At 50.9% G+C, this 268,465-nt stretch overlaps 1 protein-coding gene across 1 annotated transcript; it reads right to left on the bottom strand.

Annotated features, from left to right (window-relative positions):
* Nucleotides 1-36,637: 36,637 nt before the first annotated feature.
* On the bottom strand, nt 36,638-260,394 carry MYO18B (myosin XVIIIB). The gene is made up of 44 exons (XM_070769757.1): nt 260,259-260,394; nt 253,498-253,652; nt 251,579-251,739; nt 245,797-247,023; nt 245,197-245,263; nt 244,235-244,347; nt 242,823-242,999; nt 238,111-238,309; nt 236,046-236,188; nt 235,123-235,223; nt 234,046-234,109; nt 225,721-225,865; nt 208,125-208,298; nt 204,729-204,819; nt 202,664-202,856; nt 199,422-199,502; nt 197,213-197,360; nt 191,455-191,614; nt 188,662-188,845; nt 187,661-187,883; nt 183,812-183,921; nt 174,015-174,080; nt 168,921-169,049; nt 166,895-167,038; nt 165,141-165,230; nt 154,877-154,996; nt 154,485-154,593; nt 149,810-149,934; nt 147,648-147,802; nt 144,366-144,489; nt 143,331-143,531; nt 138,823-138,933; nt 134,824-134,928; nt 125,209-125,361; nt 108,906-109,019; nt 107,681-107,797; nt 106,843-106,926; nt 103,966-104,103; nt 100,670-100,855; nt 71,679-71,809; nt 61,134-61,181; nt 59,721-59,858; nt 38,956-40,153; nt 36,638-36,847 (listed from the first exon to the last, which is right to left on the bottom strand). Exons 1-43 carry the CDS (start codon nt 260,321-260,323, stop codon nt 38,968-38,970), a joined length of 7,755 nt encoding a protein of 2,584 aa, XP_070625858.1. The 5' UTR covers nt 260,324-260,394; the 3' UTR covers nt 36,638-36,847; nt 38,956-38,967.
* Between the last annotated feature and the right edge of the window lie 8,071 nt (nt 260,395-268,465).

Raw genomic sequence — 268,465 nt, 5'->3', positions numbered from 1 at the left:
CCAGCCCTTGTGGACTACATCAGCAGCCCCCTTGTCTCTTGCTGCCAGCTGTGTTCCGCCAACGGAAGGCTCCAACAAGACGCAGGACCGCAGGAGGAAAGCGAGGCTGGGGGTTCGTTCTCCAGGCTCCCCTGATAGCGTCCCTAGGATCTAAGACTCTCAGGGAACCCTATATCGTTCTGTCTGCTGTGAGTGCTGGGCCCGCTCCTTCCTTTGCAGCTTCAGAGCTCAGGGGTGACCGTTCCCCAGCGTTGTTAGCCCAGTGTTGCCCTATATCTAGTGGGTTTCCAGAAACCCTGCCCACTGTAATGCATATTCCACTGCAAATAGTCCCTCATTAAGAAGAGGCTCTCATTAATACATGAGATGAGAGTGGTGGGGATGCAGAGTTTCGGCAAGGAATTAAAATCCTTGGGAAAAGAGGGTGATAATCAGTAAAGGCTTCACAGAGGAGTGGGCATTTGAGTTGGGTTTTGAAGGCTTAATAGGAGTTGTCCAGGTAGCTGTTATTTTGAGGAGGGACACCCTTGAACAAAAGTAAAAGGGGATGAAAAGACACTGGATTTGGGGGGAATAATAATTAAAACTTCAATGATGCTGGCTTTTCTTCAAAATCATCCTCTCATGCCTCTGGAAATGACCATCTTAGAAGATGCAGGGGCAAACTGTAGTCACAAATTCTTCAGGATTTAGTGACAAAGATGCTGCAAATGAGGCCTATCAGAGATTGCAAACAAATAGACTACGGGCCAGTTCAGCCACTTGTAGAGTTCTAATGCACTCACAGAGATCTTCAGGAAAATTCAAGCTAACACTTAAAAATGGAAATATTTTACTTTAAATTCTGGCTTCTCTTAAAGAAGAGAGAGACCATCTGGCAGTACCATCGCTGCCTTCCCATCTGGCAGAAACAGTTGGAGCTGGGAGGCTCCCTCTCCAAGGCTCGGCACGGGGTCTGAAGTTTGCCCCAGTCCCCACCACTCCCTATCGCCTCCTGACGAGGCATTCTTCACTTTTGTCCACCAAGCTCTACAAAAGCAATCCACTGAGCTCTGTAAGAACACACTGATGACCCTGGCTGTAGAGCATCCAACCCCATGTGTAAATCCTCTGCCCTCCCTTTCCCCTCTGCCCTTGCCTTCGTGAAACAAGGAACGTTCCGGCGCTCTGACCTGTCTTCCTCCAGGACCCCTGTCTGGGAGAGGCTGGAGCATGTTTCCGCCTCACTGCCTTTGCACAACATGTACACAGCCATGTTTCTAAGTGGCGGAGGTAGGTTTGATCTGCCACTTATGATCAGCGCTGGTGGGATTTTAAAAGGCTGCTCATTCTTTGATATATGATGCCAGCCCCAGAAGGACTCTGAGAGCCCTGAAATCAGCCCCGTCATTTTAAGGAGGGGAAACAGGCAGAGACAGTGGTGGGCCTCACACAGGGGCGTGAGGAAGAGAGAGGAAGCAGCGACTGATGGCTTTCTACTAGGCACTTTAGAGCGGGTGCCTGTATTCCTCTCACAATCAGTTAGATGCCTGTTAATGCCATTTTACGAATGAAGGGTTAGACGCTTGGAGCAAGGGAGTGGGACGTCGGAGGCCACGTGGCCAAGAAATGGTAACGGTTCTGAACTCGGGGGCTCCAGAGTCAAACGGGCACAGATGCAAGTATCAGCTCTACTACTGACAAGAGGAGCTGAGTCACCCACTGGCTGGGCCCAAAGGAACTGTCCCCCTTTCGAGGCTCAGAGTGAAGTGGTCCTGAGCACTAGAAGGTTATCGTCGCGGGGTAGCCCTCCTCCTCCCTGTAGGGGAGGATGCTCTAGTGTGACTGTGGAGCCAGGCACATACACAGGTCCACACCACCGTCCCTCCCTTTACTGGCTCTGCATCCTTGGCCAAAACCCATGCCCTCTCTGAGCTTTAGGGTCCTAATCTCTAAAGCAAGAGCATTACCTCCCTCACTCGACAGTTCAAAAGTTGAACGCGAGGGTGTTGTAAAAGTGCCGTGTAAACTGTGGGCCCTGCTTGAAAGGTCTGGTCCCGTTTTGGGGGTTCTTAAGACCATCCGCACCCCCAGTGATTCACCGATGCCCTCACGGGACTCAGCACCTCACTGTCCGCATGGCTACTGTCCAATAGGGACACAGGATGTGTGGGAATCTCAGTAAGGGGAGGAGGCGCGGGAGGAATCCCTGCCCAGGCCCTGTGCGCTCTCCCTCCTGGGGGGCGGGGGCTCACACAGGCTGCTCTCTCTCCAGCAGCAACAATGCAACCACACATTTGTAATACAGGCCCCGAGTAGCCTGTTTGAGACTCACAACTTAAGTCGTTTATTGGGGGCTAGCCACATAGATTTCTCTGCCAGGAATTATCCAGAATTATTCTCTTAGAAGGAAAGCAACCATAAATCACACTGTATGAACAATCCAGACCCAGAAAATCAACCTTACCAGGTTGAAGCATTCTGAAAGTCAAGTTCCCAGACGCCAGCTTGGAGACCAACCTGGCAAACAGAGCTTTCTAAAGGCCACAGCCTCGGGCCTGTTCTGTTCACTCTTTTTCCTGCAAAGACCCTGTTTCATTCTATGAATCCTTATGGAGCTTCCACTAAGTTTCTGGGACAACAAGGCTATGTGTGTCCTGGGGAATCACAGGCACTGATATCAAGGGATTGGCAGTGTAGGTAGTGAGAGGCAAAAAAGGGGGAAAAACTCAACAGAACAAAAGATAATGATGATATAGGCCTGTGCAGGACACCAGTTGGCTTGGTCTACCAGCATCCCATCCTTGCTTCTTGAGGTAACCGCACCTTCTCTTTCTTTTTGGACAACTTCCTCCCTCCACCTACACCCTTCTTGCCCTGACTCTTCTCGAGTGAGGCTGCCAATCACAGATGCCACATACTTGTGACCAATCTCAGTCTGCTGCTCACGAATTTAAAGTCTGATCAGAGTCATGCAGGGATAGAAAGTTTCTGGGACCGTATCACACAGGGCAAGGTCTTAAGAGAGACCACCCTCCAACTCCTGCTTTTAGGATCCCTGAGGTCTGTCTGCATGACCCAGGACCTTCCCGTAACCCCTTGTCTTAGTTCAAAGGAGCCAGGGCTGGTGTCCGATTGTCTGTTTTCAGGGCTGGTCTTTGATGGGCGGGAGAAATATCGTGTCAGAGAAGGACAGCGAGGAGTGACAGATAGCAGGGACAGCTATGTCCTAACAGAGTGTGGGGAGAGGGAGGTGGAAATCAACGTGCAGTCGCCGAGAGGAGCAGGGAACACGCTCCAGGCACAAGAAGCCAGGGCGAGTCTGAGGACCTGGGAAGTCCAGGGCCCGCAGCATTGCACAGAAGGCAATAGGAGGAGATGGGCTTGAAAACATTCCACCCCTGTGGGTGAGCCAACCCCTGAGCCTTGCGGGCTGTGGGCGAAAGTTCGCAGTACATCTTGCGGGAAACCATGGAGAGATGGGAAGATCATCTGACGGCAGGGTGAAGGGTGATCAGTCACTTCCGCTCTCAGAGAACTTTCGGGCTCATGCTTTCTTCCCACCTTTATCCCATTCCAGAGCGAGGTAGAGCAGGACTTATCTCCGCTCTCTAGATGGGAAGGGGAAGGTCGGGTGGCTGGGGAGTGGCGTGCACCTGCCGAGGCTGAACCTCGGCTCCGTGACTCCAGGCTCTCACTTGGGAGTGAGTCAGCTGCAGTGGGTGAACCGGAGTCTCTCTAGGTCTTAAACGCCAGTGATATAAAGACCAGCAAAACAGCAAACTGGGGCCAGGTAGGCAGGCGGGAGTAAGGATGGTGGTAAACTGGGGGCCACTGGGAGGTGTGGCCTGACCTGTGACTTCTCAAGAGAAGGTGGAAGTTGGGGTTTTATGTGAAACGTCTTTTTTCTTTACTGTGCAGCATAGGGGATCTCAGTTCCCCAGCCAGGGGAACCCGGGGTCGAGCCCATGCCCTGTGTAGTGGAAGTATGGAGTGCTAACCACTGGACCACCAGGGTATTCCCGAAACATCCTTGTTTTTGAAGCAAACCAAAACATTTTACCCTGAAGGTCACAAACCTTCAGTCCTGTCCGTGTATTAAATTTCCACCAAGTTCCCAACTAGGATTGCCAGATCTAGCAAATAAAGATGCCCAGGTCAATTTTAATTTCAGATAAACAGTGCATTTTTTTTTAGTATAAGTATATCCTAAATATTGGATGGGATATACTCATGCTAAAAATTGTGGCTTTTTTTTTTAATTCTGAAATTCAAATTTAGCTGAGATTAGGGTGAGGATTCAGGTTAGGTGAGGGTTAGGGTTAAGGATAAAGTGTGGTTAGTAACCTTATCCCCTAAATGACCCAACACAGGGGAAGTAAACTGGCTCTGTATCCACCTCCTGGCTCATCTGGGGCCTGGGCTAATTGTGCATCTCCGTCAGTAATCCTCGGTGCTCAGCCCACACTTGCCCTGGTCATCTCTCACTGTCCTTGATGATGGGGACTCTCAGAGTCTCCTCTGGAGCAGCCGGAACAGCCCTGCCATGCGATCACCACTCCCAGACTCCACAGCACGTGCCGACGCAGCAGGTATCACATTCTCCTGATACGATGGGAGGAGAGGAAATCCTCCTGCCCCTCACAAAGCCGGGGGCTCCAGTTCTCCGGCGCCAAGTAGCGATTCCAGAGCAGTCTCTCTGGGATCCGGCTCCCCCAGGCTGCGGACAAGATGATACCGTGTCATCTACCCGGGGTGCCTGCTTCGGGAGTGTACAGACAGCTGAATGCAACGTTTTCTTCCTCTGCCTTCCAGGTATATACACAGCCCTGGCAGCACAGAGTCTTTTGTGGACGACTGTGTGATTGGGGTGTCCTGTTTCATGCTTCTAAAGGTCCTCCATGGATGCCCCTGAATGCCCAGCCAGTGAATGGCCTCAGTGTCTAGGCAGAGATGAGCCGGTAGTGGGTACTGACTCCCCCACTCAGTTCCCTTCCTTTGTCCGTCTGGGAGGCTTGGTTACCACCTGTTCTCCCTACACCTCCAAGGAGAAACTCAAATGCCCCTTTGCACTCAGGGGGAAAAAAAAAAAAAGACCAGAGCTTCAGTTTCTTTTGCTATTGGGCGTCTGTGTGCTTCCCCTCACCGCCAGCCTGGTTCAAGTCTGCTGCTTTTTCTCCCCTGAACTGTTTCGCCAGCCCCTAACGCGCCTTCCTGACGCTCTCCCAGACTCAGCCTCAGATGGGCCTCTGCACAGACCCTAAGGTGGGAAGAAGCAACCTGTCCCTAAACCCCATTTAGAGTCAGCAGCCGAGCCAAGCTCAAACTCAGGCTCAGCTGACCCCAGAGCCTCACCCTCTAGGGCTCCAGTGGAGTCCCGCAGAAACTGTCGGCTTATCAACACACCAGCTCCCAGAACCACGATTTAATTACAGCACCAAGGCCAGGGGCTTTGAACGTCCTGGGCTAGGAGTTTAGAACACAGGAAGAGGGATTTTCTGCGCCTCGTTTTTCCCTTCAAGGATTGTTCCCGGGGACACATCAAACCCCAGCCCCCTTTCATCCTCCTTTAGCTTCTCCAGCTCTTTAGCTGTGAGCTGCTTTTTTTTTTTTCCTCTCCCCTTCCAGATAATTATTTACACAGAAGGAGAATAATTAGCAGCCCAGGAAATGCTTCTTTGTTCTCAGCTCGCTGCCCCTGCCTGCCTCTCTTTTCTGAAGTGGTGCCGCTTGGAAGAGGGACATCAAAGCAGCCAGGGAGGCTTTGCACAGAGAGGGATTTTCTTTGTCTGAGAGGTAAAGACAGACCATCTCAGCTTGTTCGTCTCTACCCCCTGACTACTGCCGTTTCTCTGGGCCTGAGGATCCTCCAAGGGACCCTGGAGAAGTTAGAATGGCTCATGGCTTCCTGTCCTGGGGGTGTTTCCCTACTTGGTTTCAATCTCTTTCGCTTGACCACAAAGGGTATGTTCTGCCCGCTCAGCAAATGCTAAAACTGAAAGAGAATGGTCTGGACAGCACAAACTCATGTGCTTCTCGTGGTCAGCAGGCCGCAAGCTGAGTGGGGCAGACAAGTGTAAGATGATGAGGCGGGTGGGACCTGGGGTAACGTAGACGTGCCCCTCTTAAAATCCGTCTATCGTTGCTGTGCGGCAACGAGGGGGTTGGTGTGGACTGACTCCCGATTTTTCTAGAGAAGCTGGATATTTGAGTTTGTATGAAATTAAATTATAAAATACCGTGGAGGCCAAATGAAACACCGAGAGAAGGGTTGTGTCTAGCCCGCAACCACCAATTTGCAAAGTCTGATCTGTTCCAACCTCAGGCTGTTCCGAACTGAGGCTCAGACAGTGGTAGTAACTTGTTCAAAAGTCATACGAAAGGGATGAAGGTGAAGCCAGGACTGGGTCAGGTACACGCTGGCCATTCCCAGGACTAAGACACGAGTTGTGTGCACGCTCAGTTGTGTCTGCTGTTACAGCCCCATGGACCGCAGCCCCCCAGGCTCCTCTGTCGGTGGGATTTCCCAGGCAAGGAGGCTGGAGCAGGCTGCGGTTGCCTCTTCCAGGGGACCTTCCCGACCCAGGATCGCACCTATGTCTCCTATGGCTGCCTTATCAGCAAGCGGATTCTTTACCACTGCGCCACCCCAGGAAGCCTTACACAGCAGGTACCAGCTGGCAACAATATCAGTGGTCCCCAACCTTTTTACCACCAGGGACTAATTTCATGAAAGACAATTTTTCTATGGACTGGGGGTGGGAGGATGGTTTCAGGATGATTCAAGCACGTCACATTTATTGGGTACCTTATTTCTAATCTAATGCTCACTAGACAGGAGGTACTGGTCTGGGTCCTGGAGGTTGGGGACCCCAGAACTAGATGATTGATGACGACACTTAGTTAGCACTGAACACCATTATGCTTTAGTGCTATGCTAGATGTTACAGGTCTAAGATATATTCATCAGGACCCTTCTACTTGCAAATGACAGATACCCAAGTCAAAGTAGTTTAAACAACTGGATGTCCTGGTTGCGTAGGACATCCACCATGCACAGAGGTGGATGGTCTTCAGGTGTGGTTGTATCTAGATGTTCACAGTAATCGCCCATTGGTTTGCTTTCCCAACATTCTCTTTTTCTCACTCCTGCTCTCCTGAAGCCAAAGTGTTGTCTTCATTCCTAGATACAAGCAAGATGGTAAAATTGGCTGCAGACAGCTGGAAGTTTGCCCTTTCCAGCTAAAGACCCCGGTAGGCAAAAGAGCTTGTTGTCCCAAGACTGGGGCAAACGTCCCAGGGCTGACTCCCACTGGACCGACTAAGGTCATCGTTCATCCCCAAACTCATCCTTTTGGCCAAGAGAATGAAATGCCCTGATTGGCCACGTCTGGGTCATGTGACCACACTTGGCACTTGAGTGGACCTGGTTTGCGTTTTACACGTTTAGGTCTTTGACTCACTTTGAGTTAGTTGTTGTACATGGTCTTAGGTAAGGGTCTAGTTTCATTCTTTTGCATGTGAATATCCAATTTTATCAGCACTATTTCTTGAAAAATACTGCAGTTGCCTATTGAATGGGCTTGGCCTCCTTGCTGGAAACCACTGAACCATAAATGTCAGGATTTCCCTCTGGACTGTCTATTCTATTCCATTGGTCTCTGTGTCATTGAGCCGGTAACACACTATTTTGATTAGTGTAGATTTGTTGTAAGATTTGAAACCAGCAAGTGTGAATCCTGGAGCTTTGTTCTTTTATAGGATTGTTTCAGCTACTTGGGGTCCTTTTGAGATTCCATATGAATTTTAATATGAGTTTTTCTTTTTGTGCAAAAAATACCAGTGCGATTTTGATAAGGATTGCATTAACGCTGTAGATGGCTTTGAGTAGTACTGCCATCTTAACAAAATTAAGACTTAAAAAAATGTATTTCATATATATGTACACAGATATATATGTGTTTGTGTGTGTACGTGTGTTTACATGTTTGAACGTCTGTGTGTTTGCACTTGATCCATTCTAAAAAGAATATGCTGCTGCTGCTAAGTCGCTTCAGTCGTGTCCGACTCTGTGCGACCCCATAGACGGCAGGCCACCAGGCTCCCCAGTCCCTGGGATTCTCCAGGCAAGAACACTGGAGTGGGTTGCCATTTCCTTCTCCAACGCATCAAAGTGAAAAGTGAAAGTGAAGATGTTCAGTCGTGTCCGACTCTTGGGACTGCAGCCTACCAGGCTCCTCCACCCGTGGGATTTTCTAGGCAAGAGTCCTGGAGTGGGGTGCCATTGCCTTCTTCAAAACTAATATGAAGTGGCTCTAAATCTAAGACAGCCCGGCCCACAGTAAGACATTAGTAGCTACAGTGCTGAGTGGCGGTGAACAGTACTGACTGAACAGAGAACATTTACAGTCCTGCCTGGCCATAACGCTTAGGAGCTGATGTTTATCTAGGGTCAGCCATTGAGTAAGCTGTTTGTGCTGATTTAATTATCTAATCTTAATGCTTCACTAAAGTGAAAAGGGCTTCCCTGGGGGCTCAGATGGTAAAGAACCTGCTTGCCAATGCAGGAGCCCCGGATTCTATCCCTGGGTCGGGAAGATCTCCTAGAGTAAGAAATAGCAACCCACTCCAGTATTCTTGCCTGAGAAGTCCCATGAACAGAGGAGCCTGGCGGGCTACAGTCCATAGGGTTGAAAAGAGTCAGACCCGACTGAGCATCTAACACTTCCACTTTTTTTTGTCTTAATGGTTTGTTTATTCATCCAATCATTGTGTTATTTCCTAATACAAGTATTTACGATGTGCTCAACCATTTACTACTGCTGAGGAGACAAAGCGTTGGACAAGACAGGCACGATTTTTCCTGGAGCTTATGACTGAGCTGAGGAGAAAGACATTAAAGGAAGGATAATTAATGCTTTAACTAATAATTAATGATGGCATGATAATTAATGATGGCATTAAGTTCTGTTTACTCATCTTAATGGAATTGGTTGAGTCTCTTAAGAATGATAAAATTTACTCATGTCCATCGTGATATCAAGGATTATCTTCAAAAGACTTTACTGTCCTTAAAAAAAAGTTATTCGATTTGCTACGATGCCCTAAGAAGCCAGAAGCTACTGAATCCAGACAGGAACGATCAGGAAAAAACCTAAATTGCAATCACTATTCTCAGACTCGGACCCTTTGTGGTTGGAGTTGGCATCTACAGTCACAGTTCCCACTGGTGGCAACTGGAAAGGCTGGAGGTGGAAGGAAAATGCAGATATTATAGCAAGATGATGTTTACCATCAGGGGGTAAATTTACACTTTAGTGTAAGGATTGAGGGCAGGGTCACTGTATGCACTGGCTGGGAACATGGAAACGAGAGTCCCACCCTGACCACAGACGGGAAGCAGCCAACACTGCCTGCAGGGTGGTGTGCCAAGAGAACTGGACCAGGGCCGGAGAGCCCATGTCAAGGCCTGACTGCCTCCCTCTGGCCATGCGATCTTGGGCAAGTCACTTCATATTTTTGGCTCCCCCAGTCATGTCTGCAAAGTGAAATGCCACATCCTTGCCAGCTCAGAGGGCGGCCGGCGTCATCAGCCAGAGTGTGTGTGGAAGCTCCTGTCCACACGCATGGTGCTCACACGGTGGTATTTCCACTGTGCTCTTCACACCTCGGATTTCCCCCATTTCTGCCGCTTGTCTACACCTGTATCCTTGGCACTTCTGCCATTCCACACGAGTACTTTCCAAATTAGAACCACCACTCAGATGGAAGGCCTCAGTCTCTTCTATTAATCTGAGTATCATTCAAGTCAACATATGTTGTTTTCTAGCTGCAGCAAGGAAATTAATTATTCCAGAATCAATGATCTGGAATCAATGATCTTTGGTGTCGGAACATTGTAACTGCAGAGAATGTAGACAGTTAGAGCAGAGAATCATGGCATAACCGTAGGGAAGGCCCAGGGCTGGGTCACTGTTTCCCCAAGAGCCTACCAAGTGGGTTTGCACGTGACCAGTCCCCAGGAGGCTGAGACTGACCTGATGAATTACGCATGGAGGCTATGCTGGGCTCCTGTCTCGTTCTATCTGTCTGCTCCATCTTCAGCTATTTACCTCCACACAACCCACCTCTCTTTGGGGACCCTGGAATTGGCAGACCAGAACACCAGCCTTGGAGCTGAATCTTGGGGACAGAACTCTGAGGAGTCAGGGCCAGCAGGGGGATTCTGACCTAAGGTGGCATGGTACATAAATTGAACCAGAGGAGGCTAGGTTGTCTTCATCAATTAGTCAGATGCATTCCATTTGTGAGAGAGGAAAAAGTGAACTCAAACGAGCTTAAGCAAAAATGCAATTTAAAAAGGGATGGTGGAGTTCATTAACTCATCTAATTAAGAGGTCAAAGGAATGGAACGCGCTTCAGACCTGACTGAGACTCAGGAAGCCTTTTCAGGGCTCTGCTCTCCCTCTCTCAGTTCTGCTGTCTTTCGTGGCTTGAGTTTCTGCCCCAGTAGGTTCTCTCCACCTGACGGCCACTTGACTTGCTGGCCCACTAGTAGTATCCTGGCAACTCAACAACCCCAGTGGAAGAAAAAAAACAAGCCTTTCCTGAAATTCTTGCCAGAAAGGACCTAGTGATGACTCTGATTGGTCTAGCTCAGACCCCAAATTATCATTCTCAGCAAGCCCTGCAAACAGGATGGGTTACATTCCCAATCTTACTGCTGGAGATGGTGGCAAGGGTGCCCATCCCACCCACACCAGATGGAAAAGGTCTTTGGGGAGAGGTCGCCATCACCCGAAGAAGGCGGGTGGGCGGAGGATGGAAGTTACACAGACAAAAATGACAGAATTTTATAATATCAAACAATACGTCATGGATCCCAAGTCCTGTAAGGCCGTCCACACAGAAAGAAGAGCTCCATGATTGAATTAGCTTTGAAAACACAATAGGCTCAACTGCTTTGTATTTTAAAAGTTCTGAGACATCCTGCAGTAAAGAAATCTCTTTAAAAATCAGCATTTCCTAAATGTTTGACCATGGATTTTTTTTTTTTTTTTGATGTGGACCATTTTTGAAGTCTTTATTGCATCTGTTATATTGCTTCTGTTTTATGGTTTTTTGGGTTTTTTTTTTTTGGCCTTGAGCATGGGGGAATCTGAGCTCCTCAACCAGGGCTTGAACCCACAGCCCCCTCACTCTGTGTGGGAGGGAGAACTCTTAACCCCTGGACCGTCAGGGAAGTCCCCCAGGGATTAATTTTTTTCAGAATCCATTTTAAAATCTAAAAAACCACCCCAAACAAACAAAACAGATGGGCTAGAGAGGGCTAAGAGTCAAATGCCAAGAACTCCTTGGCCAAACAAGCTGCAGTTGATGTTAACTGGACTGAGAGGCTGGAGCTGGGCAGAGGTGAGTTAAGAGTGTGAATGATGCAGGAACAAGCTAAGAGCCTCAGAGGGATGGCCCTTCCTGGATGACAGGGTGTAGCTCTTGTGGCTGGAAAAGTCAGGAACTGGAACTCTAACAGTGCCATGCATTTGGGGGTCCGTCTCGCTGTGGGCGGGACAGCAGTAGTGGAGGATGGGGAAGGGCACTTACCTGGGGAGGCGAGGGAAGCCCGGCGTCCTAGCCAGGGCTCCCTGGCTCATGCAGCGTCTGCTCCCAACACGTGGCAGAACAGAAGCCCCGAGAATTCAGAGCCAAACTCTAACAGCTCAACCAGGTAGAAAACCTAAGGCCGTGTCTCCCAGGACTTTCAGGCTCCGGCCTGGGATTCAGTGTCAGGATCGAACAAGGAAAACAGAGACAGTGCGTGGATGCAGAATTCGGGACAGGGAGCTAGTTATCCACTTGACAGGAGGGCTGAGACCCGAAGGGACCCAGGGAGGAATCCAGGGAGGAATCTGGCCAGAAGCCCCGCCCACTCTTGGCTGGAGGTAAAGGAGGAAGACAGCGTTACCCAGGCTTGAGGCCCCCCAGCAGAAGCTGGCATCGCAGTGGGTGAGTCCACCAGGATCTTAGGTCAGAACAGGGGCCGCAGTAGCCACTGTGCTGATGCTGGCCCGTGTGTGTGTGTGTGTGTGTGTGTGTGTGTGTGTGTGAGATTAACCCTCTTCTTCCTCTCTAGTCTCTGGCCTGAACCAGCCAGCGCTGGACCCAGACAGAAGCCAGGGACCTAAGAGCCTCAAATGCACTAACAGGAGTCCTTTCGCTCATTTGGCAATTCCCTGAGCAGAATAAAAACAGGCGAGAGAGGTCCTGGACTGGCACAGACTCTCAGCTTCAATACAAGATTCTGTGGCTTCCCAGAGGTCCCCCTGGATCAGGGATCAGCAAACTTTTCCTGTGAAGGGAGTAAATATTTGAGGTTCTGCAGGCCATTCAGTCTCTATTGCAATGAGTCAACTTTGTTATTGTTTTGTGAAGTAGCCACAGACCACATTTGTATACAAACAAATTTGCTGGGTTCTCTTACATCCCCTGGAGGAGAGCATGGTGACCCACTCCAGTATTCTTGCCTAGAGAATCCCATGGACAGAGGAGCCTGGCGGGCCACAGTCCGGGATCACAGAGTCAGACACGACCAAGCGACTAACACAGACAATAAAACTTTATTTGCACGAACAGCAACGGGTCAGATTTGGCCCACCGGGATGTAGGAGCCTGGCAGTGTAGGCAAGGCAGTTACCATCTTTGCCCCTGACACCCAGGAGGTGAACTCTTAGCTCCTCTCCAAAGAAACAACATACTGGGCTGTTACAGATGGCAAAGCTCAGAGAAAAAAAAAGAAAAATATGCTTGAAATTGTTCCCCCAGATTCTGATGTGCAAAGCCTTTCCCGGGCTGTCACAACAATCTCCTCTACCATCAAGACGTGTCAGATGCGCCAAGACGCTGTAACCTGGACCCGTCGCCGTCTCCAGCCTTCTCGAGGACAACGTGCAATTTCTTCTTCCAAGAGCCCCCGGCATGAGGGGGAAGCTTGAACAACGGGGGGTTGATTTTGAATCGAACATAATGAATCACCAGGCAGGGGCTGCTCTCTCGTTGGTTTGAAGAGGCTGATTCTGTCTTTGGAAATGTGAGAATAATTCTCCAAGACGCCCTCTGGGGGCTTAAGGGTGGATTTAGGCAGGCGGTGGCGAGGTGTTCAAAAAAGAATGGGTCTGGAATGGCGAAGACAGCAGCAGCTGCTGAGCCCCGAGGGGTGCATGCTGGTCCCTTCCCCAAGCTCCAAGGGCAGACAATCCCTGAGCTCCCCTTGCCTGGGAGAGGGGCTTGACACATCCATGACAAAGCATTCCTTCCTGGAAGACACAGATCTTTAGAAAGCCCTTATGTTTTGGCATCTCAAATGGAAATGGTGTGGCTCATTTGGTACATCTCTGCCCTCCTCCTCTGATCTCGTCACCCCCTTCATTAACGCCCCCACCATCCATCACCCCAGCAGCCATGGCCCTCGGGCAGGTACAGTAACAACCTATATGACATAGTCTTATTTGGCTGAAAGAATCTTGACCCCCGAAATTGTTGACCACATGGTAGTCACACTCAGGAAATGTCCCTGTCCAGGGCTACTTCAGAGAGGTCCCAAAGATATTGTGAAGGTCAGTGTTCTAGGACCCTTCTCTCTGAATTCTATTACCTTCCCTGTTATATGACCACCACATAAAACAGGAGGAAAGGAAAAGAGATCTGTCGTCTGGAAATCCTGAATGTATACGCTATTGCAGCTGTCAGAATCAGCCTTCTCGTCGGGTTTTAAATCCCTTGTCCTCAGCTTCAGGCACCCACAGACTGACCTCGGGTGGTTGCCGCCTCGTTCTGACTGGCCCGTCAGCGAACCGCTCCCCCCCGTCCACATCCAGTCCCCACCTGGGGGTTCCCCTCTCCATTCCCCTCTAGCTTTATCATGACCTCTGAGCAGAGTATGGACATCAGCTTGTAATACGGGCTTATCTGTCTCCAAAATTCACCAGAACTGAATCTGATCTTTCCCAGTATTTCAAAAGACGTGACTTTAGACTGATAAGATTTTCTGAAAGTGATAACATTTTGAGAGCACATACTCATTTTGTACTTGTTTTGGTTTGACTGGGAGGCCTTGAACAGCACGTGTGTGCTCAGTGACGTCCAACTCTTGGTGACCCTGTGGATTGTAGCCCACCAGGATCCCCTGTCCATGGAATTTTCCAGGCAAGAATACTGGAGTGGGTTGCCATTTTGATGATAGTAAACAGGGCTTATCTCATTTTCCCAAATCCAGTTGATCGAGAGGGCCTGCCTCTAGCCACATCCAGACTCAGCAGGAAAGAGTTCCATGACTGATTAGTAATGTCTGCAGAAGACACAGGTCAGGAGGGTGATGACATATGGGCTACTTATATGCTGTCCTATGGTAGGTGTTCAACCGGTACTTGCTGATGCTGAGTGGAATAGAAAGAGCTCGGGACTGAGTTAGAAAGGATAGGATTTAAAATGGGCAATGCTGCTAATTAGCTGGGTTGGGCTTCCCTGGTGGCTCAGTTAGTAAAGAATCCCCCTGCAAAGCAAGAAACCACTCGCAATGCAGGAGACCTGAGTTCAATCCCTTGGTTGTGACAATCCCCTGGAGGAGGAAATGGCAACCCACTCTGGTTTCTTGCCTGGGAAATCCCATGGGCAGAGGAGCCTGGTGGGCTACAGTCCATGGGGTTGCAAGAGTCGGACAGGACTTAGTGACTAAACCCCCACCACCATACCCAACAAGCTCCTCATCCTCTCTGGGCCCCCACTGCCTCAATTGTTAAGGGAAAAGTTGAGATCCAAACAAAAATGTTTACCTTGGAGCCTCCAATCTTGCAGAAGCTTATGAAGAAACTAATGAACAGCCCCAAATGACTGTCCATGTTGCAAAAACACTCACGAAAATGCCAAAGCATGTAATGGTTATGAGTGACTTTACGGTCAGATCAACCCAAGTTCTAGAGCATATTAAAAGGCGGAGACATCACTTTGCTGACATAGGTCTGTCTAGTCAAAGCTATGGTTTTTCTAGTAGTCATGTACAGATGTGAGAGTTGGACCACAAAGAAGGCTGAGCACCGAAGAACTGATGCTTTTGAACTGTGGTGCTGGAGAAGACTCTTGAGAATCCCTTGCACAGCAAGTGCAACCAGTCAATCCTAAAGGAAATCCGTTCTGAATATTCACTAAAAGGACTGATGCTGATGCTGAAGCTCCAATACTTTGACCACCTGATGCAAAGAGCTGACCCATTGGAAAAGACCCTGATTCTGGGAAAGACTGAGGGCAGAAGGAGATGTGGGTGGCAGAGGATGACATGGTTAGATAGCATCACTGACTCAATGCACATGAATTTGAGCAAATTCGGAGAGATGGTGAAGGACAGAAGAGTCTGGTGTGCTGCAGTCCATGGGGTCCCAAAGAGTCAGACAGGACTTTGCGACTGAACAACAACCCAAGTTTGGATCCTTATGGCTGTTACAGAATTCCTTAGATTCCACAGTTCTTCAGCTATGAGGAATAATCCCACAGTTTCCTCAGCTGTGAAATGACCACTCATGACCATCCAGTAAAAATGAAGTATGATGAGGTTTGTCCAGCCCTTGGCAGGGCCCCAGGAGGCACCTAATATGTCTTGTCATTATTGATTTTGTTACTGTTTTAGATGGGATGGACCACTTCTTTTTTAGAAGCATCCTGTTGACTGACTGATCGTTAGTTGCATAGACCCGCAGGTATTCTGCAGGGAAACACACCCTTTTCCTGATGATCAGAGTGGTTTGGTTTCCTGGCTGGATCCTTTAGAACATGAGGCCCAGGGGAAGTGGGGTGGGGTGGGGGACATATCAAAGAACCCTCTGATGTGGAAAAGGCCAGGGACCCCAGGTATGGTTGTCTTCTACAGCTCTTTCTTCTGCTGAATGTCTGCGCTCCTTTAAATGCCAGCCACGTGTCTCTACAGCGCTCGGCACGCAGGCGGCTCTCCTGGTGGGAGGCGATGCCATTCTGCGATTTTTCTGTACTATTCTGTGACTTGGTGTTCAGTCCGTGTCCCCTGTTGGGCCAATTACCGACTTAAAGTGTTGTTAGGAACAGGCAAGCGCATTCATTATGTGGCGGTGAGCACTCGGGCTCTGTGATTTTCTATTTATGTGTTTGAAAAAGCCATTCTTTCTTGGTCTCTCTGTGTGTGCGTGTCACCAGAAGGCCTCCAAACCTCAGATTCTTCCCTCGTAGCTGCCTATCTTCTCTGCCCCCGCCCGTCTGTCACCCTGGGCTGCTCGGCGGGGACAGAACAGGTCAGGAAACACGGGCAGCAAAGAGCTGAGCAGGGACGGGAGCTGCTGGGAGCAGAGATGTTAAGTACTCAGAAGATGAAGAAAACAGAGGCAGGAATTGACTTATCTGGTCAGCATTCTTGTGGCACAAACGGAGGTGAGATCGCGTGATGCCAGGGAAAGTGAAGGTGTTAGTCGCTCAGTCGTGTCCGACTCTTTGTGACCCCATGGACTGCAGCCCACCAGGCTCCTCTGTCCATGGGAGTCTCCAGGCGAGAATACTGGAGTGGGTAGCCATTCCCTTCTACAGGGGATCTTCCCAAACCAGGGATTGAACATGGGTCTCTGCCTTGGCAGACGGATTCTTTACCATCTGAGCCACCAGGGATGCCATAATGGAGTAAATTCCACAACGACACTTGAAACCATGAAAACACCCAACACCCTCTTGGTGTGAAAGACAAGACTAGGAGTGAGGAGACCGGGGTTGAATACAGAAGCAGATCTTCCTGGCTCCCAGCCCTTCCTTCTGCAAACTGAAATTTCTGACACCATCATGTTTCCATTCAGTCCCTACAATCCATGGATTTATGACTCCATGAACCAAAAGCCTGAGGATTCACTGAGTTCTTTGGTAGATCCCTACTTTGGTTTCACAGAGTCTCCGTATTTGCAATAGACTCTCAACTGACTTCGGAGGAGGGTTCCCTAGATCTGGATACTCTGTGGAATAATCCGTATCCATCAGAGTACAGAATTCAAATCTCCAGGGAGCTGGAATACTATCTACTCATCTGATCAATCATTTTCCTCCTACGATAAATACTGTAATGCAAGGCTTGCCTACGCAGGCACGTTTTATTAATTCAAGTCTGCTGTCAGTCTGGGAACAGATGAACCCTTTCACTTTATTTTGCCTAAGCAAGCAACATGAGCTTATCTCAGGCATAGGGTTAGTTCCTCTGGTAGGGTGGGATCTTTTCTGCATCTTCAAGCCAGCCTGACATCCGCCTGCTTCTCCACCCCAGCTACAAGGAGGCATACGTGTTCTCCCAAAGTGATGCTCCTGATGGCGTTTTCTTTATTTTCTCCCACCTTAAAAAAGAAAAAATAGCTTGCTCCATGCAACAGGCACAGGGTTCTATAGGCAAGGGAGTCTAGAGTTCTTCATTAGCCAAAGATTACAATGGAGTGCCTCCCTCTCCCCTGCAGCCTCCCTGCTAGCCTCCTGCCAAACAGAAAGATAAAGAGTTGCAAACTGATTTGATCCCCTTTTGCCAACACGATGGCAACAATCTCCATGAGAGCTTTTCCCCCTTCATCTAAAGGGAGAGATTTTTCCTTTCTTAAAAGAGAAAGCCTCTCCTCACTAGAGTCATCAGCATCTCAGTGTTTACTGAGTTAATATGACAGTGGTCTCCTTAGCAACCTCTGCTCTCACAGGATTAGAGGAGACAAGTCCTTCTTTAATGCTCCGGGGTTACAAAAACCCCAGCCTAGACCAGAACACAGCTCTCCCCAACAAAGGCAAACAGAATGTAATAAGGTTACAAAAAAAAAAGAGAGAGAGTGATACAAGATAGCTTCTCCCTGAGTAGCTTAGCAGGCAGGGCTGTTCTGTTACACATGGGTACCCTGTGACTAAGGACCTGGGGCACAGTGGGATGGAGCATTGTGTCAACCTCATCCCTAAATGAACTTAGTGTTCTGCAGAGAAAAGAGGTTGGGCTTACACAATGCTCAGCCCTTAGCTTCTGACCAAGGCGCAGAGATTGTAAATGAGAGCTCCTAGCGTAGAGTCTGACATGCATCAGGTCAGGAAGCCTGCTGGAGCTGATGAGCTTGTGGTCTACTAGAGCGTGCACTTTATTAAGACAGGGCACCCATCTTCCCTCTTTGAGACTGATACTTAGTCATGCATGGCACTAACTGATGCTCAAAATTTGTGTTACTTAAATGCATCTTCTCTGTGTTATTTCATCATCATATCCTCAAGATACCAGAGGATGTGGGTAACATCATCAGTTTATATTTTACAGATGAGAAAAATAAGACCCTGAGGTCAAGTCTCTGGACTCAGGTCCCACCGTAAGCAGTAGAGCCGGGCTATGTCAACTGCTCAGTTGGCCCTGGTGCCAAAGCCTTCACTGCGCTGCTTCAAACAAAGACGCATTCTCTGTCTGGGCTCTGTGAAGAGCGAGCGCGGCTCAGTGTCTCTCCAGGGCTCTCAGCCCTGTTTGCCTTCCAACTTGGAAGAAGAGAGTGTGAGGTGGATATTCCTCTCAAGGAATTTTAAGCATCCTCGGTGCTTTGAAATTTCATAACTCTGCCCTCCCGCTCTCTCCATCGCCCTATGGCCCTTGGAAGTTGTCTCCAGATTTGAAGCTTGAGTGATCCAGTTTGTGTGGCTCATTCTAACTCAACAAGGAGAGCTCACTTTCTGTTGCTTCTCTGACTTATTCAAATTCATCACAGGAACAGGGCCTGTACATCCCTGGCAGGAGATTCTCTGTGAGTAGGAAAACCTGCCGCACGGGTAGATTTTCCTGGCAGGGGCACCCGAGCGCCCAGGACTCGGGGGTGGGGTGGACATGTAGCTAATTTCATTGAACCCCAGTAAAGTTCTGATAGGCCCCTTCCCGAGGCTCGAATTGTAAAGGAGGAGGTAAAAATGTAGTTGTCAACGTCTGGGTAAAGCAATGTGGTTTTTGACGCAGGTTCACCAGGGGGAGCCCCAGGGAGTAGGCAGGTCACAGAACTGTCTCTGGGGACTCCGTGCTCTGGGCTGATGCTCATCACTGGCCTGGGGAAGCAGCGGGGAAACCCTCAGAGGCATCCCGGGATCCGCCCCTTTTCTCCACTCCCCATTCAATTAGGTTTTGATACCACCTTTCGCTTCGCCTCCTTCTCCACTCCCCATTCAATTAGGTTTTGATACCACCTTTCGCTTCGCCTCCTGAGTTCACCCAGCGTCGTCTCTCACCTGGACCTTTGCAATAGCATTTCCACTGTCCCCACCTGCTCCTCGTGCCCCTCCCTGATCTATCTTCTCCTTTGCAGCTGGCGTGATTTTCTCAGTATGAAAATCTACTCAAAACCCTTCAAAGACTTCTCATGTTTTTTATCATAAAGCCAAACCCATCGCCTGGCATTCAGATGCCTTCATGGGCTTGTCCCTAAGTCTGGTCTCATCGCTTAGCACCTGGACTCACCCTTCCTAAGCATCACCGACTCCTCACCGCCGCGTGGCTGCACGGTGATTTCTATTAACCCCAGTGCCCTTCCGTCCCTTACGGAGGCGGGAGTCCCTTGTACAGTTGGCCCTGCTGTCCCTTATGCAGTTCTGAAGCGCTGATGCTTCACTGTCTCCCCAAGGGAGCTCCCCAAGGGAGCTCTCCAGCTCCCCAGGAAAAATTCCAGAAACCATGAGTTTTGGGTTCACTCCCAAGAGACTGAAAGGCATATTGTACAGACTGAGCAATCTGTCCCCATATTTACACAGAGTATTCTAAAACAAGATGCTAGCCAGGATGCCATAGGCGATTACAGCCTGGGCTTCTGATATCGACGCACATGGTGTAAATTGCAGTCCTGGCCCAGCAGCCAGGAGGTGGGCAAAATGCGGAACCACATGTACCCTGGGTTTCCTTCTCTGTAAAATACGGGCAGTGGCATTACCTAACTCACTGTTTAAAAAGAAAACTGTGTGAAAGACTAGTGCTGTGTCTTGTACAAATCGTGTTTAATAGGTGGCAGTCATGGGGATGACAGGAACCGAGAAAGTTGGCAGCGATAACAGCACGACCCAAGTAAATCCTGGCTACCACGTGGTCTGGGAGTAATCTGGCATTCAGAGAAGCACAGTCTAGCAACCAAAAAGCACAGAAAAGCACTCATTTAGTTTTCTCTCTCAAGGAGACACCCAGTTCACAAATCACAGCATCACGTTTAAAACTCCCTTCCCCAGTTTCTCTTATCCTCCCATCTGGTAGCTGCCCCAACGTGACTTCCTTACTACAAGCCTCAACTCTCAATCGAACACTCAGCACCCAACCTGTCAACTCTTCCTCTTCTCTTTTAATCTCTGGCTCACTTTTTTTTTTTCCTCCTACATAAATCTTTCCAACCCTACCCTGTGGTTCTCCCCCAACTGAGTTCTCCTTCCTTCTGCATAATAAATGTCTGAGGACCAGGGAAGAGGGGGTGAGAATGCAGGACAAACAATAGCAAAACTGGGGCTTGCCTGGTGGGCCAGTGGTTAAGAATCCACCGTGCAGTGCGGGGGACACGGGCTTGCTCCCCGGTCTGGGAATGGAGATCTCACGTGCCGTGGAGACACTAAGCCCTCACGCCTCAACTCCCGAGCCTGCGTGCCCCGAACTCCATGCTCCACACCAAGAGAAGCCATGCACTGCCCCCAGGGAGCAGACCCTGCTGGCAGCATCTCGAGAAAGCCTGCGTGCAGCTACCAAGAGCCCATGCACTGCAGCAAAGGCCCAGGGCAGCCACAAATGAAAATAAATTAATTTTAAAAAATAGCGAAATTGTCCTTGGTCTGTGAGGGGAGGGAATGAGGCTGATAATGTAAACCCACGAGTCCCATTTTCCTGTTAAACCAGCATCAGGGCAACACCGGACGTGACAGACAATGAATGAGTCAACTGCCACCTCTCTCCTTTGTAAGCAGCTGCTCAATGGAGAAATCAATCATGTCTTCTTCTGTAAGAAGATAACGTGTGAGATGATCAAAACCATCTCAAAATACCCTGCAGCCTCGCTGGAAGGATTCCTATCTTCCAAATGTATGCCTTTAACCCCTAACAAGCCTGCAGTGCAGCAGACAATGGCTTAATCCCCGGGTCACGAAGATCTCCTGGAGAAGGAAATGGCAAACCGCTCCAGTATCCTTGCCTGGAAAATCATATGGACAGAGGAGCCTGATGGGCTGCAGTCCATGGGTTCAAAGAGTTGGGCACGACTGAGCAACTAACAAGCCCGACTCCTGCTCAACCAGCCAGAGAGAAGACGGACCTCTAGAATATTTGGAAACCACACCAGTTTTAGATTTTACCAAAACCTACTAAAATAGACCCCAAATGCACTTAATCTTTTGATTTAACCTGTAAGTATGTATCCTATAAATGACTGCAAACATATATTCAGAGACATTTTTCAAGGATATTCATTACAGAATTATAGAAGCAAAAGACTGGAAAAGGTATAACTGTCCACCAGGCAGGACTGGTTAAAAATTATGGTTGGTTCATGAAATGACAAATACTGAGGGTCCTCTTTATGCTGAGTCAGGACAATCTCCAAGGCACATATTTAAGGCCAAAGAATAAAGCAGAGCAGTGTTTATTTAATATATATTCTAGCTGTGTTTTAAAATTACTTTAAAATTTGTATACTTTAGGACTTCCCTTGGTGGTACCGTGGCTAAGAATCTGCCTGCCAATGCAGGTGACATGGGTTCGATCCCTGGTCTGGAAAGATTCCAGATGCCACGGAGCAACCGAGGCCATACATTGCCACTACTGAGCCTTCGTGCTCTAGCCCTTTGAGCCACAACTACTGAGCCCATGAGCTGCATCTGCCGCAGCCCGTGCACCCAGAGCCTGTGCTCCGCAACAAGAGAAGCCACCGCAGTGAGAATTCTGCACACCACAATGATGAGTAGCCTCGGCTCGCCACAACAAAAGCAGCAAAGACCCAGTGCAACAAAAAAATAAATAAATTTTTTTTTTGGTGTACTTTACCTTTATGCTTGTCAGCGCATAAAAATATCTCAGGAAGGTTAACACAGATCACGAGGAGTTTTAACCCCAGGGAATGGGCTCAGGGTGGAAGTAGGGAAGGATACATTTTTTATTGCATATTTTTGGGTAGTTACTCTTTTCCATAGGCAGGTCTTACTTTATAATGAAACAGTTAGGAAGAAAATAGGCTTGGATTCAAACCACATCTCTTCACTCATGAGCTTTATGAATTTGGCAAAACATTTCACCTCTCAGCCCTCTGCATCCTCCCTTTGAAATGGGAATGGTGATCTGTATCTTACCTGCTGTATCTATTTCTGCTTTATTGACTATGCCAAAGCCTTTGACTGTGTGAATCACAATAAACTGTGGAAAATTCTGAAACAGATGGGAATACCTGACCACCTGACCTGCCTCTTGAGAAACCTATATGCAGGTCAGGAAGCAACAGTTAGAACTGGACATGGAACAACAGACTGGTTCCAAATAGGAAAAGGAGTACGCCAAGGCTGTATATTGTCACCCTACTTATTTAACTTATATGCAGAGTATATCATGAGAAACGCTGGGCTGGAAGAAGCACAAGCTGGGATCAAGATTGCCAGGAAAAATATCAATAACCTCAGATATGCAGATGACACCACCCTTATGGCAGAAAGTGAAGAACTAAAGAGCCTCTTGATGAAAGTGAAAGAGGAGAGTGAAAAAGTTGGCTTAAAGCTCAACATTCAGAAAGCTAAAATCATGGCATCTGGTCCCACCACTTCATGGGAAATAGATGGGGAAACAGTGGAAACAGTGTCAGACTTTATTTTTTTGGGCTCCAAAATCACTGCAGATTGTGATTGCAGCCATGAAATTAAAAGACGCTTACTCCTTGGTAGAAAAGTTATGACCAACCTAGATAGCATATTCAAAAGCAGAGACATTACTTTGCCAACAAAGGTCTGTCTAGTCAAGGCTATGGTTTTTCCAGTAGTCATGTATGGATGTGAGAGTTGGACTGTGAAGAAAGCTGAGCACCGAAGAATTGATGCTTTTGAACTGTGGTGTTGGAGAAGACTCTTGAGAGTCCCTTGGACTGCAAGGAGATCCAACCAGTCCATTCTGAAGGAGATCAGCCCTGGGATTTCTTTGGAAGGAATGATACTACAGCTGAAACTCCAGTACTTTAGCCACTTCATGTGAAGAGTTGACTCATTGGAAAAGACTCTGATGCTGGGAGGGATTGGGGGCAGGAGGAGAAGGGGTCGACAGAGGATAAGATGGCTGGATGGCATCATTGACTCAATGGACGTGAGTCTGAGTGAACTCCAGGAGTTGGTGATGGACAGGGAGGCCTGGTGTGCTGCGATTCATGGGATCACAAAGAGTCGGACACGACAGAGTGACTGAACTGAACTGAACTGAACTGATGTACACAAAATACCCAGCATGCATTTGGAAGATAGAAGATGCTCAGCAGATGGGAGTCTTTCTGCTGTGGTCTGTCTCCAAGCCTTGCTAATCACACTAGTCTAGAACATTCTGTTTCTGGGCTTTCATCTTCACCTCCCTTGCTTAGAACGGTACCTACCCTGAACACTCTCTCCTCAACACAGCTTGTAACTATTTCTGACAACCTTTGTACCCAAACATCCAAGCTTGGAGGCTACCATGGAGCCCATTAACTGCTGGACCCTCCCAGAGTCCCCTTTTTATTGCCCATGAGTAAAAATAAGAATATCTAACATGTGTTGGGCACTTTCTATGAGCTTAGCTCTGTTCTAACACTTCATTCATGTGATTACACAGGAGACTAAGGCTCATTATTATTACCTTCATTTTAGCAACAAGGAAACTCAAGAGGAGATGCAGTGAGAAATTTGCCAAGAGCTGTAGAGAGCCAAAATCCCGTTGTCCCTCTGTCTGCTGAATTTATCCTTGCTGTACCCTGTCCAGAGAATTCAGATACAGCAAGACCTGCAGCTCTTCGTCCCATGACCACTCGGTAATAGCCCTCATCCATTCAAACAGACCTGATGCCTGCAGAAGAAGGAGCAGCAGGAGGGAACCTCGGGTAGCTTCTCCTGATGAACTGTGTCCTGTCTGAGCACTGAGAACTCGCCACATGTTGAAACTCCCCAGGAGGACCCTGCCTGGTTATGCCGGGGTTCCGATGGGGCTCTGGAGCCTGTGTGCACTGCATCCTTGTGGTCCATAGTGATGACCACCTCCAGCCTCAGATCAATAGCTCATACTCCCCACGCTGCCAACCGTATTTCTACAGCAGTTCTGTAGGAGGGACTGTGCATTTAATGGTAGCTCATCAATTTCCATGAACCCACTGAGGTGACCAGATGGGTATGTTCACTCTTGTTTACTCGTTTTATAATTTAATTTCCCATCAGAGATTAACAGGTTGTTTCTGAGGCCATTTCTTGTAAGAACTGATGTCAACTCAAGCACTGATTCAGAATGACTTTGCAAGAAGAGCTGCCCTTTCAGTTTAGAAGCTCCAGTGGGTTAAGTCTGGATGGTGGCTTTGAAATGCAAAAGGGGGTCCGCCACTCCTTTGCACTTGCTGTATACCAGGCACAGAGACTGGTACTTAACATGTGTTTTTCCACTGACTTTCCGGGGCAGCTTCATGAAGCCGCTTTTTGGTTATCAGAGAGGGGAAGTGACCTGCGCAAGGTAGCTGGAGGTGTGGTCAGAACACAGACGCAGGTCTTGTGCGTTTGCGTTAGCGTCTCCCCAAACAGTCACAACTCTGCATTTATGAAACCTTTACTACTTTGTGTCAGGAGCACATTATCTTGCTAAATAACCCCTGCCTTTATTTGCCAAGTGTTTTAAAGTTTACGAAATGCACTTGCACTCATTATCTCACTGTGAATAAATGCACTGAACTGCCCCATGAGTCAATACATGGTAAATGAGACCTGTGCCTCTGGAGCGGCCTGTTTTGAAAGTGCGTCCTCTCCATTCAATCTTCGTGAATCCAGAGGCTGTGTTTACTATCCTCAGAGCAATTGCATGGAGATTAAATTACGGTCCCTCTTCCCCTCACTTCGCTCTCTCCTACTGCTGCTCTTAAAATGCTTCTTAGGTCTTCAGGTCAGTGACTTCTGCTTTCCAAAGCCACTGCATTGGATGAAAATGTAGTTCTCTGGACTGGGAGCAGGGTGTCACCTCGCAGACCTACAGGGTTTGCCTGACAGCTGGGGACAGCCCCTGAGCAGTCGGCTCCCTCAGGAAGTCTGCTCTTCTTTCCTTATACCATTGTTTCCTTCTTCACAATGTGGAACAACAAGCAAACTCTAACAAACAATTGCACATCAGCTATGTGTGACAGCCTAGAGAGCATGATAAAGAATTCAATTTCTTCTGCCCCCGGGGTGATAGGAGCCCCTGAATGATGTGTCGCAGCTATGTGAGAGCCTGTCAGTTTCTGCATTGCCTTCCTTTCTGTGGATGGAGAAGATTGCTGTAGGCAGATGACAGGAGCCCTCCTTTGTCTCTGAGAATTCTGTGTCTTTAACCCTCAGCTAATAATAATGATAATAACACTAATATCACTACATTTAAATCTAAGACTTAATTTTAGGATTCAGGGCAGGGGGCCATCATACACTTATCTCATTGGTCTAGAATTTAGGGATTCTTCAGCCTGTGTTCCAAGTCCTTTCAGGGCATTCTTTCTAATAATTACCTTTTTTGTTCCTGTTTCGTGCCAAGAAAAACTTCCTCTCCTGGAGGATTTTACTGCCTAGTGTGTGAAACGGACAACACACTGCAGACTAATGACTAAAGCATGTGTTGTGATTCAGATCATAAAGAAAATAAACAGGCAGCAAGGCTCAAAGTATCCCAAAGACACCTATTTAGACTCCGAGAGGGGAGGACATTCAAGCAGAGGTCCCTTGTGTCTGGACACCCTCGAAGGCTTTGAAATGCAAAAGGGGGTTTACTAGGGCCTCCACAGTTCCAGAACCCCCTGCACCCAGAGCCCTGGTCCCCCACAATCCCAGAATCCCCTGCTCCCAGGGCCCTTGTTCCCCACAGTCCCAGAATCCCCTGCACCCAGGAAACCTGGTCCCCCACAATCCCAGAATCCCCTGCACCCAGGGCTCTTGTTCCTCACAGTCCCAGAATCCCCTGCACCCAGAGCCCTGGTCCCCCACAATCCCAGAATCCCCTGCACCCAGAGCCCTTGTCCCCCACAATCCCAGAATCCCCTGAACCCAGAGCCCTGGTCCCCCACAATCCCAGAACCCCCTGCACCCAGAGCCCTGGTCCCCCACAATCCCAGAATCCCCTGTGCCCGGCCCTGCCCTTGGGGAGCCGCTGGGCCAGTCCTACCCACCTGGGCTGACACCAGAGGCGAGAAAACCATTGTCTCCAATCCTGTGGACCCAGACGGCTCACCAAAAGCCACACTCTGCCCTGGACTAGCTGGGCCCTGGAGGGACTCTGTCAGTTTCTGCATTACCTTCCACTGTCCAGTGTACCTGCCCACTCACAGTACAACACGAGCTTCGAGACACACTGGACCCAACTGTGTCAGGAACTTCCCCGTCACCTGTGAGCTGACGCTAGCCCTGGGATCCCTGGGCCCTGCAGCCAGACTCCAGGAGCTGGCTCTGCCTGCCAGCATCTGGCACTAGCCCCTAGAACTTGGCTTCACCTACTAGTGGGCAGGCAACAGCCCTGGAGTCCACTGGACCCTGACTCAGCCCACCAGTGAGGCAGGACTAACCCCAAAGCCCCCTGGGTTCCACAGTCAGTTGCTTCGTGATCCAATCCCACCAACCAGTGGCAGCAGCAGCCACACAAGGCAGGGCCTGGGAACCAACTGGACTGAGGGCCAACGTAGCCTACGAGATGGCCCACATAGTCATGGTGTGGGGCCACTAAAGGATCCACACAGCTCTCATGGGGGAAGCCCTAGAGCATACAGCTTGAATGTAGGGGGTGGGTGGGGGTGGGGTGGGGGTGTGCTGCTGTGATCCATAGGACATCTCCTACAGAAGGTCACTTCTCCAAGGTCAGGAAATGGAACTAACCTACCAGATGTGCAAAAGTACCAACAGCAATTTCAGCAAAATGAAGTGACACATGCAGACTACAATAATTGAAATGAAAGATTCACTGGAAGGAATCAACAGTAGAGTAAATGATACAGAGAAATGGGTCAGTTAGCAGGAAGACAGAGATGTGGAAATCATCGATGCTGAACAGGGAAAAAAAAAAAGAAAGAGTGAAAAGAAATGAGGACAGAGACCTCTGGGAGAACATCAAGGACACTAATATTTGCAACAGAGGGTTCCCAGAAGGAGAAAGAGAGAAAGGGTCTGAGAACATATTTGCAGACATAAAAGCTAAAAACCTTCCTAACTGGGGAAGGAAATAGTCACCCAAGTCCAGGAAGCTCAGAGAGTCCCATACAGGATGAACTCAAAGAGGAACACGCCAAGACACATTGAAAATTAGACAATATTAAAAGCAGCAAGGGCAAAGCAACCAATAACATACAGGAGAACTTCCATAAGACTATCCGCTGAATTTTCAGCCGCAAATCTTCAAACCAGAAGGAAGTGGCACGATAAATTTAAGGTGATGAAAGGGGAAAAAAACTACAACCAAGAATACCTAACAAGACTCTCCTTCAGATCTGATGGAGAGATGAAAAGTTTAATGGACCAGAAAGAGGCATGAGGGAACTTTCTGGGGTGACTGTTTCAGTTCAGTTGCTCAGTCATGTCCGGCTCTTTGCGACCCCATGGACTGCAGCACACCAGGCCTCCCTGTCCATCACCAATCCTGGAGTTTACTCAAACTCATGTCCATGGAGTCAGTGATGCCATCCAACCATCTCATCCTCTGTTGTCCCCTTCTCCTCCTGCCTTCAATCTTTCCCAGCGTCAGGGTCTTTTCCAATGAGTCAACTCTTCGCATCAGGTGGCCAAAGTATTGGACTTTCAGCTTCAGCATCAGTCCCTCCAATGAACATGCAGGACTGTTTGACCTCTGTCAAACAGATTGAACAGCATACTTTATATCTGAGCATTGCATTGCATGCAAAGTTGACATCAGTTTAAAAAGAAATCTGAGCTATTGTTATTATTTTGTCTTTTCTTTTATTTGTTTGTTTAATGTACCTAGCACTGTGGTTGACACTTGAGAGGCTGGTCTTGCAGTCACTGCACTCTAAGTGCCGTGGGGTCAGGACTTGGTCCTTACTGCTCCTGCCTGGTTTCCCAGTGCTCAGCACAGTACCTGGCACATAATAGGTGCTCAGCAAATGTTTGCTGATTGAAATCACTAATGAACAAATGGGTGAGTGTTTGCAGATGGAGACGGTGGGAGAGAAATTTCTGACTGGGAGTAACGTAGTCCTGATGTTCGCAGCCCTCGGGCATTCCTGTTCTGGTATGCTGGACAAATAGCGGCTCCTGGAGGCTGCTTGGGAGCTAATTCAGCAAAGAAATTATTTGCTTTTAGAAAAGAAGTTGTAAATAATTCCCTACTCAGCTGAACAGGATGGCTCTGCTGGGCTCCCGGGAAATAGTTCTTTAAAAGAACGTTCTTTAATTCACTCAGGGAGGCTTTGTAGGGGGGAGGCTGGCAGAAGGATCCGGGGAAAGAAAGAGGAACTGACATTATGGAGGGGCCACTACAGGCCAGGCCTCACACCAAGAGCTTTCACACACAACGTCTCCTTTATTTATTGTGGTGATGAGCTTGACGAGAGTCACTGAGTCCATTTCACAGATGAGAAAATGGAGGCTCAGAAGTGCCCAGGGTGAGTGACACTTGGAAAGGGTTGGCCCTGAAACCCAGGCCTGCCTGACACCGGGAGGCTTATTATCCCCTGAGCTTCAGTTTCCTCATCCGTGGACAGGGGATCCATGCCTTGTCTGCATCCGCAGTGCAAAGCCATGATGACTGCATCCTGAGAGATGCTCAGAAGGCACAGGTAGTCACTAGCTCTTGGTCCCTTCCAGACAGGAAGAGGAGAGGCAGAGAGGAAGCCCAGGGGAGGCAGAAATGCAGCTACTTCTCATCTTACCCAGGGCAGTCGGGCATGTCATCTGCCAGCAGGCCACCTGCCAGGTTATCAGTGAAGGGAAAGGGCACTCTTTTCTCCGTCAAGCATTTCCAGTTGGCTCTGCCTTCTAATCTGTTCAGAAGCTCAGTGTTTCTCCACCACCTTCATCCCTCCCCTGGATCAGCTCCCCAAGCCGATCTCACTGATTCAGCTCCCGTCCCTTGGAATCTAGTCTCCATCCAGCAATCAGCGTGACCCTCATCAATCCCAGGTCAGATCACATCACAGCTCTGCTTCAAACCCCGCAGTGGCTCTAGGGTAACCACCTTGCCCTGGTTTGCCTGGAACTTGCCTGGTTTTAGCATGGCTAGTCCTGGGTCCCCGGAGTGCTCTAAGTCCAGGTGAGACAGGATGGGTGGTCTCCCTGAATGGCTCCCAAAGCTGAGTTAAAGCCAACATCTGTACCAAGTCCTACATCATCTGGCCTCCATCACCTCTCTGACCTTGTCCATCACTCCTCACCCCCTTGCACACCCCATTCTAGCCATACTGGATTTCTCAGAGATGCTTAAACACATCATTCACCGTCCCACCCCAGGGCCTTTGCACTGGCTGTTCCCCCTGCCTAGAATGCTCTTCCCCAAGTTACAGAAGTGGGTGCCTCCCTCACTCCCTTCAGGTCTTAACTTAATGTGTCCTTTTCAAGGGGTCTTGCTCTGCCCACTCTGTCTAAAATCCTCCACACCACTCTTGGTGCCTCCTGGACCCCACTCCTGCTTCCTTTCCCCACACGCTTCATTATCTGAGACATCTGATCTTTTACTCTCTTCTCTTATTTGCCATTTGCTGGGCATGTCATCTGCCAGGAGGCCACCTGCCAGGCTCACCTTATGAATCGCCTTTCCCCCTACAGTTCTCAGCCATCCCTAACTTCCAGGTAAGGTTGCAGGCTCTGCCAGAGTCTCCCCACCCCCACGTCTCTCTCTGTGGAGAACACCAGGCTGAGGTCTGCTTCCAACCTGCTGTGTTACTTTGAGCAACAGATGCTCCCTCTCTGGTCCTGTTTCTGCATATGAAAAATAGTGGGCCAGTCCAACGCACTGGTACCAGTGAAGTCCTGGCAGCAGTGTCTGCCCCACGGCCACAGAGAGCACGCCTGCATGTCCCTCCCTGCTTGTCCCGCCTTCCACACCCACCTTTGGGATTTCCATGCATGGGTTCAGTGGGCAACAGCCCATGGCCCATAAGCCATGTCATCCACCCAGCTCTGACAGAGATACCCAATGAACCAGTAGCAGTAAGAATAAATTCAGATACTGCTCCCTTTCCGGGAGAGGACACTTTTAAATCTATGTGTTGGCTTATTGGGTCATGGCAATTAGGTATAAGTCACTCAACTCATTAGGCATGAAACTGGGTTCCTTCAAAGACAGGAGAGAGGCTGGGCACCCCAGAGTCAGCCCGTTTTACCCCACCTTGGAGGGAGGCAGCCTGAGATTGGTGCTGACAGCACAGGGGAACGACTGCTGGGCGGGGGGGACCTTGCCTAGGGTGTCCCTCCCTGTGACAGCCAGGACCCCCTTTTAGACTCCCCACATTGGCCAGATGACCAGGCTACGAGACTGGCAGGAGCCAGTGAACCCTGAACTGGAGCTGGACTCTCTGAACTCTGATCCCAGCTCTTTCACTGCTAACCTAGCCAGTCACTTGGTTTTGCGGAGCCTCAGTTTCCCCATCTGTAAAATGGGCATGATAGTCCTCATCTTTGTGCTTCTGTGGGCAAGATAAGCTCTAAAAGTCAGGCCTAAAGGAGTTCAGCAAACTGCTTGAGATCACAGATTAAAAAGTGGCAAGGATGGGAGTAAACCGAAGCCTATTCCTACAGTCTGGACCCTATTGTCTTCTAGGTGGAGCAGACAGGGCTGGCTTGGTTTGGCCAGAGGGAGATGTGAAGGTGAAGCAATGGGATCCACAGACCTGTTTTACCAGCTGACTTGTAGGAAAGTACTGTCTACACTGCCAAGCTCAGCCCATGGGTTAGTACCAAGGATGTCTGGGTTTGGAGTCAGAGCCCTGGTTTCAAATCCCAGCTCCCCTCATCACCCCTCACATCCTCTCTGAACCTCAACGTCTGATTCAAGGGGAAACCCCCACCCTCTCCTCTCATTTCCACCTTCTCCATGATCCCTTGTTTCTCTCTCTCCACTTGCTGAGCGACAAGGAACTGCTATTTATTGAATTCAGTTCAGAGACAGCTGCAGTCACTGGACTCAGCTGACCGGGGACTCAGATACTGTGCCTTAAAGGATGGCATCCCCCTGCCTCCATCCCCCTCGGGCTGCGGACTCCTCTGCAGGATCACCTGGGGGGCTGGGTCAGATAAGGGCTGTGGACAAATGCAGCATGGTTTCCCCCTCATCTCTGGGCAAGCCTGAGCGGGAAGACTACAAATTAGGTGACAGGGGATGGGAGACGGAGAGGCTTAGATAAACCTCTGCTCTGAACTCCACGCGCAGCCTGGGCTCTGAGCAGGATTTTGCCCAGGGCTACCAAGTCTTCCTGCAGCCAGTTAGAAAGCAGCGTTTCGAGTCATTTAAGATGTTTTCTTGCAGGTGTAGAAGTGCGGGGTGATGGACAGGGCAGCAGGCCCTCAGCACCCGCTCCTTAGCAGTGATGTCTCAGTACTGCCCAGCGTAGCTGCTGGCTCCTTGCAGACATACAGGGAGTGGGGGGCGGCGATGGCTCTTAACAAAGGGTGACAAGGTCACTGCCTCACCTTGTCACCAGGCCTGCTGCTGTCTCCGTGCTCTGAAGGTGGCTGACAGATAAACAAGCAGTCGGGTCTGGGGGTGGGAACCCAGCTGAGGTGGCCCACCACTCCCGGGAGACAACAGCAGGAGCTCAGCCAGCCCATTCATCACATCCAGAGCCTCCCAGCTACACCTGCCTGCAGCACCTGCCTCCCCCCGGCTGCCACAAGTGGTCACTCACCTGCTCTTCCCGCCTACAACCTTTGAAACTGGGAAAGAATGCAAACCTCCTCAGCCCTGAACTGTGCAGACATCCAGGGCAGTTGGGACAGGGGCTGGGTCTCTGCTGGCTTGAGCGGGGTGAGGTGGGCCCCGGGTTGGGAGGGAGCAGGCACAGGAGGCAGGGTGACCCGGAGCAGGTAGGCCTCAGGTGAGCATGCCCGGCCGATGGCTTATCTCCCAGTTTATTACCTGCCTTCTCCAGTAAACTGCAAACTTCACAATTCACTTCATGGCAGGCCCTCTACCCATCCTGGTCCCAGCTTTATCTTCGGTGCTCTGGACATAGGGTGGCAGAAAGGTCAATACATTTTTTATTAAATCAGAAAATGTTGATTCAGTTCTGAACTTGGATCTGCCTTTGTCTTGGGACAAATCCTCTTTCTCTAAGCCTCCATTTTCTCACCTGTAAAATTACCTCCAGACCTTCTTCTAGTCCTAAGAGTCCAGGCATTTTTTAAGACCTGGGCAGGCTGCTAAAAATGGCCCTTAGTGCCTGGAAACAAGAGGAAACGTTTGGAGCGGCCGCTCAAGTCACCTGGATGTGGGGCCTCCAACACCCTCAGCTTTGAAATGACCTTGGTGGTGACGTCAGGAAAGCCAGGCGGGGCCCTGCCGTGCAGATGACGCCTCTGAGTTGGGCACCAGGGGGGAAGCAGCTCTGAGCCCAGCGATCAGCGCTGCTACTGTGGACTGCAGGCTGTGTGCCAGGCTCTGTGCCGGGTGCTCCCTGAGTGTGTGATTTTCCACAGGAGGCTGGAGGCTGGGACCCATTACACAGATGAGTAAAGGAGGGCCCAAAGGGAGGTGGACTGGCCGAGGTCAGGCAGGGAGGCGGCAGGGCCCAGGGTGTGAGCCATTCAGTCACCCTGGGAGCAGAGGTCAGAGAAGTGAAGGCTGGCACTGTGCTTACTGCACAGAGCTTGACGGCTCACTGGGACATCCACGCTGGAACTTCTGGAGTCAGTTTGCAGCGAGGAGGACCCAGCTGGCTCAGAATCTCCTGTGTCAGGCTGTGCTGGGCTGGGGGATTCAAGAGGCAGGGCGGGCGGTGGTTATCCTCTAGGATGTGGAACTGACTTCTGACGAGCATCTTCGGGATTTCTATTTCCTGCTGCACACTGAGGAAAGCTCAGCTGTTGTGACTTAGGTTTAACATTTTTGAACACCCCACTCACACATTAAATAAAAAAAATAAAGTCACTCAGTCGTGTCCGACTCTTTGCAACCCCATGGACTGTAGCCTACCAGGCTCCTCTGTCCATGGGATTTTCCAGGCAAGAGTACTGGAGTGGGTTGCCATTTCCTTCTCCATGGCATCTTCCCAACCCAGGGATCGAACCCGGGTCTCCAGCATTGCAGACAGACGTTTTACCACCAGGGAAGCCACACTACTCACACATTACTGAAGAAAAATGATGGCTTTCTGCCTTTACAAAAAGGTACTTTGTGAAAGCATTCAGTGGACATGAATTTGAGCAAACTCTCTGGGAGATAGTGGAGGACAGAGGAGCTTGGCGGGCTTTAGTCCATGGGGTCACAAAGAGTCGGACATGACTTATCGACTGAACAACAACTTTGTAAAATCAACACCCAGAACATTCTGTAACAGGAAACTCACAAGATAATTTCATCTTTATTTTCCTTTATGGCGTTTCTCGCTTTCTGACAACATATTTATTTTCTTGCTCATTGTCTGTCTCCCCAGTGAGGATGTTACCCCCAGAAAAGCAGGGGGGCTCCACCTGCTCCCCACAGATCCTCCGTATGGGGAATGGTGCCCGGCGCCGAGCAGCAGGTGCTTGGCAGATACTGTCTAGATAAGCAATCCTGCTGGCACAAGAGGAGCAGCACTCACAGGTTCCAGGCCTTAAAACGTCTGCAAGACTCCAATGCCAGGAAGGCTGGGTGAAACTTTATTCCAGATTTCCACAGTTGCTTTTTTCTGGGGACCAAGCTGGGAGCTTGGGACATATTTACGCAATTGATACATGAGTAATAATGATCATTATTAATAAACTAACTTGCCACCTTCTTTGGCATAGCATGCACTATGGGCTCAGTTGTGACCCCTAACACAATTCATATGTTGAAGTCCTAATACCCATAACCTCAGAAGGTGGCTGCATTTGGAGAAGGGGCCTTTAAAGTCGTGACTAAGTTCAAGTGAGGCCTTGAGGTTGGTCCCTGATCTGCTCTGACTGGGGTCCTTTTTGAAGTGAGGGGAAGTCAAAGTTGCTCAGTCATGTCCAACTCTTTGCAACCCCATGGACTATACAGTTTGTGGAATTCTCCAGGCCAGAATACTGGAGTAGCCTTTCCCTTCTCCAGGCGATCTGCCCAACCCAGGGATTGAACCCAGTTCTCCCGCATTGCAGGTGGATTCCTCACCAGCTGAGCCACGAGGGAAACTGGGGTCCTTTATAAGAGGAGGAAATTTGGACACAGAGAGATACCAGGGATGTGTGGGCACAGAGGAAGGGACCATGTTAGGACACGGCGAGGCAGTGGCCTTTTGCAAGCCAAGGAGCGAGGCCTCAGAAGCCAGACCTGCTGATGCCTTGATCTTGGAGGCCAGCCGCCAGAACTTTGAGAAGATAAATTCCTGTTGTTCACGCCCCGCCAGCCCCACACCAGCCTGTGGCATTTTGTTATAGCAGCTCTAGCAAAGTAGTACAGCCTGCTACACTTGTCCATCTCTAAACCCCAGCAGATTCTGGTAACTGTCATACCCACTGTAGAGAAGTGGAACTAGGCCCACTGAGGGGAGCGGCTTTCCCAAGGCCCCATGGGTTCTACTGGAGGAAGACACCGGGCCGTGCCTGCTCCCATTCTGACCCCTCACACCCTCACGTCATCAGCTTTGGGGCAGCACCGTCTTCCTGGCCAGGGCCTCTGATTCCCTGTGGAGATTTCGGACGTCCCCTCCACCTGACCCTAGCTCTCTCCGGTGAGCTAGGGCCACTCCTGTGAGGCAGGGTGGTGGGGGATGCTCCTTAAATATATATAAATATACGGTGCATTAATATTTGTCTACGGACTCACCAAGTGGGAGAAGCGTGGGCATCCGAGAAAGTGCAGTCCGCTCTCCCACTGAAAGCTCCACCAGACAGACGGGAAGATGGCGAGGTCTCCCAGGAGGGTGTCTGGTCAGTTTTCCTCCTTCCCCTCTTTCCCACTTCTACCCAGAGCCCCCGACGAGGATGGGCAGAGATCTCCCCCTCTCGGACTGAGTGCTAACTGCTAAGTTGTTAGGGCTTGAATTGTGTCTCCCACCCCTCACCTCCATCTGAGATACGCTAACCCCCAGTAGCTCAGAATGTGCCTTTATGTGGGGATAAGGTCTCCGCACAGGTAATCAGTTAGAAGTCAGGGTGAGGCCTACTGTATATGACTGGTGTCCTCATAAATGGAAGACATTGAGACACAGAGATGGACACACACCGGAGGAAGACGGCCACGTACAAGCCAAGAGCGAGTCCTTTCAGATACTCTGAAGGAACCAGCCCTGCCAGCACCTCGATTTCGGACTTCTGGCCTCTAGAACTTCAAGACAGTGAGTCTCTGTTGTTTGGACCACCCAGTTTGAGGGGCTTTGTTACAGCAGACTACCATGCGGGGGATCCTCAGAGGACTGTCCTTCCTGATGAGAGCTGTGACGGGCTGCACCAGAGTCATCCCAGGAATAGGGGCACATGTAGGGGAGGGTGTGGAGTATATGCCAGTGAGAACTTTCGGAGCAGTGGTACTGGCTACCTGAAGGCAGGCATAAGCTAGTTCTGCCTTTGTGAATAGAAAAAAAAAAAAAGGTGCTTTATCTCTTGGGACTCTTTATAAGTAGAAGGGAGATTCACCGTGTAAAGTGCCCAGCACAGTGGCCAGCACACAGTATGTGGTCAGTAAGCATCAGCCTGCAGCTTTAGTGTTACTGATACTGCGAGGACGCGTGGAAAAGCAGGTGTCCAGGCGCTAAGTGTGCCTGTGAGAGTGTAGTTTCTGGTCCAAGTGCAGAGCTGTGTGGGCGGTAGGATGAGTACGTGAGGAGGTGCACGGGGCTGTGAGAGCAGGTGTCACGGCCTGTGAACGTTGCTATGGGTGGATGCTTGTAGGGACGCATATATGTCAGTATGCCTCGGGCACTCAGGCTGTGTGAGCTACTGACGAGTTCTGTGGTTCATTCGTTTGTTCTTTATTCATTCATCAGAATTTCCTGAATGCCCATACACACAATGGAGACACATAAACAGACAAGGGAAATAGGATAGAGGGAAGCAAGGGAATTAGAGAAGAATGGAGAAAGAGCATTTGTTTCAATTTGATGAGTCTGATGTATCAGGGAAGCCTTCCTGGAGGAGGTGACTCCTGAGAGCTGAACTTGGCCAAGTGAAGAGGACCAAGGCCACTGTGTGCAGATACGGAGGGAGAGAAACACCAGTGCACACCCGAAACTACAAACAGTTTGTGTTGGTTCCCTACTACCTCAAGCTGCACCCCATCAACCCCCCAGAGTTCCAGGTTATATGATCATAGAACAGAGAGACAGCGCAGACGCCAAGGAGCCAACGCTTTATTGGGTACAGACCTAGCACGTTGGGAGCCCCACGCCCCTCGGGATGTGCCGAGGCTGGGCCCCCTGGCCTCTCGAGAGCAGCCACACTGGCTGTGGACTTGGGGCCCCCAGGGAGGCCTGGCCGGTGTTTGTCTCTCTCTCCGGACAGTCGTGGAATCGGGAAGTCTTCAAGGGCGGTGTGTCCCAGGAGGCTGGAAACAAATGCAGATCAGAGCTGAGAACTGTGGCCCGAGGAGTGTGTTTTGTTGGGTGGAAGCCCTGGAGCCCACATTCCCGGATGGCGTTACAGAAGCAATGATGCCAGGAGGCACGAGCATGGAGGGGGCAGAAGGGAAACAAGCGGAGGCCACCCGAAACAGATGCGGAAGGGCCGCCGCTTCCAAGCGCAGGCACCTGACACCCACCTCGGCCACCGGTGCTGGCTCTGGGCTGGGGTCTTTCACTTGCATCCCACTCACAGTGCTACTCTGGGTAGCTGGGATCACTACTCCCATTTCTCGGCTGAGAACACAGATGCTCACAAGGTCTCATCACGTGGCTGTTACAGGAAGACCTGAGCTCTAGGGGCTGAGTGGTTCCGAATCCTATAACACACTTGCGTCTCAGGCAACCGGGCTGTACTGTCAGCTCCCAACACCCACGTGCAAGTCAAAGGTGGAAGAGGGTTTTAGGCAGGCGCTCCGTTATCGCAGAGAGCATTGCTGGGAGCGGGGAAGGGAAGCTGAGCTTTAAAAAGAAAAAAAAAATGGCAGAGACAAGATGTTCTGTGAGGACGTTTGCTAAGGGCTGCTCCACTTCTGGACGTGTGACCTTTACTTGGCCTTTGAAACCGAGTTCTGTGTCCCCGAGAGCATAATAATGTAAATGAACATCAGATCTTTCCTCGGTAATTGAGAGCAGAGAGAGAGGCCGTGTTAAGTCAAATTAATTTGCTCTGATACCATCCAAAGCCCATCTTCATGATGGCTTTTTGATGGGCTGAGGGTGACTCCCGAAGTGGCAGGACGTGTGGCTCATTTGGGTCCAGGAAGGAGGCAGGTGTGGGCTGAACACCACGTGCGACCACTCAACCACCTAAGCCTCCGGCCGCTGCAGCTCCGACGCTCAGTGACTCGGAGAAGGCAGCCCAGCTGTAGGCTGGCATCGTGTCTGACCCTGGAGGGAGGTGCTTACTCCTCCTGGCCGGCCTGGTGGGGCTTCCCACTTCAGTCGGGAGCCATGAATTCTGAAACACGCCCTGAGGGGCAGTGAGGGGCCAGCCCAGCCTCGGGGCACAGAGTGCCGGACTGGGAGTCAGGGTGGCTGGGCTGGCAGCAGACTCACTGGGTGACCTTGATCTTGAGGTCTTCTCCCCCTTTTCCAAGGGCGAGGCTGTGGTTCATGAGTTCCAACCCCCAGTGAGATGTATGATTCTAAAGTCTGCCTCAGTCTGCCCTTGAGAGAGGCAACACCTTTAGAGACCCAGCTCCTTAGTGTGCCTCCGAGCTGACTCACAGAGAGGCCGGAGCATATGCCTAAAGAAAAACGACATCAACAAAAACGCGGGCTCTGGAGTTTTGAATCCCAGTCCTGCCTGGGCGAGTCTGTACAAGTGCCTTAACCTGTGCGATTCTGTCTGCCAACGTGGAGAACAGGGATGAATCATACTTACACTCTTGGGGTTACCGTGGGCACCAAATGACACCTGATAAACAAACTCGTCAAACGTGAGCCACGGCTAGCAGTGAGGACATCTCCCTGCTGCCGCTGTGAGTGCCAGGATCAGGTGCAGACCAGGACCTCTGCACTTGTCCCCTGCCCCCTTCTCAGGCCCCAGTTTCTCTTTACACACTTAATGCAAGAGCTGGACTTTGCTGTGTCAAGGCCGCTTCCCACCTCCCACCCTGGCTCTCCCCCGACACTGTGGACAGACGCCGTCACGCCTCCCTCCAGATGAACAGGGCACTGGGAAGAGAAGGAGTCAAGGGTGGGGAGGCTTTAGGAGCCCGGGACCACCTTACAGCATCCTCCCACCCCACCCAAGCTGAACCTCTTTAAATACAGATAGGCTTCCTATCTGTATTTTAAAGAGCAGAGAAACCAATGGCTCCTAGGGAGGGCTTCTAAGTTGTGCCTTTATCAGCAACACATTATTTGCATGAATAGTAACACAGTATTTCCATGAAAATCTCTAAAACCCCTCCTCTCTAGAGAAATGAGTCACACCATTACAGGCAGTGGCAGCAACTGCTTGTGTCCAGGCTGTCAGGCTGGACCGCCCGGTTTCACCCCCCGGAGGGCCGGCGCCTGTCGATGTTACCTGAGCGGGCTCCTACTTCTGCAGGTACTTCCTCATGATGCTCTCCACGGCCTCCTCTTTCCTCCCTGCGCCTGGCTCTCTGTTCTCGGGGGACGCCCGCTCGCCGCCATCGCCCTCCAGCCGGGGGGCACTCGGCCGACTCTTGATGCTGTCGGCGCTTTTGAAGGACACGATGGAGCTGGAGGAGGAGGACGAGTCAGAGAGGTGAGCAGGGTCCTCCCTGGACTCCGGACTCCTTTTCAAAACGGTGCCGATCCCGGAGACAAAGCCCCGGTCGGCCTCTTCCGTCTCAAAGCGGACGCTCAAATGCTGTGAACTGTCTCGCCCATCTTTGGCCGCTCTGGGCAAGGACGTGGGCGTCTCGGGCTTCCGGATGGCCGGCAGGAAGTCATCGAAATCCACTTTGGTCTTGCGTTCGTAGTTGAGGCTTGGGACCTTCCAGCTGAACGGGTCGCTGCCCAGGGGGTCCCCCATCAGGTGGGCGAACTGGCGGTTCTGGAAGACGAGAGGCTCCTTGCCGAGGTCCGGACAGCCCGCATCGTCCACCGAGGACTCCAGACAGCGCCTCCGCGGGCGCAGCGTGGGCGACCAGAGCGGGTCCCTGCGCGCGGCCGCTGGGGAGCTGGGCGTCCTCCGCGAGCTGGGCCCCGACTCCAAGAGGGACTCGCAGGAGCTGAAGCGGGTCTTCAGCTTCTCGGGGGGTGGGCTGGGGCTCCCCGCGCTCTGAGAGGGGATGCACTTGAGGCTGGTGGACCGTGGGAGCGCGGCCGATGCATCCAGGGCTGAGCCGGCGCTGGCTCTCAGCGCCAGGGCGCCCTCGTCGCTGCCCGCCCGAGCCCTCCTCAGCGTGGACGCCCCGGTGGTCTGGTAGATGGGGAGCGTGGGCCAGTCCTCCAGGCCCAGCGGCGACCCCCGGCCTCTCTGCGCTCTCTGCCTCCGGAGCCCTTCCACGAACTCCGACAGGGCGGCCGACGGGCTGGGCAGCTTGTCCCGAGGCAGCGGGGAAGCGTCTCCACTCCGGGAAGCCTGGGAGGGCGGTGCGCCCGGCCTCTCCGGGGCCTTTCTCTGGACGCCGCACTCTTCGCCATCCCCGAAGTGGCCGTACGTTCCCCGGCGGCGGGAGAGCGGGGATGCGGCCTTGTCCCCCGAGGTCCTGCTGTGGACGTCCCGGGCCCCATCGCCGGCCTCCTCGTGGGTCCTGTGCCAAGAAGAGAAGCGCGGTCAGCACACACTGTGCCAGCCCTACTATCTGTGCCATCGGGCCTGGAGCACGGGCGCTAATTCTGTTTAGCTTTGGAAACGCGTTCCCGTCCCCGCCGCGCTCTCCAACGAACCATGTGCTCTAATGCGCAAACTCCAGCCACAAGTGATTTCTCGTTGCTTTCTGAAATGCAATTTCTGTCTATAATTAAACCCAGCTAAAAACGTTTGAGCAGATTAAAACTGCAGCTCTGATGGATGACTTAGACGGAGGACGCATCACACATGACATGAAGGACCTACCATCCCACAGCCTGCTGGGAAATAGGTAATTTGTTTCTTGAAGACTCAAAGGAGATCTGTGGGAGGTTATTTTCTTATTTAGGGTCAAGCCCGGAGGACAACCCCACCGAGCAGAGCTCCGGAGAGCCAGTGACCCGAATATGCCTCTGAATGAGGTGCTGTAAGGCTCCCAACTGTTTCATGGGAGGAGGGTGGGCAGGGGAAAGAAAAAAAAATGTTCCTTCAAAAGGGAAAAATTTACATGAAATCAACTTGAAACCAACACTACACAGGAGAGAGGACAGACGCCTTCTATTCTGGGACTGCCAGGCAGAGGCATTTCGCAGCTGCAGCCAACACAGCTCTGCCTTTGAAAAGTGGGAATCTTGGCAGTGAGGCCAAATCACAGACTGGAAAGTGAAGGGTAGGCCTTAAAAGCCAGAGACTGGAGTCCAGCAACCGGTCCTTTAACAAAATCTATTTGTCCTCCCTGTAAGACAAACCACCTCCTTCTCACCCACCAGCAAAGTTGTAATTTATAAAAAGCAAAAAGGGGCATGAAATGTCAGTGTGGGCCTGGGGTCAGTTTGGGCCTGAGGGCCAGGGCCAGGGCTCAGCCTGAGGTGGGGGGATGGGATGTTGATGCAGGTTTCTGCTGGTGGCTCTGTCACCATGAGAATGACTACAGAGGAGTCAGCACCTGCACATAAAGGCTGGAATAGTGGAACCAGCCCTGGACCTAGTGCCTGGCACCCGGCTCCTCAAATAATGCTTAACAATTACGCTGAGTGGTTAATAATAATCAATGGCTATTCATCATCATCATTAATTAGCCGTTAGTGCTCATTACGATTACTACTGATAACCTCTGGCTCTCTGGAGCCTCACCTGCGCCGCCCTCAAGGTGCTCCATGAAAGACTCATGTGACGTCCCAGGAGGATGGACAGGACAATGCTTGGGCAGGAGACCCGACGTCTCATCGCCCCTGGGAAAGGTTCCAACAAAAGCCACACCGTTTGCCCAGAGCAGCTGCTCCCTTCCCTTTCTGGCCCATCACCTTCCGTCTCCGTCACAGCTGGACTCGGGCCAGAATGGGAGCTGGAGCGCTGCTGTGTGACCACCTGAAGGGCTGTTTGTCAACATCATCCCTTTGGAATCGCTCCCCTCATACACAGCAAGGTGGCACATTCACATCCCTTTCTTTCTCTTTTTTTTAATAAACAACTTGGAGCTGCCAGGGGCAGTGGGCTGCTGCAGAGCTGACAAAAGTCATTTCCGTCCTGTCTTGGCTCTGAAGGGAGGCAGGCGTGATGAATGTGTCCTGGGTGCTCAGTCTCTGCCGCTGCCTGCCACATGGGGATTGGCGGCACCTGTCGCTGAATCTCCTGGGACTGTGCCATCCCACTGGCCCCAGCTCCCCTTGAGAGTGCTGGCTGCAGAGGCCAGGATGGGGAGGGAAGAGAAGAGAAGCTACAGGAGGGGGAAGGGCAGGGGAGAGGAGGAGGAGGGGGACCCCGGTTCTCCAGCCCAGGCTGTCAAGCCCCTGCCGAGTCACTTCTGCACCCTGACTCAGCCCCGCGCCCAGCACACAGTAGATGCTCAGTAAGTGTTGTCGGACTGAGTCAAGTCTACCTCCGAAATCAAGTCTCTGGGGAAGGGGAGGAAAGGAGGATGAGCAAGTAGAGGAGGGGCAGAGAGAAGTGGGGAGAAGCAGAGGCAGGACCGAGAAGACAGAAGGTGAGCTGAGAATGGACAGGACGACGGAGAGGAAGAGACAGGTGGCGACGGGGGCGGTAAAGCAAGAGCAGGTGCTGAGGGCAAGGCCAAAGGACAGGGGGGAGGGTCGCAGATGTGGGGTGCGCTGGCAGCTTAGGACTGGCCCTCCTCACCTTTGACCAAAACCTGGGACAGCCCGGGGGCATGCAAAGCTGTGGGCAGCTCAGGAGTCCTCGAGGTCACAGCCTGTGTGTGCTGCTGTCGGAGCCCAGAGGACACAGACTCTCCAGGCGACAGCCAAGTCCCCTTGGCTTGGCCAGACCAGCGGAGACCCACCCACCTTCCCTGAGGCCCACAGGGAGCAGCATCTTTCAGAAGGCAGGCAAATCAAAATGTCCCCATAAAGCCACCTGGCTGTCACTAGATGGTGATCTCAGAGATCTGCCCAGGGGCCCAAGGGTCGGTGTCATGGGGCTGGGGTGGGTGGGGTCCCACCTTCTGGAGTGGTCTGGCTGGTGCCTCCAGAGCCTCAACTGGTCGGCTTCAAACTAGAACACAGGCCCAGTAGTGTAGACTTGGGCAGGGCTGGGGAGTGGGGTGGGGACGGGGCGAGGAGTCCGAGTGAGGGTAGAGGGAGGAGGGCTGGGGGGGCAGATGGGGAGGGACGGCAGGAGAAGGAAAGAAAGACGCCTCATCTTGACTGAGTGCTGTCTCCTGGGTTTACCATGCAGAGATCCACCCCGTCTCTGCAGCTCTACTTCCTGTCTGCGCTGCCACTCCAAGGGAGACGTGTGTGGTGTCCCCTCCTTTCTGTGTGGGGACGGCAGAACTGATCTGAACTCAGACGCCCTCTTGCAGACATCAGGGTGAGGGGCCTAGCTCTGCTGCCCAGGGCCGGGTGAGACTCTCCGTTCCTGCCCTGGCTCTGGACGCTTTGGACACACCCTGGGAAGACTCATTTTCCCCCAGCTGTCCTCCTGGGATAACTCAGCTCAGATGGAACTCCCTTCCACTGGCATCGCGTGATGGATGGACGGCGGCTAATCAAGATGTCACTGTGCCTGCCTCCCAGCTTTGGCCAGGGCGAGAGGTGATGGATAGGAGGTGCTCTGAGCACCTCTGAGGAGCTGCTGGGAGACGGGTATGGACACAAGCTGGGCGGGGCACTGTGATCTCCAAGAAGGGACTCTAGAAACATGGTGGGAACTTCTGCACCTGCCCCTCCATCTGTCCAAAAAGGAAGAGTCTTCTCACATACCTGGGAGATAAGGAGCCAATAGGCAGGTTCCTGGGCACCCAGCCACACGGGGCAGGCTGGGCCCGTAACAGTTGCCCCTGGCCAAGCACCTACTGTATGCCAGGTGCTGTGCACATGGACACAGGTCAGAACAAGCAGATGGGCCACCTGTCTGCATGGAGCTGACCACAATGTCCATTATAGCCTCGAGGGCCACCCCGGGGGTAGGCGCTGTGGCTCTGGGCACAGTGAGGCGGAGTGGCCACGGCAAGCACACACAGTTGGGAGTGGCAGAGATGGGGTTCCGACCCCACGGCAGGCAGCACCCTTGCCTGGGAACCTCCTCTGGACTCTACTGTGATACAGGCTTAACACTGTCTCTTTGACATCACCTTGCCCAGGTAACATCTGTCCCTTGGAGTCTAGTTTGCTTCTGCCACCCGCTGGCCTTGGGACACTCGCCTAACTTCTCTAGGCCTCAGTTTATTCATCTGTGTGATGGGAGGAAACCAGGTCAACCTGGCTGCTGCTGCTGCTGCTGCTAAGTCGCTTCAGTCGTGTCCGACTCTGTGCGACCCCATGGACGGCAGCCCACCAGGCTCCCCCGTCCCTGGGATTCTCCAGGCAAGAACACTGGAGTGGTTTGCCATTTCCTTCTCCAATGCATGAAAGTGAAGTCGCTTAGTCGTGTCCAGCTCTTCATGACCCCATGGACTCCAGCCCACCAGGCTCCTCCGTCCATGGGATTTTCCAGGCAAGAGTACTGGAGTGGGGTGCCATTGCCTTCTCCAAGGTCAACCTGGCAATGACGCAGAAATAAGAACTACAGGGGGATAAGTGTTTTTGTCTGTTGCATTCACTACTTTACCCCTGTGCCTAGAACGGGGTCCTAACCCAGTAGGTGTTCAGAAAACATATGAGTGAATGAGTGATGTGCCAGTGCTCTGGCCCATAGGAGGCGCTAAGTATGGGCACACAGTAGGTATCTCGTGAATGTCAATTAACTGATGAACAAAACAATATATGTGGACACTGGAGCTTTGTAGTATCATCTGAGGTCAGAGTCTGAGTCATCCAATTCCATCTGTCTTTCTCAAGACTTCTTTGGTTGTTTGACGTCTTTTTGTGTTTCCATATAAATTAAATTGTTTTTGCTCTCGTTCTGTGACAAACGCCACTGGTAGTCTGATAGGGGCTGCAATGAATCTGTAGATTGCCTTGGGCAGTACAGTCATTTTGACAATACTGACTCTTCCAGTCCAAGAACATGATCTATCTTTCCATCTGTTTGTGTTTTCCTCACCTTCTTCCATCAGCATGTCGCAGTTTTCAGAGTGGAGGGCTTCTGTCTCCTTGGGTAGGCTCACTGCTAGGTATTCCACTCTTTTTGATGTGATGGTAAATGGGACTGTTCCCTTAATTTCTCTTTCTGATCTTTTGCTGTTAGTGTATAGGAATGCAAGAGATTTCTGGGTGTTAATTTTGTATCCTGCAAGTTTACTGAATTCATTGATAAAGTCTAGTAGTTTTCTGGTAGTGTCTGTAGGATTTTCCACGTATAGTATCATGCCATCTGCAAACACTGACAGTTTCACTTCTTCTTTTCCAGTTTGGATTCCTTTTTATTTCTTTTCCTGTAAGTATTGGTGACTCAAATTTATGAAGGCTTATTAGAAAAATCAGGATATGATCATGCAAAAATGCTGGAATTTCTACTCTTTGTAACCCGGGAAGCTAAGAATCCAGGCTTTGGGAAGCAGACGCACGGGTTCAGATCTTGGCTCTGTCCCTCCCTTGCCATGTACCCTGTGAAGCCTGGCTGTGAGGGTGGGCACCGTGACCCTGCTGAACCTCAGAGATGATGGACATCATCGAGACAGTCAGTACCGCTGAGCAAGGCCCACAGACGCCTCTGCCTGCCCCCAGCTCTTCATGGGAGGTGGGCCCTGGTGCAACTGAACTTGCATACATCACTTATTCATTTCACAACGTGACTACTTGTGAATACATGCCTAAGATCCTCACGATTGCTTTTCAGTTAATGGCCCCTCCCATCAGGGCTACAGAAGGCCCTGGATTGAGGGCAGATGTTCAAGAATAAGCAATTCCTGGGACTTCCCTGCTGGTCCAGCAGCTAAGAATCCACCCTGCAACGCAGGAGATGGGGTTCGATCCCTGGGTGGGGAACAAAGATTCCACGTGCTGTGAAGCTTTGAAGCCCGTGCATCACAACAAAAGATCTGGCACGACCCAACCCATGAGCTGCAACTCAGACCTGACACAGCCACATAAATAAATGTATTTATTTTTAAAAAGAATAAGCAATTCCTATGTCCGAGCCCGCTCTGAGCAACACAGGAAAGGTGTGAGGCTACTCAGGTCTGTTCAGCCTCAGAGCAAGCCAGCTGCTGAGACATGGGTCTGGTTCAGGCCACACCTTCCCCTGCCAAGCCATCCTGTGACCACAGCTCCCTTGTTTCTCCTCTGGTGCCAACCATGGAGGAGATGCTCCAAGAACACTGGGTGAAGAATAAAAAGGCACATCCTTTCATCTCGTCAGGATCTGGATGATCAGCCCACCTTGCAGATGAGGAAACTGAGGCTCACCAGGGAGAAGCCACTGCTCGAGGCTCACACTGCTCAGCGGCAGAGCTGGGATCTGAAGCAGGGTTGGCCAGATCTCACACCCTTGCTCTGCCCTTCACAATCACAGGCCCTGGGCATAGAAAGCTAGGAGGAAACCGCAAGGAGCTGAACTCATGTCTACACGCGTGCACTGTTCAAAATCCACTGAGACACAGTGACTAACACATCATGAGGCCCAAGTCAGGGAGATGCTGGCTTCGCCGGTGTTAGAACAATCACACAGCAAAAACCAGACTCTCCAGGTCTGAGTTGGAGCAGAGCCTGGGCCAGCAGTAGCTACAGGAAACTCGATGCAGATTTAATGACCCCATGAATCATCCCCAGAGACATACTGTCACCCCCATTTTTCATTCACACCCTGAAATTAAAGAGGAAATTAAAAATGTATTGATGTTCTTTAACAGTGAGGCCTGGATGGGAAACCAGATGTCCTTTGAAGATGGCCTGAAGGTTCCATGATTGAGTCCCACATAGAAACTGATGGTCTGTAAGAGAAGCTGGCATGGCGCTCAGACTGTGCCTGACATGGCAGGAAACTCGGCACATTTATTAGGCCCCTACAGTGTGCATGGGAATTCTGCATCACAGGAGTATGTTGTGCCTTTAGGCTTTGCAGACGTTATTCGATTTTCTCTCCATGACAGCCCTCTAAGTCAGCTACTAATAACCTCCCATTTCACAAATGGGCTCAAGAAGGATGAGCCAGTTGTCACAGAGTAAATGGGAGAATGTGGATTTGAATCCAGCTTTGGGAACACGGGTCCTGACTGCTCTGCCCTACTGTTCGTTACTGTTGACTGTTCTGTTTCACAGAGGGGGAAACTGAGGGTCAGAGAGGCAGATGGAGAGGGAGGAGCAGAGCCCAGGCTCCCACCTCGATCTGACTGACTCTATATGACATTCGGCTAAGCTCCTCACAGGAGAAGATGGGCTGCCTTAGCCTTTCAGAGGCACACTGAAGGGTGGATGCTGCGTCAGCCCATGAAGAAGGGTCAGCAGTGCAAGAAGCTCCAGGAACACCGTGAACCCTGGAAATGCTACGAGAGGCTGGCAAGCGACGGGGAGGGTCCGGGGCTGGAGAGCACAGCCTCTCTGGAGGTGGGGTGCAGTCAGGCGTTCAGAAGAGGGTAGGATCTGGGGGTGGGGGTGATGCTGAGGAAGAACTCCAAGGAGAAGAAAGTCCCTCCTACCAGCTAGTAGCTTGTTCACTGATTTCTGCAAAACCCTGGACCAGCAAGGGCTGGTGTCTACATTTCATAGGCAGAGGCACCAAGACTTAGAAAACCCCTCGGCTGAAAGGGAAGATTGAAAAAAAAAAAGGCTGAGCCCGAAGAATTGATGCCTTTGAACTGTGGTGCTGGAGAAGACTCTTGAGAGTCCCCTGGACAGCAAGGAGATCAAACCAGTCCATCCTAAAGGAAAGCAACCCTGAATATTCACTGGAAGGACTGATGCTGAAGCTGAAGCTCCCATACTTTGGCCACCTGATGCGAAGAGCTGACTCATTTGAAAAGACCCTGGTTCTGGGAAAGACTGAGGGCAGGAGGAGAAGGGGACGACAGAGGATGAGATGGTTGGATGGCATCACTGACTCAATGGACATGAATTTGAGCAAGCTCTGGGAGATGATGGACAGGGAAGCCTGGCGTGCCACAGTCCATGGGGTCGCAAGGAGTCGGACACAACTGAGCGACTGCGCAACAACAAGAAGCAAGGAGGATGCTGGGCATGGAACGCTGAAGGAGACCTCAACAGCGAGCCGAAGAGAGGTGGAAGAAGCCGCAGAGAGGCCCGCAACCTGGTTACTTCTGGCCTGAAGGTGGAGAGACTCAGGAAATAGATTCTGGAAATACACTATATTCCTTATAGTAGAATGTTTTTATGAGACAAGACAGTGCTTAAGCCGTGCTTGCCGTTTTCTCTGATCTTAAGCAGGTACCGAGTCCTTGACACTTAAAAAACCGATCTGGTGAACTGCCCTCAGGACACCACCTGTGTATCTCCTGCAGGTGGACAGAATCTGCCACGTCTCACCCGCATGTTCTTACTGGCCAACCAGTTACTGGAACCTGGGAGTTTTGAACAGAGCTGCCATCAGAATCAGGCTTGACTCTCTACAAAAAAACAGTCTGTTTCAATGGGAGTGGGGCAGTAGGGGAACCATTCTGGTTTCAGTTCAGTTCAGTTCAGTCGCTCAGTCATGTCTGACTCTTTGCGACCCCATGAATCGCAGCATGCCAGGCCTCCTTGTCCATCACCAACTCCCGGAGTTCACTCAAACTCACATCCATCGAGTCGGTGATGCCATCCAGCCATCTCATCCTCTGTCATCCCCTTCTCCTCCTGCCCCCAATCCCACCCATTCTGGTTTAAAAGAGACTAAAGGCTGGGACTTCCCTGGCAGTTAAGTGGTGGTTCAGTGGCTTCCCTGGCGATTAAGACTCTGTGTGTCCACTGTAGGCGACGTGGGTTCAACTCCTGGTCAAGGAACTAAGATCCCACATGCCACGTGGTGCCACCAAAAAAAAAAAAAAGACTAATAGAAGATGTTAACAAGAGGGGAAATTGAGGGTAGAAAGACAGGGAAGGGGTGGATATGGGTGCTCTGTTCTTTCAGCTCAATTTTTCTTTAAGTCTAAACCTTTTCTAAAATATAAAGTCTGTTTTTCTTTCTTGTAAATAAAAGAGAGAGACCTGAAGAAACAAAACAACATAATACAATGAGTGTCCTTAACAGGAGCCTTCTTTTTAAAAACTACAGTGAGGGGACTCCCCTGGCAGTGCTGTGGCTAAGACTCCATGCTCCCAATGCAGGGGGCCCAGGGTTGATCCCTCATCGGGAAACTAGATCCCACATGCTCCAAATAAGGGCTCACGTGTGGCAACTGAAACCCAGTGCAGCCAAATTAAAAAATTAAAAAAAAAATAGAAGTACAGTGATACAACTTCAGAACAACTGGGTTAATATAAACGTTGGGATCTTGGAGGATATTGTGGATCTGTTCATTTTCTTAGCGGTGAAAATGGTGCGGCAGTTTGGAAAGCCCTTCTCTGGCGGGACAAAGATGCGAAATTATTTTAAGGAGAACTGGCATGGTGTTTTCAACTTACTTTCATAGTGCTGGGGATAAAATATATGTTTCGATATAGACAGAAGTAGAGAGGAAGATAAAGATAGAAATAAAATCAATATTAAAAAAATTATCAAATTATGGTAGAGGCTAGCAGAGTGACAGTGCCCAGTCACCTTCAGGGTTGAGAAGAGAAGAGAGACAGAAAGGAGCGGGGGGAGGGGGATAGGAAGGGATGCTTTACTGGTGATTCTATTATCAATTAAAAAAAAAAACCAAAAAGCCAGTATTTCTGCCTGACTTTCAGTGTTCAGCCCAAGTACAGCCGCCTCCAGAAGTCTGTGCCCACCTCCCAGCCTGGGCTGGGGTCTCCTCTGATCCTCAGCGCCCCTGTGTTTTCCTGTCCTCCGTCCTGTAACCGTTTGCTTACTTGTTTACAACTCTCAACAACTAGACTCAGTTTTCTTCTGTGATTTCCCAGGATCTAGAACAGTCCATCAAGGGAAGTTCGTGGAATGGGAAGAATGAAAGACAGGAGGAATAGGAGGACGCGAATGAAGAAACAAGGGACAAAAGGCCTCATCTGGCAGGTTCATTCAGACCCCAGTAGCCCCACTTACGGGTCAGTCAAAGCCGCTTCTCTGCGCTTAAAACCAAGAGATTCAAAACCAACTTCCAGTGCACAACCTAGAGGGAATTCTTCCTATGTGGGAACCCGATCCAAAGCCCGGTCTTGTTTCTCCAGAATTTCATCCCCTTCAGAACTGAGAGGGAGCTGGAACCACATTCTCCTCCTGGAGAGACAGAGACGCAGAGAGCCTCCTGGGTCAGCCTGAGATGGGAGAGCACCGGCTCTCAAACCTCAGCCTGCCCTTCAGACACAACCTCTACGATGTCCTGAAAGAACACACAGGGTGTGAAAAGTGACCAAGTCGGATCAGAGAGTCCACTTGGGGTCAACACAGGTAAGTAAATTCACGATGCTTTCTTTTGGTTTCCAGGCACAGGCACTAGCTCTGCTGAGTACCATACAACGGCAGTAACCACAGTCTCTGACTTTTCACAGCACCCAGTTCGTCATAAATGCAGCTTTAAGTGAATGGAAGTTATCTGTCCATCCACCCCTCCTCCTTGCCATTCAGAACCTTCTGTGGAGTGCCATGATGCCAGCTCCTGCTGACACTGAGGTGAAGGACCCTTGTGTTCAAGAAGCTGATACTCTAGAGGGGAAGGAGTTGACCAGCCTATGAGTAGAGGGAAGTATGAATGACCCTTCATGTCCTCCTGGGCTCAGACACCAAGGAAGAAATATTTACTGAGTAAAAGGAGTAGAAAAGTCTGATTTTAGCAGATCACAGCTGATTCCAGATGTGATCGTCCAGCTTCTATGAGAGAAAACCTCCTCAAAAAAAAAAAAACACAGAAAAGCTACATTTAAACATAAAGGCACCAGAGGGTTCAAACAATAGCCCTATCTAACACAGAATCTAACACAGAGCAGAAGTGAGGGTGGTGGTCGTCCTTGAGTAAGGAGGAGGTCATGACTGCAGTGGATATCGGAAGGTGTTGGGGCGCTAGCCACGGGCTGGTTTTGATGTGGGTAGTAATTATTAAGGTATGATCAAGTTTTGAAAATTTCATACAGACACAATTTTCGGTATGTATGTCTGCATAAGCTGACTTAATGAAAATTTAGCTCAGAGAACCACAGATTCTACAAGACTGTTCTGAACAGTCAGTGATCAAGCCAAATGGTTTTACACCAACTTGCATCTAACTTAGGCGAGCCTCAAAATTCCTGAAGGATTCGCAGATCTACCAAAGATCTAGAGCTCTAGATAGAAAACACCCCTCCTTCCCACGGAAGCCTGCCCAAGAGTGATGCTGGCACCAAGCATGAACCCGGACAGACAGACTTCTCCTGCCCCTCACTTGCTCAGGCCTTGGGTCCACGGTTAGTATGTTCGCACTGAACATTTCCACATCTTACCCATTAATCTTCTTAATACTGATAAAACTGAAAAGCACTCTTTTGTTCCAGGAACACATAAAACCATTTTCATGAGAGACTCATTCATTAAGTACATTCAGGATGGATTAAAGTGATCCTGAGCTCCAGTTCTAAGAATGCAGAGACCAGTAAATAAATGTGCTATTGAAATAAGATTAGCAGTCAGTGCTTAACCTACTTTGAGAACAAGCTGTTTTCAATGCCAAGTATCCTCCATTCATATTTACATAATTAATGAACTAATTACAAACGAGTCTTATCTAATCATTTAAGCAGGTCTCACGTGACCCAGCCTTGGCCCCACTTCTGCGGTAGAGTAACTGCACTTCCTTGAGAGTAATACAACTTTATTTTAAAACAATACCCTATAATTTAGACCTTTTTACTAATTCAAGCCAGCCTTATCCTACATAAAAATCAACGGAGGCTGATCAAAGGAGGATGGTGGTGTCTAAATTTATTGCTTTTAAGCGAAGAACCACAAGCCAAGAGTATGGGACCGCAAATGTTTACAGAAAGCACATTTTTTCCCTGAAAAAGGAAAAGTCGTAATGCTGCCTTTTAGCCAAACGAAAAGCAGTTGTGTTAAATCGGTACCAAAGCAAATGATACATACAACAGTAATTAGCTAAGATTACACAGTAATTAAAATCACGATGATTATGTGAGTGAGAATAATTTATACAATAATCTCCACGCTGCAATATGGTACTTGTCCAATAGCAACAGAGCAGAGCCATGTTTGGTAATAAATTCAAATCACAGCATCTCTAATTACGTGGTGATAGATCGTGGTCACTGAGATTTAGGGATAAACAAAATCTCTGACCAGGACACACACAATTCTGTTTGGACTTCCCAAGGCTACCAAATGGGGATCCCAAACGCTTTCCCCCTTCCCCCCACAGGGAGCCGTAGACCTTCAGGTTGCCCCACTATATCCCACTAATCCTGGTTCCACGCTGCTAACAACTTGCTCTGTTGCTCTGTGACACAGACAGGTAACTCATCTGGCAGAGCCACCCTTGGCCAGAGACAGTCATAAACAATATGTAAGAGTTCTTTTAAAAGGGCATGGCTGTGATCCAATGAAACTTTAACAAAAGCAGGTCAAGGGCCAGGGTTTTTTTTTTTACTGTGCGCAGTCATTGGCTGACTCCTGTTGTAGGTGACAGGAAGCCACTGAAACCAGATTTTCATTTGAGAGAGATTTGAGAGGCTGGAGTGCAGAGGAGGGATTAAGGTGGGTGGGGTTGGAAGGGCTTTGCCAGAGTCTAGGACAGAAATGGTGGCCTGGCTTCAAGGTGTGGACAGTGAGGATGGACAGAAGTAAGACGGTCAAGAGTATTTGCCTGAAGCGCGGAGGCACAGAATAAACAAGATTTAGCCATCAGTGGACGATGGGGATGAGCCAGAGGGAAGAGAGCCTCAGAAGCGTGGAGGGCTCCAGCTCGGGTGACTGATGACAGGACCTCCACGTGATTCGGATCACACTGGTGGGGGAGAGGGAGGAGGCTCCCCCGGACACACTGGGTTCAGATACCACAGAGACAGCCAGGTGGCCAGCTTCTAAACTGCAGGCAGTTACATACAATATACATGTTTGCCACTTGGAAGAACATGAGTTGGAGGGCTAGATTTGGGGATCACCTGTTTACAGTGATGTTCAAGCTGGTTTTAGAAAAGGCAGAGGAACCAGAGATCTAAACTGCAGGCAGTTACATACAATATACATGTTTGCCACTTGGAAGAACATGAGTTGGAGGGCTAGATTTGGGGATCACCTGTTTACAGTGATGTTCAAGCTGGTTTTAGAAAAGGCAGAGGAACCACAGATCAAATTGCCAACATCCGCTGAATCATCAAAAAAGCAAGAGAGTTCCAGAAAAACATCTATTTCTGCTTTATTGACTATGCCAAAGCCTTTGATTGTGTGGATCACAATAAACTGTGGAAAATTCTGAAAGAGATGGGAATACCAGACCACCTGACCTGCCTCTTGAGAAACCTATATGCAGGTCAGGAAGCAACAGTTAGAACTGGACATGGAACAACAGACTGGTTCCAAATAGGAAAAGGAGTATGTCAAGGCTGTATATGGTCACCCTGTTTATTTAACTTATATGTAGAGTACATCATGAGAAACTCTGGACTGGAAGAAACACAAGCTGGAATCAAGATTGCCCAGAGAATTATCAATAACCTCGGATATGCAGATGACACCACCCTTACGGCAGAAAGTGAACAGGAACTAAAAAGCCTCTTGATGAAAGTGAAAGAGGAGAGTCAAAAAGTTGGCTTAAAGCTCAACATTTAGAAAACGAAGATCATGGCATCTGGTCCCCTCACTTCATGGGAAATAGATGGGGAAACAGTGGAAACAGTGTCAGACTTTATTTTTTTGGGCTCCAAAATCACTGCAGATTGTGACTGCAGCCATGAAATTAAAAGACGCTTACTCCTTGGAAAGAAAGTTATGACCAACCTAGATAGCATATTCAAAAGCAGAGACATTACTTTGCCAACAAAGGTCTGTCTAGTCAAGGCTATGGTTTTTCCAGTGGTCACGTATGGATGTGAGAGTTTGACTGTGAAGAAAGCTGAGAGCCAAAGAATTGATGCTTTTGAACTGTGGTGTTGGAGAAGGCTATTGAGAGTCCCTTAGACTGCAAGGAGATCCAACCAGTCCATCCTAAAGGAGATCAGTCCTGGGTGTTCTTTGGAAGGACTTATGCTAAAGCTGAAACTCCAAGACTTTGGCCACCTCATATGAAGAGCTGACTCATTGGAAAAGACTCTGATGCTGGGAGGGATTGGGGGAAGGAGGAAAAGGGGATGACAGAGGATGAGATGGCTGGATGGCATCACTGACTCGATGGACATGAGTTTGAGTGAACTCTGGGAGTTGGTGATGGACAGGGAGGCCTGGCGTGCTGCAATTCATGGGGTCGCAAAGAGTTGGACACGACTGAGCGACTGAACTGAACTGTTTACAGTGACGGGGTTAAAATCACAGGATTGCCTGGGACCCAGTGGACAGAAAAATAGGTGAGAGCAGCATCCCGGGATCCCCAGCAGATGGCGGGGAGGGGCTGGGGTGGGAAGGAAAAGACCAGAAAAGAGAAGTTTGGGTAGCGCCAAGGAGCAGAAACACTTCCCTAGTGGCTCAGCAGTAAACAATCTGCCTTCAATGCAGGAGATGCAGGTTGGATCCCTGGGTCGGGAAGATCCCCAGAGAAGGGAATGGCAACTCACTCCAGTATTCTTGCCTGGGTAATCCCACGGACAGAGGAGCCTGGTGGGCTACAGTCCATGGGGTTGCAGAGTGGGACACGACTGAATGACTGAACGGTAACAACAAAAGGAGCAGAAACAGCTAAAAGGCCAGGTGGACAGGGGTTCCAAGAAACGTCTAACGGGCCAGTGCAGCAGAGAAGTCCAGAAACAGATCCAGACTGGAGAACATCCCCTGGTTTGTCCCTTAGGAAGCTGCTGACACGCTGAGGAACGTTCCAGTGGTGGCCCAGGGCTCTGGGCTGGGGGAAGCGGAGGCAGAAACGGGAGGGGAGTGAAGGCGCTGTGCGGGGACCCCACTCTGGCGAAGCCCGGCTCCAAAGGGGGGAACCGGACTGCAGGGTAACGGGTGAGGATATAGTTAGGCCGGGAGGACCCCAGGGTGTTCATAACCCACAGAGGAAGGGCAGCTGGAAACGCGGAGCCGAGACTGTAGGAGTGAGCGGGCGGCGGGGCACGGATTCCACGCAACCAAAACCGGGTCTCGTTTTCTGGGACCAGAGGGAAGCTGGGGCAGACGGTGATCAATTTACAGGTACCGTTCTGAGGCTGCTGTTTTTCCTTTGAATGAACCAGGAGTTTAGGGTGTCTGCTCAGAGTAAGGAGTTGGACACAGAGGAAAGTCAGGATGGTTTGGAATAACTTGTCCAGTAAAATGAAAGAAAACAGGCCAGTGACAAGGCATCAGCGTCTATACAGCCGGTTCAGTTAATGCCCGTCTGTGCTTGGACCCTGCAGAGCTGTGTGAGTGACCAAGGCTGAGGTTCTGAGAGACGTGGGCATGGGGCTTTGGACGAAAATGGGGCTTGGCCCCCTTTGGAGAGCCCGAGGTGCTGTGAGGACTGGAAGGGAGAGGACAGAACCCTTTACTGGAACACTCTACTGGCAGGGTGGTGGCCCAGGGGGCAGGAGGGAGAGGCAGGCACCCTGCAGGGCCGGGCACACCGTGGGCTGGGAGCCCTGGCACCAGCTGCAGCCGGCCATCAAGAGAGGCTCTGGAGCCAAGCCGGCTGCCACCACCAAGCCTATAAACTCCCTCCCCAGGGGCACGGAGGTAATTTAGTGTCTCCATCTCCAGAAGCTCTTGCATTTATCAGCAGCTTCATGACTCCTGGGCTGTAAATCATCAAGCTTTAGGCATATTTCTCTTGAGTTGACGTCCTCTTATAAATAATACAAGGAATGCTTTTACTTTTTTGGCAGAAGACTGCTTTCTCCCTCTCTTCTTTTTTTAGAGTGACCTTCTTTTTCAGTCAAATTTGGAAATGTCCAAGAGACTCATTTGTTGATCCCTGTGATGGGCCAGGTCATATGGGGGTGCATGCCATAGAGTTCCCCTTGTCTCTAACCTGCCTCCACCTCCTCAGCAAGGACAGCGCCCAGATGACCCGGTAGCATCTGGTCAAGTTTAAAATGCAAATTCCCTTTGACGGAGAGAATCATCTGTCCTGTGCACAAGAGTGTGTGTGTATGCGTTTAAAGGCTAACAGGTTAATAGGGCTGGTGTGTGTGTGTGTGTGTTTAAAGGCTAACAGGTTAACAGGGCTTCCCAGGTGGCTCAGTGACAAAGAATCTGCCTGTCAATTCAGGAGATAAAGAAAGGAGGGTTCTATCCCTGGGTTAGGAAGATCCCCTGGAGGAGGAAATGGCAACCCTCTCCAGTATTATTGCCTGGGAAATTCCTTGGACAGAGGAGACTGGCAGGCTACAGTTCATGGGGTCACAAAGAGTTGGACTTGACTAAGCATACACACACAACAGGTTAATAGCAAATATCCTGAAATCAACTGAAAGTGAAACAGGAGTACAGTTTAATAAATCCATGGCATCATTTTAAGATTTTCTGCAGGAATTTAAAAGAATGAGATAGACTTATGTGAACAGACAGGGTGTGATCTCTAAAGTATATTATTGAGGGAAAGAAAGAAGCACTTTGAGAATTTAGATACATTTAGGGCATGGCAACCCGCTCCAGTGTTCTTGCCTGGAGAATCCTATGGACCCAGGAGCCTGGTGGGCTACAGTTCAAAGGTCACACGAAGTTGGACACAACTGAAACCACTTCACACACAGACAGAGGTGCGTAATGTGGTACCATGTCACTCTGCGCTTTAAAAGCCCACAATACGCTGTGTATTTGCTACAGTACGTGTGTGTTTATGAATACATAGAGAAAGATGTGGAAGGGTACACACCGGACTGAAGACACTGGACACCTTTTGGAAGTGAGCTGAGGTTGGGGTGTGGCCAAGAGGACTATCGCCTTCTCAGTTATATTCTAATAAAAGGGAGAAGTATTTAGAGATTATAAAGCTGGATGTCAAGGCACCTGAACTCTGGGTCAGTCTTTACTATAAGCTTAGGTGAGATAGTTCCCTCTGCAGACCTCACTTTTTCCCATTTATATAATGAGAGGATTGGACTAATAATAAATAATCTAATGGTCCCTTCTAACTCAGAAGTTCTAGAATCTTTAAACTGTAAACATACTCCAAAGAGTATGTTTAAGAGTACACGTTAATAGGTTAATAAGGGCTCAAAATTTTCAAGGCTTAACGCCATGGAATCTGGCACTCAGTAGGCACTTAATAAATATCATTTGGATGGATGTTGAATACTGACCCTTTTATAGTTTTAATATTAATAACGGGCCAGCTCTTTGCCAGTAAACTTTGCCAGGTGAGTGATTCACCTCCTGGATAAAAGTCAGCATCATGGCAGCATGGCAAACACAATACAGGCTTTGGAAGGATTAAAACCAGAGTGCAAATCCTGGCTCTTTTGCTTCCCTCCTGATGACATGGAGCAAATTACTGACCCTCTCTGAATCACAAAGCTGAGTTGTGACCAAGTACAGTTAGCATTTCTGCTCAAGTGTTGCTCTTATGGTCAGTTATTCATTCAACAGACATTTATGGAGCACCATCTGTGTGCCAGCCAGAGGGACACCAACATGAAGAAAATGACAAGGGGCTTCTGGTCCCTTCTTGCCTCCTGCTCCACTGCTTTCCTTGGTGCAGGCCCCTCTGCTCTGAGCTGCAGCTGGACCAGCCTGAGGACTTGGAGGGGAGTGGGCAGGGAAAGGGGGGCTGGGCTCTAGCGAGGGCTGCCTGAGGTGCTGCCCAGGGCGAAGCTACAGGAGCTGGGGTGTGGCTGAGTTTGCCTCAATCAGTTGCTCCTGAACCTCTGGGCCTCGGATCCCTCTTGTGCAGCATGGAGGTGATGGCATCGGTTCCCTGGGGTTACTCTGGGCATCAAATACCAACACCAGGAAAGCAGCTGGTTTTCTTGAGCTCTTTCTAGGAGCTGGGCTCTGAGTGCATCTTCTAGTTAGTCCTGACAATGGTTTACTCACAAGAAGACATGGAAAGTTAAGCAACTTGCCCCAAATTTATGGTTACTAATGGGGGAAGGGAGAAAGGGATACACTGGGAACTGCAACTGACGTGTACACACAGTTGTTGTTTAGCCTCTCAGTTGTGTCCGACGCTTTTGCCACCCCACGGCTTGTAACCCTCGAGGGTCCTCTGTCCGTGGGATTTCCCAGGCAAGAGTACTGGAGTGGGTTGCCATGTCTTTCTCCAGGGATGGAATCCAATTCTCCCGCATCAGCAGGCGGATTCTTTACCACTGAGCCACCAGGGAAGCCCCATATACACACTACTATATATAAAATAGATAAGTAATAAGGACCTACTGTACAGCACAGGGAACTCTAATCAATACTCTGTAATGATATACAGGAAAATAATCTAAAAAAGAGTGGATACATGTATATGTGTAACTGATTCACTTTGCTGTACAACAGAAACTAACACAACACTGTAAATCAACTATCCTCCATTAAAAATTATCAAACAAACAAATCCTTTGCCCCAAGACTCACAGCTGCAGAGGAGCAGCCATGGGACTGGAAGCCAGATGCTCTGACTTCAGTCCACGTACAGAAATCACTTCAGCCTCTCATCTCCCATTCAGCTCAGAGTGTAATTCCTTATCGTGCACCTAATATAATTATGAAACTTTTGGATATTATGTTAAAGTGCTTGCACATTCAGCTCTGGCCCCTGCTTCCTGATACACTGGCTGATCGGGGAGACCAGAAGTTATTTAGTTATCAGGAGAGAAAAAGTCCTCAGCATTCGGAGTTCGCCGAGGACATGGCTCTTTCTCCACACAGTCTTTGTTTTTAATTAAGAGTGGTAATCAGATAATCTTGCTTTAATTAACTCCCCCGATGCGCCCCATTCTCAGGGCCTCCCTTTGATATTTTCAACATCAAATCTTTCAGCCTAAGATTATCAGCAGACATTTGCCATTTGCTGAACATGCCCGAAAGCTTGGCAAGAACTCCCACCCACTTCTTTTCGTAAAGACAGCCTCCTGCTTCAGAGCAAACCCGTTTCAAGTCAGCAAGGGCTCGTCTGGGTCTGCTTCACTAGTATGTGATTTTTCTATCTTATCACATCGGCTCTTCTGTTATCACACAAGCAGTGTGCATTTCATCTTAATTACGCATCTGTTTAATCCATAATTTCTGATTTATGGCCATTGGCTCCTCATTACAAGAGGGCTGCCCTTGAAAAGGAAAACCAAATGAGCTGAGAGGAATGGAGCTGGAAAGCAAGAGGGAAGACAGATTTAAGTCCTGCAGCTGAGGCTGAGGCCCATTTGTTGGAACAAATTATTATTGGCAATCCTACAGACTTGTGAGGGTCCCATCTCAAGGCATGACTGAATTTGTCTCCTTCCATGGTAGGAAACAAAATATAAAATTCTGACATTCTAAGAAAGCTGAGATTTCCAAGGAAGACATCATCCAGCCTAACTGTCTTTATACAGACTTCCCATTAAAAGAAACAAAGCCAAAAAAACTTCAGTAAACATGTTTATAAAGAAAATTTAAATATAAAACTATCTATAAATGGAAAATTAGTAGGACTTGCCTTAGATAGAAAGCAAACATACTAAATCTACAGCTATTTTTAAAAATGCTCGTCCCATGCTATTTGAAATCATCTGGAAAACCATGCATTACGTGGGCTGTATTAGATCCTCTTCATTTTGACTGTTTGGGGCAGTAAATACACTTATACTTCCTGTTTCACAGATGAGGAAGTGAAGGCTCAGAGAGGGTAACTGGCCTGCCGTAAGTCACACAGCTAAGAAGCAGCAGGGCCATACCTCAGATTGGACCGTGCACGTCCTTGTCTAGGACACAGGAAATCGAAGACTTAAACGGCAACATGGGAAGCCTGGGATTCCTTGAACTACTGGTCACCCAGAGGCAGCAGGGGATACTCTTACCTGGGGCTGAGGATACGGCTGCTGATGGCTGACTGTCGAGAGGGGGTCCTTGCGGTGTCTGTGGCCAGGGACAGAGTACAACTCAACCAAGACTGCAGACTGCCCTCCGGCTGGGAGCTGAGGGTGGAGACGTTATCTCTAGAACCAGAATGCAAGATGTTGTCAACACGACGACAACCACAGTCACAGCAATAACTAGATATTCACCCCTCAGCGTGAGCCAGGCGTGGTGCTAAGTGCTGAACATGCCTCACTTTACCAGTGCTCACAATACCATCCCTGAGAGGTGGGAGCCAGCACTGTACCTGTGACATAGATGAGAGTAGGGATCTGGGGAGGCCAGTGTGGGTCTTAACCAAGGTCACCTAGTTAGTCAGGGATGAAGCTGGGATACAAACCCTGGTCCCTCCAATTCCAATGCTCATGTTAAAAATCATTGCTATTCCTTGGGAAGAGAAGTAATATAGATGCCAAGGTATTTTCCAATTGTGGAGTAAAATTTGGCATTGGATTTCAGACCAAATATGTTCATGGAATCTATCAGTTGTGAGGGTCTTAAGTGCTTGCCTACCTTAGCTGGAATGTCTCTGTGGACGAGACTTAATTGTACACCCCATTTCTGAAAGCAGCACAGGGAGAGGCCATGGGGGCCTGCCACTGATGTGGGTGTTGAATGACTATTTCACTTCCTGGTTGAAACGGTCACTCATTTACGATATATAATAAATATACATATTCACAAATTTTGTTTGTTTATAGAACACTCTGCACCATGGGAAGGAGCTATAAACATGAACTCAACATTGACCCTGTCTTCAAGAGCCCACTTGAGCAGAGTAGACATCTATATAAATAACCATAAAATCAAGAAGAAAACTATCAGTGCGGTAGATGAAGGCTGACGGGTTCTAAGGAGGACAGAGAGGGAGCCCCGATTTGTTTCTTGGAGGGTAAGGGAAGGAATGCAGTAGTGGCTGCTGGGCTACATCCTCTTTGACGGTTGGAGCTCGGCCACACAGGCCTGGAGAAGGGAGCGTCAGGTGGAGGGAACCGCACCCACACAGGTACAGAGGGCACGGGAGATACAGGAAGAGGAGTCCCAGGTGGAGGATAAGTCAGGACCAGAATGTGCAGGGCTCAAATGTCAGTCTAGAAACTCTTCTGAGGCAACTGACGTCTGTCCTTCTGACAGTGTCTGACGGGTGCGGTAAGTCAAAGGCTCCTCTTTGTCTACGAGAAGTCTATGGTTCAGTAGTATGTCCCCGGTGCTGGGTGTTATGACCATGGAGTCAGAGCTCCTGTGGACACTGCGGTGACTGTCCAGGTGGGTGTTCCTCCTGCGCACTGGACACAGCCAGGGGCTCGTCTCTGGCTTCGGTGTCACTGGCTCAGTTCTATCCAGGGCTCACTTACATCTCTTTTCTGCCGCTGCCACCGCCGCAGTCCACCGCTGTCTGGACGCTAGGAGGAGGCACAAGAAACAGTCCGTTATTCTTGGGCTGCCAGGGCCTGGGGAAGAACACAGTCTTTGATGTTTTGAGTCCCGCCTCTGACCTTTGCTGCTGTGTGATCTTAGGCAAGTTCCTCATCTTCTCTGAGCCTCCTCAGCTCCTTTGTAAAATGTAGCTAATCACAGGCCTCTGCCCAAGCTCTGTGGAGCTGACCAAGTAAGATCACCCTTATGAACGTCTCAGCATGGTTCTTGGCAAATAAGCAGTGTTAATTAAAGGGTAGCAACCATTACCCTTGCTCCTGTTTTAGCAGGACTAGTACTGCTATTAATAGCATCATAATTGTCAGTGGGCGAGGCACTGGCTTTATATCCTTTGTGACTGCTTGCCAATCAGACATGGGGCTGTGGCGGTCAGCTTTCTCAGTGCACTCTGGGAAACTCGGAAGCTAATTACAATGGTGGTTCTTCTTTAGGGAGAACTCTTGATTCAACAAACATGTTTTACACGTGATCCCACTAATCACCTTGCTAGTCTCCCTCGTGGAGCTGAGGAAGCTGACACCCCTGTCCAAGGTCACAGAGCTTTGAAACCCAGGTCTGTAAGAGCTACTCGGCTCATGCTCCTAGCCAGAGTGTAGTCACCCAGTGTACAGGTACAGACAGTCAAACCACAGACTTCTAACACGCGAGCCTGGCTTCTCAGGCCTGGACCCCCCAGCTTTGTTCTTCAGTGGAATCTGGGCAAGTCCTTCCCAGAAGCCCTGGTCACTTCTGAGAGGCCCCTGTAGCCTTGGTCCCTTCCCTCAAGGACCCGTCACTCTCCTGACCTCGACTAACACTGCTTCATCCCCATCAGACTGCAAGGGCCCTTCCCAGGCCAAGAACATAGCTTACTTGTCCCTTTGGCCCCACGGCTCAGGCCAGACTGGAAGTTCTCTTGGATGGTGTCTAGTGAATCCAATAGAAGAGGGGTCTGTAAATGACAGGCCACTGAATCTACATATCTGTTCTTATTAATAAAGCTTTATTGGAACATAGCCACCGCCACTCATTTGCATTTTATCCGGGACTGCTTTTGCTCCTCAATAGCAGAGTAGGGCAGCTACAACAGAGACCACACTGCCTGAGAAGCTGTAATATTTACTATCTGGCCTTTTAAAGAAAAATCTGCTGACTTCCTCAGTATAACGAAAAGCACCTTTTGTGAACCATGCTTTGAGAGGCAGAATAACGACCCCAAAGATGTCAACATCTCAATCTTTATCTCAGGAGTCTGTGACTGTGTTTCCTGAGGTGTTAAAAGGGGCATGCAGATGTGGTTAAGATCAAGGATCTTGAGACAGGCAGGCTGTCCTGCATTATCAGGGTGGGCCCCCTCTAATGACTCTGGTCCTTAAAAGCAGAGACCTTTCTCCAGGTTCGGTCACAGGGACTTGTGACTATGGAACAACAGTCAGAGATGCAACATTTCTGGCTCTGAGGATGGAAGGGGCCATGAGCCAAGGGATGTGGGTGTCTTCTGGAAGCTGGTGAGGAAATAGACTCTCCTCCAGAGACTCCAGAAGGAGCGGAGCCCTGCTGACACTCTGACTCTAGCCCAGGGAGACTCAGATTCCAGCCCTTTGTCTTGTCAAGGTCTTTGTTCTTGGCCAAGTCACTGGCCTGTCATGCCGGCGAACTTGCGTCTGTCACTTTGATGTGAGGCAGGGGCATTCCTGTGTCATGAAATTTGAGCTAATTTGCTATGACAGCAAGAGATAGAATGAAAGTATCTTTTCTAATGACCCTAAATCTTCTTGAGGATAATTTTTTTTTGATATAACTTTTTAACAAACTATTTAAAAATACTTCAGAACTTTAACTGAAGTGGTCTAAGTGAGTAGCGCCGGCTCTGTTCCCACTGGTGTCTGAGTCTCCTCTAAGGCTCTGTGCACTGGGGCTGCGGAAGGAGCGCCAGGCTGGGAAGGATGGTGACTGAATCCTTGTGCCCTCCGTGTGGCCTCAGCCTTCTGTCCCGTCTGGGGTGACAGGCGTCCCCGTCTGTGAAATGAGGCTTCTGGACCAAGATGCTGAGGCCCTGTCTAGCTTGGACGCTTAAAGACCATGCACAATGGAGAGGTCCTAGACCAGGAGTCCTGGGCCTTTTATAAGCATCGTTTATGAGGACTGTGGGACTTCCACCTCCCCAGATGCACAAACACAGACTCGAATTTTAGTGCAGAATCTCTGGGTTCATGGTATGATCTCTAGAACTCATGCATGGACACCCCTCACTTGATCTACCCGTTCACAGACCCCAGATAAGGACGCTGGTTCCAGCTGACCAAAGAAGCTAGAATGTGGTAGGCGGGGGGCCTGGAAAGCAGAGGGAAGGGTTTGAGTGAATAGGGCTGCATCTTCTGAAATGCTCAGAGAAAGAAAAAAAAGAACTGAAGAGCCCTGCAGTCCAACCCGTACAGTTCAAAATGGTGTGGCACTCCCCTTAGAAACAGAAGAACAAGGTTTCTTTTGCCCGAGAGCAGGGAGGAAGGGAAAAAACTGGCCACCGTGGGGCTGGAGGCCTGATGACTGAGAGGGAGGAGCTTTGGGCCCACTGTCCACCCGGGAGTCTGTGAGCCTGAGTAAGAGAGGCTGGGCCCAGAGATCCCGGTGGGTGCCTGGACAAGCGAACATCCCCATAACCCTGAGGGCGACTAGCCTTGAGCTCTGCAGCAGACAAGGTCTGGGTATCCAGGTGTACTTCCTCACCCACTTCAGTGGACTGAATACTGATCTTTACCTGCATCCTGCAAGGGAGCATCCTTAGAGCACAATATAACTAACCAAGGCACAGCACAACTGGACATCTCAAAGCGCGTCTCTAGTCTGGGGGAAGAGCCCTTTCAGAAGGAGGGCAGATTTAAACACTGAGTCCACCCACAGGGAACCCTCCTCTCTCACTCCAATCCGAGGATGGCTACACTCCATCCTGAGGCAGAATTTCCTATAGGCGTTTCCTTTGGTGTAATAGGGGACTCTTCCTAACTAGAGAGTTTAAAACGCACTGACCCTTCCACGACATGAAGAAAAAGTCTGACCTCAAGCTCATGAGGCAGACCCATGTCTGCCTGTTCCTGACCGTTCCTTCCGCCCTGACACAGGAGGGACTCAATGATGGTGGTGGTGATGATGGTGATGATTTTAATCTGCTGGGCAGGCAAGCAGAGGCCCAGGAAGGGCAGGCGACCTGTCCCTGGTCCTGATCTCCTTGGCAGTGCCACCAGCATTGGTACATGATATGTGGTCCCTGGTTTCTCCCTCATCTCCTGACACGTGCTCAGTGGTTCTTTCTCTTGCCTTGGTTCCTGTGACTTTTCAAGAGGAGCATGGGCCAGGCACTTGTGGACAGGTGGACTGCTGGTGAGCAGCAGAAGTCATTAAACGTCTCCCACTGTATTCCCTTCCATGGAGCCTTTGCCAGACAGCTCTGGTCTGAATACAAACACTGCCTGGGAAGTGACGCACAGATGCACTGGCCCCATGTCACAGCGACAGACACAAGCTCACCAGGATGACAGGCCAGTAAACTTGGCAGAGAACCGAGACTTTGACAAGAGAAAGGGGAAAGATGGGGTATGTCTGACATGACAGCAGGGCTTGCTCACTGGAAGTGTGGGTGACGGGGTCAACCTGAATCAGATTACAGCCCCGTCACTTACTGTGTGAGCTGGGGCCAGTTTCCTGACTTGTCTAAGCTGCAGTTTCTTCGTCTGTACAATGGGGGTGATAATGGTACCACCCTCAGAGGGTTGTTGTGAGAACTATGCACGGAAGGCAGGTAGGCTGTGTAGCCTGGCACAAAGTCAGTCCTCAGGAAAGAGATGCCAGTAGCACGACGGTCAGTGTGTCCTGTGACGCCAGGGCGGATGAAGTGGTTTGGAGCCCTCATGCCCCAAGAAGCCCACTGGCTGGGTATCTGGACCTCCCCAGTGGTCCAGTGGTTAAGAATCTGCCTGCCAATGAAGGGGACATGGGCTCCATCCCTGGTCCGTGAAGGTTCCACACTCTGTGGGGGCACCTCAGCACCACAGTTACTGAGCCCACGCGCCTAGGCCCACGCTCCACAACGAGAGGGGTGGACGCAATGAGAAGCCCGCGCGCCACAAAGAAGAGTAGCTCCCACTCACCGCACCTAGAGAGAGCCTACGCACAGCAACGAAGACCCAGCACCGTCAAAAATAAATTTAAGAAAGAAAGAAAGACCAGTGTCCTCCGTGGCGTCATATGAGCCTGCGGTCCTGCACTAAGGCCCTGGGATATAACTTGGAATGTCTCAGAATCATAGAGAAATGTTGTGAGCCACTTCTAAGCAAAAGCAGGAGGTTAAGAGCTTTGTGGGAAGAGAAGGGTGGACGGGCCTCAAGCCTGCCCTACTTCACAGCAGGAACTCTTGCAGTCTGGCTAGAGCCTGGGCCCACTACTGAATAAGCCGAAGCGGGATGATGCCCTCGGTGGCAGCCGCAACCTTTGCTTAGGCCCAGATCTTTCTACTTCTCTCACCGCAGCTCAAATTCGTCAAGTTAGCAGCATAGATGTTGGAAAATGTACAACTTACACTCAACACAGCACCAGAGGACACCTTTCCACAGCCTTCGTCCCAGATGGAGGCAGCTGGCGTGGAAACTCTTGGCTGACCTAGGGGTCAGGGGTCATCCACTGACCTTTCTGAACTCCCCACCAACCCCATCCCAAACTCCCAGCTGAGATGATGACGCCACAGACCCTGGGCAAGAACAGATGGGGCTGTCGGCTGATGCACGAGTCATGAGCGTTCTCTGAGCCTGGGGGAACAGCTTAAAGTGTTCCTCCACTAATCTAAGGAGGCTGATGCCCTAGTCTAAGTTACAGCGCAAGGGCACCCGTGCTGGCGAGCATGCGCTGAAATGCTGCCACACCGGCCTCCTGGCTTTCTGAGCACGTAGCCACGTTTCCAGCCTGGAAGGCCTGTTACACTCGGATCTAATTCCCAACATGGGGAAATGTGACTTTTCATAATTTGAACAAGTCTCTCAAAGAGCCTCACTCCAGCTGAAGCATCGCTCTGTCTCTCTCCCAGGGTGGGTTTGAATCCTAATTGAGAGCTCAGTTCAGAGATGTACCTGGACCAATCCCTCAGGCTCCAATCAACACTGCCGTCCCCTGGCTATGAGGCAATTATGAGGGGCGTGCAGGGCGGAGCTGCGGGGGAAGAGCGCCTGCAGCACCCGGCTTGAGCGTGGCCCTGCTCTGGATGGCGGCTCTCCACCCCAGGGTCCCGCACACTTCTTTTTCTCGTTGATAACCAATTTAACTGTGCAGTGACCAGACAGCATGACTTGGATGGTCTTAAGAAGTGTTGAGCCTTCTTTCTGGGCGATTTTTCCCGTTTCCTCCCACACCTACGTCATTACTGAAACCCACGCTCCATGGGAATTATAAGACAGAGAGGCCAAGGCAGCTGAGGATTAGGAGATGCTTCCCAGGAGGCATCCTGGGCTCAGGGAGGCTTCACAGGCTCGCAGCCCGCGCCCAGAGGGGCCTGCGTGCGGTGCAGCTTTGCTGTGACTGCAGTGAAATTCCGAATCCATTCTGAACGAATGGGTATATCTTTCCTTTTCTCCTTTGCTTTTTGCGTCTCTTCTTTTCACAGCTATTTGTAAGGCCTCCTCAGACAACCGTTTTGCCTTTTTGCATTTCTTTTTCTTGGGGATGGTCTTGATCCCTGCCTCCTGTAAAATATCATGAACCTCTGTCCATAGTTCTTCAGGCACCCTATCAGATCTAATCCTTTGAATCTATTTCTCACTTCCACTGTATAATAGTAAAGGATTTGATTTAGGTCATACCTGAATGCTCTAGTGATTTTCCCTACTTTCTTCAATCTAGGTCTGATTTTGGGAATAAGGAGTTCATGATCTGAGCCATAGTCAGTTCCCGGTCTTGTTTTTGCAGACTGTATAGAGCTTCTCCATCTTTGGCTGCAAAGAATGTAATCAATCTGATTTCGGTATTGACAATCTGGTGATGGAAGAGGGTGTTTGCTATGACCAGTGCATTCTCTTGGCAAAACTCTGTTAGCCTTTGCCCTGCTTCATTCTGTACTCCAAGGCCAAATTTGCCTGTTACTCCAGGCATTTCTTGACTTCCTACTTTTGCATTCCAGTCCCCTATAATGAAAAGGACATCTTTTGGAGGTGTTAGTTCTAGAAGGTCTTGTAGGTCTTCATAAAGCCATTCAACTTCAGCTTCTTCAGCATTACTGGTCAGGGCATAGACTTGGATTACTGTGATACAGAACAGTTTGCCTTGGAAACGAACAGAGATCATTCTGTTGTTTTTGTGACTGTATCCAAGTACTGCATTTTGGACTCTTGTTGACTATGATGGCTACTCCATGTCTTTCAAGGGATTCTTGCCCACAGTAGTAGATATAATGGTCATCTGAGTTAAAAGATATACCCATGTGAATGCAGAGTTCCAAAGAATAGCAAGGAGAGATAAGAAAGCCTTCCTCAGTGATCAATGCAAAGAAATAGAGGAAAACAATAGAATGGGAAAGACTAGAGATCTCTTCAAGAAAATTAGAGATACCAAGGGAATATTTCAAGCAAAGATGGGCAAAATAAAGGAAAGAAATGGTATGGACCTAACAGAAGCAGAAGATATTAAGAAGAGGTGGCAAGAATACACAGAAGAACTATACAAAAAAGATCTTCACGACCCAGATAATCATGATGGTGTGATCACTCACCTAGAGCCAGACATCCTGGAATGCAAAGTCAAGTGGGCCTTAGGAAACATCACTACGAACAAAGCTAGTGGAGGTGATGGAATTCCAGTTGAGCTATTTCAAATCCTGAAAGATGATGCTGTGAAAGTGCTGCACTCAATATGTCAGCAAATTTGGAAAACTCAGCAGTGGCCACAGAACTGGAAAAGGTCAGTTTTCACTCCAATCCCAAAGAAAGGCAATGCCAAAGAATGCTCAAACTACCACACAATTGCACTCATCTCACATGCTATCAAAGTAATGCTCAAAATTCTCCAAGCCAGCCTTCAACAGTATGTGAACCATGAACTTCCACATGTTCAAGGTGGATTTAGAAAAGGAACCAGAGATCAAATTGCCAACATCAGCTGGATCATCAAAAAAGCAAGAGAGTTCTAGAAAAAAATCTACTTCTGCTTTATTAACTATGCCAAAGCCTTTAACTGTGTGGATCACACCAAACTGTGGAAAATTCTTAAAGAGATGGGAATACCAGACCACCTGACCTGCCTCCTGAGAAATCTGTGTGCAGGTCAGGAAGCAACAGAACTGGACATGGAACAACAGACTCTTTCCAAATCAGGAAAGGAGTACGTCAAGGCTGTATACTGTCACTCTGATAATTTAACTTATATGCAGAGTACATCATGAGAAACGCTGGGCTGGATGAAGCACAAGCTGGGATCAAGATTGCCAGGAGAAATATTAATAACCTCAGATATGCAGATGACACTACCCTTATGGTAGAAAGCAAAGAAGAACTAAAGAGCATCTGGATGAAAGTCAAAGAGGAGAGTGAAAAAGTTGGTTTAAAACTCAACATTCAGAACACTAAGATCATGGCATCTGGTCTCAAGACTTCATGGCAAATAGATGGGGAAACAATGGAAATAGTGAGAGACTTTATTTTGGGGGGCTCCAAAATCACTGCAGATGGTGACTGCAGCCATGAAATTAAAAGACGTTTGCTCCTTGGAAGAAAAGTTATGACCAACCTAGACAACATATTAAAAAGCAGAGACATTACTTTGCCAACAAAAGTCCGTCTAGTCAAAGCTATGGTTTTTCCAGTAGTCACGTCATCGATGTTAGAGTTGGACTATAAAGAAAGCTGAGCGCCGAAGATTAATGCTTTTTAACTGTGGTGTTGAAGAAGACTCTTGAGAGTTCCTTGGCCTGCTAGGAGGTCCAACCAGTCCATCCTAAAGGAAATCAGTCCTGAATATTCATTGGAAGGACTGATGCTGAAGCTGAAACTCCAATACTTTGGCCACCTGATGCGAAGAGCTGACTCATTTGAAAAGACCCTGATGCTGGGAAAGACTGAAGGCAGGAGGAGAAGGGGACTACAGAGGATGAGATGGTTGGATGGCATCACCGAGTCAATGGACATGAGTTTGAGCAAGCTCTGGGAGTTAGTAATGGAAGGGAAGCCTGGTGTGCTGCAGTCCATGGGGTCACAAAGAGTTGGACACGACTGAGCGACTGAACTGAACTGATTCTGAACAAAAAGCCCCAGGTTCTCATTCCTCCGTGGACTCATGGGTTATGCTGCTGATCCTGCCTGGGGTCCTGGGGTGCTTCATGAGGACACAGTGGGCCACTTCAAAAGGCGAAGAAAGGTGGGAGAGAGGGAAGGAAGAAGAGCAGGAGACTTTTGCTCTTTCCCATTCATCTTACTTGGGCAGGCTGTTTACTTCCAGAACACTCCTTGTCGGCCCTGACTCAATTTTCTCCGGAGCTCCTGCCTCTGGCTCCTTCTTTCAGCCTGGGTTTCAGTTCAATTCTTCCTCTCAGAGAGGCCAGGTGTACCTGCTGCTATTCATCAAAGCATCGTGTTCTCTGTCTTTGTAACTCCTACTGTAGTCTAGTGTTCCATTCACCAGTCTGCCCGCTGTACTCACGGGCAGGGACACACACACACACACACATACACACACATGGAATGTGGGCTCCACAGAGGCAGAGGCCTGTGCTCTCCTCCCTCTCTACTCCTCAGGGATTTAACTTCCGCCTGTCCCCGGGCAAGTTATTCAATCTCCCTGTGTCTCTAGGACAGAGACACATGATGACAAGAAGCAAGCTGACTGAGACAAACGCCCAGCTCAGTGTGGTGTGGAACAGGTAGAGCCGATCACACGGATGAATGAATGAAACTGACGATGGCTGAGCCCCGCCAAGTACACGGGCCTGTGCCAGGGTCGGATTTTTTCACTTACTTCTTATTATCAACCCATCTTACAGATGAAGAGACTGAGGCTCAGAGAGGTTGAATAACTGGAGGAAAGTAAAAGTGTTAGGTCGCTCAGTCATGCCTGATTCTTTGCGACCCCAATGACTGTAGCCAACCAGGCCCCTTTGTCCAGGGCATCCTCAAGATAAGAACACAGGTGGTAGCTGGTAAGTTGTGTCGGACTCTTTAAACCCCCGTGGACTGTAGCCTGCCAGGCTCCATTGTCCATGGGATTCTCCAAGCAAGAATACTAGACTGGGTTGCCATTTCCTTCTCTAGGGGATCTTTCCCATCCAGGAATTGAACCCATGTCTCCTGCATCGCAGGCAGATTCTTTACCATCTGAGCCAGCTAGTTGACAAACTTAAACCCCTGGTTCAAGTTTGAAATGAATCCCCAGATCCCTGATTGGAAATCGGGCTGGATGAAAGGCAGCACCTGCGCCCTCCCCAGGCCGCCCCCTCTTCCAGCTGCAAGTATCCCACGCACGGCCTGGGCTCGTCCAGATCCAAGGCGCCATTTTTTCACACCGGGGGTCCTGTGACCATCTCGCCCCTCACACTGTCCTGAACACAGGCTGTTTCACAGGTTGTTGTCCCTGGTTCCCTGTCACACCTGCCCAGCCTGTCCCTGTACCTCCAAGAACAGACTCTCTGCCTCTTTTCAGTCTTGTTATTTTTAGAACTTTTACTGTTTATTAGAAAAGCAATCTACTTCTGTGCAAGTAAAAATGGTTTAAAAGTTTTGCTCATTTGTAAAAACCTCCAATACTTGTATATACAGTCATTAATTCCCTTTATAATTAATGCAAAAGCTCTAGCATTTCTATTAATGGAGAAGCCAGCCCAAGCACGGAGTGGGTAGTATTGACGCCAGGGGTTTGTAATTACAGATGCTGGTCCTGTCATGACTCTAATAAAACTGGTGGGGGGGGGGGGGACGGGGACCCTGAATGTGACCATGAGCTGGGAGGCTGCTGCAGGATCAGGATTTGCCATTTTACCAGCAATTTCACAGCTTTGCACATTAGTGGGCGTCATAGAAATCCTCAGGATATTGGCGTGGAAGCGATTTTTGCACAAACTGAGGATTTTTTAGATAAAGCCCTTCATTTAGAGGCCAGAACATGGTAAGTCCACTGGGTCTGTATCACACTGATGTTGAAAATGAACACCTTCACGGGGGAGTCGGCAGCAGTCGGCCTCTGAGCAGCGGTCACCAGCCCAGGACCACAGCAAGGACGGTACCACCAGCGGGGAGCATCCCGCCTCTGCTCGCCTGAGCCAGCCAGTTATCCTCCCACCCACAGTGCGCCTGAATCCCCGGGCCCCCAGACTGGAGAGGGGAGCCCTGCCCACTGAAGACCGCAGAGCCCCCAGGGCACAGCCCCCGCCGTGCCCAGCCCCGCCTGCCCCTCGCAGGCACCTCTCTGTGTCGCTGTCGCAGCCCCCCGTCAGCCCCGCCCCGCCTGCCCCTCGCAGGCACCTCTCTGTGTCGCTGTCACTGGATGCCACCTCCTCCAAGGCTGCCTGCAGGTCGGCGATCCGTCGGATGGACGTCTCCAGGTCAGTCTGCAGGGTCTGTCGTATTGCGGCGAGCTCCTCCACGTACTTCTCCTGGGGACAGAGACCACAACACACGTTGGCCCTGGGCGAGACCCCCACTCACTTACGAGAGCTCTGGGGAGGAGCCTGGTGTTCACCGGGACCGTGTGACATGGTGGGTACCCACGAGGGGCTCTCCCTAAGGAAGGGCTCATGGAGCCTCAGACAGATGCTACAGATTTCAGAGGAGGAAATAGATGCCTCAGGAGCTCACACACACCAGAAATGCTAGACCCAGCCTGTGCGACCCCACACAGAACGCCCTAGATGGATGGCAGACGTAAGACTCAGTGATGTTTCCCAGGAGAGCCGCTGAGGCTGGTTCTGGAGGCTGAGTCCCGCCCCGGGGTGGATGTGGAGCGGGAGGTTGCAGGGAGGGCAGAAGAGCGGGTCCCTTTCAACTCTGCCACCCAGGCTCCCTCAGCCCTCCCGATACCCTCAAAGGCAGCACGGGCAAAGACAGAAACCCCAGTGGGGCTCCCTCTGGAGCTGGCCAGCACCACTGATGTGTCCTGAGACCTTTCCATGCCCAGCGCTGCGTTCAGCGCTTCGGGCTCCTGCCCTCACTCTCTGCTCACGAGCCTGGCACGCGGCTCTATCACTGTCCCCACTTCGCAGATGAAGAGCTGAGGCCTGGGGGAGGCCTGAATGGAACTCGAGCTGGAACTGAGGCGGGTGCAGCAGACTCCACCTGTGCTCATCCAGTTACTTTCCGCCCTAATTGGATTTTATCCAGACTCTCTGGAAAGCCTCTGACTGCCATGTGTAACGTTTTCCACACACGGCTCCCCGTTCGCACAATGACTGTCGGCTGAGGGTAAGTCTGCCCTCCGGGGGACACTGTGTAGAGGCGTTGCTGGTTGTGACATGGGGGTCTGGTGGCCTCTCGCAGAGCAGAGGCCAAAGGTGCTGTCCAGCATCCTCAGTTCACAGAGCAGCCCCCACCACTGAGGACCGATTACTTCACAAGAGTGTCACCAGCATCCAGCCTGAGAAACTCTGGGTTCAACCCAGAGACCCACCTTCTGGGAGCTAATCCTAGCGGGGGGAAGAGTCAAAAGGCAGAGTAGGGCTTCCCTCCTGGTCCAGAGGTTAAGACTCTGCCTGCCAACGCAGGGGACACGAGTTCAACTCCTGGTCTGGGAAGATCCCACACGCCACAGGGCAACTAAGCCCGTGTGTCACAACTACTGAGCCTGCGAGTCACGACTACTGAAGTCTGTGCACCTAGAGACTGCGCTCTGCAACCAGAGAGGCCACCGCAATTAGACGCTCATGCACTGCAACTAGAGAAAGCCAGTATGCAGCAGTGAAGACCCAGTGCAACCAACAATAAAATAAATAATAAACATTAAAAAGGGGGGAGGTGCAGAGCAAGGCCCTGGACCCAAGGACGCTTGGAATGGAGCTACTGATGGCACCAAGAGCCCGAGAGCCGCCCCGCTGCCCAGCCACGGGGACTGGTAGGGAAACCGCGATGCAGTGCGTCGCTCTGATGCTCAGACAGAAGCCAACACGAGCAATCAGGGTGGCGCCATCGGGGAACCCTTCACAAAATAATGTCAAGCAAGCAGAAAAGAACAGAAAATACGACGCCCAGGTCTCCATGCAAACAGCACATGTGCAGCTGGGAAAGCAGTGGAGAGCTGAGAATATTTACAGATAGGAGCAAAGGTGGGTGAGGGATAGGATTTTCCTTCAAGCTGCTCTTAGGTCAAGTTTCTTTTTGACTGTTGTCTTAGGCAACAGGTATATACCAACTGATAAGAGCGTGAAGGGTGAAAATGTAAGGACTCTGGGTCCATTTAAGTACGGCTCTCAGCTCCCCCTGAGACTCACCAACAGTACAACCCTTCTCTGAGCCTGGGATGGCTTTTATTTTGCAGATGAGGAAACTGAGGCCAGGGAAGTCACTTGGGGCAGCAAGGGGAAAACCTCTGGTCTGCCTCGCTCACTGGCCAGTGATCTTTCTGGGGCTCTGTCTGCCTGCCCCTGGGAAAGCCAGCGAGGCCCAGGGCTCCCTTTGCAGGGACACATTCAGATCCCTGTAGCAGGCCAGCCGGTCCATCCACGGTATTGTAAGTCTGTGCCTTTTCCCTGATTGTGTGTCTTTTTCAATTTGAGAGAGAGAGTGAGCAAAGACCGGGGAAGCCGAAGGGTCAAGCCCAGCTGACGAGGGAAGGGGCGGCGTGGAGAGGTGGGGGGTGCGCACAGGGGCTGGTGGAATACCACGGCTGATTGAAACTGCCAGCTGTGAAATCCCCAGCTTGGTGCTGATGAGGTGAGAGGCGGTCTGAGACGGGGGCCCCCAGGCAGGAGGCTGGCGGACTGTCAGAGGAAATAACACACTGTGGGGCGGCGAGGGGGTGCTTGTCAGCTCATCGAGACACCGGGAGACGGCTGGGCGCACAATCCCAGGAGACGGCAGGGGCGTCGCCCGAGCTCAGCTCCTCGCTAGTGGGCCAGGATGACAGCGTCCCTGGGAAGCGAGGGGACGAGGCATCAGTGTGTTTCTAAGACACAGAGATGCTACCCAACGGCCCCGTCAGGGCCATGCCAGGCACGTCAGGCATGCCAGGCACCTCAGGGCCATGCCAGGCACGTGGTGAATGTTCCTTTTAGAGATGAGGAGACTGAGCACCAGAGCAGCAAAAAGACCTGCCCACGGTCACACAGTCAAGAGACCACAAAGTCAGGCAGCCGGGTCTTGGGTTCTCAGGTGAGGCCCCTGTGCCATGTGAGCCAAGCGAGAGGAGCCCAGACGTCCCCTCCCAGTTGTGCTTGGGTGACCTTGGCCCATGCCAACATCATGCAGAGGAGGCCCTCCAACCTTGCCCTGCAGGGGCCCTCCTGGAGGACAGGGATGGCGCAGGTGCTGGGTCTTAGGGACGGGGGGCTCTGGGCTGGGACTAAGCAGCTGAGCAGAGGAAATGGGGACCTGAGGTGGGTCCGATCCGCATTATCATGATCATGAAAGTAGGCTCTGGAGCCAGGATGCCTGGGTTCAAATCCAAGCTCTCCCACCCACAGGCTGTGTGACCTTCAGCAAGTTACTCAACCTCTCTGATCCCCATGGGTAAGATGGAGGCAGCAGCGGCCCCTTCACAGAGCTGCTGTGAGCACAGAATGAGCGTGGCAGAGAGGAAAGGCCTGGCCAGCAGAGGTGTTACTATCTTTTAGTTCTGAGAGAACAAGCAGCAACCGGGTGGGTGTCCCTGCAGCACTGAGGTGGTCCGCCAAGGTCACACAGAGAATAAGGAGGCTGGAATGCAGGCCTCTGAAAGCTTTTCACCATCTGCAGAGGAGAAGCAGGGGTGGAAAGCACGGGCAGCTTAAAGAGTGAGTTAGCTAGACAGCAAGAAGAGTCGAAGTTAGCTAGACAGCAAGGAGAGTCGAGAACAAGAAAACCATCCACAGACAGATGAGGCAGGTGGTTCCGGGGACCTGCCGCAACCCCCTCACTCTCCACCACACCCCTTGCCCTCTGGGCTCCACCCTCCAATTTGCCTGGGGATGCACATCACGCTCTGGAGAAGGCAACGGCACCCCACTCCAGTACCCTTGCCTGGAGAATCCCATGGATGGAGGAGCCTGGTAGGCTGCAGTCCATGGGGTCGCTGAGGGTCGGACACGACTGAGCAACTTCACTTTCACTTTTCACTTTCATGCATTGGAGAAGGCAATGGCAACCCACTCCAGTACTCTTGCCTGGAGAATCCCATGGATGGAGGAGCCTGGTAGGCTGCAGTCCATGGGGTCGCTAGGAGTCAGACACGAGCGAGCGACTTCACTTTTACTTTTCACTTTCATGCATTGGAGAAGGAAATGGCGACCCACTCCAGTGTTCTTGCCTGGAGAATCCCAGGGACGGGGGAACCTGGTGGGCTGCCGTCTATGGGGTCGCACAGAGTCGGACATGACTGAAGCGACTTAGCAGCAGCAGCAGCAGCACATCACGCTCAGCAGAAACCTCCCAAGAAGACGGATTTGGGAAATTCAGAGTCTGTGTAATCAGCAATCAGCACACCTTTCCTGCTTCAGCTCAAAAACCAGGTAGTCCGCTGATTGCAGAGACCAAGTCATTAGGCGAAGTGGATGCGGCAGCCCCACCAGTCTTGGAGGCAGACAAAACAAGCCCATGCCAGAGACAGCTCGAGAGACACGGGAGGGGGGCACCAGGAGAAGAGGGCATGAGGGAGGGCTGGGACTTCTTCCACCTCCCAGACCAGCAATCGGTCAGGACTGCCGCTACACAAATGAGGTTGCTTTTTGAGGCCAAGGGTAAGCTTGTGGTCTTCTGTGTTTCTCTCTTTTAGGGACATGGGGCAGGAAGAAGCTGGAGGAAAAACTAGGTTACAAAACTACTTAGACAGTAAGATGTATACAGCAGAAACCCGCTAACAAATAACCCATATGTCCATATTACTCTGTAGCTGGAACACAGCGATGCGTGCCTGGTAGCTTCCGTCGTGTCTGACTCTTCTCAACCCTATGGACTGCAGCCTGCCAGGCTCCTCTGTCCATGGGGTTCTCCAGGCAAGAACACTGGAGTGGGTTGCCATTTCCTCCTCCAGGGCATGTTCCCGACCCAGGGATTGAACCTGCTTTAGCAGGCTGGTTCTTTGCCACTAGCACCACCTGGGAGTGATACATACATTGTAATAGACATAAAACACTAACATAAAGTACATATTCATTATATATATGTAGGTATGTATATATACATATTACATATCATTCGTTCAATAAACATTTTTTGAGCATGAACTATGTGCCAGCACTGATCCAGGTGCAGGAGATATAGACAAAATCCTAACTTCTACAGAGCATCATTCTTCTAGGGCCCTAATCTACCTGTATTGCTGAGTCTAGAACAGAGCAGGCAACTCAAGATGTCTTAGGACTGAGTGATGGTGTTACTGCATGACTGTAAGAGGTGAGTCAAGGAGGGACAGGGTGCTACTCGTTTAGCTGTACACAACACACACCATGCATACAGACATCACCAAACCACGTGGTATGCATATGTGCTGGCCACCCTTGCATCATGTGAGAGACTCATCAACTCTTGTTAAACGCCCAAGCTGCTCCCCCTGGAACACGCTGTGTGTAGCTGCTCATGTAGGGAGCAGTTCATACAATAATTAGTGGCTGCAATTAACATCGTCTCCTCTTGTGAGGTTCAATTAGAGGCTAGTATTTAAAACCATCGTTTGCTTCCTCTTCCCAGGGCATCTCCACCTTCATAGGCCCCTCTTCTGTCTGCAGACACACGGGACTCTCATATGTCACTTTCTGCGGCTCTGGAGGTTGCCTTGTTCACCTTCGGAGGTATCCCACAAGGCTTCCCAAAGTTAATTTTACCTAGTTTATAGCATGGGCTTCCCTGGTGACTCAGATGGTAAAGAATCCACCTGCAATGCAGGAAACCTGGATTCGATCCCTGGGCTGAGAAGATCCCCTGGGGAAGGGTATGGCAACCCACTCTAGTATTCCTGGCTGGAGACTCCCATGGACAGAGGAGCCTGGTGGGCTATAGTCCATGGGGTCACAGAGTTGGACATGACTGAGCGACTGAGCACAGCACAGCGCGTTTATAGTACAGAGTAGACTATCTGGAAACATCCCCAAGCCCTGATGAGAAATCATCTCGTTATTCGGTTTTGATGTGCTAAAGACAAATAGAAACTTTATTTACAGAGCCTGGTGTTAAGAAAATTATACACACATACATAAGCTGTAGAAATATATACAAATGCATGTTTACATAACGCATGCATATAGTATATGAAAACATAAATATATATAAATGTGTATATGTGTGAATGTGTGTGCACATGTGTATTTATAGATACACACACAAGTATTCCCAGTCTGACACACAGCATGTAGTTAACAAGTATCTGTGAATAAGTAATAAATGAACCCATTTATTTCTGTCTCTCACATGGGCAAGCATGGCGCTAAGTGTCTGAAAAACCTTCTCTCACATCATCTTTATAAGAACCCTCGGAGTCATATACAATAGAAACCCATAAAAAGTAACCCGAGAATACTACCACAAAGTCCCAGCGGAATTACTGCCTCTGTGGGGTGAGGTGCGAGGAACCACAGTTTCACTTAACTTGTGCAAAGGCCACGTGCCTGGGAGGAGGGCCCCGTGAGTAGTGTCCTGGCGAGAGCTCCCAAGCCATGATGGCAATGGAGTGAGCACTGGCAGGAAGTGCTCAGTCCCACTCTGAGAAAGAGCTGGGGCACCCCTTAGAAAACCCCAAATGACGCGTCAGATTCCCTTATTTAAGACTGAGGGTGGTGGTCCAGTGGTTCAGAATCCGCCTTCCAATGCAGGGGACGTGGGTTCGATCCCTGGTTGGGGAACTAAGCTCCCACCTGCCACTGGGCAACTAAGCCCATGTGCCACGACTAACGAAGCCCCGTGTGCCACAGCTACTGAGCCCACACGCTCTAGAGCCCACCCTCCGCAACAGGAGAGGCTCATGCAAGGCTGAAAAGGAGCCCAAGTTCCCCCTGGAAGCAGGCCTAGGGAGAAGCTGGTTGTCACTAGGCAATACTCTCTCTTCAAAACAGTCCTGCAAGTTTTTTTACTGTATTTTAATGATGCGACAGACACAGAGTGACTTGTCAGAGATCCCAAAGTCACCCAGCTGGACAGTGACGCACAGGTTCAAGCTCAGGCCTGCCTGTTTCCAAAGGGGCAGGAAATTATCTCACAAGCCGTCCCGTCCCTTTTCTTCGCCTGCGGCAGGCACGTCTAATGCATCGCAGGCAACGTGGGGCCCGAGTCCACTCTAAACCACCCAGCTAAGTGCTTCTCCCCAGGGCTGCCCTCTGCTCCATCTGCCAGCATCAACTGGAACTGCCAACCCTGCCAACACTTCAAATAACCTCAATCGTCCTGGAAACGCCTCCTGAATCCTCAAAAAAGAAACTTATTATTAGTTGGTTGGGGTAGGGGGTATTTCTCCTTGAAACTGATGGGTGCTCTATGGGACCGAGGGAAGCTGAAGCCCACCACACCTAGGGAGCCGCCCTGGTGGGCGGGGAGGGGGAGATGCCAACGCTACCACCGTGGGAGCAGCGGGAGAAGCACTGGCCTTAGGACAAGGTGAACCTAAAGCGCCGTGTGACTGCTCAAGAGCCACCAACCCTTTCTGACTTCCAGGCTCTCATCTGTAAAAATGACAGTATTATTCCACGATAAACAGTATTGCGAGGAACAAGTGAAATAGTGTAAAACTGCGTACAGCTCGTATACCTGATACCGTGGCTCGTACTTGATACGTAACAAATGCTCCCGTTTCCTTCTTTCCAAGTGAAGACTTTGAAAATATGAAACCTGCAGGGACTGTATAGTGAGGATAGCCTCATTTTTCAGAAAATGAATTCTATGAACATGATGCTTTTTTTGTTGAAGTCAGAAGGATTTAATGTAATGCCTCCAAGGAAGCCTGTATCAGTCAGGAAGATAGAAATCACTCTAGATCATTCCACCAGAGGAATTTAATATAGGGAATTGGTTTTCCAGGTGATGGGGAAGATGAGAAGCCAGAAGAGATTAGCAACAGCAGGAAGGTACTGCTCACCCAGGGCTGGAAGGAAAAGGCAAGAAGTCAGGCAATGGCAGGGCTGCCCAGTGGGCGCTGCTGTCAGGGAGGAGGGTCCCTCACGGGACACGGGCTTACAGAGGCTGAGCTGCGGCCAGGCCTGCCCCCCTCCTCAAGGCAGTGTGAGAGAGGGAGAACACCTTGGTTCTTCTCCTCCCCTTCCCTTTCTATTGTCTGCCACTGCCTTCCACTGGCTGAACCTACCAGAAGGCAAGCCAGGAAAACAGCTTCCTGTGGTTCAGAGCAGAGAAGGGGCGAGAATGAATCTGAGAGGACACAGGAGAATTACCGGTACAGAGCACAAAAGCATCTGGGCTACATCCCAGGCTTCGTTATTAAAGACAGACGAGGGTGTTTTCAGTCTGTAAAAAAAAAAAAAACTCATCCAACTGTATACTTTTGCGATTTGCACACTTCTCTACTTGCATATTTCAAGGACGACACTGCAATAAATCCAGAATTATGAGTGCCAAGTGTTACAACCAAATGCTAGATTACAACCTCCAGTCTGCGTTAGTTATTTATTGCTACATAACAAATTGCCTCAACACCTAGTCGTTCTGAAATATCAAATATCATTCATTATCTCTCATGGTTTTCTGTGGGCCAGGATTTCAGAGGTGGCTTATCTATGTGGTTCTGATTCATGGTCTAAGGGAGGATGAATAAGGCCCCTAAAGATGCCCACATCCTAATCCCCAAAACATGTGAATATGTTGGATCTGGATGGCAAGGGGAATTTTGCAGATGTCACTAAATCAAAAATCTTGAGATGAGGGATTATCCTGGATTCTGTGGATATTCTGGGTGGGCCCTAATTGTAACCAAAAGGGTCCTTATATAAGGGAGGCAAGGGGGGTCCTTGGGGAAGAAAGCAGTGATGTAATGATGGAATCCCTGATCGGAGTGATGCAGCCAGGAACCAAGAAATGCTGGCTGCCCCTACAAGCTGGAGGATGCAAGCAGCGGGTCATTCCCTGGGGCTTCTAGAAGGAGCTAGGCCTCTTTTCACCTTGACTTAAACCCCGTGAGACTCATTTTGGACTTCTGACCTTATCATTAACAGAGAATAAACGGTGTCATTTTAAAGCTATGAAGTTTGTAGTAATTTGCTGCAACGGTGATGAGAAACTCATACAGGTTTTATCATGATGTTCTAGTGAAGATGTCAGCCAGGGCTACGCTGGTCTGAAGACCTCCCTGAAGCTGGAGAGTCCTTCCCAAGAAAGTTCACCGACAAGGCTATCAGCTGGAGGCCTCAGCCATGAGGGCTCCGCTGAGCTGCTTGAGTGTCCGCATGATGTGGTGGCTGCTGGGTTTACCAGAGCAAGTGATCCAAGGGAGAGCAAGGCAAACACCCAAGACCTTTCAGAACCCAAAGGGACAATCTACTGGTCACACGAGCCAACTCTGACACAACATGGAGGAGGCTGAGACATCCCCTGTGGTTCAGCGGCTAAGACTCCACGCTCCCAGTGCAGGGGGCCCAGGTTCCATCCCTGCTCAGGGAACTAGATCCCGCATGCCACAGCTCAGAGTATGAGTACTGCACTAAAAAAAGGCCCTGCGTGCTGCACCTAAAGACGCCATGTGCTGCAAAGAGGCTCAAAAGCCCCGTGTACCACAGCTAGGATCCGGTGCAGCCAAATAATACATAAACGCTTAAAAGAAAAGATGGAGGAGGCTACACAGGGGTGTGGACTCAGAGCTGGGGACCACTGAGAGCCCTCCCAGAAGCTGGTTCCCACAGCAACACGGACATTTCTTCACACACAGGCCTCATCTCGATTGACTCTCCCATTCTCAGAGGAAAACCCTGTAGGGATCCTGAAATTCTTCTCGGAACAGAGAAGAACAATCTATAAGAACAGAATCTTATAGATTCTGTTGTCTTCCCCCCTGCCCCAAGATATGTAGAAATCCTAATCTCCAGTGGCTCAGAATGCAACTGGACATGGAGACAAGGTCTTCACAGAGGCAATTCAGTTAAAACGAGGTCATGAGAATGGGTCTCACCCAGTGGCTGTGTCCTGACAAGAGGAGGGAGATCTGGAAAAGGAGATGGTCACAAAGAAAGGGGAGATGAAGTGAACACTCAGAGGACGAGCACTGCATGGAGACAGAAGGTTGGAGGGACCCACTTAGCATTGTAGGAACATCAAAGGTTGCCAGCAAACTGCCAGGTCAAAGGCACGACACAGTCTCTCCTCTGGCACCTTCAGGGAAGCAAGGCCCTGTGAACATGCTAATTTCAGACTTCTCATGTCCAGGACATGAGACAACATGCTGTTGTTTCACCAAGCTACCTGGTTTGTGGTACTGGGCTACGGCAAACCTAACAAACTAACGTTGTGGGATCTTTCTTTCTTTTTGTTTTTGAGACACAATTTCCTTTCTTTTCTGGTTCTAATAGGGTTCACTGAAGAGAATTTAGAAAATATATTAAAAAAAAAAACAAAACTAAAAATTGCCCCTGGGACTTCCCTGGTAATCCAGTGGTTGAGATCCACTGCAGGGGGTGCAAGTTCAATCCGTGAGCAAAATATAGAAGAAAAATGCCCTTAAGTCTGTTACCTGGGGGACAATCCTTCTTAATGACTGTGTTGCCATATTTCCATTCTGTGTTCACTTCTACAGGTGTGTACAGACACATCTATCTGATGTACAATTGGGTAAAAGAGTTTTATAGTAAAGGCAGAATGGAGTTACACAAGCAGGGGACCTTGGTGCCTGCCCACCCCCCCGCCACAAGCTGCCCATCAGGACCCTCCATCAGTCTCCAGGCAGAATAGAGCGTGGGGCTCTGGGCACCTGCTTGCCGTCTTTCCTTCCCTTCTCTTGTTTCTGGTTGATTGTTTTAAAATGCCCCCAGCTGTTGCCCAAGAGTCTTAATCGCTTTCTGGAAAGTTTGTATTTTAGGTGACATGGGCTGTTCACAATCCAGGAGATAGAGAGCCGGGCTGTAGACAGTCGCAGGTGCACTCACTACGCACACCCAAGCAGCACACTAACATCTGTGGACACGTCCATCACACAGCAGGGGCCCAGGCTGAGCTCAGGGCAGGACGCCACCTGGCCAAGGTTGCTGGGCCCCAGGGCAGCAGAAGCAGAAGCAGAACTTGAGCCGGTCCCACCCAGGTCGACTCACCATCAGCAAGCATTCCTCTCTCCTTTCTCTGTTCTCACACTTTGGATAAAGCCACTTTTCGCCTAAACCCCAGCTGCAGCTACTTGAGTTATAACAGCGCCATGAGCTGGGGCTGCAATCTGAGAAGGAGGCTCTGTACTTGATTCTTTGGGTCCCATGTTTCCCCCGACAGGTGGGGCATGGCAGGAGGCACAGTTTCCCTGGGAGGGCAGGGGACCCTCCCACACAGAAGGGGGATGTGGCTGAGGGTCTCTGGGGCTGGCAGGATGGGATGGGGGAGGGCAGCGTGATCAGGCTTGGAGACACCGGCAGGCAACTCTGCCGTGCGTCTTAGGGTCACAAGGTTTGCCAATAAAACTTCTCTAAAGTTCCGTACAGCCCTAGAAGCACCCCCAGCCTCTGACTTCTCCTACAGCATCTTCAGGAAGGGGCACAGAACTGTCACCGGAGTCCCACCCTCTCGAGGCTGACACCCGGGGGGCCCTCACAAAGCCCGCTGCTGCAGACAGGCATCCTGACCTGGGCTGAACTCCAAACACCCTGCTCCCCACTTCCGAGAGCCACCCACCCACTGCCTCCTGAAAAAAGCCAACGAGTCTTGTCATTTTTTCTGCTCCAACGCAAATATGACATATCTGTGCCACCCGATTTTCCTGACAGACGAATAATTATATCAACGTAATTAAGTCTCAGATGGAGAAATTCTCTGTATGGAGTACACCGACACTGTGCTTCCCGCATCAGAGAGCCTTTGTTCCAGGCAGTAATTATCAGGCCACCTTTGACATGTCTTATTTCAATTTAAATGGAAATGAAGCTCATAGATCTCCCCAGCCCACGACCCCACGTGACTGCAGAAATGGAGAGATCGGACTTTGAAACTTCTCAACCGGCCTCTGGGATTTCCATCCAAAGACGCTGAAGTGTGAGAACGACTTATTACTATGTATCCCCAGCCCCTCCTCTGAGCCTCAAGAATCTCATCAACACAGTGGGCTGGTCTCTGCTTCCTTCCCCTGCTCTCCATCCCCTCGTAAATTCAGTGTCCATCACCATCTCCTGAGGCTTCTCATCGTCTTAAACTGGCTCTTCTTTCTTCAGTCCAGCCCCCTCGCCAATCCATATTCCACACAGCATCTAGGGGAGAATCTTTTTTAATCTGACCAAGTCCTCTCCTGCTTAAGAGCCTCAGTGCTTCTTCACTTCCCCCAGTCCAGACTGTGCAGTTGAGCCGAGCAAGCCTTCCAGAGTCTTTCTCTCAACCCACCTTCCAAGGTTCCTCTCCTTTCAATGCCCACGCTCTGCACCCACACAGCAGTAATCACCACAGTCTTCACCAGCACCCAGTCGTGCTGTGCCCTTTCACACCTCTGTGCCTTCACACCTGCCATTCCCCCACCTGGAACGTGCTGCTCTGCTCTGACAAGCGAACTCCTATTCATCCTTCAAGACCCATTCCACAGCCACCTCTTCTGGATGACCTCTCTGGCTGTCCTCGGTAGAATCAGTCACTTTCATCTCTGGGCACTGGGACAAGTCCCTGGGTTAAACACACACCCCACGAGACTGTAATAAATTTCTAATTTCCTGTTATATTGAGCTCCTTTGAGTAGGGCTGTACTCAGCCTAATATCCCAAATGCCTAAAGCAGTACCTGGAGCTTAGAAGCCATCCCATAAATGCTTCAGCTTTGAATTCTCCCAGCTCTACGCTGACAGTGGGGCAGTAGGCAGTCTTATCACCGTGGGTCCTCAACTGACACAAACAAGCGCTTGCTACTCAGCCCCACCGCTTCTAGCATGACTGTGGGCGGTCTGTCCCCGACCTCCCTGACCCTCAGTCTCCTCATCTGTGAAGTGGGAGTGCTGACTGCATTGCCGCGCTGTAGGTCTAGCTGAGGATTCATAGATGGAAGTGCTTGAAACGTTGCATAAAACATAGAAAGTTTTATGCTCAATGAACATCATCCCTCTTTACTGCTCATCATCCCTCTTTCCTGCTCATCATCCCTCTTTCCTGCTCATCATCCCTCTTTCCTGCTCTCAGACAGAACCATTACTGCCAGTGTGCCAACCCCTTAGGGGAAGTTCGGTCTCGTCCCTGTCAGCACCCAGAGGCGTCCAGAACATCCCAGGAGAGACCTGGCCAGGGACTGCCAACACTGCCTACAGATCCAGAAGTTGGAAGACAGGCTGGGAGTAAAGTCACCCAAGCCAACAGTCACCAAAACACGGGACCACATCCCACTAGCTGTGCCAGGCAGGCACGGCCTGCAAGGGTCAGCACAGGGGAGAGACTGAGCCCCACCCGGGCCTCGAGACCTGGCAACAGGCGCCGCCTCCGCACTGGCTCCCCAGGCACCAAAGAGCACACCCTCGAGTCTGCCCCCTCAACCTCATGGGAGGCGGCAATTCAGTTCCTGCCTGATCTTCCACACAGAGCACTGGAGGCTCGGCTCACGTTCAGGTGCTCTGTAAACTGAGAAGAGCTGGGTGCATCCGAAACGTTATCACACTGTTTCCTTCTTCAGATCTTTTTTCAGACGCATCTGACAGCTTCATCGTGACCAAAGCCCAGGGTGACATTCTCAACAAACCAAAATAGCATCATGAATGAACTGTGGTTGAGTGGGGAAAGCAATTCCCGCCCCTCTCCCTAGGTAAATCAACCCTCATCAATAGTCTTGTATTATTAGATACCGTCTCCCCAAGAATTGATCAGGAAGAACCTGGACCAGAGTTATTGGTATTGGCAATCAATGCTGGATTCTGGCCCTCCCTGGGCTTGGACCAGAGTCAATGCCGTCTGGCCGAGGAACAGATGGAGGTCGGGGAGCTACTGTCAGAGAAAATGGCATGGGCGATACAAACAGCAAAAGGCACAGATCAACCCTGGGCAGCCAGGCGTGACAATGACTGGAGCTTAACGTAGTCGTTTCTAGACTTGACTGACTTCCATCTGCTGAGGCAAGAGCATGTGACAGAGACCCCAACACCCTGGGCTTGATTCAGAGTAGAGGAAAGAGACCCAGACACCCTGGGCTCGATTCAGAGTAGGGGAAGGCTCCACCCACCGACTGGGAAACGGACGTTTCTGTTATGATCCTCGCTGGTTCATGCCGCTTCTGTGGGACGCTTTCACATGCTGACTCCTCTAATGCAAGGGCACTGTGCGCTCTCCAGAGAGGGGCTCTGGATGGATTTGATTTTCTGGGCTGAAGGAGGCTGAGCTCAAGTGCAGGGTTTCTCGACATCAGTATTATTGTCATCCAGGGCCACATGACTCTCTGTTGCGGGGGCAGGAGAGTGGTCCTGGGTGTTTCAGGATACTGAGAGACAGCATCCTTGGCCTCTGACCCGCTAGATGGACGTAGCAGGGCGCTGTCCCTAAGTTGTGCCAAACAAAAATGTCTCCAGATACTGCAAACACTCCACAAGGGGGCAAAATCGACCCCAGCTGAGGGCCAAGCTAAAGGCGTAACAGGGGGGAGAGACTTAAGAAGACATAGACTCCGGATAAGACAGATGTGGACTTGAATCCTGAACAAACCACTTCCCACTCGCTGTGTGACCTCATCCTAAAGACATAAAGCTCCCCAACTGGTGACTCCAGAGGCTCTGGAATAAGGAGAGGGTGTGATGCGCCGGCAGCCACACTCCCATGAGGTCCGTGCACCGCAGGCAGCAGCTGCATCACCATGCTGCCGGTCAGACACGCAGACCCTCAGGCTCTGCCCCAGATCTGCTGACTCTGGTTGGACATTTTAACAGCAGCCCTGGGTGATCCGTGGGCACTCGAGCTTTGAGAAAGACCGGCATTTCAACTGAGAGCACAGGTTTTGGCGCCTAAGAGACTGATTACATGTCCTGTCGCCAAGCCATCCAGCCGTGGGCAAGTCACTTCACCTCTTGCAAGCCTCTTTAAAATGTGTGAGAGAGAAAAAATACCACCTCGCTCATAGGGTTCGAAGTGCCGATTTAACGAGATGGGGCACAAGGTGGGCCACGGCGCAAACAGGCAGTACGTGTCAGTTCCTGGCCTCCCTGCCTCCCTCCGCCCAGACCGCGACAACAGCAAGCCCGGCTCCCAGCGGTGAGACGCAGAGACATGGAAGGAAGCTCCCTCTGTGCACTTCTTTGATCTTCCTTTCGATGGAATCTAATATTACAACAGCCACTTGGCCGCTCACGGTCCATTTATTCATTTATTGACCCAGCAGGAAGGAAACACAACCGCCGAGCTCTCTGCTGTCTCTTTTCCCTGCACATCTCAAGGTTACAGCCCAGTGGCACCAGCCTCTGGGATGAACAGACTCATTACCTCGCAGCGGCGCCCCGGGCTCTCACAGGTCAGTCTGTCCTGCCCTTGCAGGTGCTTAGGGTCATCTCCTGCTCGGCTCATGGGGCCAGGACTTCGGGAAGGCAGGTATGGGTCCAATGCCCTCTTACTGGTTTCCCTCAGTTTTTCTCCCGGGGCCAGGGAACATGTCAGCGGCAGCCCCTTGAAGTTCCTTCCTCCTCTCAATCCCTCTCTGGAGGCCAGATGCTGTCCTGGGAGACACGTGGTCTGAACCAGGCGAAATAGTCCTCAATGTGGGCCCAAGTCTGAGTGGGGCCCCTTAGAACCTCTAAAGTAGGTCTGTGAGTTTGCTGTGCAAATCCCAATACTTGATGAAACCCTTTCAACTTGTTTCAAACAAGGTGCAAACTCCGGCTCCCTGGGTCAAATCTGGCCTGTGCCTGTGTTTATAAATAAAGTTTTATTGGAACATGCATTGTTCATTGACTCATTCTCTGGCTGCTTTTGTGCTATAGCAGAGTGGAGTAGTTGTGACAAATATAGTAAGGCCTGCAAAAGTCTAAACTATTTACTACCTTGGCCTTTACAGAAAACATTTGCTGATGAGGTGCGACCTCTTGAAATTTGGGCACACTCTCAGGAAGAAGGGAACATCACGTTATTTCCTGAGTTCTTTTCCTTTTGTTTGCTGAGAAGTCACATCGGTCATCTTTTTTTCCCCACCCAAGCAAGTAGCTCACAAAGGCTGGAGTCAGAAGGATTCCCCAAGTGTTTGTTTTTAAGCCTCCCTATAGCAGGATGCTGTGTGTCTAAACCACTGCCAAACTTTACTAACAGCATGGACCGTGTCACCTCCCACCAAAAGCGAACAGGAAGCCCGGCTCGGCTGCCCAGCTGGGTGGATGTCAGCTGTGGAAAACTGTCTGAACAAGGACAGATGGAGCTTGTTTCTGCCTTTCTTCTTCCATTTGAAAACTTTTTGGGAGGGAAGAGGAGAACGCTGTTAGGGAAATGAATGTGTTGCTTCTAATGATCTGAGTGGGAGTGTGCCAGGGGTGACATGCAGCAGGATGGGCTCCGTGTCATTTATTTGCAATGCAGGCAAGGCAACACTGGGCCAAGAACAGAATCCCAATGAGACTGGTGCCCAGGACACTGAGCACAGATAAGGAGGCGTCTGTGGACCCCAGGTCACAAGGGGGACGTAGCATGTCGGGGAGATAATTCCCAGAATTGTCCAACTGGGAAGGATTTAACCACTGCCGATGCTTATACCACTGCTCGGAAGCTCCAAGCCTGTCTGTTCTCCAAGGGGCTCTTCTGTGCTAGGTCTCCCGCTCATGGTGATGCTGGTGGTGGGGGTGAGAATGAGGATGGTGGTGGTGGTGGTGGGGATGGTGGTCATGGTGATGATGAGGTGGTGGTGGTGGTGATTTGATGATGATGGTGGGGGGTGGTGATGAGGATGACCATTAGGATGCTGATGGTGGTCACGGTGATGATGGAGGTGACAGTGATGATGACCGCTTGGTCTGAATGTCTGCCTGCACTTCATTCCTCCGTTGAAATCCTAACCCTCGAGGCGATGGTATTCGTAGGTGGGGCCTTTGGAAGTGGATTAGGTCATGACAATGGAGCCCACATGAATGGGATTAGACGGCAGAGAGAGTCCTCGACCTTTCCACCACTTGAGGACACAGCAAGAAGCACCAGCTATGAACCAGGAAGAGAACTCTCACAAGAGTGCGACCATGCAGGAGACCTGACCTTGGACTTCCCAACCTCTGGAACCATGAGTGCTAAGTTTCTGTTGTTTAGAAGCCACCCGGTCTGCAGTGTTTTGTCACAACAGCCAGAACAGATTAAGACAATGATGATGATGATGATGATGTGACAGTGAGTTTGCTTTGTGCCTGGCACTGATAAGCATTTAAATGCATTATCTCATTAAATCTTCCCTGAAAGGCTGTGAGGGGCTTGCACTAACTACCCCTATTTTGTAAGATGACAGAGACACAGAAGGTGAGCGTCTGGACCAGTCACACGACAGGAAGTGGCGGCACTGAGGTTTGCACCCAGTCTCCCGAGTTCTCTGCCACTTCTGTCAGGATTTGGTCAGTGTGCATTCTTTATGCCTGCAAGTGGAAGTGAAAAGTGAAAGTGAACTCACTCAGTCATGTCTGACTCTTTGAGACCACATGGACTGTAGCCTTCCAGGCTTCTCCATCCATCGGATTTTCCAGGCAAGAGTACTGGAGTGGGTTGCCATTTCCTTCTCCAGGGGATCTTCCCGACCCAGGGATCAAACCCAGGTCTCCTGCATTACAGATAGACACTTTACCCTCTGAGCCACCAGGGAAGATTTTTTTTATGCCTGGTATGTGCCAAGCCACGTTTGAGGGTTCAGTTCATTTGCTCAGTTGGGTCTGACTCTTTATGACCCCATGGACTGCAGCATGCCAGGCCTCCCTGTCCATCACCAACTCCCAGAGCTTGCTCAAACTCATACCCATTGAGTCAGTGATGCCACTAACCACCTTATCCTCTGTCGTCCCCTTCTCCTCCCACCTTCAATCTTTCCCAGTGTCAGGGTCTTTTCCAGTGAGTCAGTTCTTCACATCAGGTGGCCAAAGTACTGAAGTTTCAGCTTCAGCATCAGTCCTTCCAATGAATTTTCAGGACTGATTTCCTTCAGGATGGACTGGCTGGATCTCCTAGCAGGCCAAGGGACTCTCAAGAGTCTTCTCCAACATCACAGTTGAAAGGCATCAATCTTTCGGCACTCAGCTTTCTTTATGGTCCAACTCTCACATCCATACATGACTACTGGAAAAACCATAGCCTTGACTACGGAGCTTTATTGGCAAAGTAATGTCTCTGGTTTTTAATATGTTGTCTAGGTTGGTCATACTTTTTCTTCCAAGAATCAAGCATCTTTTAATTTCATGTACAAGGGTAAAGGTAAGCAAAATTTCTTTTTTTCTGTAAAGGACCAGTTCATTAGAATAAGTGATAAATTCCCTTTTGCTTAAGCCAATTTGAGGTTTGTTTCTCCCGCTTAAAACCAAAAGAGCTCTAACTTAGACCAGTTCAGTCATCCATTTTTATTCATCTACACTTGCAATTCCAAATCAGCCAATTTTTCTTTACCACTGCTTGTTGCTTTATCCTCAAGTTCTGAGATCTCCTTCTACTTTCTCGCTGTTTCAGTTCAGCCAAAGAAGAAAAAGGAAATCACTAGAAAGAGATGAATTATCTTTCAAACCAAATTATAGTTTGGAAATGAATTTAAAACATTAAGAGTCTGACTGGGAGCTCCCTGGGATCACTATCTCCTGTAAGAGTCTGACTGGGGCTCCCTGGGATCACTGTCTCCTGTAAGAGTCTGACTGGGGCTCCCTGGGATCACTGTCTCCTGTAAGAGTCTGACTGGGGCTCCCTGGGATCACTATCTCCTGAAGATGTTCAACTGGGACAGTGACTGTGCTGTTTTGGTTGTGAAGACTGACCTTCCCAAGCCTCTCTGACATGCAATTAAGTGTGGCTTAACCTCATCTAAACAATTTCAATTGGATTTATTTTAATAACTTAATATACACCTGTACCATTCAACCAATATCTCCCGCCTCCTCACCTTTTATAAAGTAATTAACTTTGGGGAGTTAAGTTATTCTAATTTCCAGCAAGTCTAAAGTGACAAGAGTTCAACTGCTGAAGTCTCTGGGGACGAGATTAGTATTTGCTCTTCAGTTTGCCATCTCCAGACTCCACACGTTGTGTGTAATTGGTATTAGCAACTTTAAATTCTGATTAATTACTGGAGAGCCTGTTTTTGATGCTGAAACAAAGCCATAAGTCAGGGAGTAATAGACCCAATTACTCCTAGGTAGGCTTCCCGTAATAGATTTTATTATCTAGATACCTCATCTCAGAGGCAGATGCAAAGAAACTCATTTCATTAGACGATAACGTCTCTTGAATTGAAGTGCATTCACCATCTGGGATCAGGAGAGCTCAGGAAAATTCACATTTCAGAAATACATCTGGGGCTAGCGACACGAGGTTCTAAGTCCTTTTTAGGAACAAGTTTCTCTCGTATGGAAACCTCTATGTGGAGACAAGCAGGAGGGGCCCTCAGTGCTGGCAGGCCGGGTGACACAAAGGCCCACGTTTTCCCTGCCAGTTCTCTGAGAATATGGGAGGCCGTTCCTAGTGGGCAGAGACGTGGCACGTGAACAGGGAGTTTAGGAAATGTGTCAGGTTGTTTTGGATCACGCTGAGATAACGGGGCAGTAATTAGGAGAGCTATCTCCCTGTCAAGAGAGCTATAAAAGGTGTTATTTACACCCTGCTCATGGCTCCAAAGGGAGAAGGCAATGGCACCCCAGTCCAGTACTCTTGCCTGGAAAATCCCGTGGATGGAGGAGCCTGGTAGGCTGCAGTCCATGGGGTTGCGAAGAGTCGGATACGACTGAGCGACTTCACTTTCACTTTTCATTTTCATGCACTGGAGAAGGAAATGGCAACCCACTCCAGTGTTCTTGCCTGGAGAGTCTCAGAGACGGGGGTGCCTGGTGGGCTGCCATCTATGGGGTCGCACAGAGTCAGACACGACTGAAGCGACTTAGCAGCAGCAGCAGCATGGCCCCAAATGCCCTCCACGTGGAATGCCTTTTTAAATACTCCAGTTCCCAGCCAAAATAATTCATCTTTATGCTCTGAAATTCAGAGTCATTGGTGGGAGACAAACACTGAGAGCTTTCTAAAATCAAACCCTTAACTCTGGGTTTGGTGGATGTCCCTGGGTGTAGCTGGTGGGAGGGGGAGCTGTGATCTGACCTAGAGTTTGGAAACGTGGGTGTTTGGGTGGCTTCAAACCAAAACAAAGCAAAAGCGAACATGAAAACTACACAGAATCTGGCTTTGGGCTTCCTGAAGCCCTTAGCACCTTCAGCCAGAATCTCAGAAGACAGGAAGAAGGGAACTAGAGGGGAAGACAGAGCAGCCAGCATGCCGGAGGGGCAGTTATGTGGCAGGCAGAGCGAGAAGCGTGGCGTGGATTACTCGCTTCAGTCTTTCTGAGTCAATCTGATCACACCCCTTTCATACATGAGGTGAAAGAACGTTCTCAAGAGGACAGAGCTCTCAGACTGGTGTAATCTGGCTTTAAAAAAAAAAAAAAAAAGGCAGTCAGCAAGCGGTGAGATGTGATTTAAGAGCCTCCCCACTTCTGCTCCTTGTATTCTCAGGGCAGGGTGACCCCACCCCAAGGAGATGCCAAGCCTGCGATGTGCTAGAACTAGTTCCTTACTGGCTGGCAAGAATTGATGCCTGAATTTTCAGGAATTCTGTGAGCCAGCTGTTATACAGCTATGTATTATTAAAAGTTGAATAATATCAACTTACAAGTAATTAAATAAATCACGTTGAAAGCAAAGGCGAGACTCTTCCTGGTGGCGTAGTGGTTAAGAACCCACCCGCCAATGCAGGGCATCTGGAGAGCTTCTGCGGCTGTTCATGTCTATCACACCCGTCTGGTGAAGACACCACATAACAGGGCTGCTCTGCAAGGCTTCCCAACGCCGCACTCCATGACGGCACACTGTTGGCTGGGCACCAGCCCCGGGGGGAGGATTTACATCAGAGAGGTTGGAAAACACTACAAGCTGGGACTCCACCTACCCCGGAGAGCCCGGTGTTAACGTGAGGCGGCACACCACAGCCCCAGCTCTCCTCCTGTGATCTGAGTCTCCCCAGGTCTAAGTTCGCTGGAACCTCCCCACTGCATCCACGTGAGGCTCCCTCCTCAGAGGGAGATTCACCAATATGGAAGAGAGCCATCCCTTCTCTGTTAGGTCTCACATTCTTTTCATTCTTTTCCCCCAAAGGTGGAAAATATACCCCAAAGTAACACCAGATACATAATTCACGAACCATATATAATTGATGTCGGGTTTAACAGAAGTAGAGCCGTAAGTGGTTGTCTATTAACTATTTATGACTCTCCCTGGGCTGCTGACGAGCCAGGCTCAGTGTGGAGATCACACCCATGCTCCCATGTTTTATTTAAACGTTATTAAAAGCACATAGTCTGCAGCCAGGCCTCCCATTCCACTCTGAATTAGGCCCCGCTGTGAAGTCGCCTCTGGGCCTCGGGAAGGTTAGGACTGGGTCTGCTGGCAGTGCTTCTGCCTTTTCCCTTTGAGTTTGGGGTTAGGCTGCCTCCTCCTCCCACCCTTGGGATCCCACTGCAGTTCTTCTGTGACCTGGGGTACAGGCCACTCCCCACAGGCTGCCCTGAGTCTCAGTTTGATCGTCTGTCAAATGAGGGGGGCTTCCCTGGTGGCTCAGCTGGTAAAGAGTCTGCCTGCAATGCAGCAAACCTGGGTTTGATCCCTGGGTTGGGAAGATTCCCCTGGAGAAGGGCATGACAACCCAATCCAGTATTCTTGCCTGGAGAGTCCCATAGACAGAGGAGCCTGGCGGGCTAGTCCACTGGGTTGCAAAGAGTCAGACACAACTGAGTGACTAACACACATAGACACATACACATACAGTGGACAGTACTGTAGGCATTACTTCGGGTTTCTGGGAGGCTGGGATTAGAGCAGTGATTATTAACAGAGTGACTCTGTTCCCCAGGGGACAGCTGGCAAGGTCTGGAGATATTTTTGTGATGACCTGAGGTGGGGCTACTTGCATGTGCTGGGCAGAGGCCAGGCATGCTGCTAAATACCCAACAAGGCACAGGACAGCCAGCATATCAGACAGTTATTTGACCCAAAATGTCAGTAATGTCAAGACTGAGAAACCCTAGATTACAGAATCAAAAGCAATATTCATTTTTATAACGCACTTGCAAAACATGTACTTGAATGATTAAATAGCATGTGTCTAAATCTTCCAAAGAAGAGAATGGGTTTGAGCCAGTGCAGCCCTGTGTCCAGATTCTATCTCCGCCAGTTGACTGGGGTGTAGGCCTTGGAGCGGTTGCTCCAGTTCTCTGATCTTGGTTTCTTTATTGGTAAAAGAGGGACAATGGCCTCCAAGGGTGAGGCTTAAAGGACAGGTCTCGGGTAAAGCCCTTACCCCAGTGCCCAGCACACAGTGAGCTGCAAAGTCCTAGCTCTCATCAACATGGCCCCCAGCCATCATGGGTGCAAGGCGGGATGCACACACGGAGCTGGTGGGCTTAGGATGTTGTCTGAGTGGACGAAGACAGAGTCATCACAGGAGTGAAAAGAAAGGAGAAAGAAAACACAGTAGCATCTATTCAGTGCCTACTGTGTGCTATTATTGGGCACTTCTCCACACACCATCTCGGTTCATCCTCACAGCCACCCAATGAGATCAGCTGTATCTTGCTCCCATTTTACAGAAGGGGAAACTGAGGTTCTGCAGTGTTCACTTAGCCACTGCAGTCTCATACTTCGAGTCCAGTGATCTTTCCACCACCCTATAGTGAGCTGAGGTGTCCTCTCCAAAAATCATATCCACTTGGAACCTGAGACTATAACCTTCTTGGAAATAGGGTCTTTGCAGATGTGGTTAAGACAAGGTCATACTGGATTAGGGGAGCTTTAAATCGGAGGCCCAGTGTCCTTAGGAGAAGAGAGGACACAGAGACGGGGAAGAGACGAAGACCATGTGACGATGGGGAGTGAGATGGAACACCTGGAGCCCCCAGAAGCTTGAAGAAGGAAAGAACCTCCCCCGGAGCCTGCGGAGGGAGTGGGCATGCTGACACCTTGCTCTCAGACTTCCGGCCCCTGGGACCACGCAAGGACAAATCTCTGTCTTAAAACAACCAGTTTTTGGTAATCCGTTATGGCAGCTCTGAGAAACTAATGCAGATCCTCCTCCCCAAGATGAGCCAGAACAACTGTGTGAGGAAATGAGAGAGGAGAGACTCCATGTCCACAGCCAGACCAGTGAGAACTGGTCAGGAGGATCCTCTGGAGGAGGGCATGGCAAGCCACTCCAGTATTCTTGCCTGGGGAATCCCCATGGACAGAGGTGCCTGGCGGGCTATAGTCCATGGGGCTGCAACATGTTGGACATGACTGAGCAACTATACACAGCACCCCAAAGCTTCCAGCCTACTCTGATTCATCATTTAAGATGTTCAGATGGTACATCCTCTAGGCAAACTTCTCCAGGTCTTCCGGTTCTACCAAACCACTTCCTCTTTTTCGCTTGCATATCCCAGCCTGTATCAGAAATATTCAGAGACACATGAATCTCCTCTGGATCCTGAGAACTCCAGAAGCATAGGCCCTGGTCCATCCATGTCCGCACCTCCCAGAACATCAGGGAGATGGCACAGCCGTGTAGCAGGACGCAAACCAAAGTGTGTTGATCTGAAAGTTCCAACTTTTAAGATAATTTTTGAGCTGTTCTCTTAAAAGGTAAAACTTCAAAATGCTGTGGAAACCACTCAGCAAACAATTTCTGAGGATCTATCCTGTGCCTGACCCTGAACTGGAGACCAACAGTTGAATAAACCCACCCCTTATCTTAGAGACTCCCAGTCTAGGAAGACAAGAACACAGGCAATCATAATAACCTACGTAAATGGGGTGAACACAAGGCCATGTGGGAACACAGAGGAGTTACATAACCATGAGGGCTTCCTGGCAGTGAGCCCTGATCGGAATCTGAAAGGTTGAGGAGGCAGGCAGAGGGATGCACGAGAACAAAGGTGATGAGTCAAGAGATAACCTGACATAGGGGCAGGAGTGCCGGGCCTTCACGCGCGACTAGATCACGCGAGGTGATAAGAGGCGGACAACCAAAGGCAGGGAAACCTACAGAGGCTCGGCCTCTAGGGAGAAGCTGGGGCTCTGTTCTGAAGGCGGTGGAGGAGAGCCATGGAAGATTTCTTAGCAGGAGAGTAACACAGTAAAGATGTGCCCCTTCTAGAAGGATCTGCAGGGAGGAGCAAGCATACAGGAACAGTGGGGAGCCAAGATACAAGGTAACTGTAACAGGGCTAGTCCAGGGGGCTGCAGATTAAAATAAAGACAGAGGACACGGGGTTGAAACATGAGTGGGTGGATTTGAAGACTACCTCAACAGGATAAAATCAGCAGGCGTGGCCATTAATCTGTGTGAGCCGGAGAGAGAAGGGCCATTGTGATTTCTAGCTTGGGTCACTGGGGGACGAGCTAAGAGTGAGCAAAGGCGCCAGCTTGTAAAAGAGCCCGAGGCTCAAGGGAAAGTTAAGACTAACAGAGTCAGACCCAAGCAGTGAAGGGTAAACCCAACAGGCACAGCCTTCAAAGCCGGTGCGTCTGGCCAGAAGCCAGCAGAGGCCCGGCCTTCCAGTCACCCTCAGTTCTTTCGGTTGCCCTTGACTTCCCTTGGCTACACTGTCCTGGGGCTGAGGTGGTTTCACCCAAGCTCTGTTAACTATGGAAAAACAACAGGACATAAATCCACAGATGAGCTGTCTCGCCGCCCCAATGACAAAGGGACTTGAATGATTTAGAGCCAGAATATTCTTTTTTCCATAATGGTTCCTGGAGTCGCCAGGAATAGTACATTTACGAAAATTAATGGCAAAACCTCATTTTTCTTTTTTCTGGGACGAGAACTTCCATTGGCGGGGTAATTGATCCTGATCTGGACGTGCCGGTGCACCGGCCAAGGGTGTAAATCATTCACACGAAACAACACACGGCCCTTTAAACCAACACCGGCAGTGACAAATGGGACAGGCTGGGACAGGCGGGAAGGAACGCGAGGGCAGAGCCATCAACATCCTTCCCGCTTCTCGCCGCAGCCCAGGATGCGGGTTCCTTTGTGGGGTCTCCTGCAGCAGAGAGACCATCTCTCAGCAGGGGTGGGTTGGGAGGGCAGCGTGCTGTCCCAGTGAGAGCTTTGAGCTGGACACGCAGGGAAGCTGACCCCAGCTCTGCCACCTGACTGTGTGGCCCTGGGGTTGCACTGCACGTCCACACCTGCTGGGGTGATGGAAGCATGAAAGAAGGTGACATCTGGGACTTCCCTGGCAGTGCAGTGACTAAGACTCTGCAGCTGCAATGCAGCGGGGGGGCAGGGTTTGATCCCTGGTCAGGGAACTAGATCCCACCTGCTGCAACTAAGACTTTGCTTGCCTCAACTAAAGGTCCTGTGCATCGCAACAGAGATCTGGCAGGCACCAAATACATACACTTTTTTGTTTTAAAAAGATGACATCTGCAAAGAGCCAAAGCCCAGAGTGACCCAATCAATGTGTGTTCAGGGAACAAATGAATGAATGCTTGGCTCAGGGAGTTCAGAAATTCACCATCCCTCTCAGGGAGATTTGAACTTTAAAAACAGGAGAGGCAATGGTTACTCACAGAAAATGACTTGTGAGCAGGAGCATGATGCCAACTGGCCTTCTAAGACCCTCCAGATACCAGCACACGGATCCTTTGTTTTCCCGTGAAAGTTTGGAGCCACCACCACAGAGAAACATAGGAAATAGACAAGTAGCAGCCTTGGTGGTGTTTCTCCCTGTGGTATATGCTCTTGGGGGTGAGGGTCCATCTTGTTCCCTGCTGGTCCCCAACATCCAGCCCTGGGTTTGGCCTGGAGTAAAAACTAGGGATATATATCAACTCAAAGAATGAAAGAGCCAGAACCCTGCATGCCTCGCAGGTGAAGTCTCTCAAGAACACGCAGCACAGAGCAGCCACCCTTGTCTTATGGGGAGGAAGGGAAGAAGGCAGACTGGTGGCACAGCCCGAAAGGTGAGATGCCATCTCCTGGACACCTGGCAGAGTGCCAGGACGCCACGCCAACGGTGGGGGGGGGGGGCCTCGGCAACAGGGCTCCCCTGAGAACTCCCCTCACCCAACTCTCCCACCAGCAGTGCTCTGCCCACACTGTCAGCTTCTACAAAAAGCAAGTACCGTCTGATTCCCTGTCCCTCCTCTCCAATGCCATCTGCGTGCCATGCCCAGAGCCGGTGTTCAGTAAATGGATAAATGAGGACATGAGGAAATATGACATCGTCTCCTCCCCCAGTGGAAATATCTATCCTGGGGCTCAAAGGCAAGGTGCCTGTAAGAAGGCAGGTGGGTTGGTGAGCTGGGGACATCCCCTATTAGGACAGGCCTGTGGCTGATGCTGTCCCTGTGCGCCCTGCCCCCACAGAAGCATTGCAGCAACAGCCGGCTGTACAGCAACGCACCCTCCCTCCGGAGGGGCTGGAAGGGGGGCCCCCTGAGAGTTACCTCCTCCCAGAACCTGTCAACACGGCCTTATGTGGGAAAAGGGTGTTTACAGATATAACTAAGGTAAAGACCTGAGATGAAATCAGATTGGATTTAGAGTGGGCCCGAAATCCAGTTACAGGTGGCCTTAGAAGAAAAGGTCGAAGGGCATGTGAGACACACACGCACAGGAGGAGGACCACGTGAAGACAGAGGCAGAGGCTGGAGTGACCCAGCCTTACGCCAAGAACCACCAGAATTTGGAAGGGCAAACAGGAACTCTACCCTGGAGCCATAAAGGGAGCGTGGACCTGCCAGTATTCTGATCTCAGACTTTGGCCTCAGAACTGTGAGAGGATAAACTGCTCTCGTTTTAAAGCACCCACTTAGGACTTCCCTGGTGGTCCAGTGGCTAAGAGTCTGCATTCCCTACGCAGGGGGCCCAGGTTCAATCCCTAGTCAGGGAACTAGACCCCGCATGCCGCAACAAAGATCAAAGATCCTGGGAGCTGCAACTAGGATCCAGTGCAGTCAAACAAATATGGATGGGGAGGCAGTGGAGGGGGCTCAGGATGGGGAACACGTGTACACCCATGGCGGATTCATGTCAGTGTATGGCAAAACCAATACAGTATTGTAAAGTAATTAGCCTCCAACTAAAATAAATAAATTTATATTAAATAAATAAACAAATAAACCCCCCAGTTTGGAGTAAATTTCCAAGGCAGCCCTAGAAAACTAATACACCACCCACCCCCAGAGACAACAAAATAAAAAGGACAGTTCAGCCTCGGTAAGCTTATCCAGAATCTTGAAATAAGAAAACAGAGAAAATGCAGGTCTAAGCAGCAAATGTGCAAGCTTTGTGCTTTAGAGTTTTGATCTGTCTATGGGGGTTGCACTGTAGCCTTTGCCATCTTTTAGGGCCGTTATAGATCTTAAGTATATGATGTCCCTGGAAATGCGAGCCATGTTCCTGGGAATGGGAGTGCGGAGAGGGAAGTTAAGAAGAGCAGAAGGGAGAGGAGAGGACAGAGAGGGAAAGAGAAAAAGAGCAGAGGGGAGAGGAGGAAAACCACCACCTGATGTGACGGGAAAGCCTGGGTGTGTGGCCAGTTAACAAAGACATCAGAGGAGAAAGGCCGGGATGCTGTCTGAGTCCGGCCAGAGCTGGCAGGAGGGGAGCTGGGCTGCATGAGAAGCAGGGCTGGTCAATGAGGAAGGTAGCCTGTCAGTGGGAAGAAAGAGCCTCACTCCCTCCTGGGGCCACTGGGGGCGAGGTGGAGTGGAGGAGCTGCCAGCCACAGGGCTCGGATTCTGTCTGGGAACCTGGGTCTCTGTGTGGAGCCTTGCCTCCCCACACGACAGGCGGGCTGCTGGCCTGTCAAGGGCAGAGCTGATGGGAGTGACACCGGCCGCGGGAGGCAGTGGCCCGAGAAATATACTTGCTGCAGGAGGACAAGGTGGTGAGACCTGTCACAGAACCAGAGTGGACCAGGCAGGAAGGAGATAATGACGGTGATTTAGAGCCCTCTGGGCCGAACTACAGCACGATACGGGTTGTGACGAGGTGCGTGGTGGCGGGCCAAGGGGGTGCCGGGTGCCTCCCAGGCCACGCAAGTGGAAACCTGGAGGCTAGGGGACAGCTGGGCTCCTGAGGGAGAGGAGGAGCAGGCTGTCTCAGGTGCTCTGTGATCCCTGCAGGAATCTGTCCTCGTGAAAATATAATCGACTATAGAGAAACCTTCCCATTGGGAAGGAAATGCAATTTAAAATGTAGCCTGAGCCACAGCAGGGGACAGGCATGGCTCAGTGAATAAAGGCAGAGACTGCAGAGCTGGGCAGAACTGAGTTTAATGTCTTACTTGTGTGTGGCCTTGAGCAAGTGAATGTACCACTCTGGGCCTCAGTTTGACACGTGTGTGTCCCTGGGCCTCGGTTTTCCCATCTGAAAATGGCAATAAGATCAGTACCTGCCTCACAGGCTTGTCACGGAGATTTAAATGAGAAAGGATTAACTCAGAACCCAGCACCTGGCCAGTGTTTAGTAAGTGGTGGGTTTAGCACAATTGCTTTTGTCTTTTATCTTTGTGGTGGTTGTTAACAGCCCAGGAAGAGCTCTCATGCTTAATAGGTATGACCTGGACAAGTCTGCTCTGTCAAGCCTCAGTTTCCTCATCTGTAAAGGGGGATAATAATTCTGACTTGGCATGGTTATAACGACTACATGACGATTACACGGTATTATGGGTCTTAGGAGTATGCAAGAGAGAAATTTAATAAATGCTGAGTCTCTCCTGTTTGCACAAGGCTGCCCTGCCTCTGGAGGAGAAAGTGTGAGGCAGGAAGACAAAAGTTCGGAGCCTGAGACGCAAAGGTAGCTGGACGCCATCCTGCAGGAGTGAACGGCACTGGCTCACTCTGGACACGCCCCCGGAGTTTGGGGCCAATGGCAGGGTCGGCTCGCAGCCCATCCCCTTCCAGTTTCTTCCCTGCTTCGGGTTTACACCACGTCCCCAGAGGCCTGCGCCTGCGGCCCTTTCTCAGCAATGAGGAGGGCTCCCCTCCTGAACCTCGGTCCCAGGACCGCACTCACCAGCTCCATGCACCGCCGGCTGGCCTCGGCCTCCCGCTGCACCAGCTCTTCCATGTCTGCCTTAAGCTCCTCCAGGCGCCGCTGGTAGTACTGGCTGTTCTCCCGCTGCTGGGACTCCGCCGCGGCCGCCTGCGAGAGCTCCTCGCCCATCTTGATCAGGCTGTCCCGAAGCCGGATCACCAGCACCTGGAGCCCGGGCAGAGAGCACACGCCCAGCCTGGAGTTAGAGGTCTGGGGCCCGACACCCGGGGGCTCCAGGAACAGAAACCCTCTGCTGAGTCTCTGCGTTTTAATGAAGTAACTAGTGTAATAACCACGATTTCTGGTACAAAAATGAAGGAAACGTAGAAAATGAGAGCTGTTACTCTGGAAGGCAGTGTACATAGTGACTGACGCCGAATTTACGTTCTGGGTTCAAATCCTACCTCCACCTATCCTCCTAGCTGTGACCCTGGGCAGGTAATTAACCTTCTGAGAGGCAGGAGTGCCTGTACCTATGTCTCAGGGATGCTGTGAGAGTTGAACACATTAAGTTATACAGAAGGCTCGGCTCAGTACCCAGCACATCCTGTGTGCTGGGTAAGGGCTGGGAATTAATATTTATAGCAGCCTTCATGCAGCTGAAGGTTTGGAAGGTGCAGTGGTGCCATGGAGAAGACATCAGGCAGGGAGGAGAGGGAGAGGTGGGTCCAAACCCCTTCCCCAAGGTGGGTTACTGTTTCCCGATTTGTAAAACAAGGAGGTTTGAGCAAGTCATCTCCCATGAGCCTCAGCTCTCATACTTTATGGCAGTCTTCTTTTTTTATGTGTGTGGAAAAGCCAGAAGGACACGATGAAACTATGAAGAGAGAGAAAAGAGCTGTGGGCATCACTGAAGACCTTAACTCAACAGTGGGGGCTGCAAAATTCATGGCCAACAAGTCTGGAACCAATCGATTCTGGTGCGCAAATACTCGAGTGCTGACATAAAATGGAGCCTGCGTGAAGATTTTAGGTCCCTGCTAAGGATTCTGAGCCCCTTTCCAGATCAGAGACTGAATGATGGTCTGAAAGAAAAGCTTCACAACTCGTTTCCTCTTTTCCCATTCAACTGGAGTTAGCAACAGTTTCAAAGGGCAACAGGAGGGTCATAAGAGGAGTGCCCAAACTGTGTCCCCAAGGTACCTATCTCCAGGACCCGGGGCTCTGCTAAATTCCAACAGTGACATCAGAGCAAAGGTGAATCTGGAGACAGAACCTGCCGTTTCAAGTTATTCTGCCATGGTTTTTTCCTCTGCTGCTGCTAGAATCAAGCAAAAAATTATATGTGATGCAGCTCAATATTACCTATTTAGTCATTTAAAATATCATAGATCAGAGTTCCATGGAGATCTGCAGAGACAATTATGCCCTGAGGGATCCCGTGAGCAATTCCAAGAACCATGGAGGGTCAAGGCAGACAGTTTTTCTCTGGTCTTCATCCAGAGCAGCTTTCCTAGAGATCAGATGCCCAACAGAAGGTCAGGAGAAAATGTTTCAGAGCGAGAAGAGTAGCCTTCCACTGACCAAACACACGGTCACCCTGTGGGTGAGCCAGCTGGCCACAGGGAGATGAGAACGTGAGACCAGAGCAGAGCAAAGGTCAGGAGTCAGGCTTCTCTGATCCCTGATGCTACCTGCTTTATCTTTACTGACTCGACCTTTCCGGGGGCCATCTTCTCATTCTCTCCCACCTGCCCCAGGGGCTGTGATGAACATCAAGTGGAGCAGCTGATGTAGAAGGTTCTGGCAGTGGTGATGGCCTCTGTAAACGTCCCATGCTGTTAGTGTACAGAGCTAACAGTGAAGACAGTCACTGAATCCCACCGCTGCCCATCCAAGTCCTGGAAACGTCCCTGACTCCCTAGCCTGAAAAGACTTCCATCCTCCAAACTTCACAGACCTCTCTCCTTATTATGGGTGTTTCAGTTCAGTTCAGTCACTCAGTCATGTCTGACTCTTTGCGACCCCATGAATCGCAGCACGCCAGGCCTCCCTGTCCATCACCAACTCCCAGAGTTCACTCAGACTCACGTCCATCAAGTCAGTGATGCCATCCAGCCATCTCATCCTCTGTCATCCCCTTCTCCTCCTGCCCCCAATCCCTCCCAGCATCAGAGTCTTTTCCAATGAGTCAACTCTTCGCATGAGGTGGCCAAAGTACTGGAGTTTCAGCTTTAGCATCATTCCTTCCAAAGAACACCCAGTACCGATCTCCTTTAGAATGGACTGGTTGGATCTCCCTGCAGTCCAAGGGACTCTCAAGAGTCTTCTCCAACACCACAGTTCAAAAGCATCCATTCTTCAGCGATCAGCTTTCTTCACAGTCCAACTCTCACATCCATACATGACTACTGGAAAAACCATAGCCTTGACTACATGGAGCTTTGTTGGCAAAGTAATGTCTCTGCTTTTGAACATGCTATCTAGGTTGGTCATAATTTTCCTTCCAAGGAGTAAGCATCTTTTAATTTCATGGCTGCAATCACCATCTGCAGTGATTTTGGAGCCCCAAAAAATAAAGTCTGATACTGTTTCTACTGTTTCCCCATCTATTTCCCATGAAGTGATGGGACCAGATGCCATGATAGTTTTCTGAATGTTGAGTTTTAAGCCAACTTTTCACTCTCCTTTATCACTTTCATCAAGAGGCTTTTTAGTTCCTCTTCACTTTCTGCCATAAGAGTGGTGTCATCTGCGTATCTGAGGTTATTGATATTTCTCCTGGCAATCTTGATTCCTGCTTGTACTTCAGCCCAGCGTTTCTCATGATGTACTCTGTACCCACATCTCCTACAAAGCTCTGTGCTTCTGGGAAGCAGCATCTGTCTTTCATGCTCCTGAAACAAAGCCTGACACTAGTTACAAAAGAAGTGTCCCGTGCCTGTGTGGATGAGCGGGGGCTGAAGATGGGCAGAAGTGGATCAATGGATAAAAAGATGGACAGAGGGATCAAGGTCTAAAGGGGAGAAAAGCATAGAGGAAGCGAAGAAAAAAGAAAAAGGAAGAAGAACAAATGGAAGGGGGAGATGGATGGACCAACGCTGGTGGATGGAGATGGGGATGGAGGAGGTGGACAGGCCGAGTGGACGAGCAGCTAGTGGGCCGCGGAGACTGAAGGAAGGAGGGAGGGAGGGAACTCAGATGGGAGGTGGGTGAGTGATACAGATACAGACAGAGGCATACGGGAGGACAGACGGAGGGTGGGGGAAGGGTGGAGCTGGCACGAAAGCCTGCGCACCTCTAGGTCTGGGCAACATTTACACGCCAACTGGTACCTCAAATCTCTTGATCTGCACTTTCTGGAACTCTGTCTTGTTCTCCAGGTCGCAGATGACCGCCTCCTGCCTGCTGACGATGGCCCGGTCCACGGTGGACTGCTCCAGGTACTCGATGCGCATCTGGGCCACCTGCAGCTGGGGACGCACCCAAGACGGCTACTGACCACGCAGTGGCCTGAGTCCTGGATGGGGGGCCCCGGCCAGATCTGGGGCCATCCACACCGTTCCTTCTCAGCTCAGGTGCGTACACACGAACTGCCAGACCCAGGCTGAGGATCCGGTCCCGGACCCCACCCCTCCCCGTGCCCTCAGCTCTCACTCGGGCCTTTAGCCAGTGCTTCTCTCACCTCCGGCTCTTGCCCTGGGGTCTGAGGGCAGCAAAGCTTTCGCATCAAGGACACGACTAAGAGTAGGTTTGGGAGCCAAGCACCTCTCCTGGAGTCCAAAGCTGGCTCCCCAGTCCAGCTGGCTGAGTCTGGGAAGGTCCGTGTGCTTCCCTGGGCCTGTTTACTCACTCTCATGTGTGAAGACTGAAGCACAGTAGTGCCTGGCGCATAGTAAGCACCAGCACGTGGCCACTCCTGCTATTATTTGGTTCTGCTTGTGGTCATTCTGTGCCCACAGGTATTGCTGGAAACCAGGTCACTCTGATAGCTACTCTAAGTGGGCACATGCGTGGGTTCTAAGAGAACTTTGAGAATTTCATGGATGGTAGCAACTCACTAGGTAACGAGGGGAATTTAGGCAACTTAGGAGAAATCAGGATTTCAAAGGAGGTTTCACAGAGGATGGTGATCCTGTCTTGCACTGACCAGCCCTGTTCCTTGGAGCCACTTCTCAGGAGGAGAAATCCTGCTCTGAATGTCTGATAGGCCTCACTGTGTGCGGCATCTATGGGTGTGAACAAGCATGGGCAGCAGTGTGTGTGTCTGTGTGTGTGTGTCTACGGGTGTGAACAAGCATGGGCAGCAGTGTGTGTGTGTGTGTGTGTGTCTACGGGTGTGAACAAGCATGGGCAGCAGTGTGTGTGTGTGTGTGTGTGTCTACGGGTGTGAACAAGCATGGGCAGCAGTGTGTGTGTGTCTACGGGTGTGAACAAGCATGGGCAGCAGTGTGTGTGTGTGTGTGTGTGTGTGTCTACGGGTGTGAACAAGCATGGGCAGCAGTGTGTGTGTGTGTGTGTCTACGGGTGTGAACAAGCATGGGCAGCGGTGTGTGTGTATGTCTATGGGTGTGAACAAGCATGGGCAGCTCTGTGTGTGTGTCTATGGGTGTGAAGAAGCACGGGCAGCAGTGTGTGTGTGTGTCTACGGGTGTGAACAAGCATGGGCAGCAGTGTGTGTGTCTGTGTGTGTGTGTCTACGGGTGTGAACAAGCATGGGCAGCAGTGTGTGTGTGTGTGTGTCTACGGGTGTGAACAAGCATGGGCAGCAGTGTGTGTGTCTACGGGTGTGAACAAGCATGGGCAGCAGTGTGTGTGTGTGTGTCTACGGGTGTGAACAAGCATGGGCAGCAGTGTGTGTGTGTGTGTCTACGGGTGTGAACAAGCATGGGCAGTAGTGTGTGTGTGTGTGTGTGTGTGTCTATGGGTGTGAACAAGCATGGGCAGCAGTGTGTGTGTGTGTGTGTCTACGGGTGTGAACAAGCATGGGCAGCAGTGTGTGTGTCTACGGGTGTGAACAAGCATGGGCAGCAGTGTGTGTGTGTGTGTCTACGGGTGTGAACAAGCATGGGCAGCAGTGTGTGTGTGTGTGTGTGTGTGTGTCTACGGGTGTGAACAAGCATGGGCAGCAGTGTGTGTGTGTGTGTCTACGGGTGTGAACAAGCATGGGCAGCAGTGTGTGTGTCTGTGTGTGTGTGTCTACGGGTGTGAACAAGCATGGGCAGCAGTGTGTGTGTGTGTGTGTCTACGGGTGTGAACAAGCATGGGCAGCAGTGTGTGTGTGTGTGTGTGTGTGTGTGTCTACGGGTGTGAACAAGCATGGGCAGCAGTGTGTGTGTGTGTGTCTACGGGTGTGAACAAGCATGAGCAGCAGTGTGTGTGTGTCTACGGGTGTGAACAAGCATGGGCAGCAATGTGTGTGTGTGTGTGTGTGTCTATGGGTGTGAACAAGCATGGGCAGCAGTGTGTGTGTGTGTGTGTCTACGGGTGTGAACAAGCATGGGCAGCAGTGTGTGTGTGTCTACAGGTGTGAACAAGCATGGGCAGCAGTGTGTGTGTGTGTGTGTGTGTGTCTATGGCTGTGAACAAGCATGGGCAGTAGTGTGTGTGTGTGTGTGTGTGTGTGTGTGTGTGTGTCTATGGGTGTGAACAAGTATGGGCAGCAGTGTGTGTGTGTGTGTGTCTATGGGTGTGAACAAGCATGGGCAGCAGTGTGTGTGTGTCTACAGGTGTGAACAAGCATGGGCAGCAGTGTGTGTGTGTCTACGGGTGTGAACAAGCATGGGCAGCAGTGTGTGTCTACGGGTGTGAACAAGCATGGGCAGCAGTGTGTGTGTGTCTATGGCTGTGAACAAGCATGGGCAGTAGTGTGTGTGTGTCTACAGGTGTGAACAAGCATGGGCAGTAGTGTGTGTGTGTGTATACAGGTGTGAACAAGCATAGGCAGTAGTGTGTGTGTGTGTATACAGGTGTGAACAAGCATAGGCAGTAGTGTGTGTGTGTGTGTGTGTGTCTATGAGTGTGAACAAGCATAGGCAGTAGTGTGTGTGTGTGTCTATGGGTGTGAACAAGCATGGGCAGCGGTGTGTGTGTGTGTCTTCTGAGACTGTCCTCAATTCATCTGACATGTGACTGAAGCTGAGTGAACAATGAGTGAATGAACAGCAGCTTCCATGGCCCTTCCCCACTACACGGCGGCTGTGAGCACATACTTGTTCTTGAAGCTTGTTCTTCTCCTTCCTGGCTTCCTCCAGCTGCAGCTGCAGTTCCTGGATCTGCCCAATGTCAGCAGCAGACTGGTGAGATGAAAAGTGTCACCTGAGACCACAGGCTTTGCTGGAAGTCCCTTGTTCTCCCACCACAGATATGTGCACACCACAGAGTGTCTATGACAACAGCTAGTTCTAAAGGGCCCCTCACATCCCCCCAGTATCTCAGCGAGAGCGGTTCATTCCCACGCCATAGCCCATAGCTTTGGTCAACTGTCCAGCACCTTATCATACACCCTTGAGAGCCCAGATGGAATTAGATGGCTGCAGCACTAGGGCCAGAACTCGGAGGAAAGAGTACTATTTGAGGTCAGGTAACTGGGGTTCTAGATGTGGATTCCAGTCATAGCAAGGCGCAGAACCTCTCTGCACCTCAGTGTCCCCATATGTAAAACTGGCTGATGGTCTCTGCTGAGACCCTCTACATAGGGTCTGACTGAAGACTAAATGAGGCAATGGAGAGTCCTTAAGAAAGGAGCCAAATGGCTGAATGTGACTATCCCTAGAGAGGATTCCAGAGGGGAGGAGGGCTCCTTGCTATTTCCCACAGGTATTTATTCTTTTACAGTACTTATAATGGGTGTACTAATTTACTGCTTTTGTAAATCAACAAATAAATGTCCATCTTGAACAAAAGTAAGTTTGAGTCATGATTCCTACTTACCTTTGTGGTTTATCCTCAAAGGTCCTGAGACCAGAGAGTGGCCCGACTGAGTCCCCTGCTCACTGTCCCCGCCCACCCACCCAAGGCCGCCAAGCCTTCTCTGCCCAAAGCCACTACCTGAGCAATGAGGTCCTTGTGCTTCTGCATGAGATCGTTCAGATCGTCCTGGTCCTCATCAATGCGCTTCAGGAGGTCTGCCCTCTCAAACTGCAGCCGGTACAGCTGCTCGTCCACCTGGCAGAGCAGGACGAGGGCAGGTGAGGTAGGAGGGGGTGGGAGAGGGTCTGCTGGGGGGAGGGGTGATGAGCAGCAGGGAGGCTTGCCCGTGGGTGTGTCAGGTGGGTGAATGTCTACCTGAAAGGGAGGCCACAGCTGTGCCAACGCCTCCTGTGGGTATGTCACGCATGTGTGCACACTAGGCAGGCATGAGGCTGGCTGTATGAATGCAGCATGTGTATGTGAATAGATGTGTAAGCCCACCCAGGAATCTACTCATATACAGTCTAAGTGTGCATGGTGCATATGTGTGAGCAATCTCAGTAACTATGGCTAAACTTAGATGCTTACTTTACCTACAAGGGTCTTTATTTGGAGGTGCGTCTGTGACCTTGTGAGTGTGTACATTCATCCCTGTACATGTGTGTGTGTCAACGTTTATGGGCAGGTTCCCCTCGATCTAGCACCAACCAAACCTGGGACAGAAGGGCCAGATATAAGCTTTTGCCAATAAATCTCTAGCTCCACCTAAACTTTAGGGTTTTACATGTTGTGTATAAATTTAAGCCGACCCTGTACACCCAGAGAGGGCACACAGAAACCACACCCAATCTTCACAAGCATAATAGATCTGTGATATATGTTCATTTGTCCCTATTCAGCGCTGAGCTCCCAGATGGCTGGGGTCCTTTTAGGAGTAAGTCCAAACGGGCTCCGCCTGGAAGTCTGGACCTGAAGAAGTAGCCCGGCAAAAGTGACCACGTGCCCTCCTGGGTCTACCACAGGCGACTGGGGGTGGCTGGCATGGTGTGGGCTCACAACAGATAGCTGTGCTCCCACTTCCGCTTCCGGTGCTGAGCGAACGACAGGCTCGGACTGGAAGTGTACCCCAGGGCTGAGCACCCTGGGTCCACAGGGGGCGCCTTGCCTCCCTTCACACAGCTGACCCTCACACGCACCCCGACGGCTGGATCACACTCAGCTCGGAGAAGGCTGCCAGTGCTCTCCGAGTGCCGAGCACTCAGTGGGTCTATGAGGGACGTCTGGACCTCCTCGTACAGTACAGGGCGTGCCCCGGCCCCTCCCGCTGTGCCCGTGGCGGCCCCGCCCCCGGAGGCACAGGTACCAGGCTCTTGCTGCGGGTCATGCTCTCCAGCTCGCTGTGCATGTTCTCCAGGTCTGCCGTCAGCGCCTTCTGGGTCTTCAAGGCATCTTCACACTTGGCTTCACTCTGCTCCAGCTGGACCCGGCAAGAGGGGGAGAGGCGAGGGGAGAGGTCTCATGAAGTGGCCCCCTTGATCGGCCCTCCCCGCCGGCCTGGCCCCGCCCCTTCCAGGAAGGGGCGTGCAGGCGACCCTTCCATCTTCAGGGCTCTTCATCAACCCACGGAGCGGGCAGCAGAGCTGTCTGAGGTAGAGGCGGCCGGGTTCCAAGCCCACTCAACACTGAGGAAGCCCTGTCCCACAAACTAAGGCCAGGCCACCCCCGATTTAGCGCCAGGGGTGAGCCCCCACCCATTCAGCGGGTACTTGCTGCCACCCACTCAGCACTTGGCACACACAACACACTCATGGTGGCCCCTGCCCTCCTACGGGGGAGACAGGAAGGGACAGGTAATGACAGTACAAGGAAGAGGAGGGCATGAGGACCCTGGAACACAGGATGGGGGCCCGGAAGGCTTCCTAGAGGAGCTGCTCATAGTTCATTCAGTGGGGACTTGCCAAGCAGATGTTTTCAATCAGAATTGTGAACCCCCTTTTAAATGGTATGCAAAATATTCTATGTGTGAGCACCTCCCGGTACATGACTTCACTAGATTCCTGAAGGTTAAGAGCCACTGACTTCAAGTTTCTCTTTCTCGACCTTTCTTTTCTCTTCCTTCTGTCCACTTGCACACAGCAGGCCCCCTATGCTAGCACAGTGGGGCCAAGGGAGTGGGTACAAGGACCTCTGTGGCCCCAGAGGACAAACATTTTCCACTGGAGAAACCATATTCGTGCATAAACCCTAAGTCTGCGATTGAGCATCCCCCCATTCTACGGTTTCTGAACCCTAGAATCTCTGAGCAGAAAACCACCTTATAAATCACTGAAGGCAAGCGCTTAAGGTTCAGAGAGGGCTGGAGCCTTGTTTGGAGTCACACAGCTGCAAGGAGCAAAGACACCACCTGAATCGTCCAGACCAGCTTGCTTTCTCAACTGCCAGGCCACAGTCCTCCAAAATAGTAAATGACATTAAGGTTGGTGCCAACAGACAGGGGGGGAAAAAGCAAGCTAGACTTCTACTGAAATGTCATGCACACAATCAGCTCCCTGAGGCCACCCAGCGAAGAGGCCCCATTGATCACTGTAAGGAAAATGGGGGGCCAGGGCAGAGGATGCCCCAAGGACAGTTGGCCAAGGGGGTCTCTGTGGGGAAAGGCCGCCTGGAACCACGCTCATCTTCCTCAGCACATCCGGGAGCTCGGCCCGACGTTAGTGTCACAATAACAACACTGGAGCTGGGGAGCAGGCAGGCTGCCTTTGTTCCAGTATCACCTGGCAGTCCTGGGGCAGACCTGGGAGGTGTGTGCCGCTGATACCCCCAGCGCACAGCCGGGAAACCAAGGCCCCAGCCTCCTCCCGCAGCTTCCTGGCCCGGTGCCTCTAATCCCAGCCCCACGCCCTGCCAGCAGCCACAGTTCCCCAAAGCTCCATCCTCAAGGCTGTAAGGAAAGTGTGTTTCTGCAGCAGGGCCCCGTGCTGGGCTGGGTGGGGAGGGCTCGGTGGCCCATTTCCCTCAGCAACTGGGAGGGACTGAGACACACTGAGAAAAATGATGTGGAGCAGGGGAGGTAATTGGCGATGTTAGAGCATAATCGACAGAGGAAATGAGAAGTTAGGCATGGGCTCATCTCCCCCGCAGGTGACTCCGGGGCCTCTGGGAAGGCAGGGCAGGGGGTGGTGGGGTGGAGGGCTCCTCTGCAGGCTGGCAGGGCAAAGCCAGTTCTCGATTCAGGCACAAGTCAGAGGCCTCGTTAAGGAGAGGCACTTAATGCAACTAACACCTAAAAGATGCAAAGGAAATAGCCAGGTGGAGCTTTCAGTGGGAAGGTTCCCTGAACGGAGGCAACAGGAAGTGCAAAGGTCCTGAGGCAGGAACAGCAAGGAGCCTGGTGCTGCAGAACAGAAAGGCAGCTAGTATGGCTGGTCATACCAACAAAAGTCCGTCCAGTCAAAGCTATGGTTTTTCCAGTAGTCATGTACAGATGTGAGAGTTGGACTATAAAGAAAGCTGAGCACCGAAGAATTGATGCTTTTGATCTGTGGTGTTGGAGAAGATGCTTGAGAGTCCCTTGGACTGCAAGGAGACCCAAGCAGTCCATCCTAAAGGAGATCAGTCCTGGGTGTTCACTGGAAGGACTGATGCTGAAGCTGAAACTCCCAATATTTTGGCCACATGATGCAAAGAACCGACTCACTGGAAAAGACCCTGATTCTGGGAAAGACTGAAGGCAGGAGGGGACGACAGAGGATGAGATGGTTGGATGGCATCATCAACGCGATGGACATGAGTTTGAGTAAACTTTGGGAGTTGGTGATGGACAGGGAAGCCTGGCATGCTGCAGTCCATGATGTCGTAAGGTCAGACACGACTAAGCAACTGAACTGAACTGATAACTGGTCAGCCTCACAGAGAGGGCCAGGAGGCAGCGATGCTGAGGAAGTGGGTGGGAGTCACAGCAGTGAGCCGGGGTGCCAAGTTCAGGTTTGTTTCAGTCTGCAAGAAAACCACACTCTCTAAGGAGGGCAGTGTGATCTCCCTCTGGCTGCCATGGGAGGATGCACTTTTGTGGACAAAATTAGCAACAGGGCAGCCAGAGAGGATGCTGCTGTGGTCCTTCAGGAAGAGGTTGGTGGAGTGCTTCAATCAGAGAGGAAGTGGGGAGAAATGGAAGGGTCTACACAGGGCGGTGTACAAGGAACAAAGAAACAGGCAGGCAGGAGCAGATGGGCCAGCACGGGAGATGATGTCAGATAACTAGCAGTGGAAGGAGGTGTCCGGCAGGGGCCCTGCCAGGCCGAGTCGCTAGGCCCAGAGCCAGGAGGCAAGGGAGAGTTCAAGTGGAGCCCACAGACGACGCAGTTCCCATCTGCTGAGCCCCGCCTTTGGCTGAAGGAGGGTTTCATCAACATGATGCCGCTGGTCCTCAGAACCCCCACAGAGGGAAGGCTGTATTTTCTGTCCCCTGGTGCTCAGCGATAAAGAATCCACCTGCCAATGCAGGAGACACAGGTTTGATCCCTGGGGAGGGAAGATATCCTGGGGAAGGAAACAGCAACCCACTCCAGTATTCTTGCCTGGAGAATCCCATGGACAGAGGAGCCTGGCAGGGTATAGTCCATGGGGTCGCAAAGAGTCGGACATGACTTATCCACTGAGCATGCACACATATCTGACATGCTCCTTCCTTTCCCCAGGCTCCCTGGAGCAAGCCGGGCAAGAGACAGCTCATCCCTCCCTAGGCAGAGAGGGGCAGAGGTGGCATGCAGGCAGAACACGGGGCTGCAGGCGTCGGTTTCAGCTCCTGTCGGGCTGGAGAGAGGATTATCTTGCTCCTGATGGTTCAGGAATCAATGGTCACACCTGCTACTGTTGCTTGGGGACCATGTCCGGTACATGGCCTCTATCTGCCTGACTTCTCAACAGCCCCACGAGGTCCCTAGGAGAAAAGGTGTCGCTGTGAGGACCAACTGACCTCGGAGGAAACAGAGGTTCATGGAGGTGAAGTGACTCGCTCCCAGGCACATGGCCAGCAGCGGGGAAACCTGGTTGGTCCAACCCCAGAGGCCAAGCCTTTAACCACTGTACTCTGCTGCCCCTCATGGAAAGCCACACTCTGAAAAGAGCAGAATGGATTAAATAAAGAGAGAACTCCAACTGTAGAGAATACAGCCCAGAGGCTTGCTGTGACCACGGAAGCCACTCAGTCCTGTCACCATGACCTGAGGCAGGTGGGGCTGTAGAATGACAGGGAGACAAAGCAGGGAGAATTGACAGAACTCGGATTTCCTGGGAGGAAAGAGTTCACACCAAAGGGAAGCGGCAGGAAACCAAGCCATGCTGGCCCCTCTAAGCGCCAGGTGCACCGTGGGTGGGGTCAGACCTGGAGCGTCCGCCTTTCAGCAAGTCACTGAGCTCACCGTGCCTCAGTTTCCTCATCTATAGCATGGGCCTGGTCACATTCCAGGACCAGTGCAGAATAAATCAGTGAAAATCCGAGCATGCTTAGCACAGCGCCTGGCGCTGAGACAATGCCAAAACAGGAATGGCGGAGATTGCTGTTGTCTCTTTCATCACTGGGCTTCCCTGATAGCTCAGGTGGTAAAGAATCTGCCTGCAATGCAGGAGATCCCGGTTCAATTCCTGGGTTGGTAAGATTCGCTGGAGAAGCGATCGGCCACCCACTCCAGTATTCTCGGCCTCCCTAGTGTCTCAGCCGGTAAAGAAATCTCCTGCAATGCGGGAGACCCGGGTTCGATCCCTGGGTTGGGAAGATCCCTTGGAGAAGGGAAAGGCTACCCATTCCAGTGTTCTGGCCTGGAGAATTCCATGGATTGTATAGTTCATGGGGTCTCAAACAGTTGGACACAACTGAGCAACTTTCACTTTCATCACTCACTAGCCTGAGAAGTGAGGACTTTCCAACCCTGTTTTAGAGGTGAAGAGAGTGCCAGAGAGGCCAAGCTGTCATGGTCACGGGGCCAGCAAGGCAGGGCCTGGACCACAATCCCAGGGAAGGGTTTTAGGCTTCCTGGCAGACTGGGACGGCTGGAGGGAGGGTGCTGGCCCCAGAGGCAAGCAAGTCAAGCAGGCCCAGGTTTCATCGGGTCTGGATGGGCAACACCGGACATCACCCCAGCTCACGGACTCCCCCGGGGAAGGCCCAGGGATGCTGCTGACGAGCTGTGTTAATGCCGAGCTTTAAAAATTTCAATTTATTACACTTTAGGGAGCGGGAAGAAATACAGGGCCATCTCAGGCTGATTTTCCATTATGGATGACGTAGTGGAAGAATAACTCACTGCACGTTATTTCCATATTGAGGCTGTGTGACTGACGTTTTTATGAAGTCGGGAGGAAGTCACAGCGGGGCTGAGATCAGATCCCTTGGGCTTGCGACGTGGCCACCGCCGCTCTGAAGGTGTCTTCCCGGGGGGAGGTCTGGGTGGAGCGGTCAGAGAGCAGAGGCTCCCCTGGAAGGTTGCCGGAGTCCCACCGCCAGCCCCACAGCCACGATGGCAACGAGTGTCCCAGGGGCAGCGGCCAGCACACCCATCAGCTCCAAGCCACCACCCGTCCCCGTGGATAAGCCCTCCCGGGTTCCAGGTGGGACCCCACCATGGTGGGGAGGGCTGGCGGAGAAAAGGCCCCCAGGATTTCCACCCCCTCTAGACCTGGGGTAGGGGCGGGACCCACAGCAGGCTCTCAGCGAAATAACCGATTGATTGATCTTCCAATTGATCTTCCAAAACAACCAATTGATCTTCCTACAAGTTCATGTTTTCTCTCCTTTCAAATCTTGTTTCTTGCAACATCAATACAATAATGTGCAAAGTTCATGGGTACAAAGCACCAAAATGCCTGTAATGGCCAGAAGCTCCTCTCCTCCTCGAGTAGTCTAGTCACCCCATCATCCACTCGCTGGATCAGCCACCCGTCCCAGCGCCTGCACAGGGCGGGGCGTCAGTTCCTCCCCAGCCACTGAGCCAGGAGACCTTGACCAGTGGCCACTGTGTACAGGAATGCCGGGGGCCGCGGCCCCGGCCTGGGCGGGCGCGGCGAGGTCCTGACTCCTGGACAGTGTGGGAGGACCCGGGAGGACCCTGGAGGCCCTGGAAGCCTGAGCTCTCGGGGGCAAGAGGAGGCGAACGGCACCCAGGATGGGAGTGCCACAGCAGCCCGGGGGGCTGTCGAGCACGTTGGGGAGGCGTCTGAGGCCCCGCTCTGGGCCAGGCGTAGCTCCGTGTTCACTCCCTTAACCCTGACGACAACACACTCGGCTCGGGTCAGCCGCCATTCTCACTGCTGTTTTTGGGGAAAATGATGGGTGGGGCGGTGAAGTGACTTAGCTTGGGTCACCCTGGCATTAAGTATCAGGCGGCCTGGACACCAGGCTCCCAGGGGCTGAGACTCCTCCCCCACGTGCTCGGCAGCCCCAGGCGCCCACAGTGCTTCCATGCTGGATGCGGCTCATCTCCTCTCACGCCCAAGCCATTGGTTAACTGCCCTCCTCTGTAACAGTGGTCCCCACCACACAGGCTCCGGAAGGGGAATCTGGCGATGTGACTGCACATGCCTACTCTCTTTTCTTTGGATAACAGCACCCCTATCTTCTCTGCAAAGAATGTCCATCCCTCAGATGCCTGTGATGGGGCCGACACCCCTCCCTCGAGCCCAGAGGAGAAGCTCATGAATCAGACTTGCCAGTCAGAGCACTGCCTTCTTTGGCCTCAGCGGTTGGTCGTGGGACAGTAGCAAGGCTGACACCAGGATTCTGGCTGTGACTACGGACACAGCTTTTTCTGACACAGGATGTAAGCCTGGAGTGTCCATCCTGCCCCCAAAAGGAAGAGACTGCCTAAGAATAAAAGCTGACCTCAAGGTGCTGAGCCACGAGATGTTCTTGATGTCATGACTGGAGCACCTAGATCTAGCCAAGCCTGAAGGCAGTCGTAGCCTCAGAACCTTTCAGATTTTTCAGCCTGTCACATCCCTTTTTCTGTTTAATGAACTGTGAGCTGTGCAGTTGTTCCCTGGAACCCAGACACTGGCTGAGTGAGGGAGTCAGAAGAGCTAATACATACAGAGTCAGCCACAGAGTAAACCCCTGTGCCCAAAGCTGGATCCAAGGAGCTCCCTCCAAAACCCTTTGACAGCGTAACAGCCATGTATTTCCTAATCTGTGTGTAGACCCCTCCTGGTAGGGGGATAAATACTGACAGTCCCCCTTCCCTATTATTCAGTGGGGAGATGAAGACAGGATGAGATTTTTTCGACACCAACCACATCAGATACCGCGCGGGCCTTGAGGTTTATCACAACTGTAGCCCACCACAGCCATGCAGGGGAGGAATCAGCCTGGGCAGGGAAGTGACTTGCCCAAGGTCAGAGTCAAGTCCGTGAGACTCTCAACCCAAGCTGAAGGAAAAAAAACAAAACCCCCGCTCTTTCTGGGCCACCACCAGCCCCCTCTGCACACAGCCTTTCTCTGCTGCTGGGTCTGTCTCAGGCATTCTCTCTCCAACACCCACCCTCTCATTCAGTGGGAGGAGGGCGATTGAGATTCCCAGCACACAGGCATCAACTACAAACCGAAGAATAGCAGTGCTTTCCCGTGCGATGCCATCTGCCCGCTCCAAATACCCAAGGTAAAATGTTTGCTTTGGACTTATTAAGCTACGAGACGAGTTGACTTGACACACAGAATGAGCTGGGGAAACAGGGAAAATTCTGATATTTCAGCAGAGTGATCAGAACCTGGATTTCTGGGTCTGACTGAACAACTCAGAGGATTTAAAAATACCACAGAGCAAATGCCATGGGAAGTGTTCTAAGAAATGGTGGCTTTGGCGGGCTAATCTCAACACACCCTGGCCCGTGGCGTCCCAGCAGCACGCCCAGAAGTTACCCTTTAGTAGGAAGCTTTTCCCTGGAGGCAGTCACCAACATCTCAAACTACACACAGCCCTGATAGAGAACAAATTTACTAAATGTGAACATACTAAAAATATCAGGTCAGGTCCACCGATGGTCTGTCCAGCTTAGGAGCTGGATGACAGCGGCCTCCAGGGAAATTTCCTAAGACCGTATGGTGGTTCCTCTCTGTGTCCTTGATCTCCAATCACTTGGGCATATTCTAAACGTTCTGTGACTTTCCGTACACTGTGCTAGAAGACCATCATTTATCGACGCGCTGAAATGCTCTCTGAGGATTTACTTTCCACCGCCCTCATCTCAGAGTAGTAACAATCATCATGACGAGTAGGGCAATAATAGTATCCGCTCTCTGTGGATGCTGACCACGTGTCTGTTAATTTGCAACACATACTGACTCTTGTCTTCATTTTACTGATGAGGAAACTGAGGCTCAGAGAGCCTCTGTGATATTCCAGTTAACGTGTCAAGGTCACATAGCTATTAAATGATGACTGGAGCCAGGAAGTGAACCGAGGTCACTTTTAAACGCACAGCTTTTCCTTGTGAGCCCTGTGTCATGTGTTTACCACCTGCTGAGTAAAGCAGGTCTCCTTTCACTTGTTTTAAGTCTGTTTGAGCGTTCAGGAGCCCTTTCTAATTTTGTTGGAGAAGGAAATGGCAACCCACTCCAGTATTCTTGCCTGGAAAACCCCATGGACAGAGGAGCCTGGTGGACTACAGTACATGGGGTCGCAAAGAGTCAGACACGACTGAGCGACTTCACTTTCACATTTTGTATTACAGGACCAAAGGACAGCACAGGTCCTACATGACTGAACAGACTTCAAGAATTTCCTTCCTGTCTTCCCTCTGGGGACGATGGATTTGTAACACACTCCAAAGAGAGAGAGAAAAAAAATACAAACTTGAAAAAGCAGGATAAAATACTCAAAAAAGGTCCTCCCTGCCTCCATCCATTCATGCCCCCCTTTTGGTGATATTCCAGCTCCCCAGTGCTCACCTAAATAGCATAGCATCTGAGCACCTCCACGTCTGTCTTCCCACTGGACAGGGGCTCTGAAGGGTCACTGGGCCTTGCGGTAGGGACTCCACACCTATGCGCAGAGGGAGCGAGGCTGCAAGACAAGCTCAGCGCATTGCTGAATCGGCCCCAGTCAGCGGGGCTGCTGTCTTGCCCCCTGAGCTGCCCACGGCCTCGTGTGGCTACAGGAGCCCCGGATGCCCCCTCCTGAGGCCACCCACTGCCCGGCCGTTCATAATGGCTCTAAGTCTAGATAACTTACATGCCCATCAATAGCAAAGGGGCTAAATCGTGATGCAGTTAGAAACCAGCAAGGAGAAGGACCCAATGACCATGCGCAGTGTCATCAGCAAGTCTCATCTGCATCAGTAGACCAAGGACAGCGAGACGGGGTTGGCGGGGGGCTGCAGAATGGGAACAGGCTGAGGGTGGGAATGCAGGTCAGGAGCCACAGGAGCAGATGATGAACCCAGAAATGGCTCTTAAATCAGCATCTGGCTCATTGGCCTCTCCCTTAAATCTGCGGGAACCTTTTGAGAACAAAAGGTCTTAGGGAGAGCCCAGAGGGAGGGCCCTTTTATCTTCCCCAGAATTACTTAGGACTTGAAGCTCTGGCTCTAGGGTGACCAGTTCATCCCTGTCTGCCTGGAACTTTTTTGGTTTTAAGATCAGAAGTCTCGTGTCCCAGGAACACCCTCAGACCCACACAAATCCAAGCGGCTTTGAAATGAAAAACACACGCCTTCCAATTCTAGGTCACCCAGGTGGAAGAAGTTTCTACCACACAACTGGCCCGAACTCGTCCAAAATTCTAGCGTCATAAAATACAAAGACAGAGGCTCTATGGGCAGTGTCACAAGACTGAACACAACTGTGACACAGTCTAGGCTGGACCCTGAACAGGGAGAAAAATGGCTACAAAGAATGTGAGTAAAACAACAGGCAAAATCAGAATAGTCAGCAGACAGCATAAGGGGTCAGCAAAGTTTTCCTTCAAGTGCAAGCTGCAGAGTGTTTTAGGCTCTGCAGGCCTAGAGGCAAAATGGAAGGATAAATGCGGGTACTTATCTAACTTTATATGTGGCTATTTAAAAACAAAACCTCTCTCAGCTCTCAGGCTGTAATAAAAAAACAAAGCAAAATAAAACAAAAACGAAAAATCAGGCAGCATGGGCTGGACTTGGCCTGTGAGCCTGAGTTTGCTGACCCCTGGGTTAGAATATCCATGCTAAAATTTCCAATTTTGATAAGGGTAAAGAGATTTCACATCTGTAACTTGTTTTCAAATAATTCAGAGGATGTAATTTAGTGAGAAAATGATACCGCGAACATGGCAAAAAGTTAAAAGCTGAGGAATCTAGGTGAAGGATTTAAAGGAATCCTTTGAACTATCCTTATAATTTTTTGGTACACTGGAAATTCTTTCAAGATACATTATTTAAAGTACATCCTAGGAACCTCCTGGTGGTCCAGTGGAGGCTCAGGTTTGATCTCTGGTCGGGAAACTGAGATCCCATGTGCTGTGCGGCATGACCAATACACACGTAATAATAAATAAATAAATACAATGCATCCCAGTTGCCCCCCAAACTCTGTGACTTTGGGTGGGATTCTCATATGCTGAGCTTCCTGCTGCAGAGAAGGGACTACTGAATGCTGGCTGCTTCCTGTGGGGACTCTGCCACCCGGTGAGGCCTTGCTCACGTGCAGAGCTCTGGCGCCAGAGGACAGGTCCCTCTACTCGAGGGACTCGCTACATTGAAGTGGGTTGGGGGCACAGAGTTAGGTCATGATCTCTAAGCTCTTGGCCCCATGACTGGCTGAGTGTAAACCATGGATGTCTGCCATCAGTGTCTGTGTTCCCATGGTAACGATGGCCCCAGGGGCTGGCCGGGCTCTCTGAGAGGCTGGCCCTCCACAGCTGAACAGTTCATCTATGCTTCGAGGGCTAAGCATAGATGGCATTCCCTGTCTGCCATGAAACCAGCCTCTTCCCACTTCATCACAGCCTTGGAAGTGTCAATATTTGTGGGGTGAGCAGACCGCTGATAACCATGTTTTTAACCAATTACAATTTGGTCTTTATCTTTCTCTGATAGGAGGTTATGTTAATATTGAATCAATTTACTCCAACATAATCTTTAAGAAAGTCTCTTCAAATAAAACATCCAGAACCACCAACAAACCACCTGTTCCATGGTTTCGGGCTGGAGAGACGTGCTCCCAAAGTGTCCGCTCACACTAAAGACTCCACTGGGATGACCCTCCGAGAGCCCACTAGTTATTTTCAATGTCTTGCAGAAGCATGGGTGATGCCTGATGACCACCATCCTGGTTAAGGGCAAAGGGGACCCTCAGTCTTCCGTGCACTGGTGGGGACTACTGGGAGTCCACTGTGTGGAAGACGCACCAGGCCCAATGGGCCTACCCGAGGGCTTAGTTGTATGTGGGATCCCCGTGGGATGTGAGATCTTCCCAGACCAGGGATCAAACCCATGCCCCCTGCATTGGCAGGTGGATTCTTTACCGCTGGACCACCAGGGAAGTCCTGGACTGTGCATCTTTAAAGGTCAAATTGAGGGAGGTGGATTGTGCCTCGGATGGATCCCAAATGCAAAGAACCAGATGGTATTTGTATTTTAAAAAATCTCTCCTCAAAGATCAGGTGGCAGAAAGATTGCTTGTGTAAGACGGGAGGCCGGCAGACTTGAGAGAGTGCTGAATGAGACACACAGGTGGTGTGGGCTGAGAAGGGGGCAGGCAGGCAGGGGCAGGGTGCCAGGGCTCTGCAGGGGGCCCAATGGCTAAGGCCTGGCGACAGCTTTGTCCTCAGCAGGCAGGGGGAAGACAGCCCCCCGCAGGAATTCAGTAAACAACTGAAGAGCTCGGGCACTCTTTTCCATTTAACCAAAAGAAAAAAAAAAAGCAAATGACATATTTCCTTTCTGGAGGAGGCAAAGGTCAAAGGCATGAATTAAAAAAAAATAAGGTAGCCACTGCCCAGAGCAGACAGCATTCTCCACTTCCTCCTCGGAGCCAGGTGCAGGCATCTGCTGCTCACAGATGTTATTTATGCATAGCGATTATCTCAATTATATATCTTGGTGGCTGGGATTGCTTCTGTCTCCAGATTAGTTTGTTTCCAGTGGAAACATTCCCTGGGAATTAATTAGTAATTGCTCCTAAAGAACATGCGTCATTAGACCCACCCCACACATTGCCTTGTCTACCTGTTCCCCCAGGTCGTGTAAAATCCCAGCCCGAATCCAAAGTCTTCCATCAGGCAACTCAGGGTGGGGGTGGGGGGATGTAGGAGCCAGTAGGCAGCCCTGTGTTTAAAAATCCCTGCCTGACAGGTTTCAGTTTAGGGAATTCCAATCCAGGGTCTAGGGTGCTTTCTCCCAGCCCAGAAGCTGGGAATATCATGACTGTTTTTCTTCAGTAAGAACAAGGAACCTCTGACAGGCAGGGTGACTTATTCAGAATCGTACAACTAACTCGTTAAACAGCAGAGGCGGGATTAGAACTCATGAGGTGTGCATCTTCCGTGTTTTATCACAGGGTCTTAAACCTCAAGTGTTAACTCAGACAGCACCAAGTCTTCCAATGGAGGGAAACTGAGTAGAAAGAGACAATTTTCTCAGGATTCTAGAAGGTGGGGCGAGGGGCTCTTTGTCCACACGGGAAGAATCCAGGGGCCCTGGGAGATGCTCTAAGGCAGGGGTCCTCAACCTCTGGGGTCTAATGCCTGATGATCTGAGGTGGAGCCGATGGAAAAACAAGTAAATGTAACACGCTTGAATCATCATGAAACCATCCCAGCCTGGTCCCTAAAAAAGTACCTTCCACGAAACCAGTCCCTGGTGCCAACAAGGGGCCACTACTCCGAGGAGATCCTCCCACGCCTCTGGCTGAGCAGGGCGTGCCACACATCACTGCTTCCGCTGGCCTTGAAGCCTGCCGTTTTTCACAAGCACTGCTGACCGCACTTGTGCCTGCTCTGTAGCTCCCAGTCACCTTTGGGATAAGGCCCCAACTCTTTAGCCAGGCTCAGTAAACCATTCATGGCTGACTCCAGCCTCAAAGAGCAGCATTATCCTCTCTGCCCTTACCTTGGGGAACACTGTATACCAGCGATACAATGCACAACTGAGCATGCTCCATCACTCCGCCTGCCTCTGCCCCTGGACGCGCGGGTGCTTCCTCCCAGAACACCCACATGCGCCTTACTCAGCCAGCCGGTCACTTCCATCTTTAGGACGACAGCTGAAGCCACGAGCTCCTCTCCCACAGAGAAATTAGCTAACCCCCAACACTTCCCCAGGGGCTTCCCTGGTGGCTCAGTGGTAAAGAACCCCCTGCCGATGCAGGAGATGTGGGTTCGATCCCTGGGTGGGGAAGATCCCTTGGAGGGGGGCATGGTAACCCACTTCAGTATTCTTGTCTGGAGAATCCCATGGACAGTGGAGCCTGGTGTGCAGTCCATGGGGTTGCAGAAGAGTCAGACATGACTTAGTGACTAAATAACAACATTCCCCAGTAAAGATCTTGTCACCCTGCTGGCAACAGTCTCCTCTGAGGCCGGCCTCTCCCTGGACTGGGAGCCCCTGTCGAGAAGGGCACTTCCTTATCCCCACCGCCTGGCCTCAAATCATCCCAGAGTGGACACCGCATCAGCACTCACTAAATGTACACAGTTTGCTCGCTGAGAGGTGCTTTCAAACGCGTTCCCTCTTATCTGCCCTGAGAGAAAACCTTTCTCTAGGTTACCCGGCGCCAAGGTTAGCAAGCTGTAGAGGCTTTGGAGGGTATTCAAGCTCTTCAAACCTATCCTGGCAGCACCTCATCACTGCCCCCGCCCCCCCCCCCCCCCCCACACACACACATGCCTGGGCCACCAGGAGATGACAATGCTCTGATTTAGGAGAAGGGCTCATGGAAGCCCACGGTGAAGGTCACAAAACTAGCAAGTGCTGGAACCACTTCCCCTTACTCAATATTTAACGAATTTTAAAACTGGTTGAACTAGGCTCTGTCACACTAATATAATCTCACCATCAGTCTTCTCACCTGCAAAATGGGCCCATGCCATGGAACTTGAAAGGGTGTTTTGAAGGATAAACAGAACCCACATTTCCCAAATGGTGGTCCTAAGACCAGCATCGGATTTCCCTCATGTGACTGTTAAAAACACAGATGCTGGGTTTCAACAAAGGGAAAAAAAGGAGGAAGGGGGATCTAGAAATCTGTGATTTTTAAACAATGCTTGTTATGTGATGTGCAGCCAAGTCCGGGGACTCCGAAATTCCAAGGAAAAGCCTACACGTGGTGGGTGCCAGAAAAATGCTCACATCGTGGCACAGAACTGGCGGCAGTAAGACAGAGACTGCTGTGTGCCCTGGGGAAGTCGCTCGGCCTCTCGGAACCTGTTTCCTAGGTAGTGAAATGGCTCCAAAACAGAAGTCGCCACCTCCCAGAGTTCTGGTGAAGATGACCTAAATAAAGACACTTCTCGTTGCCACCTGACCCACCAGTCCCATCAGCTTCAAACTAGCCCCAGTGTGCCTCCTTTTGCTGTCTCCATTTAACCCCAGAGGCCATCTCCTCCAGCCCAGAGGGGTATACCAGCCTAACGGCACCCACTCAGCCCTCCTCGATCCACTCCCCACACAGGCGTGAATCAGACTGTGTCACGCCCCGCTCAGGATGCCCCAACGGCTTCTCATCACCGCTGGAATAAAATCCAAACCTTCCGGGCCCCACACGTTATGGCCGCTGCCTGCTCCTCCTTCTCCCAGGGGAGGCTAGCTGACCCATCCAAGCTAAACGAGACCTGCACAATTCCCTATTCCCTTTATTACTGATGGTAACTCTGCATGTTCCCTTTACTACCTGAATTAAGGTGTGGGATGTTTCTGCTTATTTGCATCATTGTTTGCTCTTTCCCATCAGACGTCAGCTGCATGAGGAGAGGACCGCGCCTCTCTTGCTAACCGTAATGCACTTAGATCTAGCATGTCGCCGGGCACTCGGTGGATGCTGCATAAATACTGAATGAAGGGATGAATGAACAGGTCAGCACCATCCCCAGCACTGAGGATGCAGCAAACTTAGCTCTCTCCTCCCCTCCCGCTTGTGCTCCCTGCCTCTGTCCCCAGAGCCTTCAGGTACAGGACAACTCCCATACCTGGGAGAGGAGAGCCAGCAGTGCCCGATGTCATCGCTGCTTTATTTGATTAGCTCTGACTCCGGCATCCAGGACACGTGTGCTGGGAGTCAAAGCAACTGTACCCTGACCTCTGGTCCACGCAATCCCATCCTTATAACGATTTCCATGACAACGGCCACAGAAAGCCAAGGCTGCGAATTCCCTTTGATAGGAGCCAGACGCAGAGACAGGGAAGAAGGACTTTCAGAAGAATGAAGCTCTTTGATTCAGCGCAAGGCGCCTTCATTAAATACCACTATTTTCCAAGAACACACATTTTAACCCTGCAGAGGGAGGTTTCTCATGAATAAGAAAAAGAAAAACAGAAAAGGAGAAGAAACAAAACCACTGCGGTTCCTTTTCAAGAACATTCACCTCTGGGGTGAGGAGGGCTTGGATGGCATCAGGAATATTTTGATGGAAGATGGGCTGAACACAGGGTCCCCTGCCAAGGGAGCTGCATGAACCCGAGATGCCTGAGAGATGGCTGAGTGCTTGGACATCCTGCCCGCCTGACAGAGGCGGCTCGGGTCCTCCATCTGCCTGGTCAGTCACACAGACAGGAAGAAACAAGGTAAGACAAAAGAGCTCCCAGATTCTGCACTTGGACTCATGAGCCTGGGATTTGAATTCCAACCCTGCCACCCACCTGATGTGTTACCTTGGGTACACTGCTTCCCACCTCCAGACAGAATCTTCCCATCTGTAAAATGGGCACAAGACCACTTGCCCTCCCCCAGGGATACCACAAGGATCAAGGGAGGAGGACACGCTCAAGCACACGTGATTCTAATGTTCTGACACAGCCATAAAGAAAATGACTGACCAACTGTCCCGGTTTCTCTGGGACTGAGGGCTTGCCCAGGACATGGGACTTTTAGCGGTAACTTTTAGAACAGTCCACGCCCATCACATCTCCTGAGGTGGTCGGGTCCCTCCTGGCCTCACCTCCCATCCACCTCCAATGCTCCTCTGAGGCAGCCAGGGACGGTGGGGTCTGGAAATCTGGGTTTAAATTCTGATTCTGCATCGTCTAGCTGTGAGACTCAGTGGGTCACTTCCCCCCTTGCCACCCCGTCCCCCCGCTTGTGAATGGAGATGATGATACTCATGTAGGATATGCATTATCAGCGCTATCTGTTTCATACCCAGCTCTGCTGGTCACCACTCATGTGCACATGCAGGCCGACACAGACACACACACAGTCACAGACGTGCTGTGCTCACCGTTCCGCCCAAGCGCCCTGATCTGCCCGAGGCCTCAAAACTCATTTGCTTCGGCCATAAAGAAGGGAACAGGCTCCCTAGTCATTTCTGAACCCCTGTCCTCATGTATCACATCTACATGACCCACGCAGCCCCTCCATGCCACCCACCTCCCCACAGGTGTGTGAAAGTCAGAGGTCAGGGCTGTGACCGTGGCCACATCTGGAGAACCACTATCCCCCTGCCGGCTGCAGTCTCCTCCCCACCCAGCTCCGAGAGGCCCGTGACACCCACCTGGCTCTGCACTTTCTCCAGCTCCTCCTTGCTGACCGACGTCTTGCCGTCCTCCATGGTCCCCAGCAGGAGCTGCACGTCTGACAGCAGCGCGTGAGTCCTCCTGAGGTCCCTCCGAAGACGCTTCTCCACGTCAAAGTCCCGATGGCCGATCTGGAAGCCAAGGGAAAGTTCCTGTGAGCTAGGATGGCAAAGCAGTGGCCAGGGTCCAAGTTCTCTGGAACCAGGCTCCCTGAGTTCAGATCCTGCCTCCACCACTCATACTGTGGACCATGGACAAGACCTTTCTCCTTCCCAAGCCTCAGCCTTCTCACCTGCGCAACAGGAGTGGCAGCAACCACACAGGCCTGCTGTGGGAATTAGGTGCTTAGCCCAGAGCACGACCCACAGCAAAGGCACAACAGTCGGAGCTGCTGTCATGACTGTTTTCACACCCTGAAATGATCCAAGTCATCCTGGCTCACAATGTGTACCAAAGCATCACCTTGTGAGAGCCAACACGTCGGGTGAGGCCCTCTGCTGACAGAAGTCAGGACAGCAGTGACCCCCAAGGGGCAGAGACTGGGTAATACAGGAGGGGCACTGCTAGCGGGGTTATGAGTGGCGCTCATCTGGGTGCTGGCTTTGTGAGCTGATGAAAATTCCATGCGCTATACAGGAGGGGTGAGGTGTGCGTCTGTGTGAGTATGTCACAGATCAGTGAATGGTGTTAGAAACTGCTGTGCTGCTCTTCAAGGTCTAAAAGACACATTTCTGTCGCTCGAGTTGGTCTCTTCTGCTAGTATAAAGACAGACCAGGGGCTTCCCTGGTGGTCCAGTGGCTAAGACTCCGCGCTGCCAATGCAGAGGCCCCGGGTTTGATCCCTAGTCGGGGAAACAGATCCCACATGCCACAATGAAGACTGAAGACCTGGCACAGCCAAATAAATAAATAGATATTTTAAAAATAAAAATAAAGTCATACAAATTAAAAAAAAAAAAGGCCATTTTCTGCAGAGGAACCTTGCCCAGAGGTGAGCACATTCTGTCACCCAGGACCCTGTCCTCCAAGGGACCAGTAGTCAAGTGGCCCCTGAAGAAGCCGCAGCCTGGACTCTGCACCAGGAGGGCGGATTAGATCCGTTGACAACTCCCAGTGGCCAACGACACAGGCTGAGACAAACCAAGGGAGGTGAAGAAACACACAGGGGCCTGATGAAATCCCGACAGCCCACAGTCTCCCCTAGAAACAGAACAGTGGCTTCAAAAGCACTGGGGCTAATGTCTCTGAAAGAAACTAAAATCCCGTTCTCTGCAGGAGACCAGAGGAGAGCAGCATTGTTGGAGGGGTTTAAAGAAAATGGGGTGCACGTTCGTCCTCCACGGGACCCAGTTTCTCCACCCCTGGATACCTGTGCCTCCACACCAAGCGCAACCAAGCCCTAGGGTGTTAGAATGCCCCCGCGTATTTTAGATTTAGAATGAGGCGACCCAGGCTTGAAACCCCGCTTCACCACTTGTTAGACGTGGAATTCAGGCCAAGTCATGCCGCCTCTCTGAACCTGAGTATTTGTAAAGGAAGAGATTAAAAACACAAACAAACAAACAAAAAACCCTGTCCTCCTTGTTAAGACAGGGATCAGACGTGATAATGAATCAAAAAGCACTTTGTACGCTGCCTAACGCTTTACAAATATCAAAGATTATGAGCGTTGTCTGATGACCTAGGATGAATTCCTCTAGACTTTGCATGACTATTATTCTACCACCGGTTTTGAATTCTTTGAAAAATGAGTTGGTTCTTAGACTACAGCCTCTTAGTTCTCAGATACATTGTTTTGTTAAGTTTAAAATGCTGATATATAGAGCCGAGCAGCTGAGGACTCGGCATTCATTGTTCCAGGCCCTTTGTCACATATTACCACATTTTACTGCCATGATAGTCTCTTTATAGTGACATTATTATTATTGCCTTTATTAAAATAGCAATAGCTTATACTTAGAGGGTTTGCTAAGTGTCAGGCACTGTTCTGAACACATCTGAACACATGGAGTCCACGTGGTGAATCTATGGGGGTGTGAAGTACTATGAGTCCCATTTTACAGATGACCAAACTGAGGTTTACAACAAACGTGAAGTCATTTGCCCAAGATCATAAGTGGCAGAGTTAGGATATGAACCCAGTTTCTCTGACTGCAAAGAGGTAATTTTAGTAAAATACATGATGAGAGAGGTTATGTGGTGTCCTTTTTTTTTTTTTTTTAAGGGTGTTATGGAGGCGCAGAGGAGTATTCCAGCTCAGGCTGGCATGGGATTGCAGAGAGTCTCAGGTAAGCAGGAGCTGGTGAGCTGAGGTGCAGGAAGGGCCCAGCCGGGAAGCCATCCTGAATGTGCAGTGCTGGGGGGTTAGCCCGGGGGCACAGAGACAGGGCAAGTGATGGTGAGAGAGGCTCTCCGGGGCCCACTCACGCCTCCTGAGGTGTGCGGGGCACTCCAGTAGATACTGGCACAGGGAAACGGAGGCACAGCCAAGAAACCTGGCACAATCAGGCCAAGGCCACACTGCTCCCAAGTGTCCACCCGGGGATCAGAACCCAGGCAGTCCATCATTAGTATTCAAGTCTCTACCCGCTGCACCAGAGTACCTGGCTACACCAGAGCCTGGACTTATTAACTCTGGAGCCCAGGTTGTTGTTGTGATTATACTCAGGCAGCATGCTTTTGCACCTTTCTCATTTTTGTATCTGCCCCTGCTCTGCACACATCCTAAAGTGCTTTTCATTAGCCTGTGGGGCAGGTCAGTACCAGGGACATTCTGGGTGACACCATCCTCGCTGCCAAAAAGACTGAAAATGCTGGCACTATCTCCTCTCCAGAAGGATCACTGCAAACAAAATTCACAACAAAACCTCAGACCAAGTCATCCTCTCCTTCATAATAAATTGCTACACTAGAGGAGGAGACAAAAAAAAAGCCCCAAACTCATTAGGTTAATGGGAAATAAATGTCATTCTGCAAGTTTACATTTTGCAGCACACAGATTCAAATTTAGATAAAGCCGGTGAATAATTAACCAATAAATCTAAACGATGTTCAGTGCTGTTGTGGGAAACTCTATTCCAACCTCCATAGTCTCACTGTTTATCATAAAGCTGTTAGGGGAAGCTGTTCAATATCTGTCGACAAAGAACTCTCTAAGCACTTTTAACAAATGATCTAAATATTAGGGACAATCAAGCCACTTTACAGACAGGAAAATTGAGGCTTGGAGAGAGAATGTATGCAGCTGAAGGTTTCACAGCAAATTAATGGCAGATTAATTTGGTAACTTGCTTGATAACATTATGAAAAAAGATGGTTCAAAAAAGATAATTCTAGTTAGCTGAAACTTAATCATTTTTCAAGCAGCAAGGTGTTAGATTTTTTTTTAAAGGTTTCCAAATAATATAGATCTTCCTTTGAATCCAGCTACACCGTTGGTAAGCTATATGACCTTGGGCAATGGGCTTCACCTTTTGAGCCTCACTTGTTTCATTTACATGAAGGAACAAATAGTATCTATTCAACAGACCTGCTGTGAAAAGTAAAGCATGCCAGAAAAAAATTATGGTTAAGGACTTAATCTAAAAATGTATGGGTAACTACCAAAGGAATAGAAACATGGTTTGTAGTTTTAGACCCAGCAATGGAAGAAAAGGGATCATAGAAGACATTATTGATCTATTCCAAAGCAGGAAAGGGAAAAAGGAACAAGCAAAGAAAAAGAGTAATAAACCAACCAAACTATACACAAAAAAACAGAAATAATCATTAATTATTATATTAATATAAATGAATTAAATTCTCCAATGAATACTACAAGTACTACTAGACATTGTTAAACAGTATCCAGCTCTTTAAGGTTTACACACACACACACACACACACACACACAGAGAAAGGTTAACAACAAAAGGATAAAAAAGAAAAAAAGACCTTGCAGGCAAACTAAAAGAAATCAAGCAAAATAAAATAAGGCAAAAGTAATTCATGGAGAAAAGAGGAACACCATACAGTAAAGGAACAACCTACAATGTGCCAAGGAAATAAAGAAATAAAATAAACTTAGATGCCCTGAAAAACATAACCTCAAAATATAGAAAGAGAAAACAACCATACAGTTATAAGCAAAGCATATTCCCATTTACCATTATAATTAATCAAAGTATAGAAAAATATTCTACTCATAATAGCCATAGAAACTACAAGATTCCTAGAGATAAATCTAACAAGCAGCTTAGGACTTATATAGAAGAAAATAAAATACATACTAGAAGGTTATTTATTTATTATAAATTATTGATTTATAATAAGAAGTAAAATATTTACGAAAGCCACAGATATATGAAGAGATATAGCATGCTCATGACTGCAATGGTTCACTATTTTAAAAAAAACAACTATGTCACTGGTTCCCAACTAATCTGCAAACCAATGCATTTGAAAATCCCATCAGGGTATGCTATGCAATCTCAATAAGAAGATTAAAGGATCACAAATAGATAAGCGAATTATAGAGATGAGCTGTTTACAAGTTATCAGACCCAGCCATTAAGGCCACATGATGCAAGAACTGACAAATACACCAATTAAACAGAATGGACAGCCCCCAAATACAGACATACATAAATAAAAATTTTAGAAAAAAAATCACTCATGAACTAAAATGAAGGTGATTTATATCAGGAAAAAATAGATTCTTACCTCACACGTACCAAAATAAAAGCTAAGTGGATTAAAGACTTAAAAGTGCCCAAAACTTTAGAAATTTTCAGAAATATGGTGAATTATCTTTATGAAGTCAGTTAAGGAAAGAAATCGTAAAAGCACCAACCATAACTGGATAATAAGACTATTTAAAAAACACTTCATTAAGTAAAAAACATTATGTTGCTGTTGTTTAGTCGCTAATGAGTATCTGACTCTGGCGACCTCATGGACTGTAGCCTGCCAGGGTCCTCTGTCCATGGGGTTCTCCAGGCAGGAACACTGGAGTAGGTTGCCATTTCCTCTTCCAAGGGATCTTCCCGACCCAGGGATAGGACCTCTATCTCGTGCATTGATGGGTAGATTCTTTACCACTGAGCCACCAGGGAAGCCTCTAAAATGTTATAAACAAAGTGAAATCCTTATCCACAGAGTAGGAGCTCATTTCAAAATATACAACCAAAAGTAGATTAGCATCTTGGATAAGGGTCATGAATAATTAATAGAAAAAAGAGGAAGACCAAACACTTTATGGGCACAATAAAGGACAGAAATGGTATGGACCTAACAGAAGCAGAAGATATTAAGAAGAGGTGGCAAGAATACACAGAAGAACTATACAAAAAAGATCTTAATGAACCAGATAACCACGATGGTGTGATCACTCACCTAGAGCCAGACATCCTGGAATGTGAAGTCAAGTGGGCCTTAGGAAGCATCACTACTAACAAAGCTAGTGGAGGTGATGGAATTCCAGCTGAGCTATTTCAAATCCTGGAAGATGATGCTGTGAAAATGCTACACTCAATATGCCAGCAAATTTGGAAAACTCAGCAGTGGCCACAGGACTGGAAAATGTCAGTTTTCATTCCAATCCCAAAGAAAGGCAATGCCAAAGAATGCTCAAACTACTGCACAATTGCACTCATCTCACACGCTAGCAAAGTAATGCTCAAAATTCTCCAAGCCAGGCTTCAACAGCACGTGAACCTAGAACTTCCAGATATTCAAGCTGGATTTAGAAAAGGCAGAGGAACCAGAGATCAAATTGCCAACATCAGCTGGATCATCGAAAAAGCAAGAGAGTTACAGAAAAACATCTATTTCTGCTTTATTGACTATGCCAAAGCCTTTGACTATGTGGATCACAATAAACTGTGGAAAATTTTTAAAGCGATGGGAATATCAGACCACGTGACCTGCCTCTTGAGAAATATGTATGCAGGTCAGGAAGCAATAGTTAGAACTGGACATGGAATAACAGACTGGTTCCAAATAGGAAAAGGAGTACGTCAAGGCTATATATTGTCACCCTGCTTATTTAACTTAAATGCAGGGTATATTATGCGAAATGCTGGGTTGGAAGAAGCACAAGCTGGAATCAAGATTGCCAGGAGAAATATCAATAACCTCGGATATGCAAATGATACCACGCTTATGGCAGAAAGTGAAGAGGAACTAAAGAGTCTCTTGAGGAAAAGTGAAAGAGCAGAGTGAAAAAGCTGGCTTAAAACTCAACATTCAAAACACAAAGACCATGGTGTCCGGTCCCATCACTTCATGGCAAATAGATGGGGAAACAATGGAAACAGTGAGAGCCTTTATTTTCTTGGGCTTCAAAATCACTGCAGACGGTGACTATAGCCATGAAATTCAAAGACGTTTGCTCCTTTGAGAAAAGCTATGACCAACCTAGACAGCATATTAAAAAGCAGAGACATTATGTTGCCAATAAGGTCTGTCTAGTCAAAGCTATGACTTTTCCAGTGGTCATGTATGGATGTGAGAGTTGAGCCAAAAAGAAAGCTGAGCACCAAAGAATTGATGCTTTTGAACTGTGGTGTTGGAGAAGACTCTTGAGAGTCCCTTGGACTACAACGAGATCCAACCAGTCCATCCTAAAGGAAGTCAGTCTTGAATATTCATTGGAAGGACTGATGCTGAAGCTCCAATACTTTGGCCACCTGATTCGAAGAGCTGACTCATCGGAAAAGACTCTGATGCTGGAAAAGATTGAAGGCAGGAGGAGAAGGGGCCGACAGAGGATGAGATGGTTGGATGGCATCACCGACTCAACGAACATGAATTTGATCAAGCTCCAGGAGTTGGTGATGGACAGGGAAGCCTGGTGTGCTGCAGTCCATGGGGTCGCAAAGAGTCGAACATGACTGAGTGACTGAACTGAAACACTATAAACAGGTAACTCACATAAGAGAAAATCATAATAGACATGAAAAATGCAGAATCCCACTAGTAAAGAGGGATTAGCAGTACAATGCAACACTCAGTAACTGATAAAGGTATTCAAATGTCTGATAGTGCCATGTGCTGGGGGGGTGGGGAAGAAAGAAAAAGCTGCTAATGACGGACTTCTAGTGCAGTGGTTAAGAGTCCACCTGCCAGTGAGAAGGCTCGAGGAGAAGTCCACGCACTGCGACGAAGAGTAGCCCCCATTCACTGCATCTGGAGAGACGTCGCATGCAGCAACGAAGACCCATCACAACCAAAAATTTAAATACCTCAACTAATTAATTTAAATATATTTATAAAATATGCTGGTGACAACATAAACTGCCGCTATCACTCTGAGGAACAATGTGGGCAACACCTGATAATTCCAAAATGGTACATCCCTCACAGCCAGCAGTTCCCTCTCCAGCTTTATACCCTGGAGAAGCTTTTCCCACATGCACTGTGAGACACGTAAATACCCACCAACAGAAGAACAGGGGGAAAGAAGACGAACACTGTGAGGCGGTTTAAAAGGATGGATCAGAGCTACACGGGCTAGCGTGGAGCAATCTCAACAACAGAGCCCAGTGGGAGACAAAGTCAAGGCAGCTCACACACACACGCAGGGGAACTGCGGTCCCCAGCCTCAGGAAAGCAGGCCCCTCTGGGAGGGAAGAAAAAACGACGGAAGGGTAGAGACACCAGAGATGAAGAATAGAAACCAAGAGGCCACCAACTGTTTTGGAAATGTTCTGCTTCCTTAAAAAACATCTGAATCCCATGCAGCAGAATGTTAATTTATGTGAACCCTGTCCTCCCAGTGCACAGATATCAATTACGCTGTCTGTTCTACTCTCAGTGTCTCACTGAAACACTTACAAGTATTTAACGTGTAAGTTATTCAAGGGCTCCAGCTTGGTGACTCACACGGAATTAGCATTTCATTCACTGAAGTTATCTTCTCTCTGCATGTAAAATTCAGACTTTAGCAATATTTATAAGAACCTTTCTTTACTGGATTAATGCCTTTGTTTTCTCAAATGGACCATGCTGGACAGACGGTGACCTTCTCCCAGGGATTTTTAAAATATTTATTTTTGTTTATTCGGCCGCACCATGCACAGAATTGTTAGTTGTGGCGTTCGGGCTCTTAGCTGTGGCATGTGGACTGTAGTTCCCTGATCAGGGGTTGAACCCTGGTCCCTTGCATTCGGAGCATGGCGTCTTACCCACTGGACCGCCAGGGAAGTCCTCTCCCAGGGATTTCTGTCATTCTAGAATCAAATACGGAGGTGTGCTTTCTTGCACAGAAGCCAAAAAGCGGGCAGAGCCTCAATGGCTTGTGCATTCAGTGACCCCAGTTTGCTTGGCTGAAAATTCAGAAAACCCAGAGAAGAAAGAGAATATACGGTCCTTCCCCTGATGCCCTCAGATTCCGGCTCTCACTCTCATGATGGCGGTGGTCCCGCTCTAGAATTCACTCATTTAGTCAATTAAAAAAAATGACAACAACATAGTGAGCACCTATTTGTCCGAGGCCTGGCCGACTATTGGGAGGGGACCCACAGCTCTCTGTGAACAAGAGGAATGACTGGGCTGGGGGTGGAGATACTGACAGCAAGATCGTCACTACTTAAAAGACAATGAACACATTAAGCGGATACATTAAAAAAAAAACACTCCTATGATATTTTAAAAGAAAATCATAGGAGCTGCTGGCACTTCTCTCCAATGTTGGGGTTCTCAGGGCAGCAGCATGGGCGGGGGAAGAACATCCGGGGGATGCAGGAGCGGTTCCCCAAGCTCCGACACCCGGTGCTGGCTCTGGGCTCTGCTCACTGCTTTCTCTGCAGGAGTGGTTCTCTGTAAAGCGGGAGGCTGACTGTGTCCTGGAGGGACACTTGGTCGTGTTGGTAGACGCTGCTGGTTGTCATGGCCAAGGGGCGTGCTTCTGGCCTTTAGGAGGTGGAGGCCAGAAATGCTGCTCAACAGGCTGCAACACACCAGACAGCCCCTCCCCTCCTTGTCCCCCCCCACCCTGCCCCCACCGACAACAAGGAGTGATGCCGCTCCCAACGTCAGGCCGGCAGTGCTGCACCGGGCGCCCTGGTCTCCAGCGAGGGCGGCAGCCCCACCAGGCTCTGCTCATCAGGAGCTCAGGGCGCCTCATCAGATCACCCAGCACCGTGCAGGCAGAAGCAGCCCAGCCCCGCCGCCTGACTCTGTGGCCAGCAAAAGTCCGGTTCTCACGAGGGCAGCTGTGAGCACAGTGGCCGTTCAGTCACCCCGCCAAAGCGAAGGCCGTCGTCTACATGCTCACCCCAGCAGTGGCTGAAGGCAAGACCACTGGGCCTGGCGCTTGTGGCCAGACCCACTCTCTGTATTCTCAGGGGTTCTTCCAAGAACCCTGCTGTGTGAAGACCACCCCCCCACCGCCCACACACAGAAGGTCCCCTCTGAAGTGGCGGTGAGTGAGGACAGACAGACTGGTGGAGCAGAAGGCTCCTGGGAAGAGCAGGTGGAGGCCAGCTGACAGGTCTATCCTTGGGCCGGGTCCTAAGACCCCTACTCCCCGCTGGCCTCCCCAGCAATCAGCTCTCAACCGGGCCGGGGCAGGGACTGCGCTCTCCGGGCTGTCTGCTGCGGCTCCGTCTTACCTGGTCGCAGAGGGTCCCGATCAAGCCTTCCAGGTCCTGCTTCTCGTGGAGGACCATCTGCTTCTCCTCGTACTCTTGCTCCAGCTGCATTTCCAGCTGGCGGAGCTGCGGGCACAAAGGGTAGACGCAGGCGTGGGACACGCGCACTCCATCTGGACGGGCCCCCCGAGGCCAGGACCCTCTGGAGGACGGGGCTGGGTGTGTGGAGTTCATGGCTGCTCGCCCAGTTCCACAAAGGCTGACCTAGTAGTTTGCGCGGGGGGAGGAGGTATTTCTGTTAGAGAATTCAGAAGCCTAAAAGCTCAGGAGCTGGACAATTATGGGGAGAACGGAACAATTATGGGGAGCCCCCTGGCATTCACTGTGGAGTCCCCAGCCCCAGTCTCCTGCCCATTTCCTAACAGCTGTCTCCTTCCTCTGCCGTGGCCTCTCTGGAACAGGTACAAGTCTGGGCGCGCTGACCTTTTAAGACTCTGTGCAGCATCGTATCCTACATGTTAGGTAGGACGCATTCATCTTTCTTATTAAATACACCTGTTGCTGTTTAGTCACTACGTCACGTCTGACCCTTTGCAACCCCCTGGACCACAGCCCACCAGGCTCCTTTCTTCTCCAGGTGAGAATACTGGAGTAGGTTGCCACGCCCTCCTCCAGGGGATCTTCCCGATCCAGGGGTTGAACCTGTGTCTCTTGCCTGGCAGTTGTGGATTCTTTATCCTTGAGCTACCTGGGAACTATAATGCAGCAAAAGTTGCATTTGAGATTATTTGGTGTCTAGACTTCAAGTCTGTCTCTCCAAAATTCCTAATGTTGATATCCTAACTCCCAAGGCAAGAATATTTGATGATGAGGCCTGTGGGAGATGGTTAGGGTTAGATGAGGTTGGCGGGGTGGGGGGAGCCCCCATGCTGGAATGAGTGCCCTTACAAACAAGAACCTCATTTCCTCTGTCTTCCCTACGTGAGGACACAGTGAGAAGGCAGCCGTCTATCTGCAAGTTGGGAGTGGGGCCCTTGCCCCACACCAGATCTACTAGCACCTTGATCTTGGGACTTTCCAGTCTCCAGAACTATGGGAAATAAACCTTTGCTCTTTAAGCCTCCACTCTGCACCCCCAGTTTTGCTAGAGTAGCCCAAACTGACTAAGACTATGGCTACGAGCGGCTCTTTTAACTTACAATCGGCTCTGATTTCTCAGTGACCACCCAGCAGAGGCAGGCGCTCCCTGCTAAAGTGGATGCCCCACGGTAACGGCGCTGTGCACACCCTCTTCTGCACCTGCCTCTCCTGTGTGCTGTCTCACCCCTTCCTCCTGCTCCATCCTGTGCTATCAATGGACTTCCCTCACAGATGGGCAAACTGAGTCAGAGAGAGGTCCTGAAGCAGAGACTCCTAGGTCAGCTGCTGTTGAGAACTGTCAGCATTCCGTCTGCTGGCCTGGGCTCCTCTGTCACCATCAGACAGTCAGCAGCTTTCCCACCCAGGTCACTAATGATTGATTTCCTGCCACGGAGAGAGACAGAGCGAGCAGAGCAGTCACTGGACGTGCAATCAAGTGTTAGTATCTGTCAGAGGAGAGGCACACCCTTCTCTGACCTCACTCCCCCCTTTATAAATCTGGTCATAAAGAAGCCCCAGGAGGGTCTGGGTCACATCTCCGGCCCATCAGGGTCCTGGCTTGGGGCACTCACAACACATTGAGGCGCTCCTGGAACGCATTAGCAATTGCGTCCCCTTCACCTGAGGGCACATGGGCAGGGACTGGGTTTCCACCTCCTGACCCATGGAGAGAAAAAGCAAACTCCTGATGGACGGTCATTTCAGAAAACAGTTCAAGACTTTCTTTTAAGAATGAAAGACACAAGGCAGTCTGCTCACACCTGCAGAAGCTGAAACTCCTTTTGAAAAATGTACAAAATAATAAAAGCTATGTGTCAAGAGAGGCAGTTCTCTAGAGAGTATTCTGTAGAACATTTCTATGTGGTAACTCCCAGCACTTTACAGTTTATAAGGCACCTTACCATTCTTTGATCTTATTCTCACAATAGCATAGGGGACGGAAATCATTTTCTCTTATTGCTCCCATTTCACAGATGAGAAAACTGAGTCTTAGGGAAGTTAGGAGACTTACTCAAGGGCACACAGGTCTGAATGAACCTAAAATCTATGATTTTTTCCAACTCCAGGAAGTTCTGGGGAGAATGTACTTGGCCCCTTGGGATGATCTGCATGAACCCCCAGAGGGGCTGAACTGTAAAGGAGCCCCAAAAGGAGTATTTGGGGAGCGGGCCGGGCAGCAGATGCAGCAGCATCAACCACTGAGAGTGAAGAAGGGCTCGCTTCTTACAGTCCCTCACCCCCCAGCAGTGACGGGGTACTGAGGTGGCCCCATCTGCCCAGGATGAGAGGCTCATCTCCCGCCAGGGTCCTGACACCACCACGGCCTCCTCCAGCCTCGCCCAGGATGATGCTACTCAGGCAGGAGGTGGGGAGTGCGGGCGGGGGGAGGGGACTCTACAGGACGTCAAGTCCCTGCACTCGCCTTCTCCTGGGATGGAGCAGGCACGCCCAGGAGCAGGTCAGCCACGGGGCTGGTTCCCGGGTACCTCTGGGAAGGATCGGCCGCCTGGAAATCCACACACACACCAGTACTGCTTGTAAGTTTCCAGCAAAGGAGGAGGACATTACAAACTCTGAGCCGTGGTTCCACACCTGCGATCTTTTGAATCTTCCCCATAACCCTGCAAGGTGGCCACTGTTATCCTATTTCACAGATGAGAGAAGTGAGGCTTATCAGCAAGGTTACGTGATTTCTCCCACGCCCCACATTTGATAGCTAATGGAGTCTGAATTCGATCCAAGCCTCTATAACTCCAAATAAACTAGCAACATCAGCTTTCCTGTGTGTCTTATAAACTGGCTCCAAGTGACCAGTGGTGGACATGGAGAAAGCAGCTGAGGAAGGGAATGGAGTTCGGGTGGAGCGGAGGGTTTATGGTCACTTTCCCAGGATCACACTGTTGTTGCGTTGGGAAGGCAAACACTCATACCAAGAGTCAAGGAGTTCCAGTGCCCACACTCTCAGCCCCTGCAGTTGGAGGTCTCTGCAGGGATGCTGTCTGGGGAGCTAATATCAGAGTCGACTATGGGGAATGGTACTCGGCCCTTTCTGGGAGATGCACAATGTACCCAGGCTATGAAGGGACCACAGAAGTCCTGCCCAGACAAAACCTGTTCAGAGAGGCTTAACCCAAGCTCCTCAGCAATTCTGTTTTAAAGATTCACCTTATAACTCACATCAGTAAATGCATCCATAAGGAAGTTTGTGTTGGTTATAATAACAGAAAATCAGAAGATCCTAGATGTCCAATGATAAGAGACTTGCTTGCTGAGTAAACAAGAGCACAGGCCTTTGGTGGAATACTTTCAAGCCCGTAAACATGTGAATTAGGTCCGCACGTACTGACAGGAGAGGAGGCCCAGAACAAACTTCAGAGGGAAAACAGCAGGCTTCAAAGTGGCACGACCCCATTCAGGTAAAATGGTATCTCTGTGCATATGCTCGTGTGGGCACAGAGAAAGAACATTTAAAATAGTAATAATGATGATGTCTTGGTGGTTAAGATCTCAACTGCTTGTTGCCTTCTTATACACTGTTTGAAATGTCTGCAAAGAGCTTAGATAAAAATGTAAGAAATGATCTGCAAGGCAAACAAACCAGAAGGGACTGGTCCCCTTCTTGACACATATACATCCTTATCCAGGGCATCAGCCGCATGGCACTCTGGGCTCTTGGTAGAAGTCTAGGGTGATTATGCTGGACAGTTCAGAGGCTTCTGGAAGCCCCAGAACCGTAGCTATTAGGACAGGTCCTTCTGCTCCAGCACCCTTGACAGCACTTCCCAAGGAAGCTGAGCTCATCCCCGTGCTGTAGGGACGAGGCGCGTGCACTGGCCGCGCCGGGACCCCGGGGTGCAGCTGCGCTCGCAGCTCACGTACCCGCCTCTGGCAGGACTGGCGGACGTCCTCCAGCTCCTCCTCCTTGTCCTCACGGTCCTTCTGGTGCATCTGCTTCATCCGTTCAATCTCTAGTTCAAACCGCTGGCGGAGCTGAGGGGGCAAGAACAGCACACGAGGGTGACCCCCACCAACCACGTCACCCTTAGCATTTCAGCTGTGTTTTTGGACAGCACGGGTAAGAGTCAAGTTATTCCCCCAGGCACCCAGGGAGATCAGAAATGGTAGACAAATGGCCCAAATGCCGCCTCTGTCCCTTCCATGGTCATAACGGAGGTCACTAAGGAACTGGACTCTGTGCCACTGAGTTGAGACGTGACCTCAGAATCCTTCTCAATGCTCTTACCATGGAACAGGTTTGTCATCCCTGGAGCAGGCACCAGGGAAATTCTTCTGGCTGGGTGGCCAGGTGGATGGATAAATGACAGAATACAAATTTACTTCTGAGGATACTAAACCCTGGAGAGGGAGGTGATGCGCCCAAGACGTAACCCTCGATTAGTTACCTTTCTCTGTAGAAAATACCCTCCTTAAAACACACTGCTGAGAATTAGCACAATGCATGGCACAGAAAGATTCCTTTTTCTTTCCCCATTATTTTGCAGAGTAAGGACTAGCCCCGCTCTTCCTGGAGGCCTGACATTATTAAGAACTGTGTTCCCACGAAGGAGAAGGTCTCTCTTTTCAGTGAGACCCTCCAAAACCTGCTCAGGGCAAGAAGAGACCTGTCTGCGATGTTTAAACTGTGTCATTTTATGTACAAGATTCTAGAATTGGAAGCACAGTGGGATTAAATTACAGTTTAAGAGTTTATTTTCTTTTTCTTTTTTAAAAAATTACCATCAAGCTAACAGTGCATGGAAATATTTGAAGTAACACCTGCTGCACAGCAAGCAGGATCTTAGTTCCCCAGCGAGGGATGGAACCTGCGCCCCCTGCGTTGGAAGCACACGGTCTTAACCACTGGAGCGTCAGAAAACTCCCAAGAGTTTACTCTCTTGATTTTCATAATTGAGAGACTGACTCAAGCTCTTGCTTGTCAAGTTTTGTGGCATATTAGAATTACCTGGTGCCCTTCTATTTTTTTTTTTTTTTAATTCAGTTCCAAGGCTTCACTCTAGACCTCTTGGGTCAGAACCTCCAGGGTACAGACCCAACAGCCTGTACTGTAAGCTTTCCATGATCTGCACTCTTCCTCGGTGCAAGCCATGGAGCAGCGTGGAACTCAGCACGGAAGAGGGCCAGACTGCAGGAGCAATCAGGACCTGACCGTCTGCCCTGCACCTCACAGCAAGCTTTCACGAGGCCACAACTGCTGCCCCTGACATGGACATTCAGCCGAGAAAAAAACAACGGTGGTCTTTTCCAATGCTGATGATACTCTCCACGATGCAGGATCTCCGTGAAGAGTAAAAAGAACTGAAAGCATCAGAGCCCCAATAAGAATTCCCGGCAGAAAGCAGGCTCACTTTAAATGCCAACTTCCTTCCCTGCTGCCTTTAAAATGACAAGAGGTTATAGGGAGATAATCCAAAATGAGGAGCTTAAGCAAGTAAATATAATATTCCTTTTTCATTTTTTTCTAGCCTCTTGGATACTCCTGACATCTGCAATACCATTTATGTCAAGCTTATGTGAGTTAACATAAAATTTCCTGGAAAAAGTGTTATGTTGTAATCAATAAATATCTCCTGGATGTCTACAATAACCCAGAGCGGTACAAGGTGATGGGCGAGGTTGAAGATGAATGAGAAGATGAGTGAGGGGTTGAGTCAGCCTCCTGGGGAAGCTGGGAGGGGAGCGGGGCTGGGCAGCTGCGTTCAGCCCCTGGGTCCTTGAGGTCAAGGCAGCACATTTCTGCTTCCCAAGCACATAGTGGTCCCCTGGTGGCATCTCCCAGAGTTAACTCAACTTTCCAAAGTGCTTGTTTTATATTTTTAAAGAGTGCTTTTAAAAAATTAATTTATTTATTTTTGTTTATTTTGCTGTGCTGTGTCTTAGTTGCAGGATGTGGGATCTAGTTCCCTGACCAGGGACTGAACCTGGGCCCTCCACATTGGGAGCGAGAGTCTTAACCGCTGAACAACCAAGGGAGTCCCAGTCTCTTTATTCTTGACTCTGGGCTGCTGCATAACACTGTTCCATCCTCTACATCCCTGAACGACCTGTCCAGATGGCCCACCTCCATCACGAACCTTCACAGATTCACAGCTGGGGTTGGAGGGAGGCTGGGGGTGGACAAGACTCTGACAAGACTCTGTACAGTTGAGGAGACTGAAGTCTAGAGAAAACAGGGGGCTTGCCAAATGTCCACAGGCCCCATCTGCACGGGACCATCTTGCAGCTCCTTAGATGCCGTGCGACACCCCTGCCTCTATGCCTTTGTGCAGGCTATTCCCCTGCCTGGAACTCTCCTGGTCAGCCAACTCAGGCTCGTCCTTTAGCTTTCAGCTTCAGTAAATGTTACTTCCTCCAGGAAGCCTACCCTGAGTACTCCAAATCTGTTCCCCAAACCAGACCTGCAGGTTACACCTTCCCATAACACTCAACATGACTCTGACCTTCAGAAGGGTCGACACCACATCGTCTTGTTTACAGCTACACCCCTAGCATCCGTCCAGTGCTTGACACACAGTAGGTGCTTAATAAACACAGGTTTGATGGACTGAGCAAAGAAGCTCTGTTTTTCTCAACCTCTCCAGACTGTCCCCACACTTGCCACACCCAAGTCTCAATGCTCAGCAGATTCCGTCCGGATGGAGCGGGGATGAGTGAGAAGCAAGGCCAGCACCCGGGCCTGTCCCTGACCACCCCCACTCCCCCACCCGCCTTCACCAGAGCAGCTCAGAGTTTATCTGCTTTACGTATTCATGCTGGCTTGGTCAGATATTCTTGAAAAAGGAGTTCCAATCTTAAAACCATTTCAAAATAATTACCCTTCTGAAGTCCCATGTGAGAAACTGCTTTAGAACTAAGCATCGAGAAAAGCCTTGCTTCTCCCTGAAAACTCGGCTTATTTTTATCTTGCTGCTGCTGCTAAGTCACTTCAGTCGTGTCCGACTCTGAGTGACCCCACAGACAGCAGCCCACTAGGCTCCCCTGTCCCTGGGATTCTCAAGGCAAGAACACTGGAGTGGGTTGCCATTTCCTTCTCCAATGTATGAAAGTGAAAAGTGAAAGTGAAGTCGCTCAGTTGTGTCCGACTTTTAGTGACCGCATGGACTATAGCCCACCAGGCTCCTCCATCCATGGGATTTTCCAGGCAAGAGTGCTGGAATGGGGTGCCATTGCTTCTCCGAGATTTTTATCTTGGGGATGATAAAAAGCATGTAAGTCAGACTGCCCTTTTCTCTCTGGCCACCAGGAATTTGAAAGCTAAAACTACTGAGTGTGTGAGGGTACATGATCTGCATGTTTGCATATTAATTCACTCTTCCTTAGCACTGGTTTTGTGTTTTTCTAGTTTGGCTTGCTTTATTTCTTTTTCCATTTTACCACACATACATCTTATAAGATTCCTTGAATTCTCTGTGGAATGACTTTGGCATATAAGCAAACAAGCAGACATCAGGATATTCATCAGGTGCTTCACTGAGGGGCTGGTACAAGAGTCTTGGGGTATGTGTGTGTTTGTCGCTCAGCTGTGTCCCACTCTTTGTGACCCCATGAACTGTAGCCTGCCAGGCTCCTCTGTCCATGGGATTCTCCAGGCAAGAATACTGGAGTGGGTAGCCATTCCCTTCTCCATGGAATCTGGAGTCCTGCCTTATTCCTCTTATTTTGCATTTTCCAAAAATTGGGGCTCCCACCTCTCTGCAGGCTGTGCACAACACAGGTGTGCGAGGCGCTGCGGCATCAGAGGGCACAGGCTCCAAATCCTGTCCCTGCCACTTTTTCTATTTCTGAGCCTCGGCTTCCACATCTGTAGAGTGGAGGAAACCTCAGCATATAGACTTCATGTGGAGATTCATGAGATGATATGTGAGGAGAGCTTAGGACTGAGTCTGGTACCCAGACAGTGCTGAATACCAGACATAGGGTCAGCAGCTATTTATTGAGTACCAGCTATGTACCTGGCCTCATCAGGGGATGCCCTGACAAGCAAGGTCAACCAAAAAGTTCTCCCTCCCCCATAAAACACATATCCTAATGGGGAGAAAAGCATTGAGCACATTTTGGAAAACACTGTCACATGTGATAGTGGGTGCTGTGAAGGTGAGAGAAGGTGAATGTAGAGTTGGGGTGGGACTGTTTCTGAGGAGGAGATCAGGTTGAGCTTCTTGGAGGAGGTGACAATGACTCTTGCAGAATGGTAGGAGGGGGCTCCATGAGGGGTCTGAGTGTCAGGCTTAGGAGTTCTGAGGTTCTCTGGGGTAATAGGGAGCCACAGAAGGATGAGGAGCAGCTGAGTGAGGTGGTGAATTTAAACACAACCTTCTGCCCCAGAGTCAGCACGGGGCAGGGCATCGCCCTGGACAGGACTTTCCTACCTGCTCCAGCTGCTTGATGGTGTTTTCCTGCTGGCTCTGGACTTTCTCGTGCTCGAGGGCGCTGGATTCCAGCTTCCAGAGCCTCTCCTTCAAGCCCGCAACGCAGTTCTCCCCCAGAGAGGGTGACCTCAGCAGCTCCTGCTTCTGGGCCTGCAGCATCTCCACCTCCTGCTTCAGCTGCAAGCTTTCCTGCTCTTTTTGCTGCAGAGACAAAGTGGGCGGGGATCCAGAGTCACGTGACCACACTCCCCACCCCTCCCCCACCTCCGGGGACACCTCTAAGACTGGTGGGAGGGTGCTTTCCACTTTTCAGAGCAGCCCTCACCACCTGGGCCTTGCAGCCCCTCGCTGTGCCCCCATGGGACCCTGAGGGCCCTCCTGGGACAGCTCAGACAGGCACGGGTGGGGAGTCGGTGGGAAGCAACACACTGGCCCTAGAGCTAGACCTCAAAACGCAAACAGGAGGTATTTGCCCCATCTGAAAGCTGTGCACCTGCCGAGGCTGGGCCGGAGATGTTGGAGCTGGGAAGCAAAGTGGCCAGAAACGATTCTTCCAGGTTAGAAGGTTTGGGCATGACCATGAGGGAGTTGCACGTCAGGCTCAGGGGCTCTCCCAGGGTAACGGGGAGCTGCAGCAGGCTGAGGAGCAGCTGAGTGAGGTGAGGTGCCTGTGTCCCATTTTAATAAAATCCCTCTGAGCTGCGGCCTGCAAGGGGCAGGGCCCTGCCCCTACCTGGGTCTACAGCTAACTCCTCTGTGACAGACGGGCACCCAGGTGGGCACCTTGGAACGCAGGCAGGTGCCTGGAGCAAGATCGTGAGGGACATCGAGCTAGCGAGGCCTGCTTATCCACCACCTGCCACCCCTGGTTGGCTGATGCAGGCGTGCTGGGCTCCGTGACTCTGGCAGGCTGACAGAGCAGGACAGTCACACACAGAGCTCTCTTCCCGGCACCACGTGCAGCGAGGGTGTGTGAGGGGTTTCCTGAGACCCAGCAATGGAAACCCTGGGTGGCGCCACGCCCCCACGCCTCACCTTCAAGAGCTGCTGAAGCTTGCCCAGCTCGCCCCGGACGCTGGTGTTCTCCTGGGCCACTTTCTCACGGAGGCCCTTCTCAAACACGCACTCCCCCAGGGCCTGGGCCAGCTGCGCGTCAAACCTGTCCAAGCAGAACGCGGGTCATGGCACCCGGGGGTGGGGGGTGCGCCTGGCGCAGAGCAGGGGTGGGACTGGAGAGAGGCCGTTAGCTTGTTGAGAACCGCTAGAGAGAGACAGTATCAGATGATGGAGAGTTTGTGGATATGGGGTAGAAATACTGAACACCAGAGGGCGACTTTGAGGGTTTATGGTTTCCAGAAAAATGCCAAACACTTATTTAAAATGTGATAAAAAATATAAGCAAATATAAGTTGGGTGAGAGGCGCTTCCTGGACTGGGCATCATTTCACATGGCTCTTTCAGCTTCTGTCCCTCTCACAGGCGAGGAAACCTGCAGAAGGCTCTGCCAAGCCTCAGGAAGATGTGACTTTGGTCAATAAGATGTGGCTTTGGCCACCTGCTCCAGGGAACTGGGTGTGGCCAGAATGGCTGAACTGGGTGAGGGATTTCAGCCTTGGTGAGAAGGTCTCCCTTGTTACAAGATCATCCAACGTCCCTCAACGGTAGATGGTCAGTCAAAGCCTCAAGACTCCAAAGAAAGCCAACTATGGGTCATATGAGAGAGCCCCTGCTGTCGGAAGGGCCCAGGGGCTTTCTGATTGGCTCCTGGTGACGTCATTCGAGAGGTGCTATTGGCTACCTCTGAATGGCAACATTGTGATGATGGTAATGGTCTGGCAGTTTCAAACTGCCTGGCTCTGAGCTGGGCTCCATGGAGTCCTCATAGCAATTCAGCAGAAAACACATCTTAGCCATTTCGCAGAAGAGAAGACTGAAGTTCAGAGGTGAAGTGAGTCAGCCAAAATCCTGAAGCGGGTCTGAGCCAGCTTCTCTGCTGGCTAAGGTGGTCTGCTATCCACCTGCTCAGGGGCTGCAGCAGGCAGGTAAAGACAGAGGGGGCCAGACAGTGACAGACGTCTTCAAGGAGTCCTTCTGGGCCACTGAATGCCAGGGAATGCCTCCAACAGACCCTAACTCTTGGAACACACTGCCCGAACAGCTGTCTGAGGCCAGATGAACTCACTCACAGCCTTCACCCCACTAGGAGCGGGCCAGGGATCCAGCCTCCCACAGCTCCAGCACAGTCCTTATCCCTAGGGGACCTCCACCGGCCCTCGGAACTGAGCTTTGTGACCCATGAGTGACCATGGCAACCGGGCCACTCTGAACTGAGAGGCCAAGGTGGGGAAAGGGAACCTCAACAGCATGGAGACATCCCTCCACCCAGAGCCCAGCCAATAGGAGGCAGCTGCATTGACCCTTTGATTAAACATAAAGAGGTGTGAGGAAGTATGGCTAACTTCTCCATCTCTCCCTCACTACGGGCATGCTACCTGAATTTCCACCATGAGAGGCCTCTACCTGCTCACGGGCTCCAGGCTAAAATGCTAATCCATCTAGAAAGGTAACGGCTGCTCTTTGCAATTAGCATCACAACATAAACTAACTTCTGCCAAGAGATGGTCAGGGAGTAGAGGGCATCACAGGGCAGGTGAGTTTAAGGAGAGACGCAAGTACGATGAAATGGGAACTCTCCGGGGGCCATTATCTGGAATGAAGGATTCTGTCCAAGGTGGGTGGTCACGGGAAACACCAGAGGGATGGAATTTTCTGGCTGCATAAACTCCAAGGGCAGAGCCCCCCTGCCACCCATCAGAAAGTGGAAACCCTCCTTAAGGCCTCTCAGAACAGGAGTAGAACCCATAGATAAGGGCCAGGATTGTCACAGCTGGCAGAAACCTCCGGGATGATGGAATTCCATCTCTCGATTAACAGGTGGCATCTGTTGGAGCCAGTCTTCAGCACCAGGTAGTCTGCTTAACTTCGAAGACAGCTCTAAAACATCAGTCACTGTCTGTCTCAGAGAGGTAGTGTTACCTGACAAGGTCACACAGCAAACAATCAAGGTGGGACTAAGCCATTTTCCCTGCTGTAAGGACAAGGTGTAGCCAGAGCATGCATGGGAAGGTGGAAAAGGAAAAAGAGTCAGCTATCAGCCAGAAAAAAACAAACTTCTCTCATCTGGGGAGGCATACTAATAACTCCCCAAAGAACTTTTTTTTTTTTTTTTTTTTATGAAGAAGCCAGTTCAGGAAAGCTCAAAGATAAATGAGAGAAACAATATTTAATGCAGATCAAATTCAAAACCGGTACCACTCCCATGGAAATGTAATTCAGCTGGCTACCTCTTGGAAAAAAGGTGTTCTTGGCAAAAATCATGTCCTGGCACAGAGCAAGGTTCTTCTGTGTTTTCAACTGGGACCTTCTAAAAGAAGCTAAGTTCCATCTATTCACCTCCTAGGAAGTCTCCAGCAGGGCTTGTCTGGCTCAGAACAGGGCTCCTGCACACCTGTACCCTCACCAGGTGAGCTGAAGAACTTCAGACACAGACAAGGAGTCCAGGGATGAAGGCATCCCAGGATATGAGGTTCCACGTACGGAGGCTTGTGAGAGAGACCTGAGTGCCAGTCTAGGCTCCTAGACGGGGAAAGCAAGCGCCGGAACCAGTGTGCGGATTCAAGACTGGCATCTTATTCATGCGCAGAGCCCAGATCCTGCCAGAACTGCTCATGTGAGCTGAGAGTCTAAACTTTAAATGGAAAGGGCAGTGACTCAAGTTTTTGGCCGTCTCTCCATTTTCACCAGTGTGGATGGGAACCAGACCCTAGTCCTCTGCGGGATCTACCAACCGCATCATCTAGTTTCACCACAAGAGGGTGCTCCACCTGAGGAGCAGAATCCTCTCAGGTGGAGAAGGGCTGAAGGACTCGTCCAAGGTCACACAGCTGGGAAGAGGCACAGCTGGGACTTGAACCAGCACTGGACCCCTACCCACCAGGCTAGGCTGACTCTGCCTCCACAACAAGCCCTTCACTCTTAGTGGGGATGCTGAGGCCCAGAGAGGCCAAGAAAGCCCCCAAGCTTATGTGGGTGGCTGGCAGTAGAGCTGAGACTGGATAACAGAGAAGAATGATTTCTTGCTGGATCCTTGGGAGAACCACACAGCTATGAGTGGGGAGGGACGGGGCGAGTGAGGGCAGAGCTAGGAGGCTGAGCTCCAGGGACAAAGAGCCCTGACTGGAGTGACGGGGCTTCAGAGGAGAATCCGGAGACCCCAGTACCCAGGCAGCCCACCCGAGCGCCCAGGTCACGACTCACTTCTTCTGCTTCTTCTCCAAGTCGTGGTTTCGGCTCTGCTGGCTCTCCAGCAGGAAGCGCGTGTCCTCCAGGTCGCAGGTCAGAAGCTGGCACTTCCTCTTGAGCTGCTGGGCTGTCCTCTGGGCTCCCTCGTAGGCCCTCTGCAGCTCCCCGAGCTGTGGAGGGGCAGAAGGAATCAGCCCACCCCGTCAGCACTGAACAGGCCCCCTACTTTCCAGCTGAAGCAGCTGCCGCTCCCAGTGAGAGTCTAACAGGAAGAGATCAGGTTCTGGGCCAGAGAGACCCAGTCCTGACCACTTGCCACCTGCATCAGTGTGGGGAGCTATTCCTCTGAGCTTCAGTTTGCTCAGGGGTAATATGGGGGTGGGGGCGGTGTCTGTCGTTCTCTGAGTGTTTTTAATTTTCCTCAATGCTCCTCTGGCCAGCAGATTCTGAACATGCCCTGCCCAACTCGACAGCCCCTGGAGAACCATGTATAATTGATACCCCCGTTGGCTGCCTCATCTGGGAGGTGTGTATGGACTAGCTGAGAAGCAGCCAGAACAGTTCAGAGGAGACCCACGGGACGGGCTCTCAACGGCACTTCAGATGTACTGACTCACACGGGAACGCATGCGGCTGCAAACAAACAGAAGAGCCTCGGCTCTTGCATCTCCCTCCAGGAAGCACCCTCCCAATGTCCTAGTTCAGATCTGGGAGAGAGGGCGACTTGGCACACTCGCTTTGAAGAAATGGGCTCATTAAAGAATTGCTTTAAATAAGCAAAACACCGAGTTAATGAAGCCTGTAATTCTAAATTCCGTATTTGAAGGCAAATGGGATGTTTTCTTATATTCCGCTGTTCAGAAAAAGGTTGCAGTTTTATTACTTTTTAATGTAGCATGAATATCCCTCCTTCCTTGGGGAGGCTGACCCGACTTGATAATTTGTTATGAAAGAACTGGGCTGTTCCCAGGCGGCTGTCCCTTGGCTGGTTATCTACAGCCCAGAAGTCTCCTGAGGATCACGATACAACGTCCACCTTGAAAGTGACCGCTAAAACCATCGCCAGGGAGCCTCACTTCCGCTGTTTATAAAATCCCATGAGATCTCACCCTGGCCCACTTCTGCAGGATGATTTCATGATACTTTTTGCTCACAGTGAGGAGATACCTAAATAATAATGGGACAGGAAATATGACCTCAACTTTTATGGTACTTACCTCTACTGCGGGACACCAAGAAGTAAGCAGATAATGACAATACAGCATAATGAGGCTTATATCTGGGGAAGTAAATTAGGGGCAATCTCCCCAATCTGTGTCAGGGAAGACTTTCTGGGGGGAAGGATATTTAAGCTGAGAATGTACGGTTTGTCAGAGATAGAATCTAGGTAGGGAAGAGAAAGAGTGTTCTAGGAAAAGGAAAGAGCATATGCCAAGGCCCAGAGGTGAGAAAGAATAGGCCTTTCTTGAAGGAGGGGGTGGAAAACCCGTGCAATGGAACGGAGTAGAGTCCAGAAAGAGACCCACAGAACTATTGTTGGTTGATCTTTTACAAAGAGGCAAATGCTATATAGTGGAGGCTTTCTGACAAATGGTGCTGAAACAACTGGTCATTCACAAGCGAAAAAAAAATCTAGACACAGAGTTTACACAAAAATTAACTCAAAATGGATCACAGATGTAAATATAAAATGCAAAACTATAAAGCTCCTGGAAGATAACATAGTAGAAAACCTTGATGACCTTAGATTTGGCAATGACTTTTTAGATATAACACCAGAGGCATGGCCCATGAAAAAGAGAATTTATAAGCTGGATTTTATTAAAACTAAACATTTCTACTCTGCAAAGGACACTTTCAAGAAAATGAAAAACCACAGACAGGAAAAAAACATTTGCAAAAGACATACCTGATAAAGAACTTATCCAAAATATACCAGAAAATCAGAAAACAAACAACTCAATTAGAAAACAAGCTAAAGACCTTAACAGTGTGACAAAGAGGGGGACTATTGCCCACACGCCCAGCGACCTCCCCGTGTGCTGTCAGTGGAGGTGACACGCGACGCAGGTGATGCCCCCTCCCCCTTTTCAGGTTCCGTCAACACCTAGAAGAGGGAGGGGAGACCCCGCCCTATTTCTGTGGCCTTGACGATCCAGACTATCTTCCCCCCTTACCTTCTGCTCCAGCTCATTCCTAGACGCCAGCTCCGACTCCAGCCTCTCCTCTGACTGCTGGAGACGCTTCCTGAGGAACTCGTTCTCCATCTGAGCACAGTCGAAGCGCATCTGCCACTCGTCCGCTGTTCAAGAGTGTCAGAGAGGCCAGTCAGGAAACTCAGTGAATGGGCCGTTCCCTCCCGTCCTTAGCCCTCTGTGCACAATTTCACAGTCTTAACAGAATTCCCGAGGTTCGACCCTAGGCTTAGGATCTGGAAATCCCACATTGAGTCCAAGCTTAAAACACCACTTTCTCCAGGCAGCCTTCCCTGACTACATCCAGGTGTTGAACATTATTAACCAGTCACTATTTTAAGCTTGGTCATTTACAGAATTCAATTTCTCTACATGTGTGCATACACCTTCCGCCTATGGAAATTCCATACTTTTTGAGGGTAGAGGATCTGTTTTATACATTTGTGGGTTCTCTACAACCTCTAGAAGAGTCCCCTATGCATGGAAGCTTCCCCTGTGTGGCAAAACAAGTTTACCAGCTGGCCATTCTACTGGCCATTCACGTTGGGTGATGGAGTACATCATTAGTGATGGCTGAATTAATTAACAAATAAATCAGTGAACAATAATTAAGGTGTCTACTATGCAAAGGGCAACAGAGACAATGGTCACAACATGTCTCTATATAATAACTAAACAATCCCTTGATTTGGTAAAATTCTCCAAAAAAAAGTCATTTGCTGGTGGTGATGAAAACTCGCTGAATAGAACAGGCTATACTAGGTTGTGATAGCTTATTTTCTGATTGAATAAAAGAGTAACATTGTTTAAGGTAATAGAGATGTGGAAAACATTGTACAAATGGACAGTGTAAGATAGAGACCATCCATCCATCATCCATCCAAACATCACCCATCCATCCATCCATCCATCCTCCCAACATCAATCTATCCATCATCCAGCCACCATCCATCCACCACCCATCCACCCATCCATCCACCCACCTGTCATCCATCCATCATCCATTCATCCACCCAACATCCATCTATCCATCACCCACCCACCCATCCATCCACCTATCCATCATCTATCCATCCATCCATCCATATCTATCCATCCATCCATCCATCATCCATTGTTCCATCTACCTTCCATCCAACCAAAAGCTCACACTACTCCATGCCAGGCACAAGAGATCATGAAATGAATAAGAAACCATTCTGTCTTCCAGAAGAATCCACTTGTGGAGACAAACACGTAAAATCAGCTTGAACAAAGCATGACCAGGACTCTCATAAAAGGAACTTAAGGAAGTTCAGAAGAGGACTCAAACTCATGAGGGAAGCAAACTTATGTTTTGTTCACGACCGTATCCACATCCACAGGACTTACTATAGTGCCTGCTGCTATTGCTAAGTCACTTCAGTCGTGCCCGACTCTGTGTGACCCCATAGACGGCAGCCCATCAGGCTCCCCCGTCCCTGGGATTCTCCAGGCAGAACACTGGAGTGGGGTGCCATTGCCTTCTGCAATGCATGAAAGTGAAAAGTGAAACGGAAGTCGCTCAGTCGTGCCCGACTCTTCTCGACCCCATGGACTGCAGCCCACCAGGCTCCTCTGTCCATGGGATTCTCCATGCAGGAGTACTGGAGTGGGGTGCCATCGCCTTCTCCAATGCATGAAAGTGAAAAATGAAAGTCGCTCAGTCGTGCCCAACTCTTTGCAACCCCATGGACTGCAGCCCACCAGGCTCCGCCGTCCCTGGGATTCTCTAGGCAAGATTACTGGAGTGGGTTGCCATTTCCTTCTCCAAAGCACGAAAGTGAAAAGTGAAAGTGAAGTCGCTCAGTCATGTCCGACTCTTAGCAACCCCGTGGACTGCAGCCCACCAGGCTCCTCCGTCCATGGGGTTTTCCAGGCAAGAGTGCTGGAGCGGGTGCCATCGCCTGCTCCGACTATAATGCCTAGCACATCATAAATGCTCTGTAACTTTCACTTCAGAGGTGGCCAGGTGAGTGAACGGATGGATGGATGGACGGACGGACAGATGGATGGCAGGACTGAGGTCTTGTCGGGGGTGATTCTCACATAACTAACCCAAACAGAAGGATGATATAATTGTAAAAAGTTGAAGCTTCTTCAAATTTCCATCAGGATAAATAATATCATGGTACGAAAGGAATCCTATCTCTCCATCATGGAAAAAAAATCTCAAGTGGCAAATGGCACAGCTTCAAAAAGGAAAGGGCAGCAGAAAGGATTTCTCAGGTGGCCTGTGTGCTCCGTGCTCCGGAGAGGGGTGTGAGTGGGTGCCACGACGGCCCAGGACCTGCTCCACTGCCCCAGCCTCCTTCCCCGTGGGCGCCATTCTTCACACACCTGTCAGTGAGCCCTTCATTTTCCAGTACCATTTTCCTGGGCTTCCCTGGCCTCCCACTGACATTGCAAATTTCTGGACAGCAAGGCCCAACTACAATTCTTCTACAACCCTTGCCCCAGAGTCCAGCTCAGTGCTGAACACATTCCATGAGAGGTTCTCTTTAAAGATTTCACCACGCATAGTGAGAAAACATACATATTTTCAGTAATTTCTACCCCAGCCTGATCCATAGGGGAGGTTATGGCGGCACTGCAGTGGTATAATTAAAGTGTTTTATTGCTTCTCTCAACTTTCCTACGTCATAGACATCTTCTATAATGAGTATGTACTACTTTCACAATCAAAAACAAAATATTTGTGGATTGGCTTCCTGGAATAAGCATCCTGAGCTGAAAGCCTGCGCAGCACTGTGACTAATGTGCTCCTGAGCTCAGCGTGTTTCCCCCTCGGCTGACTCCCATATCTCTGCACAGGAAGACAAATGGCCGGGGAGCACCGTTCACACAAAAATCACCATCAGGATGGAACCGGGGCTGGGGAACCTGTGCCGGTTCTGGGCAAACAGGTTCCCTTCTCCCTGAGTGGGCCCCACCTTGTTGGGGCTCGGGTACCTGAGAGTCTCAGACTCCTCAGGATGAACCTCCCTGGCAAACGCCTGCCCTGCAGGTAGCCGGGATGAGAGGATGACAGGAGTGGAGTAGGAAGCCAACGTGCCTTCCCCTCCTCCACCACCTCCTGACCTCGGCCCCTTCAAGTGTCCCTGACGTTTCTAGGGCATCGATTCTCTGGGGGCACTAGAGGAGCGATGTCTATGTTTTATAAAGGCTGACAGACACGCCAGGAACCCTCCTCAGCTGACTCATTTCAACTAGGCAGAGGAGATGACAGGGCTGCCTCCTGCCCATCCAGCCGTGAGATGTGTCTCCAGGCAACCAAGACGGGCACCACCAGGAATCCCTAGCTCCGCTGAGCACATCTTTCATTAGAGTGATCTAACTGCTAACCAAGTGCCTGACATCACTTTCAAACAGGGCCAGGAGTAGTCCCTGCTCCACGGGTGATGAGCAGGAAAAAGGGTCCCACTATTAGTGCTACTAGAAATAATAATAAAGTGAGCAACAACTATTCAGCATTCTGTACCATCCATGTGGCTAACACCTTCCATTCATCATCTCTGTCTACAGCCATTTGAAAGATGAGGAAACCAAGGCACGATAATTTCTTTGGCCAAAGTAATAGAGTCTAGATTCAAATCCAGAAATGAGATTTTATAGCTTTCACTTCTTAACCACTGAACTGAGTTCTTCAAAATTTATATTGTTGTTTACGCGCTCAGTCGTGTCTGACTCTCTGCGACCCCATAGACTGCAGCACACCAGGCTTCCCTGTCCTTCACCATCTCCCGGAGTTCACTCAAACTCATGTCCATTGAGTTGGTGATACCATCCAACCATCTCAACCTCTGTTGCCCCCTTTTCCTCCTGCTTACAATCTTTCCCAGCATCAGGATCTCTTCCAATGACCCTGGCTCACCGGAATTTAATAAAAATTTATATTATGAAACTGAAAGTCACTCGTTAATGTCCAACTCTTTGCAACCCCATGGACTATACAGTCCATGGAATTCTCCAGGCCAGAATACTAGAGTGGGTAGCTTTCCCTTCTCCAGGGAACCTTCCTAACCCAAGGATTGAACCCAGGTCTCCTGCATTGCAATTCACTCTATTGTGAATTGCGGATTCTTTACCAATTGAGCTATCAGGGAAGCCCAAAACCTTATATTAAAATTACTCATATAAAAAAGATTCTTAAATATAAGGGTGCCTTGCCCATCTACAGGGGATGACACAGGATGAGATGGTTGGACGGCATCACCAACTTGATGAACGTGAGTTTGAGCAAGCTCCAGGAGATGGTGAAGGACAGGGAAGCTTGACATGCTGCAGTCCATGGAGTCTCAAAGAGTTGGACACAACTGAGTGACTGAAATGAACTGCCCATCTATAGAACCACTATTTTTTAAATCATTCTTTGCCTTATGAATAAACAGCACCTGTCACATTGGTAATTTATTACCTTAGATATTGTTGGGTTATCTGTTTAGTGCCTGCCTCTTGCATTGAACTGTATACCCTAAGAAAGCAAAATCTGTTCCTGTTTTCTCTGCCAACATCTCAGCCCCTAATGCAGCATCTAGAGCATTGTAAGTGCTCCAGACGTGTGAATGAATGAATGAATGAATGAAAAGAAGGGGAGCTTTTCCACCAGTGTCTAATCCCATGGTTCCCATGGACTCACCTCCTCCAGTGTGACTCCTCTCCAAATCATTCAACTGAATTTTCTGCTGGGCTTCCTCCAACCGCTTTTCCACTTCTCCTAGATTCTTCTGGACTTGCTGATACTTGCTCTGGAAGAGAGGCCTCGAGGTTTCAAACTGAAGCTAAAACAGTGGCCATCTCACCCAAGGTGCTTTCAAATCAGGACTGGCCCCTATCCCTACCCCTACCCCCACAATCTTCACCCAGGATATCTCCAAAGCCAAGACTTAGGAAGACTCAGATGTCCTCCAGGACTCCCAGAATGGGAGTCAGTAAGCCTGTGTATCCCAGATATGAGCAGAGCAGGGCAGGCCCAACCCTCCTGGCCACTCTTCTCGGGCACTCGCACCCCCAGCGCTCCCGACCACTCGCCTTTAGCTCCTGGACCTCCCGGGAGGCCCGCAGCCGCTCTGCCCGCTCACTCTCCAGCACCTGGCAGGCCACGTCCCCTTTGAAGCGCTCATCTGCCAGCTCTGTGGTCAGCTCAGTGATCTGGAGGGGGAGGGTTAAGGCAGGGTTACTCGCTGGGGCTGCCAACCCTTCTCCTCCCGCCCATGCTCCATGGGACCATCCTTGCACTGATAAGAGGTCTTATCGCAAGGCAACCCTGCAGCGTAATAAGGTGATTAAGAGCACAGGCGTCAGGATGTTACGGTCCTGGTGAGTGAGAATTCCTGGCCCAGCACTCACTGTCGGTGTGACTCTCAGCCACACAGGGTGCCTCTCCAATGCTCGGTTTTCTCCACTTTAGGAAGGAAGGGGACAGCGGATAGAATTGTTTAGAGAATTAAGTGAGATAATCCACACAGAGCTTAGCACAGTGCCAAGCACACAGTAAATGCTCGACTAACAATTATTCTAGTAGCAACTCTCCTTAGGCATCCTTCAGGAAGCCATTTCACTTGACCAAACAGGCTTCCTTGGTAAGACGCACACTCGCAGATGCCCACTCCCAGGGACGCTCTCGGCCGGGAAGCCCCCCCGATGGCTCCCTGGGGCCCGCTGCCTCGACCAGGCTGCAGCCGTACTGCCACACAGTGTGTGCTCACAGCCTGTTTATGCCTCACACGCTTTTATGCAATTACTATTCTATTAGCTATTACACACACCCGTACGATGCGACCGGGCCAAGAGTTTCCAGGAAAACTAGGCTGAGTGCTTTGGAAGGAATGAATACAAGCGAGTTGCTTCTTAAAATTCTGTCATATAGGTGCAGGTGCAAAAACTACAAAGGAAAAACTCCAAGTACAAAGTGTAGGCTTCTGCATTCGAATTCTTTTGCCATTTACTCTGCCTTAAAGAAATCGAAACTGGAAATCACGTAGTTGTGTGTGAGGGTGTGGTTTAAAGAAGAAGTAGGTCTTGAATTTTTGGTCCCACCTCAGTGAGGTGCGGAGAAGACGATGGCACCCTACTCCAGCACTCTCGCCTGGAAAATCCCATGGGCGGAGGAGCCTGGTAGGCTGCAGTCCACGGGGTCGCAAAGAGTCGGACACAACTGAGCGACTTCACTTTCACTTTTCACTTTCATGCATTGGAGGAGGAAATGGCAACCCACTCCAGTGTTCTTGCCTGGAGAATCCCAGGGACCGGGGAGCCTGGTGGGCTGCCGTCTATGGGGTCACACAGAGTTGGACACGACTGAAGTGACTTAGCAGTAGCAGTGAGTTGAGGCAGACATGTTTTAAGTTAAAAATTAAAATGTTTATTTTTTAAATGAATTCCCACTTGCATTGGCTTTTTTCCCCAAAAAATAAATGGAAAACACCAAGTGAGTCAGCACTTTTGTGGTCTTATTGTTTCAAATACAGCCTTCTGGGTTCAAGGATATGCCAAGGTAAGTGAGAAGAGAAACATACAAGTGGACAGTTCATGACCAAGAAGGACATAAATGATGCTGTACAGCAGAGTCCTCATGAAACTGGGGCTATGCTCCTCACTTGGTTCTAGGTGGGTCAGACTTAAAGTAAAGTGGAAGTCACTCAATGGCGTTCAACTCTTTGCAACGCCATGGACTGCAGTCTGCCAGACCCCTCTGTCCATGGAACTTTAGTTCAGTTCAGTCGCTCAGTCGTGTCCGTCTCTTTGTGACCCATTAGATTCTAGCACTCCAGGCTTCCCTGTCCATCACCATCTCCTGGAGCTTGCTCAAACCCATATCCATTGAGTTGGTGATGCCATCCAACCATCTCATCCTCTGTCCTCCCCTTATTCTGCCTTTAATCTTTCCCAGCACCAGGGTCTTTTCCAGTAAGTCAGTTCTCTGCATCAGGTGGCCAAAGTATAAGAGTTTCAGCTTCAGCATCATTCCTTCTAATAAATATTCACGACTGATTTCCTTTAGGATTGACTGGTTTGATCTTGCAGTCCAAGGGACTCTCAAGAGTCTGTATAGACAAGAATACTGGGATTTTACAGGCAAGAATACTGGAATGGGTTGCCAGATCCATTCAGGATCTTCCTGACCCAGGGATCGAACCCAGGTCTCTTGCATTGCAGGTAGGTTCTTTACCATCTGAGCCTCTGGGGTGCATAAAGGCATTCAAGCTGGAAAAGTGATCACTTTCAGTGGGCACCGACTACAGGCCAGTGTACTCCAGGAGCACCCCCAATCACACAACATGGCCTCCATCCCTGCCATCAGCATGGATACCAAACACCAGGAGAGTATTCTCTCTGCCTTAACCATTTAGTATGAAATTCAATTTGTGCTAATCGGCTTGAGCAAAGAGAGCACAGAATTAATTTAATGCATTAATTTTGAATTCCACAGACCCCAAGTCTGGAGCTCAAAGGACAATTCGCCTTTCCAAACTGGGGAAACAATAGCCGCTTTTCTCAGAGACAGTAGTCTCTGACCGTCCCCATCCCCACAAAGCCCTTCTCCTTCACACATTTTGGGGTCCAGAGGCTCTGTCCTTGAGTTGAGGTGGGTGCAAAATGAAGGCCAGTTTAATGAGGGAGAGCCGGGCTGCAAACCCAGAAGGGTCCTGTGCAGACCACACTAGGACCAAGTAACCAGGAATTATTCTGGAATCCTCCCTGGATCCACCGCTTGGCTGAATCATCAGAAACCCTCTTTCTACTCAGGGACAATGACTCCAAGGGTCTGCCAGAGAGAGGGAGACAGAAATGAATGAATCTGCTGTACGTTTTGCAGAGTCAAACAGAAATAACATTCCCCACATCTTGACACAGACACCACACTGGGGGAACAGTGGGTTGCAGGGATGTGAAGGACCTTAACTGCGGAGCACACAAGGTCCCCTGGGCTGTCACAGTCACCTGCCCTGCACGACGCCAGCACCTACTGCCTGCCAGACCTGCCTTCGAAGACTCTGCTGTTGGGCAGGTGCCGGGAGCCACCACAGGAGATCCCACCCATGACAAAGGTCATGTGGAGGAGGCCTGACAGGCAAAGGCGGATCAGGCCTCGAGGGAACCCCTGAATCTGCTCGAGCATCTACCCCAAAACCAAAATCTGTCTGTCTTACTATTTTGTGTCTCTCACCAACTCTTCTGACATTAACAGGGAGCTATCCCTGGCCACCTTTCTCTGGAAAAAGTCAACTTAGGGCTTTAGTTAATAAGTCTCCTGGGCATGATAGGAGTGTTTCAATTCAAACCCCTCTGTGGGCATTCTAGCTTGCCTGACAGGTTTAGCCATACTCTTGCAATTAACACACATGACTGTTCACAACTCCCCAACCTTGAAAAGCCTAAACATTCTAAAAGTCCTGATGAGCATAGAGTCCTTTAAGGGATGAAAAATTATTAGAATAGATAGTACTGGTAAAGGGCTTCATTATTGGGCCAGTGCTTGCTGCCAAGTGCCCACATCCCTTATCCATTGTGCACTTGGGAGTGCATTGGCTAACATAGTTGGAATGTAGGAAAAACAAGTAGCACCCTGGGAATTAACCACATCAGACCTTTGAGCTAACTGGTTCTTTTTTTGTTGTGACCCACTGCACCTTTGCTCTGTGAGAATGTAACTCTGTTTAGTACTTTCTGAGGCTGAGAGAAATAAAGAAGAAACACTTGAAGGGAAAACAAGTTTTCTGGCTGATCAGCCTTTATCAAAAAAGGGTCATAAAATGTCCACAGGCCTCCAAGGCCAGAAGATATTATACACAACATTGTTTATGGGAAAAGTATGTAGAAAAAATCCTGGTTTCGATAAAGACAAAACAGATGTAATGTGTGGGCTGACTCTGTATGACTTTGCATCTTTCATTTCCCTCTATGTACAAGTCAAGGTATAAAAGTTGCTTTTGAAAATAAAGGTATGGGCCTCGCTCACCGAAGCTTGGTCTCCCCGTGTCATTCTTTTTTTCCTTTTCTCTCCTTTTCTCTCTCTGTCCTTTTTTCAGGATGACTCCTTGGAACACAGGGGCCTGGCGCTGCACCAGAGCACGGAACCAGGTGCCAGGAGACCTGGGGCGAGGGCAAGGCTCGGGCGCCATCTGACCACGGGGCCCAGTGAGACGTCCCTTGCCCACCCTGCTAGTAGACAGTCACGGCCGTCAGGAGCCACCTCTCTCAGGGCTCCACTAATGCACGTCTGCCCTAGATCTCCAGTTCCCACTGTGCCCTCAGCGATTCTTCACCCAGAAGTGAAACTTCTTGGGCTAATGAGGCCAGACAGCGGTGCACATGGGCCTCCGTCTTTTGCCATAAAGGAGGTCCTGTACATATTCCAGAGAGAAGACACCACCCCGCTCTCAGGCCTCGCCTTGTGCTCCTGCAGCCTCCCTGGTGCTCCGACCCAGTCAAGCTGCTTCCCTGTAAAAACACAAACCCCACTGGCCATGCAGGCTGATCCTGCATGCTTGAAGAGTATTTATAACTGGCGTCTCAGAGGCCCCTCATCTCCTCTTCGGCTCCTTTGCAAATGAAGCACGTAAATCATTTTGCAGTAACGTTGTCTTTTTAATAAGGCTCGTCAAATGGCATTCTCGCTGACGAGGCACACCACGTTCCAGCCACATTTCTGTGGCTGTTTCCCCGCTGAGACGAGAGGTGGGGTGCAGACGCTGGGAACGGTGCTGGGGGGCTGCATGATGCACAGCCCTGAAGGAGTGTCTGCTCTCCAACTGTCAACAGAGGCTCCCTTCCAAGATTGAAGAACCGAGTAGAAGGAGACAATTCGTACCTATTCTGTAACTTGACATTTCTAAGTGTGGGCCCTGAACAAGCAGGTTCAGCGTCACTTGAGAACTTCCTAGAACTACAAAAGCCCCAGGGCCGTGCCAAGCCACCGACGCAGAGTCTTGAAGGCTGGGCTCCAACGACTCACACCCTAACCCATCCTCCTGGGGGTTCTGACACGTGTTCGAGGAGAACCCCACTACCCTAACATAGCACGACCCTCTGCACCAGGGTCACCTCGAGGCTTGCTGGAGAAGTGCGGAGGAACCCTGATCCCCAAGATTCCCTCCCGGGCCCAACCTTGAGAGATGGAGCCAGGAAAGCTACGGGGGTAACAGCTCCTCTGGGTGATTCTGAGGGCTTCCCACATGGCACTAGTGGTAAAGAACCCGCCTGCCAACGCAGGAGACATAAGAGATGCGCGTTCGATCCCTGGGTTGGGAAGATCCCCTGGAAGAGGAAATGGCAACCCATTACAGTATTCTTGCCTGGGAAATCCCATGGACAGAGGAGCCTGGCAGGCTTCATCCCATGGGGTCACAAAGAACTGGACACGACCAAGTGGACTTAGCACTCATGGGTGATTCTGATGCTCTTTCAAGTGCAAAAGCAACCAATATAAATCAACAGTAGCTTTGCAGGGAGGAAGGTAGGAATTAGAGCCCTTTCTCCAAATAGAATCCTACTTGGGCCCCAACATGCTGCATTTCACCAAATCTGAGCTGCCGTTGATTGTAAGATGCACAGTTTAGAACATGAGAGAGGAATGCACGGCCAGTTCCTAGTGTGAGAGGCTGCTGACTGGGTTCAGCGAAGTACAAAGGGAGAAAATAATTCATCTGAGAATTGATAAAAACAGAATCAAAGCACGAGCAGCACATCTACTGTAACAGACGCAGGTGCGAGAGTTCTGGAGGCCTGGACCCCTTCCTTGCCCTCTGACGGGCCTGAAGAGACGCCGGGCTTAGGAAAACACTCAATAAATTACTCCCTCAGTGCAGACAAGCCACGGAGGGGAAGGGATCCACATTGGTTATATAGTTGTCCACACTGAACAACAGACCAGACATCCACAGCTTATGAAGAACAGCTACGGATCAACAAGAAAAGCCATAGGAAAGACTGCAAAGACCACTTTGTCAGAGAAGATAACCAAATAGCCAAAAACACGTGAAAAGACACAAATTAAAATCATAAGGTGGTACAACTGGGCAACAGCCACAGTCGCTAAATGAAAAAGGCAGACAATCCCCAGTGCTGGGAAGACGTGGGGCAGACAGAAGGCTCACCCGCAGCCGTCGGGGAACAAATGGACACCAACACGGCAGTGAGCTACCTGCAGCATCCATAAAAACTGAACACAGAAATAACTTAAAACCCAGTGGTTCCATCCAGTGTGCTAACGGCCATGCATGATCTGTGCACCAAAAGACACATGTCAGGAGGTCCAGAGCAAGCTGGTTCTTTACAGTTTAAAAATAGCAACAGTCGAATGTTCCTTTAGAGGAAGGGTAAGGATGGGTGTCCGCATGTAATTGACTAGTCTACAGCAGAGGGGGTCTGTGAACCATAGTCACTGACGTCACCAACGATGTCAAATCAAAGAAACCAGGGACAAAGGAACACACAAATTCAATGAATCTCAGTAAAGTTCAGAAAAAAGGCAAACGCTATTCTTTGGTAGCAGGAGTCCATTTGTGGTTAATGATGGAGGGCAGTGGCTGGAAGGGGCACGAGGTAGGGGAACCTGGGAGCGAACTGGCAACCAGCGCTCGGGGTGCTGGCTGCACTGGTGCGCCCACTTTGTGAAAATTCATTAAGCTGCACTTATGATGTGTACACTTTTTTTGTATGTTGGACTGTTACATAGAGTTTAAAAGGCAGGAGGAAGAAGAGAAGCAGGAGGAAGAAGATGAAGAGGAGGCGGTGGGGAGGAAGAGGAAGAAATCCCAACACTGAGTCATCTAAATGTGCTTCCGGCATGAAGCTCAGCTTTGATTCCTGACTGAATTCTCTTTGTGGTAGGGGCATCACGCCCTTGACTTGCAGTTTAATGTTACACTACCAAAAGCATTTCTACAGACCCCTTCTAGATTTACTGTGTGAATATAGGTGAGTGCCCTCAGGGCCCTTTTAATGAGGCTTCATGGGAGAAGCTCCTCTAATATCTCGATTATCTCCATATCCTGAAAAGTTACTCTCTGCTCAAGCAACAGAGGTGTGTGGGGGTGTGTATGCATATAACCCAGACACAACATGCTTATGGAATATCCTGTTTTTCTTTTTGCTTTGGTTGCTAGGAAGCACTGTGTCAAAATTTCAACCCATTTTTAATAGTTCCACACACCCATTCTGTGTCTCTTCTGCACTGGGGGCGGGGCTGATGTGATGAGGCCTCCCAAGGACAGGGTCTCCCAGTCTAGCTGGGACGCAGGTGATCAGGAGGCACTGATCAGTGCTGTGAGGGGAAGCACAGGAACACCAGGAGCCTGCAGTGGGGGCCTAATGGACCCGTGGGCTTCCCAGGTGGCTCAGTGGGAAGGAATCCACCTGCCAAGTGGAGACACAGGTTCAATCCCCAGGTCAGGAGGATCCCCTGGAGAAGGAAATGGCAACCCATGCCAATGTTCTTGCCTGGGAAATCCCATGGACAGAGGAGCCTGGCGGGCTACTGTCCATGGGGTCGCAAAGAGTTGGACTTGACTTAGTGATGGAACCACCACCACCTACCCTTAGAGCATCAAGGAAGGCTTCTTGGAGGAAGCACCACTTGAACTAAGTATGAAGGGATGACCAGACATTTACCAGGTGAGGAGGGTGGAGTGGGACGTTCTAGGCAGAAGGAACAGCACAGGCAAAGGCATGTATTGAGAGTGAGTCTAAGGCCAATGGTAAAGGTCTATATTCTAACTCTTTCCTTGATTTTGTGTATTCTTCGATTCTTGGTTCCCTTTGCTGATTTTCTTAGCTTTAAATTTTTATCTTATTTTTTCAAGACTTCATGCACCTTTTTGCAACTGTGTATTATACAAAAACTAAAGAGCCCAGGCAGGATATTCTGCAGGTGCTGACACGAGCATGCGTAGTTTGGGCCTCAGAAGCCTGGCTCCCTCCTCTACCACCAGTGTCCCATGAGCGGACCTCCAGATGCTAGAAACAATCACCTCCTCCTCCTCTCCAAGTCTCCTGCAACAGCTGACACATCGCAAACCCCCAAGTCCAACGTGACAGCTCGTGATGGATTACTGCATAAAATGTCAGCTTGGTGGGAAGAATTTCTGCCGGGAAGTCACCGATACTCCCCACCAGCCCACAGCTCTCTGACTGCTTCTGCTGCTCTACTCATGGCTACTACCAGCAAGAGGGGTCAGGCACTGGCTCTCTGGAGCCTCAGAGGAGGTATTGTAAGGTATTCAGGTGCCATTCCCCCTCCTCACAGTCTCGTCCATGAGAGGGGCAGTAGGCCAGCCCAGCCCTCCTCCTAGTGCACCGGAGACCCTCCCTTCCAGGAGCCCCTGCCCCTCGCCTGACCATGAGGGTGGACCACCAGGGAATTCCTGATCTTGATTTCTGAGGTTTTCAGGGCTCCCTTAAATTGTGCCCCCTTGGCAAATGCTTGGCTTGCCCTAGTCCCAGCTGTCTGTCTCCAGGAAGCCCTGGTACGTCACAGGGTTCTGCTGAAGTTCAGGTGGAGCTCGTTCATTCCCTTCTTCATACCCTTGTTCATCAGATGTATCTGAGTACCTTCCACGTGATAGACTTTCTACCAGACTCCTCGGATACAGCCAGAGACAAGGCAAAGTCCCTGTCCTCACAAAGTCTCCAGGCCAACAGAGGGAGACAGACCCCAAGTAGATAAACGTGCAAGCTAGCTTTCAGATGGTGGAGTGCTGCAGGTATTAAACAGAGGGAGGTGACGGGGAGGGAGGTCAAGTGGGGGGTGATATTACGTAAGTGGTCAGGGAAGACGTGTGTGGACTGAAAAGTCTGAAGCTAGATCTGACGCATGTGATGCCCCCATCTCTGTGCAGATCTGGAGGAAAGGTAGAGGCAGCCAGTGCAAAGGTCCTGAGGCAGCGTGACAGACTGTCTCAGTCCAGAGCAAAACCAGAGCTTCCTGTGCTTGCGCGGCTGGGGTGGTGTCACTGCCAACATTAGTGCTTGTTTGGCTGATGGCTAGCAGGGATTGCAATTAGGTTCACCAGCAAAAGCCAACAGTACTCAATTCTTTTTCTTCAGCATTTTCTTTTTTAAGGGCAATCCAAATTGGTTCTTATATCTCTGGCTGAAAGGCCTTTTCTTCTATAAAGAGCCAGATAGTAAATATTTTTAATCTTTGCAGGTCACACAGTCTCTGTCACAAACTGCTCAACTCTGCCTTTGTAGCATGCAAGCAGCCAGAGACTGCACACTAATGAATGGGCGTGGCTGTGCCAATAAAACTTTATTTATAAAGAACCGGTGGTGACATGGGTTTGCCCTGTGGGCCATAGTTTGCCCATCTCTTTATTCATTTTCACTGTGGTAACTCAGGTTTTAGTCTAACAAGATGTGTTCCTCCATTCTGCCAACAGACGCCCTTTCGGGTGCTTATGCTCTTCAACATGAGACGCACTGCTGCTGAAAGCGTCCTGTCTTTTCATTTCTGTGAGAGAGGTTCTCCAGCATGTGAGCCTGGAAGTGGAACGGCTGGGCCACAGGGCACAGGCAGCGCCAACTCTCAGAGATGACGCTAGACTGTTCAAGAGCCACGAGACCAACTGACACCCATACCAGCAGCATGAGTTCCCGCTGCTACGCACTCCTGTTGCCAACACTTGGCGACATCAGACTTCAGGATTTTGCCCATTTCAAGCATTAAGTGATACCTGTTGTGCTGTTAATGTACATTTCCTGATTGCTAGTTAGTAGTCTTTTCATGAGTTTATTGGCCATTTGCATTCCTGATCCTTTAAACTCCTAAAATGAGTTTCCCTGCTGAGAACTGCCAATTTCTAATTTTTGCCCGCCCCCCCCCCCCGACTTTTTTTTTTACTGGAATGTTTACCTTTTCCCAATTGATTTGAGGAAGTTCTTTACATATTCTGGTTACTCTGTCAGTTGCATTTGTTGTAAATTTCATCTTCAAGAACATGGTGTGTCTTTATTTTATGCTCTGACAATCAGAAGTTGATCACCTTGTTAGGGTCACAGTGATCATTCTCCCCTGCGAGCTGTGCTTTTGTGACTTCTTTAAGCAATTCTTCCCTTGGGAGCCACATGACGTGGCTTTGAGACTCATCTCTACACTTGCTGGTTGTGGGGCTGGGGGAAGGCACTTAATACCCCAGAGCCTGCGTTTCCACCTCTGTAAAATGGGGAGTGGAGTGGCATGAACCTCACAGGGTTATTCTGAGGAGTCTTGAAGGGACTGAGCACCATGCCCGGCTCACTGTCACCTTCCCCATCAACAGACCTCCTCTCCGTGCAGGAGGGATGGGGGTACCTTGCTCTCCAGCAGGTCTGCGTTCTGCCGGAGTTCATTCCGAGACTTCTCTGCCTTCTCTAGCTTCTGCCTCAGCGCTGTGAGCTCCGCCTACAAAAGCAAACACAGTAACAGAAGCCATTCTGGACTGGAGGTGCAGGTTCCATACGTGTCAAGAGTGGCCAGCAAATGCAGTGGGTGATGCAGCCAGCCCATCTGTGATGACGGCCATTTCTGAATATGATCATCTCTATTCAGGCAAGCCCGGTCCATACCAGCCTGGACTAGGGTCTGGATGCAAATCCTTGGAACAAGACCACTGTTTATTGAGACGGTGCATGCCCAAGTGAGACAGGGCACACCCGAGTGACACGGGGCACCCAGCTCTTCATCCTCCCCAATTACCACTTTCGGCCAGGGGGTCGTCCTGAGGTTTACAGCACCACTGTCAGGAGCAATTGAAATGCTCACCCCCTGCAGGCCAGTGGAGTGAACCATAAAACGCACACCCCAAGGAGGACCATGTGGCCATGAAGAGAGAACAAGGAAGATTTCTATAAAAACGGGAACCATGTGACAATACGTAAATGCAGCACATTAACATGCTGTATACCTTAAATGTACAATGCTGTAGGTCAAACATACTTCAACTAAAAAAGTTTAAAAAATAATCCAAAAACAGGATGTGGCATGGTTCTTAAAATCTATTTTGAAGTGAAAAATGCAAGTTGCAGAAGAATATAGAGTATGCCACCTTTTGTGTAAGAAAGAAACCATTAGTCCTGTGTGTGTGTGTGTGTGTGTGCGCACGCGTGTGTACTGCACGTGTGCACGTGTGCCCGCGTGTGTACATGCACACCTTGCTTCATTGTGCTGGGTACTGCAGATACTGCATTTTTTACAAATTGAAGGTTGGTGGCAACCCTGCGGTGAGCAAGTCTATTGGTGCATTTTTTCCAAAAGCATTATCCTTTAATTAAGGTATGCAGATCGTGGGGGGACCAAATGCTACTACACACTTAACAGACTACAGAACAGCGTCAATATGACTTGTATAGGTCCTGGAAAGTCAGCCAGTTCACGTGACTCACTGTGATATCCGATTTATCTTGGCAGCCTGGAACTGAACCTGCACGATCTCCAAGATATGCCTGAATTTGTTCATTTTTGCCAAAAGGAACAACAGGCAGGATAACCCAGAAACCAGCCAGAACAGTTTCCCTGGTGGCTGACTGGTAAAGAATCTGCCTGCCAAGGCAGGAAACCCGAGTTCAATCCCCAGTTTGGGAACAGCCCCTGGAGAAGGAAATAGCAACCCATTCCAGTATTCTTGCCTGGAGAATCCCATGGACAGCGGAGCCTGGTGGGCTGCAGTCCGTGGAGTCAGACATGACTGAGCGACTAAACAATCAGAACAGTTACCTGTATCAAGTGGGTGCTAACGGGATTGAAGGGAGGGTAGGGGGAGTATCCTCTGAGAGGCACAAAAATAAACAGCTCACGGACTCTCCCACAGACCCTCTCTGGGAGGAGAGGTGGAGTGCCGGCCTCAGACCAGCACCCACTCACCTACCGAGGAGCTGGGCACCGGGTAGAGGGAGGCTGTTCCAGCTGGGGCAGAGGGATGTCTGTAAAGGGGCAGTGAGGGCTAGTGGTGGAGCATTTATGGATGAAGAATATCCAGGGCTGGGGGCACTAGTCTGGATGCAAACACCAGGGAGCGGGCTGGAGGGGGTGGGGGAGTGGGGATCGCCCTGCCCACCGTGTGGACCCACCTCCTTGGTACGGAGCTGCTCCTCCCCGATGGTGGCACTCAGCAGGGGCCGAAGGGAACCCAGGAGCCGCCACCACGGCCAGTCCCTGACCGCCAGGAACACAGCTACGTTCTTCTGGATGCACCGGGCGGCCAGCCGGTGAATCTGCAGGGGATGAGAGTGCAGACTGAGGGCCCTTCCCAGCTCAGCTGAAGGAGGCAGAGGGCGGTGGGCAAGGGGGCTGGAGGATATCGGTTTATCCTTAGTGGAAGGGATGGGGAACTTAAAAAAAAAAAAAGGCTTCCTTTAATGGAGTCAGGCTCTCAGCATCAGGCCACAATTTAGTCTGGAATAACTAATAATAACAATAGGATAAGGAGTAGAAATATAATACAACGGGGTCAACTCTCACATGCGGATTAGGCACAAAAGTCACTGTGCAAGGCAAAACTCCTGGAAAATCCCTGAAACCTGCCCACAAGAAGCAGTGGCCATAATGATGCTGTCGGTTGATATTTAAGGAAGAGATACCAGTTCCAGTGCATTTAAACACAAGTCCACGCTTCTCACTCTTGAGTGTGCATCAAATCTCCAGGAGGGCTTGTTAAAACACAGGTGCCTGGGCTCTAGCCCAGAGCGTCTGATTCAGTGAGCCCGGGGCAGGGCCCGAGAATCTGCATTGTGCACAAACTCCTAGCTGATGTGGATGCTGCTGGTCTGGGGGCCACACTTTGAGAACCACTGACCTAGGTCATTCTAATCAGAGGTGGGAATCAAGCTAAGTAAGAAGCCACCATCACAACAGCCAAGGCTTGCTCAGCTGGCACAGCGCCTCCCACAGGCCAGACACCACCTGGAGCATGTTATAGCAGCTCAGTCCTCACTACAGCCCTATGAAGGTAGGTGTTATCATCATCCCCGTTTTACAGATGGGAAAACTGAGGCACAGAGTGGTACAGTCACTTGTCCAGTGTCACACAGCTTCTTGGAGGTGGAGTCAGGATCTGAACCCCTGCAGTGTCGCTGCAGGTAGAGCCCAGGCTCTTAATTTAGCCTGTTTCAAATTGATCCACGGCATAAACTACCTGAGCACAACGGGCTGGTGAGACAGCTCACAGTATTTTCATTATTAATCTTCTTGCCTTTTTCTATTCTTACCAAGTACGTATTTGTGAGTTTACACGTTCACAGAAGCTGGGGGCACGTGCACTAAGACTCTGTGCTGGTGGCAGTAATTAGCAACACTAGGGCAGCGGCAGCTGGTACTATTACCGAGCAGCTACATGTGGTATGTCCTGTACTACATGCATGCTACCTCACGTCACCTCCACTCAGCGACTACGTGGTAGAGGTGAGATTCAAACATGCTTCCTGTCTGCCTCTAGAGCCGTGCTGTGTTCTGCATCGTGCAGGCTGCAGAGAGGAGACTCAGCTCTGGAGAGCTCTGAGGATGGTGGCCTAGCGCGGCTCAGGACTGCAGACTCTGACCCTGCCCTCTGGTTCTAAAGGCCTCCGTGGACAGATCCTGCCCATGCCCTGTCTGCTGGTCCACAGCAGCCAAGTTCCCCAGAGATGGGACAGACAAATCATTTCCAGCCCAGGAGGGCTTGGACAACCTCTGGACATCCTGACCAAGGCTCTCATCAGTGGTGATTTGATGTCAGTTCAGTTAGTTCAGGCACTCAGAAGTGTCCAACTTTTTGTGACCCCATGGACTACAGCACACCAGGCCTCCCTGTCCATCACCAGCTCCCAGAGTTTACTCAAACTCATGTCAACATCCTAGAAACAGCTGTATCATCTTACAAAGTATCCGTCAAAGTCTGATCACCTGGACAGAGTGTGGGCACCAGCATGGGAGATGGGCAGACCTCCTTGCCCACCCCAGACTCACTGGACCATGATCTGCACGCTAACAATATCCACTGGACATTCGTGTACAAGCGCAAGTGTGAGAAGCAGGGATGACAGCCCCTGGACCAGTGTGGAGGACGCTATTCCAGATCCCACACCCCTGCCAGGTTCACGCGACACTCAGCGCCCCCACCTTCAGCTTCTTGAATCCCTGGCGAGAGAGAAAGCCCCTGCAGGCCGCCTGGAACAGGACGATGCTCTGAGACACCAGCTTCTCCCGCTGCTTCTCCAGCCTGGACACCACGCCCGCCTTGAGGAAGACCTGGAGGGAGGGAAGGCTGCAGGTGACTCTCCACAAATGCATCAGACTGTCTCATGTGGGAGGGGCTGCAGCTCAGCCCCACTTCTCCTGAGTCCAACCAAAATGTTTGTGAGCAGCTGCCCTGGACCGGGGTTCTAAATGGTCAAAGCACCTTGTCTCCTGAGGCCTCCTCTTTCCCTTCTCTTGGCCCCCAGGGCTCCACAGTGTGGCCCACACACCTGAGTGTGGTCACTGTCACCACCCGGGGGGTTGTTAGAAATGCAGCATCCCAGGCCCCACCTCAGACCTGCTGAATCCAGACAATCCCTAGGGGGACTCAAGCACGTTTGCTGAGAAGCCCCTCATGTCTCCGGGTCCTTGCACCACCCAGGGAGTGTGGTCAATGAGGATTCCCAGGCCCTGCCCCAGGGGGTGCAGAACCAGCGGGCTGGGTGGCATTCCTGAGTATGCATTCTGTTTTGACAAGTGCTGCTGGCCAGGAGAGAAGAGCTGCCCCAGAAACACTCGGTCCTACCTCAGAAGGAGGGGCAGAGAATGCGGGGAAGTGGGGGCAGCCCTCCTCAGTCAGAAGAGGCCGGGGCCAGGCTGGAGCCGCCTGTGGAGGCACACAGGCATAGAGTGGAAGACAGCTGGAGGCTCACAGCTCTGGGCCTCAGCTCTCAATAGCGGATGCGGGCTCCCGTGGCAAAGTGATTAGTGCGTTCTCGGCTCCCACAGGGCTGTCCCTCAGAGACTCCGGGGAACAGCGGAGGGTTTTCAGAGTGAGCCTGAAGCTCTGGGGCCAGGCCTGCCCTGGCCAAGGTGCTGGGGTCACTGCGGCTGGTGTCACCTCCCCACAGGTAAAGAAGAGACGCGCTCATGCCGCTCATTTTCTGAGCACAGTCTCTTGCGTTACTTCACCAGATTCGGTTTGTAGCCCCAAAGGTGGCCAGCCGCTGGAGAGCACCATCTTAATCGCTGATACTGTCAGATAATCTGCGGCATTATCCGTTAATGGCTCACACGGACGGAGCCCTCCTAAGTTCTGGATCTGAACCAGATGCTTGATATGCAGGCAAAACACCTGACATGGAGAGTCTGAGACGGTAGTTACCACAACCCCCTCCCCTGCAATGGTAGTTACCACAACCCCCCTCCCCCCCATTAAAAAATCATTTTTGGCTGCACCGTGTGGCATGTGGGATCTTAATTCCCCAACCAGGGATCAACCCCCAGCCCCCTGCACTGGCAGCAAGAAGTCTTAAGCACTGGACCACCAGGAGAGTGTCCAATCCCCACATGTGATGGAGGGAGAACCTAGGGCTAAAAAAGGCATGCTTTTGCCCAGATCCTCTACCGCCAAATGGTAACACGGGGATTAACTTCCCTCTCTGACTCCAGAGGAGACCATGGTTGTCACTGAATGTAATTAACATTTGCATGGCATCTGCATTTTGAGAAGCTCTTCTCCTATGTCCCATTTTAACTCGAGTTCACGTGGCTGGTGAGCAGCAAAGCTGAGACTTGATCCGGGAACCTCGAGTCCACCTCCTGCATCCATTCACATCGTCGGCATGAGGAGCTTTCATTTCCTGGCTCACGTGGTACACAAACATCAGGGGTATGTGGCCGAACAGTAATCTGATTCCAGGGGGAACCAAGGGTCTCCGGCGAGTCTTCATCCCCTTAAACCTGTTTTCTGTAACCATGACCAACCACTCGGCCAGCCCCGCGGCAAACCTTTCCTCGGAGGGAACGTGGAGATTAGCGCACCCCATTGCTGCTAATTAACTCTGTTCTGTAACCCTCCATCACTTTACACAACACTTCCTATGAGCCGGGCTGCCAAGACAATCAGCCTCGTTGAAACAAAGACGCGATTGACTCATTACCTATCAGATTGCCTCAATAATGACTGTATTAATTTCACAAGCTAGTGAGTCCCAAAAGCCGCTGTTAAAAAAAAAATCAATGATCAAAGTGATGACAGCACTAGTCCGTATATTACAAAAGTCGGCAGGCGCTGCCAAAGCTGTTATTGATTAAGTATGAAGCTTTCATTAAAAAGATAATTGGAAACGACCATACACAGAATGGGAATAAGTCATCGCCTCTGTAGAATCGTGATTTTTTTTTTTTTTCCTTTTCTTTTCTCTTTTAAGACCACATCGCCGTCCAGGAGGCTGACGGCATGTGGAATCCCACCTTTTTCATAAATGTCGTGGCCCTCGGCACAGGCCTCAGTGAGGCACTGGAGGCGAGAATCACAAAGGAAAATCTAAGTGATTCACTCTTTGTGGATCCAGCTGCCTACTGGACCCAAGCAGAGTGCAATGTCCCAACATCCCCTTCCGAATGGGATCTCTGGGAGCCGCTGTTAGGCACACTGCTTTTGCTCTCAAAGTGCTGCAGGCCAGGTTTCAACATCTAATGTGGCCATCGCTCTCCTGTCTAATACTCCTGAGAAATTAGCCATTCTCTCTTAGTAATTTTCCAGATTATAGGCACTTCCCTGGTGGCTCAGACGGTAAAGCGTCTGTCTAGAATGCGGGAGACCTAGGTTCGAGCCCTGGGTTGGGAAGATTCCCTGGAGAAGGAAATTTTCCAGATTAGAGGAGATCAATTCTTTAAACATTAAAATGTTACCCTGTTTGACAAGCATCCTGCCCCTGCTGGCAAATGCCTACCACAAACAATGACACACCACCCCTGTCAAATGACAATGTACTGATCCCCACAGCCGACTTGGGATGCAGAAAGCAGAGGGTCCATTTTAGAGATGGGGGAACTGGGCTCAGAGAGACGTCACTCTTCCACATTCGCACTCTGAGGCAGTGGTGGGGCCTGAGTGTGGACCAGCTCAGTCTGTTCTCTCCTATTCGCAGCCTTCCCACCTATGAAGCAATGAATCTGACAAAGCATGAGACCTGCATCTGCCCTTAAAGATGGCAGTCTGCCACCACACCTGGCTTCCAAAAGGACACGTGGACTTTGACAGGCTCTGGATGGTTTCTTCGTGAACGCCAAGCATGACTCGATATTCGTCCTGCGTCATCAGGGGTGCTCTGGCTTGCAGACCTTTCGTCTCACCGCCCTGAGACTGTGAGAAGTGACTTCTCATTTGGCTCTTTTTGTCTTATTCTGCATTACTTGCTGGGGTCAGAAGGACTGACTGTGAAACTCATGAAGTAACTAGGCACTGATCTGAACCGGGCTTCTCCAACCTAGGCACGTCCTCGGATCCCCTAGGGAGCCTGTTACAACTCAGACTGTGGGGCTCCCGCTCCAGGATTTCACAGTCAGTGGTGTGGCTGGGGTGGCAGCGCCTGAGGACGTGTGTTTTCAGGAAGCTCTCGGGCGATGCTGAGGCAGCTGGTCCAGGGATCACACCTTGAGAACCGCTGTTAGTCTAAAAGGATGATGTTCTTGGAGCTGAAGAAGAATTCCTCTGATTAAATAATTTGCTGTATATTTCCATGAGTAAACAATAGAACCACAGCATTTTGAAAAGAAAGTGGGAGGACTTCCCTAGCAGTCCAGTGGTTAAAACTCCATGCTTCCAATGCAGGGGCCATGGGTTTGATCCCTGGCTGGGGAACTAAGATCCCATGTGCCGTGTGGTGTGACAAAAAAAAAAAAAAAGGAAGAGAACTTGGGCTTTGGACTGGTACACATTTCCATGGGAGCTGTGCTCCTGGATCCTGAGAGGAACTGGAAAAGGGCTGACTTCCCAGAGGTACAGTTTCCTCCCTGGTGAAGAAGGGATATTATAATCATGTCAACAGAGACTGTGAGGGGAAAAGACGAATAACATATGATGTTGCTTAGCACAGCACCAGGCTTGTGGTGGGGCCCAGTAACCCATGGCTTTATCTCCTCTGCTGGAAATGTCCACAGAACGTCCTGTGGACCAGTCAGGTTGGGACCACAGCAGACTAACAGCTTCTACCACAGGCTTTAGGAGGACCAAGAAGCCTGTGGTGGAGGCTGGTGTGTCTAGGGGGCAAGGACTGGCATGAATGACTGTGAGCTCTCTGAGGAAAGAGGTGTGATGGGGCAGGACACTTCACTCTGATAAGAGGCACTCAGGGCCAACAGTGCCCCCAGGATGGGCTTCTGGAAACCAGGGTCCTGCCCCAGCACTGTACGTGGTACCTGAACATGGCAGCAACTGACAAGGGTTTCCTGGACGACGTTAATCACTCAGAAGGTAACTAAGTGGGGAGATGGTCCTCTAGTCTCCTCTGCCTCCAGCTTGTATTCCTAAATGTTGTCCCCACTCTCCTCCCACCACCTGGTCCTTGAGTCTACAAACTCTGTAGCTCACTCCCCACACTATGACCCACTCACTCTGGGAGGTGGTAATGGGTCTTCTACTGAAACAAGTGGGTTGAAGGCCCCAGGGTCAGGTCATCTGGGGAGTCCTGAACACTGTATGTTCCCTCATGAAAACTTTGAGGATGCCTTGAGCATGTTAGGGCTCCATGAAATTCTTCTCTAAGTGTTTAAACTTTTTCTGAAAGGCTGCTGGCCCAACACCCATTTGGAGAAATCTATGTCCCTCAGCTCTGAAATTTTACGCCTTCTTCTCATGCCCTCTCCTCTCACTCACTGCTGCTAATCCCTAAGACTACAGCTGTGTTACATGTGGTTGCAAAGTAAAAGCTGCAAGGCTTCGAGTGAAAGTGGGCCTTTCTGAGGTTCAGAAAGTTCTACTAAGGTCCAGATGTGAACTCTGCAGACCGCTGAGGTCCCTGAGAGTGTCACCTCTAATAAATGATAGTCCTCAATGGTCTCTCCACCCACACTTACCACATTTTATCTTAACGGCCTTGTCATATAAGGAGGGCAGAGAGTCACTAGCCCTGCATTCAGCTGCGGGAAAAGGAGACACACAGAAGTAGCAGAAGCTGAGGAGGACAAGAGTCAGGTCTCATGTGGGTCCCTGATGTCATGGGTAGAACGGCAAACGAAGGCCCTACTCACCTGGCTGTGCCCCACGGCCACGGCCTTCTTCTCCAGGTCCAGTGTCTGCAGGAGCTGCGCCACGGCCTGGGAAGGAGAGGACAGTTAGAGGGGAAGACAGATGGCGGGCTGGAGACTCCCAGGGTGGATGGTCAGCTTGCTGGAGGGCTGACACCCGGAGAGAGCAGATGTCTCCCGTGTCTGTGAGCTAACAGAGTTCCACCTCCCCAGGAAAGTGCACAGATGGGCATGGGCTGGGTACTGACTGTGTGCCGTCACCCTGCTGAGACCTTCACAGGCACCATCTCGCTTCACCCTCGTGGCAGCCCCAGGTGGGTCGTCACACTAGCATACCCATTTCATGGAGGAGAGAACCACAGATGCAAAACAAATGGAGGATGTGTCTGCTACAGAAAACAGCATGGTGAAACCTCAAAAAATGAAACACGTAATTTCCATATAATCTAGAAATTCCACTTCTGGATATATACCCAAAAGAACTGGAAGCAGGGACTTGAACAGATACTTGTACACACTCAGTTCACACTGGCATCATTCACAGTAGCCAAAAGGTGGAAGTAACCTAAGTGTTACTAAACGCAGTGGCGGCGACAGCCATGGAATTAAGAGACACTTGGTTCTTGGAAGGAAAGCTATGATGAACCTAGACAGCATATTGAAAAGCAGAGACATCACTTTGCTGATAAAGGTCTGTCCAGTCAAAGCTATAGTTTTTCCATAGTCTTGTACAGATGTGACAGCTGGACAATAAGGAAGGCTGAGCACCGGAGAACTGATGCTTTAGAATTGTGGTGCTGAAGAAGACTCTTGAGAGTCCCTTGGCCTGCACAGAGATCAAACCAGTCAATCATAAAGGAAATCAACCCTGAATATTCACCGGGAGGATTGGTGCTGAAGCTGAAGCTTCAATCCTCTGGCCATCTGATGCAAAGAGGCAACTCATGGAAAAGACCCTGATGCTGGGAAAGATTGAGGCAACAGGAGAAGGGGGCAACAGAGGATGAGATGGTTAGACAGCATCACCAACTCTATGGACACGAATCTGAGCAAACTCTGGGTGTCAATGGAGGACAGAGGAGCCTGGCATGCCACAGTCCACGGGGTCACAAAGACTCAGACATGAGTGGGGACCGAACAACAACCTAAGTGTCTATCAACAGATGGACGGATGAACAAAAACATGGTGTATATACCCAACAGAATATCAATCATGTTTAAAGGGGAAGGGAATTCTGAAACAAGCTACAACGAGGATGAACCCTAAGGACATTATATTTAGTGAAATAAGTCAGTCACAAAAGGACAAATGCCATATCATTCCACTTATATGACATACCTAGAGCAGTCAAATTCATAGAAAGTGTCCATAGAATGACGGCTGCCGGCGGCTGGGGTGATGGGGATGGCAAGTTAGTGTCAATGGGTACAGAATTTCAGTCTTGCAGAAAGAAAGAGTTCTAGAGATGGATGGTGGTGATGGCCACACAGGAGTGTGAAAACACTTAATATTGCTAAACTGCACACTTAAAAATCTCTAAAATGCTAAATTTTATGTTATGTATATTTTGCCACAATTTTTAAAAAATGGAAGGAAGAGAATTCCCTGGTGGTCCAGTGGCTAAGACTCCACACTCCCAAAGCAGGGGGCCCGAGTTTGATCCCTAACTAGATCCCACCCACCATAACTAAGAGTTTGAAACTAAGACCTGGAGCAGGCAAACAAATAAATATTAAAAAACCAAAAACAAAACAGAATGAAGGCATTTCCCCAAGGTTATAAGTTACACGAGCCAAATTCGAATCAGGGTGTGTCAGGCCACACTGCAACCGCCATGTCTGGACTGCTGCCCAGGCCCAGGCCAGGGGCAGAGGGCCTCAGGCCACTGGGGAATTTACCCCCGTGGCAGCCACCCCAGCGCCCTGTCCTCTCACCCACTGGCCAGGGACGGCCGGACTCTCCCGAATATGGCCACTAACCCTGTGTTCCTGGCCTAGATGAGGGAGGGAAAGTCCATGTTTAATTCATCAGTTTCCTCTACCGCATCTGGTATACAGCAGGAGCTCGATAAATATGATGAGATCCAGTGAGGGTGGAAGCAGGGCAGGTTGGAGTGGGGGAGTGGGGAGAAAGGCAACGCCCCCTTCAGGAGAAACAAATTCACCTGAGATCCCTAGACTCTGCCTTGGCCAGGCTGCCAGCCATTTAATGGAATCTGGCTCAGACAGTAAAAAATGTGCCTGCAATGCGGGAGACTCTGGTTCCATCCCTGGGTCAGGAAGATACCCTGGAGAAGGGAAAGGCAACCCACTCCAGTATTCCTGCCTGGAGAATCCCATGGACAGAGAAGCCTGGCGGGCCCCAGTCCAAGGGGTCACAGAGAGTCAGACATGACTGAGTGACTAACACTTTCTCTTTCCTCTTGTCACAGAGGCTGCAGGCTCTGGAGCAATCCTGTCAAGAGCTCTGTACCCTCGGACAAATGCAGGTCCAGCTTGGTCCCTTTGTGACTCCAATTCCCCTCCTGCTCCATCCACCCCCACACCAGCCCTCTTGGACTTCCCATTCACTGAAAATCACCCACTGGTTTTTATCTACAGAATAAATTGTCAGAAAAGTCATTGTGACATCCCACCAAGAAAAAGGTATTCTGAGACAGAGTAAGTTGGCAGATGAGTTTCAATTCCATGGATCATAGCATCACAGAAAACTTCCCAAAACACACACACAAAAGAAAATGCTTATTAAAAGTCCAGACCAAGGCTGTAACCTGGGGGGAAGTTTCCTTCTCTGACCTCTGAGAAGAACATTCCATAGCGTCCCCTCCAAAAACTCAGTGGTTTCACTTAATATTGCATTTTAGCCAAAATTGCTCCCAGGGAGCTACAGGCAGCAAAATGCAAAAAAACACAACATATCCAGAAAACGTTTTTTTCCTCTCTGCACAAGAGGAAAACAAAGTAAAAACTGAGAAGCATTTATTCAAGAGAAACTTCTGGGCCTTTAATAATGGTGGGAAGTTTGTGGTAACTGCAATCAAGACCCTTCCACTCCCACCAGGCTCTGTCACTGCAGGGGTCCCACTGGGGTGAGGCAAGCAATGAAAACTAGCTGCTTTGCTGCCAGAAGGGGTTCACATACAGGGAGAAAGTGAGCAGAAATCCCACACCCAGAACCATCATCAGAAACAGGAAGTGATCTTGGCACCAAACGAGTGGAGAAGGTCAGTGGCGCAGCTAGCCTAAGACTGTTTTCTGGGAGGGGCAAGCAGTGGGGCCGTAATTAGCCAGGTTCCTCTAACAAGGAGATACTGGGAATGGGATGGTCACAGTCGGCTGTGATAACCATGCCCCATACGTTCCTGGCCATCTGGAAAGCTATCCACACGCACAGGAAGGACTTGGCGGATGGAGGGGGCTGAGGCACTTATACATTCCTACCCAAATATAAGGCCACATGCACAGGCGGAAAATACGGAGAAGAGCCACACAGAAAGTAAAATCTGTGGCACAACTACAAATGCCTGAATGCTGGATGCACCTTCCAAACCACACAGAGCGCCGTAAAATCACTGTACAAATCAGATAAAAGGTCACACATTCAAGATGTTTGACCCCAACCTCTGCTGACCACTCAGCTGTGCTGGCACGGGGTCAACCCTTGAGAATCCACAATTTCTAATAAAAACAAGAATTTTTAGGAAGTGAACAGAGACAGTAGCAGTCTCACACCACAGGGGAGACAGACTCCATAAATCTAGTCCTTAATATTAAGTTACTAATTGGGAAAAGGTTGGGATCTACACACGCAATATTTTATTATTGAAAATGTCCGGTTTCCAAGAGAAAATTACAAGACATGCAAAGAAATTAGAAAGTGACCTATGTTCAAGGAACAAACCCCCAAAATCAGTCGCAGGAAACCCTCTGGGGGTGTAGATGCTGGCCTTAAAAAAGACTTCCAGACAGCTCTCACAAGGCACACAACGGGCTTAATTAGCTCACATGTCTGGCACGTGGTGAGTCTCCATAAGGACGAGTAGGTGGCGGAGGTTCTGAGGTTATAAGCTCCTTGGGGGCACTGTGGAGTGATGACACACCCTCAACCTCCACCACTCTGGGCTCAGACTGCTAGGCCCTGAATGTACCCGGGAGAGGCCCAACTCAGCCTCTAATGACACGGTCCCCGTGTCCTCCAACTGTGCACGGAGGTTTCTCTCCAATATTTAGTGAGGATGCCTCCCTCCCCCCAGCAAAGCACAGTCTGGCATCTCACATCAAGCTGTACATGCCAGACCGGCTGCAGAAGACTCCAGGAACCACAAAGGGCCATGGCCGGGAAGGGCTCCCTACTCACCCCTCCACAGGTCGCACGATGCAGGGACCCAGGGCTGTGGGAATGGACGCTCTCCCTATCACCCTGCTGTCAGGACCGCACCTCCTCTAGGAAACCCACACCGTGGCCAATGGCTGCCATACGTTGGGTACCCACTATGTGCCAGGCACTGTTATGCCCTGTCATACACTGCCCCTGGTCATACAGCTATCAAGCCTCAAGGGGCACAGATAAATGGAAAGAGAGATGGCGGAAACCAGGATTTGAACCCAAGTCTGTCTCTAAACCACATGCTTTTAAACACCAAAACTTTTACACGCTGATGAAAACATTCCATAAGGGTTAGGACTACGTCTCTGTTCTTTAACTCTATAGTTTCATGATTATAAATAGTATGTCTGGCACGAAGCACAAGCAATATGAACAAACATATAAATAAAAAACACACATATTTGTATAACTGGGTTGGTTAACACTAAACAGAAAACAAGCAGAATCATTAAAACAGTAGACCCAAACTGGAAGAAGATGGCCAAGTGAGAAAGTCAAAAATGATGAATAAATTCCAGAGGGCTAAGGCTAAGGCTATGGGAGGGCTTACTAGGTGGCTCAGTGGTAAAGAATTCACCTGCCGATGCAGAAGACACAGCTTCGATCCCTGGGTCAGGAAGATCTCCTGGAGGAGGAAATGACAACCCACTCCAGTATTCTTGCCTGGAGAATCCCATGGACAGAGGAGCCTGGTGGGCTACAGTCCATGGAAGTGAAAAAGAGTGGACACGACTGAGTGACTGAGCACGCATGCACACAAACACAAGGCCACGGGAGGCCCTGAAAAAGTCATTTGGCACCCTCAGAATGGACAGCTTCCTCTCTTCCTCTCTCCCTACCCAAGGCCCCCAGACACAGGCTCATGGGAACCTCTCCAAAACAGAAAAGGACTCGGGGACAAGTTCAGAGGAAATCAGGAGTATCCACCGTGGTCTGAGATGGAACAAGGGTGGCTGCCTTTGAGAAGACAGGCATGCCATAATTATGTTCAGATCAAGTCCCCGGGGACAGAGATTTGGTGGCTAGAATCAATCCTCACTGTGGACACTCTGAAGGGAAGAGGGGACCGGGGGTTTCCTGTCATCCATCAGGGAGACCTGGAAACTCCTGCCTCAGCAGCAAAGAGATAAGGGACCAGAATCACAAAGCCGATGTGAACCTAACAAGCTCTTCCAGTAACCTTTCTGAGACCCCCTCACGGTCACTCTGGGAGGCCTTCAGTGTAGGTTAAGGCATACTCTTAGCCAGATGGGAAAGCCTGGGAGAGAGGAGAAGAACCCACCATGATTAGAGGGTGAGATGGTCATTTTGGAGACCTGAGCACGTGCCTGGGTGTCTAGAAGAGACAGAGGCATCCTCAATGGTCGAGGTCAGCGTGAGGCCACTGCTCCCTAGAAAGGACCAGGGGATGGGCAGAGTAGATTTGACTTCCTTCGTAATTTTGCTTAAGCAAGTTCAAATAATAAAGATCTGGTCTTTGATGCCATGCCCTTGCTGATAACCTTCCGGTCTGCCATCACTGACCACCTGATGAACCTGATGACCACTAGTCTCTGCCCCTGCTGACGATGACCAACATCCTCAGACCCTTTTCTTCTACCTGGCAGCATTTATGCGCCAGCCACACTGGATCTGGATCTGACTCTGGACCTCTGCACCTGCCGACCCCAATGTGGCTTGCCCTGCACTCTTTCTCTTACTTGATTCCTCCAAACTGTTCCAGAAAGCTCTATTCAATCATCACTTGCTCTGACTTCCCTGTATGTCCTACCCTCAACCCCTGCTGCAAATATCAGAAGCTTTAGAGGTGTTCCCTGGGACCTCCCAGAGCCCCGTCTCTGTCTAGGAATTGCTAATTTTCATCCTTCTTCCTCAGGAGATTGTCTTCTGTTCATCCTCGTCTCTCTGGTGGCTAGCACAGGGCCTGGTGCAAGGCAGGCACTTGGTGACAGCTGGATGGAATCGATAATAATTATTTTAACATCATGATGGCATGTTCTGTGTAAATCTTCACCAAATACTCTGCCTGTCGTCAAACGGCTTCCATTCCAAAGTCCTGTGTGAACGTGAAAAGATGCTCACCAGCCCTGGCCATCAGGGGACTGCAAGCCGAAACGACAATGAGATACCACCTCACACCCGAAAGGGTGACTACAAAAAACACCCCAGAAAATAACAAATGTTGGCAAGATGTGGAGAAACTGCAACCCTCATGCACTGTTGAAGGGAATAGAAAATGGTCCAGCCATTATGGAAAACAGTTTGGAGGTTCCTCAAAAAATTAAATATAGTATTACCATATGATCCAGCAGTTCCACTTTGAGGATGTACCCAAGGGAATCAAAAAACAGGGTCTCAAAAGAGGCATCTGTACACTGTGTTCACAGCAGGGTCATTCACAACAGCCAAACGGTGGCAAGAGCCCAAGTGGCCACTGACAAGAGGATGGATACACAAAACGCTGCACACAAGGATCCAAGTCAGCCTTCAAGGGAAGGGAATTCTGGCAGGTGCCACTACGTGGTGAGCCCTGGGGACATCATGCTAAGTGCCATCAGCCAGTCACAAAGGACAAGCATTGTATGAGTCCACCTATATGCGGCTCCTGGAGCAGCCAGATTCACGGAGACAGAAAGCAGAACGGTGGCTGCCAAGGCCTGGCTGGGAGGCAGGATGGGGGCGCAGTGTTTCACGGGGACGGTTCCAGTTTTGGAAAATGAAAGGAGTTCTGGAGCTGGAGGGCCGTGATGGTTACACAATGAATGCACTTACGGCCACTAAACTGTATGCTTAAAAATGGGTTAAGGTGGTAAGTTTTATGTTATGTATATTTTACCATAATACATAGTAAAGAGCCCTGTGTGAGGAGTTTGAGAGCCTGGGTTCAAATCCCGGCTCTACCACTGCCCCATGGCCTGGCTGGGGTTGGGAGCCTCAGTTGCTTCTGCTGTGAAATGGGGATAATTCCAAGAGCAGGGAGGCTTTATCAATTGAGGGCTGTTTCAGAGTGAAAGTCGGTAGGGAACCTTTTCACATTACACCTGATACTTTGTGATGAGAGTTTGTGCATCTGCAGTTAAAAAAAAAAAAAAGGCATATGCTATTTTTGTTTCAGGAGCACAAAATCCAGCAGGGACCCTCCAAACGAGAGTACTTCACTGGGAGAGGGCCTGGTTTAAGCACCACGTGCACGCTAGGCACACGGGGGACGTGCCGAGGCCTGGCTCACACCCTGCCAGTGAATTCCCTCTGCTGCCGTCTAGCGTCTAATGACAATATTGACCTTTCCTATCTGTCAGGCTTGTCTTATTAAATCCTGAGGTCTTAAATGCTTTGCACACAGAGGCTGACAGTTTGCCCACCCAAGCACGTGTTCATGTATAATTCATGGTGTATCGTGCTGCTTGGCAGATGAATATTTATCAGCTTTTTCATAAGAGGCAGGCTGGCATTTCCTTTTGTTGCTACCAAAATCCTATGCTGCAGCAAATGAAATTTGTGAGCAAATAAAAAAAAAAAAAAGAAGAAGAAGAAGAACAAGAAGCGAAAACTCCCCAGTCCATTCTGCTTGTAATTTTCCACTTTCCGAGGCCTCCAGCGTGTGTGTGTGGAGGTGGTTTTGGTCTGGCTACGAGAGAACTGCTGAGTCGTCCAGAATAGAAACGCTTCCATATGCTCCCCCCGCCCCCGCCGAAAACTCCCCCACGCCCCACTTCTGCACTGCCTTCAACAGCAGAGGAGCCCAAGCCCCTTTCGGTGGCTCCAGTCCAGATGCTCTGGATGGAGATCAAGACTGGGGGGTGGGGGCAACCAAGGATAAGGAACCCCGATGAAGCTTGGTCCACAGTGGCTGGTGGCACTGAGCCAGGCAATTTCGTGGTTTCCACAGTGGGATGCCCCCCAGGGAGGGGACAGCCCCGCGCCACACCAGCTGGGGTCTGAGGTCCCCTCCCCGGGGGTGGACGCAGGAGCGCCCTGAGAAATGCCGCTGCGTCTGAGGGAGGGAGCCTGTGCCCTGGTTCCTGCTGCAGAGGACAGCCAAGAAAGGGCTGAAGACTTGTGCCTCCGCTGCTGGCTCTTCTCGCCTTGCGACTCACTGACTGAGGATTCCAGGCTGAGAGGTCAGGTGCGACGGGCGCACTCACTGGAGGGGAGTTTCAACACAGCTGCGAATGCAGAGTCTGCGTGGCCTGGCTGCCACCTCTCTGGCCTTGGAAGACGGTGATGACGATGACAGTGACCATCACAGTTCATACATAATGAGCCCTTACTATATGCCGGGCCCTGCATCAAGCACATCATTACACTACTACGTACAATCCACTGGACGCTCCACTGAGGTTGGTGTTATCACTGTTCACATTTCACAAATCAGGAAACTGAGGCAGAAAGATGGACTAACTCATCTAAGTTCACACAGTCCCAACTGGGAGTCAACTGCAGGGCTGTGTGACTTGAGCCCATGCTTTCCTAACGACCCTTCATGCAATCAAGAAACTTGAGTTCAAGGGCAAAACCCACGAATGCTTGGCTGTGTGGCCTCAAGGCAATCAGTCACCTCTACGAGCCCACGTTTCAGCATTCACAAAAGAGGCGCGATGGCTCATTTTGCAGGGCTGTTGTGAGGATGCACTAGGGCTTTGCAAACTGTCAAGAGCTCTGTCATCATTGATCAGCCGGTGGCTGTTCTCAACAGAAACATTTACTGGGGATTTTGCACTAGGAGTGAAGACTTCTGGCTCCAGAAGTTTATGTAGAGATGGAGAAAGGAGACATACAGGGGCAGCAACACAAGGTTAGGTACGTGTCTTCATTCATTCATCCGACAGGCAATTTATTAAGCACTTACTCTGAGCCCGAAAACACACAGTCCCCCCAAAAAATGTTATTTCAGACATGGCTAAGTGCTACACAAATGTTTAAACAAGAAGATGCGATGGAGAATAACACAAGCAAGATCTGAACAGCAAGATGACACTGGCCTGGCCAGGACTGGGGAGAGGCGACAGCCCTCTGTGCAAAGGCCCTGAGGGGAGTGTTTGGGACCACAAGCCCTCTTTTCACAGACTCTCAGGGCGCAACTCCCTATAGGAATGATGACCTTCCACCCTGCTGGGAGCCTCCTACCTGGGACCTACTCTTCCCGTGGTTCTAATTCTTTTTCTGCACTCCCTCTGGCAGGGTTTCAGAAGGACCATTCTGTGATGGGCAGTGTTGTAAGTGACACTGCAGGGGGCATGGTCTGGAGTAGGGGTGCGGGTCAAACGTCAGGACATCCTCATCTCTGCCCCCGAGACCCAACTCTCAGATCCCAGCTGCCCCAGCTGCCCCCGGGCTATCCTCTGCAGAGCAGAAGCATCGGCGCCTCCACACCTCCACCCTACCCCCATCCCCCACCCCCAGGTCCATGTACCTTCCTCTCGTCCACTCCTTCGGGGGCTGATATGAGCTCCTTCACAAGCGCAGGGTCCAGCACCTGGAATCTTCGGCGGAACTGAGTGAGCCCCATGTGGTCAGCGTAGCCTGGGGTGTGGGGAGCAGGAGAAGAACAAAGAATCTGAGTGAGACGCCTGGCCCAGGGGTCTACTACCAGCCTTGCTACTTACCTGCTGTGTGCACTCACTTCTTGGGGCCTCAGTTTCCCTGTTTGCTAATATAAGACACTGGGTTCCATCAGCATTTGCCAAATGCATTCCCCAGAACACAGACCCTGTAAGAGGCTCCACTGAAGCCTGAAAAAGCTGCCCCCTCCTCCGCCTCTTGGAAGGTCGTGATGTGTATCAACACCAAAGTCAAAGGCTCCAGAACCTCTGCAGGGACGATGCCTGATTAGCTTGACTTAACCCAGAGTTCTCCGAAGTTGCTGGACCATGGGAAAATGTTTTGATCTAAGGTTTTACCCCCCACAGACTGCGCGTGGGAAACACTGCATCAGGCCATAGCTAAGGGTTCTTTTAAATCTACAGTAGGATGCACACAGCTGCACCCTTCTGTGTGGAAACTGAAAAGCTACTGAGAGAACGTGATGTTCGAGCTGGCCTCTGAGGGGCTGTGAGAGTCTGCGAGAGGGTTTTGTGTGGAAGGAAGTCCAGGCAGAGCAGGAAAGAGGTCTGTCCCAGTCGCGGTGACACCATTCACAGAGTGCTCATGTGTGTAAGACACTAGGATAACAGCGTCCTTTTCGCAGAGACCCTGGGGCCTATGTTGCTCTCCTGTCATATAGACGAGGACACTGAGGACCAGAGCAAGTCACGGGGCGCAGAGTGACATGGATCGTAACTCTCCCTGCGGGGAGACAAACCCAAACAAGATGATGTGATGGAGAATGACAGAAGCCAGGATCTGAATAGCAAGATGACTCTGGCCTGGCGAGGACTGGGGAGATAAATGTAGGCAGCGACAGTCACTAATCCAGCAGAGAGGAACCAACAGTGGGGCCCCTCTGTTGAGAGATGAGCAGGGACCAGGTGCCCAAGGGACCTAAACGCACATTCCAGACCTCAAGGCTGACCACACAGAGACCTGGAGGCTGGGGGGTTATCAGGCTGCCGTTGTGAGTCAGACATGGGTTCACATCTCCTATCTGCCCTGGTTAGCCCTCTGACCAGTGACAGATGACTCTTGTTTCTTTGAGATTCAAGTTCTTCAGTTGTTCAATGAGAGTAATAACAACTTATTGACCAGAGACGTATTAATATGTCTTTGGTTACCCAACTGTTATTGACCAGAGTGTTTCACTATTCATTTACATAACAAATCGCCAGCCAGGGGCATTAGTTTCTGCAAAAATCCCCTGGTCAATAATGTGCTAAGATCTCTTGTCACACAGTCATGACAAGGATTAAATCCAATAATGATTACAGGAAAAGAAGCTAACGTGTTTTGAGCACTTGGCCATGTCCAGGCACTTTTCTCATTCCCTTACTAATTCACCATCCCACTTAACGGCTCTCTGAAACCTGAGCTGCTACAGGACGGGAAAGGGAGGCACGACCTAGAGGCCTGACAGTGTCGACCACGACCACGCACAGGCCAACCGGCTCCAGAGTCTGGGCTGTGCCCACCAGGCTGCCCCGCATGTGACATGTGGTGAGCATTTACTGTCTGCCGGGCTCTGTGCTAAGCGCTCTGTGAGAACACCACCACTGAGTGTGTGTGACCACATGGTGCCCGAGCATCTGAAGCGCCCAGGAAACAGCCTCTGCGTATGTGCCTCGTGTGTGCCTGTGTCTATGCATACAGGCACATCTCAGAGACACTGTGGGCTCGGTTCCAGACCACTGCAACAAATCAAATGTCATAAAACTTTTTTGCTTTCTCAGTGCACATAAAAGTTAAATTTATCCTATACCATAGTTTATTACGTGGGCAATAGCATTATATCTAAAAAACCATGTGCAGACCTTCATTTAAAAAATGTATTACTGAATAAAAAATACTAACCATCATCTCAGCCTTCATCAAGTTGTAAGTTTTTGTGGGTGGAGGGTTAGAAATACTGCAAGAATGACCAAATGTGACACAGAGATGCAAAATGAGCAAATGCTGTTGGAAAAAGTGGCACCTACAGACTGGCATGAAACAGGGTTACCACACACCTTCAATTTATGAAAAAAAAACCAACAACTGTGCTCTAAGCACAACAGAACAAGGCCTGCTTGTGTATCTGTTACACACACACACAGTCCAAATCGTAAATCTGTGACATCAATAACTATGTATGGATCTTTGTATGCAAGTAAATATTTCTCACATGGTGTGAGAGAGACAGAAGTGACTCAGAGCAGAAAACAATGAGGAAACGAACCAGGTCTCGGAAGCAGAAACTGGCAGGAGGCTTCAACCCTTCACGGAGTTGGAAGCCCTTCCTGAGTTGGGCCCTGAGACGGCAGAGGGTGGACACACAGGGAGGAAGGGGACTTGCTGACCGCGCCTACGTGCAAAGGCTCTAACCTCCTGCCAGCCAGGCGCAATCGAGCGGCCTGGGCTGTGACTGGCTCACGCTTCCCTGTGACAGTGTCTGTCTTCCTATGCCTGCGGTTGTGCAGACAGGAGGGGAAATCAATGCGATGCTGGGGGAAGCGAGCGGTTCATGGTTGCTGCCGGCTGCTCCCGGCTTCTCTGCCCAGCACCTCGCGCCCAGGACTCAGTATGAGTGCCGTGGGAGGAGACAGGGCAGTGACCACAAGCTAGGGGGGCAGTGACCGAGGAAATATTAAACAAGTGGGGGCCCACCTAGACTCCCATCAGCCCCAGCCACCCCATCCCCTGACTTCGCCTGAGCTGTTCCTGTCAGGGAGGCAAATCCACAGGGTGGCCAATGGGGTCTCAGAGACAGAAAAGAATGGGAAAATTTCAGATCAAACTCAGCTCAGAAGAAGAGCTAATGGGGGGACCCTGGTGCATGCCTACTTTCTAAAATATGGGCCTAAAACTTTATTTCTTTAATGGAAACCCCTCCTCCCCCATCATGCCCATCACCTCTTCAGCTGGACTGGGGAAAGCCAGTCTTCCAAAGATGGGGTTAAGCCTCCCCGGTGGGTCCACCCCTCCTCTCCCACATCCACCCAGGTTCACTCATTGTGAACCTGGAAACCCAGGCTCTCCCACACCTCCCTGCCTCTGCACACAGTGCTCCTTTGACCAAGCTTTCCCTCTCCCTGCACCACCCAGAGGTGAGCAGTTGCTTTCTTCTAAGACTCAACGAAGATGTTACCTCCAATGGGCATGGTACCTCCCACATCCCTGCGTGACACATGCCCTGGTCACATCATACAATCATCACCTGTTTCCATACGGATCTCCCAAACCAGGCTGAGCATCCTGAAGGCCAAATATTAATGACTGAAAAAATTTCACCCTCAATTCCAAGGCAGATGCTCCTAAGATGTTTGTTGTTGAAAAGGAAGACGGGCAAGACACACTCCAAGCCTTCCAGGTCGTTAAAGTTGTTGAGTCGCTCAGTTGTGTCCAACTCTTTTGCCACCCCATGGACTGTAGCCGACCAAGCTCCTCTGTCCCTGGGATTCTCCAGGCAAGAATACTGGAGTGGATTGCCATACCCTCCTCCAGGGGGTATCCTGACTCAGGGATTGAACTTCCATCTCCTGCATTGCAGGCGGATTTTTTTTTACCACTGAGCCACCAGGGAAGCCCTGCCTTCCAGGAGTGCACAACTAGTTCAGGAATGGTTAGACTTTAGGCTCAAAGAGCAAGTCCCAGGAGTTAGCGACAAGGTGCTTGCTCCCTGCTCGCCTCTCACCTGCTCTGTGCAGACGCAGCGCCTCCAAAATGTAGGATCCTGCAAGCTGCACCCTCAGCGCGGGGATGTCCAAGGGCAGGGACCTGCCTGCCTCAGGCTTGTCTCCACCAGGCTGTGGTGGAGTCGGAGACCCCTGGACGCCTCTGCTCTCCACCGCTGCGCTCGGCACCAGGCAATGGATGAAGTGTAACTGAGAGCGTCTGATCACGCTGATCAATGCGTCCTAGGACCAAGAAGAGATGGGGTCAGGGCCAGAGTGAGACCGACAAGGGTCTGGACACTCCCCAAACATACATTCAGTCTGGTCTGGGCATCTCTGGAGGCCCCTATGTCCTACCACAAGGGCCTCTTATCCATGGCCCAATTTGTACTCATGAGAAATAAAGGACCTCTATAATTATCCTTATTATCATAGATGGAAAAACTGGGACATGGAGAGGACAAAAGAGTGGCCCCAAGCAGAGGGGGCCAGTCACCCAAGAAGAAAACTAGAGCCCAGAACCTTGGCTGGGGGCTTTTCCAGGATAAGATGCTACGAGTCGGCTCCTCAAGCCCTCCTTCCCATGTCCCACCCACCTAAGCTTAGCCTAATGTCTTGTTACTGGATTACTGTGTCCAGGTGGCATCTTCACACCAGGGTTGGGTCCAGCTGCCCTCTCTAGGGGAGCCTGGAGGTGGGCACGCCGGCCTTTGAGAGGGGAGAGGGGAAGTGGGCAGAACAGGGCTGGCTGCGATGCTTGTCACCTTGGTCAGGAAGGCGACCTGTTTCCTGCCAACTTCCTGAAGCTGCTCAAATGAGACCAAGGAGCTGAGGCTTAGGCCTCAGACTGGGACGGGTCACTGTGCTGCCCTGAGCCTCAGCTTCTTCCTCGGTGGAGTGTGGGGGGTTGGCTGCCTGTCCCTTCAGGCCTGCTGGAGAGCTCAGAGCTGGTGCGCCTGGATAACTCGCCCTGGGGGCGGGTGGGGGGGCTCCCACCCCATGAGAACAGGGCCCCGCTCACCATCTGCAGCTTGATCTGGGAGCAGGGGGCTTTCCTCTTCACCGCGGCCAGGCTGCTGGCGAACGTCCTCCGCACCGCGCAGCTCCGCTGCTGGGCCTGCTGGGAGGTGCCCTCCAGGCCGGCCACGGCCCGGCACACGGGGGACAGCTTGGCCCGGGACTGGAACAGGGTCCTCAGCTCCTCCCTGGCAGGTAGGCGGGGAGAGAGAGAGGGGCTTCAGGGGTTTGGGGGCAAACAAAGGGGACCCTCTTGCCTCTGGACATCTGTTTCCTGAAACCATGTCCTAGCTGCCAAGTCTGTTCATAGTCCCTTCTCCCAGATGATCCTTTGTTCAAGGACAAATGCCAGCATCTTCCTCCATGCCTCTCTCCCTCTCCTAACCTCAGAGCATCTTCCTTCTATTGGATGTTCCCGTCACTTACATACCTGCAGGAACTCTGCACAGCCAGCACTTTCTTAGAGGGTAAAATCACCTCGGTTATCTCTAGAACTGGTCTGAGCAAAGCAGGTGCTTAGTCTGTCCAACAGACAGTTTGAGCACCAAGGAGACCCTACCGAGCCCCAGGATGAAGCTGGGACCCAGGGAAGGCCTCAGGCTCTCTGGCTGCCCTGGCCTCTCCCCTCCACTATAAGCCTGTGGGCGACTCCCCTGCAAATCCAGGCCCCACCCAGACCAGCCCTCAAGACTCTTATCCATCCCCACTCTGGGCCCAACTGACTACACAGCCATTAAGAAAATGAGTCTCGCCAGATGCACGGAGGTTGCTAAAAGCAGTTCCATGCCTTGCGGAGCACACAGACTGACAATGGCGCAAAGATGCTCGGGTTGCAACAGAAGTCTGGGGAGACAGCCTGGAGAGCTCCCTGGAGGCGGGAGCCCTGAGAAGGCAGGCCGTGGGCACCCTGCCTGGTACAGGGAGAGGAGGTGGTGCCCACAGCCCTGACCCTGCATGAAGATGGCCCCATCAGTGGCGCTGGGAGACCCGACCTCTGGTCTGCAGTGTGCAGTGTGGCCTGGGGCAGTCACGGGTCCTCTCGGGACCCCCCGATACACGGCACAAAGGTTCAGTGAGCACAAGCACCTCCCGGGAACCCCCCAGCATCCCCGAGAGACTAGAGGGGCCCAGGAATCACAGTGCTACACAAGCAGTCCTGGTGAATCGGGATCCTGACTGCAGAACCACGGGCCAAGAAGAAGCGCTGTCTGCCCTCAAACCCACCAACCCGTGGCTCTCAAGCCTGCAAGACACCCTGCTGGGATTTACTGCCACACCTGCCATACTCCTACTCGTGAGCACACGCTGCTCCTTGTCCCAGAAGGTTCCACACTCACCAGGCCACCTGGCTAACCAAGGTGTGCCTGCCCTTCCCCAACTCTATACCCCTCACTCAGCTTGAGGGTTTCTGAGCAGCAGGGGGATTTACAAGGAGGCCACAAGATGTGTGTTGAGGGGTAACCATGAACCAGGTTCCTTAACAAGCCATCCACTCTGTTATGTCACCAAAGCCTTACATCACACTTGTAAGCTTGGCAGCATCATTCCCACTTCTCAGACTGTGAAACTGAGGCCCAGGTCATGCAGCTTGAAAAAGGCAAAAGCAGAACCTGAGCATCTGCCTGACTCCAGAGCTGTGCAATGTGGCCTCACCCAAAAACCCTGAGGTTGCAGAGAAGGAAAGGGGCTGCCCAGTCACCCAGGGGGGCACGGGGCTGGGCTGGCCTAGACTCAGGTCCCCCGGCTCCCCCTACAGCACTCCATGTGCTTGTTACTCTCCTTCTGCCCCATCCTCTGACTAGATCTCTCTCTGGGAGCTGTTTCCCTGAGCCCCCACTAGATTTTTCCAATCAACGCTGACTATCCAGCTCTGAGAATGCCTTCCAAGGATCACTTAGACCCAAATTGTATTCTGACTCTGCTACTCTTTTGTTATGTGGTCAAAGGTGAACCACTTCGCCTCCTGGGGCCTCAGTTTTCTCATTTATAAAATGGGGCTAGGGATACAATTGTTTTAAGGATTAAAAAGACCCTTATAGAAACTTCCCTGGTGGCCCAGTGGCTAAGACTCATTGCTCCCTATGCAGGAGGCCTGGGTTCGATCCCTAGTCAGGGAACTAGATCTGCATAACTAACACAATATTGTAAAGTTTAAAAATAAAATAAAATTAAAAAAAATAAAATAAAAGGACAGTGAGCTAAGACTTCCTTGAGCCAAAAAAAAAAAAAAGACACAGCACAGTCAGATAAATAAGTAAATAAATACATGTATGTTTAAAGACCCTTATAAAGTGCTTCCTCTGCACAGCAGGGAGTTAGTAAATGTGGCCTCAGCTTCACACGCGCACGCACACACACACACACTTCCCCAACAGGCATTTTCCAATAGCTCTCTGAATTCAAGGCAGCCCTCTGCCAGCACATCTGAGCAGAGCAGTCAAGAAATGCAGTCAGCTTTTTTCAGGCTGCAAAAAGTTATCACTTCGGTTTTATGATCCCCTAGTTGGAGGATGTCCATAAAAGTCCTCCCAGTCACATCATCTCCCAGATACTTAATGAATAAGAAGTCACAGCTTTCTAGCTTTTGTTCCACCTCCCCAGACGGCCAGCCTTCCTCCTTGGCTGGACTCAGGCCAGTCCCAGGAGATGCTGAAGCACTCCTGTTAGAGTTACGGGTCTTTGTGTCATTAGGGAAGGGTCCCCGTACCAGCCCTCCATCACTGACTGGGCTGCTATGACTGCACGGCCCCAGCACCTCGAACGCCCCCCGCCCATCCCCAGCCCTGGCTGGGCTTACCTGTTCGAATGCTGTAGGACCTGGGGGGCGTCCAGGGCTGAAAGGTTGGGTTTGGCCCTGTGGAGCCAGCCCGTGAGGTCATAGCGCACAGGGTCGTGTCCCAGCTGGTGGGCGATCTCGCACTGGAGGGGCTGCTCGCAGGCCCGGAGGGCAGAGGCTCCTGAAAGCAGACACAGGGCATGAGTGCCGGGGCCTAGCGGGACACTCTGTCATGGCGTGGCGTCTTTGAGAACACGCTTTTCCCATTTTGATGGGACTCAAGCGATCAGTTCTGGGCACTGCATTTCCCCTGCTTTGTGCACTTACACGCACAGCTTCCAGCCTGCATTCCGTTCCTCCTTGCTTCCTCTGTCAGTCTTTCTGATGTGGACTGTTTTTAACGTCTTTATTGAATTTGTTACAATACTGTTTCTGTTTTACATTTTGATTTTTCGGCTTCGAGGCATGCAGGATGTTAGTTCCCCGAACAGATATCTAACCCACGTCCCCTACATTGGAAGGCGAAGTCTTAACCACTGGACCACCAGGAAAGCCCCTCCTCCTTGCTTTCTTAAATCGAAGATACCTGCGTTCCCCATTAGCGCGTACCATCTTTGTGATTTTAGCCAGAACCATGAATCACGTGGACTGTTTTTTAATGTTTTCTTTCAATCGACTCAGTTTTACAGGTAAAATCCATTTGTAAAGAAGCATTATACTGCAGGTTTGGTGTGCCAGCTATATTTACTTTCTAATATTCATGGAAATAAATACACAATTATTAAATATTTTGAAAATATGTGTAGGTACCACTTAAAATTGTCTGGAATACCAGTTGCCAAATAAACACACAGCAAATTCTTGGGAGATGCTGGTGGACACCTGGTTCCAAGGGACAGAGTGGGAGAAACAAAGGGGCTTGGAGTTAGAGAGGACCTGGGTTCAAATCCTGACCTGACCGTTTTTATAGTGGGACAGGGGCCAAACCACCTAAACCTCTGAGCCTCGGTCTCCCTCCGCCCAGTGTGCACCTTAAGTGAGAGGCAACAGCCAGCGAGCCGCACGTATTCTGCTTGAGTGAACGTTCTCATTAACTCAGAGCTAATCGGAAAGCCCCAGAGGCAAAAAATAATTTTTTAATACCAAAATGTCTGAGTTAATGTGTCTATCAGTCAGTCCAGGACAAGAATTGCTGCCCTGGGACCCGAGAGGCTTCCCGTGTCTTCAGGCCTCACAGAGAGAGGAAAAGGCCTTCAAGTCCTGCCACCACCACACCCTACAGGACACCTCTGCCTCTGGCCCCATTTTCTGTGTCTTTAGGCTAAAAGTCAGGATCCAGGAAACACTCCATTTGAGAACTCTGGTTCACCCGATTCTGCATCAGAGCAGAGCAGGGGATGGGTAGGGAGGAGGCAGTGGCAGGGGTCCACAGGGCCCTGCTCTGGCCCAGGCCCTGGGGAGACGGCAGAGCACAAGATGGATATCCTCTGACCTGGGGGGGTGGGGCACATATAGGGAGGTCGTTGGGCTGATGAGAAGCAAGCCAAGAGAATAGGTCGCCAAACATCCCAGAACCCAGAAGTGGCCCTGAAGGAGACGAGGAGGGCGTCAGGAAGGAAGTAGTGTGGCTAGAGAGAGGACAGGGTCAGGGAGGCCTCTGTGGAGGAGCGCCAAGCAGGGAGCCAGAGGAGGAGGACTACAAACACTTCTGGGTGCACCCGAGCCCCTCTGTCCTCACCCCAGGCCCGGGGGGTCACCATCTTACAGGCGAGGAAGGAGGTGACTTTCTACAACGCACGCACATTGCAGCTAACTAGTGGAGCGCGGGTCCAACCCAGCACGCTCGGGCCCAGTGCCTGGGCGGGCTTCTAACAGCTCTCTCTCTCTTGGCTTTCTGTGGGTCTGGGTGAGTTTCCTCCTCCACAGTCCCCCAGGAAGAAAATAACCGTTCCAGAACCCTGGAGACATTTCCTGAAGACAGGGCCCACAGGGCCCTGGTCAGTCATCAGGCCTCTCCAAGGCCCCAGGCACTCCCTAGAGGTGGGGTGTGGCGGTGCCCACACTGCCCGGCTCAGACTAAGGGCCCCACAAATAGCAGTTCCGACTGCCCCGCCTGATGGCAGAGGCCAGTACCTCAGAACACAGAGATGACCTTCTGGAATAGAGAGGATCATGGGCAGCATCACACCAAGCACTATGACCCCCACCTCCAGGGTGAGGGCAGTCCAGGGTTGTGTACATATATACAAGTACACAAAATTATATTTCATGACTGTGTCAGTAGAAAGAAGGATTGATATTAATAATACGTAAATATATTACATTGGTTTGCTACAGCTGCCATAACAAAGCATTACAGACTCTGTGGCTGGAAGCCTAAGGTCAAGGTGTTGGCAGGGTTGGTTTCACTGAGGCCTCTCTCCTTGGCTTGCAGATGGATACCTTTTCCCTGTGTCTTTCTTTGTGAATGTCTGTGTCCTAATCTGTCCTCTGAAGGACCAGTCATATTAAATTAGGACCCACCACAGTGACCTCCTGAGAAATCTGTATGCACGTCAAGAAGTAACAGTCAGAACTCGACATGGAACAACAGACTGGTTCCAAGTTGGGAAAGGAGTATGTCAAGGCTGTATATTGTCACCCTGCTTATTTAACTTAAATGCAGAGTATATCATGAGAAATGCTGGGCTGGATGAAGCACAAGCTGGAATCAAGATTGCCAGTAGAAATATCAATAACCTCAGATATGCAGATGACATCACCCTTATGGCAGAAAGCAAAGAACTAAAGAACCTCTTGATGAAAGTGAAAGAGGAGAGTGAAAAAGTTGGCTTAAAACTCAATATTCAGAAGACAAAGATCATGGCATCCAGTCCCATCACTTCATGGGAAATAGATGGGGAAACCGTGGAAACAGTGAGAGACTTTATATTTTGGGGCCCCCAAATCACTGCAGATGGTGACTGTAGCCATGAAATTAAAAGACGCTTACTCCTTGAAGAACAGCTATGACCAACCGAGACAGCATATTAAAAAGCAGAGACATTACTTTACCAACAAAGGTCCGTCTAGTCAAAGCTATGGTTTTTCCAGTGGTCATGTATGGATGTGAGAGCTGGACTATAAAGAAAGTTGAGCACCAAAGAATTGATGCTTTTGAACTGTGGTGTTGGAGAAGACTCTTGAGAGTCCCTTGGACTGCAAGGAGATCCAAGCAGTCCATCCTAAAGGAAATCAGTCCTGGATATTCATAGGAAGGACTGATGCTGAAATTACAATACTCTGGCTACCTGATGGAAAGACCCAACTCATTGGAAAAGACCCTGACGCTGAGAAAGATTGAAGGCGGGAGGAGAAGGGGCCGACAGAGGATGAGATGGTTGGATAGCATCACTGATGCTATGGGCATGAGTTTGAGCAAGCTCCAGGAGTTGGTGATGGACAGAGAAGCCTGGCATGCTGCAGTCCACGGATACGCAAAGAGTCAGACACAACTGAGTGACTGAACTGAACAGTGACCTTAGTTAAACTTACTTTAACTCTTTAAAGACCCTGTATCTATAGGAAGTCCCATTCTTGGGTGCTAGGGGTTAGAAATTCAACATACGAATTTTTGAGGAGGGGGAATACAGTTCAGTCCACAATATATACTTAAAACATGTTTTTGCCTTAAAGTCCATTTTTTTCTTCTACTTTTAACAGAAATTAAAAGATTGTCATGGATCCCTAAGAGTACTGTGGGCCCCAGGCACAGCCCCTTCTGGGCCCAGGCAAGTCACCACAGAGCCAAGCTCTCAGGAGCCATGTGGGTACTAATACTCTGGGTGTGGTCCCGGGAGAGCAGCTGGATCATCAGGTGCAGAAGCGCTCCATGTGTGTCCCGGACAGAGGCTCCAGCCCAGCAGCACTGAGCGCTGTCCACATCTTTCTCCAGCTCCTCCCCCAATTTCTCATAAGCCGCTCCAGTCAGAAGGTCACCCCAAATACTCCCATCGGAGCTGCACTTTTCTCAGCGGCCAGGGACCTCCACGCAGCCAAGTCACGGCCATTCTTCAGCCACGCCTCACTCAAACTTTCAAGTAGCATTTCCTTCGGTTGGTCTGTCCCTCCTCCTGAGGCTTCCGGAACGCCACCCCCTCTCGTCCCCTCTCCGACATCCCCGGCCACTCCTCCCCAGCTACCCTTGCTGGGCACAAGCCTTGTCCCTGGAATGTCCCAGGGCCGAATCCCTGGCCGTCTTCACTGCCAACCTTCATTCCTTTAGTGATCCAAACTAGAACTGTGGTCCTCAATGTCTTCTTACAGATACTGGCTTTTTTCTTTACCATCCATCTCCTCTGCTGGAACGTCAGCCCCTCGGTGGACAGTTTTGTTTTGTTCACAGATGTATTTCTCAGCCTCCATTTCAGGTGCTCCAGAAGTATTTGTTGAAGGAACCAGTGCATGAACAAGCCCACAATCTGACCGCCATGTCGGGCGGGACCTGGAAGACCCCACAGTGCATTGTCTTCTTACAGGCCCGGGGGCGTCTGGGTGGAAGGGGGCTTACTCGAGGCTGAGAGGCAGACATGGCTTGTGTTGAATCTGCCTTCTGACATGTACCGTCTGGGTGATCACAGACAAGCATTCTCTACAAGCCTCTCTCTGGAGCTCACTTTCCTCATGCTGGGGACAGGGTTGGGGGGTAAGAATACGGACCTCTAAATACGGGACAGAATTTGACCAGACACTCTACGCAAAGCCCTGAGCTCGGCCCCTGCATGGAGTGCACACAGCACTCCTCCAACCCCTGGAAAGACGGGGATGATATTCTTCGATGTATCACAGCCTCGGCCTCGTCAGCAACAACTGGCAGCTGATGACCAAGCTCTGTGGCTACCTCCCCTCACCCCACCAAGGCAGTAGAAATTCTGGAGAGAAGGCAGCCAGGGAAAGCTCCATCTCCATTGTTCAAAATGCTGTGAGATTGTTTTGGTGCCACATTGGTGAAACTACAAATAGATGGACTTGAACTTAAAGCTGATGGATGCCAAACCCCATGGCCTCTGAACTCAGTTTCGCTCCAAGCGTCCACTCCCTTGCACTTCTCCTCTCACCAATCCAGCCCAGCAGCCAGTGCTCGGCAACTCCGGAGTCTGCCCACCTCCCCAGGGAGGCGGCTCCTCTCACCTCCCAGCTGCCTTCCTCTCGTGTCTCCACAATGCAGTCTTGGGAACCTTCTAGAACCCGAATCTGACCATAGCTCCCACTGCCTAGAATCCCACATGGCTTCTCATTGCTCTTGGGTTAAAACCAATGTTTTCTGTGAGGCCTGCCAGGGCTGGAGGTCTGAGCCCATATGACATCTCCCTGTTTGTCCTGCACCGCACCCCTGGCTCTCCGTCAGATTTACCTGCAGGCCTCTCCTGAGAGGCTCTGGCTGCCGGAGAAATGAGGTCCACCTGACACCCACCACCAACCCCCAGTCTGCCATCTCAGGCTCAGGAGACTCACGTGTACTTATATGTCAGCTTGTCATCTCCCACCCCTCCCTCTCCCCAGCAAGGACAGGGGTCTAATCAGGCTGTTTGCCTCCGTGTAGATTAGAGCCCACTCAGAACACATGATGAAATCATGAATGGATGAGCACACGAATGAATGAAGGCACACACCCAGGCAGGTGCACAGCCCCCCGAGTGCAGGCCTTGTCAGGGCTTTGAGGAGACAGAGTCCAACTCCCACCGGGAGTGATGATGAGGAGGAGAGGAGCCCCCCCACCCACCCCGGCTCCCTCCCTCACCTTCAGCTCCAGCTCCTTTCTTCTCAGAGGCAGCACAGAGGCGCTCGAGCACCACGCTGTCCTGGGAGCCCTCCACCCGGACCTCCTCGTCCAAGATCCAGAAAAGGCCCCTGGAGTCCTCGGCACCTCCTCCGGCTGGCAGGCGCACCTGGAGGGAGACCCAGGATACACTGAGGAGCCCCCCGAGAGAGACTTCTCATCTCACCTAGGGAGTCAAGGGTCTGTGGCCCAGGCATCAGGACTCAAGACGTGCTGCTCTGGAACCATGCTCGGCTCACCCCCAGACTCTCAGTGGAGAAGCCACAGGACTACCAATCTCTTGGTTACAAGGGTCTGGATCCTGCCTCTGTCTTCATATCCTGGATGACCCCAGGCAACTTATTGCCCCTCTCTGAGGCTCATCTTCCCTTCTGCAAAATGGAGACTGACAACACTGTCCTCCAAGGTGAGGATTTAACCAAAGCGAGCCCTCTGTACACCACACATCCCTGGCTCCACGTGGGCAGCTGGTCTCCTCGTGAGCAGCCTAACATGAAAGGATGAATCCCATCCCCATCACGTCTTCTTAGAAGTCTTTGTATTTTTTATAGTAAAATCTCGAGAGGAAAAAGGCACCAAGAACATCTTAGAGAAAGTGAACTTGCCTCAACCACACAGATATGAAATTTTAAATCCAGCACCAGCATCAGAGACCCTCCAGGCGACCCCTGCATCTCCACACATGGGAGACGGGGAGAGGCCTGGGGATCTGCAGGGCTTATCCGAGGGTCCCCAGTGAGCTGATGCGTCCAAACATGGTGTCAGACAGTTAAAGAGGAAATGTGACGTGTATGATGGCCAACGGTCCCAGTGTGCCCAGGGTCGGGGCTTCCCAGGACACGAGGATTTCAATGCTAATTTAGCAACGTCCCTGGTAACCAGGACAGTTGCTCACTCTGACACAGGAATATCAGTCCACACCCCTCTGAGAGGGGTCCAGCGAGGGGAAGGGACACGTCCAGGGTCACATGGAGAGGCCCAGGGCACAAGTGTACCTGCCCCTGGGATCCTGGGTCTTCACCATGGCCTCTCTTGCTGGAGCTGAAATCTATAGCCAGCCCCTCCCAGCTGTTCCAGCCACTGCCCAGGAGTCCTGGGGACACCAGGATCTTTTCCTCCTCACACTGTCTGGGTGGTCCCTCAGGCTCTCCCCTCCCAGGAAGGGAGGAAGCAGGACAGGGACAGGGACCCAGCCCGAGAGGCACCAGGGAGCAGCAGAAGCAGCCGTGAAGGGCCGGCAGGGCTCATAGTCAAGAGTGCTTTGCAGGACAAGGTGCAGCCCGCTGCGAGCTGAGAGAAGCCAGGGAACCGGGAAAGGTGTCCAAGTGCAGGAGAAACGTGACCAGCAGGACACCTACTGGGCGTCACCCACCCTGTGGGGCTGTTTGTCCCAGATCTCACGGGTGTTCAGGACAACCCAGTTGTACTACCTGTTGTTCCCATTTGGGTGATGAGAAAGCCGAGGTTCAGAGAGGAGAAGTGACGCGCCCAAGGTCACCAAGATCAGCTTGGAGCCCGGCAAGTTCCATGGCCTGAGCCCTTTCTTTTACAGCAGGTTGGGGGGAGTTGGGGGGTGGGGCAATGAAGGAGGCCAAATTCCAGTGTGATGGTCATGGACTGCTGAGAGAGGGCTGAGCAGAGCGGCAGATCAGGGGTCAGCACAGTGGGTTCTGGGGGCAGGGAGAGGGAGCCAAAGACTCGGGGATCCCCAAACTAAAGTCTGTCTGCCTCCAGGGAGCTCAGGGGCCTGCATCCAGCCTCACCCCCATTCTCCATCCCCAGGGGCCCCCGACTGTCCCGGTCTCTGCTGGGTGCAGCATCTTCGTCTGAACACCTGACCTTGCCAGGTGACAGTGCCTGGAGGTCACCGGGTACCAGCCCTGGAGCCCCGGCTCCGTCCACAGACTGCAGGCATGACTGCATTCTAAGACGCTGACTCGGACTCTCAACCTGATGGGATTGAAATGCTGGTTGTCTAGGCTACACCCTCAGACCAATCAACACAGAATCTGGGAGGGGGTCCCCAGGGTCAGTGTTTTGAACAACCCATGGGTCATTTGAGGTGCGAACAGAGCTGTGATCTAGTAGGTCAAAGACTCCAATCCGCCAGTATTTCGATATAAAGCCCAAGAGGCATCTGAGAGCCGTGGTTCACGGGGCCCTGTGTTACCTGCGAGGGGGTCTGATCCACCACGGCCACCGAGGTCCCCGGGGACGACTCCGGGAGGTCAAACTGCACAGGAACATCTTCCTAGAAAGTCACACAAGTTCAGCATCAGTTCCTTCCGCGAGCTGAGGGGGAAGAAACGTCTGGAGGAGGCTGAAGAGAAGCGAGGGCTTGAATCTCACACCTTGGCCCTTTTTACTGTTATTTTCATCGTGGTGCTACACACATGGCATGAAATTTACCACTAAAACTATTTATTTGTTTGGTGGTGCAGGGTCTTGTTTGCGGTGTGTGGGCTCCAGTTTCCCTGCCCTGCCCTGTGCTCAGTCGTGTCTGACTCTTTGTGACCCCAGGGACTGCAGCCTGCCAGGCTCCTCTGTGCATGGTGATTCTCCAGGCAAGAGTACTGGGGTGGGTTACCGTGGCCTCCTCCAGGGGATCTTCCAGAACCAGGGACTGAGCCTAGGTCCTCCGCACTGCAGGCGCATTCTTTACCGTCTGAGCCACCAGGGAAGCCCCTAGTCCCTGACCAGGGAGCAAACCTGGGTCCCCGCATTGGGGGTGTGGCACCTTAGCCTCCGGACCCCCAGGGAAGTCTGCATTTAAGTCATTTTTAAGGGCATAGCTCATCGGCAGAAAGCACATTCACATCGTTGTGTAGCCTTCCCCACCATCCAGCCCCAAAACTTTTCATCTTGCAAAACTGAGACTCGGCATCCAGTAAACACAAGCTCCCTGCTTCCTCTCCCCATTTCTGTCTCTATGAGTGTGACCACTCTAAGTATCTCACATGAGCAGAATCACACAGGATTTGTCCTTCTGTGACTGACTTGCTGCAGTATAGTGTTGACTTGCTGACTTGCTTAGTATAGTGTTCTCAAGGCTCATCCAGTCACAGCATGTGTCAGGATTTCCTTCCTTTTTATAGTTGAATGACAGCCCCTTGTATGAAAACATCACATTTGTTTATCCATTCATCCACTGATGGACACATGCGATGCTTCCACCTGTTGGCTATTACGAGTAATGCTGTCATGAACACGGGTGTACAAATCTCTCTTTGAGACCTTGCTTGGAATCCTTTAGGGTGGATACCCAGAAGTGGAATTTCTGGATCAAATGGTGGTTCTATTTTTAATTTTCTGAGAAAACACCATACTGTTTTCCACGGCAGCTGCACCACTTTTTATTCCCAGCAGTCCACATGGGTTCCAGCTCCTCTACATCCTCCCCAGCAGTTCTTACTTTTTGTTTATTTTTAGTGGGTGTGAAATGGTATCTCAGTGTGGTTTTGATTTGCATTTCCCTAAACTAGTGATGCTGAACATCTTTTCATGTTTATTGGCCATTTGCTCATCTATTTTGGAGAAACAGCTATTCAATTCCTTTGCCTGTTTAACCATTTTCTTATTTATCTTTGGTTGTGCCATCTTTGTTGCTGCGTGGACTCTTCTCAGTTGTGGCAGCAGGGGCTACTCTCTAGTTGTGCAGGCTTCTCACTGCAGTGGCTTCTGTTGCAGAGCATGGGCTCTAGGGTGTGCCTGTTTCAATAGTTGCACCTTCCAGACTCTAGAGCACAGGCTCAGTAGATGTGGTGCGTGGGCTTAGCTGCTCCAAGACATGTGGGATCTTCCTAGACCAGGGATTGAACCCATGCCTCCTACATTGGCAGGTGGATTCTTTACCATTGAGCCACCAGAGAAGCCCTTTGCCCATGTTTAATCAGGTTCTTTGTTTTTATCCTTTTAGCCTTGGTACGAGAAGAAAGGATACAGACCAGGATCCCAAGAGCATCCTAATATTGTCCATCCTGCAGGGTTGTCAGCAATCATGGTGAGGTTATCAGGAACTGACGACTCAGTGCAGACCCTTCTAATATTTACTGAGCACCCAATAAGTGCTGGGCTGAGTGCTAGAGAGAGCAAACAAACTCTGGAAAACAACAGCTGGCATACAAAAGTAATCAGAAATATCCAGACCATGCAATGTTCAAAGATATTCATCACGGTGTTGTTTCTAACAGCATAGATGTGGAAATCTCCCAGGCAAACTCCGGGAGATGGTAAGGGACAGGAAGTTTGGTGTGCTGCAGTCCATGGGCAGTCGTGTCTGCAAAGAGTCAGACACGACTTGACTACTGAACAAATGTGGAAATCACCCAGGGGTCCAAAGGAGAGCTGAGATAGAATCTGACGCAACCAGAGACATGCATCCTTTCTAAGAGCTGTGAATGGTGGAGGAAATGTGAACAACATAAGGCTATGAAGAAAAAGCAAACAACAGAATCGTATATAGATGGACGTGAAATCTACAGAGAAGACCATGTATGGGGAAATGGCTGGCGTAAGATACTGACAGAGGTAACAGTGGTTGCCTCTGGGTGCTGGGGTAAAGGAGATGGTATTTTCTGCTTCTGGACACTGATTTGCACTTGCCAGTTTTTAAATAAAGAACATGTTTTACTTTGATAATAAGAAATAAAGTGAAATATTATGGGAAAAACATGATGGATGCTACCACATGCAGAATGCCTAATACAGATTAGGCATTTTCTAGACCACTTCATCAAATGTTCAAAACAGTGTCTTTAGAAGGTGTGGTAACACCAGGGAGGAAGGAGGGAGTAGATGCCAGGGGGCATCTGGGGTGCTGGCGATGTCTCCTCTCCCCTGGGTGGTAGCTGTGTGAGTGTGCTCAGCTGGACAAATTCACCAAGATGAGACGTATACTCTGGATTTAGGCATTTGTCTGTGTAAATGTCATAGTTCGATTTAACTTTTTTTAACTAAGTAAAGGCAGGCATGCAGGAATGAGCCTGAACATCCTGACCCGCGTGCAGAGCCTCCTGGAGGGCTGCTGCATATTCACCTTTGGTGGGTGCTCCCATGTTATGACCCAGAGACTGTGCAAACCACACGATTTTCACCCACAAGTGAAAAGGGCATGAAGGGCCTTCCACACAGAGGCTGCAACCTAACTGCTGGAGAACACTTCAGCTTGGGTGTGTGGGTGAAGAGGAACTGGTCAGCCCAAACAAGGGATAGCTGTGGGAGCAGGGCCTGAGGAGCCCCAAGCTCTGAACGGTAAGAGAAGTGTAAGAGGCCATGGGAGACAGAGGGAGATGGGGGAGGAGCAGAGGCCCTGGCAGCGAGGCCTGCAGTTTGGGTTTTAATCAGTGCTGGACCAGACAGCATGAAGCTAAATCCAGGATGAGCACCAGAAGCCCCAGCCCAGCCCAGCCATACCTCCCGGAATCGCTCCAGCGCCGAGACGAAGGTCCGCTGGTAGAAGAGCAGCTGCAGGCGCTCATGGATGTAATTGTGGCACAGCTCCTCGAAGGTGGCAGCCCGGTCTCTGCCCTGGTGGCGGGGGTTCTGAAAGCCCGGAGAGTCCACCACCATGATGGAGGCCATGGAGAGGTGGTGGGAGGAGAAGGATCTGTGGGGGAAAGGAAAGGAGCCCCGAGAGGACATGGAATCTTAGAGCCCTTCTGGTCCAGGCCCCCCGCTCCCCCATCACAGAGATGGAGAAACCAGGGCAGCATGCTGGGCAGGTCTGCAGACCCAGCAGAACACACTTCTTGTGGGCTGTGTGACTTTGGGAAAGTTACTTAACCTCTCTGAACATGGGTTTCCCCCAATGTTAAATGGTGGGAGGGATGAATAGGAAGACCCAGGGGCTGCAAAGAAAAAAAAAAAAGGAGCTAAAGTATGGGAAGTGCCTCCCCTGGACATTGCAGGCCATTAGGACACATGCTCTCTCCACCAGGCCAAGACTGGAGAAAATACTTGCTTAAGGCTGCACCACAAATTTACTATAACGTTGCCTAGAGCCTCCTTTTCTTTCTTAGTGACACGTGGCATCAGAAAAACAACTTTGTTCAGTATCTGCCTCAGTTTACAAAGTTCTCTCTCTCTCTTCACCTCCCTGGATCCTCTTGACAAATCTATGAGGGTAGATGGAGAAGGGACTATTTGCATCAAAAACCAAGAGTTAAGAGACTCTAGAGTCACATGTGGGTTCCAACCCTTGGTCAGCCATAGCGGGGCTGCGTGTCTTGGCAGAGTGGCCCAGAGTTTCTGAACGTCTGCCGTGGAAGGGCTAACGATGGAGACAAACTCAGAAGGCTGGTGGGAGGGCTGGGTGTGATAAAATGTCCATGGCTCTGAACATGGTAAGCGTCAGTGTTTTTTGCTATTATTCCCATCAGCATGAGCAGTTATATGCTTTGGAGAGTCCTAAGTTTGAACTCAAGCGCTTCGCTGTTATTTGCTGAGGTTTTCCATCTATAAAATGGGGCCAATAAGACACACCACACAGACATGCTTGAAGATTAAGTGAGTTAATGTTCAGAAAGCCAGACGCCTGCTGGATGCTTGTAAATGGCAGGACGGGCAAGTGTAGTCATCACCAATACACCCATTTCCCTGATTTGGGCTCCCAGAACCCCAGAGCCAAACAGGAAGCAGCCACCCACTTCCTGCAATTCACCGATAAATGCTTCTTCCCCTGAGCACGCACGATCCCCTGGTTTCTAGATAATGTGTCTGCAATCTCAGAGGGTAATTACTCCAGCAGGAAGAGAGGGAGCCGACTCTATGTCCGCAGAGAACCCCAGCTGCGCTGCTGCTACGCACCAGCCTCATCCCTTGAACAGGATGTCGGAAGCCTAATTACGCTTCCCGCTTACACGGAGGAGGCGGGGGAAGCCCTTCCAGAAGCTCTGGATCGGCTCCACTGGAACTGCTTAGATTTCCCAGGGTTCAGAGCGGCACTCCCCATGATAGAGAACACAGGCTCCCAGTAGTATTACCTGCAGATATCTGCAGTGCTTTATGATCACAATTTAGGAAGAGTTGTTCACAGACATTTTTAAATTTATCTTTTTTTTTTTTTTGATTTCTTATTAAATTTATTTTTATTTATTTTTTAGCTGTACCACGCGGCATGCAGGATCTTAGTTCTCTGACCAAGGACTGAACTCATGCCCTTTGCAATGGAAGCGCGGATTCTTAACCACTGGACTGCCAGGGGAGTCCCTTATTGACTTCTTTTAATCTTTGCAGTGACCCTGGGGAACAGACCTATTGAATATTTCACAGGTGCACAAGGGGAGGTCAGAGAGGTGAACTGATCTGCCAAAGTCACACAGCCCGCGGGTGGCCAAGGTAGAATTAAAGCCAGCACCATCCAGCTCAAAAACCCACTCTCCAGCTCAACAGAACCCCACTCTGCTAAACTCCCCAGGCTTGGGCTCATTCACGTGCTGCAAAGAGACCACCTCTATACCAGAGGGAAGGCTGCCGTTACCTGTTGATGAGCGAGACCACGGCGGCAAAGACCTCTTGGTACAGGCCGGAGGCCATGCCCTCCACACACTCCACGCCTGTCATCTTGAGCCCTGCAGTGGGGAAGAGAGGAGGGTGGGCATCCCGCGGTCAGGACCTTGCCTGGGGCCAGGGACGTCACTGCTGGCCTTAGAGGACCTTCCACCACCACACACACACATCACCCTGCTGCTGAAATTACTCATGTCCTTAGGATCAAGTTCAAGTGTCTTGTCAGGTCCTCCAGGGTCCTGTGTGGCCTGACCCTACCTCTCCTCCATTGTGATTCCTGGTCAGCCAATGTCACCTCCTCAGGGAAGCCTGCCGTAACCACTGCCACAAACCCATTAGGCTAGTTCTCAGGACTATCTTGCCTTTTTTAAAAAAAAAAAAAAACTCTTTATTTTTATTTATGGAGGTAGGTACGCCCATTTCACTGCTGAAGACACTGAGGGCCAAATGACACTGAGCTAGGTTAGCCTCACGGGGCTACTTGGAAAGTAAGCTGTGTTTGCAGACTCCTTATTATCATCATTGTTATTGTTATTATTATTGGCTGTTACATGCAGCATGTGGGATCTTAGTTCCTCCACCAAGGATCGAACCCATGCCCCCTGTACTGAAAGTAGAGTCTTAACCCACTGGACCACCAGGGACGTCCCCTTACTTTTTTTGAAAAATTTACTTTTCAAACTGAGATACGATTGACATACAAAAAAACCTGTACATTTTTAATCATACATCCTGATAAGTTTGAAGCATAAACCCATGACATCATCACCATAGATAAGCCATAAACATAACCATCACCTCTAAAAGTTTCTTTCCTGTGTGTGTGTGTGTGTGTGTGTGTGTGTCTGTGAGAGGGGGAGAGAGAGGAACTTTTAACATAAGATTAACAGGTTTTTACGTACAGAATACATTACTGCCAACTGCAGGCACTCTGTTGTACAGTGGAGATATTCATCTACTGATCGCTCTGTCTGTCCTCTAGGGTTTTTTCCTCTCGACTAAATGAAACTATGTACTTTGTGATCAAAATGTCTCATTTCCCCCTCCCTCTCTACCCCTGTCCCAGTAACCACCATTCCACTTTGTGTCTAAGTTGGACTACTTTAGATTTCTGATATAAGTAGCATATTATTCAAAAGTCAAAAAAGAAGGAAATCCTGCCATTTGCGCCAACACGGATGAACCCGGAGAACGCTGTGCTGAGTGAAGCGAATGGGCCACCGGAGGACACGTGGACCCTAGTTTTACAGCACTGACCGCAGCTCATCCTGACTTTCCGGTTATTTTGTTAGTCTGTGTCTCCCACCCTGCCCCCCACTGAGAGTGCCCCAAGAGGGGACTGATTCTGAGTCTGTTGGCTCCAAATTCCAATTTCTCTCACACAGTACTCGGTAAACATCTATTGCTCCCTCTTTCTAGGGGGAAATTTGGCAGTTTCACAGCAGAAGCCGTAACATGTTGGACTTAATAACTTTGCTCTTAGGATTTTATTGTATTGAAATATGCAGAGAAACAAAGATTTCTAGGTACATACATTCTCCCAATTGTTCATTAAATTGGCAAAAAATCACTTTTTCAAGACAGCTCGAATATCCAAAAAATAGCAAATGGGATAGATAATTTGTAGTCCAACCATGTAATAGAATACTTCAAGTCAGGTCTAGAAGAATATTGAACGAGATGGAAAAGTGCCTGCATATAGTGTTAGGAGGAATAAAAAAAGCTTAGAAAACTATTACAATGGTAGCCTCAGTTTTGTATAAACACACACGGGTCCCATTAGAACAGCCAGCCTTGATTAAGGGGCACTGAGCAGAGTGGGGTAAGGAGTGGGGCTCGTATCTCAAACACTGACCCTTAGGTGTTGGTTCCAGCCACGGAACTGGAAACAGTTCACAAATTTGCAGGCCCTAGGGCTTGGAGAAATAGTTTTGCTCGTACATTCCAGGCCGCCTGCTGCAGCCCCAAAGCATTTCCCGTCCCTGCTTTAACTCCACCTGCATCCTGGATCGTTGCTAGGCAACCCACAGCCTCCCAGCATCTCTCTCAAGCCTGCTGGTCCCCTGCCTACTTAACATCTGCCCTTGAGATCTCAGGCTGCGAGGCTGACTCAGCTTCACAAAGCAGTGCGTACATGTAACTGTGCTTCTGTGTGTGTATACACATGTGCACGGTGTGCACGCGTGTGCCGTGCATGTGAGTGCAGGTGTGTGCACACGCGCATGTGCACACATGCCTATACATGGCACCAGCGTGTGCCTGTGCGTGTGCACCCGTGTCGGAGAGGAGGCGTAACCATTAGGCAGACCCCAGCTTACACCAGAGCGCAGAACTGGATGGCAGTGAAGTCTACGACATCAGCCATCAAGCTGAAGTCCCTGGCAGGTGGAGCAGCCCTGTGGATCTAAGGGGCCTCTAACAGATGGTGCTAAAACCACAGTTCAAAACAGTGCTACCCGCTAAGCCCAGACTCTGCAGTCTCCGGAGGGCTCCTCTTGGAGAGTTCTAAGATCCCCGGGGCTCTGAGGGGTCCTCTGCCCTCACCTTCTACAGCCGAAGCATCTGGCCACCGAGGCTGCAGACCTGGGACTCAGCAGACCCGCCTGCGCAGGTGCAGTGTAAGGATGCTCCTGCTTGCCCTGCTCCACGTCAGTTCAAAGCACCCCCATTCCTCCGGCTGCTCAGACTCAAGTCCTAGAAGGCGTCCTCGCCCCTTGCTTCTGCCCAGGGCTCATGCCAACAGCTCTAATTGTAAACTAGACCTTGAACTGGCCCACCTCCGCCCATCTGGTCCACCCATCCCTTGTCCAGCCTCCATCACCTCACCAGGGTGACCTGTATCGGTTCCCACCCACTCCTTGCTCTTCATCCAGGCTGGGCTTCACGCAGAATAAACTAATCATGCCATTACCCTGCCTGTGCCCCTCCATGGCTTCCCTCAGTATGAAAAGAAAACTCCATTTATAGACTATTCTGTGAGCTCTCTAACCTTATCTACTGTCCTCCCTGCCAGACCAACCCTCTTGGCCTTATTTCGTTGTGGCAGGTCAGTCTTCCACCTAGAGTAGGGGCTCAGCAAACAGCACATGCAGTGGAAAGGCCATGGTCCCTTGGCACCATCCTTAGTGCCCCCTCCCAGGTTTCAGCAGCGTCTGACCAGGACAGAGCACTGTGCAGGAAGGGCCAAGCCCATTTCCAGAGAAGCAGCTTCATTTGCACCTAGAAGGTCCACATACAGTAGACCCTCAATAAATCCTTGATGAATAGTGAGAGGATGCTGGTCTCCTCTCAGAGGAGCCACCCTCCTCTCCACCAGAGGGTGGCTCCGCAGGGACCCAGCCCACCCAGGGAGCCCGCGGTGTGGTACCTGAGCTCGCTTCTTCACCCTCCAGGCTCCGCCGGCTCGGCCCAGACGTCACCTGCTCGATGATCTGTCGCAAGTGGTGCTTGAAAGTGGCTGTGTTCAGCTCCTCATACTCGCAGCCCAAGGCCTCTGCTGCATGGTTGGCCCACTCAAAGCGCATGAACTGCTTCCGGCCCACTGCGCGGGGGACAGAGCAGAGGAGGGTGGTGAGGTCCTGGGTGGGCGATGGGTAGGGGATCTCGCCGCCTCCCAGCCTCTGGGCCGCCCACCCTCAGCAGAAGCCTGAACCACGGGGCCTGGCCCCAGCTGATGGCCTCGGGCAGGAGCCAGCTTTCCCAAGAGACATGTCTGTCCTACTAAGCTGCCACCTGCGTAGTCACTTTTCCAAAACAATTAAAAATATCATCCTCTCTATGGGCTATTATAACGCCACTTAACATCAGCAACAAAGCCTATACAACATGAGCAATGCTTATATGGTAACATTAAACGAAAAGGACTAGAAAAACTCATACTGTAGTATGGCATCAATTGTGTAAATCACTCTAAGCTGCTATATAAATAAGGAAAAGGAGATATATTCAAACGCTTTCTGCAGTGGTTCTGTACTAATTTTGTAATCCAAATTTTAAAATTTAATGATTTACTAAGGCGAACTACAGTTCTACTCTTAAAATAATTTTCTCCCATTTCCTATCTTCCCATCTATGTGTTTCTTTCTTTGAAATAAGAATCACAGCTGCCAACAGAGACTTCTCAATCCATCAGAAAAAGATCATAAGGGTATCATTCTTCAAACAGACATCTTAAAGAATCTGCCTGGTTTAAGAAAAATTTGGAAGTGTGGGGAAAGACTTTATCTGGGGCTTTGACAATATCCACCTGGAGTGGGTAGCCATTTCTTTCTCCAGGGGATCTTCCCCACACAGGGATTGAACCAAGGCATCCTGCATCGCAGGCAGATTCTTTACCAGCTGAGCCACCAGGGAAGCCCAATAAGAAGCGCTGGCCACTGCTTATCAAGGTCCTCCTACACGCCAGTTACTCAGTACTGATTCTCTCAAGAACATTATTTTATTACCTCCATTTTAGAAATAATTCCCATTTTACATATAATAAAACTGAGATCCAGAGAGGTTACATGGCTAGTAAAAAAGTCCTGCCACTTTAAAAAACGATCAAGAAGGTAAGAACGATGGTGGTGATTATGTGGTGAGGATGGTGGAGGGGACGATGTGATGACGGTGATGACGGCGATGACAGTAACGAGAGTGTAACAGTTGCCACTCACCGACCCCACTTAGTTCAATATGTCATCTTTGTTCAGCTCATGGCTTTTGGAGTCAGAACACCTGTCTTAGAGTTCCGGGTGTGACACAGAAAAAAATCAGTACATACAAGCCTTAACTACTTATTATTATTACTGAATCTTCACAAAAGTCCCAAAAGCAGTATCGTTCCTATTTTACTGATTCAGAAGTCACCAGAAATCAGGCTAAATGGAAGAACTATTTCCCCAAAATCAATATGGACTGTAGCCGGCCAGGCTCCTCTGTCCATGGGATTCTTCAGGCAAAAATACTGGAGGTAGCCATTCCATTCTCCAGGAAATCTTCCCAACCCAAGGACTGAACTGGGTCTCCTGCATCACAGGCAGATTCTTTACCATCTGAGCTACCAGGGAAGTCTCTTTCAATATCACCTTGAGAATATTATGACCTTAGGTAAGACTTTCTTTGACGTGGAATCACTGATCTTTTCACTTTCCGTAAGTACCTAGTGAAAGGAAATGTTATATGGCACTATCTTAAATGAGAACCCATTTTTTGTAGGAGGTCACTGAGAGGATGTGGCACCCGGGTGGCCTGTGAGCTGGCCCTGGGCAACTGGAGGGGCCTCACCCTTTGCCCTGCCCCTGGAATGCCCACCCAGCCCTCCCCACTCCCGCAGTGGGCACTGTTACAAGGACGCAGCCTTGAGACAGCAGGGCGCTTCTGAGACCCTCCAGAAGGGCTCTGTGACCCAGGCCAGTGCCGGCCTCTCTATAAATCCCTAAGGTTCTAGAGGGCAGGGGTAGAGACTCACTCACCTTGCAGCGCTGGAGACAAGCCTCATGTGTCAGCTCCCTTGTGTGTTACACCTGCCTCCCTCCCATCTGGAAGGGCTGCCTCTTCAGTCTCTCCCTGTCCCCTCATCAGTGTATGGGGGGCTAGTTTTTGAATCAACACTGCCATCATTTGTCACAAACAGAAGGCAGAGATAAATACAATGTGCGTACAGAGATACCATTAGACTCTAATTAGATACAGTTACCTGGGAGCCTGAGGTCTGCTTTCTCTTTGCTAAAAATAATGGAGATTAGCAAGCATTACAGAGAGGCGTTGCAGGCTACTAGCCCTGAATGAGACATCCTCTTCCTAGGATGGGGCTGAAAGTGAACTCAACAGAACACGACTGTCCAGGTGGCCGATGCCCTTCCCCTCTCCCGCCCCATCGCCTCCACTGCAACCCTCTGAAACGGTCTCCGGACCCTGCCCTCCGTGACCTGTAGCCTTGAGGAGCTACAAGCACTCACAAAGGGGCTCAGCGACAGCTGTGTCTGAAAAGAGGAGCTGGAAATGGACGAGGCAGGCCTCTAAGTCCCGCTGGACTTAAGGGGTATATTTCCAAGCACTCTGTGCAGCATCCTGCTGGTGAAACCCAGGAGGCACACATGAGCCTTGCTGGGAAAACGCATTTCTGCTTCCAGCCCCCTGAAGCCTGGCCAAGCGCCAAACCCAACCCTGTGGGTCCCTACGTCTTTGTACAGAGCCGGGAGGAGGCCAGGGCTTCTCAGAGGGGGCTGAGAACCCTGGGCTGGCACCTGTGGCGGGGAGAAGGCAGACTGGACGGGAACACGGGCACCAGAGCAGCCAGGGTCTGCTTATGAGAACACTGAGCCACAAAGAGAGCAACCTTCTGAGGTCTCGTGGCTGGTAACGGGCAGACACGAGATCTGAACTTAGCGTCTTCTGACTTCAGCTTTCAGTGTGCTAACCCTGGGCCCATGCAGAAGAGCCTTCATACAGGGATATTGTTCTGAAACCAGAACGGAGCGAAAAATCAGAGTCAAAGGCTTAAAATTCCCCTTGAGAATCTCTTAAATTGCCCATAGCGTGTAGTACTGCAGCATACTTCCCCGAGTCCGACTCAGCAAGCCTCCCCTCCAGTGGAACACCAGAGGAAGTGGGTGGCTTGCCTTCAGGGCCCATGACACACAGAAAAATACTTATCGGTAACCCCTGGCCTCACACCTGCCTGTGTGTGGCCGGATTTACATAAATACAATGTTTTCTGACAGGGCCGCCTACCCTTGACACAGCTCTCTGTGAAAGAACTACCTGCAGACACCAGTTCTGTAGTTATGCTCAGTGAAACACAGTCCGTGCATCTCGCCATGGCCTGGGGGATGCACACCTGATGTGTCTACACAGAGGGGGAGGACGGCTGAATGACCCCGGCTCATCTCCCAGCTGCCTTGGGAGGTGTGCAGGCTGAAGGCTGTTAGGCCTGATTTACAGCAGAGGCCACCAAGACCCAGAGAGGGGAACCGCCCTGCCCCGAGTCACAGCCGTAAATGGTGACCAGCCCTTGCGTCTAAGTCCCTGGACCCTCTGGTCATGGCATGGGGTTAGGGGCAGCTCTGGTATCCCCAATATCTCACATTTCAGACCTGGCCTGAGCACACACATGGGCTGTAGGTCAAGTCAAAAGGCAACAGGGCCACACTTCAGAAGGCAGCATGGTGGGCGGACCAGAGCAGGAAGGCTGCCGCTGTGCCACCGTCTGCCCCGGGGTGTGCTCCCACTGCTGGAGGCCTTTGCTCACACGGGCATTTGCTCAAGCACAGGGTGTGATGGACGTGCCACGGAACAAACAGCCCTCAACCAGTGGCTGCAAGTTTGAAAGCATTAGTTGCTCAGTCGTGCCCGACTCTTTGCGACTCCATGGACTATAGTCCGCCAGGCTCCTCTGTCCATGGGATTCTCCAGGCAAGAACACTGGAGTGGGTTTCCATGATCTTCCTGACCCAGGGACTGAAGGTAAGGCCTTTTGAGAGCAGTTGCTCTGGGTGGGCTGCCGTCTATGGGGTCGCACAGAGTCGGACACGACTGATGTGACTTAGTAGCAGTAGCAGCAGCAGCTCCAGGTTATGCTCTATGCTGACCCCCAGAGCCTCTAGCAGAGTGGAGCCCCAGCTGCCTGCAGAAGTAGCTGGTTCTGGTGACAGGCTCTTAGGGCTGCCTTCCTTCTCCACGCCCCTCCCAGGGCTTCCTGGGATCACCTCCCACGTGCGATTCTAGCCCCTGAACCCTTATCTCAGCCTCTGTGCCCATTTACAGTGCTAAGGCTCAGAGACAGCCTCAGATGCTGATCCCAGGTAACATGATTTGGTTTGGTTTTTCCTTCAATTGGGCTTCCATGGTGGCTCAGACGGCAAAGAATCTGCCTCCAAAGCAGCAGGTAGACCCAGGTTCGATCCCTATGTTGGGAAGATTCCCTGGAGAAAGGAATGGCTGCTCACTCCAGTAACCTTGGCTGGAGAATTCCACGGACAGGGGAGCCTGGTGGGCTACAGGCCATGGAGTCACAGAGAGTAGAACATGACTGAGTGACTCAATTATTGAGGCCCAGAGAAGGTTCTCTGGAAGTGAGCCAAATTCCTGGCATGCTGCTCTTTTGCTTGTGTGCCTCTGTCTATCCCTAGAAACTGTCTGTACATACGGGGTGAGGTCTGGCCCCACCCACCGTGCTACCAAGGGCAGAAACTCCCTGGGTGACCAGAGGGCTGTGGAGCAGGACAGCGCGGCCACACGGCCAGGGTCAGAGTCTCCCAAAGGGCTCCTCAGAGCGGGTGTTCCCTGGGGAGAAATGGATGCTGTGTCGTATCACTTTGCCCATTGTTTGGTAACATAAGTTTCTTAACTGCAGGACATCTCAGAGCCTTTAAGGAATATGGTATGATGCTCCAAGAAAGGGACGTTCTGTGCAGACGGATGTGGCCTGGGAATGCTTTCAGACCAAGATGGTCTAACATCCCATGAAGGAAACAGTGGCTTAGCTGAAAGAGCCCTCCATTAACCAGGTGACCCTGGGCAAATCATTGTACCTGAGTCACTTGCCCAAGATCACTCTGCTGGGAAGAAGCAAGCTAGGACTTGAAGAGAAGAATGAACAAACGGAAATGAGAGAAAGAAAAGAGAAAAAAGGGAAGGAGTGAGGGAGAGTGATGGAACTGCAGTCTCTGAGATGCTGAGATCCATCTGCAAAGGCAGGTTTTCCTGTTTACGTTCAATACAAAAAAAAGAGGGAAAAAAAAGACACGACCGTCTTTCCCTTGGGCACCGTCAGTTCAATTGCTATCAGTTACTGTGGCCTCCTGCATTTATCAATGACCAGGTGACTTTTCCGCTGAGTCACTGGCCGTTATGTGACCTATCTGTAATGCTGGTGCTCACATCTCACACAGAGGTTTACAGCTTGGAGGTCTGTGAAGGAGGGGGCCACCTGCAGGGAGGAGATGAGCCTGAAAGGCCATGGGTGCCCCGAAGAAGGCGACGTTGCAGAAACAGACTGCTTGGGTTCAAATCCCACCCCTGCTGGCCAAAGCCAGGTGATGTTGGGGAAACTGTGCTGCCTCTTTGAGCCTCAGTTTCCTACCCCCAGGGCGTTCCTGTGAAGGGCCAGTGGAGTTACAGGTGCAGATCGCTAAGCGCAGGATCTGCGGGATAAATATCAACCTTTGTAACCATGACCACACGCTGAGATTTCTGCCCAGGGATACCAGGTCAGGTTCAGTTGTTGGGATCCTGGAAAATGGGGCTGTCTTAGAGGCCAGAACTTTAAGGCTCCTCCTGAGTATTACGTTTCCTGCCTGTTCCTGCTGCCCCTGGGTGCCATGCAGCCCCAGAAACCTGGACAGATCTTAGAGAAGTCATCTGTCCCTCTGCACAGTGAGTGAGCCCCATAAGGCCTGGTCAACAAGCCACCGATAAATCATTGCTGAGTTGTTCAGAATCTACCATCAACTGGAAAGACAATGAGTGGACCTCTCTGGATACTATGGTGTTCCGGGCAAAAATGGCTTGCTGGACAAGTCAGCAGCAGCAGCATCTGCTTAAACCAAGCAAAACGGGCCACTCTTCTGCAAGACTGCTCAGCACCATGAGTCTGCTGCTGTGCATCAGCTGATAGGAGAAAGGGAGCAAGGGTAGGGGTCTCCTGGACTAACTGATCAAGCAGCTGGTGGGGAAAGACTGGCATGGCATCTTTGGGGTGGTGGGTGGTCATGGGAAGAACCAGATATGGCAGTTTTAGACCAGGCTGCGAGATCTCGAGCAGGACATCTGAGCCTCAGTTTCCATATCCATACAGCGGGGTGGTTCCTCTCCCAGGGGGTCACTATAAGGATGAAACAAGACACTGGATGTGACGCTGCCTGGGAGTGTCCCCAGGGCAGCTGATCCAAGCTGAGAAGCAGTCACCAGGGAAAGCTCAGTGGAAGGCATCACTCATCACCTGGGGGAACTGCAGGAGCAACAGCTTGAGGGGTGGGGCCAGTAGCCGGTGAGTGACTGACCAGTAGCCTGAGGCCACACAGTTTAAACCAGGATTAAACCTGGCCCTGGCTGGCCCTCAGTCTGATGCTCTTCCTACATTCTGGGGTCCCTCAGCAAGGTAGGCTGAGCAGGGGTCCCTCAACTTATCAGACTGTCTCCTTTGAAGCTGGGGCCCAAGGGAAGCCCAGAAAAACAGCGGATGTTTTCGGAGTACTCACCACATGCCTGGTGCTGTGCTAAGTGCTTAATCCCATCAGGGCAAGAACCACGTGAAAAGGTGTGATTACTAATCCCTCGCGTATTCATGACACCATGGACCACGCAGCAAAACATGGCATGAATGGGGGGAATCTTCAAAGACAGAACTCCCTGGTCCCAAACTGGGCTCCTCCCCTTTCCAAGTTAGGACCTTCGATAACTTCCTTTGCCTTTCTAAGCCTCCACTGACTCACCATAAAAAGGGTGTAATTCTCCATATCGTTCAGTCATGTCCGACTCTCTGCAACCCCATGGACCGCAGCACACCAGGCTTCCCTCTCCGTCACCAGCTCCCAGAGCTTGTTCAAACTCATGTCCATTGAATCGGTGATGCCATCCAACCATCTTATCCTCTCTCGTCCCCTTCTCCTCCTGCCTTCAATCCTTCCCAGCATCAGGGTCTTTTCCAGTGAGTCAGTTCTTCGCATCAGGTGGCCAAAGTATTGGAGCTTCAGCTTGTAACCATATCGGGTTACAAGGATTAAATGGAATAACCACACAAAGCACTTAAGTCATGCCTGGCAGAGAGCGGACTCAGCAAATAGTGACAGGTAATAATTCCATCATCATCGTCATCACTGCTGTCAGCAGTATCGCTATGCTCTGACTCTGAAGGGTGAGACGTGCTTTTATGATGGGAATCCTCACTGAGCCATAGATCGCTGGAGTCTCTGATGAGCAAGGCTAAAAGAGATCCCAGAGAGTGTCTATACACCCTCATTAGGCAAGTCCTTTCCCCTCTCTGAGCCTCAGTTTCCTCATCTGTAGAATGGGGTGATGGTGCCTACTCCTTTGAATCACTGAGATGAACAAAGCTCTTAGCATAGGACCTGCCCCTTGTAAGTACCTGATGAATGTCAGCTGCTATTATTACTTATGGGAAACAGAGGTCATAAAGAGGGGAGGGGCTTTTGCTGGGCCAACCTGAAGCCGGTCCCTTGGGGGTTCCAGCTGCCTCACACCTCCCTCCCAAGCACGAAGCACGGAGCTGGCGGCAGGAATGCCTTCTAGCATCAGCCACTTCAGGGGTTTGTGGCTTTTTAAAATATAATTGTTTACATCCCACAGCAGCCATTCCAGCTTAATGAATGAATTCAATATGCTCAGAAAACGCAGAATAAATCCTTGCCTGTGGCCCAGAATAGGCCGGGCTGCGGCAGCTGTCGGGCAGGGAGCCAAGCCACCAGCTGGGGCCTGTGGCAGAGGAAGGGTGGGGCCAGGACATGGCCCAGGGGGTGCCGGCCTTAGGGCTATAGGGCTGTGCTGGGGCTGTGTGGGAAACCTCTCTTAATCCCAAGCACCAGTGCCAGGGTCTGAGGCTGGCACCTGGCTGATGGGGACACCGAAGCCTCAGGCCTTGCTCAAGGGGCCACCACACCTCTGCTCACAAGGGCTCTTCTGTCTGATGCACCCTCCCTGACTCCCTCTCAGTTTGGGAGATTCAGTTCAGGGTCCCAGGTCCTAAGACCCCTTGGGGAGAGGACCCTGCTGAACTTTAGGTGTCTCCTGTCTATTTCTCCTGGCATCTCCAATGTGCCTGTCTGGGTCTCCCTCCTTGGATCAGAGGGGAATTGTGTCCTGGAAAGTGAGGATGGTGGTGCCGAGGGTCTGCCGTCCAAGGCACAGGGAAGATAGGAGAGGAGGGGAGGAGGGAGCAGTGGAGAGAGAGGAACGGGAGAAGTGGAGGGGGCCGGGGGAGCGTGGGGGGGGGGGGAGGGGAAGGATGGGGAAGGGGAGCAGCATGAACTCAACAATGGCCCAGGTGTCCAGGGGCCCAGACTCTTGCTCGACATCCCCCACGGGCATGTGAGGGTGCCGTGACCAGAACTGCGTGAACAAACACCCAGGGTGGGGAATTGCACTGTGTTCATGGAAGCACCCAACCTCAGACACACCCCTCTGGTCCCGCAGGCCCAGGAAACCACGCCTCCAGAACACTCACCCCTGCACCGCCTCTACAGACAAGGATGCCCACAAGGTGCTGTTTACAATCCCCCCAAAGCAGGAAACTGCTGGAAGGCTCATCAGCTGGAGAAGTGCCACGGAGACAGAGACCCCTCCCTGGGCAAGCCCCGCAGCCAGCGCAGACAAGACGGGCACCACGGCATCCTGCGAGCAGCATGGTCCACCCTGCCCAGATGGGGAGAAGCAGAGCGTGTCATATGGAGCCACTGTGAACCTGTTTCTGAACCAGTAACGGCGCCCCACCCACCCACCAGGGCGACTGTCACAGGCACAGCTCACGCTCGATCTCAAGGGCCTGAGGAGCTGGCCTGCGGCTGGGACCACAGCAACATGGCCAGGGCCACGCACTGGTTTTCAGAGAGAATGCAGCCCTGGCCATGGCTACGGCCACAGGGAGGAGTCAGGGGACTCAACCTGTTACTGTTCCAACTACTGATGAGTCTATGGCGACTTCAAATCAGAATTTTAAGGAAAAAAGCCAGCCTGCTGGGGCACTGGAACCAGCCTGGAGCACACAGTCATGGTGGACACATGACCCAACACGTCTGTCAAATCCCAGAGAATGTACACCACCGAGCTGAACCTCAGGGTACACCAGGAGCTTCAGTCAATAACTGTGCGTCAATCCTGGCTTGTCAGCTGCACTAAACGTCACCTTTGCACCTTAACAGCGGTCGCCTTCCAGGGCAGGAGGACCACGGGAACGGGGAGCGGCCTGCTTCCGACGGTCTACGTTCACTTGCACTGCTTCCATTTCTCACAGGAAGACAACTTTACGGTGTCGCTTGTGCAGTTGTTTAAAAACAATAAAAAAGGCTTAAAAGTCTGCGCCAAGTGCCTGAATAGACACTGACTGCTTCACGCTGACAGCATTGATATTACTACTCCCCTTGGCCTTCTGGGGTCCTGCCTGGGCTTGAGAAGCATCAGGCTGCCTCCTCCTATCCATGGACAGACTGCCCTGGCTGCTGGATGTCGGGGGTCCTGGTAGAAAGCGGGGGGCTGGGCCCTTGTCATTGCTGCCATCGTCTCTCCTTCCTGCGGGCCCCTTGGGGCTCCCCAAGTTACAGCCCCATCTCCTCGGGGTCTGACACCTTTATCAGGGCAGGCAGGAGTGGTGGCCGATCAGCAGCCTCCCTCCATCATCCCGTTACGGGGCCATCCTTGGGTTACACACGGGCCCAAGTGTGTCAGGCACTGCGGTCAGTGACAAGGAGACTGGTAAATTCAGTGATTGACAGATAAGTTAAACCTCCCATCAGGCTTTAGAGCCGAAGGAAAGCAGGCAACTCAGCCATCAGGGCAGACACCACCCGTCCTGGTTATCTAGATTCTGAACATTACTGTCATTTTATGGAGTCACAAGGGACAGCAGGCAGAGTGACAGAGGCTCAGACTTTTCCAGGGCGGGTGTATGTCGTCTCTTACAGCTATGGGGCCACAGGGATTGGAGAGGATTGAAGACCAGCCCAAGCCAGTGTGGCAGACTCAGGCTTTGAGGGGAGATACTGCAACAGGGGACAGATTTTCCATTAATAATAACAGCAATAATAACAAGGGTCATTGAGCTATACATATTCAAAATGAGTACCGCAGTCCTCCCAAGGACACGGGGAGGCACACAATTATTATCCCCAATCTTTAGATGAGGACACTGAGCCTCAGAGGTCAAGAGGGTCACAGATGGCAAAGACACACACGGGTCCACCTGCCCCGAGCCCATGTCGGGAGCCTCGATTCCTAGCTCCTCTGTCTCGGTTTCCCTTCGTGGATGGCCTTGCAGATGAAGGGAGACTGCAGGCTGGGGACGGACCTGAAGCTGCTCTGAGTGGTGAGATGGAGGTCCCAGGACGGTCAGGGGAGGTCCGGGCACCAATAAGGCACCTGAGGACTGGGCCAGGTAGGCGGCCTTACAGAGGAGAGGGACACTGGCTGCGGAGGCGGACAGGTGCTGATTCTAACTGTGGCTGCACCGGGTGATGCCGTTTGACCTTGGCGGTCTCACATAACCTCTCTGAGCCTCAGCAGCCTGCACTGCCAAGTGGGAATTCCCTCCCTACCTGCCAGGCTTGCTGGCCTTTGGAGCTGTGACACAGAGCGTGGCGGTAGTGACCCTGTGTGACCGACTGAGAAGAGGGGAAATAGCTTTCATGCTGCTCTCTGGAAGCTTCCGGGGAGCCGCCAGGCCACAAGGAGGCCCAAAGAGGCCGCTGGGAGAGCCCAGAGCTCTGAGAAGCAGAAAGAGAGAGGCGTCTGGCCTCCCAGCCACTCCACCCCTACTGTTTCTGCGTCACCACCTCTGACCGCAGCCCAGCCAAGCCCTCCTACACTGCAGACCCCTAGGAGCTTGGGGCGACGGTGAGACGAGACTTGAAGCCATGGGGCTTGGGGCTGATTTTTTCCGCAGCACGGTCACCGGCCCAGTCACAGAGTTGGCACGTGCTAGAACCCTCACGTCCCTGAGCCCCAGTCTGTGTCACTCCTGACCACTCTGACCACTACCCTCACACAGTCCTTGGCCCCCAGAACCTTCATCAAAGCTGTGGAAAGAGCACTTGACTGAGTCCGGAACTGGACTTCAGCTCTGAAGCTGCCGTTCACTAGCACTGAGAGGTCACCATGTGCCCTAAAGCAAGGAGCCACACCCGCTGGAGGCTTGAGTTCTCCACCCAGTATATGGGCCTCAGGATTGCCCCCACCCAACTCCGGCCCACCGTAGGGTCAGGCAGGCACTGCCGCAATGGAGACCACTGATAACGGAGTGCTCTGCAAAGAGAAATGCTGGGGCTTGTGGCACATCCCACGTGCCAGGTGGGATGCAGTCTTGTGACCAGTGATGGAGAAGGTGGATGGAGTTTTACCATTTTACAGGCACAGGTTAAATCACACAGGCTGGTTCCGCCCCCTGCAGGGCCCAGGATGTCCCTCCTTCCCACCTGCCTCCTTGTCAAGTGGGCTCCAGAGAACATCTGTTCGCTGCCATTCAACACCCACGGGGGCTGGCTGATTGTTCCATGGGCCACATTTTGCCAAAGGGAAGAAACTCGAGGTTGGATAAATGGTTCCCTGGTGGCTCCTGAGGGATGGTCTGGGCCATGAGTCTTGCTTAACAGCAAACCATCCCTGTGTCAAATCACCCGGGGTTTTCTGCCTGCCATGCCGAGGCGGCCCCCAGGGCCCCTCCCGCTGACTTCCCAAGGGCTCCATCAGGGACCGTGAGCCTGGGAGACAGAGGAGGAGGAGGCAGCGCAGAAAGACGGAGGGATGCGGCCTCTTGCTAACTGACTGGCTGAGCCGGGAGCCACCTGGCCTGTCCGTGGGAGGAGGCCCAGAGCCCCAGCATTTCTAGCACCTTGATCGTGGTTGAGACCCTAGACGGCTCTCCACCACCCTCTCTCCCTCTTAGGAGGATGTACAGGTGAGCCCTGGAACTTGGCCAAGGTCACACACAGCTAAATAGAGGCTGAGCTGAGATCTGAGCCCAGGACCAGCTGACTTTGAGCCACCCAGGGCCCTGCGCCGCCACATTCTGGGAACAGATGTTCTCTCTGACATTGCCCAGGGCACCGCTGGTGACAAGGTGACCCAGAGCCCCACAGCAGCCAGCCTCCTGAGGTCAAGAACACCATGTCATAGGGGCTGAAGGGACTGAGGAGGCAGTAGGGGAGGGCCACGGTGACAGCACCCTGCAGGCACTCAGGGGTCAGGGGAGGTTTAAAGGGACTCCCCCAAACGAGGAGGGTCAGATGAGCCCCCAGGAGTGTGCTGGGACTGGCTCCCTGGGGAGAAGCCAAACTGGGCAGGAACCATGAGAATGCAAGTACCACGTGGCTACCTGAGGGCCTGGGCCCCCATGGAGGGGACCAACCTGCCCACACGTGCTCAGTGGCCTCTTATGGGACCACTGGGCCTGGGAGCTGCTGCACAGGGCTTGTGGCTGGCACCTGTCATGAATGTGCCTTTGGTCTTTGCAGTTCCAGGCACACCCCTCCTAAAACCCTTGGAATCTCTGAAATGGTGATGGTCTTTTGTCTGCTAAGGAGACAAGCAGTGGCTGGGGGACCCTAGATGGTGTCAGGACAGGGGGTGATCACCCGAAAGACCCATGCATAACTAGAAACTGGGAACTTTCAGTGCCATTCCCTCCAGGGAGGAGAGAGAAGAGGCTGGAGATGGAGTGGATCGCCAAGGGCCAATGATTTAATCAATCACACCCATGTAATGAAACCTCCAGAAAATCCCTGACGAGGGAGCTCAGAGAGCTTCCAGGGTGCTGGGAGGCCCACACACCAGTGAGGATGGAAGCCCCTTCTTCTGCCGCCTGCCCCATGCGTCTCTTTCACATAGACGTTCCTGAGCTGTGTGCTTTATAGCAGATGCTGGTAAGTAAAGCACCCTCTTAACCTCTGTGAGCCATTCCAGCAAGTTATCAACCCAAGGAGGGGTCTGTGACCCGTGTCTGAAGTGGTATATGGTCTTGTGGGACTGAGCCCTTGACCTACACAAACTCCAGGTAGTGTCAGGAGTGGATTAAATTGTAGGACACCCAGCTGGTGTCCAGAGAATCAGAGGATTGCCTGATGTGAGTAAAAGCCCACACCTTTGGTGTCAGAATTGTCACGAGTAAAAACAGCTCAGGGTGCCCCAGAGAAGACCTAGGACCTGAGAAGACAGAGGTCACGGCACATGGGGCCAGGGAGGCAGTGGATGTGGCCCCAGAGGCTGGGCTCAGCGCCTGGACAGACTGGGTCCAAATCCCAGCTCTGGCTTTAGCTGCATGCCCCAGGGGATGAGGATGAACCTCTCTGGCAGGCCTCGGTCTCCTCATCTGTAAGATGGGTATCTTACAGTTCTTGCTCCTCCTAGGCTGCTCCAAGGTTGTGCAGCGACCTCACGTCTGTAAGCATGCGGCCTGGGAAAACAGGTCAGTTCTTCAGCAAGGGATGACCCAACCAGCCTATGCAAAGTCTAGGGCAGGGGAGTGGTCGTGGCAGGCAGACCTCATTCTGGACATACCAGCTGTCGGATGCCAGGTGAACTACACTCCTCCTCTTACAAAGCTCCTCACTGTGAGCCAAGTCCTGTGCTCTCAGCACTGGCCCTGACTCATTTAACCCTCACAGCAAGCCTGCAAGGTGGCTGCCATCACTACCCCATTTTACTGGGGAGGAAACTGAGGTTCAGAGGAGCCAAGCCAGGAGGCTGACGCTTTCCCACTGCACTATCTTTCCGTACCGGGTTATTAAATGAACCAAATCATATCAAAAGTCGCAAGAGGTACAGGCACTTGTGAAAGCAGCAAACGCTAAAGTATTAGTGGTAGTTGTCATTACCGCCATCATAGTTCAAAAATCCCGAGTCCACTTATAAGGCCTGAAATCTCCCCACAGGGACAGATATGGTTTTTAAAAACAGAATCAGGACTTTCAAAACAAGTTAAGGAAGTCAGGCATGCTGGGAGGAGAGCATCGTTTTAATGGGGGGAGAAAAAACCTGATTAATGGAAATGATTCTTAATATATTTCAAAATGATCTGTTATGACACAAAGTCAAGACATTTATATACGACTTTGAAATTCTTAATAGCTGATTTCAGAGCAACCTATTATGAAATCTTCCAAAGCAGAATATATTGTAAGTAAATCACCAGACAGGCCTCCCAGGCAGACTGACGGCAGCTCCTCTTAAAATAATTTATAAGGTGGGGTGGGGGAGGCTGGCAGGAGTTATTGCCATAATCATGTATTAATAAAATATTTATAAGTGACTCTTTCTTTTATTGTTACAGGTATGAGTCCCAAGCCCACATCAGAGGGGGTGCCCCGTGAGCCCCAGGGAGATAGAGTCAGGCATCAGACTTCTCTGGTGGCAGCTTAATAGACAGGGGGCTCCCTCAGCCTCTGTCCTGTGGCATCAGAGGCAGAGCGGGCTCCAGTGTGACAGAGGGACCCCTGTCTTGCCCTCTCCCTAGGCTTTGTTGAGTGCCGGGAGGGAGGGAGGGGGCCAGCCTGTCTGAGCTGAGTGCAGCCGAGAGGCCCATGGCTGTGACACCCTGGAGAATCGGCTAACCCAGGCTCAACAGCACAATCTGCTGAAGGATTGCCCTGAGCCGGAGTCATGAACGACCTGTCCACCAGCCCCGGGGCCTCACTCCGTATCTACCACCCCATACACGTCCCCGGTCTGTCACTGCAGGCACCTGTCTGTACCCCTCTGCTTTCCCGGCTATGGGAACATGCTCAGCTCAGGCACGGGGCAGGCTGGAGGGGCAGGGGTAACACGCCCTGGGAGCAGCCTTCAAGCAGGCAGAAGCAGGTGGTGGCAGTGGACCAACATCCTGGCTCCCTCGCCCCTTGGGAAACACACAGTGAGCAGACATGCTCTTCAGAGGTGTGGCTCCCTCGCCCCTTGGGAAACACACAGTGAAGACATGCTCTTCAGAGGTGTGGCTCCCTCGCCCCTTGGGAAACACACAGTGAAGACATGCTCTTCAGAGGTGTGGCTCCCTCGCCCCTTGGGAAACACACAGTGAAGACATGCTCTTCAGAGGTGTGGCTCCCTCGCCCCTTGGGAAACACACAGTGAAGACATGCTCTTCAGAGGTGTGGCTCCCTCGCCCTTTGGGAAACACACAGTGAAGACATGCTCTTCAGAGGTGTGGCTCCCTCGCCCCTTGGGAAACACACAGTGAAGACATGCTCTTCAGAGGTGTGGCTCCCTCGCCCCTTGGGAAACACACAGTGAGCAGACATGCTCTTCAGAGGTGTGGCTCCCTCGCCCCTTGGGAAACACACAGTGAGCAGACATGCTCTTCAGAGGTGTCTCCAGAGGTCCCCAGAGACAGTGGTCCCTCACTTCCCAGAGTTAGTCCACTTGGGATTTTATTTTTATTCATTTATAAAAATGTTTTAAATGTTTATTTGGTTGCCCTGGCTCCTAGTTATGGCACGAGCGATCCTCGATCTTCATTGCAGCATGCAGGATCTTTGGTTGCAGCATTTGGGGTCTTTAGTAGAGGCATGATGGGTCTTTTAGTTGGGACATGCAGGATTTAGTTCCCTGAGGCAGAGACTGAACCCAGACACCCTGCCTTAGGAGCTTGGAGTCTTAGCCACTGGACCACCAGGGAAGTCCCTAATTCACACCTTAACTCCCCAGCGTCACCCACCTTTCCTTCCCTCACTCCCCTCTTGGTTCTTCCTGATATCCCCTCCCCCCAAAGTTACAAGCACTCAAATCTTCGTCTCAGAGTCTGCCTCAGGATAGCCCAGTTTAATACAGCTTTCTCTTCCTTATTGTATTCAATCCTCACACCAACCCGTCTTAGCCCATTGAAAGAGAAGCATCTGAAGCTTGGAGAAGTTTGCTTTTTAACTCACATCTGCCTCGCTCCAGAGCCCATACCCTGGGGTTTAGTGCACCTGGACCTTCGGAGCCTCAGTCTTCCGTTCTGTAAAACAGGTCTGTTTCCTTCCACACGCCCTTCAACCTACAGATGCCTGTGCCCCAACTCTAAATCTTCAACAGCTCTTCTGGTCTGAACTGTGCAGTGGCGTCCCTAATCCCAATCTGTTTACAAAGCTGTCTGATTTACAAACAATCAGGATGTAGAGCATGCCCCACGGCTGATTTTTGGAAAAAGCAAGTGGCCTTTGTTTTTTCCACGTGTGTATAGTCAGGCATGCCTGCCCTTGGCCTGGACCAACTGTGGAATTGCCACCTTACCTATTTCTGACTCAGCATAACCCCTAGAAATGTCCAAAATCAAATCAGCGCAGCAGTACATGAGGCTCAAGAGTATGATAATCAAAAGGACAGGCCACAGGGCCCAGGGGGATGGCGATGGAGGAAGCACGTGCCGCCATGTTCCAAAGAAGCCACTCTCTAGAGGAAGGCAGCGGACTTCTTTGGAACATGGCGGCACATGGTTTTATCGATGGAGCGGACAAGGGAGCGCCTCGGGAGGATTCTAAGCAGGGAACAGCACCACATCTGTGCTCTAGAAAGGAGCCCGGTGCTCACAACAAGTGGGGAGCGAAGGCATGGGCGATGAGGCTACTGTGATAACCCGGGGAAAAAAGACCGTCAAACTCTTAGTCTAAGGTGATAACAGTAAGAATAGAGAAGTCAGGACAGGAATGCTGTCACCGGGGTATCTACAGGGAAAGGGGAACGACTGGAGGGGCAGGCAAAGTCAGAACCCCTTGGGGAGACCAGTGTGAAGGAGGACAGCCGGCACACAGGCAGCTCAGGACGGGAGCGATTCTGGGAGAAGGAGGGCAGCTGGGATGGCTCAGCACACACAGCAGGAGCCTCTCCCAGATGTCCTGACAGAAAGACATCACCTTCAGTGCGTGGACCCAGCCTTCTCTCACCTGTTCCAGGGCGCCTCTCTGCAGCACAGTGGCTACTAGCTACGTGTGGCTATGTAAATGTATGTTAATTAGAATTTAATGCAGTGAAAACATTCCTCAGTTACACCAGCTACAGGTCAAATGCTCGAGGGCCACAAGCAGCGAGCGGCCCCCCTACTGGAAAGAAGAGCTCCCAGGCATCGCAGAAGTCCCACTGGACACTGCTGGGCTCTGAGGCTTGCTTGAAAATCAGCTCCGCTTCCTTCCCAGCAGGCCTGCTTCTGTAGCCAAGCAGAGAGCAGCCCCAGAGATATAGAAGACGACACGCTGACGCCGTCCCACCTCACAGGCAGAAGGGCCTTGTCAGGCACCCGTCAGTGGAGACGCCGGCAGTCCAGGCGAGCTCGGCTGGGAAGCACGTACCTTTGCAGGCCCCCGCCGCGCCCAGGTGGTAGATGGCTGCCAGCACCCGCCAAATGGCCCTCTGCTCGCCGTCTGAAATGCCCAGCATCTCCATGGCGCCCTGGAGCTGGGCGAAGGCAGCCGCTGCCCTCTGCTTGTCTTCAGGCTGAGAACAAGGGGAGAGAGGGAGACAAGCAGACCGTCACGGTGGAGGAAACGCAAGCTCACAGCGGGAAGCGGGCTCGGTCTCAGGGGACTGTGTGGACATTTTATGACCACAGTAAATTACCCATGATTAGCTGGGGAGTACCGACACACGAACTCAGCGTGCTGGGAAAGTTATAAAAATCACTTCTGTCTGACTTCGGATAGCGTGTGATTTTTATTCGTTCATGTGCTCATTCAATACGATTTACTGAGGCTCTGCACTGTGCTGGACTCTGGGGAGGCAGAGATGAGCGAAACCCAGAACCTGACTCTGAGGACCTTTCAAGGTAGAAGTGGAAAGAGATGTAAAAACAACTAAGTGTGAGACAGGGATCTCAGAGGAGGGCCAGTCTGATTAATCCTGCCCAAGAGAGTCAAAGAGACTGTCGCAGAAGATGAGACAAAGTTGTGAATGAAATCTGAATGGCAAATAGGCAGAGCTGACCAATTTGATAGAACAGAGGCCTGGTGGGCGGGGGGACAAGGAGAACAAAGGAGGTCTCTGGAGAGAACAGGCAGTCACCTGGACATGGCCAGGGAAGCAGGGATTTCTGGAGTGGGGCAGACAGAGGAGGGGGTAGAGGCACGCATGAGAAGCTGGCTGGTGCCAACAGGGAAGGCCTCAAACCCCATGTTTAAGGGCACACGCTTAAAACTCCAGCCACGATAGACAAAAATACACCCATGTTTCCATTCCTGGACCCGAAGCAGACATCACCAATCAATGAAGATCCCACAGGAAGTCCAGACTCTCTTCAGGACACTCCCTCTTGCAGCCCCCACTAACTGACCTGCCTCAGCAACTGAGATAGATCCTGTCTGCCATCCCCAGGGCAAGCGGTGGGCAACCACTAGAGATTTTTCAGCAGGAGGGGAGAGAAAACGGTATGATCAGATGTTTATGGGTTGCAGAGTATCGCTTTTTCTTTCCCAGATTTACAATCCCAATTATGTCTGATTGAATATTAAAATCAATCTGAAACTCCTGCACACAGACACAGCATCTGGCCAAGGAGACTCAACCCCTGAAGCCTGCTGGGTAGAGAGGAAGTGAGCTGACGATGAGAATTCTTTTGTAGATAATCCTCCAGCAGATAACGAGGAACTAATGTGCACCTGGCCTGCTCACAGAGCTTGGGTGATGAACCGTAAGCTGTCAAAGCTGGCAAGTCCTTGGATCTTAGGGATTCAGAGAGGGGACAACGTTTGCCCCAAGTCACACAGCAAATTAGTACCAGATTCAGGGTAAAAATCAGGTTTTTCTGACTCCCCGCCCAGGCCACTTGTCCCCTCCACTCAAGCCACTTCTAACTGGGAAAGAAACCTGCCAAGGATCATCGACCAATTGAGACGACATCAAAGCGCACAATGACATTGAGGGATGTGCTGTAGGAATGTTTCAATTAACAGCAAAAGCATGTTCCACTGATCCATCATATTTCTGGGCCACCACAGGACCACAAAATCCCTAGCAACCAGGAACTCAACCTAGCAACCACAGCTGCTCCACTGGAGCAAACGGAGGAAGGGAAGGCATCTTACCAATGTGCTCTTGGTTATTTATGAGATTTCAAAGTAGCAGAGAAAGGACACCAAAAGGACAGTGGCGACACATTTATTATAGCTCCCACTGTCAGCCATGAGCATTTGACTTTCAATTAGAGGCAGACTCCATCATCTGCCACTTAGCTCACACGAACAGAAAATTAGCAAACTTCCACTGCAGCTGGCATGCATCTTCTCCTCTGCTCCCCGCCTCCCTCAGGGGCGGAGGGCTGAATGTATGCGCTTCTGATCTGAGACAGCTAGGATCAGGAGGAGGCTGACTGCTCCCTCAGCTTCCAGGGAGCCAGACACCTCTGCACAATACCCTAACAAAGAGCCAGTCCTTCCTCAAAATCAAGGAAACAGAAATCAGGCAGGGTGGTGCAGTAGACCAACTCACAGCTGGAACATCTACCAAGAGGAGGCCGGATAAAGAGCGGGTGGTCCAGGCAGGGCGTAGTGGTGGAGCACCACACAGCCATGAGAAAGATCGCATCACTGATCATGCGAGCACGTGTGTGAACCCCACATGAGTCAGAGGAGCCACATACAAAACACCACGCCACATGTGATTCTGTTCATGTGAAAGCCAAAAGCGGGCAGCACAGCCCTCTGGGAAGAGAAGTCAGGAGGATGACGTGGGTGGGACGGATGGTTCTGATCAAGTGGGGGCTCCAGGGAGCCTTTGCTGGAATGAGAAATGTTCTAGATGGTGATCTAGGGTGGGGCTGCAGCTGTGTGTAAGGATATAACCATTGCTGAGTGGAACACTGAAAATTAGTGCTTTTGTACACTTGACTATACTGGCGCACATGGACAGAAAAAAATCAGTAAAAAAATAAAAGCCAACTTAGAAGGTGCCCAGGGTTTGTCCAAGGCAATCAGACTCAAGGTCAACCCAAGATGGCGGGTCACTTAGAAGAATAAAATCCAAGATGTTCTCTGAACATTCAACCAGGCTATGCTGAGAGCACCGGGAGGTTCTTACCATGTAGAGCCCATACCCGGACCTGGGAGCGGACAGAACTGCACATGCCCCCAGCTCTGTGCCCCCAGAAGTGTGACAGCACAATCTCTTGCCCCTGCATTGGAGGCTGAATTTCCACCATGTAGATGGAAAAAACTGCCAACCCTGCTCCTAGGTCACTGTGAGGACTAAATGAGGACATGGGTAAAGCACCAGCATGGTGCCCAGCACACAGTGGTGCTCCATAAATGCCAGGCTCAAGGCCACGCCTTTGACCAGGCTGTCCAGCCTTCCAGGGACGCCTCCCCCACTGCTGTCCAGCAGCCCCAGCAGGCAGATAGCCGCGGCCTTGTCCTGGGGGGGCTCCCGGTCCAAGGAGCAGAGACATGCAGACACCGACAGCACAGGCTGGGCGCTGGGCCTGGGGAGAGGCGCAGAGCTGACATTGGGAAGAAGTGGTGAACAGAGCAAACAGAATCAGCTCGGAGAAGTGGGTGCTGGGTGGGGAGGCAGGGTGTCCTAGTGGAAGGGCACGGTGGAGGACAGGGCACGCTGGGCGCCGAGTACCCCGAAGATGGACGTGCAGGCCTCTCTCACGGGGCCCGTGGCAGCGGAGACCCGGGGTCTGCAGCCGGGCGCTGCTCTCTGAGGGAGGGAGTGCCCCTGGGGGCCTGCAACTTGGTTCCCTGGGGACAAGCACCGGGTGGAGCCCGGGTCCCACTCTGCTTCACGGGGGTGTACACCGCATGCCCTCCTCCAGGGCCAGGGTGGGCTCCCCCGTGTCTCCACAGCCCACCAACCCAGGAGGGTCCCACCCCTCCACCCCTGGATCTGGAGCAGCTCTGGAGGGAAACACTGAACACAGCCTCGCTTCATCTGCAAAAGAAACACCGGTGCCTGAACAGGGGTGAACCTGAGGGAGACCGCCGCGAGGGCAGGACAGGCCCGTCCAGCCAGGACTCCGGGCATCTCCACACTGCCGGGTCTGCATCCTCTCCAGGTGCCGAAAGCGCATGGAAGGAGGGAGAGAAGGGCTGCCCTAGGGGCTTTTCCCTGCCAGGCAGCCTCAGTCTCTCCAACTGTCGGACGAGGAAACTGACGCTCAGAGAAGGTGAGACATGTGCCCGAGGCCACGTGGTGAGGACGGGCAGAGTCACCACACCCTAGATTCTCTACTGAGCCCCAACCCTAGGAGCAGACCCAGGAGCTGGGTGCCGCCTTACCCACTCCACAGGGGAGAAACTGAAGCTGACAGAGGAGAAGTGACCCAGGGGTGCACAGCAGGTCACATCCCAGAACACACACGGCCTTCAGCTAGGCACAGGTCTGAGGCGATGTCATGGGACACACAAGTGCCAGTTTGGAGTCAGGCCAACCTGGATTCAACGGGCATGAATTTGAGCAAACTCCGGGAGATAGTGAAGGACAGGGAAGCCTGGCACATCGCAGTCCCTGGGGTTGCACAGTCAGACAGGATTCTGACTGAACAACAATGATGACGACCTGGATTCCAGTCCTGCCTCTGCCACTTAAAAGCTGTGTGCCCTCGGGCAAGTAGCTTCACCTCTCTGAGCCTGGTTACTCCTTCTGAAAAACAGACGTGATCATAATCCCTTGTGTCAAAGGGGCCTTACGAGGATTAAGTAAGAGAAAGCTCCGGGCAGAGCCCCTGGCAGGAGCACCACAGTCCCCAACCTTCTGTCTGGAGCACATTCCTCCACAGTTGATGCCTGGGTCATAAAAAATCAATGTGCCTCGGGCCGAAGCCTGGCTGCTGACAGCCAGAAGCAAACTGCTGGGAGGCAAGGATTATTACTATTATTATGATGATGATGACCACTGCTGCCGGTGCTTATTTTTTAAAAAATCAGCCTAGGTTGTGGAAAAATAAATTACAGAGAAGAAGAAAATAATATGAAAGCTTTGTGATTTCAAATGTGTCCTGGTGCCCCAGCAGATTTCAAACAAGTTCCATTTCGGAGCTGAGATGTGGCGGGCGGTGGTGGGGGCGGGGTGGGGTGGGTGGTGCTGCACGGGCCCCGGAGGGGAAGCTGGCATTCTGTGAGCAGAGGCAGCCCCAGAGGGCCGCTCCCCTGCCCTGCTCCAGCTGACAGCCCCCCATCTCACACACTCACCCTGCGCTCTACTGCCTGCCTGCCTCTCCCCCACCGTCACCTCTGCATCAAGGGCTTAGGAACGCTGGCCTCCCTGCGCCTGACTCACTTCTCTCTCTCAGCACAAGATCAGCTCATGCTCACCCCCTCCAGGCAGCCTTCTCTGATATGACTTCAATCCTCCAGGACTGCCCGTGCAACATTCAGGACACAAGTTAAAAAAAAAAAAAAAATCAATGTTTGTCTGAAACTCTAATTTAATTGGGCACCCTATAATGTTCGCAGTTTTTGTGAGTATAATTGACCAATGAGCACGGTCTGTTTTTAGGTGTGCAATGTGAGGATGTGGTGCATGTACACGTGGTGAAGTAACTGCCACAATGAAGTGAATGCCTGCCTCCATCACCGCACAATCACCACTTCCTGGTGTGCGGTGAGATCACTGAAGATCTACCCTCCCAGGACACTTTAAGTGTACAGTAAGTACAGTGTTAATAACTAAATCACCACCGTCCTACACCAGGTACAAGATGAGCACGTGCAGGCATCCTGCATTTCTATTTGCTGACTCTGGTGACTTTAGGGGCTTCAGGGTGACGCAGCAGCTCTCACTCCTGGGGGCATCTCCTGAGCACTGAACTCCTTTACTGAGATGATACCTGGACAGCCCGATCCCAGAAAATGAGCCCAGGCTTGTATCAAAGACCAACGAGCTTCCAGATTCTATTTTTGCTCTTAGAGAACAAAGAAAACATTCTCTCCGTACCTGCCAGGTAGTAGGACGAGAACAAAGAACTACCCTACAAGTCCCCACAGATCAATTGGTCTAAAAAAACAACCCCCAGAAACAGAGAAAAAAGAAAATCACTTCAAACGCCTCCTTGATATGGGTTCACACTGCGCCCATTCCTGTGCGCACACTGTGAACAAACAGGTCAGGCCGGGAAGATCATGGGGCCTGGCTGGAGCCCTTTTCGTCCTCAAAACCAAGAAAACAAACCACCACGCTCTTGCTGGTTCAAACGCATGCAACTGGCCCAAACTCCTTAGAGGAAGCCCAGCACTGGGGCAGCCACGCATCCTCTGCCATCCAGGGTAGGATCTGAGCTCCCCGCGCCCCCCAACCAGGGGGAGAAGGGGCCTGAATGAAGAACATACTGCAGGTCCCCTTGAGGCAGGGGCGGTGACAGCAAGGTGAGGCTGGGGGAGCCGCATCGCCCCACTCCATCTCACTCCACCCACTGTCGAAACTGACTTGCTGACAGTGGTTCTCAAAGTGGGGTCCCTGGACCCCCAGCTTCAGCATCACCTGGGGACTTGTGAGAAACAGACTCTTAGGTCCCAGCCCAGGCTTAGTTAATCAATAACTCTGTAGATAGTACCCAGCAGAGAGAGATGGACAGAGAGAGCCCAGCACGCCTTACTGAGGTGTAACTGACAGAAACCAACCACTCATCTTTAAGTACAACGTGACAGGATCTGACACACACACAAACGAAAGCATCAGTGCTAAAGAAGACGGACACGTCCCTCAGCCCCTAAAGTTCCCTTTCATATGACCCTCTTCCCCCTCTTCTGCCCTCACCCAATCCCAGGCAACCACTGACCTGCCTGCTGTCATGGCAGGTTCAGCTGCACTTTTCAGAGCTTCACGTAAATGAGATCATACCGCTGTACTCTTTCATCCGAGATTTTTCACTCCGCAGTTATTTGGATCAGTACTTCATTATTGAGGAGCATACTGGCTTTATGGATATTCCACAGTGAACTCACCCATTCACCCGTTAATAGATATTTTGGATAGTTTCTGGGTTTTGGCTATCACAAATAAAACTGCTAACGCACTCATGTGAAGAAGTGGATGTGCATGACCATTTTCCCGCATAAACACCTGGGGGTAGACTGGCACACCGCGTGCAAGGTGTGTGCTGAACCTTGTAAGAGATGGTTTGCCAAGATGGTAAGAGCCCATCTTCCACTCCCACCTGCACGGTTATGAGAGCTCCAGTTACCCCCAATTCTCACCAGCACGGGTTATGCTCCATCTTTTCAAGTGCAGGCACTCTATGTATCATGCAGAGGTATTTCGTCGTGGTTTTAAAGTCCTTTAATGACTAACGTATATTGTACGTGCTTATCTGCCATCTACGTAATCTTCTTTGGTAAAACTATGTTGAAATTCTTCTGCCCATCTTTTTTGTCAGGTTGTTTTATTTATGAGTTCTGAGAATCATTTATATATCCGGGATTCAGAGACTTCATCATATATGTGATCTGCAAGTATTTCCTCCCAGTCTGTGGCTTGTATTTTCATATTAACAGTGACACTCAAAGAGCAAAAGTTCTTAATTTCAATGAAGTCAGTTCATCGACTTGTTCTCTCAGGGGCTATACTTTTAATGTCACACCTATGAAGTCTCTGTTCAATGCAGTTACAGACATTTTCCTCCTGTTTTCTAAATTTTACAGCTTTAAGTTTTACATTTAGGCCCAGGATCCACATGGTTAATTTTTCTATACGGTGTGAGTTCTTGTAGATTGACATTCTCTTTTTTTTGCATGAGGATGCCCAATTATTCCAGCACCCTTTGTTTCTCCAACATGTATATTTGGAAAAAAAGCTTTGGAATAGAAATGATCACTCCCCTCCACCTGGTGAACTAACTACTCATCCTTCAAAACCCAGCTCACATGCCCGCTTGGCTAAGAAGCCTTCCCTGACTGAGGCCAAGTAGCTTTCAACTATTCTCTGTTACAGGGAATCTTGTACAGACTCTGGAATATTCTTATCTCCCATGCCTGCATTAATTCCCAAGTTGCTCTCTCCTGACCGAGTGAAAATTCACAGATGAGGACCATAATCCCGGCGTTTAGCACAGGCATGACACGGGGAGTGACGGCAGGCGTGTGGGGGTGGGAGGGAACTCAAAATAACGTTTAAAATATGAAACAGTAAATAAAACAAGTGAATAATCTTCTTTCTTAAACAACTGAATACCACCTCTCCAGGCCCTGGTCATAGGCCCCATCTTCCAGGAAGCCATCTCTGACTGCCCCTTTCCACACTGAACACTATTGACAATATTTCCTATGAGAACCACCTCTAACTGATGTAACCCAAGCCCAGGGCTAGGTGCTTTATGCACATCCTTTCCTTTAATCTTCACAACAGATCCATGAGGAGATACCACTTCCATCATCATTTACCAAAGAGGAGACAGATGTCCAGAGAGGCTAGGGCCCATGCCTGAGGTCATACATCCAGTAAGTGTCAGAGTCGGGGTTTGAATCTAGACAGCCTGTCCCAGAGCCCACACTCTTACCTCTACACGGATCATCTCTTGGTTCCTGTTATTTGTGCAAGACTCATTTCCCCGACAAGCCCAGGCCCCACAAAGGCAGTCCTATCTCCCCCATGTGACCAGCTCTGGCCAAGTCTGCACCCCAGTGGCAGAGGGACCCCTCGCTCATGGGGACACAAGACCACTCACACCCAGAGGGCCTCCTCCTTACCTTAGGCCACAGGCCCATGCCAAAGGAGCTGCTGTCCGCCATCTGGTGCAGGTACAGGTCTGTCCTGGAAACAGAAGGGACCGGAAGTAAAGGAGGACCCGCCCACACTGGTGGTCTGGGAGAGCAGGCGGTCATCATGGCATGGGGCTCCATACAATGCCCCAGGTGGCCCCAGAGCTGGCCTAGGGCCCCGGCCCCACTGCCCAAATATTCCTCACTTGCTGCCCTCACTGGGCCCTTCCTAAGGAAAGGCCTTCCAAAAGCTTTCTTACTCCTTAGTTACCCTGCTCTGAGAACTGAGAGCTTCCTCTCTCATCTCTCTGAAGGGTACAAGTGTCCCTCTGGCCTTATCAGGAGGCTCAGGACAGGTGGAGCCGCTCCCTCAACTCGGGGAGGAAGGCAGGAGACAAATAATGGGGACACAGAGGCAAACCTGGCCTGGGGTAAGCAACCCCTCAAGCCTCATGGGAGCTTTGCTCCTTCTCTCTACAGATGAGGAAACCGAGGCTCAGAGACAGGGAGCCACGTGCCTAAGGACGCCCAGGAGTCAGGGAGGGGCAGGAAGGACTCCCCGGGCCACCTCCCTCAGGAGGCCATCTGAGATGAGGCTCCTGGCTTCTCAGGGGCTATCCCACCTGGGGCCTCCTTGCCCTGAGGTACCTCAGGCGCAGCCAGGGCTCTCTCAGAGTTGAGGAACTTCTGCAAGGTTGGGGTCTGCTATTCCTCGCCCACCTCCCATGCTCCTGTCAGAGCCTGGACCGAAATACCAGCACCAGAGTAGACATCCTCCACACCCCAGCATGGATAAAGAGCCGTACGCGAACTATCTCACTTAATCCTACAAGGTCAGTCAAGGTACTGCTTCCACTTTACAGAGGAAGAAACCGCGGTTCAGAGCAGATGGCACCTGGCGAGGTTCCCCAGCCTGGGAGCAGTCCCAGGCAGCTGGAATCAGAGGCCAGGTTCCTTACCACTGGGCTCCGCTCGGCTCTGGGCAGAGCTGGGGCCGGACCCCAGGAGAGCCAACACCCTCTGTCTCACTGGCTTCGGCTGGCCCCATCCAGCCCAGTCACTCACCTGAGATCCAGGTCCAACCCAGCTAGCATCTGGGAGAAAACCTCGAAATTGCCTTCCCCTTCTGGCTGCCGGGCCACGCGGCTCTTCTCCAAAAGCATCGTCTGCCGAGGAGAGGATAGACACCCGGTCACCACGGGGCCACTAGGCTGCCCCACCCAGAACCACTCAACTGTCTGAGGCAACATTTCAGGCCCCAACTTGGCTGGACACCTCCGAATTGGAACACCTAGGCCTTGGTCTTATTGATTCAGATTCCACGTAGGGAATTAACAAATGCTCTTTGATTAAGGAACTCATTCTGATTAAGGAATCCAAAGGTAATCACGATTAACATACATAAGAGCCACCCTCCAACATACTCTTATGTAACGGAAGCCTGTAATAACTCGACCAAAATGGTGATGAATGCGAGAATTTCAGGGCCAGTTCAGAAAGGGGATTTATTTGGCACCAGCGAGTCTGGATATTATCCCAGTTCCACATACAAACAACCCTTCTAATAACCTAATCCTATTTTCTGTTCAAATAGAATGTTTGCGGGGAGGAAGGGGAGGGGGTGGACGATTTTGGAGATGGGAACAAACAGGCCATGTGCTCGTCACACACGAGCTGCTGCAGAAGGCCGGAGAGCGTCTGTTTAATTTCAGCTTACACTTTTAAGACCCAACTAATGAGTGGCTGAATTATGTATTTACTCATGAATATTTCATCCCTGTGATACTCCAAGATGCAGACAGGCCAGTTCGCTCCGGGACGGGATGTGGGGGCACTGAACGAGGCGGGGAGAAGCTGGCCACGGCCTGGGGAGTGATGACCATTTAGACACATTCCAGGGTCCCAGCTGGGGGCATGGGCCCGGCTGAGTGGGGCTGGGGACCCTGCAGCTCTGGAGACTCCCTCCCTCTCCCACCCAGAGGCCTCACCTGGAGCTGGGCAGCCGTGACTCGGCCTGTGGCGTTAAAATCCAGTGACATCACCATGGCGAACCGAGTGGCACTGCGGCTGTGGCCGGTGGACACAGAGCCAAAGGCCCGGAGGACAGTGAAGGCTGCTCGAATCTTCTCCACTGTGGGGACATGGGTGGGGCGTCACCCGTGGCCCAGGCACTGCCACCCCCGCCTCTCACAGGACCCCATTCTGGCCCCAGGCCCCAGTGGGAGCACTACCACCTCCCCAGATCAGCTCTAAGCCACGCCCATTTCACTGCTGGGCTGGCCCTGTGCTGAGAGCAGAAGTGCAGGGGGGAGCAAGGCTGAGTCAGACAGATACACAGACCCGGATCGGTGCCGTCTGAGTGACAAGGGCTGCCCCCGGGCCTCCTGGACCTGGTGGAGTTTAGGAGGTGGGCAGGGCTCTCAGGGACTCCCCATCACAGCAGGTTTGAGGAGCCCTGCAGTCTTCCCACAACTATTTCCCAAGCTCCTCTCTGGGCCAGGTGCTGTGCCGGGTGCCTGGATACAGCCCAGCCTGACTCCCACCCTCCAACCCACACACACTTTCGGCAGACCTACATTCTGCAAGGGCCAAGACCGGTGCCTCTCCCGCTGGATGCCAGCTCCTAACCTGCGCCAGATGCAGAGCAGGTGCTCAATAAAGCACTGGCAGAACCCCGGGGAGAAGCAGGATAGTACCACGGTTAGGCAAGTTTGAATGCGGGATCTCCCTGTTGATAGCTACCTGGTTTGGAGCAAATTAACCTTCCTGTGTCTCAGACACCCCATCTATAAGATGGGTAAGTACCTACCTACCTCATGTGGTTGTCATGAAGACTAAAAGATTTAATAATGTAAAGTGCTTAGAACAGGCTCCAAAGGGGGTGCTGTTAGCATTATGTTTGCTATTATACGAAGAAAAGCAGTATCGCTTGGGCCATATATTCTCAGCAGGGTGAATACTGCCCTCAAGAGGGCAGACACTGATTCTTGAAGGTGCGGAAGTTTTCCTTTCTTATGTATAGAGCACAGATACACACACACACACACACACACACACACACACACAGACCTAACTGCATAAACAGATCACAGTGAACCTCTGGCATTAAACTTTCATGGTGGGAGGTGATTAGCAGAAGTAACATCTAGAAAGCCGTCAAAGGGGCAACAGTAGCTTGAGAACTCTGGCCCAGGGGTAACAGCTCTGGAGCCAGCTTGCCTGGCTCTAAGTACTGGCACTAGGGTGTATGAGCCACGTGGTCTGGGCAAGCTGGTTAACCTCTGCGTCTTACTGGACTCCTCTATAAAATTCAAATAATAATGATATCTCCTTTACAGGCCTGTTTTAAATAATGAATAAGTTAACCTGTTTAGAATGGAGTCTGGCTCACGAGTCCTCAGCAAGCACTCACTACGATCACGACCAATACTGAATTACTGTTATCGATTGACACTCTCTCTGAGGCCCAGCTCACACATCATTTCCTCAGGGCAGCCGCCTGCCCCTCTGCCGTGAGCCCTGCTTCTCCCCACAACCCTGCTGCACCACCTCGTGGCACAGACGTGCCGCCGAGCCTCCCTTCTGGCCATCGGCTCCTCCTGAGCACAGGCCCTGCCCTGTCTTTACTCGCAGGTCCTCTGCACAGTCCAGCAGGCCGTGCACGGCACGGGGACCCCACGCCGAAGGGCACAGCATTTGTATCACACACTCACAGGCTTGCAAAGTTATTAGGATGCTGGCCCAGGACACGGCCGTCAGTGTTTGGTTCTAACAATGACTGAGTGTTGATGACTGACCTGCAGATGGCAGTGGGTGTCTGGAGGGAGGAGACCTAGCTTCTAATTCACACAGAAGCATCTTAGCAGACCAGAGGTGGCCCTGCCTGGAAGGCAGCACAGGGTGTGCACACACGCACCCAGTGAAGGCTGGCTGATTGGATGTAAGGAAGGGCCACCCAGTGCCTCCTCTGACTCTCCCTTCCCTCTTCCTACGCCTGCGCACCCCCCCCCCCCCGCCATGTCCTGGCTGCATGTCACCTGGTGACCACTATACCTGAGACCCTGCCATCCACGCTGCCCGCCATCCCCACCAGGTGCTCCAGGACCTGCTCGCAGCAGGTGGTCTTGCCAGCACCGCTCCGGCCCAGGGTCACGATGCTCTGGTCTCTCCGCTGGCTCAGCAGAGCCCAGTACGCCCGCTGGGCCAGGGAGCTGATGTGGGCAGGCAGGCCGTCCCGGCGGTTCCTGGGCACCTGTGGGAAGATCACAGGCATCAGCCTTCCCACCAAGCCAGAGCCCAGGAAGCATTCTACGACCAGCACTGAGCCCAGATCCGCGTTCCTGCTCCCGTCCCACTCCAGACTTAACAGAGAAGCTGTGCGTTTTTCTGGGGAGAGCCCAGTGTGAAGGTCGAGTCCCACCACTGGGCCCCTGTGAGTCTATGCATAGTCTCGGCCCCTGAACTGAGCCTGGGCCTGCTCTGCAGCTAATGAGAGGACTGAACCAGGGCTGCGTTAGCTCGTGGGGTTCATCTCGCTACTATGCAAATCACTGGATTGTTCCTGCCTGAACAAAGCAGCTGGATAAACGGCCCGACTGATTAGTGATGTCTGCCATGGAAACAGAATGGGGCCTGGGGAGATGGTGGTACGTGTCCTAAGTATTTGCCATAACAGATTTTGATGATACCTGAAGCTGCTTCCACTTCTTCGTTCATCCATCCACTCATTCTTCACTCAAAAACAAAACATTCATTGAACGTCTACTATATAGCAGGCACTGGGGGCACAACATCACTCAAAACAAATCAAGGAAACCTTTGCCCACCGTGGGCTTCCTGCTGGCACCGATGGAAAAGAATCTATCTTTTTTGCAGGAGATGTGGGTACAATCCTTGGGTCGGGAAGACTGCCTGGAGAAAGAAACGGCAACCCACTCCAATGTTCTTGCCTGGAGAATTTCATAGACAGAGGAGCCTGGTGGGCTGCAGTCCATGGGGTCGCAGAGAGTCAGATCAGACACGACTGAGCCACTGAGTATACACACACACTGCCAACTATGAGGAGATACCATTATACACCTGTTAGAATAGCTAAAAACAGGTTTTAAATTTTTTTTTTTGACACTTGCTGCCAGGTTCTGGCGAAGAGGCAGAAGGACTGGAGCTCCCCACAGCGCCGGTGGGAATGCTGTACGATCAGGCCTGTCTGGAGAGCAGTGTCGTGACTTCTTTCACGGCAAGATGTGCATCACACAACAGAGCAAACCCCACACCTAGGGATCTACCCATAACAAACGAACACCCGTTCTCACCAAAAAGCCCTCTCTGTCACTGACTACATTGACTACGTATTCAAAATCACACACACAAAAAAACCTAGAAACAACGCAAATGCCCTTCAACTAAAGAGCGAATAAGGCAACCAATCACCCTAGTTTTAGTCTCGGAAGTCCCATGCCCCAGAAAAACCACTCCAGCCCAGGGAAACTGGGACAGCGGGTTCCCCTCTGAATGGATAAACAAAGCTCTACAATAGAATAAAAGAACCAACAGCTCAGAGCTGCAACAATATGAGTGAATTTCAAATGTGGGTGTTGTGTGCATTGTGCTAAGTGGAAGAAGCCAATTCGAAAGGTTACATGCTGTACGAGTCCATTTATACGACTTTTCAGAAAAGGCAAAACTAGGGAAAAGGGACAAAGGAACAGATCACAGTGGCTGCCGAGGGCAGGGCATGGGGGAGGGGATATCCACAAGGATGTAGAAAACTTTTGGGGGCGATGGAACTTCCTGTAATTGATGGGTTGAGGCAATTACACAATTGTGTTTGTCAAAAACCTACAAAACTAAATGTTAAAAGAGGTGACTTTAACTGTATGTAATTTAACCTTTCATATATAAAAAAAAAAAAGCCCTGCCTATAGAGCTTGCTTTCATTTGGGAGAAGACAGGTGTAAACAAACCAACTAATTAAATTATACTGAATGGGAATCATTTCAAAGCCACGAGCCTGGATGAGGTCACCAAGGAAATGGGCCTTTAAAGAGGGAGAGAGAAGAGGTGTGGGGAGGGGGCTGACCTGAAGAGATCAGGGACCAGCTAAGGAGGCTGAGAGGGAGGGCCGGTGGACGAGAGGAAAACCAGGAGAGCAGAATCTGGGAGCTAAGGAAGGGAGTGGAGGCAGGAGGACAGGAGACCAGCCCCTGAAGTGCGCTGAGGGTCAGGTCAGGGGACACCAGGGAACTGACCACGGGGCAGCATGGAGATCACTGGTGACCTTGAGAAACATCTGCTTGGCATGGTTTTCAGGGAGAATGGAAGGTGGAAGCAGAGATAGCAAGGGCAGTGAAGAGGTGTAGAAGGGAGCAGGGGACCAGGCCTGGCCACAGGAGGCACTGGAAGCCCAGGATGCTAACTGGGTGACCAGTGAGGCCCCACCCACCCTCCCTAGTGGCCTGGCAGGAACAGGGGCACAAACCCCAATGGGGCAGCCCTCCCCCAAACCTGGGCCCCCAGTGCACTGTTGGCCTTTACAGCCCAGGACCCCCAGGAACAGTGATGAGCCCCATTCTGACACAAAGCAAAAGGCTCAGCAGGACCCCAAAGCTGGCAAAGGAAGACAGGACCCTCACACTGGCTGGGCACGGCCTGGGGGCACAGGCAGGCAGAGGGCCTCAGGGTCTGAGCCCCAAGCCACCTCCCACCGTGGAAGCATCAAGGCCCAGGCTGTCCCAATCGCCAGCCTTCTCAGGCCTGCAGGGGAGAAGGGAAGATCCTGCAGACACACACAGGTACCCTCACACGCTTGCACACGGGCATGGTCAAGGGCACACATACCCAACAGCAGCAGAAGCCTCTGTACACAGGTGTGCCCATCTACACCCCACACAGTCACAGTAACTCACTCCAACAGAGGCCTGCACCGCCCACACATATCCCCAGCTCCCAGTCGCTGGGTGAGCCCAGACCCCCAGCGAGAAAGGCCCCTAGCCCTGCCCAGACCCCACCAAGCCCATCTTCAAGGTGGCCCCAGTCCCCTCCTGCAGATCTCTTCTGCCACCTGGTGGCCACTTGAGGAACCAGATGAGACCCAGCCAAAGAGCAGGTGTGGGAGGCGGGATGACCTGAGCAGGGCCCAGCCCCAACCCAGCAGTTACAGGGGCTTAGCTGGGGCTCACAGGACTCAAGTTCCTCCTACCAGGGTGGGTCCTAATGCCTGAATTATGAGGCTCTTTGACCCAGCCAGAGTAAAGGATGCACAATCCAGGACAACTGAGAACTGTGAGAACCGAACTTGCAGAGGAGGGACCTGCGACAGACACCTCTCCCGGGGGTTCCTACAGAGCTGGAGCTCAGCTTCTCAGAAGGCTTGGAGCATGGCCTGCCCGGCAAGGGAGAGGGGGTGCATGCACGGCCCTTGGCCAGAACAGCCAGGTGGGGGAGGGGCTGGGAGGGTGACTTAGAGGGGGTGTGAAGGGAGTCCTAGAGAAGAGAAGCCTTGGGGAGGGGGTCCAGGCTACTGCCCCCTGTTTAATGGACTCAGCATCATTCGGGGGCTACGAATGACTTTGTCCTGTGGGACTCCAAGGGCAAGATGCAGCTTCTCATCCCCAGTTGACAGATAAGAGGCATCATGACCTTTCCAAAGCACTGAGGTGCATTAGCAGGAATCCTAGAGGCCTGACCCCTCCCGGGCCAACAAGACCTCCGAATGGAGCACAGACGAGATTCTGACCTCCAGTGGATCTCCCTGCCTCCACTTCTGCCCACCTCTCACCTCCACCCCATGGCCAAGAGGATCCTTTCCTAGCATAGTCACACTACATGTCACTGCTCTGCTGAAAGTCTCCACCAGGCTCAGAGCAGGAGCGGAGTCACTTTGACCCCGTGTGAGACCTGGCACCAGCCGTTCCTACCTCCTATAATCTCCTCCACACACTGCTCTTTGTCATGATGGACCTGTCTTCCCCACGAGGACAAGCAGCTCACAAAGGCGGGTTGATCTGCCCGCCTTCGCACACGGGACCCTCCATCATTATTTCAGACAGGAGCAACCAGGTGAACTGAGGCTGAGGTGAAGTGCAAGTGCAAGTCCCTCAGTCGCGTAGGACTCTGTGACCCCGTGGACTACACAGCCCATGGAATTCTCCAGGCCAGAATACTGAGGGGATGGGGCGCAAATGCTGGGGTTGCAGCTGCAGGCCCCTCCACAAGGTGGCGCCGAGAGGGTCCTCTGGCTATGACTGTGGTCTTGACAATAAACAGACTGTTACTACACTCGTGTAGAAACGAATAAAAGTAGAACGGAGGCTTAGTTTCCCAGTTCATGCGGGTGTCTGGGACTCCCGAGGGTCCGGCCTGGGCTTCAGAGCACAGAGGGCCCAGCCATGTGGGTTTCACCCCAGCTCCTCCAGCCCCGAGCCTGAGTCCGGAGTTGGCCCAGCTTCCCAGTCCTCTCGTGGACCTGAGGACTGGCTGAGACGACACGCAGAGCTGCCTAGAGCAGAGCCTGACAGACCCGACACGTCCGATACGTTCTCTCCCACCGTCACTGTCTCTCGCGCTCCCGCTCTGTTTGTATCCCTTCTCTTCCCCTCTAAGGAGGGGGGACCATGTGGTCCCCAAGGCTCCCCGATGCTCTGACACCCCAGCAGCCATGTCTGCAGGATGCCGCTCAGACAGGCTTGCAGGGGCTCTGGGGGCTCTGGTCCCGAGATGCAGAAGGACCCTGGCCTGGCCCCGCCCCGCCCCTGGGGCCCCCTCACCTTGCCGGCAGAGGGCGCCATGAGCCCTTGGGGCTGGAGGAAGATCAGGTCGGGCCCGGCGTGGGTGTGAGGTAGCTGAGCCTGGTAGCGGTGCAGAAGCGTGTTCAGGACACTGGACTCGTTGACACTGACCAGGGAGGCCAGGTCCTCAGCCTGGTCCAGCTCCGGGGGATTGGCCTGCAAACCATCACACACAGTGTCCTCTGGCCTCCTGGGCCCCCACACCACCACAACCACCACCTCCACCTCCGCCCCCTGGCCCCACACACCGCCCCGGTGACCCGGTTCCTGGGCAGCAGTGCCCTGACTCCGCAGAGAGCGACAAAACCTACAGATGAAACAGCGGCATCGCTTCTCCTGTGCTCTGTGCAACTGGCAGCTGGCCCTCCCTACACTGCGCTCAGGGCACCAGGAGGGGAGGCGCTCTGAGGACGCGCAGCAAGATTCACATGCCTTCTGTCTGTCAGACACAGAAAGGCAGGCGTGCTCGGAGGACGTGTCTTCTGCTGCCTCTTTCCCTTCTGCCTCTTGTCGGGGAGCTCTGCGTGTGCTCAGGGATGCTTAGGACGAAGGCCAATGCCCTGATTGCCCCATTTCTCTGACAGCCCGCCACACACTCATCAGTTGGAAATACTACACCTAGACCCTTCTAGAAGCAAGGAGTGACTGCAGCGTCTCCTTGGGGCATCCATTTGAAAAGCGTCCTAGCACTTCTCTGGCTCCAGGGAGTTTCCTGGGCCTACTGCTCTGTGGTCTTTTGTCATCCTTTTGTCAAGTTTTTTTCCTGAGGACCCTGGCCCTCTGCAAACTCCCAGCACTGGTGGGAGGAGCGGGCCTGAGGTGGGCAGAGCGGGGACAGAGGGGTGAAGGTGAACGAGGCCAAGGAGAACTCCTGGAAGCAGCAGTAGATGTGAAGGGTGGAAAGCATCAGGACAAGATCTTTTACTTCTTTCATTAGAGTCTGACTTATTCTCAAACGGATTCATGGTGCAGTGCAAAAATTATGCAAAACAACCAAAAAAGAAGAACCAAACTAAAGGCTGATACCCAAAAAGCAGGCCACTGGAACCTATGCCATGGCTAACGACAAGCTGCAAATTTGGCTCTGAGTCTCCTAGCAGCCAGGGCGAAGAAGGAAGCATACCGAAGTCCATACAAAAGAAAACAATCACTTTCTCCAGCAGAAGAATTCCCAGGCCCAAGATTTGACAAACATCTCTCTTAACGTGTCCTCATAAAGGGGACACCGTGAGACAGAGCAATGAAACCCCTTAACAGGACACCTCTAGCAGAGCAGTGAGTTCAATGCTGAACTTCCCTACAGTTCCCCCCAGGGCGCCGAGGGGAAGTATTCAGTGCAGTCAAGCCCGAGGGGGAAGCGGGGTGGAGCAGGCAGGGCGGGCGGGGCTCACCCGGTGGACGTGCTCCTCGTCCACCTCGGTGACGCTACCGTCGGTGTCAACGCACAGTCGCACCCTTCCTGCCGGCAGGTCTGCTGTTCCCTCGTCTGGCTTCAGCACCGTTGCTGGAAGACACCCCAGGGGTGGAGGGGTACAGCAAGGGGGGTTGGGGACAGCAGGGAAAGAGGGGAGGAAAGAAGATGGAGGTGAGACAGGTGGAGGGGAGAGGAAAAAAGATGAGAAGAGAGAGGTTGTGAGCTGCCAAGTCAGGCCAGGAGCAGGAGACAGGGCCTGGGACAGGGGAAATGGGCGTCATCCTCTTCCTTGGGGGCCTATTTACAGGGAGGGTGCTGAATTGTGACCCCAAACCCATGGAGATTTGGGTCTGACAGGCTGGGTCTGATTCATCTGGGGCTTCTATCAGATGGCACAGGCACAGAGTTGGCAGCCAGACGGCTGGGCGCACTGTCCACCACATACCTAGACTCGGGACGGCAAATAATGGCATATGGGCTGCCACTCCTCCCGCAAGAGCCCTCCAGACATCACTAATCAATCACTCCTCCCAGCCGTGTTCTGAACGGACTGAGAATCACCTCTCAGTAGAGTCCGGTCACCAGCCACAAGTAATCAACAAGGTGGGTTCATGAGATGGGATCCACCTGCACTAGGTTCCAGACACAACACTGCAGAAGCCAAATAATGCTTGTTGCTTTCATGAATTAGCTAAATAATTAATTACCAAGGCACAAACGCCTTTGAAAATAGCACCCAACAGATCATCTGCTGAGAGTGAAATGACACCAAACTAGTCCCACTCCAAAGCCATGTCTCCGCATCCTAGTCCTGGCTGCCCCAACCCCGCCCTTCCCCTCAGTCCCCAAATTGTGATCAGGACCTGGCACACACAGCGACCAGCACTGCGGGGGTGAGAGGGGGACTCAGACCCCAGATGTGCTAACACCCCTAATTACCAAGAGTGAATCCATCCTTCTGAACCAGCCAGACCTTCTCTGCCTCATACCATCTGTCTTCAGGAGCCTGGGGGCAAAGGTCACATAAATTAGCACAAGGGGATGCACCCTCCCCCACCCCCGTGTGAGGGGCAGACCTCTTACATGGGCATTTCTCATAGTATGTCCAGGACCAGCTAAATCAGAATCCCCCGGTGCAAGTGGGGGTCCTTATTTAAATGCAGAGGCCACGGCCCCACCCTAGCTTTCGGAAACGGAAGCTCCAGGGTGGGGCCTGGGAATCTGCATTTTAAGCAATCTGCCATTTACACAGCTCAAAGAATTATCTTGGGACTTTGTAAGCTCAGTGGCAAGGGGACATCTCTCATGGCTGGGACACTGCCTCACTCTGTGGAGAATCTCACCTCTGGACAGGTCAGATTCCCCTGTGGGGCCTCCCGACCCCTGTGTGTCGAGGGGGACGTGCCTGGTCCCTCCTCTGGGCTGGCCACCCCTCCACTCCTATCCATCTCCGGTCCCCGCCTTGTCCACCCCCAGGGACAAGCCTTTCCTGTCCCCCTTCTCTGGCCTGCGCCTCCCCGCCCCCTGCAGCCCCCTCACCTGCCCCGAGACTCCGCTCTGGCCTCCTCCTCTCCCTTCCTGGCTCTCCGTCGGCCTCTGAGACTTCTCCTCGTGGCCGTCCAGAGCAGGCTGCCCAGGTCCTCCCGGCTCCAGCTCCAGGGACCCGGCTCCGGGGCGGGCCTCCTCTGCTTTCTGTCCTCTGCTCTCAGGCTGGTCCTCCTTACCAGCTGTTGTCGGGGTAACCCCACGTGCATCCACTTCCTTGGGGGCTTTATCATCCTTCTCTGCCTCACCCCCGGCTTTACCCGCCTCTCCAGAGGCGCTCTGAGGTGGCCCCGTCTTTTCCATCTTGCCCCGGGGCTCCCCTGCCTTCCCAGTCCTGCTCTGAGGCTCACCTGCCTTGTCCATGGCTCTGGGAGCCTCCCCCGCCTTCCCCGGCGCTTTGCCAGCCTTCTCTGCCCTGGCCTGAGGTTCCTCCATCTGGTCTGCCTTGCTCAGGAGCACACCTTCTTTGTCCTTCTCACGCTGGGGACGGTCCCACTTGCCCCTTCTGCCCAGGGAACCTCCCCACCTTCTCACCGGGGCTTGGGCCCCAGCCCACTTCCCTTCACCTGCTACATCCTTGGAGAGACTCCCCTTTGCCCCCTTGTTTGGGGAATCCCCTGCCCCCTTCTCCGCTGTCCCTGGTTGACCCCCATCACCCAGCCCCTCTTTGCCCTGGAGCTCCGCCTTTTTCACCTTGTTGGTCTGGGGGGCCTCGCCCCCTTTTCCCACTGTGCCTCGATCCTGCTCCCGTTTCGTCGGCAGCACAGTTCCTGGGTCCCCAGGGCCCCCAGTCTGAGTCTTCTCAGCCTTCGGAGGTGCATCTGTGGTGCTGGCCTGGGGGCCACGAGGAGTCCCTGGGGTGTCCCCCTTTTTTCCCCCTCCAGGATCCGTGGCTGGGGATGGGGTCCTGGAAGTAGGGGCATCGCGGGGCTGGGTCCTCTGCTCTGGCCTGGCTGAGTCCGGGTCCAGCTTGGCCACCATCAACAACACGTCACCCCTCCTCACCCCTCTCTTGAAGGGCAGGCTTTTTTTGGCAGGTGTCCCACTGGGGCCTGATTCTTGGGGCTTCTCGCCATTGATGGTCATCAGCACAGGGTCCATGGTCCCAGCCTCCTCACCCTTCCTGCCCAGAATGTCTGCACTCAGGGGAGAGCCTGACTTGGCGTTCTGGCTCCCAGGCTTGGTGCCAGTGCTGGGCTGGCCAGTGGAAACCTCTGGGATCTAGAAGAGACACCACAACCGTTCTCAGCTGTGTGCTGACCAGACAGCTTTGTCATTCACTCATTCATTCATTCATTCACTTCTTTAATCACCCAGCCATTCATTCCCTCACATACCCTCAAGCACCTAGGGGCAATGAGCCAAACCTCAAAATCCTACATCCTAGACCTTGGCTCAGAACTTGAAGGCCAAGTGACATTATGAAAGGAAAGTGGACTTTGGAGCCCAACAGACCCAAATTCACTCCAAACTCTGCCACTAGCTAGCCGTGTGGCCGTGGGTAAATTACTTTCCCTCCCTGAGCCAGTTTCCTTACCAATAAAATGAGAACCATAATGGCCTCTCAGGGTGGGCGGCTTCACGGTAACACGTGGAAACCGAGCCCAGCACCCAGCACGTCCTCAGCAACAGGAGCCACTGTTGCTGCTGTCCCTGATGCTGGGGCCATGGCTCTACTATTTACACCCGGTTCTTCCTATCGGGCCAGGGAGGGATGGGAAAGGACGTGGAGCCTGTCATCAGAGGACCTGTCCTAGTCTTGGCTTTGAAGCTCTCCAGCTGAGTGACCTTGGATGACATCACCTATCCCCTCTGAGAACTGGTTTCCTCTCAGTGCAGGCAGATACCATGTGACCCTCCAGATTTTCTGCATGCCAAGATGTGGGAATTTCAGAGAACTGAACGAAACGAGCTGCTGCTACTGGTCCTTCTGCACCAGGTGAGGGTCCTGCTTTGGCCCCAAGGTCCTCCACTCTCGGTTGGCTGAGACACCTGGGTACCCGACACCCAGGGGTCTCCACTACCTGTTCCTCCCCTACATCTTTCTACTGCCCAGTGACACCAGCCCTGCCCATCCCACCAACCTCCAGCCAGCCTGGCTGTGACCAGAACAGCTCCAGGGCCAGAGTGGCCTCTGCAGGAGGACCTGGCAGGGGCAGTTCTACCCTGAGGCCTGGCCACACACCTGCCTTGGTTTGTGTCTGCCACCGTGGACCCTGCTAGAACCAGCCTCCCGCACACCTGCGCTTGGGAATCTGGGTCTCTCACCCTCCTTGTGCACCCACACCAGGCCCAGGATTGTGCTGAGTCCACCTGCACATCTGAGTCTCCTCTCCCAAACCCAGATCTACTCTCTCTCACCTGGGCACTGCCACAGCCACTGAGCTGGTACCCCATCAGTTTGCTGCCAGTCATTTAAAACCCGGTCAAAGATTTTAGCAGTTGCCCAGTCTCCAGGAAAGCCATTCAGTACAGCCATCTGCCATTCGAAGCTGTTGAAGAGGAACCCCCCACCCCTCTGCCGTCTGGTCTCACTGTCCCTGCTCACTGCACGTTTCAGCCACAGCTGACACTGTCCAGCTTCTATGCTTTTGTTCACATTGGGCCTGCTGCCTGGAACACCCCTGCCCGTCTCCACTCATCCATGTGCAACTCATCCTTCTATACCCAGCTCAAATGCCCCTCCTCAGCAAGTCTGTGCCTGAAGACCTGGATCAGAAAAACGGCCTCATGGACCCTGAAGCCCCAGAGCTCTGTGTGCTCATGCAAGTTTGCAGCAGGACCACATTCTGCATCCCATTCTAGCTCTGACTGGTGTCGCCTCCAGAGCACAGTCTCAGTCCTCATCTTTGTAAAATAACAACAGTAATACACATAACAATAATGACCAGTGTTACTATCAACCTTGAGGAGGACCCTACATGGCCATCCTGCAATATCTGACTTACCCAGTAAAGAAGCCAGTGAAGCAGGTCTGAACCTCTCCCCATTCCACAGATAAGGGAGCAAACACAAAGATGTTAGGTGGCCCAAGAGACAAACCCGGAACAAAAAGTCACACAGGCCTCTCTGAGTGTAAAGACAGTGCCCTTGACTGCTGAGCCTTAACAACCTTGCTTGTCTTTCTGGGACTCACTGGAGTCTCCTGGGAGCTTTTAAAAAACATTCTGACCCTTTGGTTCCAATCCCAGAGGATCTGATGCAGCTGGTCTGGGTGGTGGGCCCCTAGGAGACTGCAATATGCAACAGGAGGCTGAGACCCCATGGCCTGGTGGCTCAGTCTGACCTTCTGGGGCCAAACAGGTCACATCTTGGAAAGGGATTGGCTGTACCTGGCAAATAGCACTGTCTGCACTGTTTTGAAAAGTGAGTCAGTACTTTATTTTTAAAACCAAACCCCCACAGAGGAGACAGTAATGCAGGGATGCGCCTAACAAGATAACCCATCCTGGCCTCCTCCCCTCCATGCTGTGCATTCCCCTCCTGTGAATTTTCTTGGTCACCAAGGCCCTCAGATCCCACCTGCAGCTTCCTAGTCTAAGGGGGAAGCAACACATCTAGAATCATGGGGGCCAAGAGGAAGTTCACAGCACAACCATTTTACAGATGGGCAAACTAAAGCTGAGAAAGTGGATGGGATCCAGCCTGGAGCACACAGAGTGGTGGAGCTAGAGCTAGAACCTGGGTCTCTGACATTTGTTTTCTTCCTGTTGGATATTATTCCTGTCTCTCCCTGCCCCTCAATGACTGGGTGGCCTTCGGAAAACCAGGTCACTTCCCAGAGCCTCATTTCCATTCCTGCAAAATGGTGATGGATGCTAATGACTCCCTGCAAGGACTCTATGAGGACCAAATAAAACCAGCAGTGCTGGGTGAGGGGAGAGGGGCCAGAGTTATTTAGTGATAGAGCAGGAAAATTAAACTGGCAGGAGCAAGCTGGAGCCTGCTGCCTCACAGGAACATGTCCTGCCCTGCTCCAGGCCCAGGAATGTCTTGGCCCATGGTCCAGACACCTGTTGTGGTCTGAGGCCTGTCCATCCTGCTCAGAGGCACCTTCCGCACCCTGCAGTGACAGCCTGTCCCCTCTGCTCAGCTCTGCTTCTTAACCTGCACACAGCAACGCTCACACGGCTTACCTGGAACCCTTTCTTCGCCAGGCCACTGTGGCCGCCACACCAGCCATCTCACTCCCCAGACTGGCCCTTTCCCAGGCAGCTTGCCAGAGCAGAAGACACACAGCCTCTGGCTCTGTCTGCCCCCATGTGGCCTCATGACCTTGAGCAAGTAAGTGCTTTAGCCTCTCTGAACCTCAGTTGCCACCTCTGATAAGTGGGTATACTCCCATCTACCCCTGTGTTATACAGGGTATCAGGCGAGCCCCTGAGCACTGAGTCCTGTCGAGTGAGAAATGAACACAGTGACCCTCATTATGACCATTAACAGCAGCCTGTGAGGGTTGACTTTGGCCCCCACTTACTTACACCTGGTCAGGCAGGTGTAGGAACAGTGTCTCTACCCTGACACCTTCCCCCACGAGGATGTGGCAGGGGTATTTCAGCAGTTCAGTGGCTACAGGACTTCCCTGACGCAGCACAGTCATTGGGGCTGGACAGGGGCAGGCACATGGGGGACCAGCCTGGCAAGCAACAGCTGAAGGGGTGTGGGAGGCAGAGCCAGGCTGCCCGTTGGGCTCAAGCCAACTCCAGGCTCTGAGGCCACCAGATCGCTCAGCCCCATCACTGAAGCATCCACTCCGCCTCAAGAGGGCACAGCAGAGACGCAAGGAGAGGCCCTTCCTGCTAACACTGTGACGTGCTCCAGGTGCACTGCCACCCAAGCCTGTGTCCCTGGTGCCAGCTTCACCATCCTGCCAGGGTTTCCTGGTCCTAAGAGCTGGGGGAGGAGGGAAGTGGCCCTGAACACCAACTGGGATCAACCTTCAAGTCCTTAAAGCACAGGGACTGCACCTCGTCCACTCACTGCTTCCATCCAGCAGCGCTGTTCAGATCAAGTGGACACCAAGCAGTCAGAAGGGAGGCCATCCGAAGCAGGGTCCTGAGGTCCCCTCCTGCGCCCAGCAGTAACCCTTTGATTACTGGCTTGTGGCGATTCTGATGGACTTGGGAAAGGGACCCAGGTAAGCATGGCCGCTGGAAGGCGCCTGGGGGACTTGGGCCCATGGCCGTTTACCACCTGGGATGGAAGGGTTTTGGTATGTTAACAACCAATACAGCAATAGCTGGTGAACACCAGCGGAACATCTTTCCTGCTTAACTGAAAGCAAACTATACATCCTTAGCTAATATTTAGTTTTCCCTTTCTGCAAAAGTAGTGGTCAGTGATCCCCATCATACGTTAACTGATACCATTCATTCATTCACTCAACAAAAATTTTTGAGCATTCACCATGGGCCAAGTTCTATGAGAGCTGCTCAAGATACAGAGTTGAATGAGATAGTTGTTGCTCTTAAGGAATTCCTAGTCGATTAAGTCACATGAGCAAGTAATTACTCTGCGGACCAAAATTAAGACAGGCATGAAGAGGGTGAAGTGGAAATCAGAAGGAGGAAGGTAATGGGAGAGCTTTCTAGAGATGTACTATCTAAGCTGGGTTTTGACAAATGTATAGGAGTTCAACAGATTATGTTAAAGCTAGGACACTCCTCAATGAGGAGACTGCAGGAACAAAGGCTGGCAAGTGACTCAAGAGGAGGCTCACGGGACAGGAAGGTGGGTGCTGACAGTCACCTGGTCCTTTTCCAGTGCAGCCACTTACCTCTCGTTCCGGAGAGGCAAGAGCTGCCTCTTTCCTCAGTCTAGCTTCCTTGGACTCTTTCTCAGTCTCTCGGACCAGCTGCCTAATGAAGCCCCCTGGGATGACAGAGAAAAGGGGAGGAGGCGAGGATGGTGGAGGGCTCTTGTCCTCTTCCCGAATCTGTTTGGCAGAAGCAAGGAATGAGAGAGCTCAGTGAATGAACCAGCAGGAGCAAGCTGTCCTTTAAGAGTCTTGGACGGAGCTGGGGAGGGGGCCAAGCGGACACCAAGTCCATGTATGAGAGGCCACAGCGAAGCTGGAAAAGCCCTGGGAAGCCTCAGGACAACAGGTGAAAATGGAACGCTCAACCTTGAGGCTGCTCCAGGCAGTGCCATTTCCGCCTGGATCCAGTTTCCTCATAGTATGGATTCGCACAGTGGAGCCCACTGGTACCCATCCTTGGTGTGGGACAGCCCCATCTCTGGGAAGACCTGCTTCAAAAGGAGCTTTTCCGGTTTCCAGAAGGGGACAGGTCACAGGGAACCATCCACACTCTCTGGTCCCATCTCAGCTTGTGGTAAATAGATTAAGTAATTCACCACCTTAACCACTTTCTATGCCAGGAGCATGGTGAGGGAGGGCAGGGCTGGCAGTCACGGTTCATCTAAGGATCCAGCCCTATGGCTATAGCCCATTCTACTGACCCCATGCCCTGACTTCTTGACGGTCCTGGGCAGCCAGGGACTCCCCAGCACTGGGCTGGAAAGCTTGCATTTTACCCCAGAAACACGGTCGAAGCCAGAGCTGGGTGGACCTGGATTGCAGCTGAGACTTGCCACCTTAGAGATGGAGACCTGGGACTGGATGTAATCCACAGGGGTTTGTCTTTATCCAGCATCACTGTGACTGCTCATGAGTTTAAAGGAAAAAGAAAAAAAACAAAAAACAAAAAACCTCCAAGCATTCTATGCATTCTATGGCAGAGCTACACACTGGTTTAAAATAAGCTCCTTATCAAGGTCCTCCCTGAGAGGCTGGCAAAGACTTGACATCCGCAGTCCCATTGATAAAGAGGAACCTAAAGGAGACAGGAAACACCAAGAGACAGAGCAGAGGCCCAGAGATAAGGCAGGCCTCTCCCAGGAGGAGAGAAGCGGGGACACAGGAGGCTGGGCTCACGTTTCCTCTGCGCCTCTCCACGTGGACTGAAACCTGCACTGTGAGGGTGAAAGGCACGCTCTAGGGCAGGTGTCATTCCGCTCCCTCCAGCATCAGTCTATGCCATGTCAGATCAGCAAGGGGCAGAGGCAGCCAGGAGACACTTCTCAACCACTCCACCCTTCAGCCTCCAATTCATCAAATCAGTGCACAAGGGTGGGGGCGAGGAACAGGGGAGATAACAGGCATAAAAGAAAGAGGCAGCCCTTTATGGATTCTTACAACAAATACAACAGGGAAAAGAGCCATCAACGGGAAGAAGAGCTTGTTTCCAGTTCTGCATGGGTGACAGAAGGCAGGGACCTCAGAAACCTATCCCCATGGCATGAAGCTGGCAGCTGGCAGCCCTGCCTCTGGTGCCCCTGCTTCCCCACCCACACTGTCCCACACAAAGCCCCATGCTCATCAGAGCTGCCATGAGGACGGTGCTGGGACAGCTGGTCTACCTTCATTCCCCTGCCATCACCTCCTGAGGGACAGATACCAGCAGCCATGGGAGGAGTCAAGGGCATGGTCACTAATGCCTGGCTAGGCTGGAGATGCCATGGCTAACTGAGGTGGAAGATGGAAGGGAGCCTGGACATGCGCCAGGGGAGCTCTGGATGTCAGAACCTCTGCCTGAGGTGGGAGGGGGTAGCCTGAGACAGCAGGGCTAGGATGCGTCCTTGGAGGGTCTGGCTGGCCCCTGAGGCTGTGGCCCGAGCCCTGAGTGCTACTTTCCTTCTGCTCCCATAGGGCGAGGCGTGATGAGATGGCCATGCTGAGGCAGTGCCAGGACCGTGAGGTGAGATGAGATGAGATGAGATGAAGCTCTCTGCCAGGCAGCACGGAATGCAGCTTTATGGACACAGGCAGCGCATGAGGTGATGCACAGAGACTGACCCATGGAGACACAGTAGGGAGAGAAAAGAGAGACAGGTTAGCTCGTGGGTACCGCCCAGACCCACCCCCTCCGATGCCAGGGACCAGGCCAGGCACAACTCACTATCATTTACATCTGGGAGGAATATGGTCAGCAGAGAGCTGCTGGCTATGGAGTGGACAGTGCCGTGAAATTCTTGCCAACCCTGACCACACACTTTTAAATTTCTCTTGACGTATACAGCCAGAAAAGTATGTACTTGTAAATGTATAGCTCAGTGGCTCTCACATAAAGAACACAACGATAGAACCAGCACTGTGACCAGATCAAAACTATTAAACTTTTAAAATAAAAACATGGTGTTATTTTAAAATATATTAAATTTCAACTTAAAATATTAAAAATAAATTAAAATTATAAAATAAAAATAATTTTGATTAAAATTCTTTAAAAGTACATTTTAATTTAATTTGAAATATTATTTTATGTATGACTATAGTATAAAGCTCCAATACTTTGGCTACCTGATGTGAAAAGCCAACTCACTGGGAAAGACTGAGGGCAGGAGGACAAGGGGGCAACAGAGGATGAGATGGTTGGATGGCATCACTGACTCCATGGACATGAGTTTGAGCAAACTCAGGGAGACAGTGAAGAACAGGGAAGCCCGGCGTGCTGCAGTCCATGGGGGTCAGAATCAGACAGGACTTAGGGACTGAACAACAACATGGTATATAAATATTATCTAGATATATAAATATTATAAATAAAATAACAAACATGCAAATCTAATCTATAGCGATGGAGGTGAGAGGAGTTGTTAGGGTTCAGCTGGGAAGAAGCACAAGGGGAACTTTCTAGGAAAATGGAAATGTCTTATATCTTGACATGAGCTGTGAAATGTGAAGTTAAATGGAGTCACTCATGTCAAGGGGTTTTACAACAGAGCTGGCAGGCCATTAAGGAGGTGGACCTCATACACGTCCTCCCCAACTGCAACCACAAAACTTCGGAACTGGTGCAAATGGCAGGTATTACAAGGACTCTGCAAGAATCCCTGAGGTTTGTCTCAGAGAGGAACTCTGACTTCCCTCAAAGTGACAGCCTGAGTGCTCAGTCACCTTAAGGAAGGCCAGCTCTGGCCTCCAACATCAATTACAGTTCTTTGTAATGCAAACCTCCCCTTAAGCCTTTAAAAGTCCCTGAATTTTACTCCCCAGCAGGACACTGCTTTGCAATCAGAACCTGTGTATCTCAAAATGCAATTCTTTAATACCAAATAAACTTTTTTTGATTATTATTATTTCCTCCTAGGTTTATTTAGGTGGACAGAGTGCTGGTTACACTAGTATATCACGTGTAAAAATTCATTCAGCTGTACAACTAAGAATATTTTACTGTATAAAATCATATCAATTTAAAAAACAGAACATTACCAACTCACGACAATCCCTCGTACCCCTTCTAGTAACTATTCCACACTCTCCAGATTTCTGAAATCACAGAAAAGTGTGCGTTTCTTTTGTGAGGGGTAAGTGGCTATATAATTTGACCGTGAAAATGAGGAAAGCGCAGGAAACCTTGGCTATTTAACTGACTGAGAGCTTTGAGAAAAAGAGTAAGCATTTTTAGCATCATTTTCAAAACCTTAACAAACATACACAGCTTTTGACCTAGAAAGTCCTCTTTCGGAAAACAAATTGAGGAAGTGATCCTCAACCAGAAAAAAAACCATCACTGTGTTGCTTGTAGGACTAAAAATCCTAAACGTGAGAGTTACTCAGTTGTGTCCAACTCTTTGGGACCCCATGGACTATACAGTCCATGGAATTCTCCAGGCAAGAATACTGGAATGGGTAGCCTTTCCCTTCTCCAGGGGATCTTTCCAACCCAGGGATTGAACTCAGGTTTTCCCCATTATAGGTGGATTCTTCACCAGCTAAGCCACAAGGTAAGCCCAAGAATACTAGAGTGGGTAGCCTATCCCGTCCCTAGCGGATCTTCCCGACCCAGGAATCAAACCAGGGTCTCCTGCATTGCAGGTGGATTCTTTACCAACTGAGCCTCCAGTAACTAGAGAAGCCAAATAAATTAGCACACATCTGAGTTGAAGGAATAGTATGAATCCCTGAAAAGGATGCTTAAGAACATTTTATTAATAAAACAACTTTATCCATTCCATTGTCAGGCTTCTAGAAGGACAGCATCAATAAGCACCTACTAAAGAGAGTTTAATGGTTTATTTATTTCCATAGTATAAACAGAAATGTCTGGGGGAAATGTAAATCAGCACACCCAAAGTGGAAAGAACCTGTCAGCCTCGGATCCAGGTGTCAGTAATAAAAAATTAAACTGTTAAAAATAAAACCCACTTCACCTAGGTATAACTTCTATGCCTGCCATAAGCTTCATTCATTGTAAGTGCACACTTAGATGCTTTCTGATAAACTTTGCAACCCTGGGCGACGTGACCAGAATCGCCCCCTAAAGCCCCTTCATGCCTATGTGCAGTCACTAGCTGTTCCCACCCTCGGCCCCAGACTTCTGATATAGATGGAGTCCTAGAGAATGCAGTATTTTACATGTGGCTTCTTGCATTTTGCATGTGTTTAAGGTTTTTCTGCATTGTTGTGTACATCAGCATTCCACTTTTTATGGATAAGCCACATCCTGTTTATCCATTCGCCAGCTGATGGGCATTTGGGCTATTTCCACTTTGGGGCGAGACGAATTACGCTGCTCTGAGTAGGCCTGTAGGTCTTGGTGCGCTGTGTTTCCACTTTTCTTCGGGAGATTCCTAGGAGGCGGCACTACTGGGCTGTCTGCTAACTTTACATGTGACTTTTTAAGAAGCAGCGCAACTGTTTCCCCATCCTGCCTGCAGTGTCTCAGGCTCCACCAGGGAACATTTGCAGTGACACTGAAAGGTGCTAGGGTTGGCTTGTAAAGATGGCGGAGGGCAATATGGGGCATGCGCGTAGTACACACTCCAAAATGGGCAAGTAACACAGCACGCCACACAAAATGAAGAGCCCTTCCACATGCCCAGGTTCTGCAACTGAAAATTCCACCAAGTGTGGATTAAAAAAACTGGGGGTGGGGAGGGGGGGACGATAAAAATATCCAGAACATTCCAAAAAGCAAAAGTTGAATTTGCTGTGCCCTGACAACTATTTACACTGTATTCACATTTACACTGTATTTATATAGCATTTACATCGTGTTTATAACTGCTGACAGCATCCGCACTGCATTCGATATTATTAGCAATCTTGAGATGGTTAAAAGTATACGAGGAAAACTGTGCTGGGTTATACGTAAATATTAAGGTAACTATTACCATGAACAGTATGAAAAGGCAAAATGACAGGATACTGAAAGAGAAACTCCCCAGGTCAGTAGGTGCCCAATATGCTACTGGAGATCAGTGGAGAAATAACTCCAGAAAGAATGGATGGAGCCAAAGCAAAAAGAATACCCAGCTCTGGATGTGACTGGTGATAGAAGCAAGGTCCGATGCCGTAAAGAGCAATATTGCATAGGAACCTGGAATGTCAGGTCCATGAACCAAGGCAAATTGGAAGTGGTCAAACAAGAGATGGCAAGAATGAATGTCGACATTCTAGGAATCAGCGAACTGAAATGGTCTGGAATGGGTGAATTTAACTCAGATGACCATTATATCTACTACTGCAGGCAGGAATCCCTCAGAAGAAATGGAGTGGCCATCATGGTCAACAAAAGAGTCTGAAATGCAGTACTTGGATGCAATCTCAAAAACGACAGAATGATCTCTGCTCGTTTCCAAGGCAAATGATTCAATATCACAGTAAGCGAAGTCTATGCCCCAACCAGTAATGCTGAAGAAGCTGAAGTTGAACGCTTCTATGAAGACCTACAAGGCCTTTTAGAACTATCACCCAAAAAAGATGTCCTTTTCATTATAGGGGACTGGAATGCAAAAGTAGGAAGTCAAGAAACACCTGAAGTAACAGGCAATTTTGGCCTTGGAATATGGAATGAAGCAGGGCAAAGACTAATACAGTTTTGCCAAGAAAATGCACTGGTCATAACAAACACCCTCTTCCAACAACACAAGAGAAGACTCTATACATGGACATCACCAGATGGGCAACACCAAAATCAGATTGATTATATTCTTTGCAGCCAAAGATGGAGAAGCTCTATACAGTCAGCAAAAACAAGACCAGGAGCTGACTGTGGCTCAGATCATGAACTCCTTATTGCCAAATTCAGACTTAAATTGAAGAAAGTAGGGAAAACCACTAGACCATTCAGGTATGACCTAAATCAAATCCCTTATGATTTATACAGTGGAAGTGAGAAATAGATTTAAGGGCCTAGATCTGATAGATAGAGTGCCTGATGAACTATGGAATGAGGTTCGTGACATTGTATAGGAGACAGGGATCAAGATCATCCCCATGGAAAAGAAATGCAAAAAAGCAAAATGGCTGTCTGGGGAGGCCTTACAAATAGCTGTGAAAAGAAGAGACGCGAAAAGCAAAGGAGAAAAGGAAAGATATAAACATCTGAATGCAGAGTTCCAAAGAACAGCAAGAAGAGATAAGAAAGCCTTCTTCAGCGATCAATGCAAAGAAATAGAGGAAAACAACAGAATGGGAAAGACTAGGGATCTCTTCAAGAAAATCAGAGATACCAAGGGAACATTTCATGCAAAGATGGGCTCGATAAAGGACAGACATGGTATGGACCTAACAGAAGCAGAAGATACTAAGAAGAGATGGCAAGAATACACAGAAGAACTGTACAAAATAGATCTTCACAACCCAGATAATCATGATGGTGTGATCACTGACCTAGAGCTAGACATCCTGGAATGTGAAGTCAAGTGGGCCTTAGAAAGCATCACTATGAACAAAGCTAGTGGAGGTGATGGAATTTCAGTTGAGCTATTTCAAGTCCTGAAAGATAATGCTGTGAAAGTGCTGCACTCAATATGCCAGCAAATTTGGAAAACTCAGCAGTGGCCACAGGACTGGAAAAGGTCAGTTTTCATTCCAATCCCAAAGAAAGGCAATGCCAAAGAATGCTCAAACTACCGCACAATTGCACTCATCTCACACGCTAGTAAAGTAATGCTCAAAATTCTCCAAGCCAGGCTTCAGCAATATGTGAACCGTGAACTTACTGATGTTCAAGCTGGTTTTAGAAAAGGCAGAGGAACCAGAGATCAAATTACTAACATCCGATGGATCATGGAAAAAGCAAGAGAGTTCCAGAAAAACATCTATTTCTGCTTTATTGACTATGCCAAAGCCTTTGACTGTGTGCATCACAATAAACTGTGGAAAATTCTGAAATAGATGGGAATACCAGACCACCTGACCTGCCTCTTGACAAATCTGTATGCAGGTCAGGAAGCAACAGTTAGAACTGGACATGGAACAACAGACTGGTTCCAAATAGGAAAAGGAGCACATCAAGGCTGTACATTGTCACCCTGCTTATTTAACTTATATGCAGAGTACATCATGAGAAACGCTGGACTGGAAGAAACACAAGCTGGAATCAAGATTGCTGGGAGAAATATCAATAACCTCAGATATGCAGATGACACCACCCTTATGGCAGAAAGTGAAGAGGAACTAAAGAGCCTCTTGATGAAAGTGAAAGTGGAGAGTGAAAAAGTTGGCTTAAAGCTCAACATTCAGAAAACGAAGATCATGGCATCCGACCCCATCACTTCACGGGAAATAGATGGGGAAACAGTGGAAACAGTGTCAGACTTTATTTTTCTGGGCTCCAAAATCACTGCAGATGGTGACTGCAGCCATGAAATTAAAAGGCGCTTACTCCTTGGAAGGAAAGTTGTGACCAACCTAGATAGCATATTCAAAAGCAGAGACATTACTTTGCCAACAAAGGTTCATCTAGTCAAGGCTATGGTTTTTCCTGTGGTCATGTATGGATGTGAGAGTTGGACTGTGAAAAAGGCTGAGCGCCGAAGAATGGATGCTTTTGAACTGTGGTGTTGGAGAAGACTCTTGAGAGTCCCTTGGACTGCAAGGAGATCCAACCAGTCCATTCTGAAGGAGATCAGCCCTGGGATTTCTTTGGAAGGAATGATGCTAAAGCTGAAACTCCAGTACTTTGGCCACCTCATGCGAAGAGTTGACTCATTGGAAAAGACTCTGATGCTGGGAGGGATTGGGAGCAGGAGGAGAAGGGGACGACAGAGGATGAGATGGCTGGATGGCATCACCAACTCGATGGACGTGAGTCTGAGTGAACTCCGGGAGTTGGTGATGGACGGGGAGGCCTGGCGTGCTGCGATTCATGGGGTCGCAAAGAGTCGGACACGACTGAGCGACTGATCTGATCTGATCTGATTACTCCTTTTTATATAAGGGACTTGGGCCTCCATGGATTTTGGTATTTGTGGAGGTTCCTACAACCAAACACCTGGGGATACCCAGATCTTAAACGATACACCAAATCTTCGTGAAGGGGGTCAGGAGGGGAGGAAAAGGCCTCTTTCCTCCCCCTTCAACTTTTCTCACTTCTAGCTATGAGTAGGGTCCCTCACTGCCCGCTCCTGGAAGAGACCCCAGCCCCCCATCTCCGACTGTTAGTTACCATGGTTCACGAGTTTTCAACGGCCCCTTTGGCGTGCCAGTAGCTGTTGTCAGTAACTCATACATAAGAAAACAGCCTGAACAGCATTCCAAGCAATCTCTCCTCACACAGTAGAGAACAGCACATCCGGGGAGCTGATGAGACGGATCCCGCGAGGCCGCGCTGAGGAGAACGCATCTCGCGAGACCCCACCGTAGCCCTTGCTTTATAACCCTGTGCGAGAGGACGTCGACTCCGATCATCTCGCGAGAGCACACTGTGGCCCCAGCTTTCCAGGTGTGTAGCGTGGGGTGACGTCACGCCCACTCCCACCATCTCGTGAGATCCCATCGTGGTTGTTTACCGACCCTGCGTGAGGTGATGTCAAGTGAATTTCATCATCTCGCGAGAGCCTACTGGGGCCCTCGGTTTCCAACTCCTCAGTGGGTTGCTGTCACGTGATAGATTGAAATCAGTTCAGGGAGTGTTTACACTATAGAAACTAGGAAAAATCATAAATCGGGGCTTTTACTCCTGGAGCCAGTTCGTTAAACACTGTCAGCACAGCACTGGCTGACACCGTACCGCTCCTGCAGGGCCTGGCAAGGGTGAAATCACAAGAGCCAAAGACTGAACAAGGGATATTTCAGCTCTGATGAGGTCGGGTGCCCACAGGAGACCCTGAAAACTCATTCAAGTGCAACAGCCAAGTCTTTGCATAAGAAAAAGACCCCATAGTGTGGGCTCTCCCACTTGCACAGACACGTGAGGTTGAGCTGGAGATTAAGCGGGAGGCCAGATCCCTGGGGGAGAGGGGTGAGGGGCGAGAAGAGGACAAAAGACCCTCCTCCCGACTCATTCCCTTAGGAGACACTGGAGCGTCCCGGAGTGACTCACGGCTGTAATCCGCTCTGCTACAGACCTGGGCAGCTGGAGCCCAGGTTATGAATAGGCCTGACCTGAGGTGGCTGCCCTGGTCACTGCCCTGCCCCGACTCCCAACACTTCCCATCCGGCCGGCCAGGTCAGTGGCTGCCTCCCAAGAATAGCCCTCGGCTTCAAGGCTCCAGGGGGAATCCTGGCTGATGGTCTGGGCTGTCCTCAACCCAGCCGTGGGCGGGCCCAGAGGGCTGTAGCACATGGGGGCAAGGAGAGGACTCAGTCTCTGCCTTTACCCTCACGTCCTACCCCTCAAAGGCACCAGGCCAGCCCCACTGACCCAGGATCAGGATCCAACCCTACTGGGGTGGCTTTGTCAAGCCTTAATTTAAGCAAGTGTTCTTATCACCGCATTCTCATCCAGGCCTGAAACTCACACCTGCCTCATCAGCTGCCGTTTTAAGCCCATGAAGAGGCCCCAGATGCTCTGAATTCATGGGATGAAGTCTCAAGTCTCCCTTCAGGGGTGAGGAGGGCTGGTGAAAGGAAAGGTCACTCCCAAAGCCAGGGATGGCTTGAAACAGTTTTCCATGTAGACATGCTGGTATGAGTGGCCTCAAGGCTTTCCCTCTCACCCCTCAAGGTCCAGCCTTGACCCAGCAGCTAGTCCTCCAGTGACTTCACCTGTCTCAAAGGACAAATTCCTGAGTCTGGATGGTGACTCCCAGAGCCCTCAGGATCCCCCTTGTTCCTCTACTTCAGTGACACTGACCTGGATGCGTCCTTCCACATGGGTTCCCACCTCAGGGCCTTTGCACATTCTGCTCCTGCTTCACACACTTTTCCTTCCGCCTGGCTCACGTCTTCTCCTCTTTCAAGTCTTTGCTCGGAGTCATCTTCTCAATGATCCTGCCTTCACCATCCTGTTTGAATGGCTCCCTGGCCCCATTCCTGCCTGTCCCAGGGCCGCTTGTCGTCTGATTTTGCTCTTTCCCCACAGCACTTGCTCACTGTCCATCGTGCTGTGTGTTTCTTGTTTAGTTTTCGACCCCTCGTGCAGAACACGGCCCCTAAGAGGTGCAGCATGTCCACCTATTCTGTTCACGTATGCGGCCCCAGAGCCTAGAACATCGCCTGGCACGTACTTTGCTCTCAATGCATATTTGCTGAATGACTGAATGAAGGAATGGATGGGTAATTAGGAGTGTAGCTGGCGAGGGACAGAGCAGGCCATCGCCAGCAGGTCTACGGCAGGGATTTCTGGTGTCTCCTTGTTTTCTGTATCTGCATCTCTCATCATGGCCCAAGGCCATGTCCTGCTGCCGCTATCACCTTGTGGGAGCCTAGGAAGTTCTCTGAGACTCAATTTTCTCAGCCATAAAATGGGAAGAGGACAGCCACGTACCCACATGCTTAACCACTGAAAACTGCTTGCAGTCTTCTTTTCATCTTCGTTTGACTCCACGGTCAAAGTCAGCCTGGAGACCCCAGCCCAGGACCCAGAACTGGATGTTTCACCCACATTTAGGGAGAACCTACTCTGTGCCGAGCACCGAGATAGAAACCTTACACCTAAACTGCTCTCAGCCCTGTTAAATGCCTACTGGACCTGAAATTTAATTACCTTAAAATCCATTATCCCATTTCATCCCCAAGACAGCAACCACGTGGTTGGCATCACTCCAGTAGAGCAGAGACTCAGATAAGTTGAGGCACTTGCCTGAGCTCACCTGGCAAGAAGGTCGAGTGCTTTCCTCTCAGGATCCTGACCAATACAGCTGGGAGGCAAGTAGTTTCAACTCATCGCCTCTGATAGATGAGTAGTTGTGTCTGGAGTGTTACTTGGGAAGGACTCTGAGCTTCCGTCTTGGCTCACAGGGAAAAGGGTGATCTGATTGATTATTAATGTCTGCCTTGGGTGTAGAATGAGGGAATGATGACTGCTGCTTGCTATCTAGAGGCTAAATGGGCAAAAGTGACTCATGATTTGTACATGGTCCAGCCAGTCTCACTCAGACCTTGTGTCTGGTGGTCACAGAGCCAGGTGGGAATGAAAAGGGACCTGGTCAGCACACAGGCCCCCCTTCCCTAATCAGGGCAAGAGAACCCCACAGCCAGCAAGTGGTTGAGGATTCAGGCCACTCATCACAACCCACATCCTCCTAGAAGAGGAGAACGGGGAGGGGGATAAGCGGGAAACAAAGGTAGGGAAGTTCACAGAAGGAAAGAGAGAGCGTGAAGAGACAAGGTGGGCTAGAAGGAGGGAAGGCAAAGCAGGTGAGGCTTTGAGATGGAAAAGGATGGACAAGAGAGGACTAGCAGGACTCATCTTCCATAAGAGAGGCTCAGAGGCCCAGCCCTGCTCACAAGGAATTTCCTGGATGGAGGACCGATCAGTGCCCCGTTGGTCACATCCAGTGCTGGGGCGCTCAGGACGAGGTGGGACACGCGGGGTCTGCTCTAATTGCTTTTTTCTTAGAGCAGACCTGCACAGCCCTCGCAGGCCAGCAAACCCACCTTCTCCGGTCCTGGAGTCTGTCAAGCAGGGAAAGGAAGGGACTCGGCTAGGACTCACAGCTCCCACGGCAGCAGAACCAGGGTCCTTATTTCCCAGTGCCCAGGGCTTGCTGCTTCTTCCCTCCTATCCAGAGAGCTAACCTCCTGGGATGACCACATCCTGGCCCCGGTTCTCCTCTCTGGAGCAACACATAGGGATCCACCTACGACACCCAAGGGATTGACCCCCAATTTTCTCATCAGGAGCCTTCAACCATTTCCCAGGTGAGACATTTCTCATGGCTCCCAGATCCCGCAGAATACCGGTTTGGTGTTTCCTGTTGCCAGATTGAAGTGAGAGACTGGTCAGGCTTCTGCTGTGAGGCTCCCCTGACTGTTTTCAGGATTTTATTCCTCCATCATATGGCTGTCTTTCTATTCTTGCTGTGTTGCTACTTGGAGCTTTGCTGTCTAATACAGCAGCCATTAGCCACACTGCTCCTGCTATTTAGTCCCTAAGTCTTGTCTGACTCTCTGCAACCCCATGGGCTATAGTCTGCTACACTCCTCTGTCCATGGGATTCTCCTCCAGGCAAGAATACTGGAATGGGTTGCCATTTCCTCCTCCAGGGAATCTTCCCGACCCAGGGATCGAAGCTGAGTCTTCTGCATTGGCAGGTGGGCTCTTTTACCACTGAGCCATTTGGGAAGCCCCATTAGCCACATGGGGCTATTTAAATGTAAATGAATGTAAATGTCAGCCTCTCAGTTGCACCTGGCACATTTCATGTGTTTGACATGTGGATAGTGGCTACCATATTGGACAGCACAGATACAGAACATGTCTATTATCAAAGTGCTGTCGGACAGAATGGGACTAGATGAGGGCTTTCAACAGGTGGTGACTGTGTCCACCCACAGGCGTTTGGTGGCGCTGGTGGAAAAGGACACTCCTGCCAATGCAGGAGATATAAGAGATGCAAGATCGATCCCTGGGTCGGGAAGATCCCCTGGAGTAGGGCATGGCAACCCACTCCAGTATTCTTGCCTGGAGAATCCCACAGACAGAGGAGCCTGTTGGGCTACAGTCCATGGGGTTGTCGTAAAGAGCTGGACAGGACTAAAGTGACTTGGCATAAAAGCATTTTTGGCTGTCACAACTGGAGACAGGGTGCTAGTGGGCAGAGGCCAGGGATGCTGATAAACAGCCTACATTGCTCAGGACAGCTGCCCCCACCCCCACCACAACAAAGAATCAGTCAGTCCCAAATGTCAATAGTGCTGAGGCCAAGAAGCCCTGGTCTAGGACAATCATGTCAAGTGGAGAGGAGCAGTAAGAGAGGGAAAAAAAAAAGCAAAACAATCTTGCTTCAAACAATACATACATGTGACATAGAAAAAACTGAGCAATGAGTCAACCCACTGCTGACAGAAGAACAGGAGGAAAAGTCACTCCTGGATCCGTCACCACTCAGTGGCTCTATGGCCCCGGGCAAGACACTAGCCCTCTCTGATTCTCAGATTTCTGGATAAAACTGGGATAGTATCATGCCCCCTTCTAGACTGTCAACAGATTAAATGAGTTTGAACCAGCTTCATCATCTGTGGAACAGCATTGCATAATTGCTTATTTCGGCTCACGCTGTTGATTAGACTAGACCAAACAAGTCTCTGGCAGTAAGGCGCCAAGTCCCACTTTCATTTCACTCTGCATGACCTTGGGTCGATTAAGCCTCTAAATCTCACTTCCCGATCTATAAAATGGGGCTGATCGCTCCTGACCAAGCTTACAGCAATACCCAGCGTGGAGACATTTAATCCTGGTGAGCAACCATCTCTCTCTCTCGACAGCTAATCCGGTTGCCCTCCATGAAACTGAAACTCAAACCCCAGCTGGTACTCAAGAAACAGCTGAAAATGCACGCAGTCTTTTATGGGCAGAGAAAAATTCCCTTGGGACCCCCAGACCTTGAACTTTCTGCCACCCCGAGCGCCAGTGCCGGCCACATTATTTGGTAAATCCACCTCACCGATTCTCCAAGACCTTTTCTGTGCTGCCACAAACTGTGCTGCTAAGTCACTTCAGTCGTGTCCGACTCTGTGCGACCCCATAGACGGCAGGCCACCAGGCTCCCCCGTCCCTGGGATTCTCCAGGCAAGAACACTGGAGTGGGTTGCCATTTCAAACTGTAGTTCCTCAAAATAATGCAGTTATCAGGGAGACACACAGTGTAGCTGAAAGGAAAATTACGGAGCTGCGTGAGTCATGGTGGGGGCAGGCGGAGGTGATTCAGATGAAGCTGACGGTGACTGGGTCCTTCAGAAAGAGTGGTGTACGTGTGTGTGTGTGAGAGAGAGAGAGAGCAAGTGAGAGCAGGAGTGGAAGGAGAGTGGGAATGACACCTGCCTTGACTGTTCAGAGCTCTCATCCCAATGACCTTGTTTGTGTGATGAAAGTTAATTTTTGTCGAAAGCTAGAACTGAGATTTAATTCTTTCCTTTGAGGTTTGGGGGATGACGGTGGAGGTTTTAGGGGTGGGGGTTATCAGGGAAGTGAAAGTGTTAGGTGCTCGGTCGTGTCTGACTCTCTGCAACCCCATGAACTGCAGCCATGCCTCTGTCCATGAAATTCTCTGGGCAAGAATACTGGAACGGGTTGCCATTCCCTTCTCCAGGGGATATTCCTGACCCAGGGACCGAACCTGCATCTCCTGCATTGCAGGCAGATTCTTTACTGTCTGAGCCACCAGGGAAGCCTGTTATTGGGAAAATTGGGTTATTATTCCTAAATTGGGGAGCCTGACGTGAAGGCAGTGGCTGTTGTGAACTCAGTGCTGTCACTGCAAAGCTGTGTGTCCTTGGGCAAGTTGCTAACCCTCTCTGTACCTCAGCTGCCCCATCTGTGAACAGGTGGGGCTGGATTTGACAGCACCCAGGGGCCCTCCACTTGCTTCAAACTGACTTTCTCCATTTTTCAAATAATTCAGTTTCACATAGCTTAAAAATTAGGGTACCATGAAAAGACATGGAGGGAACTTAAATGCATATTGCTAAATGAAGAGTACCCAATCTGTAAAGACTACATCCTATAGACTCCAACTATATAACATTCTGGAAAAGGCAAAACTATGGAGACAGTAAAAGGATCAGTGACTGCCGGGAGCTGAGGAGAGGGAAGGATGAATATGCAGGGCACAGCGGATTTTCAGAGTGGTGAAACTATTTTATATGATACAGTAATGATGGGCACATATCATGATGCATTTTCCAAACCCGTAGAATATACACCACCGAGAGTGAACCCTTGTATGGAATGTGGACTTGGGGTGACAATGATGTGTCAGTATAGGTTCATCAGCTATTAACAGATATCCCACCCTTGGGGGGTGGTATTATAAGGGAGGCTATGAATGTAGGAAGCAGTGGGTATAAGGGAAATTTCTGTACCTTCCCCTTAATTTTGCTGTGAATCTAAAATTTCTCTAAAATATATTAATTTAAAAAAATTAACGATATGTCACCTACCACTGTGACTAACTACCTGTTTAAACTGGACCATTTGGACAGTGGTTTTTATCTCCAAGGTAAACCAGGAGCCGCTGAAGGGCTGTCTCCTGGAGCCCTCGTGGACACCCAGCCCGAGTTCCTGTTTTTTTTTGGCAGTGGTGGGAGGCTGTCTCTGGCGTTTGGGCCTCCTGGTCTCAGCTCAGAAGGCCCCCAGAAGTGCCTGATCTTGTCCCTGGCTGACCATGGACCTTATGAAAATTTGCACTCATCAGACCCTGATAGCGGACGGGTGCAAGTATGTTTTGCAAGTATGTGATACCCTGAGTCTTGACAAAGTGGGTACCCCCTGGGGTTGTATCGGCTCCCACAGAGGAGAAGTGTTTCTCCAGCTTTGGTGGGCACCAATGTTCTTGCCTGAAAAACCCCAGAGGACAGAGGCACCTGGCGAGCCACAGTCCAAGGGGTTGCAAGGAGTCAGACACAACTGAGCACACAGACCCCTCAATCTGTTTAAACTCTGAGGACCTGCAGGTCCCTTCCCCCCAGGACTGTTGAGTAGTTCTGAGATGTGAATGTACATTTTAAAAGCCTTCCCCCCACCCCAGGGCAGGCTGGTAGAGGTGACCGAAGACCCAACCTTGGGAGAAATGCTGCCACAGACACTGAATCCTGGTTGCCACCTCCGGGATGATCTCGCCAAGGCTCCTGGGGTTTAGAAGGCGGAACTAAAGCTCAGATCCCGGGAGGGACTGATCGAGGTCACAGTGTCAGCAGAGCCCACACTGGGCTATTCAAGGTGACCTGGCCCAGGTGCCACCGGATGTCTCATGGGTGACACGCAGCCCCTCCAAAGTCAGGTGACCCGGAGACCCTCCCCCGCCAATCCCTCCCGTCTTGGGCCATTAAATTCTAGATCTTATCCACAGCCCACCCAGACCTATCAACCTAGATCCAGGAGAGCCTAAATTTAGTAGCAAAGCCAACCCTGAGGGAACCAGGGTCCTGTTGGACACAGGAAGCCCCCGTGGGACCCCCAGCCCCTCTTGAGCTGGGGCACTGATCAGGCCAGGCATCTGCTTGGCTGGTCAAGGAGTGAATGCCGCAGCCCAGTTTTCCAAGTCCTGTGGGACGGAAGCCCAGGGTCGAGGCCAGGCTGGGCGGCTTGGAACTGACTGGGCTTTCCCCTCCCGGACACCTCTATGGAAAAGCTGCTCCAAGGCCCTGATCCTGAGGCCTGACTCCAGGGAGGGAGCTCCATGTCCCCTCCCCAGCATCTCCACTGCCCCCCGCCACCCATTGAGGCCAGTGCAGGTCTCCATTCAAAGATACGCCCCTAACGGGTGAGCC

The sequence above is a fragment of the Bos indicus genome, chromosome 17, assembly GCF_029378745.1.
Source record: "Bos indicus isolate NIAB-ARS_2022 breed Sahiwal x Tharparkar chromosome 17, NIAB-ARS_B.indTharparkar_mat_pri_1.0, whole genome shotgun sequence".
In the NCBI taxonomy this organism is placed as follows: Eukaryota; Metazoa; Chordata; class Mammalia; order Artiodactyla; family Bovidae; genus Bos; species Bos indicus.
Note: the sequence above shows the minus strand (reverse complement) of the source record. Positions and strands in the feature narration are given on the sequence as shown.

Bases quoted from the DNA above. Each gene is read 5' to 3' on its own strand.
- MYO18B (XM_070769757.1), bottom strand. From the start codon at position 260,323: ATGTATGAGTTACTGACAACAGCTACTGGCACGCCAAAGGGGCCGTTG. The intron at 247,024-251,578 runs GTAAGTGGCTGC...TGTCTCTTCTAG, and splicing joins TTGCCTCTCCGGAACGAGAG to ATCCCAGAGGTTTCCACTGG. The intron at 107,798-108,905 runs GTACCTGTGCCT...CTGCTCTGCCAG, and splicing joins TGACCCGCAGCAAGAGCCTG to GTGGACGAGCAGCTGTACCG.